The 211,047-nt window shown below is 35.7% G+C and overlaps 1 protein-coding gene and 2 long non-coding RNA genes across 6 annotated transcripts; 1 reads left to right on the forward strand and 2 right to left on the reverse strand.

Moving 5' to 3' along the window:
- Positions 1 to 2,494: 2,494 nt before the first annotated feature.
- On the reverse strand, positions 2,495 to 201,541 carry AGMO (alkylglycerol monooxygenase). 2 transcript variants are annotated; one of them, XM_048068248.2, is made up of 13 exons: positions 201,345 to 201,539; positions 195,666 to 195,796; positions 183,340 to 183,491; positions 123,519 to 123,622; positions 117,774 to 117,869; positions 104,110 to 104,176; positions 102,525 to 102,590; positions 102,323 to 102,402; positions 101,055 to 101,189; positions 100,419 to 100,535; positions 91,787 to 91,869; positions 90,523 to 90,628; positions 2,498 to 8,410 (listed from the first exon to the last, which is right to left on the reverse strand). In XM_048068248.2, exons 1-13 carry the CDS (start codon positions 201,471 to 201,473, stop codon positions 8,330 to 8,332), a joined length of 1,347 nt encoding a protein of 448 aa, XP_047924205.1. In that variant the 5' UTR covers positions 201,474 to 201,539; the 3' UTR covers positions 2,498 to 8,329. The 2 variants fall into 2 exon arrangements, with proteins under 2 accessions (XP_066847881.1, XP_047924205.1); XM_066991780.1 differs by lacking the exon at positions 91,787 to 91,869 and having other exon boundaries at positions 2,495 to 8,410; positions 201,345 to 201,541.
- LOC125183276 (uncharacterized) lies at positions 17,739 to 34,087 on the forward strand. Of its 3 annotated transcripts, none has more exons than XR_010829140.1 (3): positions 17,739 to 21,197; positions 22,212 to 25,909; positions 28,177 to 34,087. It is a non-coding gene; the product is annotated as an uncharacterized lncRNA (long non-coding RNA). The 3 variants fall into 3 exon arrangements; XR_007165026.2 differs by having other exon boundaries at positions 17,740 to 21,197; positions 22,212 to 26,798; positions 28,177 to 34,084; XR_007165027.2 differs by lacking the exon at positions 28,177 to 34,087 and having other exon boundaries at positions 20,432 to 21,197; positions 22,212 to 22,445; positions 25,022 to 28,164.
- LOC136790032 (uncharacterized) lies at positions 107,162 to 117,758 on the reverse strand. Its single transcript, XR_010829141.1, has 2 exons — positions 116,239 to 117,758; positions 107,162 to 115,742 (listed from the first exon to the last, which is right to left on the reverse strand). It is a non-coding gene; the product is annotated as an uncharacterized lncRNA (long non-coding RNA).
- Positions 201,542 to 211,047: the final 9,506 nt, after the last annotated feature.

Here is a 211,047-nt window from a genome sequence, read left to right on the forward strand (position 1 = left end):
AACCATCAGAAAACTGCAGGTGGAAAGCATGGTCCTTCAGTTTTGGGCTGGCCATCTGAAGTTTGAATTTCACCTTGCTAAAGAAGGACATTAGGTAAAATCTGTCCTAGCAGGTTCTCTATATTTCTGAAATGATCTCTACTTCCTAAATGGTATGGTGGTATGTACGCTAGAAATAACATAGGCATGAAGGTCCTCTTAGATTTTTCTCATGAATAACAGAAATACTGCTGACAAGGAAAAAAACTAAAATATATATTTCATGATTATCTACGAAGATATGAATATATTACTCCTCTCTAATGCTGTATTTCAGGGGAAATTTCTTATATAAAAGAAAATCAAAGGTGATCTGACTTCCAATGGCAAATATTGCTGTTAGAATCTCAGAAACATCCCTTTCATTTCTTCCACCAGTCCCTGATCACCAGGCTTCCCTCTGTTAGACATCACTGTGAAATCCAGTTTGTGGCAATGGATAGGGAACTGGGAGTGTTTACAGTTTTCCAGAAGTAATCGTGTTGCTACCTACACTGCTGCAATATGTAACACCTTACCCTTTTTCAAAGCATTTTCTTGCTCTGTGATTAAAAGAAAAATAAAATCAGTGTTTTCAAAATGATTAATGGTAATGACTCAGCCATGAGTCATGAGTGGAGAGAAGGCAAAGGACTGTTAGATCTGAAATCACAAAAGCTAGTACTTGAAGCAAAGAAGTTATACTATTATCTTCAAATATCAGGCTCGTGACCCCAATTCAGATAGACATCCAATAAAAGACATGATCACACAGTCAAGTTAATAGGTTATTCTTCAATCTAAAAAGTGTAGTTCAATTGTCTTCATACAGTTTTTTTCTTTCTTGGCAAATATTTCTATAATGGCAATTTATGTGCTGATAAAGTACTTCAAGGTTTATGGAAAAATTTAAGTAGCAGAATCATCGCAAGTTCCATAGTGTTTGAAATGTTCCATGATCTTCTTTATTCATTTAATCTCTTTTTAATCAAACACTATTGCTACTGGGCTGCCTTTTTCTGCTATAGTAAAATCAGCAGGCTAAAATATAGTGCATAAAAAACCACAGCAGCACATCCTAAGGCAGAGACAGCCAGTGACAGCTAAAGCACATCACCGAAGGGACAAAAAGTAGCTAGAAGGAATTAATACAAATAAAATAAAATAAAATAAAATAAAATAAAATAAAATAAAATAAAATAAAAGGAGTAGAAACTGGGAAAAGGACAGTGCTGCTGCTGGAGTGGAAATAGGTAATGAACCATTCGAGGAAACTAGGCAGACACACATGAAATAAATTAATGTAACATTAACAATGTATGAGCAATGTATTTTGTGTCTTGCTAGAACATAGTGGTGATGGAAAAGAACAGTTATGAAACTAATCACCTTTAGATAACTATGTTTGGATCTCACCTGTGAGAAATATCACTTCTCTGTGGGTATGAAATGTACTTTTAGGTACCTCTAAATGTTAAAAAAAAAAAATAAAAAGATAAAATAATAATAATAAAAAAGCAGGAGACTTTTCTTTTGCAATGATAAATAAACGAGAGAGAGAGGCAGAAAAACTGGAAGAACAAAGGAGGAAGCATTAAAAATATAGAAAGGGGAGGGAGGAGAGGATTCATTTTGTATCATTTTTCTTTGCCAAACCATAAACACAAGGACGCTCAGCAGTTCATTCTTACTCAATGTTTCCACATTTTTCTGCTGTTTTCCATAGGTGGGGCAAAAACGACAAAGGACCAAGCCAAGTTTTCCATTGGCCCTGATATTAATATGGAAGTGCTGCTCCAATATGTGAGATATCTTATATTTGCTTTACCTTGCGGTTTGTATCTGAGTTTCAAACTCATTATTTTTTCTCGTTTCCTTTTTAGAAACACAAAACCCTGAAGTCCATAGTATGTCTCTTGTTTGCTTTGACCAGAACTGCTGAGAGGGAGAGGTAACACTATGACTTAGTTCTGCATGTGCAGAGAATTACTGAGGGTAGTTGGCCCTTCGAGTGCCTGTTCTGTCGCATAGCACTGGTTTTTGTGTTAATCCCAAACTAAACACAAGCCAAACAGGCCAAACACAAGCAGGGAATCAGGAAACCCAGGAAAACTCTGCCTCATGGTCATTATATATTCTTATACTAAGACCAGAGGATTTATGGAAAAAGGAGAGTCCAATACTTTTTTCCCATGCAGCATTAGCTGTCCCAAGAGTTAAAAATCATTAGTCAATCCTCATGTAATTACTAGGGTGGTTTAAAAGAGAAAATATTTTAAAATATTACCTCTTAAAATCTTATTATTTGCATCTTAGATTTTGAAACTTCTATGGCTCTTGTTTTCAATGGTTAGAAACATTTGTTAATGAATGTAGATAATTAACATAAAATAAAATAAAATAAAATAAAATAAAATAAAATAAAATAAAATAAAATAAAATAAAATAAAATAAAATAAAATAAAAGCAACATTTATAAGATTCCAGGAGGCAGAGTTTTAAGAAACACTATGGGTAACATAGTTTGCATAACACAGCAAGATGCAGCAATGCTTTGAGTGTTCTCTGAAAGTTATTACTTTCCTTGATGAACTCCATGTCTGAGCCACAACTCTTTTTACCAGAAGTTAAAGAGCAAAGAAGAAAAGTCTGAACAACTCTTACCCTTCAGTGCCACTCAGCCTACTAGTGTCTAATCACATAACATTAAATCCTGAACGATCACAGAAATCTGTTTGCCTGTAAAGAGGAAACTTCAGAATAAGTGATCTGATCATCTCCTTTCTTTTAGATAATGGTTTAGGTAACAATGTCCATACTCCCACAGACTTGAGTGAAAACTAGAAACAGGAAAGACAAGAGAGAGGGATTCAAGTCCTGAGTATCTGGTATGTATAGCTTGCAGCTGTAACTTCCTCTGTCACTTTATCAATCAAAGGGCTCTGATTTTAACATAACACAAAGAACACCATCTTAGCAGTTTACAGGAACAAGTCATTGTGCAACTACACTGCTTTTAATTAATGCACTGTACCAAAGCTTGAGTTGCAGTGAATATTGCATCATTCTTGTTTCCATACAGGGAATGATCTGATCCTGAGGTCAGAAGCAAGATTTTTGGTGACTTGAATGGCACTGGGTCAGGACTCAAGTGAATACAGGATTCAGCTGTTTACTTCTGAATTTTCAGTGACTTGATATTGTTCTGTATATAGTTTGGGATGTGCATGCATATTCCATGCATAGGGATGTGACCTTACAACAGCTGGAAAGAGTAGGGGAAATCACTCTTGCTGAAAGGGAAAAAAAAAAAAAAAAGAAAAAGAAAAGAAAAAAGCATCTCTATTTATCTATGGTTCTCTCCAGAGATGTGTGCCACCAGGGAGTTTAATGACAAACAAAACCAAAAGGAAGTCTTGAGCAATACTGCAAATACTACAATTGTGATTGATAGGGTTTCTCACTTGGACATGGGGTTTATACTAGGGTTTTAGCCTGCAGGTTATTTGTGTTTCCAAAGAACAATGGCTCTCTAAAACAAAAAGTTACTTGCACAACACCTGTTAATTAAATATATATACATATTTCACTAATACATATATTCACTAATACCCTCACATAAGTCATTATAAGAAGGACATCAAGGCCCTGAAACGGGTCCAGAGAAGGGCTACGAAGCTGGTGAAGGGCCTGGAGCACAAGTCCTATGAGGAGCAGCTGAGGGAACTGGGGTTGTTTAGTCTGGAGAAGAGGAAGGCTCAGGGGAGACCTTATTGCTCTCTACAACTACCTGAAAGGAAGGTGTGGGGAGCTGGGGGTCGGCCTCTTCTTGCAGATAACTAGCAATAGGACTAGAGGGAATGTCTTCAAGTTGCACCAGGGGAAGTTTAGGTTGGAAATTAGGACACATTTCTTCTCAGAACAAGTAGTTGGGCATTGGAACGGGTTACCCAGGGAAGTGGTGGAGTCACCTCCCTGGGGGTGTTCAAGGAAAGGTTGGACCTGGTGCTTAGGGACATGGTTCAGTGGGTGACATTGGTAGTCGTACGATGGTTGGACCAGATGATCTCGAAGGTCTTTTCCAACCTTAATGATTCTATGATTTGACCCCATACAATTGTTCAAACTTCACAACATGGTCAAACACCAAATAAATAAGCAATGAAATCTTACAAATGTGAGGGGAGAAGTGTGGATTACCAAAATGCCACTAATATATTCCATTGATAAGCACTGTTTTTAGTTAGCATTTAATTCATTCAATTAACTGTATGTAATATATAATGATGTCTAATTTAATTCATTGTCCACCTAGCCTACAGAGCCTCCTGATTACTCAAAAACAGAGACCTTTAAAATGACTGTTTCAAACTATGTTGTGTCTATAAAGACAGTATAACTAGATCCAGTACTGGTATTAGGTGCCTAAAAAATTAAATAGTTTCTATTAAAAAATCATGATAAGCAACTTGACAGGCATATAGATACCTATCACGTCGTTAGTAGGAGAATGATGCAGTCAAGAGTGTTCCTATGAACCTCTCCATGAAACTTTCTCTTCTCTGGGAAAGGCAAACACCAGCTTCTATTCTGCAGCCAAAGATTTGCTTATACATACCTGGTAGTTGTTACTATAAAATACAGGAGTCTGGGACACCCACTAGAGGACAAGGCTCTTTGAGTCTTCAGCCAGAGGAGTCACCCTCTCTGAGTCTTGTGTTGTCCAGTATGCAACGGGAAGAATATTGTTTCTTTTGCGCACCTTGCTTTCAAATAACACATACACAATGGCAGCAGTCATTGGAAGTAGGAAATTGGGGTTTGAAATACCTTTAAAAGAGGAAATGTATTGGGCCTCTGTTTTAATGACTAAGTTGCCTTCACCACCAATTTTTTATAACGTATGCAGTCCTGTTAGATATGTCAGATGTTCCCAGTGATAGATTCCCCCACAAAATTTGGACAAATTGGGGTGCCAAACAAACTGAAGAATGTTTCATTTCCAGATTCTCATCAAGCTGAGATATGAGACACTTTTAAGGTAGGAGAGTAAAGTTTCTGTAGAGCTCTGTCTCCCTAAGTAGGCTGTAGCAATGATACATTTAGATTATACTTCATGCCTGTATTTTATATATTTCGTATGTTAGAATTGATCCCATAAAAGTGCAACTGTATTCTCTGGAATAATACATTAGTTAAACTAGTGTTCCTTTTGTATTTGTCACTAGCTTATCTATGTATTTTTATTTATTTATTTATTTGTAGGCAACTGATAGTAACTAGAGCAAGAAAACAGTGTTTTATGTAGTAGAATAGATCTATTAGAATAGGATCATTCTAAGGTCTAGGAAGAGAGTTTCAAAGATCATCTAGTCCAGCTGCCTGACCTCTTCAGGACTAATTAAGTATTAAAGCATATTAATGCATATTAATGCAGCCTCACCTCAAGTACTGTGTGCAGTTCTGGGCACCACATTACAAAAAGGACATCAAACTGTTGGAGAGTGTCCAGAGGAGGGCGACGAAGATGGTGAAGGATCTAGAGGGGAAGACATATGGGGAGCGGCTGAGGTCACTGGGCCTTTTCAGCCTGGAGAAGAGGAGGCTGAGGGGGGACCTCATCGCAGTCTACAACCTCCTCGCGAGGGGAAGTGGAGGGGCAGGGGACCTATTCTCTGTTATCACCAGTGATAGGACCCACGGGAACAGTGTTAAGCTGAGGCAGGGGAAGTTTAGGCTGGACATCAGGAAGAAGTTTGTCACCAAGAGGGTGGTTGCACACTGGAACAGGCTCCCCAGGGAAGTAGTCACTGCACCAAGCCTGTCTGAATTTAAGAAGCGATTGGACTGTGCACTTAGTCAGATGGTCTAAACTTTTGGGTAGACCTGTGCGGTGCCAGGAGTTGGACTTGATGATCCTTATAGGTCCCTTCCAACTCAGGATATTCTATGATTCTATTATTCTAATGAGGTCATTGTCCAAATACCTCCTGAACACTGACAGGCATACGATATTTACATCTTAATCTGAATTTACCTTTAAAATCACATTACTTTAATTACTTCATGTAAAAAATGGCATTCATTGGGATATCTTTATAATTAATTTAATTCAGATCCTCATTATTATAATTTAAAGACCAGAATTTTAAATGCAGATTTTCTGTATATTCAATACATTTGGTAACACAGAATGTTGAAAGTCCACTGCAGGAAGTGATACAGAGACATATAGAGCTTTACTTTAGCTGACCAACTAACAGGCAGAAGATGCTAACTCATTATCCTGTTCCTGTCTCTTTGAAGAATTTATTGTGGTAAGAAAACTGACTTTCGGTATGATTCTTCATTATAGTACTCAGTCATGATATTAAATCGACCTCAAAATATTCCTGTGATGTTGCTATCATTATTACAAAATTTGAAAGCAGAGGTACACTAACTGATGGAGTAAATTAAACAGTTAGTTGATCATGTTGTGATGTTTGGAATCATATTCTGGAATTTTCTTAAATATCCTATAATAATTTTGTAAGGAAAAGATTCTAGATGTTGTACTTTGATTATGGTGAGAGACATGATCAGTATTGATATCACCCCCATTCCACAGATGGGGAAATTGAAGCAAAGAGATAGTAAGTTTTGTGGTGTGTTAATCAGAAGATTATACTTCCACTATTAGTCCCAGAGGTATATAATTGTATTTATCCATTGGAAGGCATTGGAAGCTTACCATGTTATGTGTAAATGGTTGAATTAAACTTCTGAACAAGTATTTAAAATCTGATTTCTTCTAGGGCTTTCAAGGGCTATTTTTTTTTTTTTCATCTTATTATATAAAGTGAAGATCTACAAGTAAATATTTATACATACTGTCGGTTTAGGAGGGTATGATCCTTACTTTGCAGGTATTAGTACTTCTAATAGAACAAACACTTGCTTTCTCAGTTAAATATTTCAAGTTCTTTGAGCAAAATGCAAAGCAGAAGTCACTTGATCTAAAAATGGAGTAACTTAAAACTTGGGTTTTAAAGTAAGAATTTATATAAAATTAGGCTGATATTATCACTAGACATTGGATCAATTTCATTTATACAACATCAATGCCTTTCTGATTATTTATTGGAAATATCCAATTATGTAGATAACGACATCTGTTACAGCTAAAGACTGAAAATATGGGTTAATTAAAAATAGGATGGCTACATCTGAGAACACTGTTAGCATGCCATTAATATTCTAAAGGAAAATGGAATGGGAAAAAAATAATTCAGGTATTATTACTAGTTTGAAGCATGCAAGACAGCCTACATTTTTTAGCTACTTGACTTTAAGCACTTCTAAAAGTCTTGGAGCCAAATAGAAGTTGGAACAGTGTGAGGAAAGAAAAACAACCCAGCTCCAGTATTTTTGCCAGTCCTGCTGTTTGGAGACTCCCTTTACCATTTATATTTAATTTTCCTATCTTAGTAGAAACCATCTTTCCAGCAGCTCCTGAAAGACGTGCATCTCCCCTGAGATCACCTCAGCAGGAAATTACCAGAAATTAAGGGCCCAGCCTTGCAAATATTTTGTCACGAGTAACATTTGTCAATGGGATACTCATGTGCAAGTGCTGGCTCAATCAGTGTCTAAAGTTGGCAACTGCAGGTGTAGTCCTTAAATAATTCAGTCTAAACTGAAAGTCTGCATTATACAATGCATATATCAGCCAATTTTTCTGAAGATGTTTCAATTCATACTACTCTGAGTTATTTTATCATGCTGTTTTTATTCATTTTCTTGCCCCGACTATCCCCATGTAGCCGCATGTTATGAACACTGAATTGGGCATGACACTGAGATTCTAGTCTACTCCAATCATTATGGAAAAACTGACATTCACATATTTTTATGTTTAGGCTCAACAGAGAGACAGTCAGTTGTTTTATATCAGGTTGCTAAAAACATGATTTTAGTTATTCCTATTGTGAAAAATACTTTTCATATATGATTTAATACTAATAAAATTACTGTAAAACGTCATTAGTTTCACATGGTTTCTAAGACTTTTTGATCCCTTGAATGAAAAAAATATGCTGTGAAAGAAAATTTTATTTAAATTGGGGGGTAAATTAAATATTTTTAAAACCCAGAAATAAATGCACTTTCCAATGAATCTTTCAAACCTTCATATAAAATCACAAACCTCTCTTATCATATGTGAAATGACTGCAATTCAGTAAGAGTCATAGCTGATTAATTCCAAGGAACTTAGAAGGTTATTCCAAAGTGCTGTATCCATAATTAAAGTGATGTTAGTTCTGTTCTTTCACGGATGTTTATCTTTGGAAGAAGTGATCCGTTTCATAACTTGGATTCCCCAGAATGCAGCGCAGAGGGAAAACAAGACCTATAATACAGAATTCAAAATGAGAAACATTGCATAACACTTTAAAAATATTTATCTGTAAACACAAATGGGTGAAAACACAGAAGTCTCAAGAGGAAAAATTACACAAGTTTTCTAGGCATACTTATAAATTCACTTCAGGAATATATGCTTTTTTTTATATTACCTTCTATTGTGTATATTCTTGTTTTAATTTGTTCTTTCTGAATGGTACTAAAATAAGATAACTTGCAAAGTCTGCATGACCTTTCCTATTTTGTAATTGGGTCTGGATTTGGAGTACTCAGAGTCACTTAAAATAAGACAGGGGAATAACACCAGCTGTGGTAGAAAGAGGTAGGTGCAAAAATTTTTTGTTTGTATATTTGTTCATTTGTTTTTTCAAGTCACGCCTGAAGATTGCTAACACTGCAAGTTGCATGGTAGTGTACAAATATCCAAAGTAATCTTAAATATTGTTATGGTTTTGGCTGGAATAGAGTTAATTTTCTTCATAGCGGCTCACACACTGCTGTGTTTTGGATTTTTGATGAAAACAGTTGTGATAATACACCAACGCTTTTAGTTGTTGCAGAGCAGTGCTTACATAGAAACAAGGACTTTCCTTGCGCTGCCTTGCCAGCGAGGCGAGTGGGAGTGCACAAGTTGCTGGGAGAGGACACAACCAGGACAGATGACATGGGCTGATCAAAGGAACATCCCACACCATATAGCATCATGCTCAGAAATAAAAGCTGTGGTGAAGAAAGAGGAAGGAGGGGGGAACATTCAGCAATAGCATTTGTGTTCCCAAGAAACCATTACACATGATGAGCCCTGCTTTCCTGGTAGTGGCTGAACACCTGCCTGCCAATGGGAAGCAGTGAATGAATTCCTTGGTTTGCTTTGCTTGCATGCATGGCTTTTGTTTTACATAATAAACTGTCTTTATCTCAACCCATAAGTTCTTGCACTTTTACTTTTCTGATTCTCTCCCTCATCCCACCTGGGGACAGTGAGCAAACAGTTGCATGCTGCTTAGCTGCTAGGTTAAACCACAACAATATGGCAAATGAAGTGTTCTAGCTGCAGTACTGTAGACAGGCACTTATTACCCAACCTACTATTTATGTCAAGATACAAAGTAGATTTGAAATAACTTAAAGACTTAATACTGTTTTCCTTGTCCTCGGCTCCATGCATCTTTTTTGTTAGTCAATGAATTTTAATAAGAGATTTATTATTTATTATTATTATCATCATTATTAATTTGTTTGTCCCAAATTACTTTGGGATAAGTACAAATGTTTGCAGGGCTGAATCTAATTCAGGTAACAGTTTTGTCTAAAAAAAAAAAATCTAAAAAAAATAAATAAATAACAGGATAAAAACTATTTGTGTGCATGTATGTATGTAAAATGTTACACTTTAATGTTTTTCAATGAAACTTCTTAATTTCACATTTGGAATAAAGTTCTCACTCAGAAAATTGCAAAAGTATGACAACTGTGTTTTACCGAAGTAAATGTGAATTAAAAAAAACATTGCTCCCCTCCACTATGCCTTTGTGAGGCCCCACTTGGAGTACTGCATCTAGGTCTGGGGCCACCAGCACAAGAAGGACCCATTAGAGCGGGTCCAGAGAAGGGCCATGAAAATGATCAGAGCACCTCGTCTATGAAGAATAGCTGAGAGAGCTGGAGATGTTCAGCCTGGAGACGGCTCTGGGGAGATCTCATTGCAGTTTTTCAATACTTAAAAGGGGCTTATAAAAAAAGATGGAAAGCAAAATTTTTCATGAGCAGATAATGGTAGGACAAGGGGGAATTGTATTAAAATGAAAGAGGGGAGATTTAGATTAGATGTTAGGAGGAACTTCTTCACTCAGAGGCACTGGAACAGGTTGCTCAGAGAAGGTGTGGATGCCCCCATCCCTGAAGGTGTTCAAGACCAGGTTGGATGAGACCCTGGGCAACCTGATCTACTGGGTGGCAGGGGGGTTGGAACTAGGTGATCTTTGAGGTCCCTTCCAACCCAAGCCATTCTATAATTCTATGATTCCATTTGTCCTGGAAGATATTTTTTGAAGTGATTTTTGTTTGTTTGTTTTGTTTGTTCGCTTCTTTGAAGGGACAGAGAAAATTTAAAATCAAAGGAATTTGGGGATCGAGTTATAATAATCCTTTTTTTCAGGTTTATCTGCAATCAAAAGGTATTGACTAGGACAGCTCCAATTTTAACATTAACATCATTTAACAGTCAACATTCAAAAATGCATGGCCCAAAAATCTACTACTGTGCTCATCCGCACTCATCAAAGTACATGAGATCTGAATGTCCAAAATAAATAATAGATGACCATAATATCTAAAAGGTACTAATTCTGCATTCATTGAAGGCAATGTGATGGGATGAGATCTGATCCCCCTCACAACCTATTTGGGACAGGTACAGCCTTCACATAATCTGTACAGTACATACTTAGTAGCACGAGATGGAAGTAACACAAAATAACAACTAATCACAATTCCATCAAATAAAATTAAATTCCCATTCAAACTTGATCAAGACAAATTCCCTTCAACTTCTCTAATTGAAGGTTTTAATTCTACTTGACCAAGTGTAGGCCAAGCAGTAAATGCTGTCTTTAAAACTTCTGATGACACTGTCAGTGCTCATTTGTGGTCTCATTTTTAAGAAAGGCTCACAGAACTCTCACCAAAAGACTTGTTTATAAGAGTTTCAGACCTTCAGATATGAAAGATTTAACATTTATTTTTCCATATATTATTGCAAGCACCTTGTAAAATTTGAGTAAAACACTGCGTGGTTCAACTTTTTATGTATGGAATGGAGAAACTTTTAAGTAGTGCTTCAGGCACATACTCTCCATGTTTTGTGAGATGCTTTATTTCTATACTGTGGTGCCCCTGTAGAGAAACGCAATTACAAATAACTATCTGTATTTCTGATTTGTCTGTTATGTAACTAGGATCTGTGTGAATTGTCATCTAGATAAAATGACTTATATATAGCATATTCTGACTGTAGAAAAATTCTTTGTTGTGCTATCTCTAGAAGCAGATCTTATCTATTTGTCATAATTAGTACTTCTCTGAACCACTACTGAAGTCCTTTCATTCCTCACCTCAGAAAGATCACTCCTATCCCTGAAAGATGTATTAAATTTAGAAGTATTTCATTTTTCAGAAGAAGCACATTTAAGCACATTTAATGACTGAGGCACAGGGCATTTGTAGGGGATTAATGACTGCTGGGAGATGATGATCACCTGAAAAAGCACAGCCATGGGCCATTAAGCCCAAGGAAATATCCTCAGCTAAAGATGGTTATTGCTATTAAATACTGAAAATGAAACAAAATAATAATAATAATAATAAAACAACATCTTGGGTGAATTGTTGTTTTAAAGATAGAGTTAGGCAACTTCTTCTTCTTTAATTAAATTTCTCATTGTGAATTTCTTAAAGTATGCAATCAGTGCCTGTGGGGGCATATTTCAAACTGCAGTTGTTATATCCAGAATGAAAAACCACATACTGCACACTGGATCTGCAGAACTAGTTTGGCTTCATGATTCTATAAAAGTATTGATTCACTGCCTATCAATGTCAGGACTGCCAGTACTCGATGGAAAGTAATGTATTCATGAAACTATAATTCTGTAAGGTAGAGGGGGGTGGAGGAGCGGAACATCAGGGAAAAAAATTAAGGGGCCCCATCCTCCCTCACATGACAGCAGTTCTGGCCAGCTCTACTGCTATAATGCTGACCTGTAGTGAGCAGAGCCAGCTGTACGGAGCTACTAGGCAGAAACTTTCTGTGGAGGTTGGAGTTCAGTTTCTTCTGATTGCTGCTACATAATTTAGAGTTGCAAGGTTTGAACCACTTGAATAAATGGTGCAATCACATGACGTCAGTAATGGAAAGTCAAGCTAACACATGCCAGAATTTTGAGCAGACAGGAGTGTGGGCAGCAGGAAGCAGCAGAAGAGCATTCCACCAGACAACCTGAACTATTTGTGTATTTTTTTTTTTTTAAATGCACTAGGCAAACCATAGATCCTGAACCCTATATGCAGGTATTTCGAATTTCCCAGTTCAACATTCTGGCATCCTAACTGCGGTCTTTGTTTGTTTTTCCTTTAGAGTTATCTAAATTATTGTCACAGAAATTCTCTTTCTTTCCCATACTGTCCAAATCCACTAGTATTTGCCTCTTGAAAAAAAGTATTTATATATCAGTTTCCCAATTTAGACAGTTTTGAAACTAAAAAGATAGAATTAAATAGTATACAGTCTTCTGTTTTTACAATGAGAAAAGTTCCCCCACAAATATTATTCCATAACAGCAATAGTATATGGAACGGTTAAGCTTGAATGCAGAATTTATCACAAGCGTATATCCAGGAAAGTTAAGCTCATAATGCAAGCTTTTTACCACCTTAATGCAAGCACTTATTGCCTTTACCTCTTTAAGTAACTACAAATTAATGATAGACTGTCCTTTAGGCTGCTGGAAGAGGGCAGTCCTCTTTAAAATATTTACATCACCTCCTTTCATACAGTTGTTCTGTTTCCGGACAGAAATAGAAATAATACTATTCACAAGAATAAAGATACCTTAGTTAATGGACTGACTGCAGGACTGAGTCTGCTGTTCACAGGAAATCCCCACTGGAATGATGTAAGTTTATTAAGCTGTAAACTACTTTAAAATAATTATCTAAATTCAGGCACTCACTTCCATGTGACTAGCTTTGCTGATAATCACTAATGCTATTTTCTGCCATTTTCTCTTTGGTAATGGCTTTTGCAGATGAGTTGCCTTGACAGTGTTTTTGTTTGTTTGTTTGTTTGTTTGTTTTTTATCTTGCAGATTTCATCTGGATAGAAGACTTCAGATATTAGTCAAGAAATACAGACAAGTGTCCAAAGATAACCTTGCATTAGGGAGGGGCTGAGGCTTTAACCACAAGACCTCAGAGATCCCTTCCAACCTAAATCATTCAATGTGTCTCTGACACTTCTCTGATTCTGCCCAGACATGTTCACTTCAAATTTCACTGCAGAGACAGTTTGCACCTGTCTGCACCTGGCCAACAAGTTGACTGTATTGGGGGTACATGACTTGTGAACAGACATGTTAATGAAATTGAATTATCTAAACACCACTGTGTTTGGTAAACTATTCCTAGCTCTGGAAAGGGGTCAGGAAAATCAGCACATCCACATCATTAGGTTGACTGATAGCATCAAAAAACGGACCTGGTACTGGCAAATGTGATAAATGATGAGCCCTCTCAAGCTGATGCTGCCAACTGTTTAACTGACACTGAAAATTAAACAAGACTAAGGTTATTTTTATATTATTTACCTACAAATACAATCATGGCTTCTTCAAAGGCACTAGAAATAATTTTAATGAAAATTAAAAATTATTTTTAGGCTGAGACTGTTTCTGTGCTGAAATACACAAAGGAGATGGAAAATACGTGTCTCAGAAGTGGGGGAAGAGGTTCACTATTTCTAGATGTTTGGATTTGGGTGCGTACATCTTCATTCTCAGTGCCATGTTTTGAAATGAGCAATCTGACGCTAGTAGAGAAATGCTATGGTATTAGCAGCAGATCCAGAAATCACTTGTCTTGTAGAGTGCACAGATCAAGAACATGGCACTTACAAAAAAAGTTGTAATAACAATATTTGGAAAGGGAAAAAACTAAGAGCTGGGCTGCCTTTTTTTTTTTTTTTTTTTTTTTTTTTTTTTTTTTTGTGAGGGAACTATGGATAGAAGGCATCTGCAGTAGCTTCACGGCATTCATTCAAGATTCCTGCAAAAGTAGCAGGATGTCAGGAAATTCTCCACAAGGGTTCATCATACACATTTAGATTGTTGGTGCAGCACACGTCTCAGATTCAACATGTCCCAGACATAGAACAGGGTGTGTATCAATAGATTGCTAGCAGACACATGATTAAGCCAAGTATCTCCAACCCCCACAAAAGCATATTGACAGTGGACTCATGGACTGGTTTCTTGCTAGTATGATATACCTCTTTAGTTTTACACTTCATTATTAGCAGATGATGAGAAAATAGTAGGAAAGCAATATATACATCTCATATCTATTCCGTTAAATGTTTTAATCATACTTCTTTTATTAAAATATGGTTTGAGACTCTAAAGCTAGATGATGCCTGAAAACGTAGGCTGCAAATCTCCCATACCTGAAAAGGATTATGTTATATACTCAGGAAAGACAAAGAAAGATATGAAGACAGGATATTCTTCAGTTGCTTTCACAGCTGAGCACATCCTCACAATGAAATGAAATACACTGCAGAGATGCCTGAGTTAGCAAGGACATTCTAACTGTTAAGTGTCTCTCAGCACAGCACCAGGTTGTCAGGCGCCAGGCTGACAGACTCTCCTGGCACTGCACCTGAGCTGGTAAATTGTATCCCTCAGCTAAACACATGGGGATTTTCACACAGGCAGAGCTATTGCAGTTCTATTTAGACCTGAGGCAGTTTATGTGCATCCAGCACGATATCTTGAATCCCACCACCACACTGCCTCTCAAAATATTTGTATGTGTATCCTATTGAATTGCTACCTATTATATTCCTTCCCTGGGTCAAAGAATAATCCACAGTCTATGCACTAGGATTAAGAAGGTTTTATCTCATTCCTGAAGAGACAAAACCAATAGCAAAACAAAATCCCAAAACCAGGAAGCTCTGCTGTCAGTCGTGAATAGGAACTTCAAAGCGTGTTAATAATCATTAAACCCTCACCTTACATTGAGCTAATGCAAGCTAGAGATAGTATCAACATTATACTCATTAACATATATATAAACTCTCTGCATGCTCTTCAGTACAAAAGTTGCCAAAATGTTTTACTGAAATATCTGAGAATACTGCCCACACTAAGTTACCTAATTCCACCCATAAATTCCTACATCATTGTAAAACATTTAGACTTTCTGAGTTGTTCTCTAAAGAACTCTGATAAACAAAATAAATCTTTCTAGATGTTCAACAAACTTTTTAAAACAACTTCTGCACCAAGTGTGTTTCATTGCTTTTTAAAATGAATTCTAAGAAAATTTCCATGGTAATTATAAATTTTTGATCATCCTTTGAGCTTAAAAATCTCATAAAAGATGCGAACATATTATATCATTACACATTCCAGGTCATAGTATTATTTTATAATTTCTGTTTTGCATTCTTTTATATTGCTTTAGTTTCTAGGAAAAAAAAATAAAGAAAGGATAATCTTAGTTCACAGTTTTATTCCCATGGTTCCCAACTTTGCCACTAACCATTGAATCGTACCATCACGTTGTTATTTCATATTTAACTTTTCAAATGATTAATTCTGGCAAACCACAACTTGCTCTCACTGTATTTGCTAGTCTTTATCATAAATTAATTCTCAGCTCTATCTACTTATTAATCCTATCTTTATGTCCAGATGCATGTCAGAACACCTAGTGGCTTCATAATATTCCTAAAACCAAAACTGTCAAAATCACATGAAAAACATATCACCTAAAAACATATGTCTGAAAACTGCATTTTGTAATTCTTTGCTTTTGCTTTCTGATTTTACTTGTAGTGGTTAGATTTCTTGTTTTCAAGGTTTTTAAATTAAAAATTGTGTGCTGATATACGAATCTGTGAGCTTCAGTTTCAAAAACATGACAACTAACAGCCCTGCTCACCCTAGAAACTTCTACCAATAACTAAACTTTTGCTAGAGAGTCCAGACACTGTGCCATCACTGAGGGAACTCCAGTACATACTCTGAACCCCTCTTGGCTGCTGCCATGTCAGCATTCAGCTCCACATTTGTTCCTGATGAACAAGAGCAATGAGCATCAGCAGAATGGCTCAGTCTCTGGTGTTCTAATACTACCTAGATTTATCACACTAGACTAGGTTGAAGGGAGCACCGCTAGAAGGAAAATTAGTGAAATAATGCTTTTTATATTTTTAACAATACAGTACCAAAAAAACAAGTTCACAGATCAACAGTTTTAGAACTTAATTCAGACTTTCACCTTTTTCTATGTCTGTTTTTTCAGCTTTTTTTTTCCCTCAAATTTGAGAAACAACAGGTATAGAAATAATTTTGTTAATTACTGTATTTTAAATGAAGAAACTAAGCTTTCATAAAATTAAGAAGACAAATGTTAGAAATAACTCAATCCATAAATATACTGGTTTAATGTTTTGAAGGCCAATATGTCAAATGAGATTGAAATATTTATTAATAGCTGTTCATTGCAGAAGCAAAATATTTAAAATAGTCCCGTCTCAGTTTGGCAAAAGTTGTTGAGTTTATTTTTTTTTAAAGATTTAAACAGGAAGTACACCCATTGAGATGAAATATCTCATTTACTTTTATGCCTGTCAGCTGCTGTGGCATAATTACATACACCCCACTGCATCATTTATAGCTCAAACACAAGTTGGAGTGTAAAAGAGATATCTGCAAAGAACTATTTCCTTTTATAAAATGTTATCTAAATTATATGTAAGGAGCAGTTTTTCCTCCCTCACTGAAGAAACATGGATCTCATTCTCCTTTAATCAGCAGTTTACAGCAGATATCTTATATTTAATCAATTTTAAAGTGTTCTCTTTAGGCTTAAAAAAATGAATGCTTTTAAATTCAATACTCTATATAAGAAAGACTGGACATGTATATTGCTGTACATGATAAGAGTAAGGGTATTGTTTTTATACAGTCATAGGTTTAAGAAAAGTTAATATTAAAGTTAATAAAGGTAATAAAGTTAAAAGTTAATACTGCTTAATCCTTCAGTGGAATATTTTTTTTTCTTTACTTAAAACATGGGGCAAATTAATTTGAAAGAGCCTGTGCAGGATGGACCTGTCCTTTATGCCTGCATCCTCACTTGAAAATACGGGAAAATTACAGCTACAACACAAAATGATTGTAGTTTGGACATAGAAGAAAAATTGATAATCATAACATTTCAAAATTTGGATCACCTATTACCTAGATGTGTAATATTTACCTAATAAGTACCTACAAGGATAACTAAATCCGTGCAAGCCCTTCATTTTTATGTCAGTTTAATACTCCTTGACCTTGCAGGAAGAAGATTGTGTCTAATCTCTCCATCATTAGCAGGCATAAAATATTCTATGTTTCTATACAGATGGTGTCATTTCAGAGTGTAGATATTGTGCATAAGTGCCTTGGTGTGGTGGTGAACAAGACCAAGAGCACTCTATCAAACTTTAGAGATCTGACAAAGGTGTCTGCAAAGTGGGAGAGTGGGAGATCTCTTAGTATACTAAATGTGTTCTTGAGAGAAAGTTGACTAGGTACAAGCTCGGAAGTGGGAATACATCCGCTGTGTGAAAAATGAAAAGAAAAAAAAAAAAAGGAAAGAAATCTTTGCCCACAGACATTAGATCACTGACGGGAAAACTTTGCTGCAGATGTTGAAAAGAAGCGATGGGGAAGAGCTGGCTACTGTGACTAATGGCAAATATGAAAGAAAGGAGTAAGAATGTGCAGAGAGGGATAAAAAAATTGAGTGACAAGCAGAAGGGATTTCCAGTACAGTGGGAAAAAAAAAAAAAAAAAAGTATTCAAGGAAGACTGAGAGAGATCAAGGCAAAAAGTCATTTGAGACAAAGACTGTTCTGAAAGCCAATACACTGTAAACAGAAAGTAATCCCTTCACTGAAACAATGGAGAGCATAGAAGGCTGTTCTCAGCATTTAAAAAGAAAAAAAAAGAAAAAAAAAAACTTCTTTTGAGCAAAGGAAATATATTAATTGATACTCTAAAGGAAAAATCTCTTCACAGAAGATACATTTTCAAGTTAAAGATAGACAGAACACACCCATCCTGCTGGCCAACCGTCTTTTGAGGCCAAAAACAGTCAAATGTGATAGTTTTTAAGTTCCAAGGAAAAGATAAATGTTCTGAGGTCAGTCCAGCCCTCTGTCCATCACCGTACAAGGAAAACCAGATCTTCTGACTGTGTGTCACTTTCTTGCCATACTCTCAACACACTCTTTCTGTGTTCTGGCTTGTTGCTTCTATTTTTGTCTGGAAAATTTCCATTCCCAAATCTCACTATCTTTTTTGTTAATGTAAAAGTTGCTGTTCTTGTTATTAACCACAACTATATTCAAATGGCCCAAGTCATTCACTTCAGTAATGCAGAGAGGATCTTCCTACTCATTATGTCAAGCCATTGCAGTTGTGTTATTTAATTAGTCTATTAATAATAATAATAAAATGAATTGAATTGATTATTGTGCAGGAAAATCCATATGACTTTCCACTAGGAAAACTAGGGGAATACAAGAAATGAAACTTCTACATAGAAGGTACAGAACTGACTGGAAGAAAAGATCTCCAAGAAAGTAAGAATCAATTAATCAATTATTATATCACAAAATGAAAAGATTTAAGTTAAAAAATAGGCCCTTATATAACATTTCTAACATTAAAAAGCTATGGAAATATCCGTGGTTTTTTTTTCTATTTCTCTCTGAAGCAAATGTGTAATTTAATAGAAATGAAAGGTACTATAATTAAGAAGAAGAAACCAAATGCACAAATATGAATGACAAATAATGGATAGTCAAGAACAAATCAGAAAAAAAATAATAACGGAGATTTGGAGCAGCTCACAAACAAAACATCTCAACCATAAAGTGCTGATGCAAAAATATGCCAGTATCAGTGTGGAAGATACTAACAGGAGTGTTTCATGTTACACACAGTAATTGTTCCAGCCTACTCAAAGCTGATGAAGTCTTTAAGGAAAACCTAGATAAATTGGACATAGTCCTGAGGTAGAAGACAAAAATGATAAAACATTTAGAACAGTTGACCTGTAGGAAAGCTTGAAGAAATTCTACTGTGCATCTTTGAAATAAAATAAAACTCAGGAGAAGCCAAATCTTCTGAAATATACAAGAGTAATACAGAAAGAAAAGATAAGAAGCTACTGCTCAAGGTAATAAAAACAAACAAAAAAAATCTTTTTGAACTAAGGTTTTCATACATAATAGCTAAAGCCCTACTGCCTGGAAGGATGGTATAGCATTGGAATCAGCTATGTAAGGAACCTGTGAAAGGTATATAAATGACAAGATAGGCATATGTCTATGGTGTAGCTGTACTTGATCCTTCTTTCAGTGCAGACTCCCTGCCAGACCAGTATTTCTGTTTATTCACAGTGAATATAAAGGAACTCTTCATCTCAAACTAACATTTGCTAAGACTATCTACTTTGCCAACAGCAGTTGAGACTGCTTAGTGCACAGAGCAACCATTACTTAGTAAACATTTTTGCAATAACCAACCTTGTGCAAGACTTCACTGAATTAATTCTCAGATGTCATTGTTGCTTTAATAAGGGGATGAAAAGCAAAATCTGCTTTCCGATTTTGGATAGGTTTGAACCTGCCATATCAGAGGATCATAGGATTATTACATTTAGAAATCATTTTGCATTGGCTTTTCAAATATTAGCTGCAAAGACTGGTGGCAGAAGCATGAGTTTGCTCACTCCTATTTTATACACAGCATAGTCTCTGCACTAAAAATATGGGACTGCATAGTGAAAATCACCTGCTTCTAAGACTCTCAAAGAGTCCAGGTATTATAGTGAAAGCCTGGGATGCTGGGATATTCAGTTTGCATTCTTTGAAAACATGATCCAGACATGTTTAGACATCTTATAGCAAGACTCAGTCTTCACAGCTTCTTAGCTGCAAAACAGAGACAGTATTTCTATCTCCCTCCAAATAAGTACTTTCCAGTCCCTGTCCTACTAAAAACTAAGAGTTTCATGAGTGAACTAGAGTAATGCTGAGAGGATAAAGACATATCAAAAAGACATAGATTTGGCACTTCATGATTTTTTTTCTGTGACAAGCTTTATATAAATAATTCTGAATCTATAGTATTTTTTTTCCTCAACAATTATGTGCTTGAATAAACACAATGGACATCTTTAAAAATCAGATAATTGAGTGTATTTCTTATATGGCTCCAGCTATTGAGCAATCTTAGTTCCATAACTCATGGTGCTGACCACATGAAGAGCTAAAAATGGTGTGAGAAATTGTTTCCATCTCATGATTACGTTGTTTTAAAAAAGTCTCAAGTCACTGTATCATGAACAATTGCACAATGTTGAAAAAATATCAATCCAGACTTCAGTTCTATAGAAATATATCATTTTCTTAATCTAAGGATTTGTTGTGTCCCCCCTCCCCCCAATGTTGAATCCTATATTAAGAAGGATGTTGTGCCCTAAATATGATTCTGTCTTGGAAAGGCTACTTGGTATTGTTTTATTTGTATGTCAAAGGGAGGACTGAAGTCTCAACAATTGTTAACCTCTCCCATGGTGTGCTAATAAAAGGTCAGAGGCTCACATGTGGCTTGCAGCCTGGGGGATTTCTCTCAATGTTCTGCCAGGGATGGGACCGCCCGAACAGATTCTCTCATAAGTTTTAAGCCATAAACTGCATCCTACTTGGCTCACTGTGCCAAAACTGGACCCAGGGGTATCCAAAGTCTTGGCTGATGGGAAAAAATGAGTGCTTCCTATGAAAGCCACAGCTGTTTTCCTGAGAGAGAGAGTGCACAGATGCTCAAGTATTTCTCTGCTTTTCGTTTCTGACTACCTGTTCTGGCAGCAGTTCCAAGAAAGGGGGAGGACAGAGGCAGGCATCCAGCTGCTTTCAGTAAGCCCTGGCAGCACAGGTACTGATTACCTAAACACCAAAAATTGTTCAAAAAGCTGCTTTTTCTTTTTTTTTTTTTTTTGTTTGTTTGTTTGGAGGGGAGGGGTGGGGAGGATTTCAAACTGTGAAATAGGTGAGAGCATGCACTAATGTTCCCAGCTTCCCCTCTTGAGCAGAAATTTAGTGATCAGGATAAAGACCTTAATTATTAAAGCAGAGACTATTTAAGGAAAAAAAAAAAGTGGTGATGTATTTTATTGAAAAGACATTACTTAGAAGTGGGTATTTTATATATATCTATAAATATATATATATACAAAGGGAAATTCAAAGGTACATAGAAAATACATGTATCCTATGTATTTTCTAGAAAGATTAGTGTCCTCAGACTGTAGGCTGAATGCCATAATATAGATTTTATCTTGAACTGTAGGGTGATATTTACCTTGAGTGTAACTCTCTGAAGTCAAAAAAAATACATATGCAAAGTTAGATTTTGAAATGATTTTGCCCAGGATTGTATATAACATCACCTACCTCATAAATTCAATTGAAATCACATTACATAGTGATGTACATATAGTAACTGTTTAGTAATTATCCTTATCTTTTTTTTATATTTATTTTTTGTGCATACATATTGACGGTCAATGACTTTTTCTTATATATAGTAGGTCAAATGTCTATCCTTTTCTTCTGAACAGGTTGCAGATATGTTTTGTAGCCATTATAATGACTCCCTTCAACATTTTTCTCTAGTAGCACCTTTTGAAGTATTATATGTTTCTTAACTGGATAAATCTCCCAATTAAAGCACAGTTAATTAATTTACATCAAATGGAGTAGTATATAGTTTTAGCTGATACGTAAAGAGTAGAACAGCACATAAATGTGTTCCTGGATTTAATGATTAGCCACTGCTCAGTGAATCAACAGAATCACTACCAGTTAAGCTTACAGTTCACCAGATCATTTGCTTTTAAGGACAGCTTTGTCATTCTCATGCACGGCTGCATCTCTCTTCTACCTTCAGTGCTCAGTGAGTGCCTGCTCCTTCTGTCACAACGTCTATGAAATGAAGAAACATCTGTCTGTCAACAGTGGAAACTAGCAGATGATCAAGGTTTTCTGTAAAAAGATGAAAATTTCTCTGGGAAAGAGCAGCTCTATAAAAGTGGTAATTCTTATCAGACAATCAAAAAGACATTCTTCCATAAGTCATCTGAATGATGTTTGCTTAAAGATTCACAGCAGGCTACTTGAACAGGTATGGACCAATCTTCCTAAGGGCCTTCCCTCTCCTTCTCATTATTCATCAATACTTTTTCATTTACATTCAGTCCCAACATTTTTTTTTATGCTTTCGTTGACTTGATCACCACCCAGACAGCAGACACTTCAAGTCAGTCATCAAACCATGTTCTTGTACTAATGGCTAAACTGCTCTCTTAGCCAGTGCATTTCCCAGACACAGAAATAGCTTTGGTTTGACAATTTCCTCCAAAGTATTCTTTAAGTGATTTTCTGAGCTCTTACTTCAGACCAGAGGAGCTTTAAAGCTGATGAAGTCAAATCCAGCGTGGTAGATACACTATTTCTAAACCATAAGGATAAGAAGTTAGATCCACTCTGAGTGGTGATCTCACAGCTCAGCCATGCAGGCTGTTGCCCCCCCCTTAGAGGTGGAAACCACTTGGCGAGATGGATCATGTACGAATTCTAGGAACAGAATAAGACTAAGAAAGTGTTTTCACCTGACCGAACTATGAGAAGTCAGTGAGTCTGAGCTGGTTAGAAAGTCACAAATTCAGTAAAAAAGTTACTGTACTTGAGCCACACATTGCCCAAAATTGTTCACATGGGGAAAGAGCTATGGGAATTTTGCTGCGTGTATCACTAACTTGAGTCTGTCCTGTCTCTCTTTCTCCTTTGCAACTCATTTATTGCACTTCCAAATGGATCAGTGTCTTTTTGTTTTCTTGTCCAAGCCTTTATAACACAGCATCTGTGTTGTAAAGCACTTAAAAGAGAGCAATTACCCTTTTTTTTCTCCAAACTAAATGACGGAGGTCTTCAAAATGTCGGGTGGTTTCACACAATATAAAGTGTCCCTGTGTGACAATAAGAATCAATGCCCTGCTACCTATTTAAATAAGAATGTCATAATTTTCAGTTGTTTATTCAGGATCAAACAGGTTTTGTTGAAAACTAACTAACTAACGTAGGCAATAATATATGCTTATCTCTAGTTTTAGTTTAGTTATTTGCAATATTTTTGCTGTGCTAGCTTTTTCAATTATTTTTCTATCCTTCACCTGACTAATAATGAATTGTTCCAATTTTTATTGAAAGTATCTTATTTTTTCTTTCAAGCACTGTCAGAATAAGTCTTTTGCAGTTATGCATTTATCAGTCAAATCATACTTTCAGCAGCACTATAAAAACACAACACTACTTTTCTTTTTTGTTGAAAGCCAGTATACTGAATTCCTGAATCATACAAAAAACATGGAAAATAAATGTGTTATCATAAAAATCATTAAAGCAGGAGAATGAAAGGGGACAGGGTTATAGAAGCATAGACATATTTCTAACAAATTCATACATATGTGACATATGATCTAATCTTGCAACCTTTATTCACAAAAGTAATCTTACTGAAGTCTATAGGAGTACTCACATAAAAAAAAATAAAAATACAGGATTAACCCTGAAATTCTGAAAGAAATCTACTTGTTTTTTTTTTCTGCTATAAGAACAAATATTGCATCATAAAACAAATGATGTCCAGATGAGTAAAATAGCTTAGCAACAGGATAATCTTATATAAGACTTACAGGCACATCCATAGTGATGACAGATAATAGAACATGAAGAGAGACTATCAGAGACAATTTGGAGTGTAGCATCGGAGTCTCCTCCCAGTTGTTAAAGACAGTATTGTCAGATCCTTCAGGAAGATTAGTCTGTATCTAAAGGGATTTACTACTGATATTATAATATCACCATCAGAGAGAATTGATTTTTGGAATAAAGGAGAAAATAAAATCATTTAAAAAGTGACTTAAAAGCACCTCTAGCTGCCACTAGTAAGAGAAAATGAAATGAATGAGCTTATTACAGGCTGCTGTATTATGTAAATACACCCAGAAAAGAAGAACATGAAGAACCAAACAAGTTTGGACACATTTTTGAATAAATAAACATGAGTTTTTCATTTGCTCAACCCACACAATGATTTAATTTTAAACAGATAGGTTTGTTCTATCTGTAAGCTTTCCGTGGGACCATATTACAGGGCTGATTCTGATCTGGATCAACATGCTTAACTGTGCTCATCAGGCCATAAGCCATGGTGAAATAGTGGGCAAATGCAGCGTAGGGTTGGCTCCCAGGGGATCTCTGCATCCACTCAGGGTGAGCTGGACCTGACATCTTCCACAGGCTGCTATTGAGGTGTGGCAAAGGCCACTTTGCAATGATATGCCTATGTACAGTTTTCCAAAACTATCCATGAAAGGCTTAATTGTAAAGTTCTTCTCCCTGACACATATATAACAAGGACCAGAAATAACTGCAAAATGGAAAATATATTTTTACTGTTTTTGTAATTTTGTCCAATGTTTTCTTAATCTTATGAATTCAAAGTCTGATGATTCCTCTGTGTATTTGTATTCAGTACTGCAGTATGAGCAGCTGAAAAATATTAGATAAAGAAATAACTTTTATATATCTTTGACATAGATGATTATGTTTTATTTTTTTGTTTTGTTTTTACTCTAGAATTGGTGAGAAAACTATACAAACCATATCAGACCTATATTAATGATTTTATCTCCACAGTTCCACAATCCCTTTATGAAGCGTTCCACTGGGATATATTCATTTAAAGAACAAATCAAATATTCCAACCTGATGGTGTAAAAAACATAACCAGGGAGTTGGGCAGAAGGTGTGGTTGATTAAAAAGGAACCAAATGCGTAGTATGTCGAGTATCTGGAAGTGGGAAATAAGGATAAATGTAGAATTATCATTATTCTGTCAAAACATACTGAAGTTTACACATAGGATTGATCTGGCTGGAGCTTATTACGGACATGAGGAGCAGGGGACAATAATTTATTGATCCAAAAAATATAACTATGGATTAGAGTCTGTTTTCTTATTTTTGCATTGAAAAAATGCATTTGAAGCTGTTTGTTATGTTTGCAATGAAAAGTTAGCTATGTTTCTGAGGTATGTTTAGATTCATTTTCAGAAGAAATAATTTATTCAACAAATTTCAGCTCTTCTGTTATACACAAATTTTATGGGACCAGAATGACCTCACAATAGATTTATTAATCAAAATTATTATTACCACCTTATTGTGGTGGTGTACTCCTCCTGCCCTGCTCCAACCTGACCTTTCACCCATACCCTTGCTTGGGGAATAACCATCGGTGGTAGCCGTGATAAATGCATATGGTTGTTATAGCAGAACCGGACTCAAGGTGGATTTGAGGAAGATCCAAGGGCTAATGGTGCATGCACCAACCAAATATGGCTGATATACAAATATGACGTGATACTAATCAATCATCTTAGCCCATAAATAGGGGACAGCCCAGAGCCCACTGAGCTCTCCTGTACTGCAGCGGGCTTCATGACAGGATCTTCCCCTTGAGCATGGACCCCTCTCAAGGTTACTTCTTGAGATCAAGAGATTCCTTACCTGAGACAGATACTTGGTAAGTGACCAATAACTAGCTTGCTGAAACTTTGCAAGTAATTTGCTAAGCATGCTGAAACTTTGTAATCTTTGCTAAGTGATAAGATAAGGATTGATTTGATATAATCCTTTAGGCATAAACTGTTGAGTCTGGGATTGGGATAGGATCTGGTCACATCTAGACTCCTTGGAATTTGGATGGCAAAAGGGACTACTCCATTCTGAACCACATGACTCAATGTAAGGGGTCTTCCTGACACTTTCAATCTGAACCTGTCCTCTACTCAGTAAATAATTAAGTGACCTTGCCATCAAAAATCTTGTTAATGCTGCGTTTACCATAAGAACTTTCTAAAATATCTGTTTTATTCTTGATTAATCTTTGCTAAATCACTATTTTCTTCAATAAATATATTGCTGCTTCCCTTTTACAAGTGAAGTGCATAATTACTTTTGTGACACTTATGAATTCTTTTCCTACAGATCAGTCCTGGTTTATTACAAATAGTTGATGTGTCTGCACCATATTATTAACTCTTTTTTCTATTATATCTATGTTAAAAATATGTCTAACCTTGTATGAAGATATCCCGTTGTATTCTAGCCATCTACCATGTACAAGTTTGAAAAAGTGCTTGAAAATTTTTGGAAAGGCAGTCTCCAAGTAACCTCAAGGACTGCCTCTCGTCTCGAGTCCAGTTGAGAATATGTGGTGCATCAAGTCTAATACAACAACTTTTATAGCCAGTGACAACTAGGTAAAAGCATGCAGAGGCTTAACGGTATCCAACCACCCTGATTCTCCAGCTGAAATAATCAGACATTTGCAGCTTTGTTGACTGGGAACAATCTTTGGCATAAAGATATAACAAGACTTGAATTCCTATTTCTGAAGACATTGTAAACAGGTAATCCACTCTACTCTTATTGCTCTTTCACATAAAGCCTAGATGGGAGCAGCATCCTAGCACTGTCTGCATCTATGAGTTTATGTTTGTAGATATCCCATGTTAAGCTTACAAAAGTAGGAACAAAAAAACAGGCTCTTGGGACACATCACAAATAAACATATAAAGCCCAGTGAACACTTGCCTCATAGCAACATAGCAGCAATACAACTCTCATAACTTCATGTTTGCAGCTCTCCCAAAGAAAATGCTCCTTATTTTATAGCTCCAGGGTTTTTGTTTTGTTCTTGTTGGTTGTTTTTTTACCTTTTTTTTTTTTCACTGTTGTATTCACCATCTTGCTACGATACCACCAATAAAAATAAACAGTAAAAAACTGCTGTTTTCAGCTCTCCCTTCTCCAATCATTTTATCTTGTCTCTCTCTCTTTAACCAGAGCAGCCTGCCTCAATCTCTGCTGATACTCATGTACCAATGTTTTGCCTGGCATCCCACCTGCAGTAGGAGCCACATGAATGGTTTTTTCATATAACAACCCATTCCCTCTCATGCACCCAATTCCCATCCTGGACAGCATCCCATAAATACATAGATGGTAATAGCATATCAGAATTAATCATAAGGCAAAAGGTCAGAATGGATTTTAGCCTATGGAAATAGTATTAAAATTTATATACTCATAATGATCAGAGCTGACAGCTGGACTTTTCTTAGAGTACAAGAGCTCTCTATCCCCATTTGTAAGAAAACAAGCAGGGAAGGCAGAAAGCATGGCTGAGTCTGCTGGTCAAACTGAGATGTAAGAAGGAAATACACAAGCAGTGGAAGCAGGGACACGTGGCCTGGAAAGAGTACAGGGATGCTGTCTGGATGTGTGTGGATGGGATCAGGAAAGCCAAGGCACATATATAACTGAATTTGGCAAGGGATATGATGATTGACATGAAAAGATTCTGTTGGTACACTGGCCAGAAAAGAAAGGCCAAGGAATGTGTACCCCTTCTGATAAAGAAGAAGAGAGGACTGGTAACAGCAGACATAGAGAAGGCTGAGAAACTCAACAACTGCTTTGCCTCAGTCTTCACTTCCAGTCAGGCTTCCCACAACTCTCATTTCCCTGAACATGTAGATGAAGGCTAGGGGAGCAAAGTTCCTCCCACTATAAGTGAAGAGCAGGTTTGAGGCCACTTGATGAAACTGAACAAATCTATGGGGCCTGATGACGTGCATCCCAGGGTCCTGAGGGAACTGGCTGATGTAGCTGTCAAGCCATTCTCCATCATATTTGAAAAACTCTGGCAGTCAAGTGAAGTCCCTGCTGACTGGAAAAAGTGAAACATCTTTTTTTTTTTTTTTTTTTTTTTTTTTTTTAATGTAGGAAGGAAGATCTGGGAACTACAGACCAGTGAGCATCACCTCTGTGCCTGGAAAGGTCATGGAACATATCCTCCTGGAAACAAAGTTAAGTCACATGCAAGACAGGGACATGACATGAGACAGCCAGCTTCACCAAGGGGAAATCATGTCTGACCAGCCTGGTGCCCTTCTATGATGGAGTGACTGCATCAGTTGTCAAGGGAAGACTGTCCAGTGTTATCTAACTGGACTTCTGCAAGGCCTTTGACGTGGTCCCACACAACATCCTTATCTCTAAATTAGAGATGGATTTAAAGGGTGGACCATCTACTGGATAAGGAATTGGCTGGATGGCCACATCCAGAGATTTGCAGTCAATGGCTCTATGTCCAGGTGGAGGCCAGTGATGAGTGGTGTCCCTTAGGGGATCCATCCTGGGACCAGAACTGATATCTTTATCAATGAGATAGACAGTGGGATTAAGCGCACCCTCAGCAAGCTTGCAGATGATGCCAAGCTGAGTGGTGCAGTAGATACAACAGAGGGAAGGGATGCCATACAGAGGGACCTGGACATGCTTCAGAAGTGGTCTCATGTGAACTTAATGAGGTTCAATAAGTCCAAGTGCAAGGTGCTGCACCTGTGTAAGGGCAATCCCAGATGGGAGTACAGACTGGGTGGATAACTCGTTGAGAGCAGCCCTGCAGAGAAGGGCTTGGGGGTTCTGGTGGATGAAAACCTTGAAAAGAGCCAGCAGTGCGTGCTTGTAGCCCAGAAGGCCAACTGCATCCTGGGCTGCATCAACAGAAGAATGGCTAGTAGGTCAAGGGAGGGGATTGTGCCCATCTGCTCTGCCCTTGTGAGGCCTCAATTGGAGTGCTGTGTCCAGGCCTGGGGACCCCAGCACAAGAAGGATGTGGATCTGTTAGAATGGGTCCAGAGGAGAACCACAAAGATGATCAGAGGGCTGGAGGGTCTTTCCTATGAAGACAGGCTGAGTGATCTGGGGTTGTTCAGCCTGAAGAAGAGAAGGCTCTGGGGAGACCTCATTGCAGCCTTTCAGTACTTAAAAGGGGCTTATAAAAAAGATGGAAAGTGGCTTTGTTACACTGACAGACGGGTAGAACGAGGGGAAATTGTTTTAAATTAAAAGAGGCAAGATTTAGTTCAGAAAAATTCTTCACTCAGATGTAGTGAGGCACTAGAACAGGTTGCCCAGTGAAGGTGTTCTCTCCCCATCCCTGGAGGTGTTCAAGGCCAGGCTGGATGAGGCCCAGGGCAACCTGATCTAGTGGGTGGCATGGGGGTTGGAACTAGGTGATCTTTAAGGTCGCTTCCAACCCAAGCCATTCTAAGAATATTACTAAACTTCTTCCTAAGTGGCGTGTTCTCTTTGAATATGGAAATTTCTTTGTATTGGTATGTCATTAAAGACCTGGAGAAAAAATGGCTAAACAGAACATTATAAATAAATATGCATACAATAGAAATACATTACATACATCAATTCCACAATCTGAAACTCAAATTTACAGAAGTTACAGGGGATATGGGTATTAGAAACATATGGTTGGAAGAAGTTTCTGTATCGTCAATTTCAGTTCCCACAATGATAAGAAACCATATAAATAAATATTTTGTGCGGGCAAACGTATGGAACATAACACAAGCTAAAAATATTTCCCCAAATGCTTTGCTAAACTTTAATCTGTAATAAAATCACAAAATCTATAACCGTCATAGAACAAAAATATCAGGAAAGCCATTGTCACATGCTAAGAAGCACACAGAGTGGAACTACAGATCCTCAAATTCCTGGTTGTCAGAACCAGCTTTTACTCTTCACGCTCTGGCTAAAATCTAACAACACATTACAGAACAGAGATATATTTTCCACACCAGAGTGTCTTAAGTGACTAATGTAGCTTTGGAATTTTCTCGGAGGAACATGTTATAAATTACATAGCATTATAGTAATTCACATCATTAATTTTTATGTTTATTAATTCACATAAATTAATTAATTATCCCTCAGAGTATTTTTGCGGTTTCTGTAAATAATTGTGTGGCCTGCTAATCCATCACAAAAGATTTACTGTGTAGGTTTATTTGTGGAATGCTTAGCTGAAGCAGCACTCGATATCATAGTGACAAATGCAGAAAAAACAATACCCTTCAAAAAAAGCGTGTTAGAAACATTTCCTTTAAGTTTTCTGTACAGATAAAATAGTAATGCGTAACAGAACTACAAGTAAAATAAAATAATAGTAATTTGCATAAACAGGTACAACATTTCAACAAAAAATGCATATAATAAACTTCAGGTATTAATCCTAAATCTTTTATCTTATGAGAAAAAAAAAAAAATTATGCTAGTCATCTGAATGGCCAATTTAAAATGAGAAATTTGTTCCTTTCACATAATAAACCAGTATTGTGGTTCAAACTGATGACGGATCAGGTTGAAAAAAAAATGTTTAGAAAATCAGATATCATTTCATGAAACTGCAGAGGACTTTCTTTTCTAAAAAAAAAAGAAAAAAATGTTTATAGATGGCTTAAAATAGGTGCATCTGGTAATGAAGTCCTTTTGGGAAGGTTAAATTCCGTTTACAGTTCCTTTCCCTGACAAATCAATCTTGCCTGCTTGGCACTTTATAGAGTGGGTACTGTATTTTGTAAAGTACGTGAGAGTGGCATGCTGCAAAAGGTGATCACCTTTTCACATAATCACATAAACTAATCATTATGTAAGTCAGTTCCTGCAGGTTGGCACTTGAAGCTTGTTTTCATTTTGGGTTGCAGTTGAAACCTCTCTGTAACAAGTATAGAGAAAAATCTTATTTAAGTCTTTCCTGAATCTTAGGTTGGAAATCCTAGTATTCTACTCTTAAGAGTTTAGTTTTGGTTTAATGGTGAGCAACAGTTTATGAGTGAGAATATGGAAAATCTTGCCACTAGTCAGACTTTTTAGATACCTAACTAATCATTTGTGAAATGTAAGCACAGTGAAATTAATTGTCTGGAAATCTCATCTGAACATATTAGCTGCTTTTTATTTCCAGATGGTTAAAACTGTTAAATCATTTAGAATTTGCATCTTCATCTCATTTGTCTATATGTACATAAACATGTGTATCTTGTATGTAGATATTACTATACACATATCTTTAGCTTTGTAAAATCGGTACAAATTATGTAAAATCATAATAGCAATGTTTTGCATGAATTCCACAAGGGATAAATGGCAACAAATACACACAACTGTGGAGAATTAAGCACCAATAATGAAAAATAAACAGTGATTAATTTTAGTGGTTTCAGCTGTAATTATTTTATTTATTTGTTTTAAAATTAAAAATCTTCCTTCTAATCTTAGCTATGATCTAAATAATGATGTTAATGGGATTGCATAAATCAAATTTATCCCTCATTTTATTCCCAATTCTCATTTACATGAACTCGGAAGTCCTGCCAGAATGACGAACATTTTATATTAAACACAATCAAAATGACCACTTTGGTAATGTAAACTTTCAAATGTTCTCAGTTCTGTATTTTTAAACATGCTCTGACCTGTTAGTTTGTCTGCATTGCCACCTGGAGGACCTCATGGCAAAATCAGGTCGATTTCCTTGGGTGAGATTCTGTGTTAAGGCTCTGGGAGTTCAAGCAGTCTCATACTGCAGAAAGAGACCCTCTCTGGTTCCCTGCTGCCCCTGCCTGCGGGAGAACTGAAACACTCCAAAGAGAGCCTTGAACATGTCTACCTAGCCATGCAGGCTAGCGGTAAACCATGTAGACAGGAGATAACCTTCTCAATTCCCCTCCCCTCTGCACTGTCTCTTTTCTTGTACTTGTTGGATTACTAATTGTTATATTACTATACACATTAGTATTTATATTATGTTAGTTGTCTTAATTATATAGGTCTGATAGTAGCTTGCAATTAGCTACAATTTATGCATGTGTGATAAACTGAGAAAAAGAGGACATAGATCCTTGAAAGCTGCTGAAAGTAAAAATGAGAAGTTAAGGTCTCCAGTCCAGCTGGAACTACCTAACATAATGAAAATTAACTAGAAAAATTCAGTCAAGAAATTGGTTCTCTGGAAAAAAAAAATAATAAAAAATGAGAAAAACAAACAAACAAAAACCACAACACAACCTGAGGGAGGCTGACAAATGGTTGCCTTTTGAAACTGGTGCTTAGTGTGAGGCCTTAGACTTACATAACAACCTAGAACAAGTGAGCACACTATCCAAGAGCATCAGTGATTTGAAAACATTTGCATCTCTAGGCAAAATGAAACTTCAAAAACAGACTGCAGAACACACTCAGGTAAGATGTCATATTTGAGAAGGAAAATAAGATTATGCTACTTTGAATGACTGTAAAGCCAAATCCTACAGAAAGCTAAAGCAAAATGTTTACTCAAAAATAATGCAAATAGAAGGACTTCACAGAAAGTTAGAGATGTGATAACAAGAGACAAACTTTTTTCTTTTCTTTTTTTTTTTTCTCACCAAAACTGCCATATTTGCAAAAAGCAAAGCATTTCAGAAAAGTCTTTTTCTATATGTCCCCTGAAAGAATGTAATACTCCAGACATATTTTGGTTGAACAAGCTTAGCTGGTCAAGATAGGTGTGAATCAGGGCAGATCAGTCACCCCACAGATCCAAGCCATGCTGTATTTGTGAAAGGAGTAGATGCTACCCAACACTCTGAGACAAGGCTGCTGCAATAGGGAAGAAAGTGTTTCAGGAGGAGGAGGAGGATCAGTACAAGTGAAAAATTCTCCATCAGAATTCTCCAGGAGATAACTACAACTAGTGGTGGAGTTGTAGTCACTGAAACCAGTTGCCCAGAGAGGCTGTGGAGTCTCCTTCTCTGAAGATATTCAAAACCTGCCTGGATGCCATCCTGCACAATGTGCTCTAGGTGATCCTGCTCGGCAGGGGAGTTGGACTAGATGATCTTCAGAGGTCCAACCTCCACAATTCTGTGATTTTGAGTATTACTGTGAATAAATAAAACTCTTATTAACCTTAAGCTGGACACTTGTACATAGTGTGATACCAGACGTCTGGAAGGAAAAAATTAGTCTTATTGAACATGGATTTAGACCTCGTGCTATATACTGTGGGTGACTGTGAACTAGATGAAACAGAGAGCAAAATCTTGGAAAGTCAGAACAGAAGTCTTCAGCAGAAAACAGACAACATGTTATAAGTAGGAAAACATGTCATACCCTAGGTAGCATTGAAAGTTTCAGAAGAATAATTGGGAGAAAGGAAGTGAGACAGGAGGTGAGACAGGAAAAATCATGAAGGTATTAAAATAACAAGAAAGCTTTATCTCCAAAATGTGGAGAGACAAAAGAAATTACTAACAGAGTGTTACTATGGAAGTTACCTCTTCTGCAAGAGGGCATTGTTTTGGCTGCCTTTCAAAGTATCTGTGCATGAAGAACCTCCCTGTGGCCTGGTGAGAAGCCTGTAAGGACACTTTCTGTTGCTCTTAACCAGAGTGGAGTATCTTTGGTTCTTGATCCTACCTCTTTTCCAAAACTAACAGGGACAGATACTGATATGGCCAAAACCTGGTGCCTGCATTGGAGTGCATAGGTTACATCTACATCAGTTCTCTTGGGAGACAAACACTAGTTGGAAGTGAGTGCTGCCAAGCTCCTCATGTTTCCACTATGTTTAAGGAAGAGAGAATTAATTTGGATGTAAAAGTTTGTATCAAATACTTAGCTAATTAATTGCCAGTGTAAGCATACCATTTCTTTGTAGCAAAGACTCAGATTGACGGATGTGGAAGAAATTCTTGTCAAATATTCTATAGTCTTAAAGGACGATGGATACAATATAAAACATGAAGAATATAAAATAAGAAAACCTCCATGCTCTGACAGAAAGAAAAAAAAAAAAAAAAGAATTCAGACGATGGAGGTGAACAGGAGAGATGTAGCACAGAATAAAGATTACAGCCTCCATGAAACAGTAAGAGACAAACCTAGTTTAGCATTCTTTAGTTTCCTGTAACTACTAATCTGGTTTAGTATTATGCTGGATCCTCCTTATATTTCTTCTACAGATTTCTACACAGGAAATTAAAGTCTGTACTTACTGTATGTCTTTTTCTTAACCGTAACTGTCAGGATTCTGTTAAATTCTCTTTCTTTAGCAAAAGAGTGATAAAAAATAACAAATCAATAAGCTGTTTGAGACAGATGTGGTGAAGTATTGATTTGGAGGCCAGAGATTGTTACCTACTGACAGGAACAACCTTTTTTTTTTTTTTTTTTTTAAAGTAGTGTACAGTAAGGGGACAGAGAAGCGGAGTTGGGAGGATCCCTGAGAAAAGCTTATACACTGGCTAGAGAGAGAGGAGACAATAATGGGGAAGGGGAAAAAAGGAAGAAAAGGAAAACAGAAAGCAGACAGAAGAGAGGCTACATGGGATGAACAACAAATAAAAAGACAAATAGATAAAAGGAAGGAAAATTAAGAAAAGAAGAAATAATAATGGAGAAATAAAATAGAAAATGGAAGATGATGAGAGAACTAAAAAAAAAGTAATGGTTCATTCTAAAGGTGTGCATCTATTGAACAATAAGTAGATTAAAATGGAAAAAAGAAAATAGAGATACTATCTTTATGTAGTGTGCATATATTTCTGCTGTTACCCTTCCAGAATAAGGGGTTTACTGGTGTTTAATAAGGTACAGGTGTACTATGTGGCTATGCGATCACCCAGCAGCAGATGTAGTCACTATTAGTGCTGTCCTGCTGCCTGCATATGGGTTACCGCAGGATGCTCTAACCTGTTTTGTTTGTTTGTTTTTTTGTTTTTGCAAAGGCAGCAGTTTGTCTGCCATTTCATAAAACAAATTTCATTTGCTAGAAAAAGGGTTAAATTTAATGCAGTTAGACAGCTGAGCAGCTGCTTTCATGATTTAAATAAAAACAAGCTGAAATCCTTGCTGTCAGCTCAGTGATATATGACTTGTAATGGGATGTTTCCAACCTTTTCTTCCATATGGTCGCCTACGTTAGGTAATACACACAGCCTACAGTGCAACCAGCTTTCCAGAAAACATCTGGGGCCCATTCCTGCTCTGTTAGCTTCAGTGTTGCCTCCCACAAACACAGATGATTCATAGGACAACATCCCTTTGGTTAAGGATCAAATTAGGACGTTTCATTGATAATTTTATCATGTGTCCCAACTGGAGTTATGGGAAAATGGAACTCATTCAAAAAAAGAGTTTCTCCACACATATCTTCACTCTCCTATCTGTAGTTGATAAAGTTAAGAGTTCAGAAACAGATTTTAATCACTGTTTAGGAAGAGGGGAAGAAAAAAAAAAAAAAGGAAAAAAAAAAGGACTAGCCTATCTCCTGTGAGGAATGCATTTCCGTTTGATTTCATTTTCTCTCTTGCCTAATTTTAGAGCATTCTCCCCTCCCCCTTAAAAATGTGTTTGCTGACAGGAAAATCATAACATAATACTTTTTTTTCTGGAAGCTGAAATCAAAACCAATTTCTTCTATTGATAAGAGATTAGGATCTGCTGTAAGAAAATTATTTCATGTGTTAAAAAATATAATGGAATAAAGAGAAAATGGACAGCCTGCCCTGGAACTCATGCAGTGATACAGGTTTACTGCTAGAGGTCCTGTTAAGAAAAGACAAAATTGGTAAATACCAACCTACAACTTCTCTGGATTAAGTCCTCCAGACAGTCATTCAGTAAACTGTTTAATTATCTGTTTTTGAGAATTAATGCCTTGGTTGGTATCTATTAGTTCAGTTTTTGTGGTCATACTTTTGAACATAAATGACTGACGATGCTGGTATTTAAGCAGTAATTCATTGATTTGCACAGCTGGTTGCCCACACCAATCAGTGGTCTTGTGTGAACATCTTTAAATCATATTTTCCAAAACAGTTCAAATTCAATATGAGTTGCTTTGGTGTGATGCATCACCCCGTTATTATGAATTACAACAACATTTAAAAAAAAAAAAAAGCAAACCAAAAAATAAACAACAAGAAAAAACAATACATCTGAGACATGACACTTTCTCTCTAATCAGATTTCAAAATGTTATTTTTCCTCAGAATTTTAGTGAGTGACATAATGCGCATAAGAAAGATAATTTAATTAGTTATTATTAAATATTAAGACAGCGGCTTGCAAATGCATAGCTAGCTTCATTTAATATTGAAGCTTAATACTATTGTTTCAGATAAGTCAAAATGATACAAAAATGACCAACAGAAATGAAGAACTTCTCAGAATGACTCTTTTTTTTTTTTTCTTTTCTTTAGCACATTTATATTCTGCCTGGGTACTAATATACCATTAAAATATTTAAAAGAAAGGATCAGATTTTTGTCCGCTCCTTATCCCAGAGATAAAATAACATAAAATGACAATATTTTCCCAGGGACAGAATCACACAAACGCAGTCCTACGTTGTGTTTCAAGAATCACACAGCTACTTTAGGATAGTACCGGGCCACTGACATATATATCAGGACAATCTGCTAGCACTGTGGAGATGCTGGGTCATGATCCTGCCCATAAGGAAACAAGAGACTGACTACTATAAGGCAGAGTGGATGTAACTAGAGACAGGCCTCCGTAACCCGAGCCTTTCAAGACTTTCTAAATCATGCTGGGACTGGCGATGCTGGTGCCGGTGCAGACCAGAGTCAGTGCTAAAAAAGACTTACAGCTGCCCATGTCCCAGCTGCCAGTTCCATGATGTGCTCAAAGGATATGCAGCACACATTCTCACCCAGTGTGTAACTAGGATTTACAGAAAGAAAAATCAAGGGCTGCCTTTGTTTCAGAAAGTCTGGTTGCATTTTTTTGTGCAAAGAGCTGCTGGTGCTTTTGTTTTACTGACACTTAGAAATTGCTGAACAGCTCAAATTGTGATTGGTTGTGCTATAGAATCTGCCATCTGACACCACGGGATGTTCTGGAGTGGTAAAAAAAAAAAAAAAAAAACGTACATGAAAGAACAGATGGAAGGTTTGTTAGAAAGCTGTTACTTTTACTTGTAATTTACTTAAGTCATTTTTCCTCCCATTGGCTCACACAAACTCAATGCTTGACTCACTCTTCTGTGAACTCAAACAATGTTATGTTGACTTGTTGGCAAACAGAGAAACTCAGTTTTACCAACTCATAATCAGCAGCTCAATAAATTGTCTCAAACGATGTTGACTAATGATAGGTATTATAGGCAAGCTCTTTTCAGGTTTAAGAAAAAGTGTATCAGAATTTTTCATGTCATTTAGACTGCTGCAAGTAGTAGTATTCATGGCAGTCCTTTACCTTCCATCTCTGAAGATATTTCACTTTCTCTCTAATAAATCATTCACTATCGAGGACTAAATGTAATTTAAATCATTTAATCTTTTTCTGTATGCGATGTTAATTTTTAGCTCTTCATGGATGCACCTTTCATACTAATAAAACACAATATTATAGAAAAAAAGCGTAAAAATATAAAGTTTAAGTGTTTGTTATCAAATTCTAGCACTCATGCTACTGAGATAAGTATTATCTCCACCAGAAGTGACTTATCAAATGGAATGTCAACATCTTATGATGCACAGAGAAATTCTTCCCAGTGAGTGTATCCTCCAGTGCATCAAATGTAAGGCTCCTGTATCTGGAGAACTAAAGTGGTAGAGATAGAAAGCAGAGTGACCATACCATTAGCAGTGGAAGTACTAAAAAGAAACTGATCAACTTTCACAGTATATGAGGAGACCTGAGTCAATGCTCATTCCTACATTGCTGATGCTTGGGAACAGAAAATCCCTTAAAATTCCACAGAAAGAAAGTGGTTGGACCAAGGCAAAGAGGTCTTGGGTGAAAAGAAAGTGTGATCTCAGAAAAGATAGGTCAAAAACCTCTTTCTTTTGTTCTTTGAGTCTCTGTCTCAAAAAGCATAGAGGACAAATAAGATACATGATAAATACTAATCTACCTGCTGAAAGTCAGATATGCTTACACTAAGCCCCAATATATTTGTGGCCATCATCTTCAGCTTGCTTTACAGCTGCCTCAGTGACTGAAAAGCTTTATGGTGAACATCATGCCATTTCATGTCACTTCTACTTTAAGAACCTGAGTAAAATAATATTAACCTAAAGTTTAGATAAAATCTAAATCTAAAATATTTCTCCTTTGCATCTTTTCACTTATTGTTATATTATTTCATTATTCCTAGGAATCAGCCATGACAGAAGGTCAGAAGAAATACAAAAATTAAATTAAAAAAGAGAAACAAACAGCAACAAAAAAACACCAGAATGATGAAATAATGAACAATGAAAGCACAGATACGAACTTTTCTAATGGTGCTTAATGGTAAAAAGCCAAGACAGTGGAACTGCATATAAAGCACAAAAACATGCATTCAGGTAACTGAATGTATACAAAGCAAAAAGCATAACAATAAGACCTACTTTATTTTCCACATAAGAGGATATGTAAAGTACCATATACACAGAACTTTTCTAAGTTTCTAAATTTCTAAGACAATTTAACCTATTTTACCAATGACATAGCTTGAATGAAGAAATACTCTCATGAGGCAGAAGGCTTTTCCATGAAGAAAAATATCTATCTGAAGGATATCTGAAAGACCATTTAACTCAAAGAGGAATGATAACCATGTCTTTCTCAGAAATATACATACATCTGCAATTCTTTAAGATTCAGCTACATGCACATAAGCACATGCAAAACTTGAAGCAGATGACAGATTTAGAATGTACGAAAGTAACCAGAAGGACCAGCAAACTAGAGAAAAATCCCTTTCTCTCTTGTGAAAATTAGTATGTTCCACCGGACTAAACCCTGAACTGACTCATGTCTGTAGTCCCACGCTCCTTAATGATACAATTCAAAGAGGTAACAGGGGACCAGGAACAGCAGCTTCTGAACACTCTTATTAATTTCTTGCTATTGTACACTGAGGTAAGCAACTGAAGTGAAGAAATGTAAAAATATTCTTCTCCTAGAATAACGAGTTCCAGCAACTTTTTTTCATCTGCTTAACAGAGACTATGGTGCAAGAAACTTTGGCAGGAAGAGAGTTACCTAATCTGAAACATTCTGTTCCTGACTGAAATGATTATCAGGATACTCACAGGCTATATTCCTTCATTTCTAATCCTTGAGATAATTATTTTCTTCATAAGAACAGATTTATTTTTTTTGAAGGCAAAGATCTATTTAGTGTGATTTGTCATATCACTAACAAAGCTCTCAGACTTTATATAGAATATAGATATTTTTCATAGTTTAAAGAATTTCAGAGATAACCATAACTCACTGCATTAACCTTTGGACTTCCCAGCCCTGAAGAGTAATTTATGAAACACCCAGGGCCACAGTAACTTCACTGTCCCATAAACTGCTCTCAAAAGGTATATGTACAGCCAGTTAAAAAGAATGTAGTTCAAGACATGCTGGCTACATTCCCTTCTCTTTGATCACCACATCTTCATTATCAGGGTTGAGGTTTTGAAGGTGACCTTGAGTCATTTGCATTAGTCTATGATTCAATACATTTTTTCACTGATGTTTTATTTGCGCTGGTGAAGTTTGAAAAAGTAGCAATTTTCAGTAAACATTCAAAAGTTAATTACTCTGTTGTACTTAAGTTCATTATAACAGCCTAATTATCAGATAGATTCTTTATTTTCCCCATCTTACTTTTTCCCTCCCAATATAGATATTTTCTTTCTGATGCCTTTCAACATATAATATTGCAACCAAAATCCAGAGTACATAATGGATTTTCCTTAGCGAGGTCAAGCATAATGATTCTTATTTCAAGGGAAAAAAAAAAAAGCAATAGAAAATATTACCATAAAAATGCTATTCACTAATAATATATATTAATAGTGTTAAACTACCTGCCTGGTAACTAAGTAAATGACACACAGAGTACGTATCCTGAAGCCCGGGAGTTCATAGCACTGTTGGGTGGAGAGACCAGGATACTTATGGGAGGTAACAGAGTCAGGAGTGTAGGAGATAATTCATGTCTGGGGATGAGATGTACAGGATTTTTTATTTTTGGAAGATTTCTTGAGGATGGGAAAAGACTTCACCAACAGGAAGGTCAGAAGGAAACAGCTGGCAGATAGGTATGGAATAATATTCTTGAAGAAGGCTTATGCAACAGATCCAGGATTGATCAAGTTAGAAGTTAAGGTCGTAGTCCTGCCAGAAATAATATGCTTTAGCGAGAGGAAATGAACAGAAGACATGGGCACTTTTCTCCGGTGCCTCAGAGAACCTTAACAATTACAACTGGGCATAAACAAACAAACAAAATCTTTTAAACATTTTTTGATTTTTTAAATAATAGAGTTCTGCCTTGCATGGACAACAATGGGAACTAGGAGCCAAACACCTGAAGCCATTTACACCCTCAGATACCCTGCCTGAGTTGTTCAGATTCCATAAGAAACACACGAATGTCTAAAAGTATCAAAGCAAAACAAACAAACAAACAAAAACAACATTCATTAGAACAGACAGAGGTGAGAGACACGTAAGCTGCTTGGTAGAGACTTCGGCTTTCTTCTTAAAGATATAAAAGCAAAGGAAAATCTTTCTTAATCTTAACACTTTCAACTCTGAACTCTCTTACGGATCTGAGTGCCTAAAAAAGGATACTCACCTTAAACAAAGAGTTGGAGATTATTGTACCTTCTTTGTGTTGTATCTGAACGTGACTGGTATGCATTTAAAAGCTGAAATGTTGGTACATTAGCCACCTCCCCAGGTGGCCAACTCCTAAGCTTTATGGACAGCTGTCCTCACAACATTAAGCATGATCAAGGGCTGAGGGCAAGTGAAGAGTTTTGTTCTAATGCAGCAGCTGGATTTGGTTGCATGAAAAGTAGTCAGTTTCTTAAGTCTATTTGTAAAAATATTTCTGGTGATATTGTGTACATGAACATATTTAAATACATTTAGACATCTGATAAAAATATCTTGAAGTTAGCGTAATACCTTTCCACACATTATATTTCCTTAAATTGAAAAGAGAACTAGTCATTTAGAAAGCAGTGACACTTACGCAGATTACTCTAGCAACCAAAATTTACCACATATGCATGCTCATCTGTCTAGAAGTTAATTTGAAATCTTTTAAGTGCATTTTAGAGAAAAAAAAAATCAGGGAGTGATTTGGTGGGGTGGAGGGGGGTGAGAAAAAAAAAATCATAGACTTAATTAAGCACAATAATTTGTTGAAAATAAAACAAATACAAGCAAACATCTTGTGTAAAGAAAAGATGTTAGTCAACTTTGAGTTGATTGAATTTTTGCAAACCAATTAAAAGTTTAATGTTTTTAAAAGCCTAAGACTGGAAGTAGATTTACTATTTCATTTTAAGCAGTGGTAATTTCTGTAGCTCAGGAGTAATGACGAGGTAGCTAGTGTAACTCAAATTTGAACGCAAAATGTATTGTAGAAGCTCTATTTTGCATTCAAGACACTAAAATAATATAAACTGTATGACTGTAACATGGTGGAATTTGGCTCAGAATTTAAAAAAGAAACTCTCTCCATAATATGCAGTAAAGGATATCATATTTAAATAAGTTTAAGATGTTTCCAGTCTATTCTATTTTACTCAAGAAAGCATTTTTTCTCCAACACAACAGAAAGAACTATATTTAAATAAGTTTAAGATGTCAGCCAGTCCATTCTGTTTTCCTTTAAAAAAAATATAATTCAACTGTCAATAAAGACAATTATAATGTTTCTCAAATTTCCCATCAATGAGAATAATGAAAATACTGTTCCTACAAGACCTATCCAAACAGAGAGGAAAAAAAACTACATTCTAACATGATAGACAGACAAAATTGCCTGTAAGAGTAAAATTAAAGGAGGAAGCAATATGATAGCTTCACAGGTTTTACACCATAATTAAATGCCAAATCAAATACATCTCATACTTTTTCAACCTGCCATTTTCAGATACCTAGAATAATATGACTCAGCAGTGTCACCTTTAGCATTTAAAAAAAGTTAAAAAAAATCTATTAACTCCTCCACACTCTCTCCCACACAATATTTTTTCTGTACCTTCCTTGTTAGTAGCTAATCACGATTTGAAATCACAGTGCATTTTGTTACTCTGCCTGTCATGAGAATCTTATCATTCCCTGTATCATAGACTCTTGTAAGATTAAAACACCCCCTCCCCACAATAAAATAAAATAATTCTTCTAAGATATAGGATATTCTTATAACAACTTAATACCTCATAAGGCATCTTGCATTTTATATTCACATCCTACACTTCACATACCTTAAATTAATATCATGATACTTTTAGGCTACAGCCTAAAACTTTTAGATACTTTTAGGCTCTACCTTTTAGAGCACTGAGGTGCTTTCTAAGAAAAAAGGATATGTTCTAAAGGCACAAAATTAGTTCTAAAGAAAGCAGAATATCCGAACCTGGGGAGAACCCATCACAGCTGCTAATGTCAGCCACATGAACTCAACAGATCATCATCATCTCCCTCTCATTCACTGCCATCTCTTCTTTTAAAGCCTAGCCACAAACCACCCCTAATCTTTCATATGCACAATGAAATCAGCCTTTGACCTTCCTTTACTTGCTTGCAAGGTGTATGTCCTATGCAGTACTTTCACTTTGTGATATGCACACAATGCAACATCAGGTAACCTAAATATTCAATAGTCCTCTGGATTATTATTATTTTTTTTAATTTTTAGCTTTAGCAGAAACAGCATTTGCAACATTTCTTTCTCCTCAGGCCTCTGAGTACAAAAAGAGTTGTCATAATGCAGCAAGAAACCATGAGAGAGCAGTGGACTAAGATATGAGTCTCATAAAAAACAATCAAACAGAGTATTCTCAACAAGAAGAAGAAAAAAAAAAAAAAGAAAAGCAAGTTTTAGAGGAAAGGTTCTTTTTAGTGAAATGAATCTAAATCCTAAAGAACTGTTTTACTATCTCCATGCCTTGTGACTAAGTGCTTTTTACCTTGATTCTGGTGAGTGGGGAGGAAAAAAAAAGCAACTGATTACTAAATATTTTTTTTTATCTGTGAGACTGAGTGAATATAGACATACATTGTAAGAATTTATGGTGGTTGTGTGCTAACCTAAACAGCGTAGGCAATAATTTTTTCCTGACATGAAAGAAATTGATTTAGGTGCTCTGTCAATGCCACTGGACATGATAGTACTGTAAGTTGGTGATTAGCGACAATCCTGATGATTCTGAATAAATATTACTTCAGAACGGGCATGTACAGATGCTTTGAGACTTACACAGAAGAATATGTCTGAATTAAAATGCAGAAACCCTCCCTACAAAACAAACAAAACAAAACAAAAAAAAAAAAAAAGAAAGGAAATTCTGCAGGCAGTTAGGGTGTCTGCAGTTCATGGTTTAAGAAACTATATACACTTTTCTCATCTTCAGATTAAGGAATGCTTTATAGGCATCTTTATAAACCAGAATGAACAAGGAAATTCAAAGGATTATATTAAAAAAATCCACCATCCCAGAAGAGGTATGGGACCTTCTGCTGCACTGCTAGAACTCCGGTCATTTGGAAATAGTTTGATAGACTGAATGATGTATTAGAAAGAAACATGGATTTATTTCATGCTCCTGCAGTGCTGAAACAGAGAATGGTTTTGTTAAGTAGGTGATTTTTCTACTCTAAAAGCCCAGTTTCATACCAAAAAAGGACCCATTTATGAACTCAGTTATACAGTCACAGACTCATTTCCTGTCTTTATATTTCCAGTTTGCTTTCAAAGTTATTCCCTTCTGCAATTTGCCTTTTAAAGGAATAAACTGCTATTGAAATTGTGGGGGCAGAAAAAAAAAATCACATTTCCTCCAATGCACTTGTGAATTTCATTATATGTGAAAAGCAGTTTTTAGCTGCAGAAGCCAATATTGCTTAGAGGAAGTCGAGTAGAGGGGCAGCTGGAGGTGAAAGGCTAGTGTATACTTTCCGTGACCTGTCAAGCTGAAGCATACGCATGTGATGTAGGCCACTTGCAACGGAGTGAACCTAAAAAAGGTGGGAAGTTCTCCTGGTGTCAAGGGAAAAGCCTTAGAGAATGAGCTGAAAACATTTGCAACAAATTGGCAAAGTCATTTGAGTTCGATTTATGTCTTGTGTTTCAAAGTGGGTCAAGAATTCCCTACACCCCGTACATCTAATTTCCTTTCTCTTTAACTAAAAAAGGGCATTGATAGGAGTGTGAGGGAAGAGGAACTAAGTAGGAGGCAGTGAGTTTTTTGAAGGTAGAAAAGTGTATCCACTAGAAAAGAGAAAGCCTTCCCAAATACAGAATTTGTGGATGATAATTCAGACCACCAAAATTCAAACAAAAATAACATTCTCCCAAAAAGACTTTTTTACAGAATCCTAAAGTTCAAAAATATTAAATTTTCGAATTATTCCACTGGTACTAAATTCACTGCCAAAATATCAGGGATTAAATTTTATATCAGAAAGCAAAGAAACAGCATCCTAAATTTCCACAAAATCTTCAATTTTTTTTTTTTTATTATTGCAAGAAGTATGTGGCAAATTATAATTAGCAGCATTGCCTTTTATTCTACTTCATTTGGAACAGGAGAATTAGGGTAACATATTTTATTTGTTTTATTCAGTGTGCTTTGATTGACCTTTTATTGATAGATTGATATTTCCCTAATGACTGCCACAGATTCTTAAAGGCAAATTGTCAAATTTTCTATTTTTTTTCTCTGCATGAGGAGTACATAAAATGCCTTAATGATCTTCAATTTGCAAAGGTGTGCATCTTATCCTGCAGATACAGTTTCTCGTCATGATATTTTCATTTCAGTTAATTTTAAAGAATAAGTTAAACACAAGTTAATTGAGAGTAAAAACAAGTCCTGTCTCCTCTTTATCATTATAACTCTATAGATAGCTCTACCTGAAATAAACAATACAGCTTCTTCTGTGTTTCAGCTGTGTGTATACTGATTTTCTTTGGTTTCCAAAATCATTTCTGAAACGCTTCATGCATACAACCTTAGGAAGAAATTCTCAAAAAATATATCGAAATAGGAACTCAAGTCTGCAAATTTCAAAGTTTAGATTTGTATTTGCACCATCTTGATTTTTTAATGCATATATTGTTTGCAGAGCAAGTATAGAAACCAGCAGATAAGAGACCTCCCTTAGCACATATGTTTTCACAATGCATCATACTTGATAGCTTCAACAAAGCTAGTTGTATTTTGACAAACTTCACCCACAGATACAGGTTCAGTGCATTTTATTTGTGACAAAATTGGACCATTTCTATTTGATTGATTATAACTATTATTAATGCTCAAATGTATGTCTGCAAATTATACGAACATTTTTTTCCACTCAGAAGCAATGTTCAGGTGCCCAGAAAACTGGTGGGGGTGAAACAAAGGCTACTCCTTGTAAACATCAGCATTTTGGAGAAGTTCAGGGTTGTTTTATTAATTAAGATGAAATACTCATAAGAGATGGGAATGTCCAAGGTAGAGCCAGCTCAACCACTTGTTTATTGACATATCCCCAGAGACAGTGAAGTTGAGTTTGGGGAACTGCTTCATAATGCATTTAGCGATATGCAAAAGATGCTAAGCAAATATAGTATCAGATTCCAACCTTAGAGAAAAAGAAAATCTGAGTCCTATACACACAAGAAAATAAAAAAGAGCATAAAAATCTTGAAAATAGGGCCAAAAGTGTCAGGTAATAGAGCAGCAACATGCTTTCACAGATCTCTGACTACCATAGTCTTGGCCTAACTCCCAGCTTCAGAAGTTGGATCAAACTAACCGTCATTTTGCCAAAGCTGATGGAAGCTCTAAAAATGTAAATCTGAGCTGCAGTATAAAAGTGAAAGAATATTTCTTGCCGTATACAATTTTTTCAAAGCACATAAATCTTAAAATTAAATGCTGGTACTCTTTGCTCTGTTTGGGCTATGCAGCAGCCAAAATAGGTTACCAAAATTAATGGAAATAGGGCAGTAAGCTTTTTCAGGATTATAATGTGATGCAAGTGTTGGGTGGAGTGATGACAAGTCTACTGCTCCTCTAGATATCTATTTCATTTTTCTGCACTCAGAAGTTGCACATAGTTGTTCCATCTACAGAAACCAACAAATTCATGCATCTAGATTTTCATGAAACACAACAATTTGTCAATCTACTCCAGCACTAATTATCATTTACTAAATCCTCACAACCAATCTTGTTTATATATATATATATATATAATGTTGTATATGCATTAAAATATTAGGAAGCATAGTTTATGAAGGTAAATATCTTCTAAATTAGAGGCTATTGGTAAGCATGTGCAACCCAAAACCCTGCAGATTTTTTTTAAAAGTTGGAAGGTTTAAAGTAGAAATGCAAAGTTGGTGGCTTACACTTACATGTGACAAAGGTGAGATACTAGGCTGAAAGAAAATTGCCCATTGCTGGGCAAATTTGACTTCTTTGTAACCTTCTGGGTCAAGTTATGGAAATACTAAGAAATGAAGGATGCCATACACAAGCGTTTTGACAAGAAGCATATAAGTGCATTAAGTGTGTTATATTATTGTGACATGAACATCGTAGTTAATTTATACAGAGTAAATCTAAGCTGTTTTGTACAGTAATAGCAGGTTTTACAAGAACAACTAATACTTAGTTTAATGACTGTCTGAGTTGGTAAACTGATCAAGACAACTTCAGCAAGACAGTTATAAGATGTATATACAAAGCTATATATATTTTTATATTATATATATATCAGATGTAATAAGACATTGTGTACACACACTGTACATGGAAAATATTTGCACGTAACCCAATATACTATATAGAAACCCTTTTTTATTTGGTTGTTTAAAACAAAAGAGAATTTAAGAATGTGTCCATGTGAATGTTTGTTTGCCTAGCATTATTCACTTCAACCCCAACACCTTGCCAATGAGTTATGATCTACTGCATCTTTTATAAAAATAAAATCCTAATCCATTTTAATTTGGTTTACAATTTTTCCCTCTTTCTTACACATTAAGTTCTGTCCTATCCCTGGACTGTGGAAAATAGATTCCTGTATTCTTCTGGCATGATGGGATGGTGCGTAATGTTATGGTGAGCCTTAACAGGCATCTAGGTTTTATTGTAACACAAACATTAACAACATAGGGTGGTGGTGTTAAATCAGTAAACTGACTTTAACTGTTCTTGTTATATGAATCAATATATCAAAGGCTTGGGCTCATTTATACTGAGTATGGTTTCCCAGAAGTAATGCCAGACTCCCTTGATCCTTTTTTTTTTTTTTTTTTTTTCCCCCTCCTTTTCCACTTGTTTTCTCTGTGAATAGCTAGGTGAGGAATGAAATGCTGACCCAGTTAAAACCTAAACCAACACTCTCGGTCTGTTTGATAAGGTCTTCAAAATAGAATAGAAAACTCTGCTCCTCAGAGCCTGATTGCAATAAGGAACAAACTAACATGGAGGCGGAAGAATAGAGCATAATGTGACAAACTCAGTTGGATGTTTATAAGGGGGGAAAAGAAAAAAAATAAAATAAAGTGAACTCTGGTCTCAGTTGGTATCAATATAAACTTTTTCCTGTACTTAAGAGGATGCTAAGATGCCGTGTTTTATCGTAAGTATACTCTAAAAAGCAAATCTCCTGATCATCCTCACTTGCTGAGCTTTGATTCACATTGCACCTCCAGAGTGTTAAAACTGGATTCCTCTGGGGTGAAACTCAACTGGAAGATGCCTTCTGGCAGGACACTCAATGCTCTCCAGCTTCTCTATTCCCAATAGGGAATTCAGTCTACCCACCAGTCTGCATTCAGGCTAAAGCAAAACATGCACAGTGCAAACTCAGATCCTCAGCACCAACCAGTTTGCTCTAGAGATTAGTTCCTATTGTGCTGCACTACTTTGTAGCGCAGACAGAGCTATATCACATAAGCACCCGCAAGAGAAACCCTAAGACCCATCAGTTGTAATGATGCCTCAAAACAAACAGTAAATCTTGCTTTCTGAAGCAAGTGAACAGTATAGTGAACACCTATTATTTTTTGGAGGAAAACTAACAAAAACTACACTCTTTAAAAACAGAAAAAAACATCGGACATGTAAGCAAATGCATTTCTTAGATGAAACTTCTCAAAAGCTTATTTTGTTTTCACCCTGGAAGCTTTGTATTCTAACTTTTGGGATCAAAATGGATAACTACGGAGTAAACAGAACAGAGAATGACATATCTTCTAGGAAATGTTTATAATATAAATTTACCTAGAAGTGTGATGTTGCTGACAAATGCTGGCAAAAAAAAATAAAATAATAATCAGTCATGAATTAGAAGATTAGTAACAGAACTTCTAGTGTGTTACCTCATTCATCCATGAAAGAGGAATACTCAGTGGTGAAAGCATAATTAATACCCTATTTCCTTTAGGGTCAATAAAACACAAGAATAATAAGAAATACTTGTAACATTGCCTTTCTACAGCTGAAAAAAAAAAAAAAAAAAAAAGATGAAATGGATTACTTTAAGATAGGAAAAATTATAACAAAGGATGCAAACATTTTTAACTCAGAATCATTCCATTTAAATGTTACTATTTTGAATAAACATTCCTTTTCTATTAAAAATGAAGAAATATTCATAATATTAGGTTAAATTATATTACTGTGGTATCATATGCAACCAAAAAACATGTATGCCTCTGAAATTCCATAAACAAACACTTTGAGCATTTCATAAATATTAGTTATAAATATTGGATATCTCTTCAAATTTATCTTGAAAAATATGGAATTAAATTTTTGCATACAACACAAATACATTAAAACACATTCTGCAGTTACTTTAGTGTCTGAATATTGAACAGAATTAGTAGGATTGGTTAGGAGTGATTCATCCCTTGTTTTGGAAGCATACATGAAAGATGAAGGTATACAATCCAGAAGTTCTGAACAAGGAGTGTTGAACATCTGTGCTCTTTCCTCTCTAAGGAAAAAAAAAAAAAAAAAAAAGTTCATATCCCACCCAGGGAGAAGAAATGAACCTGATAAAGAATGTAAGTGATCTTGTTTGACCTGTGACGCAAGACTAGTGCTGACCTCTACCGCCTAACCACAATACATGGTTTTTGTTATAAGATTGAGCAAGTGTGCATTGCTGAAAAGGAATGTAGGGAATATGAATGATGCTGAAAGTCAGGAGAATGAACTATTGATTGTGGAAGTGAAAGTGTGTTTGTTCAGGCAGGTAAGAACGGCAGAATGGATGATGAAGTAGAAGAAACATCAGGAAAAAATAAATAAAATAAATGTGCACATAACAAAACCATTTCTATTCTAGAAAGAAATCAGAGAACATGCCACTTCCTTGTTCCTTCCTCAGACTAATACTTCTCTTAATAAATTTTTAAAACTGATATTATAGCATTTAAAACAAAAACACAAATATTGTCCCATATAATTAAGAAAGTACCAAAATGTTAATCCTACTCTTTTAATTTGGTGATGTCAGCATCATCAGCATTCCATATTATTTATAAAACTCTTCAAATGATAAATTAAGTACTTCTTACCCAGCACATGCAGAGCATGATTAATCACTCTCATTCAGAAACCATCCATCCCATTCTTTTTTTTTTTTCCTCTTTAAAATAAGCAAACACTCTTTATTTGCCAATAGCTGGATGCATATTTTTTTTTCTAATATCAGCATAGAATAAAAACCCAATGTTCCTGAAAAAAAAATCACATGAAAGATTTTAATTGTCAGCTTTCTCACATGGTAACGTTGAAGTAAAATAACATTCCACTGGCTGCTTACTGACAATGCAACTTTCTACCTGCAGGAAGCAGAACACTTCATATCCAGTCCTTATAACATATTGTCTGTGTAGGTGTTTTGATAAATATGATTAATGCACCAAATGAAAAGCTGAAGTCAAATTTAATCCATGCAATCTCAAAGCACAAATGAATGCACTTTTTTCACATCCAAGAAGGATGATTTATTAAAGGAACTGTGGATGGAAAGGAATTTATTAAACGAACTCATGCCAGCTGAAAATTTGGCCTGCAATTTTACATGTGACTAATAGAAAAATTAGAGAATATGCCAATAAATATAATTATATTGCTTTTTTTTTTTTTTCAATAGAAACATTTTTCTTTAACCCTGAAATATAAGCACAGAGGACCAAGAACAAAAGAATAACACTGCCAGGTCTGATGTACAAATCCTGGTAATATGTGAAGCAATCAGACAAAGAGAGTCTAACCTGTCAGCAGTCAATATGCAGTACATTTTTAGTAACAGTAAGAATATGTTTGGTGGAGTTGGATGACACAAAAGACAGGAAATATAACATGAATCTTTACATCTTTGGGTCACAGGTTCAAATGCAACCCCAGGCTGGATCCACAGTGCAGTGCATAAAGTGCCTGCTTACAGATTTGAACCCAGATGCCATTTACTATACACAGGTCCTTAAGAAGTATGGATGTAGAGGTGAAAAAAAAGATATTCAAAAGAAGGTCCAAGGGAACTAGGACACCCAGCAGGGAACTGCAGCCACAGTTCCATAGAAAAATACCTTTTTTCTTCATAGAGTAAGCATTTCAATTCAAAGTGCAATTGCATACTTGTGTTCCTAACTGATGATCTCTAGTCTGGAGTCTATCTCCAGAGCCAGGTGTTCAAGGTGCCTGAAGTGAGGCGCCCAACAACTGGGTGCCTTGAAGTATTGAGCAAGATTAGCTTGTTCTAAAATGTAGTCAGAGAAGCATGTGGTGATGTCTGTAAAACCTTTTACAAAGTCTGCCTCCAAAAAATTTGATAAACTCAACAGATAAATGGTTTAGGAAAATTACTTCAATTTTGTCCCCAGCTTAGGGGAGTTCACACCCATATTCATTATTTTTAATGTTCCAACTGCCATACTAAAATCTATCCTGAGAAAAAGAAAATGTTTTCTCATTCCTCCTGTTGAATTTATATCTCTATACACGAATAGAATAAGAGAGTCAAGAAATGAGAGGAAACCTTTACCTGAAGAGGTGAACGTGACTCTATAGAGCACAAACTTGAGAAATCTCAATTCTAGTCCTAGCTCTTGTTGCTGTTTATGCAACTTCAGATTAAATTGACATTCACTAGGTAAAATACAGATAAAGTCTGCTGATTCAGGTACTTCTCTGGAAGTGTTATTTGTCTCTGCAGGCAGAAAAAAGAAAAAAGAAAAAAAAAGAAGGAATTGCACCTGGTTCTTTTTTTGCTTCCTGAACAACTTCTGTCATTCTTAACCTATTATAACCTATTATACCCAAGGGGAGAGAAGGAGAAGTACCAAGTGTGTGAGCTATAACAAAAAGGATGCTGCTGCATCTTGAAGGGATCTTGAACCCATCAGTGTCATGAGCACATTCTGTCAAAGTATACTGGAATTGGGGTCCCCATGGTATAGACAGGGAAAGTTGGTCTTGGTCTCCAACAGAGTTACACATGCTCAGACTGCAGCAGGCCTCAGCAAGCAAAGCAGTTGAAATCTGGGTACTCTCAGCATAAAGGAAGTTTTCAATGACAATTTTGTACTTAGCTGATTTGCATAGTCCCACTAGAGGTTGTAAAACCTTTAGCCATCAGCCTAGTCTAGCCTTCAGTTGCCAATGTCTGAAGTTGCTGCCAACTGACAGAACATCAACGATTCATGAGGTGAACATAACTGTATTTGCAAAAAAAATCCCTACCAGTTCACATCTCTTCTTCTAAAAGAGGTTCTAAGCTTTCATCTGGATGGAAATAAGGCACACTGGCCATCTTAGTGTATAATGTTTTTTAAGCCACATTTATTTCAGTATCTTCATTCAGTAGGTAGCCCAAGCATAAATATGCATGTGCTAAACAGAAAGTCTATAAATACCTGTGTGGTATTTGAGGAACAAACTTACTTGTTTTGGCCTTTAAGTGAATACTTAATAACTACTACGTTTATTCTGTATTATAATATCAAAGTATAAAAATTAATACCGCTTGTAACACATCAGAAATTCTAATAAATAGACTGGCTCTAGAACAAAATTTTCGGGTTAAGGTCACTTTTAGTTCTGATATTTTGCAAGTGCAAATAATTGAAGGATTAAAATTTCATCAGCAATTACATGTAAGCATCATTAAATTTATATGAATGTCTGATTTGTGAGCACACTGAAATTCTCAGAGGCCCAAGTGATTTTAGTTGTTCCTTCACACTACATATTCCACTTTCTATTTCAACTATCCGCAAATCACTAAACAAATACAATACAGGAATAAATTTTCAGAAGTTAGCATCCTTCAAATTTTCCCTTATTTGAAGTTGGTCTTTAAAAGTAGACTAGAAAGTACACTGACATTGCATCACCACAGAAGGTTCAAACAAACTTAAAAAGCATTGAATTTTTCTAATAAATATTGAAAGAAAAACAAAGTAAGTTATGTTGATATTATGTTTCCTATGAGTTTCATCTTATAGGAATCACAGCCTGTGATTATCATCCATTTCTCTTTCTGAACCTCTCTTAGAAGTATCCAAACTTCATATTAACCCTATCCTGTTATTTCTCCAGCAAAATCTTGCCAGTGGATTTCTTCCTTCAGTGAGTCTGGAAACATTTCTTACAGTTACTCCTTCATATCTCAATGTGTTTTCTTTGTAAGATATTTCCCATAGCCATTGTATCAATTTAGTTGAATAGTAAAATATATTAAAAAAAAAAAAAAAAGGCTTCAAAAATACCATGGTATGCTACCTTTCCCACTAAACATGTACTTTCTATCTTACAGCAGACCCCCCTGCTCTTGAAATTAATTACAGTGTTCTTTGCTGCAAAAGAAGGTAGCAACACAACAGCAACACAAGGGACTTTAAGAGTTTTTTTCTGATTTTATCAAGTTCATCATCATTCAAATGTCAAAACAGCAATGTCTCTTTTTACACCATATTTTATATAATGTTAACTTCTTCTGCCCTAGGGACTTGCACAGACACCTCAGCCTGATCTCCAACAAATGCAATCAAAACTCTTGACATATCCTGAGGTTGAATCCATTAAAGTGTAAAGACTTTGACATTTTGGAGCATTTTCTTTATGTTACATTGACAAATGGAGGGGTTTTGTGTTTCATTGGTTAAGAGGGAGTCAGGTTTTAGTTATTTGAACCTGGGGTAGCTTCATTCATGGATCAAAAAAGACCTCTTGGGGCTTCCAAAGTCTTAATTATTTTAGAGCTACAAGGCATGATTTGGTAGAGATTTGGGTAATGGGAAACATATTCTTCTGGGATCACTTCACTTTGGGGAGCTTTCCAGCTGTGAAACAGGCTCTCAAACTTAAAAGCTCTCCAAAGCTCTACCTGGCCCCAGGCCCAAATTTCCCTGTAACAAAAGTTGACTCGTAGAAGAACTAATGTAATGTATGCAACCAAAAAACTGCAACATTAAAGAATTGCTAAGATTTATGATAACACTAAAAGTTGTTAAAGTGTTTTTAAAAGGTCAGCTTTTCACATTTAGAATCAGAAGACTGTCCATTTTTATATAATTGCCACATACCTAATTCCACATGCAAAAGTGACAGTTATTCTATTATACAAGGTATAGAAGGAGGTTTGCACATGACAGTATTAACTTATTAAAATAAAGTGAAAGTTCCAGTTGTTATCATTCAGAATGATAAATATCATGGCTCTTTCTACTTTAGAACTGTTTTGCTGAACTCAGCTAGTACTCTGGAAAACGACTTGAATGCAAACGGCTCATTTATTAGTTAATGTAAACAAATAAATAATAACTTCATTGAAATCTCTGGGTATCTGGCATTACTTCACATCATTTAAACAACACATTACTTTTGAGACAAACTTTTTACCAAAAAAATATGGAAGACAGACCACTATTGAGCACACTAATAGTAATTTTACACTGCAAGTACATGTAATGTTAAGAGATCTGCCCCATAAAACTTGGGATATGAACAAAGTGGAATTTTCATTCAGAATTGTTTAAATTGAAAACGTTTCTATTACTATCAGTATGAATTTTATAGGCTCAAATCTGTTTAGAAATGCACAGAAAACTTTAGGGGCCAGAACAGATGTTCAGTCTAAAGTTCAGTTTGTGCTTCAATGTAATACACACACACACACACACACACACACACACACACACACACAAAGACTTAAAAGCAACTGATGGAATTATGATAAAATTATATATATATATATATATAAGCCATTAGGCTTGAGGAAATAGCACGTGTACTGAAATCAAACAAACAAATGATAAAATTCTGATGTTATGACCATCAGAAAAGCATGCCGCAGGAGAAATCCTTCTTCTAACCCTTCTTCTGTTGAAGTCTACGGAAAGACTGTTTCATGACTCCACTTGATGTCCGTAGCCTACAACTCTCTTGTATTTAAGAACTTCACATCAACAGTCTTTCAGTGTCTCTATGGTCTCTCCTCTAGTCCTCACCTAGAAAAGTCCTTCAAATCCCCTGTTCGACTCTGTAATGATGATTTTTGAAAAGATCCCTAGGACAATGACGATGGTTTAAATTCAGCACTATGAGTGACTTTGAAGAATATGAATAAGCAAGTATTCTCCTTTGATTCTGTCCTGGGCCTTCTTTTTCCTTAGTTACAATGTCTCCTCCTTATGTTAAAAAATCTTCACTTCTCTGGGAAAGCACACCAATCAGGTAACTGAACAGTAACAAAATCTAGCCACCTCACATTGTTTATATATACAGTGATGTTGGGGATCTGGAATACCATTCAGAAGAGAAAAATGCAGAGGACAAGCTTACCCCAGGTCTGTCCAAGTGAAACCTGCCTGTCATGAGAAAGAACAAATAAGAATTTGTTTTCCTTATCCTGCTTTAAACTGTGGTTCACTAAGATGAACATTTAGGTAGGAAAGAGATTTATTGGCTTAGGAACAAATTGGGTTGTAAGCTGTCTCCTTGTGAAAGAATAGAACAACAGCACAAATGAAAAATGCTCCTGGAATTGGTAGTGCTATGAAGTGTGGCATGCAGCCATGGGAATGCCTTTTTTCTATGTTCCCCTGCTCTGCAGGATCAGGGACATGGGGAAGGGAGGTTTCAGATGGTCAGGTATGTAATTCACTGGGCAACCTATATCTAAATGAGTTTATTAGTTTAGGTTCCTTTCTGAGCAAAAGTGGCTAGCCTGCTCTTGACAAAAGCTTATTAGAAAAAAATATTTTTTCTCAGGACTGAGCCAGTAATCCAGGTTGCAGGCATCCTGTTCAGTGTCTCTATTTATGGTACAGTACATCTACAACCAAAATAAGCTGTCACAGAGAACTTAGAGCAGATTGTAAAAGCAAATATTGGTAATAAATCTAAAATCTCAAAACAGTACTATGTGGTTGTCTAGTACGGTTTTAAGAGGAATATTTAAATTATTTATTTAGTTTTAAACAAACATGTATAGACATTGAGAATAAGGGAATTCAGAATTTATTTTCAGAAAGGAGAAAAGTCTAGAATTGACTTGAGAGTCTTTGATAAGAAAAATATGGGACAGACCTTTGAAAGAAACAAAAGAACATGGCATCTCATATTCTTTGTGAGGCTGGAGGGGTGCTCCACATAGAAGCACTGACATGTATGTGTGTTAACTGAGTAAAATAGAACATAATGAACAAGCAATATATGTAAATTGATATAAAAATATTTGTAACATTGAAGTGAATTTATTCGACAACTGCCAGATTTCTTTTTTTTTGTTCTGCTCATTGCTTAAGATTAAGAACATTAAGAAGGAACGATTTCGTAAAGTCAAATGGTTTATCTAGCCCTGTATCCAATTTATAACAGTGGCCAAAAAATAGTGCCTACATAAGAATATTAGCACAGGACAAACATACAGTGATATCTTTCTGGAACATCCTCCCAGCCTCCAGTGATTTCCAATTCAGAAAGCAAGGGGAAGATTTATTTGGAAGATGATTATTGCATGACATCTATTGCTAGAGGCAATAGTTGATGTACTGAGACAGCTGCCTCATATACAGTCTAAATTCTAAAAATTATCTTCATTCAGTAAAAATTAGTACGTTAATGGAAATATTATTTCAGTGGCTGCAACTGCACTGCTCTGAGCATGCAGACACGGGAATGAAAGGTCTGTGCTGCATACACCACCCAACAGACATCCTTTATATCTTGACTTATGATCTCCTGGAACATTCACAGTCTACAGGGCAAGTATGTCTGACCAGGAGCTTCAGAGATGCGCACAGACAACACAAGATGCAGTCCCTGGGAACATTCACACCAGCTACCGAGAGTGGTGCTGAAGCTGCTCTTCACATAAGATGGACTTGCCTGTCACATGGACAAAGGTCCTGTTGAACTTGAGCCTCAACAAAACTTGCATGCCAAGTTCTATGAGTGAGACTGCACACGTTCAGGTTTTCTGCAGCCTGACACCAAGGAACCAGAGGACTGAGCAGTCACACAGCATGTCCCTATTCCTACAGTTACAACGACAGGTGCTGCTGGTCCCTAGTCCCACTAACATGGGGAGTTATCCTAAGCCCTAGGGGTACTTCTGTTCTATCTAGGCTTGCTTTAAAAGAAAGTAATTATCATCAGCAGCACCATTATCATGTTATTGGTCATAAAGTTGAACAATTTCAATAGAATTATCTTTAGATTTTGTTTCCCAGTATCTTGCGCAGACGTTTTAAAAACTCCCAAGGAATTAATCCAGAAAGACAATTCCACAAACCATAAATCAGACCCGTAAGTGCTGCTGAGAAGTCACTGTGTGTGTTGACCTGTCAGAGCTTGTGCAAGGTAAGAGCATTGTCCAGCAGTACCATGGGCAATACACCTGGCCCTCTAGCAACTGGTGAAGGATCTCCAAAACCAGTAAACCAATCCCAAAGAAAGAGCAAATGGACAGCTTTTTTTTTTTTTTTTTTTTTTGGTGTGAACAGTTAAAAACATGTTTCTACTACTATGCATATGTAGTTTCTGTGGCTACTGAGGGAGCACCTAGCAACTGCATAACCCAAACTATCACAAGCTGTGGAGGCCTAGACAGATTGTATCAATGTGTCCATGAATTTATTCCTTAAAAAGATACTAGAATTTAATACATGAATTGTAAGAAGGGGAGAAGACACCACTGAAAACAATGAAAGAAATAAACAAAAAGAGCTAAATCAACAATAAAAACACTCTTGAGATTAAAAAAGAAAATAAGTGAGAGAGGAAGAGTTTGATGCCCCATGCATCAATAATCAGTATTTTGCCAAAGTTGCCCTGCTTTGATGCAACGTTATAAAGGTACGTGTTTCAATGAATGAAAATCAGGCTTATTTCAGCATTGCTTATACAAGCTGGCAACAATGTTCTGCTAAATTGCAACAAGCCCTACCTAAACTGAAGTAAATATGCCCAAACCAAGTTTTAGAGCAATATGAATTCAGCTGCTGCAAATTCTGTGTGCAGAAAAGCCTGAATGCAATATGCAGAACTATGACCAAAACTTGATTACTATTTCTCTTTGCCCATGCACATCAGCTTCAAACCAGGCCAAGATTCATGTTCGCAATTTTATTCATGTTCACAAATATTATTAGAGAACAGTAGTCCCTCATCTTTAAAGGCTCTTGGTTCAAAACTTTCTCCTGGATTCTGTTTCAGGAGCTATAGGAAAGAGACTCAAGTGTCAGGTTGCATCTTCTGAAGGACTTCCTCACATCACAGGTAGCCACAGCAGGAGTCTTAGAGACAATTGCTCCCTGACACTCTGATGTCACTTTTTTTTTTTTTCCTACTTGAAAGAAGAGCAATAAAATCATTTAACCTGATCCACAGCACCTGTTGGACCACAGTTCTAGGTATGAAGTTTCCATAATTCAGGTATTTGAAATCAGCTTTTTACCAAGAACATATGGACAGCAAATTATACTATTCTGACAATAAATAAAAAAAAAAAGTGTGTGTGTCTGTGTTATTCATCATTCTGTACAGCTCTATCTCAAACAAAGATAGAATTGTACAGCAAACCTGGACAGATCCATACACCCACAAGGGACCCTATCCTCCTTCAGTGGGTAAGAAAATTTTCATTTAAATCATGTTTGTAGATGTGCTTATACTGAATACTCACATATCTTGGGCATTTGAATGTGACCAATGTACATAGCCATCTGTACATTTTTTGTAGTCAAAACTGTAAATCATATTCCACAATGAAATAAATCATCACTCATTAGTTACATGTCCAATAAAATCTCTCTCTCTTCTCTCTCTGGGTAGTTCTTTCAGAAGCAGCTGCAGCAGAGAGCAGCTATGTACCTGTACAACTTGGCTTATGTTTGGTGGATCAGGTTTAGTTTTCATTTAAATAATATTTCTTTACTCCAAATTTTATTTAAACAAACATTAAAAGCTTTCAAAAAGATTCAGTTGTAGTAATTGATCAAATCCATGGTTATTTGGGCTCCTTTTTAATGGGATGGTTACAACCACATTAGCAACAATTTTCTTTCTTTTCCCCTCCTCCCTCCTTCCTCACTTATAATTGGAGAGCACTGTCCTAGACATTGCTGTGTGAGTGACCTCTGCCCCAGTGGTCATAGCGGAACAGTCAGGTCCTTGCCCATTTTTCATTTCAGCTATTGTGATGTACTTTCTAAGGTCATGCTCCATGTACAATTTCCTTTTCCCTTTTCTCGTATCTGCTCCTGCATGATTTCTCTCTTCTCACATAGAACCAAGAACTCAAATCATAGAATCTCTTTTGATGATTTTATGAGACAACTGCAAGTCTGCTAATACAAATTATGAAATATTGGTTTAGGGGCTATTTTGGAATGTTGGCATGATGATTATAAAAAAGCATAAATCATGCACTTAGATATAACTATTCTGTGGCATTATGAATACAAATGCTTATAGGGATGTTATAACAAATTTACAAAAACTGTTGTTGTTTTAGACTTATTTTCTTACAGGAAGTTATTCCTATACCTTTTGATAAGCAAGCTGAGTCTTGCAGTCCAAAAAATGTTCAGCTAACAGTGACTTGAGGGACACTTGTAGGATCTGATTCTTCAGGAGTTACTCATGTACATAATGTTAATAACGTATGTAAACTTCTGCAGCAGCAAAACCTCGGTTTGTACATTATGCACATCACCTCATAAATTGTGTTGTACCAGCACCGTTTCCAGCATTTTCACATCTTTTTTTTTTTTTTTTCAGCCCATTAACATACATTTTTGTTGGTCTCTAATACAGACACCTTAAAAAAAAAGACAGACATTCACTTGCAATGTGAATGTATACATGTGAGGGCTCCTTGGGCTGCAATTTGCTTGGTTCAATATGGAAAATCTGGCCGGATTAAAAAAATCATTTGGCCTTCAGCCTGAGAAGGTTTGGCAAAACTCATGGTTTATAGAATTTCTGCTGCCTGCTGCTTGTGTTCCAGGCAGTCCAATGCTTCATAATCTTAAAGACTTCTGCTTTAGTAATTATTTTTACAGACTTCTTGATAATGCCAATTAGTTGATTCTCATATGATTTAGTCCTTACTGCTTATAAAATGACATTTAAAATTCAGTTCAGTATCAGATGGTGAGCTGCTCTGAATATTTTAGTTAGTTTACTCTATACGTTTAACCTATGGTTAAAGTAAAATAAATAAATAAATAAATATAAATAAATACCTGCACAGATTTGGAGCACATGGAAGTCTGCTGCCTTTGCTCAAGGAAACTAGAAAAATACTCAATGTGATACAAAATCTTCATAAAAGCCTGCATTTCTATATCAAGTCAGCTTTGCTTACAGGACCCCGACAAGACCAAGCTGTTATTATTGAAAACTATATCCAACATCTCTGCTGCTAAATAATTTATTTTATTCAGTATGAGGTTTACTATGAGCAACTGGCAAAATCCATACTCTGAGTCTTGTTTATAACGTAAGATTTAAACTATAGTGACATTTTGCGGGGAAAAGAAGATTGAGCATGATCTAGCTTGTCCATTAAACTTTTTTACTATTCCATGATTTATTGATAAACAAAGTGTTAAGGCAATAAGAAAGAATGATTCTCTTTATTTGTTTTTAGTGCTGGGGGCAACACAATTAAAATATGAAAATATAACTTGATGATTGGAATAAGAAGAAGGACTAATAAAGAAATAAAAAGTTTGTTTTCAAAAAACTTAGAAATTTAATAGTAAGATATCACGGAAAAATTGTCTAAGGGGGAAAGCAATTGAATGTTTTTTTGTGCTTTAAAAGAAACAATATTAAGAATGTTAGTTTAAAAACAAAAACAAACAAAACAAAAAAAAAAGCAGCTCATTATGGAAAAAGAATATTAAGGTTCTCTAAGTGACAAACTTTTCCTGATTCCAAACACATAATGGAATACAAAGGAAATATCGGAAACATACTATGACAAAAGGTCAAATAAACTATACATGTAGGTATATAAAACCTCAGAAATACTTACATAAAGTGTAACAAGCAGAATTGTTTGAAAAGCAAATTCAATCAAAGAATAACACAGGAAAGGACAAGAGAAAGAAAGAATTATTAAGCTTATATTTTTTTTTAATTGTAAGAACAATTAAATATTGAAATACATTGCATGGGGAGTCACCACCACTGAAGGTCTTTGGATTGGATTAGAAATACATCAGGATGTCTCTCAGGAAGAGTTATTGACCTTGTCATGGGGATGGCAGAAGGACTGGGGTCTTTTTCAGTGGTTCATCCAGCCCCACAGTCCAGTGTCCATTCCATCATTTCTGCATGGCACTCTGTACCCTTCAAACCTCAACCCTTCATCTCACTTACCCTGTTTCTAAGAACCCGTAGCTGTCTGTCATGGTCTTTTCAGCATTACATGGAGGGTAGACCTGGTCCATCTCACTATATTGTATTGCTGTTGGTGAGGCAGGGAAAGAACTGGGCACGGGACATGAGGAGAACCTAATGAAACAACAGTCAAGGCCTAAATAGAATTGCAATTGGCAAGGAAACGAGGGAGCTGAGTTTCTGTGGTGAGTGTGTAGAAGGATAAACAGGGCATGAATGCACAGGAAATACATTAATTAACATAAAATCACTGCTCACACAAAAGTGCAGTGCATTATCTTCACTAAACAGTGTTTTCCTTTTTAAATATCTGTTCAAAGATTTTATTAAAAGTTGGACTGCTGCTGAAAGAACTATGTCACGTTGCTATAGAATATAGTTTTGGTTTTTTTTTTTAATTATTATTTTTCTGAAGGAATTGTTTGCAGTTTGCAAAAAGCCATCAATAAATAAACTATTTTTCCACAAGAGCAAAGGCCATCTGCTGCCTGAGGAAGCTCAAATCTGTTAGCATTGCCAACAAAGTAATATAGCAGTGACTACAACATGTTAATGTGATATTCCACCCAGATAATAAAACATGCATTACACTGTTTCACATAACTGTATTTTTCCTCATTTTTTAACCCTTTTCAGAAAAGAAAAAAACAATTACATTTGGTGCCAAACAGTGGAATTACAATGGAATTTTTGAACAGGTGTAATATTTAACTGAAGGTTCCTGGTCTATGGTGACTCATAAAAGGGCAAGTAATAGAAGGGGGGGGGGGAGGGGGGAGGGGGAAGGTTTTGTTGTTGTTGTTGTGTACTATTTGAAATGCATTTTAAGTATCATTGAACCCCTAGGGGTGCAGTTGGCTAAAAGTGCTGCTCATTTCTTAATTAATGCAGAAAACAGTGTGAGGCTAGAGGGAAATCTCAAGGTTGTTTGTATATTCCTGATCCTTCCTCTCATCTGCTGCACACAGTGGTGCCTCTAATGCTTTTTGACCAAGGAAGACAGCCAAGGCTGCAACTGCCAGATTTCCCTATGACAAAGCTACTAAATACTAACTGCCTAAATTCTGTCTCGCTCTGAAGCAGCGGGACCCTGGATGCCAGCAGAGTTTCCTGCCTTGCCCTGTCCCTGGGATTTGCTTATTCTTAGCTCTCCAAGGGATGTGGAAAGTCTCACAAGGTGATCAGTGTCATAAAGATTTTGGACGGCAGTCATGGAATCATTCCTGTCACTATTTCTTAAACCACCTGCAACTTGACAACACTTCTGTAGTTATAACTGCCCTTAAGTAGGTGCAAACCTGCAGAAGTTACTTTTATATGGCTGTCTTTCTTGACTTTAGGAAAAGACTTCAATAACCTAATAATCTGAGGACCCTTCTAATAACAATGTCATAACTTCCAATTCCATATGAAAGCTTCTTACAAGTAACTTATATATTTGAAATCTGGCATGCATAAGATACTCATATTCACCTGTGTACCTACCATAAACTTTACTGTGAACAATGTAGTAAACAAAAGTTCACATTTTTGTCTGAAGTATGGACACATCCATCCATATTTGCCACTTGAGCTACATTACTGTACAAATTAGATAATCAGTTTCCTACAGAAATCAGTTTTACTTGTTTGTTTCCTGAATCAGATCGCAATTTCCTGTTTCTTTCTGTTTAATTGTGATCACTGATGGCTGATCTACATTGAATACCAGCACTTTTCACAAAACTTAAATTACTGTATTACCAGCAGATGTCTACTAGGAATTACCCACGCCATTCTTGACTGCAAACATGTAAAATCAGAAAGTCAAAGTTTTGTGGAAGACCAATATTTAGAGTTCAAATGAAAAAAAAGCCTACAGTCCTCTAAATCTACATTAGAACTCCTTCCGTCATAGCTGCGTTTTGGTAAAAATAACAATAACAATCAGATATTATGCACAAGAATTTGAATGAGCATCACACCCCTTAAATTGACAAGTCCTTTCCACTCAAGGAAGCCCTGAACCAGCTATGGACTCTGTACAAAAACCTTCCGTGTATTTTTCTTTCTAGTTCATTCTTGAACTTTTGTAATCTTATAGGCTTCTGTCCTGTGAGACCTCCTAACCACAGTCTTCAATACACAACCCACCACCTGTGTTGAAATTCAGTCTTTTTCAATTTTTTTCCTTTTTTTTTTTCTGCTTTGTATGTAGAAAATCACTGGATTTTTTTCTATTTTGTTATTTTTAGACTACAGCCATTCTTAGATCTTTAATTCATGTTTTTACAGCATCTTATGAGAAGTTCCAAGGCCAAAGACACATTTTGTCATTAACTACATCCTTTCACTTTTTTATTTTATTTATTTATTTTGTTCACCACATGACACATTAGCTTCAGTTGATGGTAAGCAGCCTAGAACTTCTTCATTTGTCTTTCCATGTAAGCAATGCGTTACAAGCTAAGGTCCATCACGAAACCTGATAATAATAGCATGTATAAAATACATGACCGGATATTTCTCATTGCCAAATGAGCTAACAATTGTGCCTCAGCTGTGGATTCCCTACAACTTGAGAGTTTTGTAAAGCAGCCCTTTTAAATTCAAAAGTTTGAGAATTTGATGGGGAAAAAATCACAAACAGAACCGATTTTTAAATAGTACTAATTACGATGTACCAAATATTACTTTAGGTATTATTATTAATTTATGATAATGCTTACATTTTGCATGTCTGAAAACTACAGAACATTCCAGAGTAGACAAAATTTGTAATTTTTAACAAAGGAATCAGTTTCTTTTGGAAGATCCTGTAATACTTAATTCTTACATATTTTTCAAGTATTTTATTTTCTTAATCATAATATGGCAAAGCAGTTGTGATTACAAACATGTTTACTTTGAACCTGCAGTGCTAACCAATATATCAAGAAACATCAATATCTCTGCAACTGCTAGTAATTTGTGACACCACATCTATTTCTGTATTTTTGATAGGCAAACCAAACTCGGAAGTCTAGAGTCAAGAGAAACGAAGACTGATAATCTTGTTCATCATTATGAAAACAAATACTAGTTCATTTTTTTATGAATTTTCTATGATGCTTACTGTACACTACATTCTTTGGTATATGCATGTATGCCAGTATACATGTTAAATATTTATCTATATTTTATCATATTCATCTTACACATACATACATATACAGAAACAGATATTAATTTCATTTGTAGGTTTATATCTTTGTTCTTTTTTGTTTTACCTATTCATCTCAAATGTGTATTTTTATTCATGATAGATGGGTATTCATTTCAGTAGGGAGTAAATAAAATCATACCTTTGATTTTTAAAACATTTCTTCGCTATTTAACAAATGGTTCACCACATTTCAACTGAAGTGGAAAATGTTAGTGGTTTGATAAATGTGTTTTACTATAACATTTAGCATTATGTATTCTCATGATTTATTTTATAATCCTATTGAATACGTACAATTGAGTTGCTAGAATTTATTGCAAAAAATAGCTAAATGTTTCTGTTTGAAATCCCTAAGATAAAATTTTATGAAAATACACATAGCATGTCCCCTGAAAAGTTTATCATATAGAAAACCTGAATAGAATTTTCTCCTAAAATTTGCTTCCTAATTTGTTCTTAGTCTTTGATGCAAGAAAGTCTCAGTTTGGTCACTGCATGAATGTTTAGAGTATACACTAGGTTGCAACATTTGAATAACTTCACAGAATCATTATCAACAACAAGAAAACTTATTGACAAAAAAAAAGCTTTCTATAAAGAACTGTCATTAAAGTATGTACTAAATTAAAAAATAAAATTCAGTTTATAATAATGATATAAGCCAATGGCTATAAAAGACATACTTTTGGAGAGTGGAAATCAGGGGCTTTGACTTGTGGAAGGACCTTCTAGTAGTTAGAGGCATTTCCTTTATATTAGATCTAAGCTTCATTTCATTTTTAATCCAAGTTTGGTTCCCACACCCTTTTATAACTAGCACGTGCTAATGGGACATTATAGGAAAACGCTTATATGTCTCTCGGGGCCAGCTCCAGGAAAAGGCTGTAATGACTTAAATTAGATGCCACTACACCAAATCATAGTCAACAATCTACCACAGAGATGTCTATGCTTTTTTTTTTTCCCCTCACCTTTTTGAAATGAAACTACGTCTGCTATTCTGTCTTTTGTCATCAGCGCATTTGAAAATTCTCATCTTTCTATAAGCTAACTCAGGATTTTCGGGGGGGTGGGAATATACAGGTCTTTCTGTGAAAGCGGTATATATGTATTTCACAGTATTGTCAAACCATTATTGTATGTAATGTACAAGTATGTAAAGTACAAGAAGGGGAAAAAAAAAAAAAAAAAAGCCTGATGGAACACTATCCGATGCATTTCCCAGCAAAATAAGTCTTTACAAAGGTTCTTACTGCTCTCTTCATACCTCATTTCAGTCACTTCTGGCTGTGCAAGTTGAGCGCAGATACAAACATTAGTCACATCAGTGACATAGTGGTTACACGATTCACAAAAGGGTAACATCAGATACCATAACACCTATGCAGTAAGTTCAAAGAAGGTCCCATTTTCAAAAGTAAAATACCAGTATTTTTACTGCCATACTGGCAAAGTAAGATGGGCACATAGCTACACACATCAGTTTTGCCCTCACCCTTTTATATTCAGAAATACTCCTCCTTCACTACCCTTTGAATTCTGCTGCTTGCATAAAGAGAAGGTATTATCTTTGTTTGCCTTTCTGTGCTCTACACTTTCTCCTTTCAAATCATCTCACAAGTGCTATGATTTTATTGTTCATTTCCTGTTGACTATAAAAATTGTCTCTCTGGAATTTTTTCATACTTTTTTTTTCATTGTTTCCTTGCTAGCCTGTTCCACCTACCCCTGCCCTTTTGTACCTGCCTTGAGACTGTTGCTAGCTTGTAAATTATTTTTGAAAGGGCTACTCTTATCCCCTCCCATCCCATGCCCTGAATAACTACTTTCAACTGACTTCTCTTCTGTCCTTCTCAGCTAGGTTTACTATAGTTCAGCCAATACGTCCATTGCATTCAGTAGATTATTTCTTTTTAAATAGTAACATTGCAGAACTATTACCATGATGTCAGTTCTCAGATAAAAGGTCCAAGCAGAGGTAAATTCTTTACAACTTTTCTTTCACTTTTTTTTTTTTCCCAGCATAAACAGCGTACTTTTTTTGACTACAGAAATATTTTCCTTATTCTCCCACATTAACACAGAAATATGTACTTTCAATATGTAAGACATACTAACCATTGCAGTTTCAAAACTATTGTTGTCAATTTAATATTTTCTTTGGTAAACTAATTTGTTAACTTGAAGTTCTGAAGTTTCCAACTACTAAACAAACCATGGCACAGCAATTTAGAGATAAAATAAGAGGGGGAAAATATCATTTGCTCTCCAAAAAATTTTATTTTCCATTTTGATCATGAAAGCAAGAGGCATAAGACCTTTGTCTCCGTGGCTTTACTGTAACTTTAGTTCAATGGGATTCCAAGGAATACAGGAAGATTTATTAATCCCCCTGGGCCTGTATTTTTTCCCTCTTCAGCCTCTTGTAGGTGGGGTTGTCCATTTTCTAAAATCCTCTTAGTAGCTGAGGCAGTGGAATCTTAGGCTTTAGACTTAATAAAGGAATTCTTTTCCCTTGGGTTTGCAGCACTGGGAAGAGGTGTAAGTTCAAAATCAGAACGAATGGAATCATTTCACATCTTTCTTTATTACTATCCACTTCAGGTGACTAGAGAACACTGACAGTTGAGTCAATAACATGGCATCAGTACAAAAACAAGCATATTTCAGATACTAAACTATATACTAGTTTACTAATGAGATTTTAATTTAAAATGACAATTTACTTCCATACTGCCACAGTGTATGGATTTGTTTATACACCTAATGAACCATAATTTAGACAGCTGTATACGAGTACATTACTCTGTGGAGCTCCTATGAGTTCTGCATCCCTATTTAAGTTTTACTGTACCAAGTGGTAATTAATTCTGGTCATTTACTTTGACAGCTTTGCATCAGGCAGCCAGGTGTAATGTATAGTATATACAGAAAAGCTAAAACATTGAGATTTATACCACTGTACATATAAAACATTAAAGTAGAAAATATTAAAAACATATCTGATTTATGGTTGAAAAGGCAACAATATGGAGTTTTGTTCCTCTGTAACTCCCCCATGGACTTATGCCTAGATTCAACTGATTTGGATAGATAAATGGCAGGGGGGTTACTACGGAGATCCAAGAAAATGCAATGCTTTAAAAGGACTTGATCCAGCTTCAAGTTCAGTGGCTATCGTTCTGTGCCTGAGGTTAGATGTACATGCAAAGCTGTAAGCACAGTTAATTACCAAGAGTAGCAAAATTCTTTTGTCTTATTTTGCCATCTGTTTAATGCTTAATCACTAGGCTATTAACTAGTAGATTTCCAATATAGAATTTCTTTTCCTTAATGTGTCTAGTAGTTATTCACACAGGGGTTAAGACACTTGTCTAGACATACCACAAGGCAGATTTGGTTCCTATCATTCTGTAATCAAACTGCTTACACCCTAATAGTTTTGGGTAGAGGAACTTGCAAAGAATATCAATAGTACTGTGACATTTCACTCTAAAGAAGACTCAGTAAATGTATACAGCTGCATTATTCCCTCTTCAGAAAATCTGTTCTTATTTATAAGATCATGGTACAACTCCCTGCTCAAAATTTCCATCAGATGTCTCCATTAGGGCAGGAAGCTTGAATTTGTCTCAGTGGTGATTTTTCAGCCTGGGAATGCTGACTTAACGCCTCTGCTTGAGGCCACTATTCTCCACTTGAAAGGCCTGTGCCCCCAAACTGTTATCTATGACTCTTCCATCCTCCCAACAGCTCCATCCTGCTAATTTCAATTTCTGTTCTCACAGAACAGAAATTCAGAGACTTCATTATAACAATAATCTGGCACTAAGGGACATGATTAGTGATGGGACTCGGTAGGTCAGGTTGATGCTTGAACATGATGATCTTGAAGGTCTTTTCCAACCTAAATGATTATATGAATACTACCTAATATTGTTTGAATGATTCCCTGAGGACTTCCAGGGCAACTTCTACTTTTTACCTGCTTTCAGTACTTCCTCTCAGCCACAGTAAAGCATCTGCATGATCTATGAGAGGGACTAGTGTTATGGAGGTCACAGATTACTCCTTACAGAATTTTAACGCATCTTTGGCTGAAAATCATCTACTTAGCAAGAACAATGACTATTAATATATTCATTTTGGGTAGACCTATCAGTTTACTATTTTGCCACAGTCAAGTTCTGCAGCAAAAATAAAGGTTTCAATAAGTATTATAAAAAGTCATACACTTTTTTTTTTTTCCGCATGAGCTTACAACATATAATGACAAACAAATATACAGATTAGAGACAATTGCTGGCTTTGCTTTTAATATATGCCTTAGGCCAGCAACCATCTATAGGTTTCTTTTTGACTAGCCCTATCTATAGGTTTCTTTTTGGCTAGCCCTTTACACACTGCTTCTGGAAGAGGCAGATCCTGAGAAAGGATTTAAAGGAGGCATTAGTAAGTAATAATTTAAAAGATGAATTCAGTGAAAGAAAGGAGTGACTGGACAGAATGAACTCAAATGCAAACACTCAGGCATAGGGTCAAAATTGAACTCCCTTATGAAACAGGAGGTAATGGGATACTAACTCCATGCAGTGAGGCACACAGAATTTTAAGGGACCTGAATATTAAGGCAAGAAGTTTGAACTCTGCATGATTGGAGTTGGTGGAGGTTCAAGAAAAAAGTTGTATGATCTCAGTTATCTGGCAAATATTACTACATCATAGTTAGCTCCCCTCAGGGAAAAAAAAAAATAAAAAAATTTAAATCAAAATATTTTCTTGAACTAGATTTGGTGATTCTGGTTTGTGGGAACACAAGTATGAAGGGCACATCGAGCTTATGAGTGGTTGTCTTCCTCTCATGCTCTTCCTACAATCTTTTGAAAAATAAATCTATCAACACCACAGTAAATTAGTACTAATTTATATACACTTCCCAGCTGAAACCATCTGCTGATTATACATGATTACAAACACCTTTGTTTTAATAATGAAAATTACCCCCATGAATAAGACGTATGACACATCTCAATCCAGATTCACTAAAGTTATTTAGACAATGTGAACCTAAAGGTGGAGAAGATAAATCTGCTCCACAAGGCAAGGGAGATTGCTGTTAGAAATGAGTAAAGAAGCAATCATACGCATTTATACAATTCCTACACTTAGATCTAAATTATTTCCTTGGATATTTACACTCCACACCTCTGAAATCCTTGGGAGTTAACCAGCAACTGCCAGGGTCAAAATCCAGGTTCTGCTGATTTTAAGCACTGTGTTGTGTTAGTATGGTTAAATTTAGTTTACATCTGAATTTGGAAATAACAGAGTCTAGGGGAATTTCACATTCAGAGTTCTTGTCAGATTTGGCCCAGTTAATCCTTTAATTGGATGCTGAACTTCATAAGTATAAAAACAGAAACTGAACATATTTCTGATATAAGAACAAATGGGGAAAATAGTATGCGCATAAAACTGGTAAAAATCAGTGGATTTAGATTTAGAAAATACTTCTAAAGTATTGAAAAAAAAGGTTTTAAGGAGCTTTGTTCATTTTTGAATAGAAAATAGAAACCAGACACATTTAGCTACATTATTTTCTGTTAGTATGGATGATACAGCTGACAACATTTAATGAGTTTCCCCAAATTTATTTCAAAGTAGTGTTTTACAGCTTGAAATGAATACCAGTGCTGGCAGGTGTCAAGACTCAATAGCAATTTGCTTTCAGAGCAATGATGCAAATTACACACTTGAATTCTACAAAGAAAAGAACAGCAGTAAAATACAGAGTGACAGTACTATGAAGTTTGCAAGAAGTGTGACGGATCACTTCCTGATAGATCTGGTTTACCCAGCACAACAAAATCTTAGTGACTAGCACTGAATGCAAAGTGTACTTAAATTTTGCTGTGAAACTGAACATGGTAGGAGCTGAAAAACTTACTATGTTTCCTTCTATTTCTGGACTCTAATGATTTTTTTGTCCTGATTCAGCATTTTTTCTTGCATTCATTTTACTAAACTGAATGCTGGAGAGCAACTTTTCCAACCCCTTCCTCACTCCCAAAATGATACAATAGAAATCGGTTAAATAGATAGTTCTTTTAGTTACGTTATAGCAATATTAAGATGAAGGTAAGGACTTACAAGTGAGAACTAGTATAAAAACTGTATAATATATATAAAAGTAGTGCAAGTTTGTACCATTCCTAATAGTTTTTTAATATTAATACTTATTTGGATTTTTTGTTTGAAAAATAATTCCATAAATACTTTCTCTGAAGAAGTAACAAGTCTGTAAGAGTTACTTGATACTTTTTTAAAATGTCTTATTAACCCTAAAAAAAAATAGAAACAACAGACATAATAAAGTTAAAAACACAGGGCGAGCAGGGGAGATAAGTAAGTGAATTCAAACATATAAAAGCTTCTCCATAGACAGAGACCATTTTCCGCATTTCAGATCAGTAAGGTAACTGCCTTGTGTAAGAGCTCAGGGTAGTGGAAAAGAAAATATAGACTACAATCCAGCAAAGATTCAAAACACATGCTTAACTTCATGCACCTAAATAGTCCCATTAATGTGAAGTTAAGCATGTGTGCATGTCTTTGTAGGATCATACTCAAGTGATATCCCTTTGATGAATGTTGCTTCCTGTGTTAGCAGGGAAGAGTGTTTGATCAGGCCAGCATGGGGTTAAGCGCCCTTTATCTTTCACCTCTACATTTAGAGGACCCTACTATGAAGGTGGGGGTGAGGATGAGGCTGAGAAGCAACATCCAGCCCTGAAGGTATATAGATAAAATTTTGGTTATTTTAAGAAAGAGAGCCTCTAACACCACAGCGATTGCAGGTTGAGTTGTCGGATTTGTATTCTGCAGATTCCTGAGCTGCCTTGGGTTTCAGAGAAAATTCTTAATAATTTTTTTTTCTTTTCAAATATTATACCTAATTATTAGTATGGAAGTAGCTCTGCTTTTTTTGTTGTTGTTGTTTTTGTTTTTATTTCTGTTTTTGTTTTGTTTTGTTCTCCAGATTAATCTTGTTGTGCTAGGAACATACCACTTATTTTATTTTCTCTTCCCCTCCAGCTATGATTAGAGGGCCATTTGTATTAATACCCACAACTCCTACCCTGCCCCCAGTTTGGATCTTTATTGCAACAGGAGTGACTGCAAAATAGCTGTGTAATGTATCACACTAGAAAACTGTTAGCCTAAACTGAGCTCCAATACATTCCTGGCTTGCAGTTTCTTCAGGAGTGTTCACTACAATAAGACTAACAAAGCTGTCTCTGTGACAGGTCAAATCTAGAGCTTTGTGTAGAATACAGAAGAGAAACAGGGAACTGTGTTTCTTCCTACCTTGTAACTTCCCATTGCTTAAGGCCATTCATAGTGTAATTGTAGAAGCTCTTTACAAATACAGTAATCATACCAAATAAATGCATTATAGCATGGGTATTCTTGGATGCACTTTCTACTCAGTTAAAATAAGAGAAAGAAAGATTCTATCATTTGCTTAGTCACTAATTTAGCAATAGGCTGGAATGGATCCTCTAAGTTCCTATTCTAGAAGTAGTTAAAGAGGTTGATTTTTTTCCCCACCATTTTTATTGAAAATATATTTTGTTACACTTCTTCCAAACAGAAGTTTATGACTGTATATAGCTACTGCATTATATTCTGTCTTAGAAAGATGCATAACTTGAGTATATGTGCCACAAGGCTAAAATTACACATGCTTCCTAAAATGAAAAAGTCAAAACATATGAAGTATATCAGGAGAGAATATGAAAGAAAAATTAACAAAAGAACAAAATGAATCCACCCTAGATCTTTTGGTGAAGAAAACCAACTCAGGTTTATTAATGGCTGCCAATACTCAGTGGCTAAGAAAAATGTTATTGAAAGTTAAACTGATCCAGAATAGAAACAGAATAGAATAGTAAGATGAGAAGTAGCATGAAAAAAACTTTTTTATTAATTTATATTTTAATATTCCATATTTCTTTCTAACATTTAATATTCCATTCTAACAACAGTGGATTTGGATGCATTTAAGTAAGGAATTATTATTAAAACTAACAACTGACTCATTATATATCACTTAAATTGTAGCATCACTGAATTACAGCCTGTGATTGCTTTGCATATTCCTAACTTTACAGCTAACACCCCTTTCCAGTTTTTATTATCATCTCATTATTCCCATTCTTCCTTTATGATGTTATGGTGACTAAAAAATATGTGACCAGAAAATACCAGTCTTTCATACTTCAATCCCTGACTTCCCCTGGGGGAATGGATTACTGCATCATAATACTGGTATCTGTTAGTTAATGCTGTGGGCTTCTCTCAACTTCAAAGTCAAGATATTAAAGGCTCATTTTCCACTACAAGGCAGGTGTATTTTTATTAGCTCTTTTTCAAAATTGCTATGACTTCACTTGTGGATATCCCGCCAACAGCCATTATTGAAAGCTGGACTATAATTGCTAAGGAACATGCAATGTCTGAAGCACTAAACCAGTGTTACTGCAATCCTCCAACAACTGACTGAAACCAAGTGTTACATCATTAAAGCTGAATTACAACACACCCATGGCGTGTTTTCCATGTGTGCTATTTTAAACAATACTAGAGAAAAACCTGGCTATAAATTCACAGATCCCCAATTTGTTCAAAATTCATGAACAATGAGGGCTGTCTGACAGGCTCTGTTGGCTCTATTTTAGTCAGAAATGTCACGCACCATAATTAAATGTCTGTTTGGCTTTTATTGGAGATGGAAATGCTAGCTTTAGTTATAAATTTAAACAACCTGTCACAAGGGGAGACTCCACATTTGTATAGTTTAGGAAAGTTTAGCAATTGTAATTGCTCCAGGAAAGACAAATAAACTAATGGAAACTGTTCTATTTCTTAATTGGCTTTGCATAGGAAAAAAATAAGCTAATGTGGTTATGGTATAGCTTTCATCTGGTTTGGACCAACTTTGCTTTAGTAGAAAAAGTTAGTGCACCACTACTTTCCGTTGCTGTTGCTTAATTTTCACTGAGAAATTAACTGAAGAGTACAGTGATCACAACTTCTAGGTTAAGAGAAGATGCCATTGACAAGTGGCAACAAAATACCATCAGTCTTCCAGAAAAATGTTTAATTCAATTCAGCACAGTTCACCCTGGTGTTGTCCAAGTGGAAATATTTTGCCATCACACTGGTATGCAGAGGCTATTATAGTTTAAGCAAATCCTGCAATTTTTCTACTCAGCTTCAGAAATTTTACAGTGCCCAGATTCCAGTGGAAAATATTTGATCACTCAAATGCTTGGACAGAAATTTGTCACCTGGAATAGAAATCAGGGTAAACCTGCCAGCATCCTTATACAGACAGGCTCTGCAAATATATACTAGGCAAGATCTCTGCCAAATAACTTGTGTCTGGCCAATACCACCTTTCAAATAGTCTGTGAATACCAGTTGCCAATAAAGATTCATTATACCATGTATAGGTAAATATTATTTTAGCTTTTGCATCTACAGTTTTAAGCTTACACAGTAGCAATTCATTTGCTCTCCACATATTACCTGTCTGCTAGTTTTGGTGTAGCAGCCAATCACAATATTCACACTTCTCACTAGCAGCTAAACAATATTCCTCTTTTACTTAAAATAGATCACTGTCAGATGCAAATATTTCCAAGTTATGTTTTTCTCTAACAGACAAAGTCAGTACTATGGCTATTTAAAAATAGTAATATCACATGCAAGTTTTATTATCATGATCTAGAAGTCTTCCTGCTGCACTGCTTTTCATGAAGATAATCATTTCAGGTTCCAGAAATGAGGTTCCAGATAATCCAGAGGGACCTTGACAGGCTTAAGAGGTGGGCCTGTGCAAACCTCATGAGGTTCAACAAGGCCAAGTGCAAGCAAGGTTCTGCATCTAGGCTGGGACAATCCCAAACACAAATAATCTCTCTGTGTGGAGAATGGATTGAAAGTAGCCCTGAGGAGAAGGACCTAGGGGGTTGATGAGAAGCTCGACATGAGCCAGCAACACGCACTTGCAGCCCAGAAAGCCAACCATATCCTGGGCTGCATCAAAAGAAGCATGGCCAGCAGATTGAGGGATGTGATTCTCTCCCTCTCCTCTGCTCTCATGACGTCCCCACCTAGACTACTGCATTCAGCTCTGGGGCCCCTAGCACAAGAAGGACATGAAATGAGGCCAGAGCAGGGCCACAAAGATGATCAGAGGGCTGGAGCACCTCTTCTACGAACACATGCTGAGGGAGCTGGGATTGTTCAGCCTGGAGAACAGAAGGCTCCAGGGAGACTTCATTGCGGCCTTCCAGTACCTAAAGGGGGCCTGCAGGAAAGCTGGGGTGGGACTCTTTGTCAGGGAGTGTAGGCATAAGACAAGGGAGAATGGCTTTAAACTAAAAGAGGGTAGATTTAGATTAGATATTAGGAAGAAATTATTTACTGTGAGGGTGGTGAGGCACTAGAACAGGTTGCTGAGAGAAGGTGTAGAAGCCCCATCCCTAGAAGTGTTCAAGGCCAGGATGGATGTGGCTTTGGGCAACGTAGTCTAGTGGCAGGTGTCCCTACCCATGGGAGAGAGATTAGAACTAGATGATCTTTAAAGTCCCTTCCAACCCAAACCATTCTGTGATTTCAGCTGGGTTCTATGATCTTTTGAGATCTAAGTTATGGAATCTAATCTATGTATGATGTCTTCTACTTCTGAAAGCACATGCATATATTAAATTAATGCATACACATACACACTATCTCTACACTTGTTCACAGTGAAACTTTAGAACCATTCACCCAGGCATAGATCCTTGAGGGGGGAAAAATAAAATAAAATAAAATAAAATACAGTTTAGAAGTAGCGTGTAACATTTACTTTCACCATAAATGTTTGCCTATAATTCTTTTTACACTTTCATTCTCTCTCATTTAGAAGAAACACCAAATCAGATAAACTCCCTTCAGAATGCTCTTTTTAAAAACTACACCAAATTTGCTGTTAAGAAACTCCTTAAGCATTTTGTGTAGATTTAATTTTCACCAAAGATTTGCCAAATTTCTCCTATTAGAACAATGTGAGAACAATCCTGTGAATAGCTATTGATGTCTGACTTCTAAAAATGCCATAGCAATACAATTTAGCAATAGTTTTTCCCATAACATTTTCCCATTTACCTGACAAACCGTACTGCTTTCTCCTTTCCTTTCTTTTTATTACATCCTTTCACACAGCTTCATTTTCTCCCCTCCTCCCATAAGAGTCCCAGTTTCCTCATGTCTTACTAGCAATCCAGTTATTTTAAGCTCTCTCCTGAAACCTTTCTTTATTGTTCATATATTCTTTCATAGAGACAGTTTTTCCCCTCCTCTATGTATATGTATGTGTACAAGCATGTGTGTAGAGAGATAAGAAATTAAGTTTTGCCCAGACTATATATACTATATATTTGTATTCTATATATATGTCAGCATCTATATATTCTAGCGTATACCAGGCAGGACAGCTAATGGCAAAGATTTAACTCCTTTTTGGCACCCTGATCTCTAAATCTTCTGGCTATTAATTTGTCATCAGCATTGTTTACTGTATTCTCACCACTACTTCAATTTATTCTGGCTTTTCCAGAGACAGTGCTGGCTGAAGAATAATTATGCCACACATAAATCCTCAGCTGATTATTTCTGACAATAGCAATAGTTTGTAGTATTAGAGCAATCTATTGCAGCATGATCAGGGATCACATTTGGTCCCAGTTGCCAGGAAATTTCATTTTCACGTGCTCCAAAATAGGTAAGTAAATAAGTCACATTACAGCAAATTCAGCAAGAATAAATCTATTAATATCTATTGTATACCTGGACTTTTTCTTCAAATAAATTATGTTTGTTTTTTCTTTTATTCAAAATATCTATTGTTTAGATCTTGTATAAATCTATAAAAGTCCATTTCATACCATTATGCTCAGTAGGTACACCGTTTTTTCTGCCATTATATGTGGCTTAGATACACCTTTTTTTTTTTTTTTTTGTGCAAGCTATGTCCCTGTTTTGCTTTTGTAATCCTCTAGATAATATTACCTCCAACACAAACTCTATCATCTCCATGCATATTCTACTCTCTTTGCCAAGACTCTTCCCTTCTAAACCCTTCAAACTACATTGCAGCCTTCCTGATATTTGTGTCTGATAGTCAGATTAGGTTACATATAATTGAAATGATTTATATCCTCTGCTTTCAAATAAGTTTTCCCTCCTTCTTTCCCTATAAACCAGATATCATCACTGTTTGTCTGCCCATCTTGATTTCCATCCCTCCTGAGATCACCACATCCAGATGTGCAGATTCTTTCTAAACAATATACCTGAGATAATTACTCTTATTCATTCACACATACAGGATTCTCATCCAAACCCTTGTCTTCTCATATCTCCAGTATAAACATCTTAGCAAACAGAATTGCTATACCTCATTAATGCCTGCCCAGAATGCTCCTGAAAAAAATTGTCTTAGTCCCTTTGGCAAACACTGGTAGTATTGATGAAGTATAGCCACTTGCAGCCCAGTCTTTCATTAGTGCATTAAAATACTGATTTGCTGATGTAGAGTGAAGGGGCAGCAAGATCTTCAATTTATTGATGATTTGGATGAAGGAATTAAGTGCACCCTCAGTAAGTTTGCAGAAAACAAGTTGGGGGGAAGTGTCGAGCTGCTAGAGGGTAGGAAGGCCCTGCAGAGGGACCTGGACAGGTTGGATCGATGGGCACAGGCCAATGGGATTAGGTTCAACACAGCTAAGTGCCAGGTCCTGCACTTTGGCCACAACAGCCCTATGCAACGCTACAGGCTTGGGGGAGAGTGGCTGGAAAGATCTGCAGAGGAAAAGGATCTGGGGGTGCTGACTGATGCTCGTCTGAACATGAGCTGGCAGTGTGCCCAGGTGGCCAAGAAGGCCAACGGCATCCTGGCTTGTATCAGGAATAGTGTATCCAGCAGGACCAGGAAGGTGATCGTCCCCTTGTACTCTTGGCCTCTGGTGAGGCCGCACCTTGAGTACTGTGGTCAGTTTTGGGCCCCTCAGTACAAGAAGGAAATTGAGGCCCTGGAGCATGTCCAGAGAAGGGCTACGAAGCTGGTGAAGGGCCTGGAACACAAGTCCTGTGAGGAGCAGCTGAGGGAACTGGGGTTGTTTAGTCTGGAGAAGAGGAGGCTCAGGGGAGACCTTATTGCTCTCTGCAACTACCTGAAAGGAAGGTGTGGGGAGCTGGGAGCCAGCCTCTTCTCACAGATAACTAGTGATAGGACTAGAGGGAACAGCCAGGGGAGGCTTAGGTTGGAAATTAGGAGACATTTCTTCTCAGAAATAGTCAGGGATTGAGACAGGTTGCCCAGAGAAGTGGTGGAGTCATCGTCCTTGGGGGTGTTTAAGGAAAGGTTGGATGTGGTACTTAGGGACATGGTTTAGTGGGTGACATTGGTAGTAGGTTGACTGTTGGACCAGATGATCTTGGAGATCTTTTCCAACCCTAATGATTCTATGATTCTGTGTTTCAGGACCTCTTCAATACAGCAAGTGTCAAAAACATCCAAACAGTAAGAGTAATATCTCTAAAGCACTAAATTAACAGCAGAAAAGTGCTTTTCCCTCTCAATGGTTTGAAACAGAGAGAAAAAAAAATCATACCTGGAAAGCATTTATTTTTAAACCTGACTGGCAAGGAAAATATTTTAGAGATGTTTATCTTAGAATGTAATAACATTTGTAAGGAGAATATATTTGTTTGCATTAAAGGGGGGATTTATTTACATTGATGATGCTACATTTTTTCTCTGTTATCTTAACGGTAAGAGCAAACCGAAACAGGAAAGCAAGTCACTGAACTACCAAATTTCATCTAATAACAAAGCAATTTATTCTTCCACTCAGCAACTTACTTCAAAGTGCATATACAACCAGAATTTTTCAATTTTTAAGCTCCCATTAAAATAAAACAATGAAGTGTTTCATGTGTTTCATGTAATGCTAAGCATTATTTTTAAGCTAAGCGATATGAAAACGCTGTATGAGAATGAGCTCCAGAGAGCTGGCATTCCTTAAAAGGTACAGTACGTGAGCAGTTACCATGCATAATTATATAATTACACTTGATGGCAGCAATAGCACATAGAGAAGACTATTAATAGCATGTACAATCTGCAGAAATTTCATGAAGATAAATATCTTCCAAAATATGAAAAAGTGGCATTTTTGGGCAGCATATTTTAGTCTTACATTTCAGCATGACAATTACCATGAAAGAAAGGATCAAAGCCAAATGGCACAGCTGGCAGCTTGAGAATAATTTAAGAGGTGTATGGCAATAGCTTTTTGGTTTCAGTAAGATGGACTGAATTAACTGTAATAGGGAAATGGTGAAGAAAAGTCATACAGCATTCTTACCTGGCATAAATACAACATTAGTCGAAACTACAGTTTTGACTACTTCAAAAAATTTGAAGGGGGAAAACTTAAGATAATGAATAAGAACAAAAGCAACATTTCCTCTGTACTTTGGGACAAAACACCAACCCAAAACTACATTAAGGCTTAAATCAGCAATTCAGGAACTCATGAACACTGAGAAATAAAATAAGCACGTGCCTACAGTATATACAACCATGGTTCTTCAACCTTGTCTCCAAATTATAAAGAGATAATCTGTCTGCAAAGACATGACTATATACTTCAGAAATCAGGACTGCTGGGCTCGAAGGATGTAATACAAGCTATGCAAGTAAAGCTCTCTAAACCCAAGGCTCTTCTCTCATTTCCTGTAATATATTTATTTAATAATATAGCAGGAATGGAATCACAGAAGCAACTTCTTTGAACCAGCTGTGCCCTGAATGGGCTGGAGATGGTCTACCAAGTCTTCCCACTGTCATTTTCTTTCATCCTGCTGTTGACCTGGCTAATATTTGAATATGCATTTTATTTTATTTTTCTCTCCCCCAGCAGTAATAATGCTACATTTGACTGTATACTTTATGGCCACCAATTTCTAAGTCTCCTTTCAAAGAAGACTGCACCTTGGCCTGAAGGGAAAAGTGTGGCCTGTCTTAGCAGTTTTCCTTCAAACAGATGGACATTTGGCAGAAGATCCATCTTTGTATTAAACATAGCTTCAGTTCTTTGCAACTAAACTAACAGCACAGTTGCCTTTCTACTATAATTTTTCCAAGACTATTTGTATTCTAAAGACTGCCTAAATGAGGAGGCAAACATTTGTCTGTACATGAACACTTCTGCAAATCAGAATCTCCACTGCCAAATGAATTATGGGTTCTCTGAAATTACTGGCATATAGGCCCAAATACACGCAGTCTAACATATGCAAATTTTAGTTGCAATATGCTTTTGTGTGGTTTAACAGTATGTATTACTGCACATTACAAAGCAAAATAAAATCAAGAAGTCCACATAATTTCATCTATGCAAAGATCAAAATAAAACAGCAGAGGGGGTAAGGTAGTTAATAGGGGAGATATTATGTGGACTGTCCAGGAAAATGGAGAGTTTTGGTTGCATGCTGCTTTCACAGCTATTATTTTTGTTAGTTTTGCAATCCAATGCTATAGATTTTTATTTGATACTAATAAGTTCTGAAAGCCAGAGTTTACAAAGCCAAAAGAATAAACCTGGATCCACTAATGATCCTGTTTTCCCCGTTCTTAACTCTCCGCTAGCCAGAAGTTGAGCTGTCAGTGTTACTTCATTGGAAGGGGCAGATTTGATTCTTCCAGTGGATTGAGATTTTTCTAAGAACTTGGCAGAAATTAGCAAATTTATCACTTTAGAAGGCAATAGTCCAATTAGATACTTGAAAATGAAGTTAGGATGACATCAGTTTATATAAAAAGAGAAGGATAATGGAATAAAGACAGAAATAAAAGTTGAAAACCAGACCCCTTCATTTAGGAAAGTCTCAAATATTTTTTCAGTGTTTATATAGTTAGATAGTTAGATAGATTTAAAAGCATATGCCATTGTTATCATCCAACTGCACTTTCTAGACTTCTGTTCAGAGGTCATGGCAAATTATACCCAGTTGTCCCCTAATTTTTAGCATTTATGAAGCTGTTATCTCAGTTGCTGATAAGTTGGTAACACATTTTTCTGTCTCATTTACAAGTCTGTGACAGCTGAATTCCTGCTTTTGACACATGATATGGTCTGGAGATGTGTTTTAATGAGGCCTAAATAATCCCAGAAGCTAATTAACACTTTCAATAGTATTTTTGAGATATTTGGAATGGGCTTGTTTTTGACCGATACAGTCATGAGGAGCAAAGACAACTCAATAAGATATTAGAATTAGACTCATACTATGCTAAAAAGTACTCAGTTGAAGCCCACAGAGAATTGAATATATATATATATATACACACACACACTTAAAAAAAAAGGCAATATTAAAAAATAAAAACAAAAGATAATTTGACTTCATTTGAAAGTTAGGAATAAGAAATGATCAGGAACTCAACTGGGACGATGACAGCTCTGTTCACTACTAATATATAATTGGAGTAGGCCCTTTTACATACGCAGAAAGACAGGTATCTGCCCCAAGATTTTATAATTAACTAGACTGTTTGAAGACAAAGGAAAATTAAGATAGGAATGGGGATACATAGATATAAACCAATTCAGTTAACTGCCAGATTCCATTTCTTAACAGTCTGCTTAACCACCACTTTTTACCTAATATTTGACTGTTTTTTGTAGCCAACTTACATGAAGTCAACAAGAAGAGAAATAACTACATCTAGATTTGTAGTCACATGCAGATGTGCAATGAATTCAGGTAATAGCTAAGGACAAAATTTAGTAACCTTTTCTCCATAAAATCTAAAATGTTAAACCAAAACCAGCCATTTTCAACTGCGTATTAGCTTCTAATCAGAAAAATAAATGGTTTATTCTGGGTATTTCATGGGCTCCACATGAAGATAAACCAAATCAATTCTGTCAAGACAGATGTGATCACTGTTGGAGGGGAGATCTGTATTATTTTGCCTTAGTTTCAAGTAATAACTAGAACTTTGTATGTACTTTTATTTTTTTCCCCCATAACACCTATTTCCAACTTTTGAGTATACAAAATGTTTTGTATGTTCTGCATTTGGGAATCAGTTGTTAAACACACCAGTTGCTAATCTTCTTTCATCAGGCAATTTTTATTTAGCATTGACAAGAAAAGGAAATTTTAAGACATTCTCTTTGACTTGTGTAATATTGAAATATAAAAAGAAATACAGTATTTTTGCTTTCTCTAGATTCCCTGACTCTAAACATCACAGAAAAGAGAATTCATACAAAAGAATGATAAAACAAGACAGTAATAAAAAATAAATCACAGCACAGATAAAGTGAGCAATAGATCAATAAGTACTATCTAGCTAGAATTTAGCATGCAACAGCCCAAACATCACAAACCAGTTTTCAGTGGTTATTTCAGGTGTTACTAACAAAGAGAGTCTCAATTTGTGCTGTTTTTCCTGTGATCTTCATTGAAAACTACTGTCAAAAATGGACTATGCAAAAATGAATAAATAAATACAAATCCAATAATCAATTTTAATAAAATATACTATAGAATGTTTTAAGTTAATTTGTTCTTTCCTAAATACATGTGTTTATTTGGCTCTCCTGTAGCTTATATTACAGTCTGATTCTGTGGGTCCCACACAGCCATTATATTCCCCGAATGCCAAATATTCACAGCTGCCATGTTCCATTTACTCCTACAAAGTAAAATAGGACACTTACAGGAGGAATAAACTTGTACCTCCACCTCCCTTGCAAGACATATACATTTGGGTAGCCCTGCTTTGCCTGCCTTTTCTACAGTTAGGTTTTCTCTTTTTTTTACACTAATGTTGTTTTAAAATTTTAAAATTTAAAAATGCTTTTTACACTAGGCTTGTTCTTTGTGGCCACCTTGTATCTGTCAAACAGAGATTTATTCTGCATCAGAAATAGCTGGCTTAATTAAAGCTGTCATCTCCTAAAAGCTAATTCGATCCTTCTGCATGTTGTGTTGAGGATAAAATTCAAACTAAGTCATCTGCCTTCATGGTCTTGGTAATATATGCACAGCTCCTCTCTGTTCACAATTAGGACAGGTCCCACCTGCCAATTACAATGGTTTTGGTGGCAGGCTATCTGATTTTGGCAAGAAGTCTACTAAGAAGTTTTCCACATTAGGTAGTCCTACTAAACACACCAATACATGAGAGTTCTATAGGTTAACAACAGCTATGCCACAGAGCCAATGTGCACACTGGCCATACATGGCGAGGCTTGGAGGCTCCTTTCTCCGGGGTGCTCTGTACAGTTGGGGGACACAGTCTGATGCATGCATTCAGGAGGCACCTCCTGCCTCTCCCCCAACATGTGCATGAGTGGGGAATCTCAGCAAGTAAGCCAGTGCCTCTCACTCCTCTTACCTTTGCCTTTGTCCCGTTATGTTATGCTATACCTTAAATCAACTTTGAACATAAAATAAGTAAGAAAGTACAAACTGATCACATTGGCTCTGTCAAACAACATGAACCTGCTCTGACTGCATTTGCATCATCCCTACAGAATCCAAAGCAGGCAAGGTCCACCCCTATGCCTGCCTCTCACTCTAGTTTATGTACTGCTAGAATAGTAATTCAGAGATGCCTCGGTGCATGCACAGATGACTATACCACGAACAAGGAATCCTCCAAGAGACCTCTCACTGAAAGCACTTTTTTTTAGGCTGATTTTTTATTTCTCTTTAAAGTGAGAAAGATAATAATTACAGTACGGCTTCCCCTAATAGTGCTACCTCCACAGGATAAATGCAGGTATGAAACCAATGTATTTGTGCGTTAATAACAAAATTGCTGTTCTACTGGAGTCATAATTGCACAGACACATATACCCATGTGGAGTAACTCAGTTGTCACCGGAGATTTATACGAATGAAGCAATTCACTGCTATGGAGAAGATTTCTATTATAATCCATGTGCTGTTATGATGTAGAAAAGAATGCAGTTTGATGGGGTTTGTGGCATTCCTAGCTTTTAGAAAAATTATTCTTTGACTTATGAGCCAAACCAGTCTGCAATGCAAATAAGTGACAATGTGCATGAAATGGCACAATTTCATCTTTAGGACACTAAAATGTATAACTGAACATTAATAATTTCATTTGGCATGACTTATCTTTGAAATGTAAATGTTGCATACAGATACAAGACAATACCTAACTGCTTTGGACTCAGAATGGTCATAAAATAAACTTTAAGATTATCAATGTGAATGTTACCTTTCTATTTACTTATTTAGCAGTAGCTGAAAATGAAATGTAAAATTTTCAGACAGTATATGTCAATGTGTATATTTTTTGCACCTTTGCTTCATCTTTGACTACACACTTCTGATTTCTATTAAGTATGACTACCTTCTTGTCTTGTCAAGCAATTAAAGTGACAAAAGTAATAGCAGATGCCTCTTTCATAGTCAAAACTACAGCAAGCAGGCCATAGCTTGCATTTTATTACAACCAGTCTATACAACCTAATAATTGCAAGATAATTGAAAAGATCCTGATAATAAACAACCGGTTTACTTTTTTCAGACAAAATAAATATATAGCCAAATTTGGACTTCATTTTAACGACACATTAGATGGTTTCCAACTTGTCTTGATTTTTGTTTTATTTTATGATTGTAAATAAACCCTGGAAAATTCCTTCCCCGATTTTACCACCTGAAACTGCAGCTGTTGGCTGACACTATCAAAGCCTCGCAATTCCGAACTCACGTGCAAATCTCATCAAGTGCAGACACTTCTAATTGATTCCAGAAGTTTTTCTTTTGCTAAGATCAGCGGGCAGAAGAAGAATAATGAGCAGCTTTTAAGCAGAGGGGGAGGGTGTTGAGCTCAGGGAGTAGAGATTTTAAAAGCTCCAGCTTGGCTGCTCCGCCAGAAATGCAGAGCAATTTTACGGTCAATTGGCCAAAGCATCTGGAACTATACATCATAGTCTGTAGTTGATGGTGGTGAAGCCGTCTCTCAAACTGGCTAAATCTAAAATCAGTAACGACTCTGCTGTCACACCTAAGTGGAAACTAACTTAATCTACTGCCAGATTTTACTGTGACTTTTTCTAAGGGACATTATTCCCTTCAGGGTAGTTGTCAGGAATATTAAAAGTCCAGTCCACTGCGTGGCATAGCAGACTTTTCTGAATGAGTCTAACATAGAAAATACAGATTACAACTCGTGTTTATTTAATTCCATGTGTGTTGACAAGGCTTTTTATCATAAGGCAGTAGTTTCCTTCTATCCCCAGCTTCATTTCTAAAATACATTTCAAATACACCAGCCAATCTAGTTAGAGCACAGAGGCTGCCTAAATGCTGAGGTCATAAATCATAGCATAGGGCATGGAGCTTTCACCTTAATGGAAACCAAATATAGGATATGCTGCACTTTGAAATGTGGCACAGATGATCATAATGAGCGACCAAGGAAAAATGCTACAGAGCAGAAAACTATCGTTGATGTGGAAATAAGTTCTTATGAGTAAATGTTTGTTTTAAGTCAGTACTCATAAGTCAGTATTCTGATGCTGGTAAATTACACTAAGAAACAAGTGAGGTAACAGCAAGTCTTTGTATGATGAAAGGAGAAGTAAGTTGTGTGGCAATATATCACATTAAGAAGGACTGCTGTGGAATGCAGAGTACAGTGCAAATCAGTTCTTTAATAAAGAGATATTATGTATTTCATCCAGACAAATTAGCTGACATGCTTGTAAGAAATACAAGAATTGCACAGAAGACCAGAGAAGCAGTCCATTTGCTACAGAATACTGTCTCCAAAAATGTTTGGAACAGCTGCATCTACAGAGTTTAGATATTCTGGAGGAGTAAATAAATAATTTGACCACAAAGAAGTTCATTTCTGTTTTCATTAGTTAATGGTTGAATTATGCCCTGCAGCACAAGACTGTATATATCTTCCACAGTTGGTTATTTTTGTCATGCAACACATGCCCATGAGAAACGGAAAACAAGTACTTCATTTAAAATATCACACAGGTATACATCCTCCCTTTTTCTCTTTTTTCCCCAGTGAAAGTTGTCCCAGATCTTTATCCTTCCTACCTGTAAGTAAATACATGACTGCAGATGCTTTTATAGCCAGGCAGCCCAGGAGACTGCAGTGTAGAAGGGGTCTGGATGAACAGACTTACTCTCAGACTAAAAGACTTAGACAAAACAAAGGTAAAAGATAAACAAGAACATCAAAATAGACATCTGTCTTGTCCTCCAGCTCCTAGATCCTAGTCCTTTAGCTTAAGAGTCTCAGTATTGACTTGCTACTACTATGTGAGTTGGTGAAAATATTCAAGACAAGAGTTCCAACAACATGTCAATGGCTCTCATTTCTACTCATTGCTCCTCATTAGTATTACTGTCAAATAACAGCCAGTGCTTGACCAAAATCAGCTCATGGAATATGCTGGCTGATGCCAAACCAGAGCAGTTGGATGGAAACTCTTTGAAGAGGTGTACCATCATTACAGATTTATTTTTAACATACATATTGTGCCTGCTGAACTGTCACATAACTGAATGCACAAGCAATGTTTTCTGCTACCTCCAGGTGGTTAGGAGATCCCAGGCTCAGTCTGACTAAAAAAGATTTGGCATTAGTAACACACATGATCCTCACATTACACAGGCATGAAATAATCAGCCTAAAGAAAACTTAACTAGTATAGGATGTTGCAGCACAGACTGTTGAACAGAAACACATTAGCCTCTCAGCTTGCTGTCTATATCCAGTCAAATAGAATATCTCTGTCCTTATCACCAAGGTATCCTGTGACCTCCACCCAAAAAAAGAATTCACACAAGATCTAAGTTCATCAAACTCATGTTCCTTAAACACCGCGTCTTTCAAAAACCAAAACAAACAAAAAATAACAACAACGCAAAAGAACAGAGAGCCTGCTCCTTTTGCATAACCATCAATATGAAATATATACAGCACAAGGAACTGAAAATACGTGCTGACAAATGTGCAGAGTTCCACCTCCCATAAGAAGAAACAATTACTTTTCTAACTCTAGTAACTTCTAATCATTGTCTTTGCAAAAATGGAAGAACACCAAGAGAGAACTCTCTTGGAAGGGCTTCAAATATAATAGTAATGAGAATTATATATTTAAACAATAGGAACAACTACATAATTTTCATATTGAACCAAGACTAGTAATCACATTATTTAATATATAATTTCAAAGCATGGAATATCATATTTATTAGTGCTCGAACACAGTAAACAATCATACAAAGATTACAGCTTTACCAAAAACAACAATACTTCTTCCTTATCCATCTTTAGCTGCATTTTACTTCCACCTTCCATTGGTCTTAGCATTACAAAACTTTCTTGATCCAAAGGAAGTTACATCAACTGACTTCATGTATGAAGATAAACCTTTGGCTGCATTGGTCAGAGAAGCCTGGTGACCGAATTAGATGGGTAGTTTGGGTGAGGCTGGAGCAAGAGGGAGGAGCTGCTTCTCCTGATGGAATTGCAGGTGTTGGCTGCTTTTTTCACAGCCACCTGTGCTAATTTAAGGACAAAATGGGAAAGGCTACCTTCTTCTTTGCTCTGCTCTTCTCTCCTCTCTCTCCTAGTTTTCTCTCATTTCTGTATTTTCTTTTTCATTTTAACTTGGAAGGTCTTCCTCCTATGCTGTAGTTCTGATAATTGTTAGATGTGTTTATGAACTGCTCTAATTCACTAAAATGGCAGAAGGCTATTTGCAGGACTAGGAGCAAGGCAAGAATGGGTTAAGAATTAGCTGTTTGTATCATTGGATTTTGTGGAACTCTCCACTTAGATGACTACAAAATTGTACCTTCATCAAATCCCATAACAGGCAATCATTTGAAGTTTTAATCACTTTTTTTTTTTAATAGTTAAAAAATAGTTAAAAATAGTATTTGCTTCTGAAATCTTATCTAGTGGTTACAAAATATTAATGAGGAATGCAAGTTTATGAAGAAGAAGGTCACAAGAAAAACAATATGTACTAACAGGAGTCACATAATTTTTCACTAACAGTTCAACATAATGTATGGAAAAAAATTGTTCTTGCACTTTTCTGCTGTGATGTGCATGATTAACTTAAGAATGTTGGGACAGAATTATTTCTTAAATTCTAGACACGCTGAGTACTGCCATCATGCCTCTTGCAGTTTATTTTATTTTTCTTTATCCCTAAGTGCACTAAAATGCATTGTATATATATTAAAAAAAAAAGTCAACATAAATTCTTTTACATGGTGTCCTATATTCATGATTATTGTCCATGAATATTGGATTATGAATGAATTGTTTTTTGGTAACAAATAAAGATGATGAAGTAAGAAGAACATTATGTAAATATATTACTGACCATAAGTACTAAAAATGTAACATTAAGAAGATCAAAGTCAGTTAAATTTGAGTGTATATTAAAGATGGAATATGTATAGATGGAGGAAAAGAAAGATTAAATAAATGGTTTATTTCCTACCTCTCAAAAATTGCAATTGGATTTGAAAGAGAAGTAGAGCAAAGGAAGTTGAAAACCAAGCAGATAAAAATTACCAGGAAAAATGCAGCAAAAATTTGCTTATGAACCTCACAAGATGTTCAGAGTTATCTACACTATTATGTTTAATTATGAAGGGTAGATAACCTCTCTAAATGTTAAACAGAAACAATTTTTAGGACAAATTTTATATGTAATTTCCAGAAAAAAAAAAATAATCATGTATTGTGCTTTCTAGTATCTGCTGATTCAAAATGATCACCTCAAAAATAATTGAAAATATTAATATTTCAATACTTTTCAACATTAATTGAAAAATTTATAGTAGTTTCCCTACTGTTACAAGAATCTTTTCTTTTAAATACCATTATACCAATACTGCTGCCCATAGCAACTTTCCTACCCTGAATCCAAAAATTGAATAATGTATTGACAGCACATGAGCAAAACCCATGACAGTAAATCAGTTATTTAAGATCGGAGACTTTTTAATGTCATCATAAACATCACTAAAGCTTATTAACATTACATTAAATGCAACTCTCTAGCACTAACATATTGGAATTCTTCAGAAGCATTATTTATTCTGGTTGCATTAAGAGCAAACAATTTGGAAGACACCTATTTATTAAGTATTTTCAAACAAAACAATGTGAGCATGTTTCTCCTGTTTCTCATTTTAAATGAACTACCTAGTCAGTGCCAAACAAGGCACTAAAAAGAGTTACAGAGAAGTACAAATATAAAGGAGAGAAAAAAAATACACAATAAATCAGAGATTTAAAAAGAAAAATAAAGAACAAATAAAGAACATAATAAGAAATATTTTATTTTCTTCAAGACAGAATAGGAAACTATCTAGCTTCCTCCAAACAATAGAAATAACAACCTGAAAATTTTGCTCCTACTCCTTTCATAGTAAGAGAGCTATTCATGCATATGCAACTCAGCAAGGCAAAAAATGCAACTCTTTTTTTTTTTTTTTTTTGTAATTTAGAGGGTATATTTAACATATAACTCTTCGCAAATTCAGTTAGAATACCTTAGTACCTAAAGTCAGAGCTACTACTATAGAATTAATTGCCAAATAGTAGAAGTCTTTGCATCAAGTCTATCTGCTAGTCAGTAAATCCTAAAAGCATTTTCCAAAAGATATTTAAGAAAGTAAAATCTTTAAAATATCTGCTGAGTTCTGGCAGACTTTTATCAGAGGAATTCAAGAACTCTGATTTACACACCAAGTTTTGACAAAATAACAATATTGGGGAAAAAAATAATTCTTGATTAGTGGCATTTGTCTGGCTTTAAATATTGTCCAATAATTATTGTTTCCTGTCTGAAGAAAAAAGAAAAAAAAAAAAAGACCTACATAAGTATAGTGTTTTTTTTTCCATTCTCCTATTGCCTGACCTCAGAGAAGAGCAGGAGAACCAGCACCACTATCAGAAATCTATTAGAAAAGTTATCAGCAGCTATTAATTTTGGAGCTGTTTCAAGTCAAAAGAATCCTTTTGAGTTCCACCAGTAATAGGTCTGATTCTTGATCCTTATTATTGATTTTATTTTTCTGGTTTTAATCCAAAGATTAACTTTCTGGTAACAGTTCTACTAGTCTAGCAAGGTTCATAACCTTGTTGACAACCAACTTTGCTGCTGACCAGCAGTAGGTAGCTTGGGAATGTCATTCAGATCAGAATCATAGTAATGATTCAGTGTTATCCAACTGAGATTATATTAAAAGAATTGTTTTAATATGAATTACCAATTTTGCTGGAAAAACAGAAACAAAACCAAAAACCTACCAACAGTGTAGATTAAAAAGCAAAAGTCACAAACAGGATAAAAATACGTCCTGTGAACACAAAAATAACCATACCTAATAAGATAAAAGGTCTGTTTAATCCAGTATCCTATCTTTATCAATGGCTAAAAGTCTGTTCCTGATGTACTGTATAAGTACAGAGTGATATATTTGGTATTTTAAACTTTTCCAGCCTCCAAATTTCTTCAGATTTGTTCCAGTGAAATGTGAGTTAATCAATTCAACTTCAGGAACAGACTTCTGGTATTCTGGTCAACACATATAGCAATAATACAGTATTTTTGCAAGGACATATAAAGAAACAGTTTTCTGACTTTTTTTCAATGTACTTGGGCTGTAGCAAAGAAAACAATAATTTTCTTAAAAGTAAATGGCAGAAAGGAATAAGGAAATAAGAAAAAAAAACTATTATATTCAAATAAGGTAATAGAAATAAAGAAACCAAATATAAATTTGTAATGTTATCTTTTTTTTTTTTCCTAAAACAGAATGAATCATAGAATAGCTCAGATTAGAAGGGACCTTAAAGATCATCTAGTTCCAACCCCCCTGCCATAGGCAGGGATGCCATAAAAATAATAACAATAATAATATAGGATCATCAGTATAGATACTTAAAAGTAAATGTCTTACTTCATATGCACAGTCCAACAAAGAAAGCTGATTCCTTAAGTAGCCAAGTTTGTATACACCTAAGAAGACTGAGCAGCGGATGATTTCCAGAATTCCTGCTTTGGGCCTAGGAACAAGAAATAATTCATGTTAATGGTCTATCTTTTCTTCTTTGTTAATTTGAGTGAAATAGAGGATGTAAAAATAGTCTGTGATGTCCTGCACTTGCATCAAGTCACCTCTCTTAACCTTACATTTTTACAGCATATGGATTTTACTTTCAGCTAGAACACTAAATTTGCTGTGAGAATACATATATGCAAAGAATACATGTGAGCTCACACAAGTGTAAATGTGTCTTGAAAAATTACAACAGCAAAATTCTGAAAATTGCTACCTGAATAGCTCAGAATCTTTCCATTGGTCTATTTCTGTAAATTTCTACTAATTCACTTTACTAAGGCTGTTAATACAGATCTCTGGTATATTGACAGACTTTTACCCATCCTGAAATAAACTTTCAGTAGATACAAGCAAAAGGTATTCCTTTCTGAGAAAATAAAATAACATAAAATAGAAAAAATAGTAGGTGCAAAAGAAGGAGTGGCACAACAGTGAAGGTTCTATTACACATTTCTATTTTAGCAGGGCAAATAGTTTCTCTGTAGGAAATTGTAGTTGTTATTTACTTTTCTGTAGGGTCACAGTGCCTATATGGACTACTTCCATAGTGTACATCTCACTGAGCTGTTGTTTTTCTTAAGCTCCAATTTGATTTGAAACTATAATGACTAAATTTAGTCTAAAGTCAAAGATTTAGACTAAGGTCTATCCCTCACATGAGTTTGAGTCTAGTCTTAGCTATACCATGCACTTTTCATATACTGTCAGCCTATCTGCCATCCATGGCATGCTACATGGGACGGACAAAATATGTCTGAGCTTAAACGGCCTTGGGCCAGTCTTCAAGCCATTTTGGCATGCCAAAATCTCAAAACCAGAGATAATGACCCAACAAATGCTAGCAAATTTGAGCATATGAGCAACCAGTGCTGCAATATAAATATGGCCATTAATTGCTATTGGAGCACTCCTAGTTTTACTTATTGGTTATTTGTGTTATCTTCTAGTCAACAGATAGAAACATATATGCCAGAGTACATCTATAGTTCTTTATCAATATATTTTTTGACACACTTGAGATTTCCATATAATAACAAATAATGCTTAAAAACAGAAGAAAAAAAAAACAGAAGAAAAAAAAAAAAAAACTTTTGTCTCTTGCCTGTTCTCCATAAGAAATCCAAAAGAGGTCAGGGACAGAATGATAAAGAAAATTCTCAGCAGAATAGTTCCCTGTGATAACACCTTAAGGAAAAAAAAAAAAAAAAAAAGTAGAAAAATATTAATTTAGACTAATTTGCTGAAGAGAAACTAAATTTAACAGAACAGCAGTTTCAGCTTCCTCACTCAATGATGTTAATGTCCACTCGCTCACTTTTGATGTAATTTGTTGTTTTATTTTACAAAGATTTTCAGTAACCACCTTTACAGTTGCCACTATTTCCAAAATAATAATTAAGATATATCCTTCTGTACTATGTGTTTTCCTGAAGTTACTTAATTCCCTTATGCCTTTGTCCAAGAGGAAACAGTCATATCTCTAAGTTAAAACCACCTCAGCCCTGTTCTTTTTCTTCATCTTACGTTACTGTCTTTACAATTGCTACCTATGAATCCCAATGAATATAAAACAAACAAACATAAAAAAAAAATATTGGTGAGACTAAGAATTCAAATGATGTGACAACATAACCATATTTTAACAAGAAACAACACTGATATTACAAGAAACAACATCGATATTGTCCCTTCGTGACAACTCAACACTTGTTTCCCAGTTCAGCAAAACTCTTCAGTTCATACCATTGACTTTAATCAGACTTAAAACTTTTAAACTTTAACATGCATTTGGACAAATAGCAGCATGAGGATTTATGTCTTTAACATTTACATCTAAGTTATTTTGAAAAGCCTTTGTTTTTTTCACTGAAACAACAACAATACAGAACTAGTGGATTTTGCTGAGTTATAAGGAATCCTTTCTAGTTTGAATAGCAATAAGTTTTATGAACAGCATCTTGTACTTCAAGATTACAGGCATTGAAAAAATAAAAATCTGTGAATGTCTGCCTTAATTTCAATAAACTCCACTTTGTGACAAGCCCACTTTCCTTCAGTGGTGGCCCCTACCTCTCGAAGAGATCTAAGGTAAGTATCTGTGAGTGTGGGAGGCCACAGGAGAATAATCTCAAGTTTTACAGCTGTGTGAACTTACAGTGCCCATGTTTGCAAAACACATCAAACCATACACTCAGGCTGGGTAGGGTTCTGTTTTAAAGAAGAATCACAAGCACCTACTTGGATATCCTTAACAAATGGTAACTGAACAAAGAAAACAGCATCCCAGTAACATGCACGCTAAACAGCAGTCTCAATAGCTTACAAGCCAGAACACACTTCTCACAAATGACACCTGTCAAGTCACTCTGTTGCACAGATTTATACAAGGATAGATCAAATTCATTACTGGATTGCTCCACTTGCAGTCCATTCCATCCTTCATTATGATAAACTTACAAAATCTCAAACTGATGATTACTATTGTCATCTACTTAGATGAAGACTTGAAGAAAGGATACGCTACACTTTTCTTACACTCTTACCCTGGGCATCTGCTATTGGTCACCACGGAAGACAGGATATTGAACTACATATTGAACCATGAGGAGACTCAATATAGCACTTATGTTTTGAAATTCTTGCTTAAACCAAGAAAGCCAAAATGCTCTGATGGGTCTGTACTTTTATCAATGTTTTTATCACTTGGAATACAATTTCATATTCCAAATATAGGTTTTAAAATGTCAGTAAAAGATTAAATTAAAGATACTCTTTTTGAAAACTTCAGTTTCTAGAATCCAAAAATTCTACAGCTCTCCTAAGGTTAAAAGACTTTCTGTTGTTAACATGAAGCAATATGCGTTGAAGTGACAAAACTTTTGGACATAATTTTTTTCTTTTTTTTTTCTTTTTTTCTTTTTCTTTTTTTTTTTTTTTCTTCTTGTTATAAAAATACAGCACAGACTCTATTTAAGTTTAATAAAAATAGTAGTTCTTAAACTGATCATCTAGCCACAGTAAGTTCAACTCCTACTTCAGCTTCCTGTAAAAACTGGGTCATACAAAAATTCAAGAAGTAAAGCAAGCAAAGAAAAACATGATTTGGCACAGACATAAGGGAACTCACCCATAATTTTCTTAGAAATGCTTTGTTATGTTTTTCAATGACTGTTTCTTGTCAGATAAAGGAATTTGCCAGGGAACTGGGACTGGAATTCAAGATTTTTTCCTCTTTAGAGACTGTCCTCACTTTTCAGTTGTAGAATTGCACCTTTTTTTTAAAACCAGTCCTGGCCAGATGGGTCTGATTTTGTTTTGTGTTTCCAGTGCAATGCACTAGCTTCTACAGACTATCTTTAAAATGTCCCTAGACTGATTGGGCATTGTTCTGAGGAAAGGAACATAAGGCCTTAGGTAACAAGAGAACTGAATATCAAATACAAATTTTGAGGATGCCATGTAATTTTTAAAGAGTTCATATAGTTGCTACTTTACAATATATGGTTAAAATCACACTTTACAGAAAAGGAATGATCTCTGCAATGGTTTTGAAAAAAAAATGTTAATGTTTGTCTTCAGGGAAGGACCCAACAGCACCTGTTGTGAATTAACATGAGTGTCTCCAAGTTCCAGTTTTAAAAAGCTGTGTATTTTCACAGTTTTCTGACCTTCCACTGTTTCTGAGTTGGCCAGCATTAGACAAACAGCTAAGTCCTAGGCATCTGGATTTCCTTGTTATTCCAATTTCAGAAAACTAAGGAGCTGATTAAGTCTACCTTTCTTTAAATAACTGGAGTGCCTAAAACCCTGTTATTAATTTAAGCTTTCTCTGTACTCAGTGGAGAGAGTGCATTTACTGAATGATTGTTTCTTGCCATTAGCTAGAAAGTAAGCATACAGGTGAAAGTAGGTATATCAGGCTAAACTTTCCTAGATTGAGCGTTGCATTTGAGTGGGTGATAGAAACACTTCCCCAAAATAGACACATTTTGGGCATATTTTTATTGGTGTTTTCTCTCAGAACTTTTTTTTTTTTCCTTCCCTAAAAGATATTTTAATTTCCATTTCTAAAAAAGAAAACAAACAAACAAAAAAAAAAAACACCACAAAATAGACTCTCAGAGTTAAAATCTTTGCAGGAAACAATAATTTTTTTTATTATTCATTTTTGGTGGATTATTCATTTTTTATGGATTTTTATTCATTTTTGGTGGATCTTGATAAGCTTGATAATGTTGACACTGTAATATAGTAATTCAGATTGCAGCTTTCTCTCCACAATGAAATAAAGGAGTGAATTCAAGAATCTGGACCATGAACATGCAAACTTCACTTACTCAAACAGTCTCTCTAAAACGTGCAAAACTAGAGCTTGAAGTTATCATTTGACTCACCAAATTTATCTAACCACAGAAGAAAAAAAATACACAGATGAAAAAATGGAGACATAATGAAAAAATTGAAATTAAGTTTTAAACATGGATTAATTTCCATGATTAATTAATTTCTCAGTTTCCAGGAGGAAAAAAAAAAAAAAAAAAAGGAACAGAAATACATTTTAATGTATATCAATAGAAGCAGAAAAACAACTGAAATAATCTTATGATTTAGGAAAATAAAATTCAAATATAAACAACCTCTTATCTTTTAGGTTAAAATACTATGTGAGGTTCTTTGATTATTTTGAACTACCAGAGCCAGGTACGATCATATTTTATGGATTCTCTTTTTGAGGTCAATTTCTATTTATCTTCCTTTTCAGACACTCACTTCAGAACCACAAGATTTTGAATGGTAGCCATTTATAAAATTTCTTATGGTTCAATACCATCTGTGTCTCAGAATGTGAAAGACTGAAGGAATCTAAAGTGCAACCTGCAGTTATTTGCAATCTCATCAAACTCACACAAATGCATAACAATGTAAAATCTTGGTACTGTGATGCAGCCTTAAACTTCCTAAGTCCTTTGCCTTCTGAAGGCTGAGGGGTGAGGCATCAAGCCTTACTGGGAACTGTGAAGGTAGAAGGTGTAAGTTACTCTTCACTATAGATACATGTATCATATTCACATGGAAGAAAAAAAAAAAAAAGCGTGAAATGTTTGTTCATTTGTGTCCTAGCCAAGGACTACCAAGAAACCTGTGGTGAAATCCACCACAATGCCATTTGGGAGTAGGAAGAGTAGGTATATTGTGGCAAATATAGAAAAGCTATCTGGAAACAACTACAGTTTTGTGAGTTGGGGTTGAGCTCAAAAATCTCCACGAATCTTCTCCCAGAATATCACTATCCATCTTTTTTGGCTAACAGGCAACATTCTTAAACTATTAACAACCAACTCATGTTTAAAATAACAAAATAAAATACTATAAATAAAATAAAATAGCTTCATAATGACACTTCTGCATACTCAAGAGTTTTGGAGATGTATTTGAATTTTGCTCTTCAGTTGGCTCTAAGCCAATGATGGCCCTGGAAAGCAGATCTGGCAGCATTTTCAGCAATAGATATCTTGCCATCTAGTCTGCAGATTTACTCATTGGAGAAAGAGAACTGCCATCAACTGAAGGAACTTTTAGGGAAACACAGACATTTGGTGCAAGTTTGCAAACAGCAAACCAATCATGTGGCATACATACCTATTTATTAGTTTGCTTTCCTAACTTGCTCTTTACAGTTCCAGTGGTATAGTTACATACCGTCTTGATTCTCGTATTTATTTTCAAATTTGTATCACCCTATGAACTGGATGCTGGCAGCTGTGACATCCATTTTCTAGGCATTACTCTACCAAAATCAACATTAGTCAGTAGATTATATCACTAAACTAAACATCTTATATTAAATCTACACACTGCAAGTTGCACTGTGAAAAGAATGTGCTTTTTACACCTTTGTTAGTACTAGCATTTTCAACCCACTTAAACATTATTTGAATGGATGTATATAGAAAATAAATGAATATTTATATACTGGAGTATTTGCATAAACAGAGAAGCCTGTTGGACCACAGTTACAAGTCAGCCACAACTTTGCAATGTGGTTATTGGCTGTAATCAAACAGAAAAAAATATTTTTGTTGGATTTTGATTCCATTGAAAGCTCTAAAAAATGTTTTGGAGCCTTAAAAAAGAAGGAGGGTTACAGAATTTTGGGAAGAAGTTTACATTGCTTTTAACTGACAGATTTTCACAGCATGTATATAAATAGAGAGAAAAAAAAATCTGTTTAACCAAGGAAATATGCCATTCCAAATGTGCATTTAGATGTAAATTGAAAGATTCCAAAATGACTTTTATATTTCAAAGGACTCAGAGTGTTTTATTCCTACTGAAGAATAAATAACATGAATGCATTTTCTCATCCTATTGTCGTCAGTGGTTCAACAGAAAAAGATGTCAGGACATTTCATAATTTATCAGGTGCCCTGTTGTCATATATCAGATACTTTCAACATTCAAATGATGCATGTTAATACAATGCTATGGAACTTGTGTTCTTAGGTGTCTTTGTATGTATTTTATTTTAACTGAGAATTCCTAAAAAAAAAAAAATTGAATTCTTAGCAATATTACTTACATGATACTTGTTGATGTCCTATTGATTGGATATACTAATTTTGTTCTCAACTTGCAAGAGGCCTATCTTATCACTTACTAGTTTTTGTCTAATTGAAACTGCTCTTATATTCATAGCTTTATAATCATCGTAAATGTTATAGTATCTATCAACAATAAAAAAAGACTCTGCAAAAAGTGTTTAAGGTATACTTCACTTTGATTTATGTGATACATACAGTTCTGGAGCTATGAGACTTTTGCTTTGAATGTACTGCAGTTTTACACTCCTAGCACTCTCTCTGGGACTGATCCAAATCCCATTATGTCAATTAGCTTTGGATCAGATCTAGATGTGCAGAACTCAGAAGTATTTTTTTATTCTCTGGATGTAGTACAGATTGCTATATAGAAAATAAACATTGTATATGCTCTGCTGTGGAAAATATATATTTGTTCTTTCTTGTTTTGCTCTTTTTCTATGTTAAAAATGCAGGTCATTCAGACTGAAGGTATACAGTTGCTCTTTGCATATAGAGAAACTTAACACTTCTACAGGGCATGAGACCAAACACTGAGCAACTGTAATCACTTGAGAAATGTAATAACTGTGTGCTGCATCTTATGGCTATTATGAAATGGAACTTATACCTAAAAATGAGGAAAACAGTTAGCTTTCTCCATTTATGGAGCTATGCCACAGTTATGACATAATTCATAGCCAGACAGAAAGTTCCAGTTGTATCCATAGACATTTCATAATTCAGTGTAGTGGAAAACTGATATTGAAGAATGTTTTTTGCCAAGTAAAGTTATTCATACACAAGCTTCCTTCTCATGACAGCTTCCTCACTGTACTGTAGAGCAACGCTGGAACTCTGTCTTGGGACCAGCACTTTCTACACCCACGCCAAAGGTTTATGTCCTGAGATGAGGTGCTTCCAGTCCCCAGTGCTCTCCTTATCCTTACTGCCTTATTACCCCACAGTTTTCTGCAGAGAATTTTCTAGTTGTTTTGCTACAATAAGTTTATACATGGTGGATGTATACTTTTCCTCTCTGTGATTGCAAGAATTTAATGATCATCTGGGCTTTGGGTGCATTTTTCAACTTCCCTTATTACTATTCTTAAAGAGCTGCAGTTATCAGCAGAGAAAATAATTTGGACCATCCATTTTTTCCTTCTCAGACCAGAAAAAAATACAAAAGGAGAAAAGAAAAATTATGAAAAAACTCATGAACAGACTCCTTAGTTCTTGCCATTAAAAGCAGTATTAACAAAGTAAAGAAAACAAACAAGCAAACAACAAAACACTTGATTTGATCCCTAGAAAAACATGACTTGCTGATCATATGCAGGACTCTAGAAGCATATCCTGAAAATCTTGCAAAGGCTTTTGACGATGCATGAACACTGGAATTAAGTGCATTGTACACCTTTTTTATTTGGGAGGTATTAATGCTCACCTTTGGATTAATTTCCTGTCTTCAGAAATTTCTCAGAATAGACTAAACTTCAGATGGTTTAGTAACCTCTAAATTCCTTGCAGTTGTGGTGTGACTTTTTTATAGAGATGAACATGATGTGTAGAATATTTTAACGTTAATCAGAAGAGAGTTCCTGAGCTAGCTTTTGTATTCTTTCGGAATGCTACATAAAATGCTTTTTAAACATTTATCAAAACCAGCATTGTTGTACTGGTTTGATGTGCAACTCAGAACATGTCTAACCTAAACAAAAAAAAACAAATAAATAAATAAGTGGCCTGCTGCCATGTCTTCCATTATTGCACATAAAGACCCTTCTCACTGCCCTTCTTGCAATGGGATGTGAGAATTTCTGAGTCGAAACTTCAACATTCAGACAAGACTTCTGAAAACTTTGCAATACTTTGGAATCCTTTGAACATGTTTAGATACGCAAAATAGACTTATTTCCAGAAATCCGCCGCTTGGACAGATTCAGACATGTCATTCAAGGCATCAGGGCACAGCAAGAAGAGCTGCTCCCCACACAAGTGGCATAGTGGCCAGCAGCAGTCCAGTGGGCTGGGCCATGGAGCCAGGGAAAAGGTCACAGTCCAACAAGGTAGGTAGGGGACAGTAATTGCCATTGGCCAAGGGCCAGAGATTGCTGGGAAAGCATGCAGGAATGAGGCAGGTCCATGGTCCGGCAGAGGCTGACGACCCCAGGGGGCCCTCAATACCTTGAATGCAGGCCTGTGGCAATGTCTGTAACACAACAAAAAGACCGCTACTTAACCAAGTAGGAATGGGAAAGAATATAAGAAGGGCAAAGGACATTTTATTCAATGTATGGACTTTGTGGTGGTTTTGGTAGGCCTTTGTCTGATTTCAGGGATACTAGGTTTATGCATTCAAATTATGCTAGTTAACTAAAAGATTTTCCCTTTAGTAAAGTAGAAAGAGTTTTCAAGGAAGGAAGAATGAAGAGGTAGTTGGAAAGGTGTGTTAATATCTCACTTCTTGTAGGTGGAGAAGGCCTCATAGTGCACCTTCAGAGATCACACGTAGGGTAACCGTGTTGTGTTACTAGAGAGATCCTGTCAGCCCAAACCTGTGGTGGGAAATATGTCCCTCTCCCTGCACTTCTGACAATGCTGTTGCACATTCAATACTGGAAGAGCAATTTGCCCCAAGGCAGTGGTCCGCTAACTCTGAACTCATGCTGAAGATTCCTACCTGCAAGCACCACAAGACCTTTGCAATCCTCCTTCTAAAGCTTGGACAATATTGGAATCCATAAATGTGACCAACCTTGATATCTTAAAACCTATATAGCTTTAAGTCTGAGATATATTCTTCCTTTCATGAGGTCCTAAAACCTGAAGCAGACATGTACCTTTTCTGCAGAACATCTATTATTTTTAATTGAATTGCTTAACTTAAGCACATGCATCTGTAAATGGTTAATAAAGTTATTAAATATTTTAATTAACATGTTAATGCATATATAATGTTATATTATTATATATTTAGCCATTTATTATTATACTTTTTACATAATTTATTTATGATTATAATAGTTAATATATGATACAGGCCTTAGAGTTTCTTTATTAGAGGACTTAGATTATGCTTTATTATTTGAATATGTCATGAGTCATATTACTGTCAGCATGAGATGTTATTACTCAAAGATATGAATTACTTACAGTCACAGTAGCAAGAAGGTCAATATACAGCTCCATTATCACTGCAAAATGCACTACTGCATAGCAATTAAGGTAAGCTGGTACTCTTGGGTTGAATGGAACTTCTTTTCCAGTGATCTGTATGAAGCAAAGCAGATAATAGCCTTCAACATTGACACAATCCAGCCTGATATTCCTTAGTATTCTTTGTAATTACAAACACAAAAGGGTTAAGGGACATAGATAATTGCCCACAGATAATCTGCCTTCAAATACATGTAATACCTAGTGTGAGACAGAGTTTAAATATGTGTGCGTGTATGTTCACAGCTGAAGGAAAAAGAGAAATGACCTTATTCTATAGAACTATTTTGGAAATATCTTTAGGAAATGAATAATGAAAAGATAAACAAGAAGACATATTTTTTCCTTAAAATAAAATAAAATAAAAAATAAAATAAAATAATAATAGTAATAATAAAAAGTAAAACATTCATTTCCTTCAGTTTCTTTTCCTATTTCATCTTCCCCTATGCTTTATGACTGATAATTTGCTAATTTAAAATAGCATGTGTAGAGTTTTTAACATTGATCCAGTAGCATTAAGAGGTCCAAGTAAATTACACAAAACTGAAAGCCTCTGCATGTTATATTTACCACTGGGATTTCCTCAGGAAGGCCAAGTCTAGGTTTGCCTGGTCCCCAGCCTGGCCCTTTGAATAGGACAGAAAGCTTATTGCAAAATCCAGGTGTGGCCCAAAATGTGTTCCAAATATGAGCCAAGGGACGTAACTGAAAAAAAGAGCAAGTGATTTTTCAGTGTTAGTAAAATAAAATTTAGTAAAACATTATATTTTACTCATTCTTAGCTTTCAAATAAAAGGTTTTGAAAGTCTGTAAAGAGAATAAATTAAAAAGAGAAGTTCAGAAAACCTGACTGAAATAGGCAGGAGCTGTATCAGGCCCTTGGTTCATAGTGAGAATTACGATGACTTCTGCTCAGAGGAAATTTTCACTTTCTTGTAAGCAATCCGTAGTATTTAATGGTATTTTGTATAGCTCTATTTATGGTGGTTTTAAACTAGAATTTTGTTACTGGGACCTTGACATGATATACTCTCAATTCCTAAATTCCTTAGCTTCTGTCTGGAACATATAAAATTGCACAGACTGTGGCCGTCCTTCCAGCTTCCAGCCCAGACACCCCTTTGGGTAGAATCTCATTCATTGAGATACCTCATGGGGTATGAAAAGTCCCCATGAAGAAAATGGGGACTTATTTACTCCTCAGTCTCTGAGGTTTTTAAGGAGAATTTTTATCCAGCTGAAGAGTAGCCTGGACCAAGAATTCCACCAAGAAACATCATACTAAGATTTTTTTCTTCATTTTTAAACTGCATTCAAACTGTGTTACAGCTTTTGTTGAAACCATGATATATAATGCTGACAACACAAATCATTCTGTAGTATCTTGAAGAGGAAATATTCGATACAGATAAAAATAGATAGTAAAGATATCACACCATGGGATTATTTATGAAATAGTAGTATTTAGAGAAGACATAAACAACAGTGTTTTGTTTTTTTTTCCATCTGTGCTTCTCTGCATATTGCTCTGTGAATGGCAAACTGGACATCATTCAGTGGGTAAATCACAGACCTGCTACTTCTCCACCATAATTAGTTAATAATTTTACTGTATTGTACTTTCATTATGGCTCTACATGCTCTACATATGTTCAATGCAGTGAGTGGAAATATTTTTTTTTTGTAATGAAATAATTGAGATTAATAAATGAAGATAGATTAACTGACTTGTGCAGCAATGCAGAGTTAACCTCAATTGTGCCTAAGAGAGGAGTTTTTCTGAACATCAGTGGCTGTTGAAAATACCAGTCAGTGATACAAACTGATACAAACTGCACCTGGAGCAGAATGGGTTCAAATGAATTTACTGGATGTGTTAAGCCGTATACAACTTTAGCATCTTCTGCTTCAAATGTTCCTGAAGGAAAAAAAAAAAAAAAAAAAAGAGCAACCAACAATCAAATTAAAAGTATACTTATTTTTGTTTGACAAACTAACTAAAGATAAGGAAGAACATTTTTGTTTGTTTGTTTTACCTACCAAATATCCTGTCCCAGATAATGAGTGTGCCACCATAATTTTTGTCAATGCAGTAAGGATTTCTGCCTGTAATGAAAATCATTGGCAAGTCATTCCATATATAAGAATATGTGTGACTTAAATATGAAGGGAAATCTTAGCATCAACTTCTAATCTAGTTTTAAGTTCTAGTAGGTTAGCTACCTTTTATGTGTCTATAAAGTGTCTTTTTTCTTATTAGGCATATAACTCTCTTTCTACTCAGATTCAAATATACAGATCAAATGTGTCATATCCCAAATTTCTGTGAAATAAAAAGATTTATTTGGAAAGTATATTTAGCTAAAATATATATTTAAAAAAGGAAAATTGAAGAGCAAACAAAAAAAATCACCTCACCAATTTATACCTAAGCAAATATATACCAGATATATTTATGCACAATCATCTCATTAATGGCTTTCGTCTGTCTATGTTCTATGTCACGTGTCTGATCCTGTCTTTATTATTAACTTCAAGATGATCCTTTTATCTATTTGCTAGGGAATGCATTTGTATATGAGCCATCCTATCAAAAGTATGAGAAAACCCTCATTTCTTACACTGCTTAATACCCCCAACTTTGTGGAGTTTGTTTGGAACAACTGTACAACACTTGATCAGCTCTGGAGTGATTCTGCTCAACTCTGATTGGGATCAGGCTCAGAGGATTAGTCTGGATTTACTGCAGAGCAAACAAGAGCAGAGTGTATCCCTCCAGGATTACCAGTACTTGTGCAAATTTTAAGGATTAGACACTTACAGCACCACAGTCTTTTTAAAAAGTCTACAGTGCCATAAACACTTTACACATGGAGGATATAATAAATATTAATAACATCCTCTGTACATATGACTGCATTTGAGTCTGTTTCAAATTATTTTGCTCTTCCATGCTGCTATTACATTTCTCCTTGTTATCTGTGCACGCTGAATGAGCTAATGGCATCTGTGAAACCCACTCTTATTCCACAGCTATGTTCATGGCATTTTTAATCATGCATTGGAGTTATTAATCAAATTTAGGTGTTCACTACTGTCTTTAATGGTTCTGAATATTGATGGAAAGTCATATCAGCCGTCATATACAAGTGTGAAGTGATATTTTTCAAAAACTCAGACAGTTGGAACTAAATTCCACTAAAACATTTAACAGCTCTACTTCAAAAAGAAAAACGTATTTTTGCATATTTAGTGTTTGAATTTGAATGCAAGAGCATCTGTTATTGATCGATAAGATGATCATGTTTTAGCAGTCAGGGAAGTTGAGATATTTTTCTATTATTCCTCATATTTGCAAGTGTTTAACTACTTTGTTCAAAATCTTCAAATTATCTCATGTTACCTAGGCTTAACTTCTGCTCAGTAATTTATCTCAAATGTAAAGATTTAAAAACTAAATTTAATTTCTAAAAACATTTTTTCTTTTAATACTGTGCAATTTCTAACATAACAAGGGCTATTTTTGAAGCAATGACCAAAATTAAAATTCTTGAATAAAACTAAAATAAAATTTTAAATCTTTTTTATTACAGTACAAAAACTGACCATGAGAAAAAACACTTACCATGATGTACTCTGTGATGACTGGGAGTGTTAAGAATCCACTCCAAAGGACCAATATTGGTGACAACCTGGAAAACAAGTAATGTTTATATAAGTTTGAAAATACTGTATAAAATCAATAGGAAAGAGGGAAAAGAAGAGGATGAAAGGCATATAGAAGATGTTTATCTTCAGGAGACTTGCCTCAAAAGATGAGAATGCAAATTTTTTGCCTCAACCTTTTCACTGTGTGAGCTACAATAATTTTCAACAACAAAAAAGTGAAATCTAGTTAAATGAAAGTTCAATATATATATATTTTTGATCAAGCATCATATTTTCTCTTTATCTTTTATTATTAGTTCATGATTCTATACAGATCATTTCACTGACAATATTTATCTGTATGCATTGGCACTGCTCAAGTTCCAGTGTAACTCTTTAAGAAGTGAACACTGCCTCACAAAATGGCTGGCACTGACCCAGAAACAACCACTTCTTCCTTCAGTACCTTCGACTGCTTGTCAATACCCTTCTTTTACCCAAGCAGAAGCAGCACAACAAACCTCATTAGGGAACTGATACTATTTTTTTTTCTTTTAAAATCAGTTTAACTGGATCAGTTCCTGAATCTGATCCAATATATGATCACAAATACTCACAGGAGTTAGAGGCGTAAGAAAGTAGCAGCAGCAACTTAGACCAGTATAAATTCATAGTGAACCTGCAAGCTAAGTCAACGATTCAACAGTACAAGAAATCCAGCCTTGATCCTTTTAGTAACAGACCAGAAAGTGTTGATTGCCAGAAACTCACTCTAATGATTCAAGTATTGTCAGAAAATGCTGATGAGTTAAGTTTGTATGAGCACGGTTTTGTGCTAAAGGAGGTATTTGCCTGTATTATGGAGCCAGATGAAAGCTAGCATTAACTTCAAATCTTTTGCTTTGGTTAGCTCAATAGAAGCATGTGGATACCCAGACATAGCAACTATTCCTTAATCCAAAACACAGAACTATCAGTCAAAAATAGATGCAATCACTGGATGAGTAAAAAGTGTTTGTGGTCAGAATATATCACAAAATGGTATCTATTTGCCATGTCTGGTTATGACCATAATGTCTTTCAATTAAAAGAGAAATAATAAAAAATAGAATAGAATAGAATAGAATAGAATAGAATAGAATAGAATAGAATAGAATAGAATAGAATAGAATAGAATAGAATAGAATAGAATAGAAAAGTATTCTTATACAAATACACACTTGTACCTTAGGAAACAAAACACAGAACCTACCACTTTAAAAAAATAATAATTATAATTTTAATACTCATCCTGTAGAAATGAGTGATCTGTAATATATAAATAGAGATAATATTGGCAGGTAACACACTAAGTAGATAGGCAGCCACTCATTACTCATGAGAGCAGGCCTGTTCTTTTAAATAACTAAACATACAAAGATTTTATTCTTATAAAATTTACTGATAAAAGTTCTAAAAGACACCAGTTCCATTTCTGTCTACTTTCAGTTCCACTTGTGCAAGTGAAAGTAGATCTGGACTCAAAAAGTAGACACAGGACATTTCATCACATGAATTTAAATCTTTGTGAATAAAGCAAATATAATAATTAAATGAATAAACAATTTTGTTTATATTTGTCTTTCATAACATAAAAATAACTTCTAATTATCAGGTTAAGCAGAACATTTCTGTAAAGAAAGGAGTATAGAAATGAGAAGATTCTTCAGACGGAGAGAACTGTAACATCTGGAGCATCTGTCTCAAAATCCTGCACACATTGGCTGGAAAAGCAGAACACTGGGACAAGTTTGTTTTGTTTTGTTTAAATCAGAAGCCAAGGACAACATAAATAGGGCCATTTGTATTTCTCAGTACTCCCTCAAAATAAGTTCAAGCTTTAAAAGACCACCTAAAGGTGAGAAACAATTCATCATCCATGCTAGCTTAATTTCCCTCCTCTCTCTCTCGCAGAAAATCCCACTGTTTTAAACAATGTGAGATGTAACCACTAAATTAATTTAATGAGATGAATGTCTTGGATTGAACTACAGTCCAACACCTAAGAGAACAAGGATTTATCTCTAAGACTACACCTAACTTTGACCTACTTGGTTTCAGTATATTTTTAGCTAAATATTTAAACAACTTTTTTTTTTTTTTTTTTTGGTAAAAATAAACTAAATCTATGCCAGGAGTGCAGAGAATCACTAAGAGATAGCAGTCTTCACTTTTAGCCTACAGGTAAATTATAATAAAATGTCCTCAAAATGAATGCCTTGAAGTATTCAATATCCACCTGATTAATTTCATATTTTTAAATTAAAAGTCATTCTTTTGAAAGTTCATATAATACTTAGGTATGATGAAGTAAAACTACATTTTGAGCTTCCCTGAGGATCTCAGGAGTTTTAGTACAATTTTAAATGAATACTTCTGGCTAATCCTAGAGAAAGCATTTCCTTTGGAAAATGAAATGTGTCTCATCCACTTAAAAGTGAAGAGCCCACCATACAGTCTTTTCTGGGGGTGGTGACAATTATAAGTCTCCTGAAACATCTTGCCTTCAGCATCATGAGTGATTGATGCCTGGGCCCACTTTAATTCAGCAAGGTTACCTCCATTAAGTGACATATTAGCCACATGCTGATAGAAATATTATCTGAGATAACAATGATGACCACATGACTTTTAAGATCAGAGGTGGCACAGTACTCTGTACCTGACAAGAAAAGATCCAGCATGTTGAAATTAGCAACACATAAATCAATACTTTGGCTAAAACGCATCAAAAATACATTTCCACCAGATATTTAAAATGGCACAGGATGCTATTTCTAGAAATTTACTTTGCTATCAGTAAGTTTACTCCTATATATTTTGAACATTTCTAAAATAGAAGAAAAAAGCTGTTATAACTGAAAAACTTCTGGTTCCAAAGGGCCACAATTCATTCCAACAAGGAGAAATATATCCCCTCTGGAAAGGTGGATTTTGAAGCCTCCTACAGCACCACAATGTGAAGAACATTTTTGTTGATTTTTGTTGAATTTTTCTATCTTCTGCCATCTTACCACAGGTAAAACTCCTATGAGAAGATCCTTCATCAGAGTAAATTGTGAAGGGTAGGATAATAAGATAATTTTTGCCGGGGAAGATTCTGTGCTCTATGACCCTGTAATGTGAGGCTAAAAGGAGCCTACTAAAATCACAGTGAAAGGACTGGACTTTGTAGGGATTCACTCATAACAGGATTTAATGTGGTGTAACAACAGTCCATGTACAAACTTTTTTTCAGATCATTTTACTGGAAATTAGTTTCAAAATTAAAAAATGTATAGTGGAAATGTCATTGCCCAATATCTCTATTGACTTTACTGCAAATCCTTTTCATACTATTGAAAGGAAAAGGAGTCTACTTGTGAGTATAAAATATTCTTGTCTATATCAACATCCTGTAGTTATCTTGGGAAGACAGAAAAATAACTATTAGAAAAATATTTATTTTCTAGAAAATAGAAACCGAAAAATAACTATAACTACATTGAAATACCTCAACTGTTGTCCAAGTATGATTTTATCAGTATTTTGACCAATATGGCTGGGGGAGGTGGAGAGAGGGATTATGGTTGTGTTTGTCTCCTAGATACAGACACCTATGGTTCTAAATCAAGCCCTGCCTCCAATTTTTCCTCTCAATTAACACATCATGTGCACCTCAGCTCATATGCCAGTGACCCACAGATGAACTGCAGCAATCCTGCAAAACTATTTTCCTGTTTGCTTTGTTTATGTTTTAACATCCCATAGCCAAAAAAAAATAAAAAATAAAAAAAATAAAAAATGACAAAACCTTACAAATGGATTTGATAAAATACCTGTGGATCTGATAAGTAGGTGTCTTATGTAAATCACTCATAAAAGCCTTATAAGATCTCTCCTGAAAACATATATTCCTCCTTTTTCTTTTTTTTCTTGAAAAAAAAAAACCAAAAACATATTCCTACATTATTGCACTGAGGTATTTCTAAACAATAAAGCAGAATTATGAGAACACTTGAAGCAATTCCAAGGGCAGTTTAAAAAACAAGACAGGATAAAATCTACAGGCTTAGAAATTTTTCCACATATAACTGAATGAGAAATAAATCTTTTTTCTATAGTAGTGGTTCTTATATAAAGATGTTTCCTTTGTGACAGCAATCTCTAACTTAAAGGAAAAGAACATTATGCGATTTCTCTTGCAGCATGTAAGCACCTCCGTTTGCGGTCTCAGAGTTTGTCAGCACCAAGGGAAATCTTTATTGCCTGGTACCTGCACCACTTCAATGTAGTTCTTGTTTAAATAATGAGAAAAAATCGTGACATGAAATCCAAGGGAAACTTTACATCTTGTGTAACAACTCCTCCTGTCACCACTACAACATGAATCTTTGCTTAACTCTCTTTCAACATGAATGTTAGGAAGGAATGTCGTCTGAGTAGAGTAGGCAATGTTACAGTAAAACCATTGGTAAATAAAAAGTTTAACTTTTTTTTTCAAGTATATGAAAAGCCATTTGTAGCAGCGCATGACTTTCAAGATTGTAGTGTAACTGATCTACAGGACAGGAGAAGGTAAATTCATCACTTGAGCATCACTAAGGAGCACTCTGAACTTAACTCTGGGCTTTTTGCTAGACTAGTTGGTAGTAAAACTGGTATTACAATTGATTTCCTCATCAAAATCCAGATAAGATTTTTATTCTCAGTACATAAATCTATATTTCAGACAGTCTGGTGGGGAAATTTAAAAATAAGACCCTAATAACATTCGTCAATAGAGCTGCTGTGTTAATTCAGGACAACACACCCATGTATTTATACAGATGGCCCTCGTGATCATATTTGCCATGTGAAATCTCTACAGGGAAGCTAGGGAAAGGCAGAACTCCTAGGATATGTGCTCGTCTGCCCAGTTTCACACTTTGAAATCTTCGGCAAACCCTGATTTATACACCGCCAACTGTTTTCCTATCTGATTAGGCAGTTTTCTACTCCAGTAAGCATGTAAAATGGATGTGTCCAAATTTCCACACTGAGGAGCGAAAAAACAATATTTATAGTTTGGAAATAAAACAAGCTAAAGGAATCAGGCCTGTTGGGATCATAAAGAGTTTCATAGGGGGATGATTTTCTGATAAATTTGTATTTTAGGAATGGGAGGTAAAAGCCTAGTTTTAATGTATAGTCAAGTTTAGGGTATGTTTATATAATAAACACACTGACTTTAGAAATGTATTTATAATAAATTATCTTGAAGGCAGTTACTGTTGTCACTTTTCATTGGTTTATGCCTTAAACGGGTTAAGGTTTGAATCAAATTGACATCTGAGATGAATATTTCAGCTAACACTTTCAATAGGTGGATGCAACTTTTTTTTGTTTGTTTTTAAATATCTAATGAAGTCCTCTTGTAGGAAAGATGAGGATATATAAGATGTTTCAATCAGGTTGTCTACTAAAATGAAAGAAAACCATCACTAATGGATTGTTTTAATTGCAGCATTACAAATAGCAGAGCACAGAGAAAGCCACTCTTTCAGTCATATATCAAGTTAAGGATTTTAAAAAAAATCAAAGAGAAAAATTGCTATACAATTTCAGTATTTTTCATCAGCTTGACAAATACATGCTGGAAATTGGGGGGTCTTCGCCCTTCTCTTTAAAAAGACAAAAAAATATAGTCAGCATCCTACACCTTGTATACACCTTTAATAAATAAATGCCTTTCAAATTTTCTTTTACTTTTGAAGCCATAACTGATTAAAATAGATTCTCAATAAGGACAAGCTATGAGCAAAACCCAAGGTTAATATGTGCAAACAATGCTAAAGAGATGGAAAATTAGATATCTTTTGTTTGATTGCTTGTACAGGGCTTGATCTCTCTAACTTATGTCCAAATTATTGTGGTATTCTTTCATTATTTTATTAACTTTACTTGGTAAATTGGTTGTTTAAATTTTTCTGCAGTATTCAAAAAGTACTGAAATAAGCTGCATCTCTAAGTAGCTCATTTTACTTTCATCTTCATAATTCTCCACAGACACAATTGACATGAGTCATCTAAATAAAATTATTGAATATGATTTTTGGTTTTAGGGTTTCTGAAGAGAGATTAATAATAGTCAGACCCACTACTGCAACCCATAACTGTCTGTTGCAAGAAGAATCTTTGGTGCGAGGACCAGAAGCCAGTGCTCAAACTCAAGGACTTAATAATTAGGATGACAAGCCAAGTTCCTGCTTACATTCTTGTCCCATAAACTTTTCATTTCTTGCCTCACAAGTGGCCCATCTCCAGCAATGGAAGGGAATAGTTCCCCTGCACAGATTGCTCTTGAATGAAAATGATCACAGAATGGTGAACTGCTGAATGTATTAAGCAAGCTCATTTAAATGACTTTGATACTTTTAAGTCTCTCTTTATTCTGCAGTTTATTTAAAAGAGAAGCTAGATAAGAATTAAAAACTTACCATGTCAGGGCACTGCTAGGTAGACTCAGATATAAAAAACTTCTAAGGAGTACTTTTAAAACTTAGTTTAAATAGGGAGGTTCACCCTGGTGCTACTAAGTTGTAAAGTTGGCACTTCTTATCACCATTAAGGTCATAGGTGCTAAGGAAAGAACTCCAAGCCTCATGACTCTATATTTTTATATAAACAGTGATTAAATAGTGTTCAAGTACAGGCACAACACTTGACAGGACAGGAGCACTGTGCTCTCTTGTGAATGTTTTATTTTCTCTCTCTTTGTTATTCTTCTTATTAAAAAAAAAAAAAAAAAAAAAAAAAAGAAGATACTTTAAATGTCTAGAAAGATTTTTTTCCCTCTTAATGGGGGGTGTGAAGCAGGGAAAAGTGGAAGACATTTTGCACTTATTACTAGTATTTTCACTTAGCGATAGTGATGTTAGCTTTGTACTTTTCTGCTCTCTGAAAAGTGCAATGATGACAAGACTTTCATCCTCTAGGTTGGTCAGAAAATCTATTAAGTTATTTTGGCACACAGTCTGGACTGAAGTAGTAAGATCTGCTTCTTAGAATCATGGCAGAGTTTTATTGTCTGTATCGTGTACATATTCTATCTGGACCTACCAACGCCCTGTCTACCTTAAACAAAATATTTTTAACTCCCTAGTATTTATTGATTTATTTGCTTTCCTTCTCCCCACAGTAAATGCTTGACCTTCAGTTTGTAGCAGATGAACAATGATTTTCTGAATAATAATAATAATAATAATAATAATATAAAAACAAAGAAATAAACAAAAAATAACCATCATCTACCAGGAATGAGACCGCAACTTTCTTTTGCAAAACATTTTTTTTTTCTTTTATGCAACTCAGTGATTGGCTCATTTCCAGTTCATTTTAGAATAATTTCATGTGTCTTTGTAACAGTGAGAAAATCCAACTCTTAAAAGCCAATAGAACATCAGATGATGCGACCTGTTTCTAGCAATCCCAGAAGAATCATCTGGGTCACTCTGTTTTCAGATATAATCTTAAATATCAGACTAGGAGAGTGGCTGCATATCTCACCCCTAAATTAGGTCCATTTTTTTATGATTTTTTATGATTTTTTGCAAAACTCTTGTGAAAGGCTTGGGAGTTTATATTAATCCTTTGTAACCTGAATAGGACAGATGTGTGTGTTTATGATTTGAAGGTGCAAAGTGCAATGAGTGCACTGAATTAAGTGACTGAATTAAAGAAAATAAGATTGTTCTTTCACTAAATGAGCCCACATATTAGAATACAGAAAATGAAAGTGAAAGGTTTGGTTGAAATGTGCTATTTGAATTCAAAATGAATTTCTAGTGAAAAATTCAAGAGAGACTACAATTTCACAACTATACTCAATGCATTAGATTACTGATTTTACCTTTTACTGATGACTCTATCTATTTAAAAACAAAGCAACAACAACAAAAAAACAATCAAACAAACAAAAAAGCCAAATACGTTTATCTTGTCCAGCAAATTAAGTTAGTTAATCACATTTGGTTTCCATTGTGATCCATTTGATAGCACTTCTATACCTTTTTTTTTTTTTTCAGAAAAGTTCTACACATTAAGTTGAACTCATTACTCACGGACCTTAGAGGAACTATTCACCGTACACTAAATTATGGACAAATATACACCTTTGCAAACTTAGGGCCTCGGGAATGTTTTTATTTTGTATTTTATTTTTTTTACTTGCCAGCAGTAATCCTCCTACTCCACAAAATAGCCACAAAAACAAAATCATTTTCCCATTGCAAAGACTTGTACACATTACAGTCAACTAAATTTTGTTAAAATGCTTTTTAAAATCACAATCTTATTTCTTGATCAAGAAAATACCTTTCAGTTTTAAGGAACAGATTACTAAATTCACTAACTGAATATAGAATCATAGAATAGTTTGGAAGGACCTTAAAGATCATCTAGTTCCAACCAGAGTTGGAACTAGACCAAGGTTCCAAACCTTCCACTGGATTAGGTTGCCCAAAAATCCCATCCAGCCTGGCCTTGGACACTTCCAAGTACAGGGCATCCACAACTTCTCTGGGCAACATGTTCCAGTGCATCACCACTCTCATTGTAAAGATTTTTTTCCTCATATGGAATGTAAACTCTATTTTAAAACTGTTACTTTTTGTCCACTTGAATATCTTATCTATTGTCTAATGCTGTCACTTATTTATCACATTGTCCTAAAGATATTAGATACTTTCAACTGCCACCCATTGGACTTTTGTCTTAAATAGTTTTTGCTTAAAGAGACATATGTCCTCTAGATTTTCAAGATATGTTTTTTCAAGATAAGCTTTTGATATTGATATGGTAATCACAGGTGTACTGCTTCTTAAAAGGAGTACATACATTTGTATGTATTTTTATTAATGTTACTTGTCTTTTTAATCTTCTTTTTTAATCTCCTTATTGACTACTTACATTTCAAAAAGCATAGAAGACTGTTTCTGTCTTCCTAGGTAAGAGCTGATGGAGGTAGGGACTTCCAGACTGGGCTAGAATAGCTCACCTGGTACTGACAGCCAATGGGCTGTGGATGGCTTGGTGCCAGAAACAGGATTCCTTTTCATGAAAGAGTGAAGCCTCCACAATTTCCTTTTTTTTTTTTTTTTTTTTTTTAAAGAAAACAGAGCAGAAGTCAAAGCTAAAGAAGCTTGGACCTGCACACAGCACAGGAGTGTCCTACTAAAATCATGTTTTCTTGTGATTTGGAAATAGGTCCCATGGTTTTGAATGGGGGGGAGATGGCAAATACTATATACTTACACAGCAAGCATCAGCTTTACTGAATCAGTGTTTTCTGATTAAAAAAAATAAAATAAAAAACTGGCCTTTGTAGTGATTTCAATTCTCTTTTGCCAGCCTCCATAAGGTGTCAAAATGTTTCCTACTCCTTTCTTGTCTGTTTTCACCCATGTTACTCCTGGTTTATAGTAGCACATTTTCTGCTTTGATGAGGAAGGAAGACAAACATGGGAAAAGAGATGCCTTAAGAAACCTGAGTTCTATGAGTATGGTAAAGAGCATAGATTGCAGTCTTTTCCTAAATGAGAAAATTAAACAAACTAATGCGTGTCAAAGATCACACAGACAAGGAATAATCTACTGCCACAATTAATATGAACAGGGATTGATTCAGTTGATATTTTCCAAATACAATTTGACATCTCATAAAAATTACAGCTAAACCAACAGAAACTAATTTCTGTTTTTCACAGGTGTCTATCAGGTTATAAATGCACCTAACTTATTGGTTGTAATAAATGCGTAACGGAAGGATATAGTTTAATATGAGCCACAGACCTTCTGAATCACCTGTGAAAATAAACTGAAATAGAGTATTTCTGTCTGTCAGTAAAAGTCCTGAAACATTTTGTGGCTTTTGAAAAATTAGATTTTTAGTGTTTTTTGACCAAAGGTCTTTTTTTTTTTTTTTTAAACTTCCCTCATGATGATGTCTAGATGAGAATGGCCTAGTCATAGAAACATTTCTCCCAGTCCATTTAAGGCAACATCATTCCATTGATGTGATAGGATTGGATCGAACCAAAAATTGTTTTCTCTTGATTTATTGGGATCCTATCTTTATCCATGATTTAAAAAAAAGTTTTCTTTTTTTTTTTTCCTTTCTTGCCTCCTTTCTCATTTAAATGAGCTATTATTATATTTATTTCAATACCTGAGTGTTATTCAGAGATTTAAAAAAAAAATCTTTGGAAAATTTGTGATATTATTTCAGATTGCCATATATACAGTGTGATAATGCAGAGAAGCATGAAGAAAAAAAAGATGGACATCAGATAGCTGAAATTCTTCTAATTGGTGAATACAGTTAAATGAAAGTACATAACTTATTTAAGTCACACAGCCATTTTCAGTCTAGGATACCCACCATTTATTTAATAATTATAGAAATGCTTTATCTGTATCAATAGCCCCTTCTGATTTTGGTGCTAAAGATCTTTTATTACTATTAAAATATGGTATAGTATAATCCTTGTTCATAGTGTTTAGAATCCTGTACTATTTTACAGAAAATCTCAACAGCTTACCGAGTATACAGGAACTAGGGAAGTCTGAGACAAAGAGTAGGTACTTTTGATATTTGTGATTTGGTATACTGTCTTTGAAGGAATATATGAGCTACTTGAGTTAAAATAAAATGGACCATGCCTGATATTCTGATAGGAAAGCAGAACAAAAATTGACATGACAAGTATTGAAGAAGGCCAAAGCTTTAATACAGGAAACTTCTCTGAACATTGTTTGAAACAACCAGTTAAAGTTTTGGAAAATATCAGAGATCATATTTTGGCTATGAATGTTCGCTTTTGGCTGAAACATGACATACAAAGGTTCAGAATAGCACAATCATTCTTTTTTAATTATTAAATTCAATTTGAGTTATTTCTTTAAACAACAACAGCAAAAACTCAAACCTAGACTAAAATAAAATATCTTCCCTCAGGAAGTTTCATACAATTTCATTCTTTCCTGTTATTTAAATATCATGTATCTTTTCTTTCATAAAACATTAAATTGTGCACAACCTATATTAAGACTTTCAGTGCTATGAAAAAAATAAATCTATTACTATAGAACAAGGCATTTTTACTGTATCTTACTAGATTTTATTTTTCTGAAGATTGAAGATGTGTAATCAAAAGTAGTGAAGTTATGGTTTCCAAACATTCTTGACTAGTCAATATGGGACAAAAATTCTGCCTAAGGAACTATCAATACTGATAAGCAGTAATAGAAATCTGAGGATAAACTGATCATTTCTTAAATCCTCTTGCATTTTGGAAGAAAACTATTACATCTTGTAATGGCAGAATATGACTGATGAAAGGCTTCTCCACTGGACCCCCTAATGACACAAAGTGCCACACTGTATCAGCAGCCAACATGGGCTCCCAGAGGACGCCAGAGCTGCTGGGGATGATGAATCTCGTAGTGTTCAGAGCAAGGTTTAGCAGCAGTCACTGAACCAGGATCACATTTTCTATAATGTGGCAGGCCCGCAGCCCTAGGGAAACCTCATATGTTGAGGAGCTGATGGAACTGGGAATTACATAAAGGATTTTTGTTTTAGTAGAATGTAAGATACTGTTAAAAGTCAGTAAAATGACTATTAGAAAAAAATATTAGAGATGTCAAACCTCTAAAACAGTTAAATTGTAGCAGTTATCACAAACAAAAACAAAGTGTAATAAACATCAGTTTAACTTCATCAAAAATACTGGCTAATATAAACCTCCATGGCTACAATAGCTGCTACTATTTCCCTTTCTTTCCCTTCTTTTGTCTGTTAGGTCCCTGTCCTCGAGAGCAGGAAACATGTTAGTAAGTGGTGTAACCCTATTTCTATTTTGACATCAGTTTTGATCTTAAAGCCTAACTTCAACATATTTCAGCTGATTTCATTTGCACTACAAATTCAACAACATTAAGAATATCTCCTTTGTAAACACAGATCTATGATTAGACCAACTGGATCAGCATAAAAGATACATTGTTTTCCTGCTGATACAATAATTTAGTAGTAAAGAGTACTTACCTTTTTATTGTGACTGCAATTTATTCCTGTTTAGACTGTGGTCTAAACTTGGCACATACACTATGAAATTTTTCTCTAAACCCTGTGAAGGATTTAGCACTTTAGAGGGGTGTAGGTAATTCATAAGCCTCTGAAATTAACTCTATAAACTTTATACACACACTGTGACACCAGTGCCAGGATTCATTCAGTTACTGCTACACACCAAAGCATTAGAGGTATCTAAGGTGAGGTAAGAATGGCTTCAGACAGCAGAGAAGAGGTAAGCAAGGCACATATTTTGCTTGAAACACCATAAAAACAGTTTGGAGATCCTAAGATAGGGTCAAAGAAACTTTGCTACCATGAGACACAGAGTATTTATTTAATATAATTTCAAAGTGTTGAATCAAATTTCCTCCAAACATTTTGACAACATTAACTGTGTACTGCTTGAGTTTATGCCAGTTCTGGTGATGTTTGTTACATTTTATTGTAAACCTTTGCTATTCATTTAATGTTGCAGAATATGAGACACATGTTAATGGTTTTAGAAATTTGCCCAAAAGAACTGTAATGCCAACAATAGAAGTTTGTTATTGGGCCACTGTAAGTGCTTAGTAGTTGTAAGTACATCTTAGGGTTTTTTTGTTTGTTTGTTTTTCTTTTTTTATTCTTTTTCTTTTTTTTTTTGTTAAGCAAGCACACAGAAAAGAGAAAATAAAAACAGTAATTTAAGCAACACAGTCACGTAAAATAGCAAATATATATATATATATTTCGAAAATAAATGTCCTATAGATGGCATAATGAAACTACAGAGGGAAAAAAGCATCTGAGTCGTGAGAGTAATCAAGGGAGTAAGAGTGTTGCAGAGGTAATTAGCCTGCAGCCCAGCAGGGGCTACCGACATACATGCTACTGCCATATAACATGCAAAACTTTTAAACACCTCTACTGTAGTGAGAGTGAAAGGCTGTCCAACTACCTGAGAAGTATGGAAAACTACTTACAAATTACAGTGGGTAATTAACTCTGTATGTATGTAAAATACATTTTGCCTATACACTTACAAACCAAATAAATAGGTGCAGTCATAAGCAAATAGCTATTAGATAACTAAATAACATTTTTCATCTGAGAACTACTTGCATTAAAAAGGAAACAATATCTTCAGTTTTAACTCTAAATGGTCTTTAAGAAGTACTGTTATTTGGATATTTTTCTCTAAAATATTTATCTTAGAAATAAAATCAGTTTCAGTATCTGCCAGAAATATTTAATAAGCTGCAAGATAGGAAAATATTGTATTAAAATATTAAAAAGTTTTGATTCCTTACAGTTATTATTTTTTTAATCTAATTGGGACCAACTGGCCTCATTGCTTCTTATAAACTTAGCAATATATATTCAGCAAAAGGAATAAAAATGAACAGATGTTTCTCCTTAAAGAAGTCAGACAAAGATTTTTCTTACACAATAAATCAGCTACTAGTAGATTTCCAGGACACTGCTCCAGGCTAACTGTTTAGGTATGGCTTAAAAACCTAGTTTACCTCTGTATGTATCCAAAACTGGTAAAGTAGATTAAACTGTAGATGAACAGCAAACACTGATGGCGGAATGAAAAGAGCCATTGGCAAGTTGAACATCTGAAAAATTAAAAAGAAAATATACATTATATTTATTACACTAAAGTTGTGGTGATATAATGAAGTACAATCTCAGGAGCTCAAAGCACTGCATAAGGTAATTTCATTTTCTAAAGCCTCTGTAGTGTGGACGTTATATAGAGTACATACTGTTTATTATGTTACTGCTAGAGATGGAAAAGCAAGCGGGACAAATTTCAGTGAAAGTAATTTACCAAAAGTTATAAAGCAAGCAAGTAGCAAAATCAAGAAAAGAACTCAAAAATCCTGAGATGAGATATTTATTCTTTGCACTATATGTAGCAGGCAGCAACGTATCCTTGACATGAAGGCTTTACTTAATGGGGAGAATTATCACAGAATAAGCAAGGCGGGAATTTATAGCATTATAGCCTTTCCATCTGAACTCCCTCCATGAGCATCATCAGGGTAAGGTAGTTTGCTCCACTTTCAAAATTAATTATAAATTCTCACCCTAACTTCCTCACAGCATCTCTCTTGATGCCCTGATACATTGCTGGGTTCTAAAGATGTGCTGGCATGAAAATAGTTTCAGCAAATTGCCTCCTTAGGAAACATGTTTTCTTACAGAGTGGAGTCCCAGTAATTTCACAATTAGTTGCTTAACTGGCTGAGCAATAGGATGAGACTTACAAGACATTCACATGTAAGAAGTCAGTCTGCTTTCATCAGAACAAAGTTGTGTTTTTTTTTTTTTTCTACCTGACCTTGTGTTACACCAGCTGCACTGAGAAATTAATCCTTTCCTAAAGTACAGATTCAAATTCCTATTATCCTTCTCACAAAATCAAGTCTTTGAATATCAGAGAAAGCAATAAGATAACCATGACAGGCTTCCTGAGCCATAAATCCTTTTAGCATAGGTCTGCAAAAAAATGACACATATTATATGGTATTTAATTATGATATTCCCACGGTTTTTGTCAAGAGTTTTACCCAATAGGTAAGACATCAAGCTGGGGCTATGAAACAAATGCACCCCCATCCCCTTGATGTGACTGATGCTCTTGGGAAAGTCACCACAGTGGTTTCTCACTGTCATGAGTACTAAGGCCCTCCAATCCCAGCTTGGTCTGCAGGCTTCGACACTGGAACAAGACCAAAGTACTGGAAAGAAACCTTGTTTTAATCAGTCTGATTCTTGAAGATTGAAGCACTTGTGAAATATTTATGAAACAAACAACAAAAAAAGAAAAATATATTCTTGTGAAATTTTCACATTCAATCCCTAAGAATCACTTGGTCTAAGTAAACTCACAACAGTTCATATGAACTCTTACTGAAGGTGGACGCTAGTAAATGCCATCATGAAGGTGGGGCATTTAGGCATGAAATTTTGGAGTAGAGGTAGGTATGTGTTAAATACTTAATGCAGATCAGACTGCCTTATGCACAAGATTAACAAATAGAAGAACTGTTTTCAAACACATGATTCTCCATGATCTGAGACAGAAATGCAGTGTAAGTCTCCCACAATTTAGAAGAAATAACCTGAACACTGGCATAGAGTCAGTCTCTTGTCTGAGATCCTTTTGCTTCCTGCCACCAACCTGAGCCCTCTTAGTATTTAATTGTTAAAAGTGGGGGAAGCTCCAAAAAGAAAGGACTGGAAGATATTTGTCTCACAACATCTAGGGTGCTGGCATGGTTTTTCTCAAAGGTCATCTTACAATGAAGCCAATGAAGAAGTAGGACACGTGGCTGGTAATGCTAATGCAGTTTTCTCTTATTACTGATTGTACCTGTCTATTGACATGATAAGAGCGGGAAATTTTCAAAAGGAATGGAGAGGAAGTTGAAAATAAAATAAAATATAAAATAAAATAAAAAATAAAAAAATAAAATGAAATAAGATAAATAAAATAAAATAAAATAAATAAAATAAAAATTGTGTTCAGATTATGCATGGGATTGGTTGCTGGATTTAAAGTAGAGTTAAAGATGATATGCTTTTTCCCTAAAATTAACATGGGCAATTTGACAGTATTTACAGATGACTCAGGCAAAGGAAGGATCATATTCATATTTACTTTCTAACCTACTTTTCACAATAAGTACTAGAAGTACTCACCACCTGCTAAGTGGTGAGATGAGGAAAATTTTATATAAATGTATAGGTAAATTTCAGATTGATAAGGGAGAATGCTTTCCTAACTGCCTCATTTTTCCTTGCAATGTAAGCTTAATTTTGGACAGAAAGGATTTGAGAGGTCATTCACAAAATCAGAACCCATAGGGAGAAATGAAAACTTATCTTAAAAAAAATAAAAATAAAAAAATAAATTTCCTACTTATGGTTCCACTGCAACAAGATCAATGTCAGTTAAAAAAAAAATCACTAAGTACTTTTTCACTGGAAATGCCAATTCACCAAATCAAAACATTTCATGGGAACATACCAGCTTTCACTAATCTGTAGGAGAAAATCATTCCTGGCTCAAAGATGGAACTTCTGGTCAAAACTCAAGAAAAAATGTTTGTCACACTCAGATCTTTTCCCACTTGTGGGTTCAGCAACAGAGATTGAGGCAGAGCCACAGTAACTGATAACCTGATGGGAAAGGCACTTATTGAGGGGGTGGAGAGGAATTCATATCTGGAGCTGCTGCATCACAACTATGCCTCAAGAATTAAGGCATCGGCCCTTTCGGAAGGATGTGTGTCCACCACATTATTTCATGCTCTCTGAATTGGTCATGCCCTACTTTTCTGTCTCTCTTATGTAAGCAAAAGCTTATGAATGCTTCCAGAAAGAAAGAAAGGGAAAAGTCTGAAGATCCTGAGGTTTAGCAGAAGGGCTTAGTTTCCTGCACAGATCCAGTGCTGAGCCCACTTCTCTCCAGGACACGTCTCTGTGGCTACCTGCTGATCTTTCAGGCTCACCATCAGCACAAAGCGAAGTGGTTGTGGGGCACAGTGAGGATCCACAGGAAAGCTGCCTCCATGGCAGCTCACATGGGGTGTACTTTTGTGATGATTCCTCAGGAAATAAAGGTAAATATAAAAAAAGCATCCTTTACAGATCCAAGACCTGTCAGACTCCTCAGTAGAAAAGAAGTCAACTTTGTGATTCTGTGCTGGAAAAAAGTGTTACCCATTACCCTTTTGAAATTTATATACAAACATTTCCATTGCATTAAAATCAACAAAGCATAATTAAAACCTTAGTACAGTTTAAAACTATCAAGTTATTATGGATCTAATATTTGCAATTAAATCTTACCCTTGGACGAAAGTTAAGAACTGGTATTTAAAGAATTAAGCCAAAACTTTTCAAGGTGTATATGCTACATTCTTCTTTCACAATTACACTTTAACTAGGTGCTTCATCAGTAGCAAAAAGGTATACAACCTTAGCATGCTGGTGTTCTCTTAAAAATGAATATACTTTCTTTCCATCTATTTCCTCCCCAAATGGACTTCAAAACCATCTCTCAGTTTAACACTAGGTCTGCATCATCTCTCCTCTACTGGAAAAAGGGAAATGTTTTGTGTGCAAATGACATGAAGTAATAGACATTTGGTTCCAAGTTCAAGAGTACATTTCACACCACACTGATTGTAGTTAAAGCATGATTTTCTCTTTTTCATTTCAAATCTTTTCAGTCAGCACAAGCACAACCCACAGAGACTGATATTCTAATTTATTTATCTTATACTCCTTAACTTAAAACACATACATAGCTGGCAACAGAACAGTCTTAAAATCCCACATCATCCACCACAACATTCTCACAGTGTCCAAAAAACTGGATTTGAAACTGCATTCAACAGTACAGATTCAGTGACATAAATCATTCCCAGAGATTAACTAAAGATTTCACCGGGTTTCAGCTTTGAGGCATCTTTGAGGCACTGGACAAGTCTGGCAGTCCAAAAAAAAATAAAAATAAAAGTGCAAGAATTAGCAGGAATAGTGCTTGTGCACATTTAGGCTTTGAAAGGTGTAGTAGTTTTCTTTCTCCAAAAGTTCCAGGGAGATGAAAATCCCCATATTTATACTAACAAAATGTTTTGGTTAATATCAAATATTGGCAGGAAAAAAACTGCACACAAAAGTATTATAGATTCTATGTTGCTTTCCCTTTGTTCAAAGCAAATCAATTTTAAACGCACATATATTATTTGACAAGTGATACTAGTGTGGTCCTGAGGATGGTTTCTAGAACCTAAGATTGCCAGACACCTTGGCCTTCCTGAATATTTTGTACTCTCTGAGGTATCATCCTGAAAACCACTCAGGCAGACAATATACTCATAAACACACCCATATGTACACACACAGGCTTTTTGTCTTTTTTGAATTATTGTTTTTGTTAAGCATTTGTACATATGGTCCCAATGGGTAAAATGTTCAAAGTTAAATCTTTAACATGGCAGTATTTACACAGAAAGTGGGGCTGTGACAGAGATACTTTGACTATTGTTCCTTATGGCCATTTATATTTGCGGCACTGCTACGAACATCAGATGACTATTTTATGAATAAAAATAATAATTTACAGAGAATATTTTAAGAAGCAAAACTAAGAGAGAGTTTTCACAAGTTCTAGAAAAGCTCATAATTTTTTTGGAACCTACTGCTTAAATTTATCTAATGTTATGTGCTTGAAACAACTAAGAACAACAGACTAAACCCCTTCTCAGTTATGTGAACATAAATCCAAACTTCACTGAAGTTGATGGAGCTACACTGGATTTGGATTTTCGTGAGCACACGCCCTTCTGTTTGAGTCATTTGCTCATAGGTTAGTCATAGAGATTCACAGAGGACTGTAGGTTTATTCCACCATTAGCGTTATACCTCACTGCAGGACAGCTTTTATATATCTTCTAACTATAAAAATATGTTTAAAATTACTTCTGAAATCTAATACTGAGAGTTCAAATTTTGAAGTTTTTATACTTCAAAAACAAACAAACAACAATGAAAAAAAAAACTAAGAAATCACAATATGAGTTTAAAAAAACAGTCATAAGAGAATATGAGAGAGCAGCTGTTGAAAAGCAGCAGTTGCCTTGTGCCCAAAAGTTAAGACTGGATAGTATGTTCAATTAAATCTGTAAATGAGTACTTATCTTAATTTCTATTTGATGCATACACAGGTCATTATTTACAATACATTTCATCTGAAATAAAGCTAGATAAAAGTGGCGGCATATTTCTTTGACTTACTGGAGTGCTGACATATTACATGAGCAGATACAAAAATAAATCTGTTTGCATGTCTAAAGCAATCTTTTCTTATTTCTCTGCTCCTTTCAGCTACGTGGACATATTCTAGAGTAGGTATACTATATTCTGATCTTCTCTTGCACTGATGCATGAATAACTAAATTTTTTTTTTTAAAGTCACATTTTTCCTGGAAAGTTATGAATATATGAAAAAGAGTTAAAATTACCCTTCTTAAAATTAATTAGTGTATCACTTTTCAAGTTTGCTATAAAATCATTAATGAATGTATTTTTAAAGCTTATGACTTTCAGATTCTTCAGTTTCATCTGTGCTTTTCAGTGTTTAACATCTAAAATAATTTACATGTTTTTCTTTGAAGGGAAATAAACACTGTATTTTCACTTTTACTAGATCTTGGTGATATTAAGTTGTCAAATCTTGTGCAACTTACCCAGGAGGTGTATTTCTGCAGTACAGATTGTCTCAACGCTGTGAATAAGTTGTAATCTTCAGAACTATGATGTACCTGGTGTGCTGCCCACAGTATATTAACCTCTGCAAAACACATAATTTCTAATGAGGCATATACCAGAGAACAAAGCAACATTTGTTTCCTATGGCCTTATTTTTTCCTTCTTAAGCTAAAAGGAACTAAATCCCCAATTTACACTTTGCTATTATACCATAGTATAATATAGTATAACAAGAAATGAAAACTAATGTCCAGAGATGAGTTTGGTTAGACCGGGTTACATGTCAGCTGACTGTTTAAACAACTTAACTGATATCTGCTGTTATGCTTATGGTTTTCACATAAAATCACATAAATCTTCAAGTCCACTTGTATCCCAGACCATGAAACACAACTATTGCCTGCCCACTTCTTTTCCACAAATGGAAAAACAAATGGCTGTTTGCTCAAAACTGCTGGAAACTCTAGATTCAGCTAAAGGAGAGCAGTTACTCTATTGTGTTGTGGTTCCAAAAAGTTGCTGGAATAAGGGTAAAACCAATTCCAGTTGTGTTCTGAAGGCATGACACCTCTGATGTACTAAAATGAAGAAGAATACTTCAAAATCCTAATAGTATTTCAAGGCATTTTCTCTTTAAGTGCAAACCTGGGTGGCCTCATTGCAGTAAATATTTGTATCTGAACAGTCTTAAGTGGGAGGTTATCAAACAGAAATGAAAGCCAAGAATGTTCATGGCCATCAGATGCTACAAGCTATGAAGATGTTAATTATAGCAAAATGTGGAAGTGGGTGGCTAATGCAGACCAAATAATGCTTTTTTGGCGTTATATAGCAGTATACATATATATTTATATATATATATATATGTAGCATGAAACTAAATTCAAGGTCACATATATTTCAAAGGATGAAATGTACACAGCCTCAGCTGATTACAGAAATTAAAAGTTATCTGGCTGACCATCAACTGCATGCTGCCATTGCCACTGACTTCTTACACCAGAGCAATTAGAGAAGTGCCCTTGGCAGATATTTGAATTTAATTCACAGAATGATCTTATAGTGTGTATTTAATCAAACAGTTTAGGTCTGGTGATTAACATGTTCTTGCAACGTGAAGCACTGCCAAAAAATCCCCTTAATGAATCTTAAAGTGTCTTCACCATTTCATGGGACTAAACAGTCTTGTAACAGGAGGTAAAAGCCTTACATGTTAGAAATTAAAATTTTAAAATATAATGAATTTTGATGGATTTTTGACAGACTACATGACATCATTTCTGAATGTCCTCTAAGTCCTTGAAAATCATTACCATTGCTGAATTAAAACTCTAACTTCATCTATCATAAGCCTCACTTAATATTCAGTCTGAGAATTCTTCCTTCTTTAAACGTATTTGTCCCTGAAACAGCAAATGTTCTCTGTATCAAGAATTAGTAATATCTCTCTCTAATAATAATAAATAAATAAATAAATAAACAATCTTAACTCATCTCTCTCTAATGAGCTCACTAGGAGATGAATTATTCAGGTGAGCTTCAGTACTCAATAATAATTTGTATTTGAAACGTTTCCCAAGACCTCGACAGAAGCTAAATGAGTGAACAAAGCATCTGAAAAGGTGGAGGTTAAAGACCTGTCTCCTTAGTTGTTTTAAAAGCATTTACTTCCTATCACAAACTGTGTGTAACACAAGCCTCCACTCAATGAAGTACAGCTGTACAAACAGGGTACAGTAACTGGATCTTGCTTCTTTCCCTCAGTCATTTTTCAGCATTGTGAAAAGTTCAAGGAAGGGAATCTATGATGATTTTTACAGTCTACTTTCAGTCTAGTTAAGGTCAAATGGTTTTCAAAATGAATTACTAAACAGGTACTTTATTAGCATTCATTTTTCAGTTAAACTGCTTCTTACACTAGCTAAATTACGGAACAAGGTAACTGAATATTGGTATAATGTTAATCTTTCAGATGTGCCAGTCAACTTAAATGATCTATCATTCTAAAATACACCACAGGAATATTAGAAACATAAACAAACAATTATGTCACAAGCAATTTAACTGCTAAAGCCATTTCTGACTTTTTCTGCTACAGTTAAATGAATTAAATCTTCCTCCTTAATCCTCTTTTTGCTGACATCAGTGGCACAGTCTATGTTAAATTCCTTGACTTAACAGAGTTGATGATCAGAAATAATTTTTGTCCTCAATATTAATGGGAAGAAACTGATTACTATAACTTTTATTTGAGCAGAAGAATAACATAATAAGTAAGTGTGAAATGGATCACCCCAAAACTCAGTCTGTAACCATTAGCACATTAAAAATAATTATAGCCATTACAGCTAAAAGACTTCCCACAAATGTAAGAAACAGACCAAGCACTCATCAAAGAATACAGCTGATTGCTCACTAACCATCAGAAACAGAAAAGTATGGGTCTATAAAAGGGTTGTGCTCTCACTTTTTCATTCATATGTAATGATGATTACTTGAAATAAAAAGAAAAAAGTTATTTGAATTAGAATGAAATTATAAAAGACTGTATTGTGCATTTTCTCATGTTTGTTACTATATAATGACCAAAAAGGAGAGCAAGAGTGAGATACAGATAATTTTGAAACTTTTTTTTTTTTTAAAGAATCCACGTACAAACCAGGAAGTATTACAGTGTTTTATAGATCTCCCCAGTTTAAATTCATGAGTGAAGACACAGGAATAAAAGTAGGCAATGGAATTGCCATGTAGACAATGCTCTAATGAAATTTTGACTGTTTTCTAAGTTAATGTGATTAGTATACAAAATTTAAAAAAAAAAAAAGCAAATATGCACAAAACCATTTTTGATTCAGGAGAATTAACATCATAGAATCATAGGATAATTCAGGCTGTAAAGGAGCAGAACAGATATCTCGTCTAACCTCCTGCTCAGAACAAGAACAACTATGAGGTTTCTGAGGGTTAGCTGGGTCTTGGAAACCTCTGAAGACAGAAACCATACAAACTCTCTCCATAACCTGTTCCTGATTGTCCTAAGTAAGGAAAAGTTTTTTTCTTACATGCAGCCAGAACCTGTTTTCTTCTCCATTGTCTCTTGCCTTCCCACCATGCACTTCTGCAAAAAGCCTGGCTCTATCTTCTTGACAAAAGATGCTTCATCTCTGCTCAAAGCTACTTTTAGGTCCCCTTAAGTCTCCTCCTCTCTGATCCAGTTCCCTCAGCCTCTCATTTTCTTTCTTTTATCAATAGAATTCATATATCAGACTAATGATAATAGTATCAAAGACAATTTTTTATTTTCCTTTAGGGTTATGATACAAATCTCTGAACTACTCTCAGCCCCCTGATTTTACTAATTGCATGTCTGAGTCTGTGTAGACCTGAAGAGCTAGAGAGAAAACTGAGGGCCAGATGATAACCCGTCCATCATCCAGAACATCCTATATAGCATCAATTTTCTTTCCTTCTTCACCTATCTAGATGTTACCATTCATTCTCTTATAAAATTACATGCTGATTATTTCAGGTTTTATATTGGTTGGCAAGTGAAAAAATTCACTGATTCTACACAGTGACAACAGCAATGTATTAAGCAATGATTAACTCCAGTAGCAAGATGTTGTTCTGTTCTTCGCTGTATCCAAATAGCACAACAGGTTTCCACCTATTAAAACAGAACACAAGAAAATCCTTCAAAATCCATCAAAAAATTTTCTCAGAACTACCTGAAACGAAAATGCCATCTTTATCTTCTATTAGACATAGGTCTTCATTATGCAGAAGGAGACTACTAAATTTCCTTCCCACTTTAATCTTTCTTCCTTTTGGAAAAGCCAAAGAGAAGATGTTATCATTTCCTCCACCCCCCCTTCTTCCCTCCCTCCTCATCATAAGTAATATATAAAAATTCAGTTTCACACACCATCACAACCATACCACAGTAGTATGAATGATTGCACCTAGCTTTATTTTTTTTTCTACTTCAGATTTTTTGTTTTGGCATTAATCAAGTCCCTTTCAATGAGACCAAAAGATAGATCCAACACCTGGGCCGTATTTCACTACTGAAGTATTTCCCTTGTGGTGACAGAAACTGGTCACCATACACATAAGATTTCTCTTTAAGAATACATGATGTGGGAAGTTCAAAATGAGCTTTTGTTGTCGTTCATTTCCGCAGCTTTCAGTGATTTCCACATCCCACTACATTTTGATTAACAACTGGAGAAAATATATTTGCTAAAATACCCTGTTGTAATTTCACAGCCATGTCATTGAAAACAGCCTTTTTTCACAATCCTCAAAATCATTGAAATGGTAAAGATCTGATGGTTGGTAATTTCTTTGTAACTTTATTACACCTGAATTTCTGGACATAAGATAAACTGGGAAGAAAAACAAACAAACAAAACACCTACCAACAAACAGATGGTTTAGGAACGTTTCCATATGATGAGTCTTGTATAGTCTCTGTTCTCTTTAAGTCAACACTGATTGTAGCTAAGCAAACAGGTAAAAGTTTCCCCTTAGCATCCAGTTAAAATTAAACAAAACATTCAGTTTGACTATGCTTGACACCTCTTACAAGATTCAGTGTTGAATTGAACTGGGTATAAACTAAGACAGGAACATTACTTGTCCTATGTCACAAGTTACCACTTTGTGATGAACTTCACAAAACCAAGCAAATGGCAAGAAACCCATCACCCAGTGTGGCCCCCTGCTAACCCCAGCATGACAACTGCTACTTCTTAGAGCAGCTGTGACCTGCTGATACTCAAATGCAGGTACTCAGTCTGGCATTCACCTACAAGCAATAGTTAAGGGATCATGTCATGAGTCTATTCTTCTTCAGAAAGTGAGGATATTGGCCTAGAAAGTGAAACTTCCAGTCCTTCTATATGCCTTTTACTCTTCCAACAAAGGTAAGATAGAGAGGAATGAATGCTACTTAATTTCTTCACTAAACTACTAGCTTCACTTACTTAAAAAACAACTGTGTGATTACTCATTACCTTCCTGCCCCGCTCTAATTGATTTGTTCCATTGATGCTTCTGAGATCTTTGAATGGATCTGTTCTCATAGAGGATGTTTTTTTTGTTTGTTTGTTTGTTTTGTTTTGTTTTTTTCCCCAAAAAGGTTCACCTTCCCAGCTGGATTCTACATTTGCATTGGATGAAAAACCACTGAGACAGCCAGGGGTTTGTCACTGGGAAATACAATTACTGTTTGTTTGTTTTTCGTAAAAGTTGGCTAAAGAACTGTGCCTTGGGACACTGAGTGAATGCCTTTATTAAAATTGAGAAGTCACCCTCAAATTCATTCTATCAGACATGAAAACAGAAATCTTTATATAGTTATAGTTATATATATATATAGTTATATAGTTTATATGTAGACCCTCTTTTCTTACTCTTCTGATCCAAATTTGCTTTATGATTTTCATTTAAGTGTTCAATAAGTGTTGCAAGATAAGTTATTTGCCAAAAGCCTCTGCTTCCTTTGTAATACAAATTTAATTCTTATAGGAACAAATTCTTCCCTCAGTTATGTTAATGTAAGCAAAGAGCTGCATGGGTTTAAAGAAACCAGGATAAGATCCAAGGAAATATCTGGAAGACTATTACATGCCACACACAAAGAGTGCATACAGGGAAATATACACATCTTTCTTTCTTCTTTTTTAATAAGATCTTTTTCTTACATTGTGGCCTTGGCTACAGTAAATGTTGTAGTTTGCATTCTCGGGATAGTCACACATGTAAACCAAAAGACTACCTGTAAGGAGAATTGGGATTGAGTCATGAATTAGACACCATTCACAGTATAGCTTCAAACAATTTTCTGGACTTTCTCTTTCACATTCTTATTGGAAAGCACATTCTTATTGGAAAGCACCTACATGCATGTGTACCTGACACAGACCAGTTTTCAGCAATTAGAAAATAGGAGTTCCGCTGCTAGTTAGCATAAAAGGAAAAACAGACTACGTTAGCCTTTGCTACCAGAGTTTGTGTTTCAGGAGGATAAGTGGAACAAGTCAGAAGTACCTCTTCAGCCTCAGCACAATCTATTCATCTTTGGTCATTTTACAATGAAATATATTTTATTACACAGGTAATTCCAGCATAGATAATCATTTGGAATATCAAACAAGCAGTCTCAAACAGAAAATAATGCCACCGTGTGACACTCTACATAGTTGCAGTCCACCAACTTAATTAGGAATTTTCAAGAAAAATTCAGCATCTGATTCTTCTGTGATGTCAGATGTGTGGTGGTGTTTTGTTTTGTTTTGTTTTTTCTGTACTTTATTCAGTACTATCTCTGTTTTTCAGCCCTCTTCTTGAATTACTGTGTGCGGTCAGCAAACTATTTAGTGAGTGGGCTAACTTACAATCAAGTAATACATGGTATATGCTCCCATGGCTTACAAGCCAAAAACTGGAGCAACCTTCTACAAAACCTGCCTCCAGAATCTGTGCACAAGCCAAAACCTCCTGCTTGATCTCCTGCCATACCAGTTGAAAACACAAAACTGCTCCCACACAAAAAATCCACAATAAAATCTGCAAAACTTAAGATGCAGAATGGTCTAGGGAAACGTGGGAAGACTCAAGACAAGCCAAAGTATTACAAATGCTACCCAGAACAAACAATGGACCAGATCATATACCCTCATAGCAATAATCTGAGAGGACTGTGAACTATACTCTCATACGCTTCTGAATTTGTAAAGGTACTACATGGTTAGAAAAGCAGAGCTTGGCTGGCTTAAAAATAATGGTCTTCTCAACCCATAGGTGCCCTGTGCTATTTCTTGGCATGCTCACAAGCATAGAATATCATTGAGAAGGCAAGAAAAAGACACAGAGCTCCCCAGACTCACTGTCTCTTATAGTAGGAATAGTTCCATCAGAAGCTAAGCTGCGTGAATCACACTGCCTGCAAAGTTATTACATTAATGCAAACTAGAGTAAGAATATAAGTTAATTGCAATAGGTCACTCCTAACCTATGGCCTGTGAGAAGCTCTTCATATAGTTCCTAGGAACTGAACAGTCTCCCTCCATGCATTCCATGGTAAAACACAAGAGAATAAAGTTTATTAGGTAAGGATTCAGAAGTTAATTCACACTGACTCAATCTCTGACTCCACTCGTAGTTTTAAAAGCAAATGAATGTGTATTCCTTCATGGGGAAAGATATGGAGAAGATAAATGACCCAAAGAAATTTTCTCATGCTAATGTTGGATTTGGACACTACCACAAAGACAAATAGAAATTTTTCAGAAAATTAAGAAATACAAAGAACGAATGAAGCCTTAGCAACATGTGCACATGTAATCTTTGAAAATAACTGAATATTTGGTAAGTGTTTTTTAGTATGCTGCTGTGTCTCACACACATTCTTCTATACCAACTTGCCTGAACAACCTGTTTCTCACACTTTTCTGGAGCCAATTGTTCAAATTCTCTAGTTGCTTACAGGAGCTCTGTGGCTAGTCAAAGTTTTGTTTGCCTGAGCTTTGGATGATCTCTGTTTCAAGATCTGTATATTTGGACCACAAGGAAACATGATGGCAGCAGTTGTTACACAATTGCTCATCTCTCACAGAATCACAGAATGGTTTGGGTTGGAAGGGACCTTAAAGATCATCCAGTTCCAAACCCCTGGCATGGGCAGGGGCACCTTCCACCAGACCAGGTTGCTCAAAGCACCATCCAACCTGGCCTTGAACACTTCCAGAGATGGGGCATCCACTGCTTCTTTGGGCAGCCTGTTCTTTTGGGCAGCCTTCTGAATAAATAACTTCTTCCTAATGTCTAATCTAAATCTACACTTTTTTAGTGTAAAGCCATTCTCCCTTGTCTTATCACTACACTTCCTGACAAAGAGTCCCTCTCCAGCTTTCCCATAGACCCCCTTTAGTTCTTGGAAAAATCACTATAGTGTCTCCCTGGAGCCTTTTCTTCAGGCTGAACAACACCAGCTCCCTCAGTTTGTCTTCATAGGAGAGATGCTCTAGCCCCTTGATCATCTTTGTGGCCCTCCTTTGGACTCATTCTAACACTGCCATGTCCTTCTTGTACTGGGGGCCTCAGAGCTGAACACACTAGTCCAATTGGGGTCTCATGAGAGCAGAGCAGAGGGGGAGAATCACCTCCCTCGACCTGTTGGCCACACTGCTTTTCATGCAGCCCAGGGTACAGTTGGCTTTCTGGGCTGCAAGTGCACATTGCTAGCTCAAGCTGAGCTTCTCATCAAGGATCCTCAGGTCCTTCTCCTCAGGGCTGCTTTCAACACATTCCTGGGTGTAAAAGGTTTGGGTATCCTGCTTTCTGGCTGTCACAGCTTTCATAACAGATTCTTTAGATGTAATAGTCTGAAAACAACTCCAATTTGTACCAAATTAGAAAAAAAATATATAAAATAATAAAAAATGGTGCCGTGGCAGCTTCAAGAATACCTAAATCATAGCGAAAAATCCTGTTTGTGAACACAGTCCCAAGTCATATGATGCATTTTCCAGCATAAGTCTACTATTTAGCCCAAATTCTTCAGTTATCTTTTTTTTTTTCAGTGAGGGTTCCTACTGGTTATAGCAAAGTTTATCCACCTGACACCCTTACAGCCTCCTGATTGACTGACATGGTGTATATTAACTTTTGCAGCTCATTGCTGAAGCAACTTTTTGCAGCACTTAGCTCTTTCCACACCTTTTTTACTACAAAGAGAAGCATATGGCTCATTAATTGCCCAACTATAAATCATTCTGTTGGTGAAACTAGATTCATATATTAAAATGAAAACCTGCAACAAATTCCTGTGTAAAGGAGAAGATCCTCAGCAGCTGGTGCAAATTGACTTCATAGAGCTATGCCACTTCAAGCTGCAGACTTGACTCAATCTCCTCCAAATATGGCTGATTGCAGCACTGGCAATCTTTCCAGCCTGTAGAATATAACTTGGTGCTGCTGAATACTGATGTCAAACTGTAGTACAAATGTGTGAAACATATTAGCTGTGGCCAAATTAACACTCTACTCCTTAGCTTGATGATAAAGAGAACTAAATTAGACTAAATTATATAAAATCTAATTAGACTAAATTAAATAAAATCTGTAAATAATAAGTTACTTCAAAGAGCCTATCGATATATATAAATTTCCTTCTTTAAATCCTTCATAAATATATATATATATATTTTTTTTCTCCTCAAAAGCCTCTGCCACTGAAATGTCAGCTTATGCAACTTGAAAACATATTCATCTTGAAGAATCTTAGAAGAAAACTTCTGGAATTAAATGGAGAAAACTGAAAAAAAAAGAAAACTGAAAAAAAAAGAAAACTGAAAAAAAAAGAAAACTGAAAAAAAAAGAAAACTAATTTTTTTTTTTTTTAGGGTTTTTTTAAAGAGTTCTTATTCTTCTGTATTCTGGGCTGTCTCTACACAAGATTGATGTCTAGTGTCACTGTTAGGAAGTGCAAACTGTTCAGCTTCATTGCAATCTATGTCCTCATCCTCTTGCTCTGCAGGATACCACATACTTTGGCAGGCAATATTCAGATGGGAAGCACTTTAATGGCAAGAATGGATGCCAGTGAAACCTTTTCCCACAATTTTCAAAACTGAGCTTGCATACGGTAAAGAAACATAAAGCTGCAGAATATTAGGAAGAAAACAATAAATGATACTAACTCAGCAACATTAATCTTAGTTTTTGACCCTCAGAACAATACAATCAAAAATGCCAGGGAAATGTATAAAAATAGAAAGAAAGGAGAAAAAAAAAAAAGGAAAGGAAAAAATGGGGAGAAAGAAAAGAAGAACTGGAAGGAATTAAAGTCCTGAAGCTCAAAGGCACAAACAGAGTTTTCAAAAGAAATATCCATGAGCCCTTCGTGTAAGTTCCACTTTGTAGCTGGATTCCTGCATTTATTTATTTCGTTCTTCATTTTTCCAAGTCAGATACAGTAAGAATTAACACTGATAAATCAGTGGAGTTATTCTAGTGTAAAAGAGGAATTAGTTCTATGGAGTTTTCTCCTGCAGACTTTTAGATGATTTATTAACCAAGTTCCTGAACGATAGATATGTGGAAATGCAGATTAGATTTGCAAAGGATTCCACTGAAATTTTCTAAGACTATCAGGAAAGCCTGGGGAACATCCAGGACACACCACACCCCTTAAATCAACTTTTAAAATATACTAGGAAAAAAAATATATATATGTTCAACTTTGGTCCCATCAGTTTGCAGATTTGTAAACCATAGAAAAAAAACAGACATACATTTTAGGCAATACTCATATGTTTTGTGCTCTCTATGGATCTGATCCAGAGCTTACTGATTTTGGTTTAAAACTGTTCATTACCTTTAACAGATTTTGAAGCAAGTTCCTTATATATTATACAATTCAAAACCAAAGACCATTTGAGACACTTCATACTCTATTTCAGGCATCTAGGCCACCCATACTTGTTTACACATTGTTTTACGAATGTCTCACATTCTTTCTCTTAGAAATAAAAAGAACTAACATAGTAACAGATACTGTGAGCTTATTTAACAGTGATAGATCCATTGCTTATTTACATTGTACGTGATACGTACAAAAATAAATTTGCATTTGCATCACCGTTGTCAATACTTACATTACACCCCAATTTCTAAAAGTGTGTCGCTAAACATAGATATCCTGTGTGCGTCAAGTAACTACTTATTGTTACCTGTCATACAACAGATTGGTTCTGAGCACTATTAAACATGCTGAAACTTCAATAAACTTTTCCATTTATCATTTGAACAAGAAGGATATGGAAGCCATGTAGACAGATTACATAAAGAGACCAGAACATAGGCAACTTAAAGCACACAGCCTTAGTTTAAGGGTGAAAAAGAAAGGGGGCATGCAAGCTTGACGCAGTATTCTACCAAGCCAGGTGACAGCTCATACTCTACATACCATCCCTAGATCCATCAGCTAGGACTATATAGAGGACACCTCCAACAACAGAGTGCAATCTTCAAGGTTCTCTCTCCCACCACTCCTTGCCCTGTCCGTTCAGCAGGGAACAAAAACATGCCTAGATTAGCTTGCACAAATGCAGGCTTATCTTTATGTTGAAGCCATCCCTGGGGCTACAGCAACATGGTCAAACACATTTAGCAAAAAGGCATAAACTGGCCTTCAAGAAAGTCTTTTAATTGATGCTTTCTGATGCCGTCTTTTGGACTTCGACCATGAGTCAGAGGGATTTCTTTATATAAATATTTTGGGGAAAGAGGAAGTAGAATCTGCAAGAGAAGCTCCTCTGCGTGTGGTTTCACCAGACTTCATCTAGTAATTATTAATTCTATTTCAATGTTTGCTGTAAGCTTTGGTAGCAATGTTTGTGGGGCCAAACCTGCTTCAACACTGCCTGCAGACACAGATTCCAGGCCTAGGAGTTTAAGATGAGGGTTGGCTACAACAGCAGCTAACAGATGAAGCTGGAGGTGTGGGGGAGTAGGAATACCGACAGGCTCCTCTGATGCTAATTCAGACTGATTTGTCAAAGAACAGCTATAGCACTTGACCTGTAAAGGCACTCTTTCTACACGCTCACTGGTTTTTGCAGCCACATGTCTTCTGACTGATGTTGCGCTTTCTGACTTTAAAGACCTACAGCTAGTGTCTGGATAATTAGTAGCAGAGCTAACAAAAAGGAAGGGATTTCAGAGACAGAAAACACCAAGTATAGAAAAGAACGATTTTTAACTGATTAATTACAACATTTTAATATATCTCATTGTAAATTATTTTTTTTTATCATTTACCTGTTTGCTCTAAGCTATAAAACAAGCTGAGATTAAAAGTTCAACATAAGATGCATCTGCTGTTTGCTGTTCTTTATTCTTTCCAAACACACAAAAATAAGCATTATAGCTATGAAGTGCAAGACACAAGATTGCAGACTTACTTCAACCACTAAAATTGTATATAGGAAACAGACCTGCCTAAGAAAAATAACCTCTTCTGTTTTATAAAGTGTCATTATTATCTGGCAAATGTAGGGTATTTTATTTTAAATATAAAAATAGAAGGTTCTTTGTGGCTTGGAGATCTCTGGTTAAAATCCATAGCTAGTCAAAAGAGCTGACCCAAAACAAGAGAGTGTTGTTGGCCTCTTTAGGCAGATTGTGCCAAACGTAACTCTAGTCTACCAAAAAACTTCTGTTATTCCACAGCCAATCTCCTCCTACAGTTAGCGGGGGAGGAAAGGGAAACAGAGAATCTTTCTCTTTATCTGCAATGTGTTGATTTTTTTATGGAAAACATACTTGTAAGTACAAATTTTTACAGTGTGTTAAGACACATCAAACAGCAAGTATTTATGTATAATTTCATAAGATATTTTTTATGTACGCCAGTACCCCTTATCTCTATACCCAGCATGGGAGCTCTCAAAGCCTGTAAGTTAAATGATTACCCCATATTCATCCCAGCACTAACTTACACTCTGAAGTGGAAGGCCTCAGCAAGGGATGAAGTCTTTCTTTCAGTTGCTCAGCCAAGAGGAACTCAGCAGCAGCTGAACAGTAACCAGTGGCCAGAGGGAGCCACAGCACAATTGTGTCAGTCCAGGCTAAGAGTAGCCCTTGCGAAAACCCCAGAGGAATTGCTAGGAGTTTACACGAGAGAATTGAGACCCAGATAATCAGAGTATTACAAATTGGAGAACCTGGTGTAACATCTAAATTTCATTTAAATTTAGACTTTGTTGCTTAAACACATCAAGACAGTAGATATGCATGTGATCTAGGAGGATATGTAAGTAGGCATTATTTTTCAGAAACTAAACAAGTCATTGTTTAAAATGATTTTTTCAAATTATTTTGATCTCATTTAAATCATATTTCTAATTATTTAACCTCTGCCTTGGAGAAGTAACACATCCAGTAAAAAGACAAGAGAATTAAGAGACAGGGACAGACCAATAAATATCTGTGTAAATATTCTGTGATCTCTGTTCCTTAGTTTAGAGGATGAAAATATGAGGCTCAGCAGCTTCATGAGGCTGCTGTTAACTTCTCTGCTACTGCTAAAAAGACCTGAAGTTTAAGAGTCCTAAAAACTCTCTTTATTCCCAAGGAAAATTACAAGAAATGTTCTACTACCACAGAAAAAAGAACGGATAAAAGAAGAATAAATATCTTAGCAGGATATCAGTACAGATTATATATAGTATATGTGCCTGTTCAACCTAAAAGCAAAATAAACACCTGCATTTTGTAATTGGTCAAGGCAATCATATTGTCACATAAATGTTCACCTAATTTTATCACATCCCTCTTCTAATCATCCACATACTTTCTCTGAAAGTAGATTACAAACCCATGGATCAGGAACATTCATTTCTGCATATTTGTTGAGCATCCAGGATATAAAAGTCCCAGTCTCTTCTGAGACTTTAGGACCTCCTGTGTAATAAGACCACATAAGGTCTGAATAATCAAAGTTATAAGGAAAGATTTATAAAGGTGTACAAAAGACAGATACATTTGTTTCTGGAATAGGATAGGACTGGTGAAGTAGAGCTCAGTGGAAAAGCAGGTGGTTGAGATTATAATCAGCCAATCAAGCCAACTCAGGCAAGCTGGACCAGATGGCCTTTTTTCTGTTACTAATATTACTTATGTTCCTATTCAGCTGTAAGAAGTTACAAATAGTTTACCTGTTCAGATTTTTCTGACTCAAATTACATAAGATCAATGCTCTCACTTCACCATCACATTAAAAGTTATCATGACAGTGTCTGTAGTTGTATTTAATAATTTACAATGCTGCCTGCCCAGAGGAGAAACTGGTAGGTATAAGAGAAGTCTTGTCTTTTACAACACTAATTATGTAGCAAACTATATAAAAATTAAATTAACCCCCCCACACACACACTCCCTCGAACAAACAAACAAAAACAAAGAACAACAACAGCAAAAACCTTAATCTAGGGAACTCAATTCTAGACTAAATCAAAGTCTAAAGTTGAAACATATTTTCTGCACAAAAAAAAAAAAAAAAAAGATGAAATTTTGAAGGAAAACTAATGTGCATGACTAACCTGTAGTCACACAGATTGCATGACACATTAATTGACAACTGCACCAACCATGTCTAAATCTTTCCTTCATCTAACATGGGTCACAGTTCAGAGTCTGTAAATTTAACTTCAGGAAGGCATTTCACAGGTGCGAGAATAAATTTAACATCTAAGCTCCCAGTTTGCATTAATTTATTTCAAAACTGTACAAGTAATTTCCAGATATAAAATAAAGCTTATTTTAAAACAAACTAAGGTGAGAATGGCTTTTGCATGACATTGTATCTAAATTACTCTTAAGAAAGCAAACATTGCTAGTTGTGAGGCATATTCTGATACTGTAAAAATTCTAATAATCCTCTGAAAATGTTTTAAAATAGCACAGGAGTGACAAGGTTTACATTACTATGACTGGATGCAAGAGCAATCCACACATATCTTTACTTTCCAAAATAGCTCTCTTCACTGTAATTTGATGTCATAATTCATAAAATTTAAAACAGAGTAAACTGTGCCTATCATATGCCTTATAAAACTTTATAAATTATTCTGCATTTATGTATATTTACATTTAAAATGTCATCTTTGTGGATTAGTCTGAGCTTTGATTCATCTCTGCAGACGTTCCAGGTGCAGAAGGAAGAGGCCACGTGTTAAACTGCTAAATTCTGATTTACATCTGTTGAGAGTCTTTGAGAAAACTATGAAAATGTATAAACTATCTATATTTATTCTTTGTTTATTAAAGCAGGTAGGCTAGCTTCCTTCAGCTAGCAATATCCATACTTATTGATTGCTGCTTGATTTTCTTGCAAATCTTCCAGAGGAATACCAGAGGAAAAGTTTGAAACTAGAAATACACTACAGCTCCCAGTGTAGATCATATTTCAGCAATAGCTTTAACAATGCACTTCACACATTTTCTTGATCCTGGTTCTGCAGGAGATGCAAGCATTTTCACTGACATCTGGTATAGATGGTGGGCTGGTTTCTCTGACATTTATCGTAACACTATATAGCACATTTTATTTAAACATAGCTGGCTAGGCAGTAGAGTGACAGGATAAATGAACATAGTCAAAGCCAAGCTTCTGAGATGATGGAAAGAAGGAGACCTTCCCATGGACACAGAAAAAAATTGCACAGGGATGTCACTATAAATTTGCTTGGGCTACACCAACCCACCCTGGTATGACACAGTGGGCAGGCTACATGGGTTTTCACATCTTTTTCCAAATTGCCTCTTTTCAATGTTTTTGAGTATCTGTATTCAGAGAGTTTTCTGGTTCTAGTTTATATATGTATCTGCTGTTCTGGTGAGGCATAACTTTGGAGATTGGAAGCCTTCCCTGTATTCTGCCATTCTCACATTTCAAGTAAAGTCAGATGGGCAGTTATATCTCAAGGGTCTTGTTAATTTGGGACCTGTTACATATGGAGATGTGATTATTTGTGCATTCAAGTGTTTTCTTCAATCAGGATCGTGGGGATTAATAAATATTTCTCTTATTTTACACATTGTACAGTCTCAGTAGAACTTGTATAAACCACTGAACAACTGAAACACGTTAATATTTATCCACGTATTACATCAATTAACCCAATCTCACTACTTCAGCATGACAAAATAAGTATTAAATGAAAGAAATTCAGTTGCAAGTGCTTATTATGCAGCAAAATATATGGAGAGGTAGTTTGGGTGAATTTTTCTTGAAAGCCACAGCCATAATCAGTATGTGATCATCTGACTAAATATTATGTTAGTGTAATGTATGTACAGATGTTCATTAATATAAATTTGATTCTGCCTTTGCACATTTTAAATAAGATATTTATTCTGGACTAACAAACCTCACCCCACTCCCACCCTGTTTTTATGCAGCAGAGCAAAATGTTCATCTAAAATCATTCTGAATTCTGAAAGGAAGAGACACTTGAAAAGTGAAAAGAATCAAAGGGGCACAAACAGTACTTTATCCATCAGCCACTCCAGTCTTTTCTATACCTCTTCTAACATATTTGCAAAGATATCAATATTCTACTTAACATTTAGATCAACAGATGAATATGCACAAAATGGGAAGTACACAGCAAGCACATTTCTCAGAATTCTCAAAAACTCTAAATGAATAACATGGCCACAACACTCGGTTCACAATTAATTCACCTCTTTTCTTCCAGTAGAGAAATCAAGTGAACAAATAAAATTGTATTCAGATCTCATGATTTTCCACTTCCTAACCAAGGGAAAAATCTGTTTAAACAAAATCTATGAGTGGGTTTGCTGTGAACATAGGAACATAGGCAAACTCTTTTTAACTCGTTAAAGATATTTGGTCTCTCATGAACAGTCTCTCTCCTTTTTTTTTTTTTTTAATTGCTTTGCAGCCTTCATTTTAATCCATTTTAGAGAGAAAAAATCTATCTATAATTCTTGCTATTCTTTGTACAATTGTCAGCTCATTATAAAAATAAAAATATAAATGCTAATTCAGAAAAGTGATCTTTACATTATTATGTTATTTCTGCATTTTGCCTTATACACTTACACAGCTAAAGCATTCTTACCACTACCTGTTTTTATCAAACTAGAACAGACAAAAAGGACATACAAATTGAGCTCAGGAAAAAAAGTCCCTTTTGCAAGCAGCTTTTCAGATAAGGCTTAAGTCTGCCAAGTGGTGAGGCCTCAACTATGTATGTACAGTAGCCTGTCAGTCTTCTCTTGAGCTGCAGTGCCAGACTACAGCAATAGGAGATGATAAAGTCTGTGAAACAATGGGACTCTTTGGAAATCATTAATAAATTTTCTTGGACTTGAACTCTATAAGAATTTCACACTTTTTGTGTCTGATAGGTGTTGGGAGCTTACATATGAATTGCCAGCCTCATGCCCCAAGGTTTCTGACCTCATGCAGCAGGTCATCGGGGAAATTTACAGGTGGGGTGGTCTTCTTGCATTTTAAAGAGTGAACCATGAATGACAATAATCTGCACTATATTTTCAAATGAATCAAGATGATCATCAACCATAAAGATCCAGAAGATTTTTCCTAGTTTCTGCACTACAAATGTCACCCTTAGAAGCATACTACATTATTTGTTTAGTTTATTTTCAGGTAGGAAAAAAAAAAGTGCTGATAGTTCAGTGCTAAAAAAAAAAAAAAAAAAAAAAAACACTAACCTACTGAAAAATATCAGGTTATATCAGAAAAAATCAATGAAATCGTTACTGAGATACTGATATAGCTACTCTACCTTGAATTTTCCTTATTTTTTTCCTCAGTCATTTACAGACTATACAAGTTAATTTTTTGAATGTGAACCCTAATGTTTTATTCTTTGGACCTCAAACTAATCTCTAAAATGGACAAGCTACTGTTCCAGGACTGTAAGAGCAACCTGCCAGCTCCAGTTCAAACAGTGCTGCTGATTTTCCCGGATATGGCCTTGTCCTACCTCAACAACATCCTCAGGGGAAACTCTGGTCTAGAATTAGGCCATTTGCTATGACCCAAAGTGATGATTATGGTAGCCAAAGCATGGTCAAAAATATTATTTTATATCCTTGACCATCCTCTAATGATTAGTAACGATCTGGACAAAGCACAAGAACACTTCTCTGCCCTTTAACTATTCACTGTCATTTTGCTTGTCAAAATTAGATGTTTCTTTAACCTAGCAAGTCTGTACAAAACCACATAAAATATAAGAAACACAGGCTATGGACAATACACAAGAAGATAAAGTGTGAATTTGAAGCTCTTAACAGGATGGCTCTTTAGAAGAGAAAGTTTTACAGATATAAAACCAACAGAGCTGAGTAACACGTACATAAGACTTTGAGTCCGTATAAATGTTGTACTCTAAATGTCTATATAAGTATGTTGCTATGTGTTATCTAATGATAACCCTTCTGCAGTAGAGTCACACATTGGTAAACAGGTAAAGGTTACATTCCTTGATTTCTGACAGCCAATTTTAGTTGTAGTAGTGACTGGCTATGAACATGGATCCTACCCATAGCCTATTTTACTAGGCCAGTTTTCAGGACAACAAAACTTTAAAAGTTTGAAAATGCATATAGGGATTTGCCTGTGGTCACTATTTTGGATTAATGAATGAGCCCCAGAACACACTGCACATCTGATGAGATCTCCAGCTGCAACCCAGAATTACAATTTATCATGGATGAGATCTGCTGGGTTCTATTAGGAAATGGTTTTAGAAGTAGGGGAGTGAAGATGTCAAAGGTCATAGCCAAGGGACGGCTGAGAAAGCCCATTATGATTAAGGCAGCCTTACACAACTGTCATGAAAAATTTTCAGCTCAAAATACATCTGTGCAACCAACCCTACCATACCAACTGGGAGGACAATGACCAAAAACAAAAGAAGGAAATTATACCATGCTCTCTCATTAAAAGTACTTTCCACAAACAAGTAGAATTTTACAGGGCTTGACTGAATGAAATGATGAGGTCATAAGGGAGAAGTTGCAAGAGGAAAGCAGAAGGGATAGGTCAAATCCTTTATAAATATGCATCAAATATGTATTTGCTATGTGTGGCCTCAGTGCTGCTGAGGGAGCTATGAAGAAAATCCTCCAAGAAGAGACGCTAGGGGATGTAACTTAAGAACAAAGAAATCATTAATACTAAAATTCCAAGGAGACTTTAACAGTTGTAATATTAAGAACTTATATTTTATAACTCCATAAAGTATGCACTTTAACTATTTCCTTACTAAGTCCAAAATATCTTCATTTCTTTATAGCTGAAGGAAAGTACTAAATGACTTGGTTAAGTAGTTAGGGGATAGAATTAACTTAATGCTATAGACAAATTATCGTTTTTATGAAAAGTACCCTTAACTTCTAAAATAGATCATGATCAATTTGAATATGTCAATATTTTAAAAAATAAGTGCTAATTTAAAATAAGCACATTTCTTTCAGTGGAAATTTGAGTTAAAAACAGAAATTATAATAATAATGAATAAATAAATAAATAAACAGAAATTATAATAAGACCAACTGTCAACAGCACTAATGGTAATAATTAAGTACAAAGTATAAATTATCTTGCTAACATAAATCACTGCAGCCAGTCACACCAATGGGTAGCATTCTGCAGAACTGTGCAGACTTATACTAAAAGTTGTACTAAAGCATACTTAAAAAACATGATTTTAAACATGTTATGCGTATTTATAGAGATTAAATGATTCTTTATCACAAAATTAAATATTAGTGCTTCTTGAGTAAAAATGTAATTTTTCATAGATATGTTGTGAGTTTGTCCTACTTAGTAATTATCAGTAGAAATCTTCTTCTTCGCTCATTTCATATGAAAGACATTAAAAGGCACTGGATGTCAAAGTCGAGGTAAAAAATCTTTAACTTACTTCCTACAAAAGTTGTGAAAGTGGACATATATACTACTTTAACTAGATGAGGTGACTCAGAGGTGCTAACAAGGGTAACTATATTATCTGTAGTTTAAGAATACATTTCTTAGAGCTCTGAATCTGAAACCCATGAAAACAATAAATACGCCTGTTCTTGGAGTATGCTGGATTAGTAAATTGAATTCTCAAGAAAAAAGCTGATAAACACCAAGCTAACAAAGCAGTTAGGGATGGCAGAGGTGGCAGCTGGACTCAAAGGAAAATAAAATGTCAGGGAACAGTGTGAACAAAGGAGAATGATAGTGAGTCAGGACAACCACAAGGTTGTGGATTTGTATAATTTCCCAGCAACCTGCTTGGTGGTGGACACAGGATGATCTGGAGTGGGGGAATCAGTGCTGGTCCCTTCAGAAGCAGATCACAGTCAATGGGGCTTTAAGTGATTAGACAACTAAAGCAAAACTCAAGAGGCAGTTCTTGTCTTATGGCAACTAAATATGATCACCTGATTTCACAACATGCAAACATTTTTGGCATTGAAAGACAAATGGCAGCATCTAAGTTTGAAAAGGTAAGGCAGACAAAGAAATAAAAATTCTATGAAATGATGTTTCCCATACATACATACAAACAAACTTATTCTGTTAGCCTTACTTATTAATCTAAATATTGGGCTGATGTTTTTGTGCATCTGCACAGACATGACCATACTGCACATTGAGGCACATCCCCCATACATGTGATTTCCTCTGGAAAGTACATAGGGAAAGAAAGATCCATAGTGGGTTCAGAAGGATCTTTTAATGAGGCAGTTATCAAAGATGACAGCACACATAACAGCCGCTTATGTAAAGGTGATTCACTTTACAAGTGTTCCTCACATACAACAAAGATGGTTTCAATATTTACTTTTAAAATAATTCACTCTCCTCTTACCTGAATTTTACTTAACTTACTTTATTGAATATTTTTGTTAAGCTCTTTCCAAAGGTCTGTTCTTCAATCAGACTTAACATGTATAGAGGCATCATTTTTCTTATGCTGGAGATCCAACGGCTGCTTTTATTGCTGTTTTGAAAATTTCACCTTATCATATTCTACTGAATACAATTTCAGTTTTAGAGAAAAAAATGATTTCTAGATGCTAGTGATGTATTTAAAGATCCATGGAGAAAAACAATGGGATTTTGTTCTCTGCCTTCCACTTCAATTTCTTTGCCTGTGAGATTGACAACAATAAATTAGCACAGGTCCTCCTAACTGATAGACACTTCTCACAGTTTCCAAGAAAGTAGGCAATTTCATCAGTGTCATTCTCATAGCTAATTTCAATTCTTAATTTCAAAAAATACTCTAAAACATATATTTTCAGTGTAAAAAAAAAAATAGATTGGAATTCATTTGTAGAAAAACAGTCATTTAAAGTTGTTTAGCATTAAGTTTATTTCTTGCTAGGATTAGAAAGTTGAGGCTTTTTTCTGGATTTAAGGATAAGAAAAATTGGAAGGAAAGATTACTGTTTACAGTTAAAATTCTGAATTCACTTTTCCATAAGTCAATGACGTCAGCTAAATTAATAATAAAAGTAAATAACAAATAAAATGTATACCTTCAAATTTCAAATTTTCCTGTGCCCAAGAAATTCAATTTATTGTCAACCACATAAACAACTGTTGTAAGCCAGTAACGCCAACAACAAATTTGCTGATAACAAAAAGGACAATCTTTCTTTTGAGCTTCATGTTATTCTGACACATCATAAAATAAAACATAGCTATCTCAACTTGTTAATAATCCAAAACCCAGAGAAAATCATGGTATCACAGTTCTACTGATTTCATGAAGTTTAGTATTTATTGAAGCTTTGTACAAGCAAAATTTGCTGTAAAAAGTTAAAACCCTATGTTAAATATTTCCACACTCTTTCCTCAACACAGAAATTGGCCCAAAAGCTCTGAAATGTCCTCAGCATGACATTGCCATTTTGTATCTTGAACTCAAAACCAAGCTTAACCATAAATGAGGAAACACTGTTGTTGCTAAAATAATAATAATAATAACAATAATAATAATGACAATAATAATAATAAAACAATTTTTAATAATAGCAATAGATGATGAAAATATGGCTATATTTCCAAGTAAAATCCAGTGGCAGATCTTGGACTGTGGTTTTAAATGTGTTTTTATAATTTTAATATCAGCCAAAACTGTCAGCATTGCAGAAAAAATGACCAGATATTTTTTGTTTGTTTGTTTCTTTTTTGATGTACATGGGACTCTTGACTGGGATTTTAGTTTCAAAAAACTCCCACAAAGGAATTACATTTAAGAGAGGCAAAGTTTTCCCTGCAAAATTTTAAATGTCTCTCTCTACATGATGAAAAATAATGACAATTTAGTTGCAGTAACTTGGAGTTACTTTATTAATTTTTAATTGTCACTATAAAAATAATTAAAAGACTAAAATAACAGTAAAATTAAAGAGAAAATGATTAATAATGAAAAAAATCAAATCGTTCAATATCTGATTTTTATCCATCACCTCTAGACATTTTAACCCATCCTTGGAGAACAGTCCCTAAGAAGTTAGGGAAGACCAATAAACATTATGTTAAATGAATAAGAGTAAAAAGCAACTACATTTTTTTTTCCCCTGATGATTTTAGAATGTGTATAATGAACCTGGGTCATATTTGCTAGATTTTTGCTTTTTTTTTCCAAAATCACAAGTCCAGAAATTTATTGTTTAAAGATATTTCTAATAAGACTGAAGATTTTTCTTTGGTAAAAAAGAAGGACTAAGAAGTAAGAATTAAGTAGTTGTACGTGTTAGCTGTCACTCCTATAAATGTGTATAGCACCTCTTTATGAATGGGACTGTGATCCCTGTGCATCCCTCAGGTTCAAATCAACAGTCTAAGTGCTGAAAAAGTAAATGTTATTTCCATCTACTTGTGAAACTGCTCACAAGCCAATGCTAGAACTTACAAGACATTTGATGGGAGGACAAATAGACACAATAAGTGAAGAGCCTAATATAATCAGTTTCTGGAAATTTGTTTTTCTACTTTGTCAAGCATAACATGAAAAATGAGCACAGAAAGCAAAAGTTCTCATTAATTTTGATATATTTTTTAAATTGTCTTTGTTTTTATGTGATAAAGTTTTATACTTGACAATAAATTTATATTCAAATATCACCATGTGTCATCTTTAACACTTTGTCCATGTCTACATATTTAGATATAGACAATTACTGATGTATTGTTAGTGTATTATCAGATCTAGATTTGTGAAATGGAAAACAATCTATAAATTCTAGTTATTTTTGTTTTGTAAGGCAAGTGATTTCTGGCATCAGGAAAAGGTTGTTAAATAAATAAAAAGTACCAAGTCTTTTAGGATTATTATTACTTATTTATTTTTTAACTTTCTGGTTATTTAGGTAAGCATAACCAATATTATTAATGGCATTCAATCTCTCTATGAGCACAAACCAGTGTTAGATTTCTAAGAAAATAGCCTGCCTGGAAGTACTGAAGAAGAAACCTGGTGAAAATGGAAATGTTTTCATTTCACTATCTTTCCTTCCATTACAACAAATTACTTTAGATGCCAAGTATCAAATTCAGTACGTGGAAATAAAATTACTTCAAACTTGCACCAAGCATATGTGCCTGCATTACTCTTAACCATTTACCATCCAGAGGAGCAATGACTTTCATTTTGGCCAAGTTTTTCATACAGCTAATACTGTCCTCATTAAATCATCTATCTCCCTCTGTGCCATTAAAATAGAAAATAATAATAACAAAAACAATATTAATAATAAAGATACCCTACATTAGGTATGAAAATCAGTGAATTTGCAAGATAAGAAAAAATTGGAAACTGAGCTATTGAAAGGAAGTGAAAGCCAGGTTAATGGAATATATCACATTTCTTTAGTGAATAGTTATTGAGCTGGAATTATTTTGAAAAAGACACAGTGTTTGTGAGTAAAGGCCGTTGTTTACTCTGATCATCTTTATCCTGAATACCCAATGTTTTCAGATTATGAGCATATGCTAATCTTATGTTCACCCTTATTTTACAGTGTTCTCTTACAGATCAGCAATGGGAGCAAACAGAAAGGATGGTTCAATCATTCCTCATACTGATCTGATCATTTTGGGAGTGGGAGGACTTAAGCTCTCAGGATAGCTTACTCCTGTCTGGGAGTCATTCCATGAATGATGCTTTCATTGCACACATCTGAAAGAAGTGTGCATAACACATGTTATAAGTCTGGCTGCAGTAGTCAGGAATCTTGCAATTTTTTTAACCCAATAACTCATGTAAATTCATCATCAGTTAACAGAAAGATTAGTCTGTAGCTGTAATAATTTATTCATCTTCTTGCATTAGGGAGGCCATAAAGCTTTAAAGATCTACCTCTCCTTTTCACTTTTCTTGATTATATTTCCTGATTATAAACACCATTGTTATAGTTATGGAATCAAACCTTTTCAGTTTATACCTCCTCAGTTGCTATTCATATTTGTTAGGGGATCATAGTGTTTTGTTTTTTTTCTGCTTGACTTCTGTCAGCCTACATATCATCCATTTCTTTACTCATACAGGATGGAGTGCACAGCAGGCTATACTTAAATTTGTACTTGACAGTAACAGCCTTGAAAATAGAACCATAATCTTGCATAACTTGGTCATTATGACCTCTTGGAATATTTGTTTAATTTTTCCATCCATAACTTTGACTATGGAAATGGAAATTGTATCTTTTTTTTCTTTTTTTTTTTTAAGTAAAGCTGTAAGACTGTTGAATTGTGCTCAGACCATCCAGTAATGAATGATTACAAACTCTGTCAGTTTAGCTATCACAGTAAGCTAAAGGAGATAAAAAGTTACTATGCAACTGTGGATTCACACCTTTTATACATCTTTGCAAAGCTTATGGGAATGCGAACTCATATTTAGACAACAGTCATGAACTGCATTTTTTTACTTTGCACAAAATCTATAGATAATCAGAATTTCAGAGACATCAGGTTTGCAAAAAATAAATACCATAATTCCTAATCATCCAACTAGAACTGATGAAAGAAGAAAATAATCTCTGAAGTACATTTACTGAGTTCAGTTGAATAATATCAAGGATAGATTAAACATTATTTAAACACTATTATGTAAGCTGCTGATTTCAGCATACTTTGAAATGTATAATCATTTTAGAGTTTAACGGCATTGAAAGGTGAAATATATTGTTTTGACTCTTTTTTTATGTGCAAGACAATGTGGAGTAGAGTGCCAGTTGTGTGAGCTTGCACTCTCGTCAACAGCATTTTAACTTCTGGGGATTAGGCTGAAAGTTAGCACTTGTATTCTTTTTATTTTCCTTTAAGAAAGAAAGACATAGCTTGATGTGAAGGGAAAAAAAAGAAAAAAAAAAAAAAAGGAAAGTAAAAGGCAGCCTTATCAGGGTCAGCCTTACTCCTACACTCAGCAAATGCAAACTTTTAAACTTGCTCAACCATAATTCTTGTAATGGTTGAATTTACAAGTTACACATTCCAGATGTGAGGCAATAGGAGAATAACAATATGGAGGCTGGATTGGGGATCTGCATATGGGCATGCAGTGTTTTTTCCCATTAGGAATTTTTTCCCGTATTTATAATAATGAAATTGTGAATAATGTAAAACAAACAACAACAACAAACTAAATACAAAGACCAATATTTTAAAATTATAAACAACAATAAAGTGTCCTTTATTATGATTCACACATTAATTTTGGAAGCTGGTAACTATAGGTCACACCATTTAGTTCAGAACTCAGAGGAAAAAGCTGGCAAATGACTTATTTTATTAGAATCATTTTGAATCTTTGGAAATGCAGCCAGCAGGAACTTAGGATGCAATGGAGTTCAAAGTTTGTGTGGGTGTATGTTGTAGTGAAGTAAAGAATGGTGATCCAGGCTGCTTTTACTTGCCAGATACAATTTCCTTTCCCAATATGTTTCTATGGGTTTGCTTTTAAAAAAAATAATAATATTAATAATAAAAAAAATAGTTTATTTGCCAAATTGGCTTTAGCTGGAATCAATCAAGCAGTACTACCAGAATTTTAAGCTTCACGTAAGAGAAAAATAGCTACAATGGCTGATTGCTGTTTTTCTTATCTTATCCTGAAATAGCTAAATGCAAACCACACAAAATGTACATAGATAATGTGAACATGTATATATTGTGTGGCTACATATATGAATTGTGCATACGTAACCTAAGGTCAAGCTCAAGATTTTCAGATGTGATCAGTCTCTAAATCCACGCATTGGCAAATAAAAACATCCTGTTCCTGCAAAGTAATGTGCTCCTGGGGCTTCTCTAGAAAGTATTTGGTGTGGCTGGAAACACCCTGGAAATAGGGTTGGGCACGCATTGTCCTCCCCAAAGACACAGATAATCCACTGCATGTTGAATGAAGCCTGAATCTTTTTTTTCTTCCTCCTGCTGCAGCCTTTCCGCTAATCAGGCAACAGGAAAAGAGTTTATACCTGGGGTCAAGTGGGGAGAAACTCTGGAAACACAGGTTCCTCCAAATGGATACTGTTGGCAATGGCAAGAGCAGGGAAGAGCTCCGATGCCTGGGCCTGCTGTTCCCAAGAGACCTGCCTTGTCCTCGCAGCCTGTTCCTCAAATGCCTTTCCAGAGTAGTTGGATTTCATTGTCAAGTCCTCCAACCCTTCTGCAAGGACACATGCAATCATACAGACTCCCAAAAAAATGAAAGAACTGGATTTTTTTTTTAGCTCCCTGGCTCTGGAGTTGGCGAAGGCCAGCTCGGTTAACTTACACATGAAAACACAATGTCAGCTTCTTCTTAAATCTGGATAGCTCAAAAAGCTTTTTGCAATATTTTCTCTAGTCTGACCCCTAGTTATGTCTTCTAGGTCATCACAGGCTGGCTCCAAAATCCATCAGTCAGCACCAACAACATTCATTACTTTCTGACTTTAGAAGCAGAGAGTAAAGTGGTTTAAAAGAAGAGGCTTGAAATAGAATAACTTCCAATGTTTGCATATGGCTATACCAGACACTCTATATTCCTAGGAAGAAAGATACTCCTCAAGTCTTTGCTTTTGGACTACTCAGAAATAACAAATACCTAGTTGTAAAGGAAAGATTTTTATTATGTTTTATATAAAGAGTATTTTATGATGTATCGTGTTTTGGAAGAGTTATTGAATACAAAATGGAAAGATAACTGCAAAAGAATCCGTGTGTCCTTCTAGGAAATCCGAATTTATTACAGACAGAAAAATCTTCACTTTCCTTTTCAACTTTAAATTAGAAACAAATAGATAAAATAAAATATTCATTTCCCTTCTGAGTGTCTTTATATTATTAATTTTTTCAAGCTGCCAGAAGATACATTGCTAACAAAAAGCAGATATATTTATTCTATCCCGCTGGGCCACTAGAAGTATATGTTATACGTTTATGAGGAGGCTTTTCTTATATGCTAAGGGAAGGAATGTAATAACAACACATATTGGAAATTTAAGGACAAACACTTCTTGTGTTTAACTGATCAGAGCTTTTTTGTTTGTTTGCTTGTTTGTTTGTTTTTAACCACAACCTGCTTGGAAAAAAAAAATCTTGCTAAAAGCAAGATTAATTTCAGAGTTCCTTTAATTTTTAATGATATATTGGAAATGTGAAATAATTCCAGCTGCTTACACATCATTTGGGTCCTATTTGAGTTCATTTGCTGCATTCTGTTAATTTACATCAAATAGTCTAAATACAAATATCTAGCAAGCATAATAAACACATCTGTTACTTTGAAAGGTAAAGTAGAAAATAATCTTATAAAATGAAACAATAACAACGTATCTAGTTACCAGTATGTGCTAATGTTTTCTGGGCATGACCAGAGGCTATTCCTTCCACTTTTAAAATTCTAGTTTAGACTAAATGAAAAGTCAACAGTCAGGACAAGGGGGAATGGGCTAAAGTTGCACTAGGGGAGGTTTAGGTTGGATATTAGGAAGAACTTCTTTACCGAAAGGGTTGTTAGGCATTGGAATGGGCTGCCCAGGGAAGTGGTTGAGTCACCATCCCTGGAGGTCTTTAAAAGATGTTTAGATGTAGAGCTTAATGATATGGTTTAGTGGAGGACTTGTCAGTGTTAGGTCAGACGTTGGACTAGGTGATCTTGGAGGTCTCTTCCAACCTAGATGATTCTGTGATTCTGTGATTCAATCTGCCTCCTATAGAATTAAAATTATGTGTTTGTTATCTAGTGCAAATTGTTATCTCAGATATCATGCTCTGTTATTTTATTATAGATTCACATAAACTCCTAAAAAAGTAGTGGACTAGTCTAGCTCAGAGTAGTTTTAATTTAAAAGGGATTTTAAGACAGGTGATAAATTTGAGTTTATCACACTTTTATGTAGCTGATATATTAAAAATAACTTCATCCAAAAGTTTCACATGAAATTTCAATAGTCAAACATCATCAAACCTTTGTAGCAGCATACTGAGGATAAGAAAAAACAGCAACACGCTATCAGAGTTGCCATTTATCAATGGAGCTGTTATTCCAGACTTCTCTCTGTTTCCCTCCGGTAGGATGCTAGGGAATTTAAGTCCCAGTGGCAAGTTTCTAATGGAACAACAGGACCATTACTGCATTTATTTTTTTTTCTGATGAAAAAGAAAACAAACAAACAAAAACTACCTGCTTTCTCACTCAAATAAATAAATAAACAATAAGAAAGCAAATATGACTGTGTGAAAAATGCTTAGTAATCACAGCAATCAGTGAAACTGCAACCTGAAAGGAGGCAGTGATGTGTCACCTCTTCTAGAGCTACCCAGCATCAGTACTTGACTGTCACAGCTATGGAAAGCTGAGGGCTCTCTCTGCAGACTCAGTGATTTCCTTGGCAGTGCTGAATAACATACGTCTGCCACAATGGATGGAAGTATGGGGATTTACAGAGGGATGTGCAAATTGGCCAAATCCATCCCCTTCTTTTACCCTGGCTGCACCGGACTCATCCTGCTTCAGTTTTCACCTGGGGATATGAAGAGGAATTGCTCACTGTGGGAAGAGGAACAGAGCTGAAGGAAGAAGTCAGACTCCATGGCAAAGCCCATCTCGTTTGCTATAACCATTGTGGTGATCATGTGTCCCTTTTCAACTGGTCTTCCCCTTTTCCCTCCTGTATGTCTAGCCACCACTCACTACTGCTCCCTCTGGAACTCACCACAACTTTGTTTTGTAAATTACACTCAGCAGGATAACTCAATTCAATTAATTTCTGTTTGTCACTGTAAAACAAGAAGTGGGACTGTAATCCTTGGCTGTGTCAGCTGTTTAGTTTTCCTTTTAATCCCAGCTTTTCCCAGCATGGATATCATTTGTACCCAGTTTTACAAATGTAGTCGGAACCGCAGTGAGAAACACCTAAAAGTCAGACATGAAGTTCAGAGAGTGCTTCTATCCCTCATCGAGTGTATAGGGATAGGTATGGATGTCCAAAATGGCAGGCACTGTTCTGAAATGGAGACAAGCAAAAGTAATCTTCAAACAAGCAATAGTCAAATTCTGCCTTTCTCATGCTTTAGCATTTCCCTGCAGTCCTAAATCTGTGCTTTATATGGGAAAGTACTATTCATCATCTGAAAGGCTGCTGCTTAAGGCACTTAAGTCATCCCATTGGATATGGATAACTGTTCTCTTTGATATGATGGCTAGGGATGTTGCAGTGCAAGCAGTAACAGCTGTGTAGGTGCAGGGACTTCTGCACTGTGAGTCCTATCCAGTCAGGGGTAGTACCATGAAGCCAGACTTCCTCCCAGAGCATACCAGGTTTTTAATTTCTTGTCATTGCAAAACTGCTCAAAACTTCAGCATTTTGCTTACACACACTTAAAGACCAACATAAAAATACTAGAACCACCTCTGAAGATCCAGTATAAAGAAGAAAGGAAGATAGATTGCACAATACATAATTTGACTGAAATATGTGAAAAAAATATTTTTAGGGACATGTAAATAAATGAATATTAAAGATACTCTCTGCTCTCTAGTATGTTTTGCTTTATTTTTAATTTTTAAATATTATTTATTTATTTATTTATTTATTTTTAATTCCTTGTGTATATATTCATGCATGTGTCTGTGTTTTGGTGACAGCTCAGCTTATTTCTCATCTGCACAAAGTGTCAGACTATTATAAGGTAACCTACCCACATAAAATTCTGCACGCAGATACACACTTTTCCCCTTGAATACTACTATAGCTTGCTTATAGCCAAATACTCATTATGAAGAAATCAACTATGTAATGTTCTTACAAAATGCTCATATGTTAAGTCCATGGCAGAGGGAATAAAAAGAAATGTAGTTTTGTTTTTGTTGGGAGGGGGAGGTGAATGGGAGGAGTGGGTTAGCTCCCAGCCCTTCCCACCAAGTACACTAAATACATAAGGGAAAAAGCTTCTTCCGTTCCTGCATGGAAAAGCATGTTTTGAAAGACAGTTGTGCTGCTGATATACATATAGCATGAAAACATGCAGCATGAAACCAACATTTGGGCCTTCAACTGTGAGAAAAGTCTTGACATTTTTCACCTTTGCAAAGTCAGGTCATCTTCAAATGGCATTCATGAATCACTGTTTCCTGAGAAAACAACTTAGATATAATTCACACATATATGCCCCCTTTTGACAGCATCTTTTTACACATGTATGAAAATAAGGATCAGTATGATACAAGAAAAAGTCATCAAAGTTATATGGTTTAACATTTAAACCATTAAATATAGACCATTAAAATATTCTGTAATTTCTAATGGCATATTTGATAAGAAGGACAGAATAGATAAAGAAATTCCCTTAAAAATAAAAAAAAAAAAATGAAATGTCTTTAAATATATACATTTAAAACATATATGTACATAGTTATAAATATATGCATATATATATATACTTCTACTCATGTTTGAAAAAGGTACTTTGAAAAGAACATATACTCTTGGAAGGGGATCGTTAATATCACTTGTGAGGCAATGAGATATTCTAGTTGTGAGGACCATACATTAGCATATGAACCACTGTACAACTCAGATAGAAATAGGCTTCACTAATGGGTGAACATTCAACTCTATTTCCCTGTATCCTTTTTACAGGTATGCACATAGAAGCTCTAGTACATGTAACTGGAAATTCTTTTCAAGAAACAAGTGTATTTGTTAGAGCACTTTTTTCAAATGCTGAAAAACAAAGAGGATGCCAACTTTTGTCAGTAAGAAAGAAATAGGAAATCTCTCATTTTATGGTGTAATCTGAACTACTAACTGAGATGCTTTTTTCACATTGCGATTGCAACCTTTTTGTAATAAATAAATAAATAAATGCAAGATGAGCTGCTGAAAACTCATTAAAATCAATGCAACTCAATAAACTGTCATGTGCTTCTACTTTTAAACACAGTGAAAACTGTAAAAAAGCAGCACAAAATCAGCTTTTATAGCTTTCTAAACTTGTTCTGGATCAGAAAGTGCAATGCTTACTGCAAAAAATAATGAAAGCAGCTAGTAAACCTTACAGAAAACAGTAGAGTCAAGCACATGCAAGCAATATGCTGAATAGCTGTTGATTTTCTGTCTGCTGACTGACTTGAGATCTTGTCACCAGCACAGTCAACGGGGGACAAAATCCTGTGGAATTTGCTGTGTGACGCTGGCCAAGCAAAACAACTACTGGATCCTAGGACACTGGACATGTCACGTGCTGTCATCACAGATCATAGTGCTGTTCTCACTCTGATACCAGCAAAGAAGTCTGCTTTTTATATTAAATGCAGGCTCCCTCAAATCAGTTTTCATAAAAAATTACTTGTGTGCAACAGTATTTAAATCTCCAGCAATTACTCTGATTAAGTCAAGATGGTCCCTTTCTTCATTCAACAGTTTATACAGACTACCTAACAGTTAGATAAAATATATATCACAAGCCACTTTATTTTGCATTTGTCGTGGTTCTTCCTTCCAATCTCATCACTTAAATCATAAACAAAGTATTGGGCATCTCCAAGAAACTTGTTGCCAAAGTGCAACTTGACATATCCGGTGTACTCTGAACATTTACTGAATGAATGTGGTTTTGAAAGCTGTCAGTGGGCCATGCTAATATTTTTGCAGGATTTACAGTATCAATGTATTTTACAGAACCACATATATAGTATATGCATTCATTTCCAATATCTACAGCCCACAATAAAAACTGGAGTGGCGTGTCCACTGAATCTCTTGTTAATAAAAATAAAAATAAAAAAAAGCAGAACTTTATGTAGATTTATGTAGGTTTATGTTTTCCTGCTAAATAAATCTGGATATTTGAGGCTCCATCTTAAAGCATATAAACCATTATGTCAAAAGCATCTTTGGCTACTTTTAAAGGACTATTGCAAACTATCATCTGAGTAGTTACCCATGAAGATTTCTTACAAATAATGTAGTTTGTTTATTTTGCACTATTTGCAATTCCTTAGTAAGGCCACAGACACTGAGCAAGACGGAATGTTTGGTAAATGGAGTTTTCTGTTCAATGTCTTGCTTTGTTTCCCTTTGGCAGAAGGAAGTGATTTTTTTGTTGTTGGTGGTGCATTTACCATGAACTGGAAAACAACTCTTCTTAACCTGGCTTTGAGAGCTGAACAGGTACAGTTTAGTATAATAAAATGTGGGGACCCTCTACCCTGATCTGGGCCCCTAAATACAGAAATATGATGTGATACATAGAACAGTTGTTACTAGCATACAATTTATTGATTGCACTCCCCATAATATAAAAGATCTTAGCTGGCTAAAACAAGGATCTCCTAGTATGGCAGCAATACACATTACAAATTGTAGCACCTTGATTTTCTCTTACTTGTTGTAAGCTGTTGTCTGCCTAGAGTGCATCAGGATCATATGTTTGGCAAATTTCAAATTTTGTAACAGTTGTGAAATACTTGCCAAAATACTTCAAACATATTAAAGGGTCACACCCACAAAAAGGAAATGATTAGTTGTCCCAGAACATGTTCCTAATGAAACTATTAGATTTTATTTTCCACTTTAAAAAAAAAAAAATAATCCCTACTCAGGTTCAAAAGTTATGGTGAACTTTAGTTAACAAGAATACAGACATTGCTCATTTTGATCCTTACTGACCTATATAAATCCATACACTGGAAACAATGGATTTTTTTTATTATTTTTTTTTTATCATTTAGGTGAAGACTGGAAAGAATGGGAGTGTCAGGGCATCTACAGTGAGACTTATTGGGCCAAATTCTTTTCCTACCTACACTTTTGTGAAATTTGCTATAAAATAAGTGGTGCAGGCCACAGTAAGAAAATACTAACAGTTAGCATAAATAATTCAATCTTCACTTCTGAAATAATGAAATCCTTTTCCTGATATGCTATCTTTCATTTTAAAAACCACTTTTCTCCCATCTCCTAAGCTTCAAATGATTGTGTAAAAGAATGATACTGGTTAAATCTTTAATACTTGTAATTTTTCCGTCAAATGAGCATTAACTCTTTTCAAATTCTTCCTATTCTATTTCTTTTCTTCCATTTAAAACCTGTTAGATTTCTTTTCAATTTCTTCCCTGGCAAGTAATTAAATTGTACTGCACTGCAGGACTTGTGTTCCTGATGATGGATATTGTGAATGATAATTTTGTCATACAGAGAATAACCTACTCTGATTTCATTTAATTATAACATGTTGCCTAAAAATTTCCAACATGTACAGTAAGAATTTCCTGAACTATTGAACAAAAAACCATGGGGTATAATATGAGGAGATATATAATATGATGAGATGTCAAGACAGATTTACCTGGAGGGACATTAAGACTGCCCATTATCCACTGTTAGTTTTGAGCTCATTCATTTCTAACTTGAATGATGAAGCAGCACCCACAAGGATGGTATGTTTCCCTGCCAACAAGATCAGCCTGTGTCTTCCACTGGATAACATTGTCCCAAGCTCACAGCTATACACCGACTATCGGTTATCACATTTTCTGGGTGTATACTGATGTACATGTATTAATTACATTTTGACTGCTCATTATGCTCTATTTCCTATTCCTTTCTCCTGGTCTTGATATAAACACACAAAATTAGCTCTTGCTGACAATTCTGGTTTCTGTAAGAGAATCCTGAGCAGAATTTTTACAGGATTTTAATTTCTTTTTGATTAAGCCTGTGTGAATTTGAACTCTTAATCACAGCTCTTGCCAACATTTCACGTAAATTGCAAAGCCAATCAAGTCTTGCTCATTTGTTTTCATTATGTTTCACCTCGTGTAAATTTTCCACTTGGGGAAATGATGGTATGCTGAAATGTTAAAATAGCAAATAAAGAAAGGAAAACTTCCCTAGAAATACTACAGCACATAAACTCTACCAACATACATCCTGTTCCTGTCCGAGCTCCGGGGGGGTGGGGGGGGGGGGAAGTCTCCCTACTCAATTCAGATGGCCTTAAAGCTGGTCCTGAATACTTGTCTAAACATTATACTTCCATTTCTTAGTCCTTCAATTTCTTCTTACACAATAAATATGGATTTCAGTGTAACAAAACTGATTTCCACCTGTTTATGCACAACTGCATGGAGCTATAAGAGGAAAGTTTCATGCACAACCCCAAATTAGGGATTATGTGATCTCTAATACTGCTGCAACACAAAACAAGATAAATTACACTGTAAGCCCAGTTAGCTCAACTAGATAAGTCTTGTGATTTTTGGAACTGAAAAGTGCCTATCCTATATGTAGTGTCACCAGTACACATCTGGCAAACACCAATGCTCGTGGCTTCAGCTCTGATGGAGTAAGACAGGCTATGTATATCCCACATACATATATATCATGTTTGAACAGGTGCAAACATTAACCACAAAGAAGGTTTCTCAGTTTCATTCTGGACCACGAGACTGGCAGCATCCCATCTGTAAGGAGCCAGCTTCTTCAGCAAGCTTCTTCAGCCAGCTTTGAGAAGGTTCTGTACAGCAAAGTATCCAACTCAGACAATTACCAGATGATAACAACAGAAAATGGTCTCCTGTAGGTTGACCAATATTATATTATATTATATTACATTACATTATATTATATATCTTGTCATCACAGCACAGCAAATATGTGGAAAGTCAAAACAAAACAAACATTTATATTCTAGCCACTCTATATCTTTGTTTTCTATTCTAATCATCATCTTGAACTATATCACTAAGAGAGTTTTTTCAATAGTGTTTTCAATAGCATTTAATTAATTAATGTATTTATTTTTAGCAAATTGCTATGGCTTTAAGAATTTATGGAGAAGGCCATGAGGAATCTAAAATTAAAACTGTTATTAGAAGCAGTTGAAAGCAGGCAGTGAACTGAAGCTATGCTTTGCAATCTTGGCTATTGTTGTATTATTGCAGAGTCTCATAGGCAGCCCTCACATGTACAGTACAGAGACTTCACATCCTGGCTCTTTTGATTCTTTTGTCTGCCCTCCAACCTGCACGGCCAGGAACTTTCACTTAAGAAAGATTTATGAAGCTTCCACTAACAAGGTCAGCCCTGTTATATCACCAGACAGCTTCTTCTTAAAAATAATAACATCTATCCACAGCTCTGCAGGGCTGTCTCTCTTGGCACCCGCTCTCCCTGTTTGTCTTAACACAAAGCCCTGGGTTCTAGCGCAGGAAGCCAGCAGTTCCACTAGGCACAGTAGCCCTATATGCTGCTATCTGCCAGACTGGTGTTGGCTGAGATAGCCCACACCTCAAAGAATCTCTTTGAGTTTCTACAGGCTTGGTTTTTTGTAGCTAGAGGGGTTATATCCTTATATATTTGGAAAAGTTTGGAAATCCGTGAAATCTGTAATACGTAAGAGACCCTCTAGAGACTTTGAATATACTAAATTATTGTGGAAGACCCTTTATTTTTATGTGGCAGTCACTAATATTACTCTACTACTTAGGGCAGTCACCCTGACTGACAATCTCGTCATTTCAAATAATTCTTCTACATAATGTTAAGTTACTTTCAAGGCCCTTATGACCTTTACAGTGCAGGTGGTTTGTCTATTTATTCTACATACCTTTTGGAAGAGGGAGAAAAGTGACTTTTTCCCCCCACAGTTTTTAAATATTAAAAATAGGTAGGGAAAATTATTTTTACAGTCATTTTCCCCAAAGCAGTTCATGCTTAGAAACTTGGACAAATCCTCAGATAATCTGTCCTACTCTGTATATTTCTTAATAACATAAAAAGTTGAACTAGGTCCCATTCCTCCCCTCCTGTTTCAGAAAATGCTCTTAAATTTGTTTTATTTATTAAGATTACATAAAGTGTTTCTTTCACAGTAAGCATTCCTAACAAGCTTAGTCCCCTGTGCTGGGAGGAGAAAGACTCTTTTCATGGATACTCAGCCAAGGGTTCCTGAGAGTTAATACTCCCACTCTTCTTCTTTGAGTGTCAAGGGATTTTTAACATCCGCAAAACAGACAGGAACTTGGTTTTGTGCCTTAGGAAAAGAATGGATTTTTTTTTTCACCACATACTAATCTGCTGTACAATTACCAATAAAAAAGTAATATTCTCTGCTATAAAATGAACAATGTGCAAGAAGCATTTATTGGTAATGTACTGCAAAAGGCATAAGGAATTTAAATCAAGGTTTAAAGTGAATATGGAAAGCAACAACATTAAAAAAAAACACAAGCAATACCCAATGAAAATTATTTAAATGATAAATAGAAGCTTATAATATGAAGGTTATTGAGATATCGCATGCTAAATTGTTCACTTTTATAAAATACTGATGGCTAGTATAACAAGTAGATTTCTTTCACTGTATCAAATGCCATAAGCATAGTTATAGCATGTGCACATAAAAGCAGCATTAGTTACAATGAGCTCTGTGTGGGAGCATTTCCCTTCACAAATCCAGCTGGAAGACAGGGCCTTTATTAAACTAAAGACTACTGCTTCTAAAGTCTAATAAGACAGGTAGAGAGACTGACGGTTTTGTCACTGCCATATCCATTTACTTTATACAGGAGTGGAGGTTAACCTGTCTTAAATTAGAATTTTTGTCTTTTTTGCCTTTTTTTTTTTCCAGTGAGAGAGTAGATCAATGAAATAAACCATTAGCATCACAATTTTAAGAGTGATGAAATGAATTAAATGAACGTTGTTTCCACAAAAGCTATTATTTTGCTCAAAGAGAACAAGAAACATTAATGGCACTTGAATGTTTCATAATAAATCCATCTTGAACACTGAGTAACTGGAAAAATCTTTCATTCAAAAATATATACATACATTGCTGTTGAGTCAGAACCTGGCAGTAGTAAAATAACACTCATATTGTACAAAATAATATTTTTGTCTCTTTTGAGGCATTTCACATACAGAAAAAGGTTTTTATAAAAGTATTACCGTTTGAAACATGCTTACCTTTACAAAAAGATTATTAGCAATTATAGAATGGATAGACTAACTCCTGCTCAAAACAAAATGAAATAAAACCCACCAAGTGTGAAGACTTTCTTAAGTGTCTGGTTACTACAGGTTGGGTAGAATTACCTAAGCTATCTTGAAACTAGTTATTTGGGGTACTGCAAACTAAGGCAGAGAAAATTAATAAAAAGTGATTCTCGTTTGTCAGAAGGGTCTTAGAGTTGGCAATAAGTTCTGTGTTTCCACAGCTATCAGAAATAAACCAGCTCGATTAAGTATGTTCCCTTGAGTAGCAGATAATTAATTCCACAAGAGCAATTACTACAGAACACAGATATTCTGGAAGAGATAATGTTCTTCATCCTCTCAGAGGAAAAAGTATTCCTTATGTTGTTCCATTCAGACATGAAAAATAATACACTGTCATCCCTTAAATCCAAACTTTTTAAAAACATATCAGAAAATGATGCTCAAGTCTATACATTTTCCTTTAATGTTTTATTCTCATATTGATTCAGCATCACAGCAAGGATATTGATTCAGGATCACACAACAAGTTGGAAAATTATATTGATTATTCTTTGGGTCAGTGCACTGATCTGCCTCCCTCACAGGTTATCATGCTAAAAAGTATGCAGTCTAGTGGTTCAGAAGTCCATGACTGTTTAAGATATGACCTGAGAATGTGACTAATAATTCTCTTTAGGCTGGCAAATAGAAATCTCTGATTCTGGTTCTAGAACTACTGACAACCCAATGTCTCCATGATGAGGGGATCATCAACATAATTTTAAAAAATGTTTTATATTTTATAATTAAATACAATCAAAAATGTATTGAACATGACATAAAAATTGTAAGAATATTGTCTAATAAGATCCTCAGCCATACTTATTTTTATATGTACAACTTAATAGTTACGATTTAGTAGCAGTTGAAAAAGTTAATACCTACACCGAAAATCACAATGCTGTTCTGAAGTTTTCAATACAAACAGGACATTGACTATCAAAAGTTGTTTGCCATCCAATGGTTGTATGACTCAATTTTAAAAATGTATTTAGAAGAAGCAATATCTTTTGTTACCTGAGCAGCCTTACCCCTCATAGTTTCATTTGTCTCAAGTAAATATTCTAAAATAGAAAATACTCCATATATTTATAATGTTATAAACATATAAAAATAGCTATCCATTAAATGTGCACAGGTTCAAAAACATTTTTTTCCTGCAAAGATGACTTTTCCATACTTCCTCCACTACGGCTGGATGTAAAGTACATTACAAGTCACAGTGCAGTAAGGGAAAGGCCCTCCCTTCTAAGCCATCAGGGAAGTGCTAGAGCCTCAACACGTCCCTAGTAATATTTCCGCTGACCTTTTCCACGCGTATGGGAGGCTCCAATGCAAATGACCCCCTAATTTCTCAAGCAACAGCAGCAACTATTCTCAGTCCTTACCTTGCAACTGTTCACAGTCTCTTGCCCAAAATAGTAAGTCAAATTGTAGAACCTTCTTCTTAAGATATTCAACTCATACATTACCATGCCTATTTCTTTCTCCACGACAACTGCAGATATGTTTGTACCTTTTCCTTAGGTCACCTAATCTTCTGAAGTGATGAGAACTCTGAATGATGGAAATTTTTTTCCCCTTTATCCATAGTGCTATCAGGGAGCCTACTCCACTGTTGTACTAATGCCACAGGCTCTTCAGTAGACACTATTTTCAATCCTTTCTAACAAAGAAATATTTAAATATCTGCTTTGTGAAATTACCTCTCAAAATGATGGTGTTTCGATAGACTTACATACCTTGAAAATTAATTTTGGTACCTAAATTTTTAAGATCTAGGTTTAGGTACTTGCTGCTGTGTTGTTGTAAAGTGATTATGTATTTAGAATGAACATGGGATTAAACTTTATCTAAATTTTATATAAAAAAATGATTCTACATATTTTTTAAAGAATCAATCCCATCAAAATATTCAAGGCACTGCAAAATAACCATTTACTGTAGTAATTACTCCCTGTGCTGCACAGTAAAATTAATGCTTCCAGCAAACAAATGATATGTGAATTCTGAGATATTATTTTTATTTAAGATTCTTATTGTCACTTATATTCGATAACAAGTGTTAAATTAAGTCCTTATTCCTTCATTTCTTCTGCTTCTTGAAAATGAAAAATAATCTTATTTTCTGCATGCTGCATGTCATTTATATGGCTGAAATCATGATTATATCAAAACCTTAGCATGTTGCTTCAGTCAACTAGAACATTAAAGTTTCTGATTCACTCATTAAATGAAAACAATGCAAACACCTCTGCAAATAAATAAATAAAAATAAATATGAAAAATAAGCCAAAAGTAAATCTTCTAGTCTTAAAAACAATTAAACTTTCTTTTAAAATGTTTTGAATTGACAGGACTGTCTCATTTAATTGGAAGCCTCAAATTGTAAGAAAATTTAAGTTCCTTACCATATTTCCAGAATAAATGAAGAATAGATAACTCAAAGAAGACAGCTGTATATTTTGACCAGAATGTTTGTGATCTGAAAAAATTGACTTAAATCACAACAGTGTTTTAAAATATATATTTTTTTCAAATCATAAGAGCAAATATATTAACAAGTAATAAAACAGGAGAATTAAACATTGTTGCTAGTTTTGGTTTTGTACTTTCAACAGTAGGAGTTATTTTAAAATTATGTAAAAGAATACATAATAATAATTTATTATGTCTGTAAAAATAAAAATATTATAATAATAATGCAAAAAAATATTTCATCTTCATCTTCTTCATCTGTCTAATGAATTGGCAAAAAATAAGTGCATAAACATTGGCATTTTAACTGAGAACACATTCATTTTTTGAAAAAAGATTGAAGAATTATTTGGGAAAAAGAAAAAAAAGAAAAAAAAAAGTATCGTTACTGAACAGAATGCCACAAGGACATGGAGGCTGAGCTTATTTTGCATCTAAAAATTTTACTCTTTCCTTGTCAACTCCAGCACTAGTCACAGTAGCAATCTTGTTCAGTTTGAAATTGCAACTCTCCTTCTACACAGTATGCCTAATTTATGCCTACCTGGAAACTCCTTGTGGTGATTCAGTTTTTATATTAATTCTATATAGTAACATTCCAATTTTAAAAAGTTCTCTTCTTTTGTCTCCCTTTCATTAGGTTATGAGACATTCAGGTTGCGACAATATAATTATGGGTACCAAACTCTGGAAAGGCTCATGCTTCTGAGAACTCTTGTGACCTCGGTCCAATTTATTTTATTAAAAATGTATTTCATCTGGGTTATAACTTCATCACTTTTCACCTCATGTACAGGGAGTCACCCTGTTCAATCCTCAATAGTTCGGTAGCATTATACCTCACATACACACCAAATCAAACATAGCCAGGTCAGCTGTAGTACTATCAACATGATCTGCTTTGAAAATATGATCCTCAGATTACTATTGTTATGAAATTTTACTATCCGTGTCACACCACCAGATTTATTTGGCACTTGCAGTCATGACTTGTTCTTCCGGAGGAATTCCTCTATAATTGAGCATTAGTTATTGTACCATTAAAATACAGAGTTTCCGTAAATTTTAAACAGATAACAGCAATTTCTAGCAAGTGTTTCTTTAGATACAAGTTTATTACCTAGTTACAAGAGGGGAAGAAAAAAAAAAAAAATTGGCTAGAAATTGCCTTCCTTTTCTAGTTAAAAAAAAATGAGGTTAACAGAAAACATCCTGCCATTGCTCCCAAAGGAATATTCCACAATTACAAAATGAGAGAAGGCCATTTCTGAGTGTAAATATTTTAAAACCTGATGTAATAATAAATAGTTATCCTACATATTTTTTTCTGATATGATCTTTGGTATATTTATACTATTGGCATTGATTTTTATAAGTCTTTTTATCTGTTTCTTTCATTTGTAGTTGCTGGTTTTAGGTTCAACATTATTAACAATGGCAACGGTCCAGCATCCTGGTAGAAATATGCAGTGGGCACAGATTGCTCTAGTTCGAGGCCTTACTCATATTTCAGATGAGGAGTGGGTCTGTGCAACTGTACTATTATTCTTCCACAAAAACACCAAGAGACTGCGATGAATAGGCTCCTTTCATTATTCTCTGACAGAGGAAGACTAAAAGGTTCATGGCGAATTGTGTCCTCACGTAAATGTCAGGACAAAGTAAGACTCCCTGCAAAAACATTTTCTTTACAGTCTTGGCAAGTCTTACCCTAAGAAATACCACAGAATTGTGTTCATGATGTCAGACATACTTTAGTGAGTACAAAGGATTAAGGTTTTCTATCTCTTCACTGATCCACTCCCTGCTATGGGAAGTCAAAAAGGCAGATGTTAACTTTCTGCTAGCTTTCCTTAAAGCAATGTGTGGAACTGTCACACTTCAGCTCTTGAGTGCAGGATGCTATTTGATCAAAAAGACTGGCAGTTAGACATCTAACATAAACAGCATTGCTTACGGAATCTTATTTCCATAGGAACACACATACCAAAAGCAGAACAAATCTCTCAAAATCAGTAAGTGGAGATATGATTTTTGTGATTTTACCCTGTAGACTCAGCCAATGCAGTAAAATTAGATGTGAAATTAACAATTTTAATTTGTATTAAGAATAATATTCCTGAAGTATCAGATTAAAATACTTTTTTTATAATACCATACACTAAACTGTAATCAGTATCCCATTATGTGCTTTTTTATAAAGTGACATTTAATAGCCATCATATTATAAATGTAGTTAATCAACCTAGCAGATAACGGAGAATTTATGGACTTATTCACAATTACGGATAAAAGCCATGAAATTTAAAAGAAAGAAAAAAAAAGTTAATTTTGACTTTAAAAAAAATAGTAGAAACTTAATTTTAAAATACTTAAAAGCATTGCAAGCACAAGTTCAAAAGTAAATAATAAATAAATAGAATAATCTAAGGTTAAACTCATGACTTGCCTAAAAATAACACCAGGCAGGTTTGCAATGAAGTTACTGTGTCTAGTGTATGGGAATCAGAAGTGTACATTAGGTCTACACTGTGGCTTATTTTTACCTTGTTGATATTTAGCATTCAAAGCAGTTGCCAATACAGCATTCACTTGTGTCAGACTTGTGGACTGCCATACTTTGTTTTTAACTAGCATTCCAAAATTTTCTTTAGAGCAAATCACAGATATGGTAAATTTCTTCCAGAACTAAATATCATTCCCTGCCTATGGATTTAAATCGACAATACTTAGTAGCTACTCCCATTTTCTATTTCTTCTGGCACAGTTTAATTCTGACTTTAACTCTAATGCATTACTTCTGAACCATATAGTAAACATTTTCAGCAATGATATAGGTTATAGAAACAATTTCTGCTAAAGTTAGCAGTGGTCTTGTAATACTTTGGAAGTTAGAGAAAGTGTCCATTTCACTGTTGAGGCAATATCTGTCATGCTGAGCTTTCCTGTGTCTGACATAACATAGAATATGCGCTTTTTTCCCCCTCTAGAACAAACTAGTTTAATTAAGTCATTTTCAATTTAACTTTACTTTGGATAAACTGTGATCAAATTAATCCTGAAAAACTAATAAAGATTGAGTCAATGTTTGCATGTGTCACCTTTAAGGAAATATAGCTTTCAAGAAGGAAATTTAACAGCTGCTTCTGGAGGAAGTATCTTTATCACTGAGTCAGAGAGGAACCAACTGTTTAGCATAATTTTAAAGGCAACTCCTCTGTCACAGGCATCATCATTCAGTTGATGTGTAAAAACCATTTATAAATATTAGCAATCATCTGGCATTTTTCAAAAGAACAGGAAAGTTAATCCTGTTTCCTGACTGAGTTGTGCCTTGCATAATTACATTCTGACTACCTAAGTTCCCCTGCAATTTCAGTTAATTACAGTATTATTCTTACTTCCTGTCCTAAAGTTATTTGTGTAGTAACTATATCCTTCTAGAGTGGAAGATGAAGTAAGCTCTGTGAATTATTTTGATTAATGTGTAAAATGTTGTGCTGTCACCTCACAGAAAATACGTTACATATTGGATATTATTCCCACCTAAAAAATGTGTGAAAGTTTTTAGCAATTATATTAACACTCAGTAGCGCACCTCTCAAGGGATGCTTCCATCACTTGACTAACAGATATAAATCTATATGTAACTAACAAATATTTATACACCTATTTGTTGAATGTAAGCAAATGAAAAAAATTAAATATCTCTAAAGAAATGTTCTTGTGAAAATTTTATATAAAAATGTGTTCCTCCACCACTTGCCACTGTCTTCTCTCTCATAACAGAGAGTAGAGGGCAATTTTACCCAACTCTTCTGATAAAAGCTACTATTTCCAGTTCTATGTATTGAAAAACCCTTATATTCTTTTGACAATCATAAGATTTTGAAGCATAAATTAGGAAGTGGCTAGAGTGCTTTCAGCACGAGAGGGCTGCCCAAACCATATTGCAAAATTTCATTTTAGCAGTATGCAAAAAAAAACAGGATTTCTGAGTTCCTGATATGAAAAGAGGACTTGCCTTCACTTTGGGTGCAAACTCTCACTTTGTAATTAACAGCAAAATTCCTGCAGGCTTTATGGGACAGGGCTTTATCCCTCCACTATGCCACGCAGTAGCCATTAATGAATCCATCATAAATTTTCTCATTTCACATTAACCTCAGACCATGCCTCCTCATTTTGTCCTGACTCCGCACACAATACTCCACACCACCCCAATACCTAGTGTTTTCTGTCACATTCCTCTGCTCCATCCATCCCTCTTCACGTTCTCCCCCACACCCAGCAGTGTTTCCATATCCCACTTGCACACTCAGATCAATAGCATTTTCCTATCTGAATATTTGCCTGCCCATTTGACTTCTCCCTTTAGTTATTCTTGTGATATGTGAAATTTCCATTAGTGCTTTACCTGTGAGCCTGTTCACTATGACAAAAATTACTTCAGTCCTCTTAGATGTAGGGAAAAAAAAAAAAAGTAAATGTGTCCTACAGGCACAGAAATCAAAGCCAAAGGAAAAATAATTTCAGAATGATTTCAAAACCTATAGTGCCAATAAAGTTGTTGAGACACAGTAACATTGCAACAGCTGGCAACAGACATGGATCAATAAGCCACCATGTGTTTGAGAAATAATTAGTTTAATGAGCAAATCTGAAATAGGTGTTTTTTCTCTCCATTGTCCCACCTCCCCACCAGCATGAAGAAACCACAGCTGCAAATGACAAGGGTCCAGCTTCCTGCCCACCGAGGAGATGCTATGCTGCCATGACCACAGCACCAGATGGGGACAACTTCCAAGTGCCACTGCATTCATTACTCAACCTGTAGCTGACGAGGTTATTCCCTGGCACTTTATTCTGTCTTGCTGGAGAAAAGAAGCTGCCCCAGGAGCAGGGCTGAGCTCCCAGGACCAGAATCCCCAGACCTTCATAGGAGCAGGATAATACCACTTCCACAATTAATTTTTCTTTGTGGTAACTATCCATCCCTCTTCCTTGTATTTTCTTCTCAACCATGCTTCTTTCTTCTCTATAGGTAAAGACTTGTGACACCAAGCTTTGTGTCTGGTGATACATCCAGATTGTTCTGTCTTTTAGCATCTTTCTTGACCTGAGTACACAACATTTCAAAGCAGCATCAGGAGGACTACACTGAAATTGAAACAGTCTATTTCTACTTGCTTGCAAAGGCCAACCTTCAGGTCACCCTCTAGAGCCTATTTGTTCTTATACACAACTGGGAAGAAATGAATAAGTTGGCAAAGAAGGAGTTGGACAGCCTTTGAGACAGGGATTTCTGCAAGTCTTTTGTTTCTTTCTAAAGAGAGACTGGACTTCTGTAATTATATGGTTTTTATGTTTTGTAATGTTTACACACTGACAGGATGAGAACACAAAGAAATCTACATAAACAGAATAAACAAACAAACAAACAAAAAACCTTAAAGGCTGTTTCCATTTAAAATTACAAGCTATACCAATTAAGGGAGTTTGCAGTGCTGAACCATTCTGCAACACTGCCTGTCCAGGAGAAGAATCACGGTTAAACAATTGTAAAAGTTTTCAGTTTAAAAAAAAAAAAAATTTACACTTTTGACATGGTTGTTTTGGAGCTCCTAAAGGAGGGGGGAGCTGGTACGATTTCATCCCTTCCCTTCCCATCCCATCCCTTCCCATGCACTGCAGCTTGCTACGCAGGCTACAGCCTCACCCACTTCCCTGGAGTTCTGCGGGCCATGGGAGCTCTTTAGACCTAAGAAGGAAAGATGGCCAGTAACAACACTGACGTGCTAGAGGAAGGGGCCTCCACTGCTTTACTGCTGGTCCAGTGGCAAGACCCTCTTATCCCTCATCAGCAGAGGAAAATCCCTTCCACATTAAGTACAATTATAGGCGAAAATTGGCTGCCAATTTTTGAAAATCTGTCCCTTTAAGTTTTAAGGGAGCTGGTTTCCTTCTCAATTTTAAATATATCTCACCCATATGGGAATAATACACAATCAAATCCAATATTTTTCCTACTGCCTAGCAGCTAAGTTATTTACTTGACTTTAACAAGACTTTTCTTTCCTCTTCCCAAGTTTGAGAGCAAGCACAAGCTGAGATGAGCTGTGCTGCTGTATGAGCAGGCAACCGCTTCCAACAATTTATTTGAAAAGAAGCAGATCTGTACGTTAGGTGGGAAAGGGAGAGACTTAGCGTAGGCGGGGGAAAGAGGGGAAAAAGTCAAGGTTTAAATTTTTGTTGTCGTAAATAGGCAGCTTGAAACATGGGAACAGAAAATAGGAAACTTTCAAAGACTGGACACACCTATTTCCTACTGCTGGAAAATTAAGACAGTTCCATAAGCTGCATCTCCCCTAAATTAAAAACAATGCACAAAGGGTGTTAAGTTAGCCATGCAGACGTAATGACTTTTAAAAAAATTCCACTTGTATGCTATGTAAATTTGCATGTGCAACCTGCATCTGTTCTTAAGAAATTACATTGAAGGCAAAACACAAAAGTTTTAGTTTTAATCCCTTTTTTTCACAGATTGTAGAGACAATTTAGAATGTTTACTATTTACAACCTCTTTCTCAGAAGACACAGGTAGAGTATTCATGCCTTCCAAAATGTAATCTTATACATCTGGCCAGCAAACATCTGGATATTTATCTTCACTCATCATTTCCTTCGGTAAGTCCAAAAACTGTCAGTTATTTCAGCTGAGATTCAACCCAGGGGAGTACAAAAAAAAGTTACATCCTTCTTTTGTCCAGGTTTTATAAACTGCTTTTTACCTTTTTCCCTGGGATATCAGTAAGTATAAAAATAAGCAGTCTGGATTCTTTTGACTGTAGCTTTTATTCTGTGTATATGTGCTTCTATAGCCACAGGGAGCATACATATGCAATTGTATTTATTACATAGTCATATTTGCAATGTATGCAAAATCTCCTACATCTTAAAACAGACTTTAAAAGTGTTCTATGTTTTACAAAGAATGGAGAGAGTACAATCCAGAAGAAACTACTCAAGGGACAGGTAGGAATTGATTTGTGAATAAACTATATAGCAAATATTATTCCAATCAACCTTTCACATTTGGGATAGTTACAAAACAGGAAATGTGAGTATCAATTTTCTAAAAAAAGAGAAGCTGTTTTATGAAAATCGTCTTCCTGTGCCGTCCTTCTCCCATCCTACAGAGGTAGAATGAAAGTCATCTCCTTTGCAAAACACTGCAGTTTAACTACAAAAAAGTCACTGTAAGAGATTTAAATGCTATTACCAAACACACATATTTAACAAAACAAAATGTAGATCAATCATTTCAGAGGCTATCTTTCCTAAATAATTGTAGTTTTTCTTACTATTCAGTAATTTAAATCTATATCTGACTTCCAGTTTTTCATATCATAATCCTATTATCCAGACTGAAATTACTTTGCAAAATGTTTTGGACAAAAAATAAAGAATTCAGACTAGGCAATGAGTTTTCTGAAGTTTGTTCTTTATCTGAGGTTTCACTCACTTTTCCTTTGTTATTTCTTTGAACCAGCTTCTTGCTTTCCAATTTAACTCTGCTTAGTGAAATCGAAGTGCTTTTAAAATAGTGGTTAACTTAAAAAATGTATCAATTTTTATAGAAAAAAAAATTCTTAAAATTCTATCATTTCATATGAGTTTATTTAATGTATATTGCATGCATGTTGCACACTACCAATTGCCCCATAGGAATGTTGAAAATATTCCTGATTTAAATTTATTTTACCCATATGGCCAAGGGAAGCTGTTAATGACATAACAAGCTTACATACTTAACTGTGCATTCTCCTTAATACATTTAGATTCACTTTTCAACCTTAAATCAACAAACAAAATACATAATTAAGTAACAAAACAGAATTTATAACAATAATAAAAAAAATTAATTTCACTTCAGAGTGAGTCGGTAAGACACCAGAAGATTTGAAAAGTGGGGAAGACTTGAGAGCCAGCTTTGACAGGTGTGCTTATTCTAGCCTCATATCACTCCTAGTTAATAAACAACTCATATATTAAAAAAAAAAAAAAAAAAAAAAAAAAAGAGGGCTATTTCCTATCAAAACCATATTAACCTAAAAGACAGTTCTGGGTAAAAAAACTCCCTTTATTTTTATTTTTGTAACACCATAGATCACATTACTGTCCAAAGTAGTGTAAAACAAACCAGCACCATAAGAAGGATGTATTTTGGATCTCAGCATCCATATGTGTTAATAGTGACTATAATTTAAAGGAAAATATAAAAGCATGTAAAATATAGGGTGCACATATAAAGCATATACTTTCCTCACACTACTGCTGTTAAAAAAAAAAAAAGTCACAATTTAATAGACTTATTTAGAGTTGAAGAAAAACACAAAAATGTCATTAATTTCTGAAATGATTCCTTATGAAAGCTTGTCACATGCAATAGTGTTATTACAACATGAGAATCTGTGCTTCACATTTTAGCAATAGCTTTGCCACTGCTGAATTTAGAACTATAAAATGGAGAGGTATGATCAGAATGACAGGGATGCTTGTGATATATATTCTCTTTATAGAAAGGAATTCTCCTTATTTTATTAAAGCTAAAAGTAACAAGGAAAAAATCTTATACATTTTTACAAGCTCTGGTGCCCTGGTTGCTCTGCATTGTTTCAAGCAAAGAATCCTCCCAGCCAGATTTACTGATAGTCTATATAGTGACTGCCACTGACATGTCCTTGTCAGTAAGGCTGAGCATGACAGTGCTATACCAGAAGAAAAGTTTCTTAAGAGTTTCTATGAAGTTAAAATAGCAATAGACCCAAGAGAGCAAGACCTCAGTCCACTTCTGGACCCTGCAAAACCTTACATTTCCTCACATGAACATAACAATACACTTTGATTATTCACAATTTTTGTTTGCCAGCAACAGTAAAGTAGAGGCCAACATCCAGTGTTAAAATCCAAGTGCTTTGCAAAATCCAACTATGAATATCATAACAGCTGAGTGATACTTATTTGGGGTATCTGTCTTTCATACAGTTTTTCATATGAGAACATTGTAGACATCCTTCTTGCAATGTGATGTTTGCATTCTATCTAGAGTATGGCTTGTTTTTGTTGTTGTTTTTATTATTATTATTATTTATTTTATTTTATTTTACCTTTATTTTAAGGTAAAACAAGTAATTTTACTTACAAAATATTTAGCCTTGATGAATTTATTTAGATTACCCAATCAATTAGATAACTTAATTGAGCAGTAGTATAGGTTGTTTAAATGTCTTTGGTTAGGAAACAAGTGATTAAAAAAAAAAGGATTTAATGATAATTTTAGCTATTAAAAATAGAAAAAAGCAAAATTATCTTTAGCCTTTTTTTTTCTGTTGTTGTTGAGTTATCCACCAGTATGCTATCAATTCAGATAATGTTTGATGTGGAAAAGATTGCTACCTCTGTACTCAAAAACCATTTTTGGAAGTTTAAATACTTTAATTAAGGCAATAAAGATACAATGAAGGAAACATACACCCAAAGAATATTGTCCAGATACACTAATGGTTTGTCTGCTCTAAACACACTTTAAATGTTAACTGCCAATCTTGAAATGTATAATAAAGTATTTTAAATGGTAAAGGCCTCACCAGATTTTTAGCAAGCAAGAACTATTACAGACATCAAGCTTCTAGAAATCTGAGTAATTGATGCTCCTGAAAAGAACATCTTACCATTTGGGGGTTAGGGTGGAATGCAGTTTTAGTCTGCTTAAAAAGTCATTTCAGAATTTTTACAGATAGTAAAATGAATAAGAAGAAAGAAAAAACAATAACACCCTTTACAAATAATCAAGCATTTATTCTTTGTAAGTAGTGTACATCAGTCAACAAACACTAAGGGTGTCAATTAGCAATAGAAAATCCAAAATCTTTTTTTTTGGTAGTTAATTTTGAAAAGATCTAGGACAGATTGCACATGCTTGGAAATATTTGTCAGTCACATCAGCCGAGACTATATATAATCAAAAACTTCTCTCTATATACAGGCATAAAATGTTTTCCAATGTGTATCTATTCATACTACTTAAGCTACAGAAAATTTTGCATAAAAAACATATGTTCTTGAAACAAATGGAAATACTAGTATTTCTGGTACATCCCTGGTCTTAATGCTGGCTGTTTTTAGCAATGCCCCACTAAGGAGCAGAAGGACATCCCCAAGCCCTCAGAGTGGCTCACTGCCCCAAGAGGAAAGCAGGGTCTGTTTCTGAGCTATGCCCGCCAACTACAGAATCATCGACACACCCCAGGGGCCACCTTACTTTCTCCCACAGGTAGATGGTGAAAAGTGACACAGGGATGCTCCAAAGCAAAGTTCTGCACAGTTTTAAAAGTGATTTTAAAGACATTTCAAAAGAGCCATTTGAAATTGCAAAGTACTACAGATCTTCACAGTGCCTTTTAGCTAAAATGCAGCTTCAGAATGGGGATGCTGAGAGTTAGTATTCTACGTGTTTCTTTCTCCATTCTGAAACTATACAGACTGACAAACATTTTTACTAGCACAGCAGGAGAAACAATTTTTATATTTTTTTTTTGTAACAGAAAAAACACAAGCATCAAAATGGGCCATCTGTTTTAACAACGCCTTTTATTTCTCTAGGATTATGCTTCTGCTTTAAATCTAACTGAAAAAAAAAAAGTTACTATTGATGCTGTTTGATAATTACATGATGTGTACGTTTGCTCTAAACCTAATTCCTTACAATCACATTTTCATATAAGAAATTTTAAAAAATGTTTTTACATTTGATACCTCTTATTGCCGATCTGCTGATTTCAGCAGATTGATCAAACATAGAAGGGGCATAAAAATGAACCTTGCCCCTCCTAGACTATCCAGGACAAAGCCTTCTAGCAAGTATGCAAAGATGCTGTATCAGAAATATACAGCTAGCATCTCCAAAGTCATTGCAACTGGTTTAGGGTAACAAGAAGGAAAAAAAAGTAAAAAAGAAAAAATAGGAAAAAAAAAGTGTTTGGATGAGCCTAGACAAAATGATTTGTGTGCAACTAATTTAGGAAGTACATACTTGTTTCTGTCTAGGTTAGTAAGAAGTCTTTAACTGAAATAAGTAACATGACTTAAAATTAGATCTAGGGAAACAAGAATATATTTTATCTTGTGCGTTTTCACTTACTCTAAATATATGTTTTTAATGTAAAATACATATTGAACATTTAAAGCAAGCAAAAATGTATGTTTGGAAGTTCGAGGAAAGCAGGTTCACTTATGTCTCTCTTCTGTTACAGTTTCTCTCCTCAGCTAATGAAGTTATCTGCCTGAATGTGGTTCTGTAACAACAGAGAGGTCAAATAGTACATAGAGAGCCATTCCAAACTTTTTTCCAGGTGAAACACCTTAAAAATAAAATCTACAAACTATTGCAGAAGTACTTTCTTCTTTCCCACAATCACTACTTGCAAAAAGGTTCGATTCAAAGCTTCGATAATTCACACTTGTATTTCTTAAGGTACTACAGAACCATAAAGTGTTATGCACCGTTTCATTGGTTTTCAGCAGCACACTTGGAAAACTATGTCAAACGAGCTGTTTCTCCACACAGTGTTAGATACTTTCATCCTCATGTCTCCACTCTGAGACTACAAAGGGATTTTTTTCCCCTTTCAAAATGCACATGCATAGACTAGAGGGCAGCACTAGCCAAGTTTATGAATGTGTGAAGTCAGCTGTCTTTCTAAATGGTCGACCCATGCTAGTTTATAGTAAACTTTCTTCTCCCACTTCACCCTAAAATATACTGTTTTAAGGGATTCATGCTCAATGACACTTCTGTCTGGTTAGTTTAATAGTCAGGAGCATGACCACAATCGCAACAGCCATGTGTGCAACAAATCAGTTTCTTCATTACAACTGCTCTTTTAATCCACACATTGTACATAATTCCTTGAGGATCTCAGAAGACAGTCATTTGTGAAGTGACTTGGAATTCATTTCAAGCTTCAGAAACTTTAGGTTTTACCACCTTAAAGAAAAGTTTAGGTGAAAAAGAACAGAGACTTTCCCTGTGGTTTAAATATTTAAGGATATTTATTTTACATTTTCTAGTGTTTTATTGTAAAAGCATGTTACCAACTTGCTTTTGTGCAAGCAGATCCAGAGCTTTTTCACCAGTCTGTGCACTCAGGGACAACTCCAGGCTCAGAGTATAGGAAAAAAATGAGATTGCACCCTCCAGACACCCATAGGTACCTCTTGTTAATGCACGTCTATATAGAGAGCCTTGACAAGGCTGATGTATTATCTAAATCCCCAAAGCAGGATTTCAGTGATACTTAAGAGGAGCATTAACTTTGTGCTGGACCCTTTCCCAGCCATAAGAAAAGATGGCTAACAAGGAAAATGGAGGAATACGGTTTCTTTTTCATTTTGTACTGGGGAGCTTGCCAGATCTCTTGATGGTGGAAGTTTGAGAAAAGATAAACAATGCTGAGAGAAGCTGGAATTACCACCTGAATTTTTGCTATAAAAATTATGTCATAACAGAGTCAGCTCACACTTTCATGAATAAATATTTCATTATATTTAAGATTAAAAGATACATGGTCTCTGACATCATCAAAACAAAACAAAAAAGCCTGTTTTTATTTTCATATCAAGGCCTAATTCATAACAGCCATAGACATCCATTTCTCCCAGTATCCTGTGGCCAAAAAATTAAAAAAAGCAATTACCATGTATTTACAGAAAACATGCAAGAATCATGGCAAGTGCATTGTAACTTTGCTCAATGATACCTTTCCATCATCCAAGAGCAAACAGCTTATGTCTTCTTGGGTTAGATGTTGAACCCAGATAAAAAAAATTAATGCCTCATCTATCGCAATGATCCATGTCCTACTCTTCACCCTGGAGCACAGCCAATATTCTAAAGAGCCAAAAATCAGCAGTCAATCACTTCTTCTGCAGTCCAACCTGTCAGTGGATTTGTTATTACCATCACTCTTAATAACCTCTGGCATATAGCATGCTTAGAAAATCTATTGACCTGTAAACTTCTTATGGATATTCAGAAATGAAAATTAAGCAAAAATAATCCAGTAGATTTCCTCTCATTCCCATCTTCTAAACTTCACAGAGATTATGGAAATTTTTCTCTTATTTTCTCAACTTTTAAAGTAGAACAGGAAGGAGCTTGTGATATCTGCATGTGCCGCAACAAATTTAACAGCCTAAATAAATCAACTTCACCCCAGATCAGGACATTACTCTTGCCAATATACAAGAAATCAGTCTTTCAGACAACAGGAACTTATTATGAACAATAACAACCTGAAAACAATACAAGCAGGCTCCTGTAATTTTTTTAGACCACTACATGACAGGAAGCTTGATTGCAGCTGAAGGTTTTTCAGGTGAACCTTTCTTAAACCAAAATATACACTTAATTGACAGAATAAGTGTCATCATTTGGTTTGATTGACTCTGTCTTTTAAAAACTTATTACTCACTCTGAAAATGTTAGGATACATGATAAAGGAGCACCTCTTATTTCGGAGAAGTAAAAGAAATGTAAAAGATTTGGTTGCAAAAATAAGCATATAGAAATAACAAATGATGTAGTTTATTTACAGTGGAGTAGGAAGGCAGCGGATGAATCATAATCACATGAACTCTCTATTTATTTTTAATTCATGTTATCCTGTCTGCAGGTATTTGACTAGCAACAATCAGAAGACAGAACAAAAAATATGAAAACCAGCTATTGCTTTTGCTATTTTTGTGAGGCTTGCAGAGTCAGCAATTTAATATCTTTCTCTCACAAGCCTGTTTAAATCATAAGAAAAAACAGCTACCAAAATGGCAAAAAATGTTTTCTCTAAAATTCACAAGAAAAGAATACTTTTCTCTTAATCACTGGGTATCAATTCCCCTTGCAATCAACACAAGCTGTGACAAGAAAAAGAGCAGAGCTTCATTCAGTCACTTGACAGTTCCCCAAGGAGTTTTTTTTGTTGTTGTTGTGGTTTTTTTTGTTGTTTGTTTGTTTGTTTGTTTTTTGTTTTGTTTTTAATCTTTCATTGGGTGGAATTAAATTTGTTTCATTCTGGATAATCAATATAACTCTGAATTGCTAGTCAGGTAAAAAGTGGCATTTTGCCAGGACAAGCTTAAAAAAACCACTACCCTTGTCCCCCCTAATGAAGCCTTTGACATGTAAAAGAACATGCTCATTTATTGCATTTCTAGGGGAATACAGGTTTTTCTGAAAAAAGAAGAAAAAAAAAACTTGTTGTTTCTGACCATGTTCCCAGTAACAAAAGTCAGACATCATTTTACTGTAATGAATTTCCCATAAAACTAAAGTCCTTTAAATCCAAAATTATTTCAATATACTATCAATTCTTAATATAAAATCTACTTAACAAGTCCATTCTGATATACTGACTTCAGATAAGCACATTATAAAATGCAGATGGAAAGGAGCACTTCAAAGGCAGGAATGGGTCAGATAAATAAAGATAGTGTGATCATATGATTCCAATATACCCTCCAAAAAATGAGTGGTAAATGTAAATGCTGAAAAGATTTTAAGCCCTGCTGTCTTTTCCTTTAACAAGCTTGAAAGTTCAAACTCATCTTCTCATTTAATAGCAAACATACCATTGCACTAGTGTCCAATGTGCTAACATATTAGTATTATTGCTGAAGACTATGTGTATAACTAACTGAAAGAATAGGACTGGATTTTATTGTCACCTCTTCCCATCATTTTGACAGCATGAATCACGAACATTGCCTGCCCTTAGTTATCCACAAATGGGTCACTCTGTTTCCTGATGAGATGAGGTACCTGTCTCTGCACTACTGACACAGAAAATCCTTCTCTGCTCTTCCCAAAGTCTCCAGTTACCCCAGAGATTCTGCACCAGCAAATCCAGCTTATGCTGTCTCTGCCCTTGACCACTGGGCAGTTCCTGTCCCATAGCTAAGTTGACCCCATGATGACTGAACCAAGTTGTTGGTTCTCATTGTTTAAAGGAGAAACCCAACATGACACCCCCCCCCCCCTTTTTTTTTTAATGAACTATTTTTTCAGTGATTTTACTATATAGTCACCTCACGGAAAGTTTTTCAGAACTGGCTTGGTAGTGTAGGGAAGAACAGCCAGAAACTTCTGCAGGCAGCTCTGCTGCTGAAAAAAAATTCTCTATGAGACTGTAAGTAAAGATGTCTACTGGGTGAAGAGGTAGAAGCTATATAAGTCATGTGTAAATAAAGCAAAGAGAAATCCACATTCTCATCTCCTACCTTGCTGAACTTTTGAAAGTTAAAGCTTCCAATTCTTGGAAATCTTAAAAAGAAATCCCTCTCAGCATCCTCAGTTGAGACATTTTGCTACAGATCCGAGGCACAGCCTTTTGAGGGGCAAAATCAAAATGAGTGTTTAGAGTTTCTCCTCTGTCTGCCGACCCTTCAGAACCTGGTGTTGGCCAAATGGTCAGTCCTGTGGGTTGGAAGAATCTGAAGAGCTCAAAGACTGTTTCTCCAGAATATGCCCAATTTATTTCTCACCCACCATAAACAAACAGAGAAATATTAAGAGACAGGCCGTTAACTCAAAACTGTATGTAGCAGCTGGGGAATCCAGCTAGGATATACTTATCAGCTGAGGTCTATTTTACACGCTCCGCACATAACTCAAAGCATCAGCTGATATTGGCTCAGCCTGTTGCTGACAGGGACCCTGTCACGTATCCCTCACGGCGGCTGGAAGCCGCCAGCGGACAATGGGCGAGCACGGCTGACACAGGCCGCCTCAGGCCTGGCAGAACAATGCAGCTGCTGCTGAGGTTGGCCCAGCTGAAGGAAACTCACTTCTCCCAGGTTGTCTGAGGGGAGGGACACTGAAGCAATGGAAATTCCCCAGCAGTAAAGGAGAACAAAAGAAGAGGTGTTGGAATCTGCTGTTAAAAAGAGACAGGCTCTCTGAACCTGCTGGCTGCCAAACCCAGAGAACTTCTCCCGGGGCCTGAAAACAGAGAGAAGGGTCCCCAAACTGACCACAAAATCCAATGCTCAGCACCAGCGCATCCATTAGTGACAGCTCCCTTGTTTTTGCATGGATCTGGAAGTCTCTAGATTTCCTCCCCTGATTAAAAGGTGTGGCTGCTGAAGAAATTAGTTTACAGAGCCTCTAAATTCCTTACTGCCGCTGTCATATGTCTGCAACAGGAGTATCGGCAAAGCCAGAGCTCGGGAAGGGGTGTGCTCCACCACGGCTGGGGCTCTGCACTGCCCTGGGACCAGAGAATCCTGCTTTTTAGCAGGAATAACTCTGCAAGGACTCTGCACCTGGAAAGGAAGCTTGAGGAGTAATCCATATATGCTAGATTAAAATATCTGTTAAAAATCCCCTAAACCCACGCATATCCTCCTCGCCCCCCTCCCCCCAAAAAAAGAAAAGAAAAGAAAAAAAAAGAAAGAAAGGAAAAGAAAAAAGAAGAGAAGAGAAGAGAAGAGAAGAGAAGAGAAGAGAAGAGAAGAGAAGAGAAGAGAAGAGAAGAGAAGAGAAGAGAAGAGAAGAGAAGAGAAGAGAAGAGAAGAGAAGAGAAGAGAAGAGAAGAGAAGAGAAGAGAAGAGAGAAGAAAAGAAAAGAAAAGAAAAGAAAAGAAAAGAAAAGAAAAGAAAAGAAAAGAAAAGAAAAGAAAAGAAAAGAAAAGAAAAGAAAAGAAAAGAAAAAAAGAAAAGAAAAGAAAGAAAAGAAAAGAAAAGAAAAGAAAAGAAAAGAAAAGAAAAGAAAAGAAAAGAAGAGAAAAGAAAAGAAAAGAAAAGAAAAGAAAAGAAAAGAAAAGAAAAGAAAAGAAAAGAAAAGAAAAGAAAAGAAAAGAAAAGAAAAGAAAAGAAAAGAAAAGAAAAGAAAAGAAAAGAAAAGAAAAGAAAAGAAAAGAAAAGAAAAGAAAAGAAAAGAAAAAAAGAAAAGAAAAGAAAAGAAAAGAAAAGAAAAGAAAAGAAAAGAAAAGAAAAGAAAAGAAAAGAAAAGAAAAGAAAAAAAGAAAAGAAAAGAAAAGAAAAGAAAAGAAAAGAAAAGAAAAGAAAAGAAAAGAAAAGAAAAGAAAAGAAAAGAAAAGAAAAGAAAAGAAAAGAAAAGAAAAGAAAAGAAAAGAAAAGAAAAGAAAAGAAAAGAAAAGAAAAGAAAAGAAAAGAAAAGAAAAGAAAAGAAAAGAAAAGAAAAGAAAAGAAAAAAGAAAAAAGAAAAGAAAAAAGAAAAGAAAAGAAAAGAAAAGAAGAGAGAAAAGAAAAAACCTGTTATTTTACAGCTTACTTTCTTCAGTAGTATCACCACAAGCAGTGTTTTTTTAATTGAAACAAAGGGAAAAGTTATGGTGATATATAAATTCACTAAAACACCAAGAGAAAAAGCAGTGGCTAACTAAGCATTCCCATTGACTGCCATGGCTTTTGGTTCAGGCCCAGAAGAATGCTTGAATAAGTGGTGAAACACTTTATTTTCTAACTTTTTAGTGGCTACTGCAAACAATGGAAAATACAAGCACATACTTAGAATAACTCTATCTTTTAAAAAAATGAGATCACACCTAAAAATACTTCCTCTTGTTGCTGTATAACTTCAATTTATGATAATAGCTATTACACACATATAAGTGAAGAGGAAAAGATAGATTCCCAAGTACTGGGTAAAGGCTTGAAACTGTATATTAGGGTTTCTACTACAGTAGAAACAAGTACTACAGAAAGAAGGTTCTACTTTCAGCCTATTCTTTCAAATAGCAAAACAAACAGTCCACTTATTGGATGGACAACACAAAAATAAGATAGTAAGTAGACAGGAGTTTGTGTTATCAAATAATTGCTTAGAGATAGGAAAAGCTATACGATGATGATGCTTTGTAACAAAATTATTTTGAGTACTAATAAACAGCCTGAAAATGCATCTGAATTTAAGTTCTTCATTTTGAAACAATTAGTGTTATTATTTACATCCCCACACATAAGTCCACACAGCTTGAATTTCCTGGGATATACATATGCTATTAATTTCTAACTTAGCTCTGGGATCCAAGCCTGAATCACCAGGCCCTGTTATTTTCTCGTTCAAGGGTATGTTTGTCCACTTGTAGTAGAGATTGTTCCAGTGCCTCCACTTCTCAAATCGCAGAGGTATTTTCCAGTAAACTACATTTTGCATTTTAAAAGCATCTCCTACATTCAAATTCTCCTTTCCAACTTCTGAAGCAGTCGACTTTTGCAGCTGTGTTGCCCTGTTACAGATTTCATCGCTTGACCAGAAGTAAGGCTGTCGGTTAAGCTAAAACCTTCATTTTAAGCGATATTCTATAATGTTGCATCAGTTCCCTGCTGAGCAGCACATACCTGACAGAGAGAAACATTTCTGCAACCTCCAGAAGACTAAATTAACGTTTACAGAACAGCTCAGTGCTGACCTTCTTAAGACATGAACAACATTTTGTTATGCGGTTTCCACAACTTCACTACATACTGAGAGAATTGTTTTGGATTTTAATTCTAAAACGGCCAGAGTGATTCATTTCAAAGCGCACGGTCCCAATGTTCCTCTCAAAATATAGAAAAGCAGATGAGAGTGAATTCAGAATTGCTGTAGGAACAGAAAAACATGGAACTGCTTTAGAAAGCATGGAGCTGATCCTGCTCCTTTCTCTGGCAGTGGGAATTTTACCACTGAATCTGGTGAAAGTAGAGCCAGGCTACTGATTTTCTAACACTTTCAGATAATTATTTTTTTACTTAAAAATGCAGGAATATCCTCCCACCTTGGTCCAGTTCTCAGCCCGAAGTTGCAGCCTTGCCAGCACTGTTAATGTCATTGTTTTTGAAGCATATTCCCAGTGTCTCGCACGCCCACGCAGGGCTCCCAGCTCCTGGCTGCGATGTCCCCCCGGCACATTGTTCCAGCTCCCCCCAACTTCCTCACCTCCCACCATGTCCCCCCATGAGCCCCGTCCCCTCACACCATTGTTGTCCCCCTGCACCCACCCTGTATTGTTCTTCCCACCCGGGAGGGACCCTTCCTACCTCCCACTCCCCCCAGAAGCTCACGCTCATTTCTCACCCACTTCCACGTACTCCACTGACCTACTGGCATCAAAATGTTTTCCCTTTTCAAAAGTGCATTACATAAACTTTTGTTACTAGATTTTACAGCTTTTGTGGGCTGTGGGCACGCTGCCTTGAGAAGCCCCATCCAAAGTCTCTTAAAGAGATAGTTATTTCGTTGCTACAGACTTTAGATCAGATCCAAAATTAGGAGTGATACAAAGCATTGTTGCATCTGTGCACAGAATACAAATGGCTATAGCAAAAATGTGTTGTCAGTAAGAGGAATATATAATGGATAAACAGAGAGATCGATATTATTACATCTTCATAATATACATGAATAGAAGTAACTGGCATGATTTACATGGCCTCCACTGTTACACTAAATAACAGTTGAATCCCTTCTAAACTCTACATTTTCATATATACAAGCAAGTACGGTTAAAAACGTACTTCTTAAAAAAAAAAAAAAAAAAGACAATGATCACCTTTAATTCAAGTGTTAATTGCAGACAGAATTTCTAAAATACCTTATAAATATAAGTGCATATATATATATCTGTATAAAATGTATGTATGTGTATTTATACCTGTACATGTAAAGTGCAGAACCACTTTCATTCATTTGTCAGTTTAACAATGATTGAATGTTAAATATATATACACAGAAGCAGAGGAAGTTAGCCAGATGTCCTGTCATTATTTTGGCCACCTTGCTTTTTATTCCCCTCCATTTTGTATGAAGTTGTATTTTCCATACAGGCACAAAAGGATACTATGCCATACAAATTTCATTTATTTATCATTTTTTCTGTGATACATTTCTTTTTCTGTGGTGCTACTAGCCAAGAGATACTCCTTTTTTCTTTTTCTTTTTTTTTTTTTCGCAAAACTATATCTATTGCATAAAAGTGTGATGTACAGACTGTTTTCCATACTTAAAGTACAAGTGAATCTCTGCTAAACTTTGGAAAGAGAGCACCTAAATTAGATTAAGTATAGAAATGAAAATAAATACGTCACTTTATTCATAAATAATTAACACATTTTGTATTTTAATACAGGAAAAACTCTAACTCTTACCATGACTTATGCGGTGAAACCAGTAGTATGCGAAGTCCACCCCCAGGAATGTCAAATACCACGTCCATGGTGAATCCCAGGGCAGTTCAAAGAGTCTGTAGTTATTCCATACATAGATATAACTAATTAAGTCAACACTTCTGAATAAAACACTGAAATGGAGAGACAGAGAATGTTATCAATAATTTTGTCAACTGCAATTACAGAACTGTTTTACTGTATATTTACTATTGGGAGTCTTTTTGTAAAGCATATAAACAGTGCCCAAGTTCCACAATCTTTGTCAAGTAATACCACTGTTAACTTCAGTAGCACCATTGCTTCAGGTCAGTGAAGTTTTTAAGATCAGCCACTCACCACCTGCATTTTGGTATTAGGTATGCTGAAGCCCTTAGGCAGTCTGTGCTGTGCAGTGTTCCTGTTCTCACAGGTCTGGAGAAAACCCATCCTTACTAACTTGCAAGTTAGAAGTGAAGTGTAGTGGCAATCATTCTCAAAAGCTAACTGTAATGTAGTGTAAAATAAGTAAGGTAAAATACTTTTACAATAATATTGTAAATATGATGAAGTTAGGTATGGGACTGAGGATGAGTAAGAGAAGTTATTTGTTACAGTTTAAGCTCAGTGTCACTTGAAGGGAGAGACTTCCTCCTCTCCAGTTCCCTAGGGATAGTTTCCTGTCTGGTTAGTCAGCTGAGTTCAGCATCCAGTAGGATTTAATACCAGGACTGTCACAAGGAAGGCATGGGAGCCCATATTCAGGATGCCATGTGTCTGTCCATGTCTGCTCATTTTTAATTCTGTGACGTTTCTCAGTGATGCTTCTTCCCAATTCTTGTTTCACCACCACGCCCCCCTGCCCCGCCCCCTTTTTCAGCTTGATTATTTTTGATACAGATGATTTCAGTGATTTAGTTTACAACACAGCCCCCAAAATACTTGAACCTGCAAGACTAAAGGAGGACATATTATACTCCTTCTCCTCCAAAACCTTGTTTCATACACATGAAAAAAATCAGATACACCTACTAGTAATGCAGAATTGTGAGAATTGTGTTGCGTGTCCCTGAAAATAGTCTGGCCATACACTGTCTTTTTTTTGGCTAGCTGCACTGAAACATTAGGGAACCCCAGAAAATGTCACTGTTTCAGCTTATGAACCATCATCCCCCATGCTCTCACTGAACTTTTTGGTCACCTCACCTTCATATTTTTGCAGAAACATCCATACAGTACTTTTATGATTCCAGCATGAGCACTTTTTCCCATAATGGTATTTTGAATGATATTAGAAGGAAACATTTTGAGACTCTGTGATGATAGTTTCTCTATTAATGAGGAACAAAGTCAGTTGAAAATCCCAAGTTCCAAATAGTAGGCAACAAGCAGAACATTACCACACCCACCATATTATCCCAAAAAGCTGAAGCCTTACAAGGAGTTTTTGCTTGGAAAGACAACTAATGTTTTCCCCACAGCCAGCTGCCACATCTTACCTGCAACTAACTCATTCCTACATGTACTACAAACATCCCAGTTTATCTCAGACAACAAAAACAAAACACAGCAAAACCGACACAGTTTCATTTTGGTAGCTGGCAGATGAAGAATTTCTCTTGAGTTGCAAAGGCAGGTGTACCTGCCACTTCAAAAACAACTGAGCTATGGCCAGAAGTTGGGCCATACACACCTGGAACATGTTTAATTTTCATAAGAGCTGTGTTCTAGAAATATTTTTAAAGAAGATTATATGTGTCCAACCAGATTTTTGCAATTCACCTCATGAGGCATCTGTAAAGTTTAGTATAAATTCTCAAGCACTTTCACACAGGTCAGAAGGGAGCTGATATTATTCAAACACAAAGAAATGGGCATTTCTTAACATCTTCTCAATGACCAGGAAATTTAAAACACCTTTTGCAACATATAGTATCAGTTATTATTAGGTACTGTTTTCTTACTTTATTCTTTTGCTTTTATTAACATATAATGCCTTTGCAGTACATCCAAAGATATGTGGACGGGTACATTTCCTCCATTTTTGATCAGCTTTTTGTATTTCACCCTAGAGTCTTTTCTCTTTTTTTTTTTTTTTTCCACAAGTTAAGGCCAAGGTGTAAAACTTGAGCTAACCTCACAACACATTTTTTATATGTACAATTTGCTGTAGAAGTCAGAATTTGCTTATTTTTCCTTCACGCTTGAATCACAATTCTACAATACATAACGCTAGCTGATTACTGTAATTAATTTGGAGTAATCCATCATATCACTATGCAATGCTGGAGAAAGAAGAGTTGCTTAGCTAAGTATTTAAAAAAAAAAAAAAATTTACAGTGTGATAGATAGCAAAGTCCAGAGCTTGCATTCAATTAGATTCTGAAAGTTCACTTGGAGTTTTAAAGGTTTATATTGCCCCTTTTTTCTCCCTCAAGCTACATTTTCACTTCTTGAAAACACTGAAGAGAACTTAAGAAAACTTTCTCCTCATTTAAAAGTAAGTTTTTAACCATAAATATGACAGAAGCAGATAGGTAGGACTTTTGTCATCGAGCCCAATCCTCTGCATAAGGAGTGATAAATTCTAGAACACACATACAGCATAGAAAGCCTTATTATATACATTACATAGATGTATCTTGGATTTTGAATATTTCTGCTGAAAAAAATCTTATTATGTGCAAAGAATGCACTTTTGCAACTGTTTTGACAGGGGGAGGGTTTTCATCTCTCTGTTTTTAAAAATCATACATATTTTACTTAAAGGTGTTTTGTTTTTTTTTTTTTTAAATAAACCATTTCCCCCTTCTCCTTCCACTGAGTCAGATTATCACTTCCTCTAATTAAAAAAGTCCAAGAAGGAAATTCTGGGAGATGAACTCTCCATGTGGACATGAAGATCTACTTACAGTAGATCCCAATGGAATAATGAAAGATGGAAAAGGTGAAGAAAACTCAACTAGATGAACACACAGCTGACCCCTTGCAAAGAATACCAGATCCTGTTTTGCTTCCTCCACCTCACAGATCAACCTTAGAAGCTGAAATTAGTTTTCAGGAAAACTCTTCCATGGTCCCCAGGACAGTCTCCAAAAGTGAAAAGGATCAGTGAACAATAGGTGTTGTCTCTCCTCTGAACATGGAGGAAGAGTTGTGTGTTCAAAGTGAAGACCCCAAGGAAACAACCCAGGCTCTCGCCACTGCTGCAGGCACCCCCTCGCATCACACTGAGACTCAGCCTGGGGCCCCTGAGCTAAAAACACAACTCTACAGCTGGACCTACAAAACGTCAGCTCTCAAGAGCTGTAACAGACTTGCATCCTTGGAGGTCAGACACAGGAGGAAACACATTAAGATACCCCGGTCACAAGGTTATATTATCATTAAAAATAGTGAGATATTACAAATACATTGTTTCCCAGGGTTAAACAAATTCAGTTGTCCCAGCCTGATTCATACTACATCAATGTAAAATTTCAAAATGTTGAACAAAGGCAGTTTCTACTCTGTAATTGGAAATTATTCAGGCCATATATGTAACAGCAGGATACATGAATAATTAAATGCTCTGTAAGCCTTTGTTTCAGACTGGAAAGTATAAGGATTTCCATTTCCAATGACACTCAGAAAGCTTTCTTTTCCAGATGAAAAACTAGCTCTAGTCACAATTGAAATAAACATTTTGATAACAAGAATTCAGTAAAGAGCAGAAGGGGGAAGGAGGTAGAGGAGCCTTGAGAAAACGTCCATTTGCAAAACAAAGCAAACCTTCCTGCAACTGAAATCCCCTTTTATTTCCTGTACAGGTGCCAGGTCTTGAACAGACACCCAATTTATTACTTTGTCAGCTGACTTATTAGGGTTGACACAAATCGAGCTGAAATACGCCTGACATACTGCAGTCAAGGCTTTTTTCACGCTTTAGCACAAAGCCAAACTTTCCACAAGGTGGAGGGAAGGGGAGAGAGAGCTGTGGGAGTTCTATTCCCTGTTTTCTATCATCAAGATGAATATGATCCTCTCCCATTCTTAATATGCAAAACCAGTCATGAAATAACCCAAGGCTAAAAAATAATTCACCAAAATGATACAGCTGGGAAATGATTATCAAGCTCTGGAAAGCCCTTGATTACAGGAAATAGCACCTACATTTTGAGAAAATATTCCCACCAGACACAAAAGCTGAATCAAAGCCTCTCCTCTTCCTCAGTATGGCTTTCTTCTCTGGCATTTTAGTCTAAATAATGCTGTTCCCACTTCTCCTCAAGAAGAAAAAAAAAAAAAACTATCAATGCAAAAAGAAATAAAATAGAGGTGAGTTTGGTATCCCTAGCTGTATTAGGTGCAGTATTACATAAGATTTCATCTGACAGAGCTGACCTTTTCTTCACCAGACCTGTTCCAGCAATCAATTAAAAATCTGATATTAAATCCTTAAATATTTTCATGAGAAGGTCCACTCACTTTAGTAATAAAACCCATAATAATACCTCTTGCCCTAAGTTTATATGTACTCCTTTGTTAAATTTAATTACAAATTATCTTTAAAAGATTTCAAATACTAGTTTAAATCCTTCAGTACAGCTGAGTTTCTGTCATTGTAGCTTACTCTTCTACCTTTATAAGAATGGAAGTTTCATTTCTTTAGACCTATTTATACCTTCCCAGCACACTGAGCAGCAAATTGTGTTCTAGTAAATTCAGGATGTGCAATCTTGGGCGATTCTAGAACATTCTGTGAGGGAACAGACCTGACTTTTTAATTTGTTTAAATAACAACATACAAGTGTAATACAAATGCTTACTTAGTACATTTTTTCAATAAAGGATCTGATTTTGATCTGTCTTACAGAATAGTGACTGTTCCACTGAAATCAGCAAATTTGCATTAAGGTTTGAGTTAGATTAGTAGAAAGCTTATTATATTCTCAAAGGTCATGTATAAGCAGAAGTTATGAGGAGAGGGAAAGGGTTATTCAATTCAACCCTATTTTGTTCTAAAATTATCTAGAACAAAGGAAGTGATAACAGATGACTGTTCCAATAGTCTGTAAAAATATAGTGAAATAGCTTCAGTGACACATCATAGCACATTAAATGATGAAATCAGAAGAAATATTTGTGTGAGATATTCCAGTGATCAACTTTTGTAATACTTCTAAACTTCTATAGCCATAGTTTGCCTTTGTCCATGATATGTGCAGTGGTGCAAGTCTGTTATTTTCAGTTCTGTAACACTGATTTACAGAATCATAAAGAGAGATTTTTCCCTGATTTCCATAACTTCAAAGTGTTGTCCCAGCAAACTATATTGGCCAGCTTTAAAAAATGCTACCCCTGTGCTCCATCTAGTGGAATCCTGATTTAAACTTAATATATCTTTTAGCAGATAAGTACTTTAGTCAGAAGAGTACTCTAGACAGTTTAGAGTTAGAGGGCTTAAAAAAAAAAAAATCATCAGTTTTCATGCATTTATGTTAGTGAAAAATACAGAAATACAGAATAAAATACATGCAACATTTAATGGGTTTGGGAAATTGGTATATTTTGTGAGCTTCTGATTATGGAACTTAATTAATAACATATTTTTAATAAGGGTAAACTCAGTTAACAGTCTGTACTTTCACATAAGAGCACAAATGTATCTGAGAACAAATGTTAACAGCTTGTTTCTGTTTCTAGAGACACAGCAGGTGTGAAACTGGGCTCTGAGAGATTCACAAATTCGCTGAGACATTTACTGGGTCCAGCGTCTAGAAAATAAGTAACGATGCAACACTGAAGATGTAGATAAATATGAATTCTGCAAACAGCTGTCTCAATGTAAGAACCTAAAAGAGTAATTGGCTTTCTGACAGGCTTGTGTGAAACATGGAAAGCTCTTGAACATTATAGTAGGGACTACCAGTTGTTTCAGACAATTAGTTTGAGGACATCCTGGCTCTCCCAAGTCTGTCTCCTAAATTCTTCTCTCTAATGTTTGGTAGCTTATACGTCATTTCATTAGAAACTCCAGAGTTCTAAATTCTGGCTCAGAGCTTTCTTTAGTCATCACCAAAAAGTAGCACAGTACACACGCCAGGCTGTCCACAGCTGCTAGTTGGTACTCCTGTGTTGTGCCAGCAACGCTGCTCACACAGGTGCTCTCCAGCATGTTTCAAACAAAATGAACCAAGTCTGCAAAGTTCTGCATTTTAAACCCTTGAAGGTAACGCTGCTGATATGGCCAGGGGAGGACTCACCACTGACAAGAGGTGAGAGATAGTAACAGCGGAGCGGGGAGGTGGCAATGAGCAGGCAGGAAGCTTTAACATCTTTTATGGGCACAGCTAGATTTGACTTTGTCCAAAGCCACAGCGTAGCTTATACTAAATTTATAAAGCTGTGTTAAATTGATTCACCAAGATGATAGCATTAAGCAAGATGATAGGATTAATTAACCTAGCCTTTACTGATTTGGTCCCACTCAATTCACTGATGATGAAACAGCTTAACAAAAAAGGGAATTAGACCAAAGATCGTTCATGCAGACAGTCCCTGTCACAAGCTTGACTAAATTAAGTTAGAGAATTCCTTTCCAGAGTCAGGTTTGCCTGCTGAAAGCACTGCCAGCTCCAGTGCACAGCACTACCCGCTTTCTGAAGCTGTTTATCCTACTCTGACTGCTTTGCCTACGGAGAATTAGTGACTTATTTCTAAACCTGTTCTTCTGACAGAGCTGTGAGGGCTGTGACCTTTGTCAAAATGTGGAAACAATTAGCAGAGTATATTGGACAGTGCAGTCAGGAGGATATTCTTATGAAATATATAACTACAAAACACTATTTGAAGAGTGGGAGGAATGGGGTGGTGAGTAGATTCTGTCTCTTCATGCTTGTTACCTATTAAAATACTATTTTATGGAAACATCTAATGACAGGTAGTGTCTAAATTGCCATAACTAGCTGCTACAGGCATGCTGGTGTCTGCAGTTTCAGTGGAGCCTAAGCCAGCCTAGCTGCTGGCAGCCAGTCTCATTTGCCTGCCTGTCTCTGCCTTACGCAAAATCCTTATTGCTCCTACATTGAACTGAAATAGCACCGTACTGAACTGAACCTTAGCACAGGATCAGATGAACACCTGAACCAGCACAAGATAAAGGAATGACTATGTAAATGAGCATAGGAAGGACAGAAGTGCAGTAGCTAGAAGTTCAGTTGGTGTAGGGGCACAGCAGCCTTACTTGCAATTTAACCAGGTTAAGTGATTACCTTTCCAGTTTGGCCCCATCTGCTCATCACTGCCCAAAGGCTGGTGGTTACCAGCCATCAGACCTGCCAGCATAATTGCATGCATAGCTGCTCCCTGACCCGGCTCTGTCAAAATGAATGCAGCTGAGCTTAAACACCTCTTTTATAGTTCTTGGGGGGCTTTTGTTTCTGCTTTTAGCTGGATCACTTTGTCAGGACCAGGTTAGGGAGCAATTAAATGTGCAGTTATGTTGGCAGATCTGAGGGGGCAGCTGGATCAGAAGCAACACATCTGACCATGCTCTAAGTAAACATCTGTCCAAAGCTTTAGTCAAGCAGATGTGGAGAGAAAAAATTAGCTAACAAGTCTTGAAGTGAAAATATAATTTACAAGACACTGCATGTATCAAATTTTCTTCTAAGAGATGCAGTCACTAATTTATGAGCTTATAATTTTCTGCATTCATAAGTGTACTGAAGTACTAGTAGGTACATCAGGAAGCCAGGGCATACTTTAAATGGATGCATCCATGAAGGTGAGTATTTTGTTTTGTCAAGGACAACGCTAGTTCCATGGGGTTGTGAACAGCTTGCACCAACTTGAAACAAATGCATTTTAATCAGTTCTGCACACTGCTACTATTAAGGACTGAAAGCTTCTGTTTTCAGACTGCGATTTTACATACATTTTATGTGGATAACTCAGTAATACTACAAAAAAAAAAAAAAGCTGAGTACTTGTTATCCTGCACCCCTGACTGCTTTTTTTCCATGCTCATTTTTTGTTTTGGTACAAGATTTTGTGAACCATGGTAAGAGCTGATCCAGGTTAGTATGATGGGGGGAGGGAGGAGGGTGTGGTGGTGCTGGATGTGTTTCCTGGGCCACTTCACTACAGCGTAACGCAAATGCTGATGCCAGCAAAAGGGGAGAGAAAGATCAGAGGCAAGAATATGCAAACAGAAGTACAAATCAGGAAAGGGTCTTTCATTTGGCCGCAGTGTTGGCCTAATATGCACGTGAAACTGCTTCTTCAGTATTTCTTCTGCAGAAAAATTATTTAAAATCCAGATCACATACAGAATTGAACCGTACTGGTTTACAGGAGAAACAAACTCTATACTCCTTTGATTCAGTTATTGCTGATGAGCAATTTTGAGGTGCATAATAGCATGAACTATCGAAAACATTTTCTCATTCCTTTCTGATGCTCAACACCACTTTGGAGAACTTCAGCCTCCCGTGTTTCACAAAGCCAAACATTTAATATATAAAAATTTTAATGTTCACTTTAGAAATGGGAAAGTTCATTGCAGATTTGTTGACAAAACTGTTAGACATATATATACACTTTATAAACTCACACACACTGTGTGACTGTGTTGCAGAGCTGAACACTAAAAACTGGCAATTGAGCATGACCATAAAAAATGGAGACTTTCCCAACTAGTTTGAAAATGTACCTACCTCAGTTATCCCCCAAACACTTTTTGATTTGATTTATGTTCTGCTGCTTTGAAAGAAGAAATGGGCCAATATGAAATAATGCACATACTTGTATAGTGGATATTTATACCCAAAATAAACTTTCTCTTGGGAGAATATTTTTAAAACAGCATTTCAAGTCTCCTGGCAATGGTTTGTTAGAGAAGTTTGTTATTTATTTAGAATAAAAGTTCTCAGAAATTTTTTAACCACCAACATTTAAGATGCAGGGAGTAAGGTTAGTAATTCAAACGTGTCCCTTTCCTCCGAACTACTTTTCATTGCATATAACATTTAGCATTCACACATGCAGAGGAATGTACAGTATGTGTTAAGGCAAAGAAAATTATATTTTAGAAACGTATGTGCTGTTTTATAAGAAGTAATATGTACACACAAAACAATTCTACTTTCTATATGCTGTTGAGTCTAATAAGCCTAAAAACAAACCACATTGCCTTTTCTGATTAGACTTTTCCTCTTGCACCTACATTTTTAATATCTGGCATAGGAATATCAACAATTTATGATTTGCATTTTCTCCAACAATGAAGTAAGAAACACTGAATAAATATTGTTTTCCCTCAAGAGATGCAGCACTTGTTATACAGACTGTGAAATGGAAAAACATACTCGGAGGCTGAATAATTTTTCCATACAATGTAAAGACCTCATTGCAATGATGCATCTGAAGCTTCATTCTAACTAATAGACTGAAGCCCGCCATTTTAGATTCAACCACAGATTTTTTAAGGAAGTGGCAAACCATTGCTGCTAGTTGAGAAAATGAAAATTAGTCCCTGGGAGAGGATACAATCAATGGTGTGTTAATCTAACCTTCAGCTGTTAATGATTTGCACTACTATTTCCCCTGATGCTGTGGGTTCTGCTGAAATATTGTTTTAGCAGTTTCTGTCAGCTTTCCCTACCCTTTTTTCTGCCTGAAAGGGAAAGACTGAAGTGAAAGTCTTAGCAATGGATTGTGTGTGCATTTTTTTTATTTTTTTTTTCTGACCCATTTCTTTCACACCATGGAAGCAGAAGACAGAAGGGTAAACTGTTTCTTTCTTTCACATTCAGTAAGAAATTTCAAAGCTTTGTAAAAGCTTTTTTTGTTGGTTTTATTTATTTTTTTTTTTTTTTTGGATAGAACTGCTGAGAAGGGTCTTGTGTTTCCAGCCAGGAGAGCAGTACAAGTGACCTGGTAGAGACTTCTTGTGCTGGTGTATCAATGAATAAGTGTACTGATGCTGCCGATTTGCCTGATCCTACCAAGTTTATGTCCTTAAGGATCATTTAGTTCACTCACTCAAGATAACTTTGCAAAATAATTCTTATCCAAAAGAAAACTGCCTAGCCTACAAGCCAAATTCTGCAGCAGAGTACTGAGTGCCAAAATAATAAAAGTACTCAGCACCTTGCTAAGCTGCGTTCCACACATGCAACATTAGTTTTCTTAACAAGCATTTGTTCCAGGAATGAGTGCCTCTGAAGCATTTTAGTATTCTTAAAATACAGCCAAAAGACCTCACAAAACCATTCAGACTTCCATCACACAAATCTCAGTCCCCCTAACTTCATTAGTCCTGAATATTTTAGATAAGAAAAATAAGCATTCAGCATGGTAAATCTGAAGTATGAGACTGTCTAGAAAAATTGTGTAATTTGAAGAAATTATATTTGAATGATTTCAGTTTTAGCTGCATGAAAACTAGAGTAAACTTTCTTTAGTGGTGTGTTTCAGTGCATACAAGTCTAATACTTTATATAGTTTATTATGGCTTAAAATATAACACAAAATTGAATGTTTCTCCTTCAAGATCATGTTCACAGATCTTATTAAACGTGTACAAAATAGTTTGAGTATAGATTGCTCACTAGTTGCAAAAAGTAGCTTCATGCAACTCTCCATTTAGATATTACTTTGAATATTTCTCATGCTGAAAGTTCTTCTGTCTTATTTCAAGATATATAAGGAGTTTGGGAGAGTGTCTCTAAATGACATTATTTATCTACCAAACTCCCTAAATGACTTCATTCATGACAGTTACTAGTGAAAACTAAGATGATCGATCACAAGTTGTCTTTGTACTTAAATTAAAGGTATATAGATCTTATCAAAACTTTTCCTTTATTACAAAGTTTTTTTTAAATGTACAAATTCAAACATCAATAGACTACAAATTGGGTGATTTACATATTTCAGAATTTAAGTGTGAAGAAAATGGACGCTACTTGACAGTATAGATAATTTTTTGTTTCTGTGCTCTTTTAATGTATTTTAGCAATACCTTGGTTTGTAAAATTTGCAATGACAAAAACTAGGGATCTGTAAGTATCAAAGACATCATTGCACTGATTCAAAATATTCAGGATGATCAAATGCATTACCCATATATTTCTGTGTGGCCAAGTATAAGAACGTATTGCCTACGAATGAGGAATGCAAGCCACAATCTAAAAAATATATATATATTTTGGGATGAAAGATGGCTCAGAGGACTAACATGGACCTGTGATATATAAAGGGAGGAACAACAAGTAGAAATAGAGAACAAATGACTTCATTACTTGGCACTGATGTAGCAATTTCTGAAATATGGAGTGCACTTGAGACATCAACATTAAGAAGGCTGAAAAACTGTAGAGGATTCAGAAAAGAACTGTGGGAATAATTGAAAGACTTGAAAATATACTGTATAGTCAAATTCAAATAATTGAAACTTTTCTTCATGTAATGAATAGATTATATGCAACAATGATAATCTGTAAATTCATACATGGGGAATAGAAACTGAATCCCTTTCTAACAGAAAAGATGTAATAAAATCTATCATCTGGAAGCTCATATTATGAAAAGGCAGATCCAAGACACAATACTCCTTAGAAGCATTTAGAGCTTCTGAAAAGCACTTAGATCATTTTATATAAAGAATTTTCTGGATTCCCTACTATTAAATATTTATTAGTCCATAATGTATATTTCTTTAAAACACAACTCCATTCACCATGAAGTAATTCAGGTTAATCTTATGACCTCTGTGCAGGAGAGAAAGAACAGATGATCACGTTTGCAACATTTCTATCAAGCATTAAAACCTCTGAGAAATCCACTGAACTCAAACAAGATCATGACTGAATTCAAAGAGCTTTGAATCATGTGTTTATTCACATTTCTATCTGGTTATATGCATGCAATTTTACTTTAAAGGCTAATGAATATAAAGGACTTCTTTTTCTCTCCTTTCTGCAGGTTAATAAAAAACCTCTGATTTTAACATAATCTAACCTAAGACACAGTTAAGTTAACTGAAGTCCCAGAAACAGCTAAAGGTGACAGCCAAGATGAATGAATATGGATGAATATGGATGAATATAATTGGAACAGGAAAATATCCTGCAAGTATCATATTTAGTCTTACAGATTAGAAAGACATTCATGCTCTTTATGCAACTTCATTTTAGCAAAGTAAAATCTAGATGCTTTATTTAATCACTTTGGGTTAGCAATAACAATTTCAATATTTTAACAATATCAATACATAAAATTCTCTCTTCTTCCTTCTCAGTGACTAACAAACAACCTTAAGCTAATATAACACACAGACTTACTCTGGCAGTCGAGACAGGATACCTAAAGAAAGAGAACTTATGCCATCATTGATTCGACCTGACAGCTTACGCTTCTGAACCCAGCTGACAGCAAACTCCAACACAATAAAAGCAATGAAGAATGGAATACTCTGAAAAAGAAATGGGAGAAAAGCAGTCACAACACAAGTAGGATTAGATCTGCCTTTTCAGTTTCCTTTAGGAAGAAATTCTTTACTGTGAGGCTGGTGAGGCACTGAAACAGTTTGCCCAGAGATGTGGATTCCCCATCCCTGCAAGTGTTCAAGTCCAGGTTGGATGGGGCTTTGGGAAACCTGATTTAGTGATCTAGTGGAATGTGTCCCTGACCCTGGCAGGGAGATTGGACCTAGATAATCTTTAAGGTCCATCCAAACATATGATTCAAAGAGCAGCTTATGCAGCCAGATACTTCTCAGGTTGACTTGCATCTTTCTAGCTATTATTGCGCCCTGATAAATAAAGTAAAGCTCTTCATGGACCCTATAAACAAGAACAACCAAGGCTGCCAAGGAATAGATACCACCAGAATAAATCCAATGCACTAACTTCATCCCGTATTACTTTCTATCGTCTGCACATAAATTATTAAATGGCATCAAAACAAAACACAAAAGCCTTTCCAAACTCATTTCTTATATTCAAATAAATGAGTGAAAGCATCAACATTTGTGGACTCCTCTAACCCCAAGGTAAAATAGAATCTGCTTTCAATTTGATATGTAAACAGTACTTGAAAGTGTTCAGCCACTGAATTTGGCATCCAACAATATTATCTGAAAGATATATTAGAGTTACTTTCTGCTTAACATATCTGTTGCCATGCTTTTTGCTGCTGATAGCAACAGCTCTTCCATATGTATTTTAAGTAGAGAACCCATGAATTATGTGAAATAACTATGAAACAAAGTTCAATGTGGGCCATAACACCTATATTCTTTCCAGATCAAGTAGCAACGGTGCTCCTTTTTTTTTCTTTCGGGTTGTACTAGCTGTCAAATCATTTACTGCCTTTCTGAAGAAAACTATAATGCTGTGCAAGACAAACATTTTTCACTCACAACGCTGCTCCAGTCTAGGATTCAGCTCACACTGTATATCCTGAGTCCCAGATCAATGGACAAGTTGAAAATGCCCAAGAACAGCACCCATTAGAGAATGATATGGATGTGACCAGTGGGGTGGGACTGGCAAAAATTATTGTGAAAACACCATGTTTCATCAGATTGATTGCTACAGCTGTTCTCAAATTTTCATCAGCATCAGCAGGGGGGAAGGGAGGTAGGTGGGGAGGGTAAGATTGAACAGTAGTAGTTGGCAGAGCATTTATTTAATTATTTATTTATTGATGTTGGAGTCCTAATAGTCCCTGCAGTTCATGGGAGGAAAAACTGATGAGGCAGTGACAGCACATCAGACACCAAGACCACCACCAGAAGGCCTGCAGCAAGGAATATAGGAAGTAGCTATTTTATTTGCATCAGATCTTTGTGTACTTGAATGTTCCTTAAACCACCTCCCTTGGTCTGCAAAAAAAGTTAGGTGACCTTGGAGAAGTTCAGACAACTCATTTTTGCTGGTACTAAGGCATAATATTCACACTGCGTTTTTTAAGGGATAGAGAAGTGCAAGACCTCTGAGACTTTATCCACTCACCAATATGGGAGACATCACACTGCTAGACTGGTCCCTGTCCCCCTTAGTCTTTTTTCGCTGTCCCATTCAAGTCACTGCAAACATATAGATCCACATACTGATACCTTCCACACTGCACTATATGAGAGAGGTTGCTTCTGCCTATACATTTTTTAATGGAAGAACCATGTTGCTTCTGCAAATGCCATTGCATTTTGGAGGGTGCTCATTTCTGTTGCCAAGTGAGATGTGATCCGGGAATTCCTACCAAGCTGGGACACCAAAGAGACTAAGATGGATATAGACCAGATTGCTCAGTCGAAGAAGAATGGGATGATTCAAACCATGCAAGCAGAGAGAGATTTATAACGTCTAGGAAATGTGAAAGTTCATAAACTGCAGCAGCTCAGGGTTAGGTTACAATAACAGATGAACAGAGATTAATATCAACATGGCACTTTTTAATTTAGATGCCTAGCTTGCACTTTAACAGTGCTTTAAGTATCTAAAGGCCTGTTTGGGATACACACTAGCTGATGATAGAAAACATTTCGAAAACAAAGCTTATGGATAAATCCTAAACAGTACCCAGCAAATCCAGTGTGGTAAATCTTTGTACATTTGAAATCAGTAAAAAAATACACTCTATTAGAGGTCATTGAAGCATCCTAGAAAAAATATAAATGTTCCTTGTTTTGCTGTAACTGCTTAATTTCTAAGATATTTTTTTTCTAGTTGATATAATTAAAAAAGATTCCTAAATTACTAAACAAGCCAGATGACCATGCCTGTACATCCATCAGAGATAAAAATGGTCTTACTGAGAACCACTAAGAAAGATTTTACCACAAAATTAGGAGCCAGCTTTAGCACAGACTATAGACAATTACAAAGTCATGCAATAGCAGAAGCTGCACTGGAAATTGAAAGGGCTCAGGGCAGAATAACTGGGATCTTTTATTCAAGAAATGAAAATAATGTACAGGAAATATACAATTCCTGTATACTGCATGGCAATTCACTTTACCTAGCAACTTCTGAAATAGTTAAAATACTTGGCTTTGTACTAATACAACTTCTTTCCCATTGACTTCATTAAATATTTTCTTCCCACTGTGAAGTTGTGAGACAGCCAAATATTTGACAACACTTTTTGACTCACAAATAGGGAGTGTCAGAGCAAGCAGGATAAAGAAACATTCAGACAGTCTTAACCTCCTGCCCATCAAGGAGTTTGAGAAAGGAAGGTTTTATAACATACCTCTTGGTACTTGGTATATTACTACCTCTCTTCCACACACCCACATTATGCTGTGTCCAAAGTAGATCAAAGAAATCAACTATATCAAAACTAGTATATGTTATTTCTGTGAGTATAATACCTAATAGTTATTGTCATAGATCAGGATACTATCAAGTTAGATGCCATAAAAACACTCCTTGTCCCTAACAGCTTATCATCTTGGGATGAAGTGTAAGACAGCAGAAGGATAAGAGAAATAATACAGGAAAAATGGAGGCAGTCAGTAAGGTAGACAAGTTTCAAGTAGCCTAATCATTAGGTTTTTGGTTGGTTAGTTGGTTGTTAGTCTTTTCTTTTTTTTTTTTTTTTTTTTTTGAGGTGGGGGGGACGAGAGTGCGGGGTAGTAGTTAAAATGACAATTAAGATGTTTAAGGAACATGAGGGGGATAGGTAGCTCCTACATATCCAGGAAAAGTTTTCAAGTATTGTCCCTGAAAACAAAGTGGCACAAAATTAAGCAACAGCCACTGTTGACCTCATGGGTCAGAGATGGAAGATGGCCCCTTTCCATATCTTCTGATCTACAAATGTTTTACTCTGTTACCAGCTGCTTCCTTTTCGCCCATCACCAGAAATGCCTAATGGGGATTTGCACTAGTTTTTGTGGTTTATGTGAATAACTGATCTGTAACTTGAAAGTCTTACTCTGAATGCTGAATAAGAGGATTTCCCTTACAAGTAACCAATTCTTACACAGTGCAAAGGACCATGTTAAATCAATTTCTACTTCATACAGTTGCAAAAAATAATACTAAGTTGAAAGTCAGCATAAATTCATGATTTTATTACAAGCCTTGAAACAGTTTGTTTTCTTAAAGTCCCAGGTCCTCATAACATAAGATTCTCAACTTTCACATAGAATTAAATAAGCAGGTTCTGTGCCTCATTATTTAGAAGCAAAGCCTAAAAACGTGGACTGAGTGTAAATGTGAACTTAATCTTTAGGCTCTAAAAAGCAGAGAGTAAACAGAAAAGAAAAACAGTAAGTATTAAGTTTAATGCTTCCATTTTGGGGCTTTCAGAGGAAGGAACAGTGCACTCTCTTCCTGGGACTGACTACAGTCAGTAGACTGAAAGTCTACTTTAGTCTACTAGTCTACTAAAGTAGACTGAAGTAGGCTAAAGTCTTTTCTGCACATAAATGATAATTCCAGAAGGTAACAAGAAGCAAAGTGAAATTATGTTCATGAAAACTGTACACACACACACAAAAAAAAAAAAAAGAGAACGACTCCCTCTGCCCATCTGCAGAACATCAGAGAACTACAACCAGAGAATACACTGCACAAATTAGACTAAGCTATGAGCCTAAGCTAATAGTTTAAGCTACCAGACAGCAATTATAGCAAAGTATAACTATACTGAAAAACCTTTTTAGTGTAACTTTTGCTAGGTACATATTCCCTTACAAACTTATCACAAGAGAGTTGTACAACAGCAGAAGCCTGCAGACACTTCTATAATGCAAAGAAGTACCAGGAATCCTTCTGCAGACTTTCATAGCTGTCTGCCCTATATCAACAGTCACAGGTTAGGCCAAGGTCGGAGCTGAATATTGCCCAGGTCTGCACGGGAGAAGGAAGTTCAGGGATGTTAAGGAACAGCGCTGGCAAGAAAATGAATGCTACTCAGCTGAAAATGTGGGAACAGTAAAAGGGATTGAGATAAGTACTAGACAGAGCTGGAGGAAGCAATCAGTTGACTAGGCAAAACTGTCAAGCTCTAGACAGACTTGCCTGACCATTGTGCTGTAGCTTTGTTGCAAAATGCCTCTGAGAGCAGTCCATCGACCAGACTTTGTATACACAGGTTGGATTTGCAGCAGCTGTCTGCTTACCCTATCCAAAAGGGCAATGTTTGCTGATAACCGCCATCAGTGATGGGTTGCTGAACACTGACATTCCCAGAAAGCTGCTGACACTGCTGTACCACTCTGCACAATCCATGATACCCCCATAACAGCCCAACAGCAGCTACTGCACAGCAGTTTGAAATATGTGCCAAGATATGTGCAATAGGTAGGACAGAAGGGAGCAAAGGTATCTCCTGGAAAGCGGACAAGCCAGTAGGGCAGGAGGGGAGGGAGGGATATACTGATGCCAAGGGAGTTTTCACGCCTGACCTCTGTACTCTTGCCTTGAAACTTTAGGAGTCTGCACTGTCCCAACACAAATATTTGTTCTCATTCTCTTAAACAATCTTTGTGTATTTTTTTTTCTTTTAAATAGTGATTCTAAATATATGTGTATATATATATATAATTATCATTATTATTTTTGCTTGCTTGAAGATCTGCAAGGTAGAAGCCTAGCCTGAATAGCCCAACACAGTATCATGCTTTCTGGTTTACTCAGTTCAGTTTGCTGTCATTATATCACTCAGCTCTGCCAATGTGAGCAATGTTAGCACCAACCTTCAGATGTGGGGTGCTCCTCTGAAAGCTGGTGTTGGGAGAAAGCATCCAAGCCTTCACTTAAAATACATTAATAGAATACTTGGCTACACAGCCAGCAAGCCATTAATAGAATACTTGGCTACACAGCCAGCAAGCCCAGGAGTGAAAGCAGACAGAGAAAGACAACGTACTTAATGTTATTTTAGATGTTCTCCTGCAGTCATCGCTTCCCCAAGCCTTTGAAGAGAGGCAGGCAGTGGCTGCGCGCAGGGTGGGCGGAGGGGAGGGATGGATGCTGCGAGGGGAGAGGAGAGGAAGAGGCTCTCACCTTTTCCACGTAGTCGGGCACCTCCTCCAGCGTGCGGAAGGAGCTCTCTCCGGGCGGCACCACGTAGAAAAGAGCGCGGAGCTGCTGTCCCGGCGTGGTGGCCCGGGGGCCGCCCGCTGCGCTGCCCATGGCCCCGCTGCTCTGCGCCGCGCTGCGCCCGCCCCGGCCGCCCGCTGGGCTCTGCGCGGCCTCCGCAGGTGCGCTGGGAGCGGCGCCTGCAGCGCGGAGCCACCGCGGCCGCGCCTGCTCTGGCCCCCAGCCCTCCTTTCGCTTCCCTTTGGCGCTGGGGGTCTCGCAGCCTGCTTTCGGGAAAAGCCTCTCGTTTCTCCTTCAACCGTGGTGCTATGCAGATCTTTAAATTATCACTATTATTTTTCATTGTCATCATTTTTTCAGTGGATGGCCAACTTCTCACACACTGATCTACTGCATTTTCTTTCTCACTCTCCAAAATCCCTAAACAGCAGAGCTCAAGATACCCCTTTTCAACTTTTCCACCAAAAAATATTGTTCAGTTTTTGAGCCCTGCATAAATGCAGTTTTATTTATTTATTTATTTATTTTAAATCAATATGTTAATATTTTTGAGAAACAAGGCAAGGTGTGCTCATCAGCTCCTTTGTTCAGCTGCATGGGGCAGCCAAGCACTCATCCTGTTCAATGTTTTTATTTTTTAGCTTTAAGAAGTGTTTATTGTAGCTCAATTTTTATATAGCTCAGATTAATATAACTATGTTGAAGGCAGACTCTATCAGGATTTCTTTTAGAAAGGAGTAAAAAACAGGGAAATATAAAGAAACAGTGAAAACAAATGTGTGCTAGTGTCCTGTAGAAAATGACTTACAGAAACAGGAATAAGAAGAGGCTTTGTACATTCAGTCCATCAATCCAAAACTCAGGAGAATGCATTTCCCTGTCAAATGTTTGTCAATCACCCTTGATATTATTGGCATTAGTACAAATAATAAGCTTTGTGATAAAATAGATTGGCCAGAAATAAAATAACACGATGTCCCAATGACCCCTTCCTCTCAAATGTTCGGTTCCACTTAAAGCCTTTGCAGAAGAAATGGACTGTAAATCCTGCTGTAAAAGATTTTGCAACATTTAAAATCCTTCTAGTTATTAAACTAAGAAAAACTGTCTACCTTGAAACAACCCTTATTTTTGGAAAGGAACTATAACAGGTAATGTGAGCTGAAATTTTTGATTAAGGAGAAGAAACATATGTAGAAATTGGCATTAAAATAATTAAAGCACATTTGCTGTTTGTAATCATGTTGCAATTTGAACAACAGTTGAGGTTTAGATTTAAACAATATTCTGCAGTTTGAACAACGTAACAATACAATAGTATACAAAGGTCAAATTTACTGGAAATATTTTATGTTAAGCTGAACAGAGCATGAGTATTTGAAAATGAAATATAAACTAGATTTTGGCATTCTCTTAATGTGCATTGTTTATGCTAGTACTGTAATACAGGTAAAATTGATTAACAAACTTATTAAAATTTTTAAAAGTATAGCTTAGTGTTCTCAACTCCAATGTTGATTAATGGCAATTTGTGGTTCTTATAGAACTCTGGCTATTAACATCTAAAACCTCAGTACATTGACATGAGAATTTTAAATTCACCCACCATCACACAGATCTACAGCATTCTAGTTAGATTTTCAGGGTGCTAAAAGTCCTCACAGGCAAACACACATGATAAAAAATGCTTGCCCTTTCATTTAGGTTAGCCTAGGTAATTTTACAACATTAATCTCACAGTCAGGCTGCTTGGCCTCCCCAGAACCAAGATGCTCATTTGCACCATCCCAGCAGCATGCTGAGCCACTCTTTGCTCCAGTGCTCATATTCATCTTGGTCCCCTGTCAGCTCACAGAGCTAAAGTGACCAAACCTGGTCTATTCCTCTCCCGCCGACACCCCCAAAAAAAAAAAAATGTTATCAGCATTATCTGTCTGGGGACTACTCTGAGATATGAGGAACAATTGCTAGGGCAGGGAGTCCAGGGCTACAAAAGGTGAGACATTTCAGGTAAGATGGAACCACTATTTCATATTATACCCTTCCAGGAAAGAAGATAATCCAACAGTTTTTTGGGACTCAGCACTTTCTTAAAAATTACTTTGGATCCCCATTTCAGTGTAAATTGTCACTCAGGTATCACCACACTGAAATTCGCATATTCAAAACTAAAATAAGCAATTTGGTTTGATTATACTTTACAGGGGAAGCAGATGGGTTGTGCTTTCCAGCTTCTGTGTCCAAGGAAAAATAGATGATAGCACTACAATAGCTACACCTCTAGTGAGAAGAAGAAAAATTTTAAATTCTATCTGGAACGCCTGAGTTTTAGACAGACGTCAGTAATCTGGCTGTACAAATGTAGCTGATGTTCTCTATTTAAGCTTTGAAATTTAGCATGCAGTTTCCAGTGCTCACTCTTCTCTTTATTAAGAAAGGAATGGAAAATTAAACATCCAGGAATGTTGCTTGAGTGGAAGTTCTAACCTTCTAAAAAACAATGTCTATTCAGTGACCTTGCATAATGTCTTTTTAGCAAAAGACGACTTTTTTCATTTAAATATTTCATTTAAATATATCTATATATATTTAACAGAAAAAAAATGGACGAAGAAAAAAAAGAGCATTTATTTCCCATCCTGTGCTGCCACCAGAAATGCAGAAATGATGTTCTCTCTGGAGACTAGGATTCTGCTGTTGACTAGTAGATCATTCCAGTAACTAAGGCAACAAAAGCCTCTGTTCTACTTAGAGGAAATTGGGGAGCTGGCCTAACATGATCTGTAGGTGGATCATATTTTGTTTTCTCTAAAGAACTCCATCCCACCCACTTCATGAACAGAGAACGCCCAGACACTTCCTGTTTGGGTCTCTCTGAGCACTAAGCCAGCACTAAATAATAAACTCATAAAGGGAATTAGGGCAGGTTGAAATTGGGATGGGCGATATAGTCTGCCTTGGCAATCATTCACAGCAACCTGAATCACATCCAGAACTGAGCTGGGCTTAGAGACTTCTATTTATGTAGTGATAGCTTTGAGTATAGAAACACTTTATGTAAGTATATTGTGTAGATTAAATAGGGTTTTTGTTTGTTTGTTTTCATGTATCTAAGTATTCGGAACCTTTATTCAAGCTTGGCAATGGATGTCATTAGGGGAGTGCTAGATGCAATAGTGTAATTATTATAAAACTGGTATTATGAAATACTTCAAATGTGTTTGCCAGTGATAAACCTTACATTGTATAACACCTGTTTTGATTGTTTGGGGTTCTTTATCAATTATTCAAGTTTTTGTTTCTTCACATTAAATAAACTATATATATTAATATGCAGCTCTTACTAGCAGCATAACTGATTCCAAAAGCCTGAAGACAGGGATGTGCTATATTAATCAACATCAACCATGCAATTAACTACTCACTATGAACTTCAGAGTTGTTTCCATTTCTTCTGTACAGGACTGCTAACCATAGAGCAGTGCTCAGATGTGATAATTTTCAAGTATTTGTTCAATTCACTGTGATTTGTTAGCAAAATCAATTTATTCAAAGGTTGCCAGAGAAAGTAATAGACCCTTCAGGTGATCTGCCAGAGAAACTTTCTGTGATACTGTTCTTAGAACTGCATCCTCTGTGTTTCTTTGTTATTAATACCTATTCTTGATCATATTGCAGGATTTTTTATTATTATTATTTATTTTATTTTATTTTAAACAGTGGTGTGCCTGATATCTTTTATCTTTCTCTTCTGGAAAAAATATTTTTGTTATCATTCTTAAAATTTCTTAAAATTTCTTATATTCCTTTCTCTGTTCCCTAGTATAATAATAACTGAAATAATTTGCACCTTAGACCATGGTTCCCCACTGCCAGCTGCTGACTTTCTGTTAGAAAATGGACAGCACTGCCCTTTCCCTCCCTGCTTCTAACAGGACTCCTCAACTCCTTACCTTCCCCTGGCACCAAGACTGACAGGATTTCACATGAGTTGATTTACCTCACAAACTCACATTGCAAGAAATTAAGCCAGAAAAAAAAGTAGTTTTTATACTTTACTACTGCTCTAGTGAGCTAATTGGCTCATGAGAGAGTCTAGGGAATGCAGAAGTTGGCATGAAAGCCCAGAAGACAAAGGACAGGACCACACAGCTACAAACCAGAAATGGGAGGATGAGGTGGAAACAGGACTTCTTAATTTCAGCAGCAGCAAATTATTAGATCAGATGAACAGCTCATGGAGTCACTGCCTCCTGTGCATTTGCCAAAAATATGGCTTCAGCAGGCTATCATATGTCAACATGCAACTACATCCAAACAGTTGACACTTCCTTTACATCACCACTTCAGTAACTGCCTTTTTCATAGATTTTTTTTTTTTTTTTGGAAAGCCAGTCTCTAGCAGGATGGAAGCTTTTTCTGTTATTTGCTTATTTGCATAACTATATATGTTATATGCTATGGTTTATGGATGGGTTTTGGCTGGATAGGAAAGAAAAATATTCCCTGTTACCCCATATTGTAGCTCTACATGTGAGTAGGGTAGGGAGCATCCATAGGGAAGGAGAGGAAGATGATCTCCATGGGATTGACAAGGGGCAGCCATGCTGCAAAGAAACTGGAAGTGTATAGTTCAAGAGGTATAGAAGATGGAAGATGAGAAAGTAGTGGTCTGATTAAGGCAGGAACACAACACTGCCCCAGAGTTGCAGGAGGAAGGCTCTCCTGGAGACCAGAGCTTTGCAGAACTTGTTGCAACGCAGAAAGCCAGCTGAGGCTGAAAGATGAAAAATACAGGATCTGAAGGTAGTGGCCCACCCTATTAGGACACAGTGAGCAGCAGGGGAATTGGCATTTGTGCTCTGAATTTCTATTAGTCTTCAATCAGAAAAGAAAAAACTCAGTTTTCAGTTTTTCAGAAATACAGAAGTATTTCAAAAGTTGTTTTGTTTTAGTTTCTATTCTAAAAAAAAAAAAAAGGAGAGAGAAAAAAACCTCTTTGGTGTGGTGGCTATTCTGACTGCAAGGAAGATGGGGAGGGAGGTTCATCCCAAAGTTCTGACTGATTTTTGGGAGCCAACCACAAGCAGAAAGCCCTCTAATATGTTTGCATGTTAGCCTTCTTGAACAGTGCTGTAATGGCAAGAAGTTCCCAAGAGAGCCTAAGCAGTGGTTTCAGCCCTCCCCCACTTCCAGCTGCACACTGTGCACTCTCACTGCTTTCCTTGTGTAAGCTGGGGTGGTCACTAGAACTGAACTGAGCCATTTTAACAAGCTCCATCAGCAGAAAAGTTAGCCCAACAAAACAAAAAGCTAAAAATGTCCTAAGTTGTTCTGGACTGAAGTCAAGAGACATTCACATGGAAAGGATGATCAGGAAAACATGGCAGTCAAGGCTTTACCCTGATTAGGAAAGCTTGGGAACTTCCGAGAATCAAGCTGATCTTGGTGTCTCGTCTAAATTCTGTAGAAAGATTTTTCAATAAACAGGCATGTGGCCTGACTAAATGATTGTTCATCCTGTCCACATGCCTCAGTTCCTGAGCTGTTGGGCTGCACATCTGTCCATGGGTGTGCTCCTAGGCTGCCCTGTCCATCAGGTGTTCAGCTACCAATTTGCATAACTGGTGAACTCTTAATTAGGTCAGTAATTGGCATTCCCCAAAACTGACTTCTTTGACTGCTTATCTCTGTGCAAACTAAAGTAGCTCCAACAAGTTGCTTTAAGCCATAATACTGCTTTTAAGTCCCACATCATCTGACTTGCCTATGCCCAGTTCTGATGCAGACACAGCTGCCTAGTGAGTCAGAAAGCAGTCATCAGGGTACTCAGTCTGAAAAACAAGGCAGGAGTTTATTTTAAAGGTTTTTATTTTATTTTTTCTCCCCTGGCATTTTCTTGTCTTGAAATACTTTAACCTTTTGTTCCCACTGAGGAGAAACGTGTTTTGTTTTTTTGGTGGGAGAGGGGATGGGATGGGAGTTACTGGAAAAATAAATTCCATCTTCAAGGCAGGCCTATCAAGTAACTTTAGAACAGCCTGCCCACCTGTTGTGGGTGTTTCCAAATTTTATTTGGCATGCTTTGCTGTGCAACTTCTTGCACTTTTATTACTGAAAATCTTATTCTAGTTTAGTTTATTAGGAACACCAACATTCAAGATGCTACACAGTACATCAGCTTATATAGAACACAAACTCAGATTCTGGGTAGATATCTTGAACATCAAGATCATTTGATCAGACATGTTGCAACTTATTTAGTAGGTCTTTACATTATGTGACCAGTGATTATAAATGATTATTTGTTATAACCAGAATAGTCTCTTTCATGTATTTAAATTAGGAGCGTATGGGTATCCACACCAGGCGGATCTGAAATTATGAAACATCTCAACACATGAGTTATAGCACACACTAACACTTTGCTGCTTGTGTGTGGGCAGAAATCATTTTGGTCATTCTCGAGTGGAAGCATGCGAAATGCCACCATTCAAACAAGACTAGCCAAAATACTGACATTTTTAGCATAAGGAACAGTCCTAGAGAATTACAAAGATTATGCACATATAATCTTTGAATTTCAGCAGAAGGATCATTGTCATAAATGACACTGGACAACTTTTCAAAGATACGTTATGGTACCAACAGAAGATGTACTTAATAAGAAAATCACGGTAAAATTCTGAAGTTTGAGATGTTCAAGTACCGTTTGGCCTTAAATCAACATTTTTTCTTTATTGTAAGAAACGGCATAATTTCTTTTCCTGAGGATAATCACATAGTTTCTGTTCCTTTCTAGCCTGAAAATACCTAGTTCTGGAGGGAGAGATTCTTTTCTGTGGATGAATTCTTTAAATAAGCTACAGTGAGTTATAAATGCTGACTGCAGTTAAAGAGTTTCAACAAAGTAAATACTAAACTGCTTAGCTATCAAATGGACTAGAATACCTTTAGAAAGATGGAAATCCCTTTTTATTTTCTTCTAGTAAAGTTGCCTCTTGCATGAAGCCTCCAGTGACAGCAAGCCTGGTGGGAGATGGGCACCCTAGTGCCCCCCACAGAAGGGAATGCGCAGCCACTGTCTCCTACCACTCTAGGACTAATGCTCAGCTCTGGCTCACCTTCCTTCATGCTCTCCCATGGCAGAGATTTTTCTCTTGCCTTGGCTTTGAGAAACTGCATAAATACAATAAATTTAGATCTGGTGGCAAAGAGGAGCCTCTCTCCTATTGCCCAAAACCACAAGCTTCCAGGCTCCATCCATGGAATCCACCACCCATCCAGCCACTCACTCACACTCCTTCCTTACATAGAGAACACAGCTGTTTCTCAAAATGCTCTGGGGTCCCTGTCCATCACCTCTTGTCATCTTTGATGCTACACAGTCATAATCTTCCTCCCACTGCTCCTTTACCCAGTGCTGAGGTGACTCTGCCAAAGATCACCTCTGAGGATGAGGCCACCCCCAGAATGAAGCACCAAATATTCCCCACAACCCAAACAAACGTGGACATTGTTTATCTGCTCCAATATTTACAATGCACTGCCAGTAATTTATCTGTCGTGCACTGGGGACCTAGCCCTACAATGCTGTGCAATACCTGGAACATTTCCAGTGTGATCTTCATAACCAAACTGACAGTAAAAGCTGAAATTTGGACTGATGAAGCATTAAAACTGGAACAATAAATAATAATAATTTTAAAAAAAAACTGCAAAAAAATGCAGAGCGAAAATAGTGCCACCAAAATACATAAATAAATAAGTAGATAAATAAATAAATCAACCAAGCAAGCAAAACTGTATAGAATCCCCACTTCTCTAGACAATTGGATATTTAAAGCAGAAATTTAGATAAAAGTCTCCAGACAAAATAGCATATGATAAGGTTAATTAAAGATTACCGTAACGGATAAGCACTGGAACTGTCTGTTAAAGTTTTTAATCTCTTAATGTTTTTTTCATTTTGCAAGCTTGAAGCTCATTTCATGCCCTAGAATTTTTAATATGTTATGAAATGCAACAATAATTCTAAAAGTCATTTGATAAAATATTGGAACATGATCAATCAAGTTACAAATAATATATTAATATACGACACATTTTACCATAGGAAAGGAGCTTTTTTTTTTTTCTTTTTTGTCCTCTTTTTATATCATGAATACAAATGAAAATATAAATAGAAATTTAATTTATTCATACACTTTAGGGGAAAAAAAGACTATTCACTACAATATTCACTTATGAAATGCCTATTTTTTTCTCCTTCATACTAGTTCCAAAATTTAGGTCGCCATATATTCATGAATGTTTCTAATCTCTTTTTATGTTCAGGGAATGAAATAGGCTTCAAATTAGTATGTCATAAGTATGGAATGTATTCCCTGATATTTGGTTGTGGGGAATCCTTCCAGTGTTACAGAGTGACTTATACAGCAGCTGTGATCAAGATGTCTGTAAGTTTTTCTTTTCTGTGCTGTTTACCTGTTCAGAAACTCTTACTGGTTTAACATCTGAGCCAAAAAACAATCAAAATAGTAAGATTTGTATGTGTAGTGTTTGGGGGGGTGATGAGTGTCTTGTGGGGGTTTTGTGGCAATTTTTCAAGATTCTGGGAGACAAAATAGTGGAAAATTAAAAAAAAAAAAAAGATTTGCAAGAGTCCAGATGCAACTATCTGGGTCAGTTCTGTCTACTTAGGATAGGTTTGCAATGAATCAACACCATAATTTTGACATGAATCATCTCTCTAGTTTTTAAGAGACTGATGAGCTACCTCATCAGTGCTGCTCATTCTTAAAAGATTACAAAATGTAGCACAATCTGCATAAATCATCTGAATAAAGCAATATAAGTTATAAAATGCATTATTTTGTATTTATCAATTAAAAAAAAAAAATTGCATTGAATTTACAGCTCTCTGTAGTGAGTTGTAAATTGGTGAAGTTGAACCATGGTTCAACCAGGTGAACCATGGTTCTCAATCAGTAAAGCTGCTGCTGACTTGTTTGAGCCATTTCTGTGACATTGCTAGTCCTTTGTTATGGACCACAGAGAGGCAAAACTTTGGATTTGGAAAACAGTGACAGGAAGAGATGGGATGGGAAGTGGGTAAACCAAGAATAAACACCAACTTTCCTCCACCAACTTTTCAGAATTCAAAGAATGTTAATACTAAAACCAGGATCTCTTTGAGACATTTCACTGAATATGGGTATACCTTTGGAGTCCAGGTGTTGTCACAAAGCTGAAGGAATATGCAATGTGTCTCCAGTTCAGCTCTCAGTATTTTTTAAGCTTTTTTACCTTTCAACCTGAGGAAACACTGACTCATACCGTAATGTAGTGAGGAAGGAAAATTGTCAATGAAATGCTTCTTAGAGGATTCTTTTCCTTTTCTTTTTTTCTTTTTTTTTTTTTTTCCCTCTGCTAGAAACTAGATGTAGTGATCACATACAGATCTGTATTTACTTCAGTGCTACATTACTGTAACTGAAATTAGAATCTGGACTGAGATATTTGGTCTGTAGTTCTGAACTAGTAGGTATGCAAATAGGGTGTAAAATGTTGATATCTGTCATATCCAATAGTTCTGCTCCAGTGAAGCACATTCCTACATTAATTCCCTCCACAGACATCTTGTGTTGCTGACATTATCCTACTA

The sequence above is a fragment of the Anser cygnoides genome, chromosome 2, assembly GCF_040182565.1.
Source record: "Anser cygnoides isolate HZ-2024a breed goose chromosome 2, Taihu_goose_T2T_genome, whole genome shotgun sequence".
NCBI classification, from domain to species: domain Eukaryota; kingdom Metazoa; phylum Chordata; class Aves; order Anseriformes; family Anatidae; genus Anser; species Anser cygnoides.

What these genes read in the sequence shown, in the direction of transcription:
- AGMO (XM_048068248.2), bottom strand. Translation starts at nt 201,473, where the DNA reads ATGGGCAGCGCAGCGGGCGGCCCCCGGGCCACCACGCCGGGACAGCAG. An exon ending in TGCAGAAATACACCTCCTGG is followed by an intron (nt 117,870 to 123,518) that starts GTAAGTTGCACA and finishes TTAATTTTTCAG; the next exon opens with ATGTTCAACTTGCCAATGGC. An exon ending in TTGAACCCATTCTGCTCCAG is followed by an intron (nt 101,190 to 102,322) that starts GTGCAGTTTGTA and finishes TCTTTTTTTCAG; the next exon opens with TTACGTCCCTTGGCTCATAT.